Raw genomic sequence first — 250,164 nt, 5'->3', positions numbered from 1 at the left:
GTTTCAACTTTAGGATCTTCTATGCTGTCTATGGTATAATCTTTGTTTTCTATGGATAGTGCCATTGGTCATACATGTGCAGCTAAAGTAGTGCTTTTTATTATTCATCTGGTTGTGTCTAGAGGTTGCATGATAAAGCATATACAGTAACTCTCTGCATGTCCAGAAGCCATCCCATAGACTTGTACCAAGAAGAGGTGGCCGGGCAGAGAGCTACTGTATATGCTTTATCATGCAACCTCTAGACACAACCACATGAATAATAATGACCTTGAGCCATCCTGCAGTCATCACTTTGCTGCACTGGAGCAAAGGAATTGAAAAAATCAGCGCTACTTATGTGACACTAGGGGGAGCTATCACCCACCAATTTGCAGGATCCAGAAGCCATGCAATTCATTCAATTTTGTTATGGTCAAAACACGTATGAGGTTTGTAAAGAAAAGTAAATGGTTATGATGCAGTTTTTTGTTGTGCGTTTGTTGAACATTTGTTTTGCTTTCTTGCGCTACGTATGAAATTTTCCTTGTTTTTGTATAGACAGAAAAATAACTATACAACCACTTCCATAAGCAGCGTCACAGCACATACTACATGCAGCCAGCCAGTAAAGCAACACCTGTATACTCCTGAAAAGTATACAATATACCAGTGGTCTTCAACCTGCCGACCTCCAGATGTTGCAAAACTACAAATCCCAGCATGCCCGGACAGCCGTTGGCTGTCCGGGCATGCTGGGAGTTGTAGTTTTGCAACATCTGGAGGTCCGCAGGTTGAAGATCACTGCAATATACTAAGGGTAAAGCCATTTAAAATGGAACATTCACAGCATTTCCACACACACAATCCTCAGCATAAAATCTGCTCAAAATCATGCAGATCTGCTTAGAGATGAGCGAATTTACAGTAAATTCGATTCGTCACGAACTTCTCGGCTCGGCAGTTGATGGCTTATCCTGCATAAATGAGTTCAGCTTTCAGGTGCTCCCGTGGGTTGGAAAAGGTGGATACAGTCCTAGGAAAGAGTCTCCTAGGACTGTATCCACCTTTTCCAGCCCATGGGAGCACCTGAAAGCTGAACTCATTTATGCAGGATAAGACATCAACTGCCGAGCCGAGAAGTTCGTGACGAATCGAATTTACTGTAAATTCGCTCATCTCTAGATCTGCTGCTAGTCCGCAGTGTCTCTGCAGCACAATTGACACTAATCTGCTAACACTGCTGCTGGGCTGACTTAGCATCATGGTCAGTTGCATATTTCAGCTGGCTGCTTGGTCACCTTTAGGCCGGGTTCACACTGTGGAATCATAGGACAGAATTTCAGCCAGAGATCCCGTAGGTGGCACTAGGACTGTGCAGACTGTATTTCCGTCCACTCAAAAATGTATTGCTCTCTATGGGGACTGCAATACAGTCTGCACGGTCCTAGTGCCGCCCATGGGATCTCTGGTTGAAATTCCGTCCAAAGATTCCACAGTATGAACCCGGCCTTACACTTATTTTGCTGCTCCAGGTCCTTAATGGGAAATGAGAGACTAATGGCCCCATCACAGCTCACGGTCATGCACTGATATCTACTATTAAAAAAATAAAAATAAACCAAGGATACTTCCCAAACTGTTAAAAAGCGCCAATAACCCTGCTAGAATGATGTCACATGAGTACATTGAATCATTGCAAATCTCTTTATTTTGCTCTTTATTGGCCCCTTGTATTGACTGGTGCAATTGGAATCAGTTCAATGACCAATCTGATCGACTTCCCTACATAATGGGGTGAGTATAACTGTGGAGAGTCTGGCTGTCAGATTATTTCAGGCGGCCCAGAAACTCCAGGAGCTTTTGGTGCCAGGTGTCCGGATCATCCAGGTAACAGGCGTGTCCTGCCCCCTTCATGCAGAACACTTGACTATTGGGCAGGTTCTTCAGGTTGTTCAGCGAGACTTCTCCTAGCTGTTCATCACCATCACCGTAAACTATCAAGGCAGGAAACTGGGCAAAAGGGAAAAACAGAAGATCATCAGTGCTGGATTACTGGATATCAAGAATGTCCTGCTGTAAGGCTTTATAGAAGGTGTATACATTACACCAGGCATTACAGCAAAACATACTGGAAAAGATTTAAAATTGGGTGTTTTCCCTGATTTTGAGCGTTTTCATTGGAAATTTTTTTTAATGTGTTTTAGACACTCACAGAGGGGAGAGGCTTTGTCAGGAGGGTTGAGGCTTAAATATTTAAACCAGCCTTAATGGCGTATTCCATATTATAATACTTATCTTCTAATCACTGGGGGTTTGATCATGGGGGTTTCGACTGCTGGAATCCCCGATGATCTTGAGAACGGGCACCTAAGTCTCACCTTGGATGGAGTGGTGAGTTGGGCATGCGGCTAAATCACTCTATTCATTGTGTATGCAGCTGATGATAGCCAATGGCTGTAGTCAGCGACCTCCAGTGGCTCCATAGGCTGTGTAATGTATAAACATAGCCTGACAACACCTAAAAATCTGGTCCCCTAGACCTAGCAACAAAGAGAAGAACTGGAAATGCAGCTGTAGTAAAAGGCAATATGTATAAAGTAGACTTTACAACTTAAAGGGGTATTCCGCTGCTCAGCGTTTGGAACAAGCTGTTCCGATCGCTGGAGCTGGCGTCGGGAGCTTGTGACGTCATATCCCCACCCCCTCATGATGTGATGCCCCGCCCCCTCAATGCAAGTCTATGGGAGGGGGCGTGACAGCCGTCATGCCCCCTCTCATAGACTTGTATTTCGGGGGGCGGGGCTATGTCACAAGCTCCCGGCTCTGGCTCCAGCGTTCGGATCAGTTTGTTCCAAATGCTGAGCAGCAGAGTACCCCTTTAATAGGAGCCTCCAACTTAACATAAAGGGGTACTCCGGTGGAAAACTTTTTTTTTTTTTTTAAATCAACTGGTGCCAGAGAGTTAAACAGATTTGTAAATTACTTCTATTAAAAAATGCTTTTCCTTTATTATTTCTCTTCTGTCACGACCACAGTGCTCTCTGCTGACATCTCTGTCCATTTTAGGAACTGTCTAGAGCAGGAGAAAATCCCCATAGCAAACATATGCTGCTCTGGAGATTTCCTAAAATGGACAGCAGAAGTCAGCAGAGAGCACTGTGGTCATGACAGAAGAGACAGAAAAAAAAAATCCAAAAAGTAAAGCATTTCCTCTTTAGTATACAGCCCCTAAGAATTACTGGAAGGATTAAAATATTTTTAATAGAAGTAATTTACAAATCTGTTTAACTTTCTGGCACCAGTTGATTTAAAAAAAATTAAAGTTTTCCACGAGAGTACCCCTTTAACCCCTTAAGGACGCAGGACGTAAATGTACGTCCTGGTGAGGTGGTACTTAACGCACCAGGACGTACATTTACGTCCTAAGCATAACCGCGGGCATCGGAGCGATGCCCGTGTCATGCGCGGCTGATCCCGGCTGCTGATCGCAGCCAGGGACCCGCCGGCAATGGCCGACGCCCGCGATCTCGCTGGCGTCCGCCATTAACCCCTCAGGTGCCGGGATCAATACAGATCCCGGCATCTGCGGCAGTTCGCGATTTAAATGAACGATCGGATCGCCCGCAGCGCTGCTGCGGGGATCCGATCTTTCATAACGCAGCACGGAGGTCCCCTCTCCTTCCTCCGTGCGGCTCCCGGCATCTCCTGCTCTGGTCTGTGATCGAGCAGACCAGAGCAGGAGATGACCGATAATACTGATCTGTTCTATGTCCTATACATAGAACAGATCAGTATTAGCAATCATGGTATTGCTATGAATAGTCCCCTATGGGGACTATTCAATTGTAAAAAAAAATGTAAAAAAATGTAAAAGTAAAAAAAAAGTGAAAAATCCCCTCCCCCAATAAAAAAGTAAAACGTCCGTTTTTTCCTATTTTACCCCCAAAAAGCGTAAAAAACATTTTTTATAGACATATCTGGTATCGCCGCGTGCGTAAGTGTCCGAACTATTAAAATAAAATGTTAATGATCCCGTACGGTGAACGGCGTGAACGAAAAAAAATAAAAAAAAGTCCCAAATTCCTACTTTTTTAATACATTTTATTAAAAAAAAAATTATAAAAAATGTATTAAGTTTTTTATATGCAAATGTGGTATCAAAAAAAATACAGATCATGACGCAAAAAATGAGCCCCCATACCGCCGCTTATACGGAAAAATAAAAAAGTTAGAGGTCATCAAAATAAAGGGATTATAAACGTACTAATTTGGTTAAAAAGTTTGTGATTTTTTTTAAGCGCAACAATAATATAAAAGTATATAATAATGGGTATCATTTTAATCGTATTGACCCTCAGAATAAAGAACACACGTCATTTTTACCATAAATTGTACGGCGTGAAAACAAAACCTTCCAAAATTAGCAAAATTGCGTTTTTCGTTTTAATTTCCCCACAAAAAGTGTTTTTTGGTTGCGCCATACATTTTATGATATAATGAGTTATGTCATTACAAAGGACAACTGGTCGCGCAAAAAACAAGCCCTCATACTAGTCTGTGGATGAAAATATAAAAGAGTTATGATTTTTAGAAGGCGAGGAGGAAAAAATGAAAACGTAAAAATTAAATTGTCTGAGTCCTTAAGGCCAAAATGGGCTGAGTCCTTAAGGGGTTAAAGGGAAAAGGTCACCCATTCCCCCACACTAAACCCGATACACCGAGTTATAGTGTGGGTGAACAGGAGACCAATGTGGGATTTCTGACCGATAAATGTACCTGCAGTCCGGCACCCGGTCCTCCTGAAGTTTGGCTTCTTCCAGCGCTGAATTGTACGCTGGAGGCGGACCTGTCTGCTGGATTTGAATATTCATGGTTTCTGGTTATGTGAGCGCTTGTGCCTACTGAGCGCTCACATGACCAGTGCCTATGAATATTCAAATCCAGCCAGAGGGCCCACCTCCAGCGCGCAACTCAGCTCTGGAAAAAGCCGAACTTCAGAGGGACTGGGCGCCAGACTGCAGGTACGTATATCGGTCAGAAACGCTTCTTCGATCTCCTGTTCACCTGCACTATAACCTGGTGTATCTGGTTTAGCGTGGGTGAACGGGTGACTGTTTTCCTTTAAAGGGGTACTCCGGTGAAAACTTTTTTTCTTTTAAATCAACTGGTGGCAGAAAGTTAAAGATATCTGTAAATTACTTCTATTAAAATATCTTAATCCTTCCTGTACTTCTTAGCTGCTGATTACTACAGAGGAAATTATTTTCCTTTTGGAATGCTCTCTGATGATCTCACGAGCACAGTTCTCTCTGCTGACATTATAATAATGCTGTATTTATTATTGTTGTCCTTACTGGGATTTGAACCCAAGTCCCCAGCACTGCAAGGCAGCAGTGCTAACCACTGAGCCACCATGCTGCCCTAAGCATACATCTGCTATGCATCTGCTATGCATGGTTGCTAAAATGGACAGAGATGTCAGCAGAGAGCACTGTGCTCGTGATGTCATCAGTGTTCCAAAAAGAAAGGAATTTCCTCTGTAGCATTCAGCAGCTAATAAGTACTGGAAGGATTAAGATTTTTTTAATAGAAGTAATTTACAAATATGTTTAACTTTCTGGCACCAGTTGATTTAAAAGAAAAAATGCTTTCACCGGAGTACCCCTTTAAGAACATATACGGTATATATTATTTAGCCACCAGGTGATACACGCTATTACTAGGCCATCACTTTTAAAAGGAACATTAATCAGCTATCTACAGCATACATGATAAATGTTTGATCATTGAGGGCCTCACGACCGGGATCATCACTGATCATTAGAACAAGACTTTAGGGTCCCCAATTTCTTCTCGCTGCATGACAATGGTGAGAAGTTTGAATGGAGTGACAGTGGAGCATGTTTCCAATGTCTCAGCCCCTTTAAAGTGGCAGTGTGCATGTTTGACTGTTGTGCCATGGAATCTTGTGTCTCAGTGAGGAAGAACATGAGACTCAAACCCCAGTTCTAGAGATCGATGGGCGAGGCTTCTGCACACTTATTTGTCTGTTACCTGAGCTCGTCTGTAATCCTCCGCTTTAAACTTGTCTGTACAGATAGGGGCAACTGGCACATATGCAGCGACATTTTGTGGGTTATTCAGGACGAAGGAGAGAGAGTACATGCCGCTGAGAGAGGGGCTGATAATGGCAGCTGGGACCATATTTAAGGCATCCAAGACGTCTTGTATGAAGCTGGGGGGGGCTGGTTCCCCTAATGGACTAGGGGCCTTAGCATCTGATGAGCGTCCTAGTCCTAAATGAAAGGTAATACAGAGTATCATAAGAGGCACCAGAACCAGAGGCAGCATCAGAAATCAGATGAACATAGCTAAAAAGGGTACTCGGGTGGAAAAAAAAAATGTTTTCAATTGAACTGGTGCCATTAAGTTTAAACAGATATTTATATTACTTATATTTAAAAATCTTTATCCTTCAAGTACATATCTGCTGCTGTATGCTCCAGAGGAAGTTGTGTAGTTCTTTCCAGTCTGACCACAGTACTCTCTGCTGACACCTCTGTCCGTGTCAGGAACTGTAGAAGCAAATCCCTATAGCAAAGCTCACCTGCTCTGGACAGTTCCTGACATGGACAGAGGAGGCAGCAGAGAGCACTGTGGTCAGACTGGAAAGAACTATACAACTTCCTCTGGAGCATACAACAGCTGATAAGTAGTGGAAGGATTAAGGTTTAAAGATTTTAAATAGAAGTAATTTACAAATCTGTTACAAAACTTTCTGGTACCAGTTGATTTGAAAACCGTAGTAAACCATTTTTAGGTCCAACATCCAGTGATAATATGTTTCTTAGTTTTCCCTTTAGTATTCAGAGATCCATTTTTCTGATACAAAGCTCCAAATCCCCTGCATAGACATTATAACATTATGTGTGCCGATCCAGCCACCGCTAGGGTGGATCTTGGAAGCTTACTGTAATCTGTGTTAATATAGAGCTTAATGTATAAACACTGTGCAGTAAGCTCCCCCTGGTGGTGACAGCAGGAAGCCAGAATGTGACTGATTATGCCAGCATTTGAAGCTATGTATCAGAAAAACAGGGTTCAACCTATCAAGTAGTGTTTACTAGGGATGTAAGAAAAAATCGATTCTCGCGATAATCGCGATTTTTCATTTGCCGATACAGAATCGATTCAAAATATTTTTGAATCGATTCTTTTAGGGATGTGGAATTTTTTATAAAACGCACTTTTCTTACCTGCCAACGAGCCCGCGGAGCTCCGGTAAAGGTGTTCGGTCCCCGGGCTGTATTCTTCTTACTTCCTGTTAGTCCGGCACGTCACATGGAGCTTCAGCCTATCACCAGCCGCAGCGATGTCCCGCCTCCGCTGGTGATAGGCTGAAGCTCCATGTGACGTGCCGGACTAACAGGAAGTAAGAAGAATACAGCCCGGGGACCGAACACCTTTACCGGAGCTCCGCGGGCTCGTTGGCAGGTAAGAAAAGTGCGTTTTATTTTATTTTGCAGCCCGGACGGGATAACATAAAAAAAAGTGTGCACCGGAGTACTAGATCGCCGCTGTCAAAGCTGACAGCGGCGTCTATTGGGATCTATGAATGCTCCCAGGTGGGCGATATATCGCGATGTATCGTCACCTAGACGGTATCGCGATATATCGCGATATATCGAATCGCCACACTGGTATCGCGATTCGAATCGAATCGCCAAATTCTTGGCGATTCACACCCCTAGTGTTTACCAATAAGTGTGCCTCCAGCTGTGGCAAAAACTCCCAGCATGCCAAGCAAACAGCTGGAGGTACACTGGTTGGGAAACACTGCTATAGAGAGTTATAGAATATTTGGAAATTTATCAGCATAGAATTATGGATTATTTAGGTTACAAAAATGGTGTAGAAGGGATGACATTCCCTTTAAATCTTGCAGCTTTCAAATTTGCTCTGCGTTTTAATACAATTTAACAGTGTTTACATTCAGATGATAAAGGGGTACTCCAGTGGATTTAAAAAAATATTTTAAATATGCGCATGCTGCTTGCAAAAATACAAAATAAATACAAATTAAAAAACACCATTGCTTACCTCCCACGATCACCCTGGTGCCTCTGTTATCGATACTTCAGTTCCCGATATGATCCACTTTTTGCTGTTTGGGGTGGATGTATTCACAGTGCAGCTCAGCAAAATGCTGCCCGCTGCGGTGTCTCTCCTCAGCCAGTGATTAGCTTTGTTTTTTTTTCTTTTTTTTGAAATGCCAACTATGGGGGAGATTTATCAAAAGTGTCCAGAGGGAAAGTTGCTGAGTTGCCCATAGCAACCAATCGGATCGCTTTTTTTCATTTTTGAAAGCCTGTGAAAAATGAAAGAAGCGATCTGATTGGTTGCTATGGGCAACTCAGCAACTTTCTCTCTGGACAGGTTTTAATAAAACTTATGTATTTTCCAAACGGAATTACTATTGGAAAACACAAAGCAGCAGCCTCCCATTTTCCTCAATGGGATTATTCTGCACCATTTACACTACGGAATTTTTGGAATCCGTTTAGAAATGCAGCCGTCCTATCGCTGACAATGAGCCCTGACTGCTAACAGCGGAGGGTTTGTTATGACGTCTCAGTCAAGACAATCCTTTTGTGAGATCTCTGCTGTTACAATGTATCTGTGCAGGGAAAATATAACAGTCTGAAGTCTAGACTATTCCTGAGAGAACCGTCTAGACTAGTTACAACTGTAACAGACCCTCAGCCATGAGGGGAAAGCTTGTTTATTAAAAACCACATTCCTCTACAAAAATCTGTGTAGAGGAAAAGTGGATCAGTTGCCCATAGCAACCAATCAGATCGCTTCTTTCATTTTTTTAAAACGGCCCCTGAAAAATGTAAGAAACAATCTGGTTGCTACGGGCAACTGATCAACTTTACTTCTGCACAGGTTTTGGGAACCTCCCCCCCAATGGCTTTGGTATGTGTTATTAGAAGAGAAAGGCCAACCTCCCCTAATTTTACAGAAGTCTTGTACTGAAAGAGTTAAACAAAAGGGGAGGATCTCACCAGGCAGATCAATTGCGACAGCGCGATGTCCTGCAGCCGCCAACTTGTACAGAGTTCCCAGTTCCAGCCAGGTCTGGGAGGAGAATCTGATGCCATGGAGCAGGAGGACGGGCGGCCTGGATGAGCTCTGTGCTGGGACCGCCTCACGGAAAAATAATGTCTGTCCAGAAACACTGATGGAGCCCTCCTCTATCTTCGCCTCTGCCATGTTACTTGGAAAGGAACAAAGCAAATCTCAGTTACATGGGAATTCTTACATAGATTTGCATCCCTGTGTCAGACTTCACTGTAGTTCTGGCATTCTGTTAATGAACCAGGAGGTTCAGGATGATCTACCTATATAGTTCCTATTCCAGTGTTTCCCAACCAGTGTGCCCCCAACTGTAGCAAAACTACAACTCCCAGCATGCCAGGACCGCCGAAGGCATGCTGGGAGTTGTAGTTTTGCAACAGCTGGAGGCGCACTGGTTGGGAAACGCTGACCTACACTGCCTCTGTGGCTGTAATGCAAGAGAGGAGGAGGAGACTGAATGAACTTTTGATCTTTATTTAACTGCCTGAAAAAAAAAAATTAAAATAAAAGTCAACAAAAAAAAAAAAATGGAGCAGAAGTCAATTCACTGAACTATCAGGTGAGGGCAACATGGCGTAGGTAACGTGACACCTCCCCCCCCCCCCCCCCCGCTCTGCGGAATTGAGCTGCTCCAAGTCAATAACCTGGCGTCTCTCAGCCACAATGAAAGGGACCAATACCTTGTAAAGGACTGTATCTCCAGCGACAGGCGGTGCCTTATCTGATGTCGCCACAGGAGGGTCATACCAATTAACAAACAATGTGTGTGTGTCTGTCTGTATGTTAAGAGCATTATACAGTGTGTGTGTGTGTGTGTGTATATATATATATATATATATATATATATACACAGTGATCCCTCAACTTACAATGGCCTCAACATACAATAGTTTCAACATACAATGGTCTTTTCTGGACCATTCTAACTTGAAACCAGACTCAACATACAATGCTACGGACAGTCCAGATCTGTGAAACTTGTCAATGGCTGGAAGAACTGACCAATCAGAATGGGCAATTTACTGGTAAAACACCTGTATTACTGAAGTGCATGCACTGACTGGTGTCTGGTAGTGCCCCCTACAGTACAGGGAGGTATTACATGTTCTGTACACTTTACCTGTACCAGGATTAGCTGCTTCATTGAACACCAGGTGAGGGCGGCTCCATGTTACTTTTTTATGACATTGCATGGGGCATGCTGGGAGTTGTAGTTTTGCAACCGCTGGAGGCTCCCTGCTTGGGAAACACTGACATAGACAGTGATTTACAGCTCCCAGCAGATCTTTCTTACTGTTATATGTAAGGATTTGCTTTATCTATATTCGTTATCTACTTATTTTTCTTTAATTCTCACTATTTTTGGATGACATTTTGGTGACTTCAGAACCAATTACCAGGTTTCCATAGAGTAATGGTCTCAACATACAATGGTTTCAACATACAATGGTCGTCCTGGAACCAATTAATATTGTAATTTGAGGGACCACTGTATATAATATATATATATATATATATATATATATATATAAGCATTACATGTATTTATCTCTGTGTGTATATGTGTGTGGCGCAGTAGCTAGGCAGGAGCAAACGGTACATGTGCCCCAGGTACTATGCCATGGGTCACCAACAAACCATTTAGCCTTGGCCGGGGTATTCAGATCGAGGTCTAGGGCAGAATAGTGGACCCAGGTGAAAGAAAGCCTAGCTAGGACTCTGCAGTATATACATTACACGTATGTCATGCAACGCAAATACCCAGGTAAGATTAGGCTCCTTTGTTGTACTTTAGGGTCAGATTTCTTTCACAATCTGCCTCACGCCCTGCAAAACTACAACTCCCATCATTGTCTAGTCCAGGCATTGGCAACCCTCAGCACTGCAGATGTTTAGAACTACATCTCCCATGATGCTCTTATAGCCAAAATGGTGACAAAGCATCATGGGAGTTGTAGTACAAAAAATCTGCAGTGCGGAATGTTGCCTATGCCTGATCTAGTGAGTGGCCACATTTATCACTGCATGCTGGGAGTTATAGCTGCATCACTACATCTATAAAGTCACATGCCAAATTATAGACATCTATAAGCAGTTCAATGTATAAGTGGAGCATCCTCCAGAGGCAGCCTGAAACTGTGGAACTACAACTCCCAGAGTACATGCTGAGGGTTCTACTTCCACAGCAGTCTCCTTTTTGCCTTTGGGAATGGAGAATGCTATTTAGGTTTAGATATAATAAGAAGTTGGTGTACAAAGGGTGCATGCAGCAGAGCTGATAGTGTCCTGACCCTTACAAATCCAGCTATAAGAAGAAGAAGAACATAGAGATAGAGAGAGAGATCATCAGCTCCTACCTCCTGTCCTGAAGGCAAAACTTGCAGAACACAAAGTTCAAGCAGGAAGCAAAAAAATATATCTAGAAAGAATCCACAACTGCTCAGCACTGCCACCCAGTGGACATGTAAGTAATGACGCAGCACTGCCACCTGGTGCACAGTCTCGGTGGAGGATGACTAAGGCTAGGTTCACACTACGGAATTTCCACCTGCAATTCCGCTTTGAAATTGCAGGCAGAAATTCCGCTTACTAAAATGAATAGTATAGTGAATGGGTTTCCGTTCACAAATTCACACTTCGGAATTTTTGAACGGAAAATCCTCTTGAAAATTTTCGCCTGAAGAATGGTGTTGCTCATTCTTCAGGCGGAAATGCTCGCGGAACACATTGCAGTCTATTAGAGACTGCAGTGTCCGTGCGGTCCTAGCGCCGACTGATGCAGTAGGAACCTAGCCTAAGGCTAAGTTCCTACCTTGAGGATTTGCCTATGACATATCTGAGATGTATTTAAAATACCCAATGCACATTGGATACAGAATGGTGATTGATACAGGAAGAGATTAGGTGTGGAATCTGTGCCATAAGGGCTTGTTCACACTGCTGGTGTGATCTGCTAAAGGGCACTCTGTCCGTCTGTTTGAAGGATGGGAGTTGAGAAAAAAATACTGCATGTCCTATATTTTTTCTATACTCAGTAACAGACCCCATTCAAGTCAATGGGATCCATCGGGACCTGGTGATGTCCGTTGTGCTGTGGGTCTGTTTGGTGCCAAAAAAAGGCTGTATGGATCATGAACAGGTCGGAGAACAACAGCAGTGTGAACCTAGCCTTAATCCTGATTAAATCATGAATATGTGAACATAGCCTATGGGGGAAATTTTTCCTTGGTTTTCCCTTTTTTTTGTTGTTGTGCTTTTTGTGTCATTTTTGACTCTTTCAAGAAACCAACTTGAATATAGTGCAGCAGGGATAGCTTTCTGCAGCACGCTATTTAGTGAGAAAGTGCATAACTAGTTACACAAACAATGATAAATTCTCCACCTAAGAGTCCACACCATAGGACATGTTTCCCAAACAGGGTGCCTCCAGCTGTTGCACAATTACAACTCCCAGCATGTAGGACAGGCATAGACAACTTTCGACACTGCAGATGTTTTGGACTACATCTCCCATGATGCTTTTGCAGCATTTTGGCAGTAAGAGCATCATGGGAGATGTAGTCTAAAACATCTGCAGTGCAGAAGCTTGCCTGTGCCTGATGTAGGAAGTTGGAGTTTTGCAACAGCTGGAGGCACCCTGTTGGGAAACACTGCCATTGGAACTTCCAATCTCTGCAGCACAATGTGCAATTCTCATGTGAATCGGATTCCGAGGTAGGATTAGGCTCATTTGTTGTAATTCAGGATCATCTTTCTGTAAAGTGAGATCACCTTCTATAACCACAGACTGATATCTGCCTCACTCTGCAAAACTACAACTCTCATCATGGTCTAGAGGCGGGGGGTTCAGTCCTAAGAATAGGAGCTTAAAATATATAAAGATTTAAGAGGATATACAAAAGCTGGAGGATGATTAAAGCTGGCCATACTGATGGGGACTCCACTCCCCCGTGATGGTAGAAGGACTGGTGGTTGGATATTTTTTTATCCCCAATTCTGAGGGGAGATAAGTCTCAATAGAAACATAGAATGTGTCGGCAGATAAGAACCATTTGGCCCATCTGGTCTGCCCAATAATCTGAATATACTATGAATAGTCCTTGTCCTTATCTCCAATAAATAATCCTATGAATAGTCCTTGTCCTTATCTTATATGAAGGATAGCCTTATGCCTATTCCATGCATGCTTAACCCCTTAACGAAATGTCCTGGTTTGGCGGGACTTCGCGCACCAGAACGTACATTTACGTCCTGTGTATGACCGCAAGCATCGGAGCAGTGCTTGCATCATACACGGAGGTTCTGGCTGCTATCCGCCGGTAATGGCCAACATCCGCAATTGTGCGGATGTCCGCCATTAACCCCTCAGATGCCGTGATCTGTACAGATCACGGCATCTGCGGCAATGCGCATGACAAAATAGATGATCGGATCGCCCGCAGCGCTGCCACGGTGATCTGATCATCTGTAATGGCGGACAGAGGTCCTCTCACCTGCCTCCGTCCGTCTCCCGGCGTCTTCTGCTCTGGTCTGAGATCAAGCAGACCAGAGCAGGAGATAGCCGATAATACTGATCAGTTCTTTGTCCTATACATAGCACTGAACAGTATTAGCAATCAAATGATTGCTATAGATAGTCCCTTATGTGGACATAAAATTCATAAAAATTCTATAAATGTTTTATATATGCAAATGTGGTATTGATAAAAAGTACAGATGACAGCGCAAAAAATGAGCCCTCATACCGCCCTGTATACGGAAAAATGAAAAAGTTATAGGTGGTCAAAATAGGGTGATTTTAGATTATTGATTTTGTACAAAAAGTTTTACATTTTTTTTTAAGCGCTACAAAAATATAAAAGTATCTAGCCATGGGTATCATTTTAATTGTATTGACCCACAGAATAAAGAACAGATGTCATTTTTACTGTAAATTGTAACAGTGTGAAAACAAAACCCTCCAAAATTGTGGTTTTCATTAAAATTTCCTCTCTAAAAAAATATTTTTTGGGGTTCGCCGTACATTTTATGGTAAAATTAGAGGTTTCATTACAAAGTACAATGGATCACGCAAAAAACAAGCCCTTATATGGGTCTGTAGATGGAAATATAAAAGAGTTATGGATTTTAGAAGGCGAGGAAGAAAAAACGAAAACGCAAAAATAAAATTGGCCTGGTCCTTAAGGTGACAATGGGCTTGGTCCTTAAGGGGTTAAACTCCTTCACTGTATTTGCAGCGACCACTTTAGCCTTCAGCCTATCAGGAGTAAAGCTATCTGACATGCCGTAAAACACCCTGTACAGCAGTGGTCTTAAACTGTGGCCCTCCAGATGTTGCAAAACTTCAACTCCCAGCATGCCCGGACAGCCAACGGCTGTCCGGGCATGCTGGGAGTTGAAGTTTTGCAACATCTGGAGGGCCACAGTTTGAGACCACTGCTGTACGGGATCCATGCTCAGTCACGTGATGTCAGTGGGTTGTCCTGTCCACAGATCCTCATGTTGTCTTGGGAGGGAAGCAGTGAAAGGAGGAGAGGAAATGGAGGAGTGCTGATACAAAAGGGAGGAGACTGAGCCAGAGACTGCAGCTGGTGGAAGCCCAACAGTCTCAACCTTCCCTATATATATATATGTAATGGTTCCTCTGCAGTTCTTCCAAGGATCATGGGTCTGGGCCGCCATAAACTGGTTGTCTTAGTCCTCATCTTGTCCATATCAGTCCTGCTCTATCTCCTTCTCCCCTCTGCAAGGAATGAGCAAGAGGAGCCAAAAGCTGAGGTCCCCCGTGCAGAACCCCAGGACAGCATGAACTTTACCGTGCGGACAGGTATCCAGAACGGAGACTGGCCCACCTTCTACAGGGAAGCCGTACCAAGGAGCAGCCTGGAAGGGGCCACAGCAGAAAGGTAGGAGATTTGGTGGGGGACAGACGAGGACAAGGATTTGGGTGTCCAGAGGCGGATGAGTGTGCAGAATAGTATCTCTAGAACTGAATGTCTGGGTGCTGCCAGCATGGTGTGTGTGTGTGTGTGTGTATATGTGTATATATATATATTCACATTCACATGTGCCTAGATACCAGACCAACATGTCTACAATTATTGATGTGTACTGCTGACTGTCTTATCATTGACCCCATTATATCCCTGTAAGACGCCGTTCACACATACACGTATCCAGGGTTTCGCCACTATCCTAAGACATCAGAGACCCTAAAAAGACATAAGCATGGCGGCAGCAGATACGAATAGAAGAAGCGGTGAGTTATAACCACCAGCTTATTGTTGTACATAGGACGTGGCTCTATTGCTGGATCTATCCCGCTAGTTCTGCCATGTGATGAGGCGGCAGGCCTTCCTACTGGTAGCTGATGCTTATATACGTGCTGCAGGTAATATGTCTTCGGGTCACATGACTGACGTCTAGAGTTTATATCAGGGCAGTAGCTACTGGCACTATTGATAAGGACAGATGGGGAAAGCCGATGTCAGTGATATGATGTATAAGTACATGTAGCTGATTCACTATTCATCTGATATTTCAGGTTCCCAGTGCTTTTATTGCACGGCCGCTCGTTCACTTCGAAAAACTGGGAAGAACTGGGGACGCTGCAGATCCTGTCTGAACACGGATACCGGGCTGTGGCCATTGACTTACCAGGTAACAAGTAACACAGTTTACATAGGACTGTGCCCTGGGCTCCAGCAAGTCCCTGCATGTCCTGGACCTAACATTTTAGAAAGAATTGTCTTTCCTTGCAGGATATAGGGCTACATGCTCCTTGTCGTGTATTGCAGGATATAGGGCTGCATGCTCCTTGTCATGTATTGCAGGATATAGGGCTGCATGCTCCTTGTCATGTATTGCAGGATATAGGGCTGCATGCTCCATGTATTGCAGGATATAGGGCTGCATGCTCTATGTATTGCAGGATATAGGGCTGCATGCTCCATGTATTGCAGGATATAGGGCTGCATGCTCCATGTATTGCAGGATATAGGGCTGCATGCTCCATGTATTGCAGGCTATAGGGCTGCATGCTCCATGTATTGCAGGCTATAGGGCTGCATGCTCCATGTATTGCAGGCTATAGGGCTGCATGCTCCATGTATTGCAGGCTATAGGACTGCATGCTCCATGTATTGCAGGCTATAGGGCTGCATGCTCCATGTATTGCAGGCTATAGGGCTGCATGCTCCATGTATTGCAGGCTATAGGGCTGCATGCTCCATGTATTGCAGGCTATAGGGCTGCATGCTCCATGTATTGCAGGCTATAGGGCTGCATGCTCCATGTATTGCAGGCTATAGGGCTGCATGCTCCATGTATTGCAGGCTATAGGGCTGCATGCTCCATGTATTGCAGGCTATAGGGCTGCATGCTCCATGTATTGCAGGCTATAGGGCTGCATGCTCCATGTATTGCAGGCTATAGGGCTGCATGCTCCATGTATTGCAGGCTATAGGGCTGCATGCTCCATGTATTGCAGGCTATAGGGCTGCATGCTCCATGTATTGCAGGCTATAGGGCTGCATGCTCCATGTATTGCAGGCTATAGGGCTGCATGCTCCATGTATTGCAGGCTATAGGGCTGCATGCTCCATGTATTGCAGGCTATAGGGCTGCATGCTCCATGTATTGCAGGCTATAGGGCTGCATGCTCCATGTATTGCAGGCTATAGGGCTGCATGCTCCATGTATTGCAGGCTATAGGGCTGCATGCTCCATGTATTGCAGGCTATAGGGCTGCATGCTCCATGTATTGCAGGCTATAGGGCTGCATGCTCCATGTATTGCAGGCTATAGGGCTGCATGCTCCATGTATTGCAGGAGGGATGCATGCTCCTTGTATTGCAGGATATAGGGATGCATGCTCCTTTTATTGCAGGCTATAGGGCTGCATGCTCCTATCAGATTGCTTCTTTCATTTTGCACCACTCTTCCTCTATACATGTTTTGATAAATCTCCCCCATATGTGTGCAACTTTACAAGCATATTCTAGGTGACAGTTGCACTTTAATTTTAGGCACAAACAAATACAAAATATATCCTGCTTTGTCCAGCACTAACTACACAGAAACTTCCCTCTCTGTAGATGTGGCTTACTACTAGCCACCCAACAAAACAATCAATAAAAAGGTGTTACACAAAGTAACTTGTGGAAACCACTTTTTTTGAGGCTGCCCCCCTCAGAGGTTCCTCATAGCCTCTCAGTGGAGACTTGGTTATGCCTTTTGTGAGGCCAGTATTAATCGGCCTCACTACCAAGCCTGTCATTCTTCCTATAAGAGCCAGGCCTTTACAAGTCTCACCAGGGATTTACACTAGCAAGTCTCAATAGGGATTTTAACTATTTCCTGGATTCCCCATAACTCGCCCAGCTTTTCATAAATGAGATATGCACTGTATGAAACCTTGTATCCACATACGACAAGTACCTTGGGGAAATTATCAGGCCCGGACTGGCCTACCGGAAATTATCTTGGTGGGTCACTGGGCCTGGGGCAACTTTGGGTCCGGATTAACGTAGGGGCTCCAGGCCCCTACAGGAAAATAGGTCCAGCAGGCTGCACAGGCGACCGCATAGGTCGCCTGGTGCCGACGATAAATATCTTAACAGAAAAAGAGGGACGGCCCTGCACTGTCCCAGGCCGGCCCTGCTTCTTACTTACGGCCCTGGGTGGTCGGCTGCCTGGGAGTGTTGCTGCACTTAGAGGTGAGGTCACATCACCGTGGGGGTGACGTGACCTCACGGCTATGCGCAGCAGTGCACTGTGCCAGCGATCAGTGCGCCCGCCACCCTGGCCTGCCTGTCCTTGGGAACTGAGCCCTGCCTGTCCTTGGGGACTGAGCCCTGCCTGTTCTCGGGGACTGAGCCCTGCCCCTAATGTGGGGAGAACTAATATGCTTTAAAATGCATGATTTTACCTTTTATGAACAAGAAAATGACGACTTGCTGGTATAATGACCCAACACTATGGGGCTGGTATGTAATTTTTTCCAGGGCTGGTTTTCACACCCAGTCTGGCCCTGGGGAAATATATAGATCCCTGACAACCATTCCTACACAGGATATAGGGATGCATGCTCCTTACCTTGTATTGCAGAATATAGGGATGCATTCTTTTTGTACTGCAGTATATAGGTATGTGTGGTGTCCCGGTACCGTATTGCATACCATACCTAGTTTGGTGGTCCCCAAAGTCAGAGTAACTACGCTCAGGTAGGGTCCCCCAGGTGGGACAGACCCTAGTCTCCTGTACTCTAATTCTACAATGTTGATACATATACATATTTAGTAATAATGTATATTTAATATAATGTATAGTACGTACCTTGTGACAATGTTAATATCCTCTATGGTATGTTGGAGGACCTTTTGGAGGTCCTTGGGTCACATGTTACCCATAATCCTTTGTAATGGTGATTGACACAAGTATTGGACCAATTAGTTCTAGTCCAGCCCCTGCCCATATAAGGGAGCTGTAGCCAATTATCGCTCTCTTGGGTTGCTGCTCTCGTGGATGCCCGACTAGCAGGACGGATCTGCGCAACTTGCAAAGACACGCTAGGCCTGAAAACCTACTGGCCTCAGCGGAAGTAAACCGTGAGTTCTAAACTACTCCCCGCTAAAGCTAGTGTGACTACTGGACCGCAACCAAATCAAGTGGAACAGCGCATATTATCCTAAAGACTCGAAATTGCTTAAGTCCCAACCTTTGTCAATCTCCAAAGAAAGCTTGCATGTATAGCAACTGTTCCGGTTATGAAGCTTGCATAAAATCTTCAGTAAAAGTTACAACTGTTTCAGCAAAGTCTCCGGTTGTGGACATTCCATTATTATCTACCTCCCTATCGCTCTTGGGAAGGGTGGCGGTAGGACAAGCATTACTGCGGAGCCCTCACCCTGGTGTCACAAATAGCAAGGGTTAACAAGCACCCTTTAGTCACCGCACAGCTACACTCCCCATACCCTACTCCCCCAGGCTATCACATACGCATATGGGGTGTAGCTGTGTGAATAAAGGGTGTCTGGTTAACCCTTTCTATTCGTGATGCCAGGATGAGGGCTCCTCTGTAATGCTTGTCCTACCGCCACCCTTCCCAAGAGCGATAGGGAGGTATAGAACAATTGAATGTCCACAACCGGAGAGTTTGCTGAAAACAGTTGGAACTTTTACTGAAGATTTTATGCAAACTTCATAAACGGAACAGTCTCTATACATGAAAAGTCGCTTAGAGATTGACAGTGGTTGGGACCCTAAGCAATTTAGAGTTCTTAAGACTGATATGCGCTGTTCCACTGGATTTAGGGGATTTATTTGCGGTCTAGTAGTCACGCTAGCTTTAGCGGGGATTAGTTTAGAACTCCCTGTTTAGTTTAGGCTGAGGCTGGTAGGTTTTCTGGCCTAGCCTGTCTTTGAAAGTTGCGCAGATCCGTCCTGCTAGTCCGGCATCCACGAGAGCAGCAACCCAAGAGAGCGATAATTGGCTACAGCTCCCTTATATGGGCAGGGGCTGGACTAGAGCGAATTGGTCCAATACTTCTGTCAATCACCTTCACACAGTTATGGGTAGCATGTGACCAAAGGTCCTCTAACATACCATAGAGGAATTAACATAGTCACTGAAGGTCCTGCGACACTAACAAGGTAAGTACTATACATTATATTAAATATACATTATTAAATCTGTACATATAAACATCATGAAATTTAAATAGAAGAGAGGCAACTAGGAGCTGTCCCACCTGGGGGACCCTACCTAAGCGTAGTTACTCTGACTTTTGGGACCATCATACAAGGTACGGTATGCAATACGGTACCGGGACACCACACATGCTCCTTGACTTGCTTTGCAGGATATAGGGATTCAGTCTTCTTGTACTGCAGGATATAGGGGTGAAAAATCCTTGTCTCTTACTACAGGGTATACAGATGCATGCTCCTTGTTTTGTACTGCATTATATAGGAATGCATGCTCCTTGTATTGCAGGATATAGGGATAAATGCTCCTTGTATTGCAGGATGTAGGGATAAATACTCCTTGTATTGCAGGACGTAGGGATAAATGCTCCTTGTATTGCAGGACGTAGGGATAAATGCTCCTTGTATTGCAGGATATAGGGATAAATGCTCCTTGTTTTGCAGGATGTAGGGATAAATGCTTCTTGTATTGCAGGCTGTAGGGATAAATGCTCCTTGTATTGCAGGATATAGGGATAAATGCTCCTTGTATTGCAGGACGTAGGGATAAATGGTCCTTGTATTGCAGGCTATAGGGATAAATGCTCCTTGTATTGCAGGCTATAGGGATAAATGCTCCTTGTATTGCAGGCTATAGGGATAAATGCTCCTTGTATTGCAGGCTATAGGGATAAATGCTCCTTGTATTGCAGGCTATAGGGATAAATGCTCCTTGTATTGCAGGATATAGGGATAAATGCTCCTTGTATTGCAGGATATAGGGATGCATGCTCCTTGTATTGCAGGACGTAGGGATAAATGGTCCTTGTATTGCAGGACGTAGGGATAAATGGTCCTTGTATTGCAGGACGTAGGGATAAATGGTCCTTGTATTGCAGGACGTAGGGATAAATGGTCCTTGTATTGCAGGACGTAGGGATAAATGGTCCTTGTATTGCAGGACGTAGGGATAAATGCTCCTTGTATTGCAGGATATAGGGATAAATGCTCCTTGTATTGCAGGATATAGGAATGCATGCTCCTTGTATTGCAGGATATAGGGATAAATGCTCCTTGTATTGCAGGATGTAGGGATAAATGCTCCTTGTATTGCAGGATATAGGGATAAATGCTGCAATGTATAGGGATGCTTGCTTTTTTTACTTGACTATCTGTGTCATGACTTGTAGGGTATGGGGAGTCACTAAAAGCTCAGCCTATGTCTTCGGAGAAAGGCCGCACAGAGTATCTCCTCCACATCATGGAAGCACTGGGCACACGACAGCCGGTCATCATTAGTCCATCTATGAGCGGCCTCTTCTCCTTGCCTCTCCTCCTGCAGCACCCTGACCGGCTAAGGGGGTTTGTTCCAGTGGCTCCTGTGGGGACAAAGAGCTTCAAACCACAGCAGTACCAGCAAATCCAGGTGTGTAGTATCACAGGTCTGCTCAGCACTGCCGGCGGAATTGTCCTTTAAATGACCAATTTGATTGATAAACATTTGTACAGTGCTGTGGAATATGTTAGTGCTAAATAAAGGCATTATAATTATAGATATATTGTCAATGTCTACCACTGCCGTGATGAAGAGGCTGGTGGATTTTGTTGATCCCATGAACGTCTATTTACATTGCAAAATGGCTGTGCCATCAGAAAGCTTACTGGTTCTATGTGCTGACATGACATTACAGGAACTACAGTCCACCTAACAGCCCACCCTAAGTAAAATCATATATATATATATATATATATATATATATATATATATATATATATATATATATATCTATATATATATATATATATCTCTCTCCAGTAGGTAAGAATGAAGATGGCACTCACCGGAGTTGATGAAAGAATGGTGACTCTTTATTGATAACAACCGGCAGACGGTAGCATTGGGGCGAGGGACGCCACGAGTGGCGTCCCTCGCCCCAATGCTGCTGTCTGCCGGTTGTTATCAATAAAGAGTCACCATTCTTTCATCAACTCCGGTGAGTGCCATCTTCATTCTTACCTGCTGGATATTATGACTGTTCTTTGGATTGAGCATCCTGGCGGATTGTAACTGTGCCAAATGTCCGTTAGAGCTGTATACCTCTTATGAAGCAGGAGTATTACTGTGCTGAACACTTTACCTACTGCATCTTGTAAAATGGGGGGGAGATATATATATTATATTATTATATTATAATTAATTATTATATTATAATTAATTATATTATAATTAATAATTATATTATAATTAATTATTTTATTATAATTAATTATTATATTATTATATTATATTTTTTAATTATTAATTTAATTATTTTTTTAATTATTTATTATTTATTTTTTATAATTTAATAATTTTTCCTGCAGGTCCCCACCCTCATTGTATACGGCACAGAGGATATAAATCTGGGCAGCCAATCTCTTGAGAGCTTGCAGCACCTTCCAAACCACACACTGAGCCCCCTGAAAGGAGCTGGACATGCGTGTTACATGGACAGACCGGAGGAGTTCCACACAGCTCTGCTGATGTTCCTTAGTAAACTCTAATTCCCATCAGATAACAGGAATCTGAGATCTGGAGCCTTCGTGAGATGACCGGGAGAAGGATCTCGCTGGTCATGAAGGACTTGCTGGGCATAGTTGTGCTGCCTGTGACCTAGATCTGGTGTGCGACGAGAACTCTTGCTATTTAAACATTATGAGAAAAGAAAGGCAAGTGGGAGGAGGTGATATTATTAGGGTGAGGTTTATTTGGGTAAAGGCGTATCAGCCATAACTTATCACATACAGTATAATCAAGGGGTCTGGGACCTCAGAGCCCACTACTATACAGGTAGTGGAAAAGTCTTCCAAAGTTGTTGTTCACATTTTTCACCATTTCATGTTAATTCCAACATCTAATTTTGAAAAATGTCTTTACAATATATGTTATGAGTGGTGAAAGATAATTTATTTATTTTTTTTCTGTTGTAGAGCTGCAAATTTCTTGTATAGACATGGATGTAAAATGCACAAAAAGGGAAAGAAAAAATCGGAGTCATTTTTGCAAACAAGTACCGTGTCCAATGGACACAAATTTGATTGAGATGACAATGCAGACAAATTAAAACACATATATTGTGAGGAATACAGCACAAAAGGTGATATCTCCGGCTCCGCCATCTAAAAATTGATACATGCTCTTAAAGTCTGAAATATGCGGTCTGTATCTAGGGGCAACCAAAAAAAAAAGTAAAATGGTTGCAAGGTGTAAACATCAATAAAAGTGCATAATTTTGTATATTGCACCTAAACATTCATAGCGACAATAGCAGCAACCCAGAAATGGGGTAAAAGGTGCTCGCAAGGAACAAAGGGTCATGTGCATAATGATGTAAACAAGAACCCAATACAGAAAAAGGACCAATATTACCAAGTAAAGAAGGCTGGTGGGCAGACGCAGGGATAGCACCACTCCAACGCACGTTTCGGTACGCCACCTTCGTCAGGGAGTCCCAAGTAAAATGACAAAATTCCGTCTTCCTCCAGCTAGGGAGCTTACTGTAAATTGTGTTATATCCTGGAATACTTCTTTTATAAAATTAAACTTTTTGTAATTTATTTAAAAAAAATTTTTTTTTTTTTTTTTTAACAGGCTTCCGGCATAAAAAAAAAGAAAAAAAAAACTGTATATACCTGCCGCTGATGCATGCAATAACCTGCTCCAGCCTCCGCTGTGGTCCTCTTTCTGGCTGCAGGTGGTCAAACCGTCACACTGCGACTTAGATAATGGCCGGCCACAGCGATGTCTCAGCCAGCGATAGGCTAAGCGGCAGTGTGACCTATTCGGCCCCAGCCCCGGTCTTCTTCCTAGTGCTGGGGCCGATTACATCACGCTACCACTTAGCCTATCGCCAGCCAAGGCGGGACATTGCTTTAGCTGATGAATAGCTAAGCTGCAGAGTGCACGTCCTCCTGTGCAGGCTCACTGTGTTAAAGTGGCCACTGCGCTATTAAGCAGTGGCAGGGCCAGCCTGACCATGGAGCTAGGTGGCACAATATAAAAAAAAAATTGAATAAAAAAAAAGGCAACAAAGTGCCCCCTGGGACCATGGTCCCACTGGGTCCCATGGTAGGGCCGGCCCTGGCAGTGTGCCAGACTGACCTCTGGCAGCCAGGAAGAGGATCGCTGCGGAGGGCAGAGCGGGTTATTGGGGGAGCTGTGGCAGGTATGTACAGTTTGACTGACTGACTGTTCTTTTATTTCTATTATTTTTTTTTTTTTTTTATTTAATGCCAGCAGTCTGGGGAAGTTTGAAAAAATATTTGTATCCCAGAGTACTCCTATTTAAGTCTAAAGAGAACCTGTCACCTGAAACATCATCTATGAATCTCCAGCATAGTAATGTAGAATGAAATAAAAGGATACAGATGATACCTATTGAATAATGTGTCTGTGTCTTTATTCCGTGGAGAAAAAGCGCTATGTGCCGTACATGTGATACCTCTTTCCTTACGGTCATTCTGGCAGGGCACACGTGATGTGACAGTAAGACTGCGGCTTGACAAACTCCCTCTCCAGCCCAAGCTTGTCTGTCAAGGAGTGGAAGGGAAGAGATTTACAACAGAAGTACTGTGGCACTAGGGAATAGCAGACCATAGGCCACGCCTCCTTGACACTTAACCGGCACATAAAAGTGCTTTTTTGTTTTACACGGAATAAAGACACATTATTCAAAGGTATTATCTATATCCTTTTATTACATTACCATGCTGGTGGTTTATAGGCGATTTTCAGGGTCACAGATTGGCTTTAAAATATTAAGTAAGCCTCTGTACCTCACTTCTTGTATATGGTAACTATGGACACATAAAATATGTGCACCAGGATTACAGGGTGGAAACTGCGGAATCAGAGGAACTTCCTGAAGATTTAGTTGACTTTCAGGATCCAAACATGGAGGACAGATTCAAAGTAACTGGCCCGAAAGGGATGGAAGGAACTGATGACCTGTATGTAATGTAACCATGAATTTCCTGTCTTGGATCTTTAAATCTATAAATAAAGTTTTGCTGTGTTTTAACACAAATTAGTCATTGTATTAAAAACATGGTCAAATAATTTCCATTTTCTTACTTGCATGCAGAGTTTGGATATACTGTGCACACAGCTGAAGGTTTGTTACACTGGATCAGGCTACATTATAGTCTGTGAGCTAAACTTCATATAGATAGCATAAATCTTTGGCCGAATCAAGGATGTACTGTAGTTTTATATATAAGACACTGGCAAGAGCCAGTTTACTACATATGGTTAAAAACCACTGCAGTAATTCCTTATGACCAACAGATGTCACCCTCATTCTACACCAGGGGTAGGCAACCTTTTGGTAGTACAACCGGTGTAAGAAACAAGCTGGTCGGCACCGCTACCTCAATACAGCCTATCAAGTCAGCTGCTCGCTATGCTGGCATGCACGGAGTTAAATTAAGCAAAAGCAGTAATACACATAGAGTACCGCTCACCTTCGGGTTCCCAGTCCCTCAGAGCAAAGTGTCCATTCATAGAGTGTGAAAGGAATAACGGGGAGGTCACTCACCGTGATGCGGTACAAAAAAAAACGTATTTATTTCAACAGCGCAGACATGCGGGTGGCACGGACATCAGAGCCGCAGCTTAGTCAGCCGTGAGCTGGGTTACAGCTGTATCGCGTGTCTTCACACGCTTCTTCAGCCTTTTGGTAGTGCTGTGCCCAATTTTTTTTTCGAAGTCGCTTGAGGTGATGGAAATATGGGTGTTGCTTATTGTGGGTGTGTGGCTTGTCACAGGGTGGGGATTTTTCAGAATTGTCCCTATATATTGTTCTCGCTGCAAGGACCTTACAGTGAGAACAACCATTTTAACTCAGACCTGTATAATACAGACCCCAGAATCACCACCCACATTAATACAGACCTTCCCCCCCCTTTACATTATTCAGACCCCCCCCACCCTTTCCATAATACAGACCCCAGAATCACCACCTTAATACAGACCGCTCCTTTATACAGCTGTCACATTTCCTAATCCCCGCCACCGGAGACAGGAGCTCTGATTGGTGAATAGCTATTCCCCAATCAGAGTTCCCGTGTTCCGGCAGGGATTATGAATTATGACAGTGTATACAGGAGCCGGCGGCAGCGCAGTGAAGCCGCATGTGCCGGCGGCTTTTTAAGTTAATAAATGCGGATCGCAGCTGGTCTCTGGAGAATGACCTGCTGCGATCTATCCTTCAGTCCCAGGACTACAACTCCCATCATGGACGGAGTCTGTCCGTGATGGGAGTAATAGTCCTAACAGTGCCCATAGAGTCCCGCAGCCGGGGGATTTGCAAGAGCCGTCCCTCAGCACTGCAGTGCTACAACTACTCCCATCATGGGACACAGAATGTCCCATGATGGGAGTAATAGTCCAAGGGACAGATCAGCAGAGGGACAGATCGCACTGGGTCTCACTCCTGAGACCCCCTGCGACCTTTTCTACTCCACCCCCTAGTGATGACATCATTAGGGGGCAGAGCTATACAGTCCAGGCCTGAAACCAGGGTGGTAAATATGGCTCTGTTGTCATTATGCGTTTTGCATAATGGGAACTGAGCCTTTCTGGCAGTGTGTTCCCAAACAGGGTGACTCCAGCTGTTGTTTAACTACAGCCCCCTGATGGGAGTTTAGCAACAATTGGCTCCCTGTTTAGGAACACACTGCATTATGTGCGCTCTCCCCAGGGGCGAGCGCCCAAAAAAATACCCATTTTTCATGTTTTTTTTTTTTTTTCTCATTTCAGATACGTGATTGCTGAGGACTATGTCATATTCGGTGGACTGCAACGATGACCAGCGTTTTTTTTAATGTGTCTTTTTTTTTTCCAATGTTTCGTCTCTTTTATAATTGAATTTTCAGGCTTAGTAGTGGAAGCCGTCTTGTAGACGGAATCCTTTACTAAGCCGGGGCTTAGCGTTAGCACCAAAGACAGCTAGCGCTAACCCCCAATTATTACCCCGGTACCCACCGCCACAGGAGTGCCGGGAAGAGCCTGTACCAACAGGCCCGGAGCGTCAAATATGGCGCTCCTGGGCTTAGGTGGTAACAGGCTGGCGTTATTTAGGCTGGGGAGGGCCAGTAACAATGGTCCTTGCCCACCCTGCTAACGTTAGGCTGTTGCTGCTTGGTTGGTATCTGGCTGAGAATGAAAATACAGGGAACCCTACGCGTGTTTTTCTTTTTTTTTTTTTTTTTTATAAATAAATCGCATAGGGTTCCCCATATTTACTGTATCAGCCAGATACCAACCAAGCAGCAACAGCCTGACGTTACCAGGGTAGGCGAGGACCATTGTTACTGGCCCTCCCCAGCCAAAATAACACCAGCCTGTTACCGCCTAGGCCCAGGAGCACCATTTTTGACACTCCGAGCCTGTTGGTACGGATCTACTAATAGGGGGTTAGCACTAGCTGGTTTGTGGCTATTACTAAACACCGGCATAGTAATGGATTCCATCTACAAGATGGCTTCCCCTACTAAGCCTGAAAATTCAATTATAAAAAACACGACACATTGAAAAAAAAAATTATTTAAAAAAACACTCCCCCACAGCCCTCATTAACCCTTTTATTGACTTTAAAAAAACACTGGCCATTGTCGCAACCCACCGAATGTGACGTAGTCCTCCACATTCACGTATATGAAATGAGAAGAAAAGAAAAAAAAAAGGTTAGTACGTTTTTGTCGCTCTCCCCTGGGGAGTGCGCCCATACTGCAGTGTAACAGGGAGCCTCCAATTGTTGATGTCTGCCTACTGTATCCTGTATATACAGTCATCTATAGATGGGTGTATACACAGGATAGCGCACAAAGACTTAACCCAGAACTGCTCAGCAGCAACGGGGGTTAACATTTTCCTTGCTGGGCTACTGTACAGCTGGCGGAGGTAAATAGTGATGCTCAGCACCCTGTATATGCTATGAATCACTCATTACATCCTTACACTCTGTGGGCTGGGCGCTTTGCATCTCACCCACAGATCGGTACCTGAAGGCAGTGGAAAAAATCACAACAGGGTACAAAAATGATTGTTTCCACACACCAACAAAAATGCAAGAAAAAAAACGCAAGAAAAGGCTGTGACAGTTTTTCTGGCGTTTTTGCTGGTGGACAAAGAACATCAATGAAATCCGAGCCTCAAAGCAATAGAACAAAATCCCTGTGTCCACTTTTCCTGTGAGGTGTAGATCAGGTGTACAAATAGAACTGTGTGGAAATTTAGAACTTTGCATGAAATTTATCATGTGCCTTGCACAAGTATGGTAAATTTGGTGCTAACCAATCAAAATGATCTACAAAAAACGTCTACTCATACCAACATTGATACATGTCCCCCCCAAGTCTTTTTGGTCCATCAACTAGATATTTTGGACCATTTTTCTGAGGGGTGGGGGTGGTTATCTCCCTGCTGTGCCTCAGAGCAGTGTGGTGTAATCCAGCTTTCACCAGTATGAGATGCAGACGGTTGCAGTTTCCTCAGCAGAGAAGCATTTCCATGCACACTGACAAGCAATACATGGTACACTACAAGTTACATTATGCTACATTATTATATTTATGTAAAATGGTTGCTCTTTGGTCAGTTTATATGGCTGAAAAAAGCATGCACTTTGGGCACAAAGCATTGCAAATGTAAAAATTTTGTGCAGACCTCATGACGAGGGAGGGAGGGGGGGAAGCAAGTTTTTCATGGTCCTCCAAGCCCCCAGCTTTCAAGAGGTCTGCAAGCAGAGTGAGCTAGTTAATACATAGATCAATAGGTATTTTATGTGTAAATTAAATTATAAATAAAATAGGAAGGATGTTAAAAGAAAACATACAGGAAGAACTAGGAAGACATCAAGGTGTCAGGATAGCACAATACACAAAGCATGTCATGGTGAGTTTTGGTAGCCTGGCACCTGTGGCAAAAGTCGCCATGTAGCCCCAGCCTTAAAATCTATCCAGTGATCTCCAACTTTTGGGTCTCCAGCTGGTGCAGGACTACAACCCCCAGCATGCCCTGAGAGTGTGCAACTTGATCAATCTATCTACAGCATCTATCTCATAACTATAATATATGTACATGTATGTAGGCTTCTATGGAGTGTGTCGTTGGATATGTCTGCAAGCCAGACGGGAACGCTTCAAGACACGTTCTCCCATCCAGTGTGTCCTGCGATCCAGTGTCCCAATAAGGTGCTAGATCAGTTTGAATATCACTTCAAACTGATGCTTTTCTACAATACTGGAGGGAAATAGAGATTGATATACATGAAGGGAGCCACATCATCTTTAGCAGGGACACAACTTCTGGTGTAATGATCTGGGGAGCTATTATATACAACAGTTTGTCACCCCTAGTAGTGATATAAGGGACACTAACAGCTCAGCTATATGTGCAAGACATCCTGCAGTCATATGTTTTGCCTCTTATGGCCGGGCTACCAGTTTGTATTTATCAGCAGGATAATGCAAGGGTTTCCCAGGAATATCTCCACTATTTTGCAACACTTCCTTGGCCTGCCCGGTCAAAAGATTTGCCACCAATGGAGCATTTATGGTGAGCCAGCATTAGCAACCTACAAGGATGCAGGATCTCCAGACCTAGCTACAACATCTGTGGGCAAATGTGCCATACATAACTGTGTGCTTCCATACCCAACCGTATCTTATCTTATGTCCAGACTAGAGGGGGCCCAACAGGGTACAAAGGCCTCCTTTCACTTGTACGGTTTTACCTAATAAACTTGTGGTAGCTTGGGGATGTAGGGTATATGGGGTGTAGCTGTGCAGTGATGAAAGGGTGCTGGTTTAACCCTTACCTGTCGTGACGCCAGGGTGAGGGCTACTCTGTATATGCTTGTCCTATCGCCACCAGTGGCGTCTCTAGGGGGCAGAGGCGGCCATGGCCCCCCCATAGATCAGGCCGTGCCCCCCCCATTTAAAACAAATAGGGCTGCCCCCCCCCCCCAGATTGTTGCCCTTCCCGATACTATAGTATTGATGAGCGGGAGCTGTCAGCCCCAGCTCCACTGTCCCCTCATCTGCAGCATTTGCAGGACACCATTCTCTGCAGGACACCATCCTCTGCAGGACACCATTCTCTGCAGGACACCATTCTCTGCAGGACACCATTCTCTGCAGGACACCATTCTCTGCAGGACACCATTCTCTGCAGGACACCATTCTCTGCAGGACACCATCCTCTGCAGGACACCATTCTCTGCAGGACACCATTCTCTGCAGGACACCATTCTCTGCAGGACACCATTCTCTGCAGGACACCATTCTCTGCAGGTCTCAGCATTATTCAGTCTGCAGCCATTACACTGTGCAGGGGCTGGGAAAAGATAAGCTCCTCCCCCTCTCACCCCTCTGTGTTTGGCTGGGTTCACACTACGGTTTGTCATTACGGTTCCCATATACGGCTGGGAGGGGTGGGCGGGGCTTAATCGCAGCGCCCGCACTCAGCCGTCTTCGGGAACCGTATTTAATGTATGTCTATGAGCCGACCGGAGTGAACCGCAGCCTCCGGTCGGCTGCTTTTTCGGCCGTATGCGATTTCCCGACCGCAGGCAAAAACGTGGTCGACCACATTTTTGCCTGCAGTCGAGGAAACCACATACGGCCGAAAAAGCAGCCGACCGGAGGCTGCCGTTCACTCCGGTCGGCTCATAGGCATACATTAACTACGGTTCCCTATACGGCTGAGTGCGGGCGCCGCGATTAAGCCCCGCCCACCCCTCCTCCCAGCCGTATACAGGAACCGTAATGACAAACCGTAGTATGAACCCAGCCTTTTCAGAAGGCCGGGCTGAGTTTCCTGCACCTCCACCACAGGCCCGGACACCCACCCAATGCCTCCAGACCCCCCCCTGCCCACCCTGATGCTGCCCTTCATGGTAAGTAACTTTGGGGGGGGGGGGGGGGGGTCAGGAGACAGTGAGAGATAAAGGGGGACTCTTATCAGTGTTTCCCAGAAGAGGCCTCTAACTGTAGTAAAACTACAACTCCCAGCTTGTATTTGGCTATGTGGGCATACTGGGAGTTGTAGTTTTACAACAGCTGGAGGCACCCTGGTTGGGGAACACTGATCTATCTGTCTATCTATCTCCTATCTATCTCTCATATCTATGTATCTATCTATCTATCATATCTATCTATTTATCTATCTATTTATCTATCTATCTCATATCTATCTATCTATCTATATCATATCTATCTATCTATATCATATCTATCTATCTCATATCTATCTATATCTCCTATCTATCTCTCATATCTATCTATCTATCTATCTATCATCTTTCATCTATCTATCTATCTCATATCTATCTATCTATCTATATCATATCTATCTATCTATATCATATCTATCTATCTATCTATATCATATCTATCTCATATCTATCTATATCATATCTATCTATCTATATCATATCTATCTATCTCATATCTATCTATATCTCCTATCTATCTCTCATATCTATCTATCTATCTATCATCTTTCATCTATCTATCTATCTCATATCTATCTATCTATCTATCTATCTATCTATATCATATCTATCTATATCATATCTATCTATCTCATATCTATCTATATCTCCTATCTATCTATCTATCTATCTATCTATCTATCATCTTTCATCTATCTATCTGTCTATCTATCTATCTATATCTCCTATCTATCTCTCATATCTATCTATCTATCAATCATCTTTCATCTATCTATCTATCTATCTATCATCTATCTATATATCTATATATCTATCTATCAACTATCTATATATCTATCTATCTCATATCTATCTATCTATCTCCTATCTGTCTATCTATCTATCTCCTATCTATCTATCTATCTATCTTATATCTATCTCTCATATCTATCTATCTATCTATCTATCTCATATCTATCTATCTATCTCTCTCATATCTATCTCCTATCTATCTATCTCATATCTATCTATCTATCTCCTATCTCTCATATCCATCTATTGCATATCTATCTATCATCTATCTATCTCATATCTATCTATCTATCTATCTCTCTCATATCTATCTATATCATATCTATCTATCTCATACCTATCTATCTATCTCATATCTATCTATCTATCTCATATCTATCTATCTTTCTATCTATCTCCTATCTATCTATCTATCTATCTATCTATCTTATATCTATCTATCTTATATCTATCTATCTATCTCCTATCTATCTATCTATCTATCTATCTCATATCTATCTATCATCTCATATCTGTCTATCTCATATCTATCATCTCGTATCTATCTATCTCATATCTATCTATATCATATCTATCTATTTCATATCTATCTATCTCATATCTATCTATCTCATATCTATCTATCTCATATCTATCTATCTATCTTTCTATCTCCTATCTATCTCATATCTATCTATCTCATATCTATCTATCTATCTCATATCTATCTATCTATCTATCTATCTATCTATCTCATATCTATCTATCTATCTCATATCTATCTATCTATCTCATATCTATCTATCTATCTCATATCTATCTATCTATCTATCTATCTCATATCTATCTATCTCATATCTATCTATCTATCTATCTATCTCCTATCTATCTATCTATCTATCTATCTATCTCATATCTATCTATATATCTATATAATATCTATCCCACTGCTGCCAGCATCTATTTTTCATTTACTTACAGCCTATTTAGACGCCGAGACAGAGGATAAGTTAAAGATTGTGGGGGATCCGAGCGCTAGGACCCCCTACAATCTCCTGAACAGGGCCCCTGCAGTCTGCTGTAAGGGGGTGTGCAGAACCCTGCACGGAGTGGCGGCCGACATGCCCCCTCCATGTATCGGCCGCGGCTTCCTGCGGGGGACATTGGAATGGCCACTTCCGGCAGACTGACAGGGCCCCGTTATGTGCCCCTCACTTATAATGCCCCCCTGTCATGTGCCCCTCACTTATAATGCCCCCCTGTCATGTGCCCCTCACTTATAATGCCCCCTGTCATGTGCCCCTCACTTATAATGCCCCCCTGTCTTGTGCCGCTAACAAATAATGTGCTCGGATTTATAATGCCTCCTTTTATGTGCCCCTTACTTAAAATGCCCCCTGAGGGTGCAGGACAGGGGGCATTATATGTGAGGGGAACATAACGGGGCATTATAAGTTGAAGCACATTATATATTAGCTGCCCAAGACAGGGGGGCATTATAAGTGAGGGGCACATGACAGGGGGGCGCCTCACGTATAATGCCCCCCTGTCATGTGCCCCTCACATTTAATGCCCCTGTCATGTGCCCCTCACATTTAATGCCCCCTGCCATGTGCCCCTCACTTATGCCCCCTGTTATGTGCCCCTTACTTAAAATGCCCCCTGAGGGTGCAGGACAGGGGGCATTATATGTGAGGGAAACATTGCAGGGGCATTAAATGTGAGGGGCACATGACAGTCGGGCATTAAATGTGAGGGGTACATGACAGGGGGGCATTAAATGTGAGGGGCACATGACAGGGGGCATTATAAGTGAGGGGCACATAACAGAGGGCATTCAATGTGAGGGGCACATGACAGGGGGGCATTACAGGCCCTCACTTATAATGCCCCCCTGTCTTGGGCCCCTCACTTATAATGCCCCCCTGTCTTGAGCCACTAACATATAATGTACTTCGAATTATAATGCCCTGTTATGTGCCCCTTACTTATAATGCACCCTGTTGTGTGCCCCTTACTTATAATGCACCCTGTTATGTGCCCCTTACTTAAAATGCCCCCTGAGGGAGCAGGACGGGGGCATTATATGTGAGGGGAACATTGCAGGGGCATTATAAGTGAGGGGCACAGCACAGGGGGGAATTATATGGTAGGGGCACAGGACAGAGGGCATTATTATTATGAGGGGGAACAGGACAGGTCATAGTTATATGTGCAGGCACAGGATGGGGCATTATTACTATATATGAGGGGCACAGAGTATAAGGAATTTCTGGGGTAGTACGGTTTTCATTAGCCACAATACATCACGGTATTGTATTCAGAGGGATATTTGGAGCGTACAGTGTGTGGTAGCATTATATTCTGAGGTTACAGTGTGTGGCAGTATTATATTCAGGGGTACAGTGTGTGGCAGTATTATATTCAGAGGTAAAGTGTGTGGTGGTATTATATTCAGGGGTACAGTGTGTGGTAGTATTATATTCTGAGGTTACAGTGTGTGGCAGTATTATATTCAGGGGTAAAGTGTGTGGAAGTATTATATTCAGGGGTACAGTGTGTGGCAGTATTATATTTAGGGGTACAGTGTGTGGCAGTATTATATTTAGGGGTACAGTGTGTGGAAGTATTATATTCAGGGGTACAGTGTGTAGCAGTATTATATTCAGGGGTACAGTGTGGGGCAGTTTTATATTCAGAGGGTACAGTGTGTGGTAGTATTATATTCAGTGGGTACAATGTGTGGCAGTATTATTTAGTGGGTACAATGTGTGGCAGTATTATATTCATTGGGTACAGTGTGTGGCAGTATTATATTCAGTGGGTACAATGTGTGGCATTATTCAGTGGGTACAATGTGTGGCAGTATTATATTTAGTGGGTACAGTGTGTGGCAGTATTATATTCAGAGGGTACAGTGTGTGCCAGTATTATATTCAGAGGGTACAATGTGTAGCAGTATTATATTCAGTGGGTACAATGTGGGGCAGTATTCGGTGGGTACAATGTGTGGCAGTATTATATTCAGTGGGTACAGTGTGTGGCAGTATTATATTCAGTGGGTACAATGTGTGGCAGTATTATATTCAGTGGGTACAGAGTGTGGCAGTATTATATTCAGTGGGTGCAATGTGTGGCAGTATTATTCAGTGGGTACATTGTGTGGCAGTATTCAGTGGGTACAATGTGTGGCAGTATTATTCAGTGGGTACAATGTGTGGCAGTATTATTCAGTGGGTACAATGTGTGGCAGTATAATATTCATTGGGTACAGTGTGTGGCAGTATTATATTCAAAGGGTAAAGTGAGTTGTAGTATATTCAGAGGGTACAGTGTGTCAGAATTATATTCAAAGGATAGGATGTCTGGAAGTTTTATAATAATACTTGTTTTCATATAGAGGATCAGAATCCGCTGACACAGTGAAGAGCCGTCTGGGCATCAAGTTCTTCAGTGAGAACATTTAGCTGGACCTGGCAGTATGTACCATCTGAATTAGATAAGGAAAGACTATAGAGAAAACGTCACCTGTAGTCACTGATATCATTGTGTATTGTCCTGACTGTCCCATCAGAGCGGTAGTCACTTGTAAGTTTTGCAGTAATGATGGGTTAAACAACAACTCCCAGCATCCCCTCACCACTACTTAGGTCATACTGGGAGCTGTAGTTTTAAATTGTAAAAACTTCTTTAGCGCTTTCCCATTCTGTGGCAATTGGTGTATTTGATTATTGTACTGGATACATTTAATAATATTGTAAGTTCTTTAAGAAATACCTTATTTTCTGTCCACCAAAACAAAATTCTCTAATAGTGCCCCTCCCGAGACTAGACTCTGGATCCGCCCCTGGTCCCGATACTAGTATTGGGGCCAGGGGCGGACTGACCGGCTGGGTAAAGAGCCCGATGAAGCTGCTGGGGATATCCCTGCGCTGCTCCTGGTCTGCGTATCATTAGCAGAGACAGGCAGAGCAGGGATGAAGGTACCTGATGATGGCTCCGCCCCCAGCACTGAAGAGGGCGGGGCCGAGAGCTGACAGGCCTCCGAAACATAGAGCAGCTTCATGTGAGGTGAGTGATGTCCCGTGTCCTCCCTCTCTCCCCCCTGATCAGCAGTCTATCCTGGGGCTGGGTCATGTGTATAGTAGCAGTCCAGTGGGGTCACTTTCCTTCCTTCAGTGTCCACAGGTCACATTATCAGAACAATTTTTAGGAAAAATCGCGGCAAAATTGCGTGGTTTTACCGTGATTTTTCGTAAATCGCGATAAAACCGCGCAATTTTTGGCGTGATTTTTCCATAAATTGTTCTGGTAATATGACCTGTTGGTGACCTGTGGACACTGGAGGAGGGAAAGTGACCCCTCTGGGAGGACAACATGTGAACACACTGCTAGTTTATCATTAACCCCCATTAAATCACATGTACAGGATCAGCTGCATATTTTTGCTGCATATTTTGTGCAGCTGATTTTGCAACCCATTAGCTTCAATAGGTAGCAAAATCAGCTGCAGAAAATATACTGCAGATCCTGTACGTGTAAACGTACCCTAAGTGCTTATTCACATGGACAGATCCGCAGTGTATTTTACGCTGCGGATCCCCCGACAATGGACCCTACAATGCTGCCTCCATCTGTGGCTGCTCATAACGGCAATCCTCCGCTACAAGCAGACACGCTTTGTTGTGTATACTCGTGCACATCATGGCCGCTCCTCCTGCTCTCTGAGCTAGGCCGAGAGCAGCCGCGATGTGTGCGAGTATACACATCAAAGCGTGTCTGCTCGTAGCGGAGGATTGCCGTTATGAGCAGGCACAGATGGAGGCAGCACTGTAGGGTCTATTGTCAGGGGATCCGCAGCGTAAAATATGCGGAAGATCCGTCCGTGTAAATGGCCTGCTCCCACTGTGTTGTATAAATCATTAGCTAGAACCCTCAGCTAATGCCAGACATAACCAATCAGGCTGATGTCCGACATTAACACTTTAGATGCCGCTATCAAAGTTGATGGTAGTGCACTTTTGTTTTTTCCTCACCTTTTAAAAATCATAACCCTTTCAATTTTGCACCTAAAAATCTATATGATGGCTTATTTTTTGCGCCACCAATTCTACTTTGTAATGACATCAGTCTTTTACCCAAAAATCTACGGCAAAAACGGCAAAAAAAAATCATTGCACAACAAGAGTGTATGAAGATTTTAAATAAAAAATTTTAACATTTTTTAATTAAACATGTTCTGCACATTGTGTGTATGTGTGTGTGTGTATATATATATATATATATATATATATATATATATATGTATTTATTTATGATATATATATATATACACACACGTTTTAAAATTGCCCCCCAACTTTTCTCACTGGCCCCCCATGTGCCCCCCCTAAATATGAATGCTGGAGACGCCACTGATCGCCCCCTGTCCCAAGAGCAATAGGGAGGTATAATAAATGAATATCCACAACCGTAGGTTTTCAGAAAACTGTCGGAACTTTTACTGCAGGTTTTATGCAGAAACAAACAGGAACAGTCTTTGTACATTCAGAGTCTATGAGGATCCTGACAGTTGGTAGGAACCTTGTGAGTTTTAAGCTCAGGAGATTTATATACGCTGTTCCGCTGGATTTAGAGGATTGAGTTTAGGTACAGCAGTCATGCTAGCTTTAGCGGGGAGTTCTATTATAACTCACGGTTTAGTATTATCAGGCTTCGGCCTGGTCTTGTCTTTGAAAGTTGCACGGATCTACTCTCTCTGCTAGTCTGGAACCCAAGAGAGCAAGGATTGGCTGGAATCTCCCTTATATGGGCAGGGGCTGGCCTCGAGCTCATTGGTCCATACCATCTATCATTCACTTTACAAGGAATTATGGTCTAGACATGTGACCACACACGTGACCTAGGAAGGTCCTTAAGCATACCTTAATAGAATTAACATTAGTCATGTGACCTAAGGTCTTGCGACACTATATTCAACATTAAATATATAATTACTTATACATATAAACATCATAAAATTAAAGAAGGAAGAGGTGACTAGGGGCTATCCCATCAGGAGGACCCTACTGGAACGAAGTAACTCTGGCTTTGGGGACCACCATACAAGGTACAGTATAAGGTACCATAAGGTACCGGACACCACAAACTTATTCTTTCACTCTAATATTGTAGTAGTAATAATATATATATATATATATATTCTTGTTGATAATGATGATATATATTTTTTTTCCTCAACATTAAGTGACTTCATAATTGTTTTTCTACTCAATTTGTATCTGCCATTGACTAAAATATTTCTTTTTCTATGTATGACAGACATTTTATCGACCCAGAATGTTCATCTATATGTGTCAGGATGTATATGTCTAAGTCTGTATTAAAAAAATATATATATAATAAACTTTAAAAAAAGATTAATAAATCTAAATATAAAAATTAAAAAAAGAAATAAATAGCCAAACAAATTATATATTATTATTGTTATTATTATTAGTATTTGTAAAAAATCATTCAAGTAACCATAGAAGAAGAAGAGAAAAAAAATGTGTCTGGAAGTGGTTAAAACAATGTTGGAACTGCTGTCATCGTCTATCCCCATCCTCCAAAAAAGTTAATAAAAGTTAATCAATAAAAAGTGATATCTACCTCAGAATGGGGTCATATAGCTACATATAGCTAAAAAATATTAATAATAAAAAAGCTAAGGAATGTGGAATGTGTTTGGATTGTTCCTGTTCAGCTCTCCTTGGAGATTGGCGCCAGGGCTGTACGGATTTATAGAACGTCTCATCCAGCCCGAATATAACTATTAACAGCTCGGATCATGAACTTTGGCTGTAGACTTTATCCCCAGCCACATGAGAGGGTGTTTATTGTTATACCTGGAGTAGGAGCCAACATAAATACTCGAGAAGAAAAAGTAATAACTTGACAGCAACGTGACACTAGACCAGTGGTCTCCAAACTGTGGACCTCCAGCTGTTGCAAAACTACAACTCCCAGCATACTGGGAGTTGTAGTTTTGCAACAGCTGGAGGTCCACAGTTTGGAGACCATTGCACTGGACTATATATGATGACATCATAGCATGCCTTCCTACATAATTGCTTCTACTTATATAACTGGTACTGGTGCCAGGCATGGGGTTGCTATGAGGTTCTTGCTAACACCCAGAAATGCATTTGGTTACAGATATCAAATGCACATATCAGCATTTTTTCCAGTTAGTAAATATCCCACAATTCAGCTGACTAAGCAAAGTACACAAACCACTATCCACAGCATCGGAGTGACTGCTGTCACCGTGCACATGAGATACCTGCAGACAGAGTTATGCATTTCCTCCATTGTTTTCTGCCAATTACAATCATATTTCCATTATATAAATAAGCAGAAAAATATTTTAATAAAATCATTGGCTGCACTCCGGTTGGATTGCTCTGCACTCCGTCAGCCTTGTTCTGCACTTGGGTTGGATTGCTCATTGATGTATTAGCTCGGTCTGGCCACCAGGCTGTTATATATACTTCCCTAAACTCAGCTGCTCTGCACAAGCTGCAAGAAGGTGAAGCGATCTGCGGGGAACTGGTGCAGTAAGTAAGGGGACATAACAGGACAAAGAGAAGGCGGACACAGAGTGGGATGGGGAAAGAGCTTTATTATGTCATTACTGACACCGTATTACAGGCTGCAGTGCTCTGACAACACAGAGGTCTGCTGTTGTCTCCTGGCAGGTGAGATAGCCTGCAGATCTCTGCTTAAGGAGACTGCCAGATGTCCGACAGTCGCTTGGGTAGTTGTAGCTGGTGACATTGTGAGGATGTGACGGGAGGAGGTGACATGGATACATTGTCGAAAGACAAAAAGTAGTAAGTGTTAAAATAAATCAGTAAAGAGAAAGGGTTAACTACGTGTAAGAGAAGTGTTCTATGTGAAGAACGCTGCAGCGCCTCTGCTGCCGAACAACAAGTCTAAGCATGCCTGCTGCTAGCCAAAAGTCGCATATATTCTCTCCTGGCAGAGAAGTAGTTAATGCTGGGATTACCTGAGAATAACAATCAGATCAGTGGGGTCAGGTCACTGTGATTTATCACCGGTTATTTCCATGTTATGATCTTTCTGCAGATGGATTCAGTGACTGAGAACCCGTCCACCACAAGATTCCGGGAATATCTAAGGATCCAGAGTGTGCAGCCACAGCCTGACTATGGTAACTCCACCATCCCCCCAACTGATGTTTTTAACTCCTATTGGGACGTTTTCGTTTTGATGGGTTTTTATTGTAATTTTTAAAAATACAAAATAAGAATAGAGTACAGAGTGCGAAATATCCCCAATGTGTCACAAAGTAGTTGTACATGCAGTCAAAAAGTATAATAGGCAGCCATCTTAATAATCCAGGCATCAATGTGGGTGACAGTATAAAACACAAAGGTCCATATTGGGCGGTAATGTAACATTGTGTAGGCATGATGAAGGAAAACCTAAAAAACATGTCAAGGCACATAGTACAGGAGAATAGAGGGAGACGATAAAAGGATCATGTCAATCCGTATATGACGAGGAGGACCATCGATGCCGGGTGATTTGAAGTAGCAAGTAGAGCCTGTAGGGTATGCAGCTGCCCTTTCATAGGAAAAGGCCAAATGAAGTGCATCGAGCACTTCCTCAATAGTATTAGGGCATTTTCATTATTCAATGATAGACCTTTATGTACAAAAGACTTTAGCAGTCCTTTAAAGGATAAGTCTTATGCCCGACTGTACAGAAAAACGTATCCCCTATCCGCAGGATAGGGGATAAGTTTCAGATCGCGGGGGATCCGAGCGCTGTGCCCCCCCCCCACCCCGCGATCGTCTGTACGGAGCCCCGGCTCTTCCACAGAGCAGCGCATCACGACACCCACCCGAAGCGGGGGTCGCCACATCCCCTCCGTATATCTCTATGAGAGAGCCGAAGATTGCCGAATGGCTCTACCATAGAGATATATGGAGGGGGCATGGCAGCCCCCGCTTCGGGCGGGGGTCATGACGCGCCGCTTTGTGTGAGAGCCGAGGCTCCGTACAGACGATCCCTGGGGGCCACAGTGCTCGGACCCCCCGTGATCTAAAACTTATCCCCTATCTTGCAGATAGGGCATACGTTTTTCTTTACTGTCGGGCATAAGACTTATCCTTTAAGTCAGGAATGAATGATACAATCTGACCCTGTGTGATATAAATAGCAGGTCACCAATGGAGGGTCTGTGTGTTATCTGTCACTGCAGGTCCAGATCTCTATGACAATAATCTGTCTCACTGTTTCAGCTTTGAGTCCTTAACTGTGGAGGTGCCAGAGGGTAACACTGGGGCCAGTTCATTGAGCCTACAGGTAGTGTGTTCCATGTGTTGCTGTTGCCTATTGGTCACATTGACGTCACATGTCACACGTTGGTGGGTGTTCGTGGCCTCTATGTCCATCCTTTTTTCCCCAGTGTTATCACATGAGCACAATTCCAAAGCTGCTAAGGCTGATTATACATTTACCAGTTCTCCGAATGTTGGTCCAGGCTCTATGTATCAATTGCGGAATTGGTCCAATTCCTGTGAGAGCAGTGCACTAAAAGTTGTTTTTCAGGACTAAAGTAAATGGGATAAGCAGCAATACCAGACACAGCTGTTCATGCGGACAACTGGCTGTGCCATAAATGATGAAGAAGATGGTACTAATAATAAGCCATCACTGTTAGGGTCCATACTGCAGAACTCACAGTATAACCCAGCCTTAGAGAGTGGATCTTATACACTAATAATTTCAATGTTTAGGTCCCCCATGTGTGAATAAATGTGTAGACTGTAACTGGATAACTGTGTGTAATGGCACAACCACTAAGTAAAACTAGTATATCCACTGCTTTCTATTATGGTTTATTTATGGTCCATGGAAACTCATCAGTGACTCTTGTTACAGATGGAATTGTGCGATTCCTCTTCAAGGTGGCGGATGAGATTGGGTTGGAGAAGAAGACACTGGAGGTAATACAGCAAGAGAAATCAGGGTTGTGCTTTCTATTTAAAAATGTAAAGGGCACCACGATGGAGTCACCTAATGCACCCTTTTACCTGAATTCTCCAAAGCCAGTTTTTAGACCCAAACTTCCCTAGCTAACACTGTTTGTATAGTCCTCTTCTCTTAGGCCACTCATGAGACAACAAATTCCATCATGAGTATAGGTTACAGGCCTAAACAGTTATATGGCATGTGTTGCTACATAAGTCAGCAGCTTCACAGCTCAGGTTTTAAACACATGGGGGGGTATTTATTAAAGGAGAACTATCATGCAGAAAAACGTAACCCATATCTTAAGGATAGGGAATAAGTTTTAGATTGCGCTTGGGTCCGACCAATGGGACCCCCGCGATCTCCTGCACGGGACCCCTGCTCTCCCTGGTATGGGGCATGTCAACCCCGCACAAAGCAGCGACAGACACACCTCCTCAATGTATCCCTATGGGGGAGCTGTCACAAAGCTCTCAATTACACCACAAACATACACCAGCCCAGACCTGCTTTACAAATCTGGCTGTGGACAACATTTAAAAAAAGTTACACATTTTTTGTACAACAGGATAAAATTAAAAAAATATCCCATATTTATCACATTCCATGCAACCATTTAGTAAACTTGGTGCACATACACATTGCCACCACACCAAAAAAGGGTAGAAAAATCGTTCACCTACACCACCCTTGATAAATGTCCCCCAGTGACTTTTATTTTTTTATTTATTTTCTACTTTTATTCCTTTTCTAGTTTGCCCCCGGTCGAGCAATAGTCATTCTTACCTGGAGAGGGACACAGCCACAGCTGAAATCTGTCATTCTGAACTCCCATACAGATGTGGTTCCAGTGTTTGAGGTGCGGAGGGTCCGGGCTGCTGCAGGACATAGATGAGGGGTGGGGATGCTTTACATGTCTTGGAAAATAAAGTTTTGTTCTTTTCCAGGAGTTTTGGACTTATCCACCATTTTCGGCACATAAAGATAAAGACGGAAATATCTATGCAAGAGGAACACAGGATATGAAATCTGTTACCATACAGTAAGTTCGTAGGAAGAAGAAATATGTGCTAATTGGAGTTAATAGGATATTCAGGAACATTTCTTCTAAGATCCCCAGTACATAAGTCGTCATAGTGTCCTGTCATTTCAAAATGTTTAAAACAAACCTGCATGGTTTTGTTAAAGTAACCCTATAAGGTAGTGACAAGGAGATTTCAGTGCTCTCAATTGTGGATCATCTTCAGCAGGAAGACTGGCTTAGCTTGCCAGTACAAGCACAGGCTTTCATGGCCTCTTTCCTGCACATAGCACCTGCTAAGCCCCGCCTCCATTCCTGAATTCTATCCTGGTCTCTATGTTACTAGAAACAGAAATCTACTTAAAACAGGCAGTGAACAGCAGATTGCTGGGAAGTAAGACAATTAGTGGCCAATATTTTAGAGCTGTTTTTCTGGGGAAAGAAATAATTTTGGGTAAATGAATTGATTTACAAATACTGTATGTTAGTAATCCCATAGGCAAAAAAGGAAAGTTGTTTTGAAATGACAGTGACCATTTAAATAATTTATTTTTTCAATTCTGTTGATGCTTCTCGTAGTATCTATGTACTGGGAGAGTTGGGTTTGTACCCATGTGGGAGCTGTAATGGCCACCATACTGGTTATCAGCTTTCCTAGAACCCCAATTGGCAAACCCTGCCTGTAATGTGTATAGCCATCTTAAAACAATGGGTGAGGATTTTGTGGACTTGCTCTTTACAGCAGACCTCTTTGCTCCATAGACATGCGGTTTTGCGATTATTTTGTGCTAAGAGTTTGTCACTATAGTTCTTGTTCTTGTGATGGTTTGCAGATATTTAGAAGCTATCCGGCAACTAAAATCTGAAGGGCGCCATTTCCCACGTACCATACATCTCACTATGGTTCCAGGTAAGATGTGACATGTAGTATTTTCCTTGTACTGATCCTGAACTACATAATGTCTTCTACTACAGTCACATCCAGAGCTGCAGAGGGAAAGTCCATAGCAGCCAATCAGATCGCTTCTTTCATTTTTAACAGGCCTTTTCAAAAATGAAAGAAGTGATCTGATTGGTTGCTATGGGCAACTCAGCAACTTTCCCTCTGGACAAGTTTTGATAAGTCTCGCCCATAGCTTTTTATACTGCATTTCTTATGCAGGTTATTATTTGCCATTCTCTGCAGACACTCACCCAGCAGGCGTAGCAGTAAGAGTTGAGGTCCTGCCTCCTGAGTACTAACAGTAAAGCAGTAGTACCATAAATTTATATCAGGATTTGGCTGTGCAGGGTGTAGTACTGAGTGTCCAAAGATATACACTGTAATAACTTAATGATTTTTTCTGTAACAGATGAAGAAATTGGAGGTCACATGGGGATGGAGCTGTTCGTAAACCACCCAGATTTCCATGCATTGAATCCTGGTATTACGCTTGATGAAGGTCCGTGATCTTCTCTAGTTACTGATGTTTTATGTTTTCCTTGTTCTTTTAGTTTATGTCTTGTTCTTGTGATCCTTGTCCAGTTGTCTTATGCGCTGCCCTTATTTGACTCATTTATTGTGCTTTTCAGGTCTTGCAAACCCCACAGATGAATTCAGTGTTTTCTACGGAGAGAAATGTGTTTGGTGTAAGTCTTCACACAATATAAAGGGGCATTTCACTTTTCAAAAACATTAAAGGGGTACTCCACCCCTAGACATCTTATCCCCTATCCAAAGGATAGGGATAAGTTGTCTGATCGTGGGGGTCCTGCCGTTGGGGACCCCCGCGATCTCCCTGCTGCTCCTGGCGTTTGTTTAGAGCGTCGGGTGCAGTGCCGGAGGCTAGTGACATCACGGTCGTGCCCCGCTCATGATGTCACGGCCACGCCCCCTCGATGCAAGTCTATGGGTGGGGGGCGTGACGGCCGTCACGCCCCCCACCCATAGACTTGCATTGAGGGGGCGTGGCCATAACATCACGAGCCTCCGCCCCACATCGCCAGTCATCCGCCATGGAGTGAAGTTTTTTTTCCCTCCGGTCTTTCCTCTTCAACATTCTACAACTCATTTCACATACTTACAAAAACCATCCATTTTAATTATATTTGTTTTGTTAAAACTGAGTGACAACTATTAAGACCCAGCAGAGGATGTCACCTAGCCTTCCTAGACACCCGGACAATATATCCATCTAGTCCTTCACCAGTACTATAGTGCGGAAAATACTACTACATAACCGGGCAGGCTTGAAATATAGGGCTGTAAAAAAGCTGGGTGCTGACCAGGCTTCTGATATTGGCCAGGGTGTAGAAATCACTTATGTATGGTGATCCATATGACCTCTGACCTTTTGCGTGTTGTTTAGGGATCACAATTTACTGCAGGGGGGATCCCGGACATGGCTCTCGCTTTATAGAGAATACGGCTGCTGCTAAATTGGTGAGTTAACCCTCAATCCTCTGACAACTTGTGGGAAATTCTTTTTTATCCAGTTTGCTGATGTCACTTTATTATTTACAGCACTCCGTAATAACAAGTTTCCTTAACTTCAGAGAAAGGGAGAAGAAAAGGTAAATTGTTTCCCCTTAAAATTAAAGCAAGATGGCTGCTACAGAATTTAAAGGGGGAGAAAACTTTTCATAAACTCTTCTGTACCTTGTCTGTCTCCTATCAGAATTCCAACAGTATAAAATACAAAGTCCCCAGGGGAAATCCATTCTTCTTACTGACTTCGGAGCAGATCAATGTCTTGTTAAAAGGGAACCCTGTCCTATAGCTTTATGGGTAGTGTGAGATAAGGCATGTCTGAAGTTAATGCATGGGCAAACAGGCCCCAGTTACTAATACAGATGCACCAGCTGCACCTTTGTGAGGACTTTACGGGCAAAATAGGAGGGAGAGCGCATTAACCAGCCACAATCTGCTATTCCTTGTTTCAGGCTTGAGGCCAACCCTGGCCTGACACTTGGAGATGTCACCACAATAAACCTAACAAAAGTGAATGGAGGCGTTTCCTGCAATGTGATCCCCACTGAGATGTCTGTAACCTTTGACCTTCGTATCCCACCCACTGTGGACCTAAAGGTGAAGCCACATACACCTCTTAGAGCTGCTCCACTCTTTGGTCTCCACCAACCATGCTTTCTCTGTCCCTGCAGGAGTTTGAGCTGCAGATAGAGAGTTGGTGCCGTGAGGCCGGAGAGCAAATCACCTTTGAATATCATCAGGTAAAAGGTTCTAGATGAAGAGTGTGACACCACTGCGATAAATGTTGGTGGCTTCATACATGTTCATGTCTTCTAGAAATGTATGAATAAAAGGGTGACAACACCAGAAGACTCCAACCCCTGGTGGAAAGCATTCAGTGATCCCTGCAAAGAATTGTGAGTGGTGTTGGTGGGGGGCTGGGGGGAATTGGCTTGGAAGAGGAACAGGCTCCAGAATTATCTGGATAATCCCCTTTATTGTCCCAATGATTGTGTTTTGTCCTCGGTTATAGTCATAATCTGGTCCTCTACTGTGTGATGAAGTATAAGTATAGGCCCACACATGGTAGACACTTTTGGTGTGGCTCTATCCACAAAGCCACAGTGAATCCGTAGCAAAATTTCCATGTGTTACATTTCACCCCTGCCTCGCTAAATATGCTGTAAAAATCAGCAACAGAACATTTATGCACCTGGTGCTGTAAACTGCTGAGGATTTTACCTATGCAAACCTGCCATGAAAATCAAGTGCAATTCTGTTCTTTGTAGATTGCAAGTTTTTTTTCCATTTCAGGGGTCTGCGGCTGAAGCCTGAAATCTTCCCTGCTGCTACTGACAGTCGCTACATAAGAACGGTGAGATAATCTGTTGCTACAACCCTAAGTGGATGTATTCTCAGTGATGTCACTGCTGATCTCTAGTGAATGGATAGGATGTATTCTCAGTGATGTCACTGCTGATCTCTAGTGAATGGATAGGATGTATTCTCAGTGATGTCACTGCTGAGCTCTATGAATGGATAGGATGTATTCTCAGTGATGTCACTGCTGATCTCTAGTGAATGGATAGGCTGTATTCTCAGTGATGTCACTGCTGATCTCTAGTGAATGGATAGGATGTATTCTCAGTGATGTCACTGCTGATCTTTAGTGAATGGATATGATGTATTCTCAGTGATGTCACTGCTGATCTCTAGTGAATGGATAGGCTGTATTCTCAGTGATGTCACTGCTGATCTCTAGTGAATGGATAGGATGTATTCTCAGTGATGTCACTGCTGATCTTTAGTGAATGGATATGATGTATTCTCAGTGATGTCACTGCTGATCTCTAGTGAATGGATAGGATGTATTCTCAGTGATGTCATTACTGATCTCTAGTGAATGGATAGGCTGTATTCTCGGTGATGTCACTGCTGATCTCTAGTGAATGGATAGGCTGTATTCTCAGTGATGTCACTGCTGATCTCTAGTGAATGGATAGGCTGTATTCTCAGTGATGTCACTGCTGATCTCTAGTGAATGGATAGGATGTATTCTCAGTGATGTCACTGCTGATCTTTAGTGAATGGATATGATGTATTCTCAGTGATGTCACTGCTGATCTCTAGTGAATGGATAGGATGTATTCTCAGTGATGTCATTACTGATCTCTAGTGAATGGATAGGCTGTATTCTCGGTGATGTCACTGCTGATCTCTAGTGAATGGATAGGCTGTATTCTCAGTGATGTCACTGCTGAGCTCTATGAATGGCTAGGATGTATTCTCAGTGAGGTCACCTCTGCTCTCTAGTGAATGAAAAGCAGTGATGTCACTGCTGATCTCTAGTGAATGGATAGGATGTATTCTCAGTGATGTCACTGCTGATCTTTAGTGAATGGATAGGATGTATTCTCAGTGATGTCACTGCTGATCTCTAGTGAATGGATAGGCTGTATTCTCAGTGATGTCACTGCTGATCTCTAGTGAATGGATAGGCTGTATTCTCAGTGATGTCACTGCTGATCTCTAGTGAATGGATAGGATGTATTCTCAGTGATGTCATTACTGATCTCTAGTGAATGGATAGGCTGTATTCTCGGTGATGTCACTGCTGATCTCTAGTGAATGGATAGGCTGTATTCTCAGTGATGTCACTGCTGAGCTCTATGAATGGATAGGATGTATTCTCAGTGATGTCACTGCTGATCTCTAGTGAATGGCTAGGATGTATTCTCAGTGAGGTCACCTCTGCTCTCTAGTGAATGAAAAGCAGTGATGTCACTGCTGATCTCTAGTAAGAGGATAAGCTGTGTTCTCATATTAGGTAACATAAATGCATTCTTCTCATCACATTTGCCACAGATGAAAATTAATTGACATTTTCCCCTTCACAGGCTGGATTTGATGCATTGGGCTTCTCCCCCATTAACAACACCCCAATATTGCTTCATGATCACAATGAATATTTAAATGAAGATGTTTTCCTCTGTGGGATCAAGATTTACACTCGTATCATTGGCTCACTGGCCAGCGTCCTGCCGCTAGCGGGAGAACAGTGAAAATGGAACTCAAGTGTTAATGATGTCTGCAGGAGAATCTTGACTGTTCTCAGGGACTGATCTCTGACCTCCAAAACTAAAGCTTTAACCACTAAAGAACAGCAGCTGACTGTTAAAGAAAACATGTAATCAAGACATTCTGCTTGAGCTATGGGTCATTGGGGTGGTCTCTGGCCACTTCTCCCTAACCCACTAGCTTTTGAAAGATCCCTCCTATTTGGAAATCAAGGTCAGCTGGGCAGGCAGAAAGCACCAGGGACTACCCAGATGACTTATAGTTCAGGCAACATAAACATGGTGACAGGTTCCCTTTAAGAATTCTCAGGGAGTTATAGAATCTCCAGATATCAGACAACCTCAATCATCACTTCCATGGCAGGGACAAGGAGTAAGCAGAGGAGGTGGTGGGGCGCATTTTTATTAAAGGAAAAAAAAAAGAATTTATGATGCTGCTTTTTCAATGAGCACCTTCCTCAGACTGATGGACTTGCTCTTCAACCCATTGGTTCCCCCCATCAGTCTGCGCAAAAGGTGAAGCACTCACTGGTACAGAAGCAATAAAACCACCTGGCTTTGGGGGGAAGGTGGGGCTATGGTCCGGGAGTAGGCTGGGATTATTGCTTAAAGAGCGCTAGAAGCAGCCTGCCGGTCCTAGGGCACCAAAAGACCTTGTCCAGCCCATGATCACTTGTTTTATCACAGTTATTCTAGATGCCAACTATGCTTCAGGTATTCATACATCACTGCAGTCCTCAATCCGAGGAAAGAAACCAAATTCTCTTTCAGTGCCACATCCAGAGATTCTGTGGCAGAGCTGCCAAGAAAATTAAAATTATACTCTGTTTGTTCTGAATGCATTTGTTTTAGATGTGTGTGTATTTATCTATCTATAGACAATTTACATTACAAAGTAACTTACAATAAACTTTACACAATGTGTCTTGAAGGGAATTGGTCATGAGTTTTATGCTATACAAACCGAGGGCAGCATAAAACTGGTGCTGGCAGCATGGTGCCGGGACACTATGATTTACTCTGATACACCCTGGTGTTTCAGAGAGATTATAGGTTAGAAATGCAGCTCAGATTTAGGTAACTAGTCCCGTTTAGCCCGTACTGAGCGATATGTCTCTGCCTTTACACAGATAGGGAGAGATGCATCACTCCAGACAGCCGGGCAGGAAGCAGTTGTCCGTCCAGGCATCGTGCTGTCTGCACCAGTTTTAAGCTGCCCATGGTTTGGTCAGCATAAAACTGATGGCAGGTTCCCTTTAAAGGGGTATTCACAGGATACCCCATAAATGCACCCTAGATGCGGGCTCCACCTCTGGGTCTCCTTCCTATCTTCACATCTAGTGCTCTTCGACCCCCTATTGCCTGTTTGTGGCCTCTGGAGGTAGTCATGAAACAGAAAACAACCGAGCCAACTGTGTTAGGCAATTTGCGTAACTTCAATTGACTTTAATTGGAGTGGCACAAACAGCAAAGCCTCATGAGCTATGCTGTTTACGTAAGTCTAGGATCCTGTGAATATGTCATATCCTGTGGATAAACCACAAATGTCCCAGATGGGAATATCCCTTTAAGTGTCTGAGATACAGTCTATATTAGCTGTATTATACTCCAAAGCTTGCTGCTGCTTCCTAATAGAAATTGTTGGCAAGTTTGTGGATAGACACTTATGATCTCTATTGTTCTTATTGTACACATAGGACATACAGTCAAACCAAACTCCAAAAATGGGCTGGACAAAATTATTGGCACCCTTAACTTAATATTTGGCTGCACACCCTTTGGAAAAAGTAACTGAAATCAGTCGCTTCCTATAACCATCAATAAGCTTCTTACACCTCTCAGCCGGAATGTTGGACCACTCTTCCTTTGCAAACTGCTCCAGGCCTCTCTTATTGGAAGGCGCCTTTTCCCAACAGCAATTTTAAGATCTTTCCACAGGTGTTCAATGGGATTTAGATCTGGACTCATTGCTGGCCACTTCAGAACTCTCCAGCACTTTGTTGCCATCCATTTCTGGGTGCTTTTTGACAAATGTTTGGGGTCATTGTCCTGTTGGAAGACCCAAGATCTTGGACGCAAACTCAGCTTTCTGACACTCGGCTACAGTGCAACCAGAAATATCTGTTGGTTATCCTCAAATTTTATGATGCCTTGCACATATTCAAGGCACCCAGTGCCAGAGGCAGCAAAACAACCCCAAAACATCATTGAACCTCCACCATATTTCACTGTAGGTACTGTGTTCTTTTCTATGTAGGCCTCATTCCGTTTTTGGTAAACTGTAGAATGATGTGCTTTACCAAAAAGCTCTTGGTCTCAACTATCCACAAGAATTTTTCCCAGAAGGATTTTGGCTTACTCAAGTTCATGTTGGCAAAATGTAGTCTTGCTTTTTTATGTCTCGGTGTCAGCAGTGGGGTCCTCCTGGGTCTCCTGCCATAGTGTTTCATTTCATTTAAATGTCGATGGATAGTTTGCACTGATGCTGATGCTTCCTGAGCCTGCAGGACAGCTTTAATATCTTTGGAACTTGTTTGGGGCTGCTTATCGACCATCCGGACTATCCTGCGTTGACACCTTTTCATAAATGTTTCTATTCCGTCCATGCCCAGGGAGATTAGCTACAGTGCCATGGGTTGCAAACTTGATAATGTTGCGTACTGTGAACAAAGGCAAATCTAGATCTCTGGAGATGGACTTGTAACCTTGAGATTGTTGATATTTTTCCACAATTTTGGTTCTCAAGTCCTCAGACAGTTCTCTCCTCCTCTTTCTGTTGTCCATGCTTAGTGTGGCACACACAGACACACATTTCAAAGACTAAGTGAACTTCTCTCCTTTATATCTGCTTTCAGGTGTGATTTTTTTTTTATTGCTCACCCCTGCTACTTGCCCCAGGTGAGTTTAAAGGAGCATCACCTGCCTGAAACAATCTTATTTTTCCACAATTTTGAAGGAGTGGCAATAATTTTGTCCAGACCATTTTTGGAGTTTGGTGTGACATTATGTCCAATTTGCTTTTTTTCCTCCCTTTTTTGGTTTAGTTCAAATACACACAAAGGGAATAAACATGTGTATAGCAAAACATGTGTTACTGCAATCCTTTTCTGTGAGAAATACTTCATTTTCTTGAAAATTTTCAGGGGTGCCAACATTTACGGCCATGACTGTATCATAAATAAAGCAGAGCTCAGTGGTAAGTAATAGCTCCAAAGTCCCTTCCAGATGGGCTGTATTAGCCTATGTTCACCCAGTTGATTATGTTTGGAATGTCCACCTGAAAAACAAAGGGGGAGATTTATTAAAACCTGTGCAAAGGAAAAGTTGCCCATAGCAACCAATCAGATCCCTTCTTTCATTTTGCATAGGCCTTGTTAAAAATAAAAGAAGCAAGCTGATTGGTTGCTATGGGCAACTGGACAACTTTTCCTTTGCACAGGTTTTGATAAATCTCCCCAAAAGGCACTAGGACCGCTTGGAAGTTTGCCTTCTAATAGATGGCATTCATTTCCAAGTGAAATCCACAGAAAGAATAGACCTGTCTTTCTGCAGACACAGAAATCAGGATTTCCATGGCGGAAACATCTATTTAACCAGTTTGCCTGTAATCAGAGAACTGCTGAGATAAATCTCTATGGGGGAGATTTATCAAAACAGTGCAGAGGAAAAGCTGCCCTGTTGCCCATAGCAACCAATCAGATCGCTTCTTTTACTTTTCTCAGGCCTTCCTCAAAATGAAAGAAGCGATCTGATTGGTTGCTATGGGCAACTGGGCAGCTTTTTTCTCTGCACGGGTTTTGATAAATCTTCCTCTATGTGTCAGGAATTATTTTATTTGACTAATGTAAAGAAGATTGCATTGTGAGGTTGGTGTAACACACAGCAGTTGTTTTTTTTTAAATTGTTTTTCCAAACTGCCACTGCAGTGTGAGCCAAAGCCAGAGGAAGATGCAAAAGGAATGGGAAATATAAAGCAAGCACTTCTTTTCCTTGCCTAAGTGCCGACTTTGAAAGAATGGTTGTGGTGACACGGGGGTGCAAGGAACACTTGATCACTTCGTGATGCCAGGGCACTGTTATCCTATACATGGTCCGAGGTAGAGACAACTTCTTCTGGGCCAGACATGGGGAGTAAAGAAACACACCAACGTCGTGTTACAGATAACTGCCTTTTACTGAGCAGGGTGCAGATGTTCTTACACGCAGACAATATTGTGCAGAGTGGAGACGATGCAGTGTAACCCTTTGGGAGCCCTGTTGCCTCGTTGGGACTTATGGTGCTTTTCACGCACTTGATTAATACTGACTTGATATGAAAGTGAAGATTCTCCAGGCCGGCTAGGGTTCTGACAAGGTTCAACTGCTTTCTCTGCCAGGGCTTGACTTTCCACTGTAAGGGGGATGACTTGCAGAATAGCTGGATAGGATTGAGAAGAGATTTGTTCTCGGACTTCCCTCAGAGCTTCTCCACACACCACTCACTCCTTTACCACACTTGTGCTCAGGACACAGCTCTAGACTGAACTGGGGAAACTCCTCCCCCACTACACTAAATAATTACCTAACAATTTAGGGGTTCCTATTGGGCAGGCAGGGACACATGGTTTACACTGCTCCTCACTCTTAAAGGTACAACACACATAAATAACATATTTTACAGTGCACATGAGAAACCTAATAGAATATATGATAAAGTGCTTGAACATTTGAAATACAGCAGACAGTTACTGAGTGGGCCCAACACCTGTACCGCATGTCTGCCCAAGGAGATCCGCAGCCCACAGGACAGCCTTTGGTGCTGGGACACCACATGGTTAGTCTTTCTTAAAGGGATACTCAGGTGGAAAAACATTTTTTTAGGTCTTTATAAGTCATCTTGTGCAAGAAAGTTAAACAGATTTGTAAATGACTTCTATAAAAAAAATATCTTTACCCTTCCAGTACTTTTTAGCAGACATATGCTACAGAGAAAATTCTGTTATTTTTTTAATTTCTTTGTTGTCTTGTCCACATTGCTCTCTGCTGACACTTCTGTCCCTGTCAGGAACTGTCCAGAGCAGCATAGGTTTGCAATGGGGATTTTCTCCTGCTCCAGTCAGTTCCTGATACGGACATCAGGTGTCGGCAGAGAGCAGTGTGGACAAGTCAAAAAAGAAATTAAAAAAGAACAGAATTTCCTCTGTAGCATACAGCTGCTAAAAAGTACAGGAAGAGTAAAGATTTTTTAATAGAGGTAATTTACAAATCTGTTTAACTTTCTGGCACCAATTCATTAAAAAAAAAAATGTTCTCCACCAGAGTACCCCTTTAATGCTTCTCCAGCTTTATTAAATGGACAGTAGCAGTTTTTGCCTGGTCAAACTTAAACCTGACAGACCCCATTAGAGTCAACAGGATCTTTTGGGATCCATTGGGAACAGTTGGTATCTGTTTTCTGGTGCCAAACAGAGCCTCCTTGAAGCCGAATGGAGTCGGGGCCTCAACACAAGTGTGAACCCAGCCTTAGTTAATCGCTACAGATAGCAGCTACCATGATACTCTGTAAATGAATCTGCCCATGATTACACTTCAGAGGAGTTTGCTTTGCCAGGAAACCCCACTTTTGGAGCTAAGGATGGGTTACAAAACAAATGCTAATGTGCCCTAGCATTGGCAGTGCCCCCGGACTAGACTGCCTACAGGTGTATAAAAATAACTGGTAGAGATGGAGCAGCAGCACGAGAGTTTTAATAATGCCACAACATCATGCACGGAAAAACAAGCTGCAAAGGTGGGAGATGGCACTAAAGAGGCAAAGTGCTGGACTCACTATAGCATGTGTCAACAAATAGACCCCACCTTAAAGTGGACTAAATGTCACAGAACAGGGGAATGATAGATGGGTATACAGTATAAGGTAAATTGTGTGCGTCACTAGGCCGGAACATTCATCCTGCCAATTTTATGCACAGGGCACACAGACTTCATGGGAAAGAGCACTGTGTGAGTGTACGGAGACCAGGCTGTGACGCGTGTGGCTCAGCTAGATCCCAGTAAACACAGTGCTCTTTTCCCTGAAGCTACACAGCCATCCTATTTGTGATAGCCTGAGGGAGTTGGGTATGGGGAGTGTAGCTGTGTGGTGACTAAAGGGTGCTTGTTAACCTTTGCTATTCGTGACGCCAGGGTGAGGGCTCCTCAGTAATGCTTGTCCTACCGCCACCCTTCCCAAGAGCGATAGGGAGGTAGATAATAATGGAATGTCCACAACCGGAGAGTTTTCTGAAACAGTTGTAACTTTTACTGAAGATTTTATGCAAGCTCATTAACCGGAACAGTTGCTATACATGCAAGCTTTCTTTGGAGATTGACAAAGGTTGGGACTTTAGCAATTTAGAGTCTTTAGGATAATATGCGCTGTTCCACTGGATTTAGGGGATTTAGTTGCGGTCCAGTAGTCACGCTAGCTTTAGCGGGGGTAGTTTAGAACTCACGGTTTAAGTTCCGCTGAGGCCGGTAGGTTTTTAAGGCCTAGCGTGTCTTTGCAAGTTTTTACGCAGATCCGTCCTGCTAGTCCGGCATCCATGAGAGCAGTAACCCAAGACAGCGATAATTGGCTACAGCTCCCTTATATGGGCAGGGGCTGGACTAGTGCTAATTGGTCCATACTTGTGTCAATCACCATTACAAAGGATTGTGGGTAACACGTGACCCAAGGACCTCTAAAGGTCCTCCAACATACCATATAGGATATTAACATGGTCACATGACCGAAGGTCCTGCGACGCTAAACAAGGTAAGTACTATACATTATATAAAATATACGGTATTATTAAATATATTCATATATTAACAGTACAGAATTAGAGTGTAGAAGAGGCGACTAGGGGTTGTCCCACCTGGGGGACCCTACCTGAGCGTAGTTACTTTGACTTTGGGGACCACCACACTAGGTACGGTATGCAAGACGGTACTGGGACACTACAACTACACTAGGTACGGTATGCAATACGGTACCGGGACACCACATATTCAATTGTTGTGGCCCAAACTGAACCTCTGCACCCTCTCAGGTGCAGGAAAACCTAGCTACTTGGTTGTTCCAAATCATACAATGACATTTCTATTTTATAAAAAAGCAGGAAATTATTATATTATTATTACAATCATTGGCTGCACTCCGGTTGGATTGCTCTGCACTCCGTCAGCCTTGTTCTGCACTTGGGTTGGATTGCTCATTGATGTATTAGCTCGGTCTGGCCACCAGGCTTCCCTAAACTCAGCTGCTCTGCACAAGCTGCAAGAAGGTGAAGCGATCTGCGGGGAACTGGTGCAGTAAGTAAGGGGACATAACAGGACAAAGAGAAGGTGGACACAGAGTGGGATGGGGAAAGAGCTTTATTATGTCATTACTGACACCGTATTACAGGCTGCAGTGCTCTGACAACACACAGGTCTGCTGTTGTCTCCTGGCAGGTGAGATAGCCTGCAGAGCCAGATGTCCGACAGTCGCTTGGGTAGAGCTGTAGCTGGTGACATTGTGAGGATGTGACGGGAGGAGGTGACATGGATACATTGTGAAAAAATAGAAAGTAGTGTTGAAATAACTCATTAAAGACAAAAGGATAACTATGTGTAAGAGAAGTGTTTTGTGTGAAGAACGCTGCAGCGCCTCTGCTGCTGAACAACAAGTCTAAGCATGCCTGCTGCTAGCCAAAAGTCGCATATATTCTCTCCTGGCAGTGAAGTAGTTAATGCTGGGATTACCTGAGAATAACAATCAGATCAGTGGGGTCAGGTCACTGTGATTTATCACCGGTTATTTCCACGTTATGATCTTTCTGCAGATGGATTCAGTGACTGAGAACCCGTCCACCACAAGATTCCGGGAATATCTTAGGATCCAGAGTGTGCAGCCACAGCCTGACTATGGTAACTCCACCATCCCCCCAACTGATGTGAACCTTTTCATTATACAATAATAAAGCCCCTGAATAGTAGTTATCCCCTCTTGTACATATAGAAATATACTATCTGATCACAGGGAGTCCGACTGCTGGGACACCTCCCCTAGATTTCCAGAATTGGGGAACAGCTCACCCCTGAGAACGGGAAGCCAAGTCTCCACTGGTCTAATGTGTGCACTGAATAAGAGAGACAGGCAATGCTTCTGAAGATCCCAGGGTATAGGGGATGTATGTTTTCATAACTGGAGTACCCCTTTAACTGTCCTTAATGTTTGTTACAGATGGAATTGTGCGGTTCCTCTTTAAGATGGCAGATGAGATTGGTCTGGAGAAGAAGACACTGGAAGTAATCTACTAGGATGAGTGGGGTTATGGCTTCTATTAATCAATGAAAAGGGCACCATTATGGGGTCAGTAGAAATAAACAGGGTTCCATCTCACCTCCTAGTGTCCACACTGCTTGAGTGTCAGATGTGCAGTAGTAAACAAAAGAAGCTTTATCCAGCGCTCCTGGTAAAATGACTCCAACTTTATTTCACAAGTTTAAAAATCGCATCACTCAGTTCTGGGGAACATAGTCCTATGGATGCATCGCAGGCACATTAACCCTTTAACACAAATGATGTTTCTGTGTGTTGATGTTCTGCGTTAAAGGTAACATGCGCCCGCAAAGAGGTTTCTGTTCCCCAGCACTGTGTGATGTGATCATTTAAAGGGGTACTCCGGTGGAAAACTTTTTATTAAAAAAAATAATAATTATCAACTGGTGCCAGAAAGTTAAACAGATTTGTAAATCTGAGGCCGAATGAAGTGCTAATTAGCACGAAACCACCGTTGTTTGCCTCTGAGCCCCATCTACTCCTTACACCTTCCTCTTCCATTGACCCTCCTTAGACCCAGCGATGGACATGGTGAGTGCGGGATTTTCTATCTGGATTTAGTATTTGTTTTCTACTAAGCATTTCTTTTTCTATACCATCCATTATTCAGTTGGATTTGCTACTGTTGGGACTTTCTATTTTTAACCATTTATGTGAACAGTGCCTCCCCTCACCTCTTTTTTACTTACTTCTAATCTTAATCCTTCTAGTACTTATTACCTGCTGGATACTACAGAGGAAATTCTTTTCTTTTTGGAACACAGAGCTCTCTGCTGACATCATGACCACAGTGCTCTCTGCTGACATCTCTGTCCATTTTAAGAACTGTCCAGAGTAGAAGAAAATCCCCATAGCAAACATACCGTATTTTTCGCCGTATAAGACGCACTTTTTCTTCCCCAAAACTGGGGGAAAAAGTCGGTGCGTCTTATACGGCGAATACACCCCTATCGCGGCGGTCCCTGCGGCCATCAACGGCCGGGACCCACGGCTAATACAGGACATCACCGATCCCGGTGATGCCCTGTATTAACCCTTCAGACGCGGCGATCAAAGCTGACCGCTGCGTCTGAAGGGAAAGTGACACTAACCCGGCTGTTCAGTCGGGCTGTTCGGGACCGCCGCGATTTCACCGCGGCGGTCCCGAACAGCCCGACTGAATAGCCGGGTTAGTGCTTACAGGACACCGGGGGGGACCTTACCTGCCTCCTCGGTGTCTTCTCCGTTCAGGGATCCCCTGTATGGCCGGCGCTCTCCTTCCTCGTCATCACGTCGTCACGTACGTGCGTCGGCGTGCGTCGGCGTGCGTAACGACGTGATGGCGGCGACGGAGAGCGAGGATACCCGGCCGGCAGCAGAGACGTTCCGGAGCGACGGGGACACGGCGACAGCGATGGAGCGACATCCAGGGCAGCGGTGACGGGTCCGGAGCGATGGGGACACGTGAGTATTACCTCCTCCTTCAGTGGTCTTCAATCTGCGGACCTCCAGGTGTTGTAAAACTACAACTCCCAGCATGCCCGAACAGCCAACGGCTGTCCGGGCATGCTGGGAGTTGTAGTTTTGCAACATCTGGAGGTCCGCAGGTTGAAGACCACTATTGGGTTCAAAATCTAAATTTTTTTAGATTTTGCCCCTAAAAATTGGGTGCGTCTTATACGCCGGTGCGTCCTATAGGGCGAAAAATACGGTATGCTGCTCTGGACAGTTCCTAAAATGGACAGAGATGTCAGCAGAGAGCACTGTGGTCATGATGTCAGCAGAGAGCTCTGTGTTCCAAAAAGAAAAGAATTTCCTCTGTAGTATTCAGCAGCTAATAAGTACTAGAAGGATTAATATTTTTTTTTAATAGAAGTAATTTACAAATCTGTTTAACTTTCTGGCACCAGTTGATTTAAAAACAAAACTAAAAAAAAGTTTTACACCGGAGTGCCCCTTTAAGTTGTGAATAAAGTCGGAGTAATTACCAAGAGCGCTGGATCAAGCTTCTTCTGTTTGCTACCATAATGGGGTTTACCTAACACACCTGATTTTCCTTTCTGTTCTTGAACTGTGTGTTGGTTTATTAACCCACATTACCCTCATGATTATAGCTTACCAGCCTATATAGTTATATGGCATGTGTTGTAATATAAGTCCACAGCTTTACTGGCTTACAACACAAGGACACCGGCATTGATCACATGGTTTTTGACATGGAGATGAAACAGATTTTTGCACCACAAGGCACAAGCCTTAAAAAATTACAAATAATTCCACATTGAATGACATGTCAATACTTTCTGCACGGTTTCCTTTGAAATAAGGGAGCTTCAGGACAGGCCCTCCATGACAGCAGCTTGGAGAAAGCAGTAAAGTAGTGCTGCACACAGTGAAGATATTACCGTGTGTACTTGCGCTGATTTTGCTCTTTAATATTATGTCAATTTTATTTCTTCCTTTTCTAGTTTTCTCCCGGTCGAACAATAGTGATCCTTACCTGGAGAGGGACGCAGCCACAGCTGAAATCTGTCATTCTTAACTCCCATACAGATGTGGTTCCAGTGTTTGAGGTGCGGAGGATCGAGGCAGCTACAAACCATTGAGGGGTGGGAATATTTGACTGGGGCAAAAGTAAAGTTTTATTCTTTTCCAGGAGTTCTGGACGTATCCACCATTTGCTGCCCATAAAGACAAAGATGGAAATATCTATGCAAGAGGAGCACAGGATATGAAATCTGTTACCATACAGTAAGTTTATAGTAAGATGAAATCTGCTGCGGTTGGAGTTTATGGGATGTTCAAGAACAGTTTTTTTTCCAAAGTCTCACAGTACATGAGTTTTTTGTCATGTTATCATTTTAGTTAATTTTATTTACACATTTTGGTAATTTCTCAGCTTTCCTAGACTTCGGAATGGTAAATGTGCCCATAATGTGTACAGCATCTTAAAGGGGTTCTCCGGTGAAAACCTTTTTTCTTTTAAATCAACTGGTGGCAGAAAGTTAAACATATTTGTAAATTACTTCTATTAAAAAATCTTAATCCTTCCTGTACTTATTAGCTGCTGAATGCTACAGAGGAAATTCCTTTCTTTTTGGAACACTGATGACATCACGAGCACAGTGCTCTCTGCTGACATCTCTGTCCATTTTAGCAACCATGCATAGCAGATGTATGCTAAGGGCAGCATGGTGGCTCAGTGGTTAGCATTGCTGCCTTGCAGTGCTGGGGACTTGGGTTCAAATCCCACTAAGGACAACAATAAATAAAGCGTTATTATTATTATTATAATAACGTCAGCAGAGAGAACTGTGCTCGTGATGTCATCAGAGAGCATTCCAAAAAGAAAATAATTTGCTCTGTAGTATTCAGCAGCTAATAAGTACAGGAAGGATTAAGATTTTTTAATAGAAGTAATTTGCAAATATGTTTAACTTCCTGCCACCAGTTGATTTAAAAGAAAAAAGGTTTTCACCGGAGTACCCCTTTAAAGCAATGGGAGATGATTTAGATAAGATGTCTCACCGCAGGGGTCCCGCCGCTGGGGACCCCCGCAATCTTGTATTCGCCACCCACCTGTTTGAGTTGCACGCCAGCTCACAAACAGCCGAGTGGCGACCACGGGGCCGGAGTATCGCGACGTCATGGCTCCGCCCCCCCCATGTGACGCCACCCCCCCGCTATACAAGTCTATGGGAGGGGGCGTGACGGCCGTCACGCCCCCTCCCATAGACTTGCATAGCGGGGGCGGCGGGGTGATGTCACACGGGGGCGGAGTCGTGACATCACGATACTCCGGCCCAGTGGTCGCCACCCGGCTGTTTGTGAGCTGGCGTGCAGCTCAAACAGGTGGATGGCGAATAAAAGATTGCAGGGGTCCCCAGCGGCGGGACCCCTGCGGTGAGACATCTTATCCCCTATCCTTTGGAGATGTCTCAAGGCCGGATTTCCCCTTTAAGGTGGATCTCTAAAGTTCATAGAAGTTTTACCAGTATTCTGAGCTGAGATAGGCTGTCCCTAGAGCACCTGTCATGGTTTGCAGATATATAGAAGCTATCCGGCAAATTAAATCTGAGGGGCAGCAATTCCCACGCACCATACATCTCACGATGGTACCAGGTAAGATGTTACATTTAATATCTTGCTCTCTTTTACGCATGATTTTTTATTTCTACTCCAGTCACATCCAGAGCTGCATTCACAGTTCTGCTAAATTATATTTGGAACCCATTAACACTGCTGGCAGCCACCCAACACCACTATTACCCCATAATTCCTGTAAAACGTATTTCAAGGCTACATTGCAGGTTATTAAGTAATTCTCTGCTACCTCTGCTGGATCAGTGCCTGTACAGAGAGAACTAATGTCCTGTATCCTGAGTACTAACAGTAAGGCTAAGTTTACTTTGTGGAATTTCTTTGACTTTTTGCATCAAAGTGGAATTTCTGCTGTGGAATGCCCAGCGCAGAAATTTGCCTGTCTGAATGGGACTGCGGAATTCCATTGAAATCAATGGGCAGTAAATTTCAGCTGAATTTCCGGCTGAATTCTTCAGCGGAATTCCACTTGGAAATTACGCCGTTTGAACATAGCCTCAAGCAGTAGAAGGGTATATGTACATCAGGACTTGGCTGCTCAAGGAATGGTATGGAGTGTCAGATAATAAGTGGGTCTGAGTGTCAGGCAATAAGTTAAAGGCAATGTGTCAGCTACAATTCATGTGCCTAACTGCTGACACTGTTATATAGCTGTTAGGACAAGGAGACACAGGGTACCATTCATATATCTGTCTGTGCTTCCACAACATAGAAAAATGCTTTTATTCTTTGATGCAAAAGGTCAAAGAGATGTTTCCAAGCCTCAGAAGTGAAAACGGGCTAAAACACCTCTTTGTTAACACCCCCCCCCCCCCCCCCCCACACACACACACACACACTTCTTTTACTGCTTGATTGACAGTAACAGTGCTCAGCCTCCAAATCTCCTTCCTGCATTGTTCATCCAAATTATTCTCAGGCGTGAGATTTGGAAACAGGGCTTGGCTTCCAGCTGATTGACCGGGATGGGAGGTGGAGCTAGGAGGCGTTTTAGCCTTTGCACTTTAGGGGCTTGGGATCCCCTCTTTGACGCTTTGCACCAGAGAATAATTTACAGATTCCCTTTAATGATTTTGTTGTTGTGACAGATGAGGAAATAGGAGGTCAGATGGGGATGGAACTCTTCGTGAAACACCCTGAATTCCACGCACTGAATCCTGGAATTACACTTGATGAAGGTCTATGATGATTTCCAGTTACTCTGTTTCTTGTTTCCGCTTGGTATATCAGTTTGTCACTAGGTTTTTACTTCCCAGTCTATTTGACTTATGTTCTGCCTTTTTTGACCCAGTCATTATGCCTTTTCAGGTCTTGCAAACCCCAGAGATGAATTTAGTGTTTTCTATGGAGAAAAATGCATGTGGTGTAAGTCCATTTATTGCAGATCCTTAAATGTGTCATCCAAAAATGACGTTTTGATGTTAAACATTGTTTTAAGGATTTTTGGTAATATTTTCTAATTTTCCACTTTATAAAATAATCCTGAAATCTATTCTGTCTATGATGATAAGGAGGAGGGTGTTGGAAAGTGATCTGTACAGCATTACATATAATGATGAAACCACTAGATAGAAAAGACAGTAGGAGCTTAGTCTCTCCTCCCCTGTAGAATGAACTCTACACTGGTCAAAGAGCATGCACAGAAATCTGTCCCATACCGAGATTTTAATTGTGTCTGTGGGGCTTGCTGTAAATCACTGAATCTAAACAGCTTATCTAAACAACTCAGACAAGATGCCTGCCCCCCCCCCCCTCCCCCCACTAATGCACTAAACTTACAATCAGAAAATAGAAAGAGTTTAGAACAAAGAGAACATTTCCCTTATGTCCTATGAGCAGCACAATTGTGGGGGATTTCTCCACCCTGTAGACTGATAGGACAAATGGAATTTTTGTAAGGGTATTCCGGCCTTAGACATCTTATCCCCTATCCAAAGGACAGGGGATAAGATGTCTGATCGCGGGGGTCCCATAGACATGAATGGAGGGGGTGTGGCGTGGTGTAACGTCACACCTCCATCTCGGAAGCAGCGACCAGCACAGAATGCCGAGAGCTGCACCGAGATTGAGGGGGTTCCCAGCGGATGGACCCCCTTGATCATCATCTCTAAGGATAGGGGATCCAAAGGATAGAGGATAAGATGTCTATGGCCAGAATATCCCTTTAATGATGAACATAACTTGGCAGGCTTGAAATATAGGGTTGTAGGAAAGCTGGGTGCAGGCCAGAGTTCTGAGATCTTTTAGGTGTGGTTATCCTTATATGACCGCTGACCTTTATGTGTTGCTCAGGGATCACAATTCACTGCAGGGGAGATCCTGGACATGGCTCTCGCTTCATAGAGAATACGGCTGCTGCTAAATTGGTGAGTTAACGTTCAATCCTCTGACAACTTGTGGATATTTCTCTTTCATCCAGTTTGCTGATGTCACTTTATTATTTACAGCACTCCGTAATAACAAGTTTCCTAGACTTCAGGGAAAAGGAGAAAAAAAGGTAAAGCTGCTTTTTGCCCTTTAATATTGGATGAACCAAAAGAAACGGGCTCAATAATAAAGACTTTTAGACCGTGTCCCTAGTGTATGAAATACAACATAAAATACCAATAGAATCACACGGAGACAAAATAATGCAAAAATTGTGTATAATCTTTATTACCAAAAGTGAATAATATTAAAATAAAATTAAAAAGGAAACAGTAACAGACAGACTACTAAGGCGTCTATTCCATGGGTAGTAAAGTGGGTATATAGTGCAAACAAGGAAAGTACAAACTTGAGATAATCTCCTCTCAAGTGTATACACATATAAATCAGTAATGGCTGTATAACAATATACTAGCAAACATACAGTTACATATGTAAAGTTTACACCAGAAAATCAATAGTATATTGCACACTAGCCCAGAAAGAAGACCGCAAGGTGGATACAACTTAAGTACAGTTGTAAGGTGCTGGTGGGCTTATACACAAGAGAGAGGCTGAAAGAATCCTGGATCAAGGAGAGCCATATGGACACCAGACAATCCAGCAGGTCCTGCAGTAAGACCTCAAAGCCAACCAAAGCCCCAGCAAATCACAAGTGCATCATGCGGACATCTTACCCACTCATGGACGCCACCCCAACGCCATTTCGCATCAAGCTTCCTCAGTGAATTTATGGTAAGTATATAGATTCAGCTATTTATATATTCAAGTAGCCAATAGAAAATAAAAGAGATAAAGATAGACACCTGTATGTAGTTGCTCGTGTGGTGCGGTGTCCAGGCGCCATTTTGGTATATACTGCGCATGTCAGGCGTACTGATGGTGCAGTGCGTCCACTACATCATCATGTCCAGCAGTGAATGCGCAAATCTGGACACTGCAAACCACCGGCCGCATATAACGAGACCCGTGGAGATTGCGCGCAACTCTGCGAGGTCCCGATAACATAAGTCAGATAGTGCACATGGGTAAGAAAAAAATCTGCACTGCCAGATAGCCGTTTATGTGATGGCCCCGACATACAAAAGCATCACATGTTGATGCTGCCTTCAACATTCGATGGCCTCTGAGAGGCCATGGTATGTTGAAATGATCGTATGTCGAGGCCATCGTAGGTCGGGGGGGAGGGGGGGGGGTCACTGTAATAATGCCCACCAGCACCTTACAACTGTACTTACTTTTTATCCACCTTGCAGTCTTCTTTCTGGGCTAGTGTGCAATATACTATTGATTTTCTGGTGTATACTTTACATATGTAGCTGTATGTTTGCTAGTATATTCTTATACAGCCATTACTGATTTTTATGTGTATACACTTCAGAGGAGATTATCTCCAGTTTGTACTTTCCTTGTGTTACGCCGAGCGCTCCGGGTCCCCGCTCCTCCCCGGAGCGCTCGCTACACTCTCGCTCCCGCAGCGCCCCGGTCAGATCCACTGACCGGGTGCGCTGCGATACCGCCTCCAGCCGGGATGCGATTCGCGATGCGGGTGGCGCCCGCTCGCGATGCGCACCCCGGCTCCCGTACCTGACTCGCTCTCCGTCGGTCCTGTCCCGGCGCGCGCGGCCCCGCTCCCTAGGGCGCGCGCGCGCCGGGTCTCTGCGATTTAAAGGGCCACTGCGCCGCTGATTGGCGCAGTGGTTCTAATCAGTGTGTTCACCTGTGCACTCCCTATGTATACCTCACTTCCCCTGCACTCCCTCGCCGGATCTTGTTGCCATTGTGCCAGTGAAAGCGTTTCCTTGTGTGTTCCTAGCCTGTGTTCCAGACCTCCTGCCGTTGCCCCTGACTACGATCCTTGCTGCCTGCCCCGACCTTCTGCTACGTCCAACCTTGCTTCTGTCTACTCCCTTGTACTGCGCTTATCTCAGCAGTCAGAGAGGTTGAGCCGTTGCTAGTGGATACGACCTGGTCACTACCGCCGCAGCAAGTCCATCCCGCTTTGCGGCGGGCTCTGGTGAACACCAGTAGTGACTTAGAACCGGTCCACTAGCACGGTCCACGCCAATCCCTCTCTGGCACAGAGGATCCACCTCCTGCCAGCCGGCATCGTGACACCTTGTTTGCATTATATACCCACTTTACTACCCATGCAACAGATGCCTTAGTAGTCTGATTGTTACGGTTCCCTTTTTAATTTGAATTTTATTTTAATATTATTTACTTTTGGATATAACGATTATACCCAATTTTTACATTATCGTCTCAGTGTGATTCTATTAGTATTTTTTTTCCCTTTAATATTGGAGCAAGATGGCTACCACAGTATTAAACTGTACATGAACTTGAGACCTAGTCCTACCTTATATCTGAATCTAAAGAGTATTTCAAGAAACCTCATTGTTGTTGTTTTTAATTTCTTTTTATTATAATATTTTCTAAACCCCCTCTCACCTAGGTCATGGGTGACTAGGGCTTTATTCACCTGGACGCTGGTGAGAGGATGTAAAATTGTTGTTACCTACCTGTGGTTAGCAGCATCCATGCTGGATCCTGAAACTAATTTGTATTTTTACTATTAATAAATGGACACTTGCTGCACTCTCATCGGTGAGTGCCTCTTGACTACATACAGAACTATGAGTGTGCATCGGTGCTAAGCTGTGGTAGGGCATAGAGCAGGCTTCTTTTTGGCAGAGCGTTGTAGAAACAGGTCCCGGTTAGCAGGAATCAGACCGGATCATAATAGCAGAGAGTAGCCTGTATTTCTGTGTGTGTGCTGGCGGGAGCGCCATTTTATGTATCACGTTTCAGTTAGCTTTCCTGTAAACTTATGTGAACTGTTAATACTGTTAACCTCATTCTCCGGGTCCATTATATTCTGTTGTTTAATAAAGCCGGTTTCTGCTTCAGCCTCCTTGTCTTTGTACCGTACTTGAATCCTGCACTGCTGTCTCCTACTCCTCTGACCGCTACAAGTGGCGCTGCGAGCAGGGTACGGTTACGGAGATGGAGGTGGCTGAAGGCAGTGTGCATGATGCTAATGTGAGTACCTCAGGCAATGGCAGAACCCCTGCAAGGGCCCTCCCTATGGGCATGATGCTTAACTTGCTGCCAAAATTTGATGGCCAGAACATGTCACTGTCAGACTGGGTGACACGGTTACAGAGCGTTGCTAGAATTTACAATGTCAGCCAGGAGCTACAGGTGGCAATTGCTTTGGCCGCCCTAGAGGGTGAGGCCCAAAAAAATGTTTTCCTGCAACCAGAAGATACGCGCAGTACTTTGAAAGAGATTCACTGCATATTTCTTACAGAAATCGCACAAACAGCTAGTGCGGGCCACCTCCGGGCGAAGTTCTCCTACCGGGTCCAGCAGGAAAACAAAGGTGTCTCACAATATGCGATGGCTCTACAATAAGTACTGGCCTAGGTACAGAAAAAAGAGGCAGACGAAGTAATCGGCATGGGTTCCGCAGAGCGGATATTGCAGGAACAATTAATTCTGGGACTCTTCAGCTCTCCCCTGAGACGGGCCCTGTGTGAACGAGTTAGAGTGGACCCTACCCTGAACTTTCGGCAAATATTTGCTGAGGCTGTGGCAGGAAATAAAGAAGGTTATGCCTCCGGAGTGGTACGGACTCAGACCGCCACACCCTTCGGGGCTGCGAGGAAAGAAAAGGTCCTAGTTAAAGCGGTGCAGGACCTGCAGAGTTCCCTGAGTGTAATGCATGAGAAGTTTTTTAGCTTTAAAAAAAATATGTCCTCAAAAATGTGTGCACATAGACTTACACCCACAATCTTCTATTCTTTGTTTCAGACTTGAGTCTAACTCTGGCCTGACACTTGGAGATGTCACTACAGTAAACCTAACAAAAGTGAATGGAGGTGTTTCCTGCAATGTGATTCCCACTGAGATGTCTGTAACTTTCGACATTCGTATACCACCCACTGTGGATTTAAAGGTAAAGCCACATACACATAGAGCTGCACCTCTATCTTGTCTCCGTTAACTGTAGTTCCTTTGTCCCTGCAGGAGTTTGAGCTGCAGATAGAAAGTTGGTGCCGTGAGGCTGGAGAGCAAATCACCATTGAGTATCATCAAGTAAGAGGTTGTAGGCGAAGAACATGACAATATAGTGATAATTCTCTGCTGCTTAATATATGTTCATGTATTCTAGAAATTAATGAACCAGAAAATGACAACCCCAGAAGACTCCGACCCCTGGTGGAAAGCATTCAGTGACCCCTGCAAAGAGATGTGAGTCAAAGGGGGGGGGGGGGGGGAGCAGGCCACAGAATTATTTAGATAATACATTCTGGTCCATAGTCACATAGTCACATGGACTGTATTTTGTACCTGCATTTTAGTCTGAGTTAGTCTGAACAAGGTCTGTCTGCATGGCGTATGAGCGTTGTGTAATGTTAGGACAACACTTGGACATTTCTTGGTGTGGATCTCTCCTCGAATCCACAGTTCCCATGGGTTACATGCAGATTTTGCAGGGATTTCAACTCTGCTGCACTAATACAATCTACAGTAAAAACTGGAAAAGTATGAGCGTACTCACGTTTCCTTGTGAGAAATGTCATACCTGATACTGTAAACTGCTGAGCATTTATGTAGGTAAAAGAGAGAACATTTCCGTCCTGTGTTGATTTATTCAAAGATTGAAAGGTTTTTTTTACCTCCTCTTTCAGGGGTTTAGAGCTAAAGGCTGAAATCTTTCCTGCTTCCACTGACAGTTATTTTATAAGAACGGTGAGTTAATCTATTACTTTGGGGATGTCACCTCTGATAGTGCTGTCACCGCTGTTTTCTAGTGAATGGATAGGCTGTGTTTTATGCTCACAGATATAAATGTCGGATTGTTGCTAAACTGGGCATGCAGTTACAACGGGTTAAATAAGAACTTGTCACTATTTTTCTCACTAAATATATTTCCAAAGGAGCTATTGACACTAAATGGCACAGGGAAAAAAGTATTAAATACGCTTACTGATATTTATTTAATACTTTGTACAATAGCCTTTGTTGGTAATGACAGTTCAAGACTCCTCCTGTATGTCATATGCATTGCTCTGGTGTCACTTTGGACCATTCTTCAAATCTTGAAGGTTATGTGGGCCTCTTCTATAAATCATATAGATATATATCTATATATATATATATATATATATATCTATAGATTTCTAATGGGATTTAAGTCAGGTGATTGGCTGGGCCATTATAGTAGCTTTATTTTCTTTCTTTGAAACAATTTGAGAGTTTCCTTGGCTGTGTGTTTGGGATCATCGTCTTGCAGAAATGTCCACCCTTGTTTTATTTTTTATCATCATGGTAGATGGCGGCAGATTTTTGTCAAGAATGTTTCAATAAATCTGCCCATTTATCCTTCAATTATGGGACGTTTGCCAGTACCATTTGCTGAAAACTCACCCCACACCATGATGTTTCCACCTCCAAACTTCACTGTTGGTATGGTGTTTTAGGGTGATGTGCAGCATACTATAAATAAGCTTTAACATGCTTTATATTCAGCAATGGAGTCTTGTGTGGTGAGTATGCATATAGGCTATAGTGGTGGAATGCATTACTTACTGTTTTCTTTGAAACAACAGTACCTGCTAATTCCAGGTCTTTCTAAAGCTCTCCTCAAGTGGTCCTTGGCTCTTGAAAACTCATTATTATTTTCCCTCTTCTGTCAAAAATCTTGCGAGGAGCACCTGGTCGAGGCAAATATATGGTCTGATAATTGTCTTTCCGTTTCCGTATTATGGCCCCAACAATGCTTACTGAGACATTCAGAAGCATGACATTGATATGTTTTGCAACATTTAGGCTGCGAAAGTCTTGAGACAGCTCTTTTCTTTTACCCATCATGAGATGGGTGTCTTCTGTGACACCATGGCAATGAGGCATACGGTGAACAGGCACTGGACTGGACAGACAGACCACCAGTAGAAAGGATTGTTTGATCAACTGACAGCACAAGCAGCTCCTATAGTTTCCTTTCCCACCAACCCGACACAAGAGGCACTTTCATTACACACCCCTGTCTCTGATTAGATGAGTTTCAGGTGCTTAGTAGGAGGAAACTTAGTGTCACTTGGTGAGATTTTTCAAAACCCGTCCAGAGGAAAAGTTGCTGAGTTGCCCATAGCAACCAATCAGATCGCTTCTTTCATTCTTTAAAGGCCTTCTCAAAAAGGAAAGAAGAAATCTAATTGGTTGCTTTAGGTAACACAGCAACTTTTCATCTGGACGGGTTTTGATAAATCTCCCCCACTGTGCCCATTACATGTCCTGCTATTGACAGCCAGCCACTGTCGCCTTTCCTCTCCCGGCTGGGCTTCCAATTGGCATTTTTCAGCAAGATAATGCCTGCTCGCACACAGTAAGGGCTTTCCAGGAAAGGTGGAATGTCTCCACCAGATTGCAACACTTCCTTGGCCTGCCTGGTCATCAGATTTATCACCAATCAGGAATTTATGACCTGCTAGCCTTAGCAACCTACAAGTATGGAGGATCTACAGGCGCAGCTGCAACATCTGTGGGCATATGTGCAGCAGGATGCCTTAAAGAACCTGTATGCCTCCATGCCCAACCGTATCTGTCACGATGCCGGCTGGCAGGTAGTGGATCCTCTGTGCCAGAGAGGGATTGGCGAGGACCGCGCTAGTGGACCGGTTCTAAGTCACTACTGGTTTTCACCAGAGCCCGCCGCAAAGCGGGATGGTCTTGCTGCGGCGGTAGTGACCAGGTCGTATCCACTAGCAACGGCTCACCTCTCTGACTGCTGATGATAGGCGAGGTACAAGGGAGTAGACAGAAGCAAGGTCGGACGTAGCAGAAGGTCGGGGGCAGGCGGCAAGGTTCGTAGTCAGGGTGGATAGCAGAAGTTCTGGTACACAGGCTTTAGACACACAAAACGCTTTCACTAGGCACAAGGGCAACAAGATCCAGCCAGGGAGTGCATGGGAGGAGGTTAGATATAGTCAGGGACCAGGTGGAAGCCAATTAAGCTGATTGGGCCAGGCACCAATCATTGGTGCACTGGCCCTTTAAGTCTCAGGGAGCTGGCGCGCGCGCGCCCTAGAGAGCGGAGCCGCGCGCGCCAGCACATGACAGCAGGGGACGGGAACGGGTAAGTGACCTGGGATGCGACTCGCGAGCGGGCGCGTCCCGCTGTGCGAATCGCATCCCCAACGGCCATGACAGTGCAGCGCTCCCGGTCAGCGGGACTGACCGGGGAGCTGCAGGGAGAAAGACGCCGTGAGCGCTCCGGGGAGGAGCGGGGACCCGGAGCGCTAGGCGTAACAGTACCCCCCCCCCCTTAGGTCTCCCCTTTTTTTTGTCCGGTGACTGCCTCCCCTGGGATGAGGACACCGGGAAGGAATGGATGGTTTCCTCAATGACAGGCAGTACAGCAGGAGTAGGAATGGGGAGGGAGGGCAGAGGGTGAAGCTTGGCACGGGGCAGGGAGACACAAGGACGGGAGCCATGAGGGGACACAGAGGCTTGCCTGAAGGGACTGGGAGGGGGGGAGAGGCATTTTCTGTGGCAGGCAGAGTCCCTAACGACCTTAGGGGGACCGGATACAGGAGGAACCACAGGGTCACGGCAGGGAGTACTGGGAACTGGTTTAAGGCAGTCCTTGGAACAAGAGGGACCCCAACTCTTGATCTCCCCAGTGGACCAGTCCAGGGTTGGGGAATGGTGTAGAAGCCAGGGTAGTCCAAGGAGAATTTCGGAAGTGCAATTGGGAAGGACCAAAAATTCAATTTTCTCGTGATGAGGTCCGATGCACATTAGGAGGGGCTCCGTGCGGTAACGCACGGTGCAATCCAACCTGGCTCCGTTGACCGCGGAAATGTGGAGTGGCTTGACAAGACGGGTCACCGGAATGCGGAATTTATTCACCAAGAACTCCCGAATAAAATTCCCAGAAGCACCAGAGTCCAGGCAGGCCACGGCTGAGAGGGAAGAGCTGGCTGAAGTAGAAATCCGTACAGGCACCGTGAGACGTGGAGAAGCCGACTTAGCATCAAGAGACGCCACACCCACGAGAGCTGGGTGCGAGCGTGCGTTTCCCAGACGTGGAGGACGGATAGGGCAATCCACCAAAAAATGTTCGGTACTGGCACAGTACAGACAAAGATTCTCTTCCTTACGGCGATTCCTCTCTTCCAGGGTCAGGCGAGACCGATCCACTTGCATGGCTTCCTCGGCGGGAGGCCTAGGCGCAGATTGCAGTGGAGACTGTGGGAGAGGTGTCCAGAGATCTAAGTCTTTTTCCTGGCGGAGCTCTTGATGTCTCTCAGAAAAACGCATGTCAATGCGAGTGGCTAGATGAATGAGTTCATGCAGGTTAGCAGGAGTTTCTCGTGCGGCCAGAACATCTTTAATGTTGCTGGATAGGCCTTTTTTAAAGGTCGCGCAGAGGGCCTCATTATTCCAGGATAGTTCAGAAGCAAGAGTACGGAATTGTATGGCGTACTCGCCAACGGAAGAATTACCCTGGACCAGGTTCAGCAGGGCAGTCTCAGCAGAAGAGGCTCGGGCAGGTTCCTCAAAGACACTTCGAATTTCCGAGAAGAAGGAGTGTACAGAGGCAGTGATGGGGTCATTGCGGTCCCAGAGCGGTGTGGCCCATGACAGGGCTTTTCCAGACAGAAGGCTGACTACGAAAGCCACCTTAGACCTTTCAGTAGGAAACTGGTCCGACATCATCTCCAAGTGCAGGGAACATTGCGAAAGAAAGCCACGGCAAAACTTAGAGTCCCCATTAAATTTGTCCGGCAAGGACAGGCGGAGGCTAGGAGTGGCCACTCGCTGCGGAAGGGGTGCAGGAGCTGGCGGAGGAGATGATTGCTGCTGAAGTTGCGACTGAAGTTGCTGCACAATGGTGAATACTTCCGACAGCTGGTGGGTTAGATGGGCGATCTGTCGGGATTGCTGGGCGACCACCGTGGTGATATCAGAGATATAAGGCAGAGGGACGTCAGCGGGATCCATGGCCGGATCTACTGTCACGATGCCGGCTGGCAGGTAGTGGATCCTCTGTGCCAGAGAGGGATTGGCGAGGACCGCGCTAGTGGACCGGTTCTAAGTCACTACTGGTTTTCACCAGAGCCCGCCGCAAAGCGGGATGGTCTTGCTGCGGCGGTAGTGACCAGGTCGTATCCACTAGCAACGGCTCACCTCTCTGACTGCTGATGATAGGCGAGGTACAAGGGAGTAGACAGAAGCAAGGTCGGACGTAGCAGAAGGTCGGGGGCAGGCGGCAAGGTTCGTAGTCAGGGTGGATAGCAGAAGTTCTGGTACACAGGCTTTAGACACACAAAACGCTTTCACTAGGCACAAGGGCAACAAGATCCGGCCAGGGAGTGCATGGGAGGAGGTTAGATATAGTCAGGGACCAGGTGGAAGCCAATTAAGCTGATTGGGCCAGGCACCAATCATTGGTGCACTGGCCCTTTAAGTCTCAGGGAGCTGGCGCGCGCGCGCCCTAGAGAGCGGAGACGCGCGCGCCAGCACATGACAGCAGGGGACGGGAACGGGTAAGTGACCTGGGATGCGACTCGCGAGCGGGCGCGTCCCGCTGTGCGAATCGCATCCCCAACGGCCATGACAGTGCAGCGCTCCCGGTCAGCGGGACTGACCGGGGAGCTGCAGGGAGAAAGACGCCGTGAGCGCTCCGGGGAGGAGCGGGGACCCGGAGCGCTAGGCGTAACAGTATCACATCTAAATTCAGACTAAAGGCAGCCCAACAGGGCACTAAAGTTTCATTTTTAATAAATATCTGTATCCCATTGTTAAAAAGTCATTACAACTGTTGCCTACATATTGCATTTGTCACAGATGGAAATTAGTTGAAACTTTTTCCCTTCGCAGGCTGGATATGATGCATTGGGCTTCTCCCCCATGAACAACACCCCAATTTTGCTTCATGATCACAATGAGTATTTAAATGAAGACACTTTCCTTCGCGGGATCAAGATTTACACTCATATCATTGGCTCACTGGCCAGCGTCCTGTCGCTAGCTGGAGAACAATGAACTTAAAGGGAATGTGTCATTGGAAAATGACCTATTGTTTTAATGTTCAAATTATTTTTTAAGGATGTTTGGAAGTGATTTTTCTAATTCACAATGAAAGCTACATTTTAGGGACAGGAATTCATTAGGAGTTATTGAGTCCAGGCTTTGGCCCAGGAGTTTACAGGTTGGCCAGTGTACAGTATAGTGCGTATTGCCATTGTAAACAATGGGACGCACCAAAATGCGCTCCAAAAATCTTATGTGAACAAGGCCCAAGTTCTGTGTCCATCATTATACGTTTAATTGGTCATGTCCTTTTATTGTCCTTAGGATGTTCGGTGAAGAATTTGTAATGGTTTCATCCCAGCGCAGTAGCACGGTGAGCTGGTTGAGTTAATGTTTGTCATATTGCTGCTTGTGCTGACTCAGAGTTCAATAGATCACACTGCAGCCGGCATCAATAAATATTTAATATTGTAACTCAGCACCCGACCACCATTTACACAAACCTTATAAAAAAAACCCTCCCTAAATAATGTATTGAGACAAAGGTCACAGCTCAGTAGGTTTGCAAAGGTGGTCATATTGCTTGCCCCTTCAGATCTGCCTTGTTTTCTTAGCTTAAACAAAAAAAAAATAATTATAATAATAATAAATAATAATAATACTATTTAGGGTCAAAAAAATTGGAGCTAAAAAAAAAAAACCTACCCTCAGCTGTTCAGCACTGCTGCTCTGGAGTCCCCCAGCAGTTCTCTGATGACCTCCCCATACACTGAGCATGTGACACTGCAGCCCATGACTGGCATCAGTGGTCATATGGAGTCAAAAGAGAGGGATTTAAAGTTTGACCAGGTAAGGGGACTTTCAGACCAAGTAAAAAGAGGATGTTTACTTGTATCTCTGAAGATCAGCAGATCAGAAAACCTGAGGCTGAAGTGAAAATGAACTTTTAAATGAAGGTCCAGCAGGGACATAGGGGGTTGCTGTTTAGGGAACTGGTTGTCCCTGTAGCAGAGGAACAAACAGTAAGCCCGCAGGGACATCAGAATCAATGAGAAGATTGTTGTATTGCAAAGTAAGAGAGGTTAAAAACTTATGATTATCCTAAAAGTGAAGAAAAGCTGCAAAACTCACTGGAAGATAGGGCAGGCCATCAATGTCTGACTGGCATTGTGCCCTCGAACAACTGTTTGGCCGAGCTGAAGTTTCACAATGATTGGCCAGAAGCAATTGGTTTAGTTCATTGTGCAGTGGTGGTGCTGAATTACTGCAGTGCAGATCCTGTTCACTTCAATGGGGCTTCTATGCAGTAACCTGGTGCCACCAATAAACTCACTGGTGCTCAGCCCCTGATAAGCATACATGAGCACATGGAAATGAATTCACCCATCAACAACATCTGGAAAAATGGTACTGTGCTCTGTATATGAAGGATGCTGGGTAAGATTAAATGTAAAGGTAACAAAAGGTAATACCAGGTAGAAAGACAATGTAATAGAGCAGCAGGAAACGCTAGCAGAATGCTTGAATGTATAGGGAGAGGTATAAGCAGTAGAAAGAGAGAAGTGCTCATGCCGCTGTACAGAACACTGGTGAGGCCTCACTTGGAGTATTGTACGCAGTACTGGAGGCCGTATCTCCAAAAGGATATAGATACTCTAGAGAGAGTTCAAAGAAGATACTAAACTAGCACATGAAATGCAGGATAAAACGTACCAGGAAAGGTTAAAGGACCTTAACATGTATAGCTTGGAAGAAAGAAGAGACAGAGGGGATATGATAGAGACTTTTAAATACATAAAGGGAATCAACACTGTAAAGGAGGAGAATATATTTAAAAGAAGAAAAACTACCATAAGAGGACATAGTTTTAAATTAGAGGGGCAAAGGTTTCTGCAGTGATATTAGGAAGTATTACTTTACTGAGAGAGTAGTGGATGCATGGAATAGCCTTCCTGCAGAAGTGGTCGCTGCAAATACAGTGAAGGAGTTTAAACATGCATGGGATAAGCATAAGGCTATCCTTCATATAAGATAGGGCCAGGGACTATTGATAGGATTTAGATTATTGGGCAGACTAGATGGGCCAAAGGGTTCTTATCTGCCGACACATTCTATGTTTCTACCACCAGCACAGTGGCAGCAGTTTCCTTTTTCTCAAAGTTGCAATGGGAGAATAATCCAAGAAAAAGAATTTATGAGTGTTCTGCCTTAATACAGCAGATTAGAAACAAACTGTCTACAGATACGTGTATATTACAAATTGTTTTTTCTTCTATAGCAAATTTCTTCTTGGGTATTAGTCCTTATTCACACAGTATCAATGCACAGTGCGTTTTTCAACTTGTTTAGCAGGACATGACATCATGGTCACATGACTTCTTTGTATGTTCTTAAATACAGCTGACGAAAGTTGCTAATTATATCTATGACTTATATCTAAGATCCTTAAGATTGAAACGTGTCTGTCTACCTCCATGTGAATATCACTGTTAATTAATTTACAATAAAGAAATTAATATCTTAAGGAATTCTGCAAGCTGGAACTCTTCCTTTTGCTTTAATATGTAAACAAAATGAATGGGCAAAGAGTATGGCCAGAAGGACAGGAGAAAGCTAGTTGATTTGGCAAGGTTGGGTCAGCTTCTGGAAACTTTGGGAGTGCTATGTAGAAATATGTAGAAATAGACAGGAATAAAGTCTATATATCAAGTTTCATTTCATCTATGGCATGTAGAGACTATGGCCCTGATGTTGGGTTTTTAATAGAGTTGGGTTTTTATTTGTGTGGAATACTGTATCAACTTGGATTTGAATATAATAGTAAATTGGTCAGGTTGGGAGAACATGCCACTTTTTTATTTTGGTGATTTGCGCTGGCAGAATTTGTGGCACAATACGCAGCATTGTGGTGCACAATTCAAGAACAAAGCAGTTTTAATAGTAAATGAGAACCTATATGTGGCCTTTAATTACATTTTTAAAGGGCTTTTGCATTCTGCTTTAAAAATTACATACAGACTAGGAATTGGGTGAATAATAATAATAATAATAATAATAATAATAAAAATTAAAAAGAAAACAAAAACACATGCCCACCCCTGCAATGACACTATAGAGCATCATACTGCAGCCAAGCAGCGTCATATCCTTTTTTTTAAAGGATGGAAAACCTTTTAACAAACCTTTTCGTTACGACATGGTATAAGAAAGTCTGGACACTGGTTTACTCCTTGATTTATTAGGTCTCAGAAAAGACCATATGGCCTGCAAAGAGGAGAGACAAGGTAAGGTGGATTGGAAGAAAGGTCCTTTAGTGGCTGTAAATTAGGTGTTTGACCTGATACATCAAAACCCTGATGCAACAGTGAAATACACAGAGGGTAATTGCCTTATAGTTTAGAGAAAGTTGGAATGTCTTACAAGATGGGGGAGTCTAAAAGTCTTTGGGCCTGAAATCATGAAGATCAGTAGAAGATCCCATGTGGGATTCAGTGATCAAATGTTGGGGGTCTTCTGTGTGTCATAGAGATGTTGGCTTCAACTGCAAAAGACTTTATTATAGACAAGAAGGAATACATAACCCCAGCCTGGATCTGGGCCTTTGTAAAAAGAAATACCCTGTAGGAGCACGTAGTGCACTGGTATAATGCTGTGTGAATGGGTAAGTAGGGGTTACTGGGGAAGATACCCTACTTATTGGTGGTGGTGGGGGGGGAGGATTTTTGGTTGGTTTGACTGCTAGCTATACCACAGGACACTCCTGCAAATGGGAATCACAAGCTGGACAGCAGGTTGCCAGGTAAGGTTCTGGCCCGGTAATGATGGAAAGGCCATTTGCCAGGAGGGCTTGCTGGTTGCCTGAAGGGATCTGCTGATGGAATACTGGCTTGGTGGATGGGGAAGGCCTACTCCTGTCAAGTAGAGCATGGTGTCTTAAATGGTTGGGGTATTTTCTTACTCTATGTAACATATAATATGTAAGTGGCTACCAGCCACATGTTGGTAAGTTTTACGTAGCCATATTGCGGTTTTCATACAGTTCCTGACACAGGGTCTGTAGTCGTCTAAGTTCAGAAAAAAAACATGGGTGGTCTGGCTGGGTCTTCTGGCTATGATATAGGGGGATATTTATCAAAACCTGTTTAGAGATAGAGTGATGCAGTTGTCCATAGCAAGTTTAGGAACCAATCAGATCGCTTCTTTATTTATTTAAATTTTTTTTTTTTTAAAGCCTCTGAAACATAGTTACATAGTACGGTTAAAAAAAGACTCATGTCCATCAAGTTCAACCAAGGAGGTGAAGGGAAGAGGTATGGGTGAATGAAGGAGAAGGAATTCCATATTTTTGTGTACGCAATTAAGGGGTTATCCACTATAATGTGGCTCTAGTACTTACCTGCCAGTCGCTGCTGCTTTCTTTTTGTGAAATGGCTCTTTTCAACACCTGACTAGTGATGTAATGTCTCAGGCCATCTTTAACCTGGAAAAACCTGAGACAATACTCATTTTGTATGCTGTTAAAAATAAGCATCGGAGCAAAGATCACATAAGAATTGCTAGACCATTCATCACTATTAGTGTTAAGCGCGAATATTCGGAAAAAAAAAATGTTATGCGAATATTGCCACTTCCAGATTGGACACTGATCCCTCCCTTCTTTTAGTTGAAAGATATAATTGCACATGCGCAATATGTGAATTTCATTACAAATTTTCACATGGAAAAAAAAAAGAACAAACATAGCGAATATGCGTATTTCGCGAACATAGGACGAATATTCGTTCATATATTTGCAAAATATCGCGAATTCGAAAATAGGCCTCTGCCGCTCATCACTAATCACTATACTATGAACTACACTAATTAACATTCCCTGAAGTATAGTCAAAAAAATAATAATTCCTGGAATACCCCTTTAGGGTAAGGTCACACATAACAGATCCACAGCGTATTTTACGCTGAGGAGGCACACTATAAGGTTGGGTCACCGGCGGATCCGCAGTATAAAATACGATGCGGATCCGTTACGTGTGACCCTACCCTAAGTGTTATTTTGTTCTAGGAATGTATCTCACCCTGTTTTGAAGCTCTCAACTGTTCCTGTTGTGACCAGTTCCTGAGGTAGACTGTTCCATAAATTCTTATGGTTAAGAAGGCTTGTCGCCTCCTGGAGACTAAACCTTTTTTCTCCAGATGGAGGCAGTGCCCCCTTGCCTTTTTAAGGGAGTTTTTCCACATTGGAACAGTTTTTCCACATTTTTATAATTCTTTTTTTTTTTTTTTTTTTATGGGCCATTTATATTCTTAAAGGGGTACTCAAACAATGTATTTTAAATCAACTGGTGCAAGAAAGTTAAACTGATTTGTAAATTACTTCTTTAAAAAAATCTTAATCCTTCCAGTACTTATCAGCTGTTGTTTACTACAGAGAAAGTTCTTTTCTTTTTTAATTTATTTTCTGTCTGACCACAGTGCTCTCTGCTGACACCTCTGTCCATGTCAGGAACTGTCAAGAGCAGGATAGGTTTGCTCCTGCTCTGGACAGTTCCTGACATGGACAGAGGTGTCAGCAGAGAGCACTGTGGTCAGACTGGAAAGAAATTAAAAAAGAAAAGAACTTCCTCTGTAGTATACAGCAGCTGATAAGTACTGGAAGGATTAAGATTTTTAAATAGAAGTAATTTAAAATCTGTTTAACTTTCAGGCACCAGTTGATTTAAAATAAATTGTTTTCCACTGGCGTACCCATATAAATAAGTTGATCATATCCCCCTTTAACCCCTTAAGGACGCAGGGCATACATTGCCGAGTGCCTCATTGCCGAGTCCTTAAGGACTGATGGCATATAGGTACGCCCTGCGTTTCTGAGATCGTTCAGCAGGCATCCCGGCATATCGCCCAGGGGGGTCCTGAGGTCCCCCCATATCGGCGATTTGCGGTGATTCCGGGCTGATCAGGTCTCTGATGACCCGATAGCCCGGAAAATAGGGATGATCGGAGATATCAGAGACATCTCTGATCATCCGGAAGGATAGGAGTGAGGTGGCAGGGGTGCCACCACCTCCCATCCCCTGCCATTGGTCGGTTAGAACTAACCAACCAATGGCAGTTGAGGGCGGGGGGGGGGGGGGGGTGTTACAGTTGAAATCCCCGCTCTGCTCACCCCTGAATGTCAGGGCAGAGTGGGGGGAAGATGGCGGCGGGTACCGGTGCAGTTGAGGATTGCGAGGGACCGGTGATCGTTGCGGGACCGGCAGGAGGCAGTGGCGGGATCGGTGGCAGTGAGGAGGCGGAGGCAGCAGTGAAGATCAGTGGTAAGTGATCTTTGCTGCCTTCTAGGAGTTTCCAAACTACAACTCCCAACATGCTGGGAGTTGTAGTTTTGCAACATCTGGAGGGCCACAGTTTGGAGACCACTATACACTGGTGCCCAAGCTGTAGCCCTACAGATGTTGCAAAACTATAACTCCAAGTATGCCCATACTGGTCAGGCATGCTGGGAGTTGTATTTCTGTAACATTTGGCCCTTCAGATATTGCAAAACTACAACTCCTAGCATGCCTGGACAGTCTCAACATGCTGAGAGTTGTAGTTTTTCAACATCTGGAAGAGCACAGTTTGGAGACCACTATACAGTGGTGTCCAAACTGTAGCGCTCCAGATAATGCAAAACTACAACTCCAAGCATGCCCAGGCATGCTGGGAGTTCTAGTTCGGCAACATGTGGTCCTTCAGATGTTGCCGAACTACAACTCCCAGCATGCCTGGGCAGTCTGAGCATGCTTGGAGTTGTAGTTTTGCAACATCTGGAGGGCAACAGTTTAGACTACATAGTGGTGTCCAAACTGTTCTCCTCCAGTTGTTGCATAACTACAACTCCCAACATGACCTTTGGCTGTCCGTTCATGCTGGGAGTTGTACTTTTGCAACAGCTGGAGGAAAACTGGTTGAATAACTTTGAGTTAAGTAACAAACTCTCAGTGTTTTGCAACCAGTGTGACTCCAGCTGTTGCATAACTGCAACCCCCAGCATGCATGGACAGCCAAAGGGCATGCTGGGAGTTGTAGTTTTGCAACAGCTGGAGGTTTGCCCTCCCCCCCCTCCCCCTGGTGAATGTACAGGGTACATTCACACGGGCGGGGGTTTACAGTGAGTATTTCGCTGCAAGTTTGAGATACAGCAAATTTTCCGCTGTAGCTCTAACTCCCAGCGGGAAACTCGCTGTGAACCCTTCCGTGTGAAAGTACCCTAAAAACACTACACTATATAAACAAAATAAAAAGTAAAACACTACATATACACATACCTACACAGTCCAATACACATACCTACACAGACCAATGGACACCCCCCACATATGACCCCATTTTGGAAATTACACCCCTCACATAATGTAACAAGGGGTGCAGTGAGTATTAACGCCCCCACAGATGTCTGACAGATTTCTGGAACAGTGGGCCGTGAAAATGAAAAATAAACTTTTTCATTTGCACAGTCCACTGTTCCAAAGATCTGTCAAACACCAGTGGGGTGTAAATGCTCACTTTAAATTCTGTGAGCGGTGTAGTTTCCATAATGGGGTCACATGTGGGGGTCCACTGTTCTGGCATCATGGGGGCTTCGTAAACGCACATGGCCCCCGACTTCCATTCCAAACAAATTCTCTCTCCAAATGCCCAATGGCGCTCCTCTTCTGAGCATTGTAGTTTGCCCACAGAGCACTTTACATCCACATATGGGGTATGTTCTTACTCAGGAGAAATGGGGTTAAACATTTTGGGGGGCATTTTCTCCTATTACCCCTTGTGAAAATGAAAAATTTGGGGTAACACCAGCAATTTAGTGAAAAAAATCCCATTTTTCATTTTCACGTCCAACTTTACCGGAAATTTGTCAAACACCTGTGGGGTGTAAAGGCTCACTGTACCCCTTGTTACGTTCCTTGTTTCCTAAATAGTTGCCATGTGGGGCTTTTTTTTTTTTGCTGTTCTGGCACCATAGGGGCTTCCTAAATGTGACATGCCCCCTATAAACCATTTTAGCAAAATTTGCTTTCCAAAAGACAAATGTGACTCCTTCTCTTCTGAGCATTGTAGTGTGCCCGCAGTGCACTTGATGTCCACACATGGGGTATTTCCATACTCAGTAGAGATGGGGTTACAAAATTTTTTTTTTTTTTTTGGGGGGGGGGGGGCATTTTCTCCTATTACCCCTTGTAAAAAAAAAAAAGTAACATTTGGGGAAAAAACGGCATTTTAGTGAAAAAAATGAATTTAATTTACACACTTTAACAAAAAGTCGTCAAACACCTGTAGGGTGTTAAGGCTCAATGTACCCCTTGTTACGTTCCTTGAGGGGTGTAGTTTCCAAAATAGTGTGCCATCTGTTTTTTTTTTGCTGTTCTGGTACCATAGAGGCTTCCTCAATGTGACATGCCCCCCAAAAACCATTTCAGAAAAACTCACTCTTCAAAATCCTATTGTCGCTCCTTACCTTCTGAGCCTTGTAGTGCACCCGTAGAGCACTAAACATCCACATATGTGGTATTTCCTTACTCAAGAGAAATTGGGTTAAAAATGTTAGGGTGATTTCTCTCCTTTTACCCCTTGTAAAAATTCAAAAACTGGGTCTACAAGAACATGAGAGTGTAAAAAATGAAGATTATGAATTTTCTCCTTCACTTTGCTGCTCTTCCTGTGAAACAAAAGGGTTAACACACTTACTGAATGTCATTTTGAATACTTTGAGGGGTGAAGTTGTTATAATGGGGTAATTTTATGAGGTATTTCTAATATGAAGGCCCCTCAAATCCACTTCAAAACTGAACTGGCCCCTGAAAAATTCAGATTTAGAAAATTTTGTGAAAAATTGGAAAATTGCTGCTGAACTGATGTCTTCCAAAAGTAAAAACATGTCAACTTTATGATGCCAACATAAAATAGACGTATTGTATATGTGAATCAATATATCATTTACTGCTGAGTGTGAACAATACGAGGTGGCTACTACTGGATCTGTGCAACTGACAGACTATCAGCCATACAACTGAACCAGCTGAGACGGAGGCCAAAGTGTACAAGTAATGCAGCGGAGGTGCTAGGACAAATGAAAGGAAAGTGGTATAAATATCAAAAAGGTCATGGCACACAATAGTTATCCGCACTCACCGCAAAGGCAAAACCAACTGCTCCTAAGTAGAGATGTTGTGACTTCCAGGAGGCGAAAGGTGCTCAGAAAGGCGATCACCGGTAATTTTGCGCACAAAGCGCTTCGTCCGGCCTTAAAGGCCGGTCGAAGCGCTTTGTGCGCGAAATTACCGGTGATCGCCTTTCTGAATGCTATGCACCTTTCGTCTCCTGGACGTCACGGCATCTCTACTTAGGAGCAGTTGGTTTTGCCTTTGCGGTGAGTGCGGATAACTATTGTGTGCTATGACCTTTTCAATATATAATTTATTTGGGATGTGCATTTTCCAATTTTCTAATTTTTCATCAAATTTTCTAATTTTTTACCAAGAATTGATGCAAATATCAACAAAAATTTACCACTAACATAAAGTAGAATATGTCACGTAAAAACATTCTCGGAATCAGAATAAACGGTAAAAGAATCCCAGAGTTATTAATGCATAAAGTGACAGTGGTCAGAATTGCAAAAAAGGGCTCAGTCCTTAAAGGGGTACTGCTATCACACCCCCTCCCATAGGCTTGCATTGAGGGGGCGGAGCATGACATCACACGGGGGCGGAGCCGTGACGTCACTATGCTCCGTCCTTGTGATCGCCAGTAATCAGGCTCTGAGCGAGCACGCTCCGGGGACTGATTCTAGCGGGGTGCGGCGTGGAAGATCCCCAGCGGTGGGACCCCCGCGATCAGGCATCTTATCCCCTATCCTTTGCATAGAGGATAAGATGTCTTAGCACCGGAGAACCCCTTTAAGGTGAAAATGGTCTGAGTCCTTAAACATCTCTTCTCAAGACTAAACAAATGTCATTCCTTTTAATTTTCCTCATACCTAAGATGTTCAATGCCCCTTGTTTATAAACGTCCCTTTTATGAACTGGTGCCCAAAACTGAACAGCATATTCCAGGTGCTTTATAAAGCAGTAGTATTATGTCCCTGTCCCACGTGTCCATGCCTCTTTTGATACATGACAATATTCTGCTGGCCTTAGAAGTAGCTGCCTGACATTCTGTAGTCTATGATCTACCAGTACACCCAGATCCTTATTCACCAGTGACTCCCAGTTTTACTCCACCCGACATATGTTGCATACAGGTAAGGCTCCTTTCACAATACCTCTACTGCCCGTCAGTAGCGGGTCCGTTGGAAGATAGAGGGAGAAAAGTTAGTGCTTGCGACATCTTTTTTTCCGTTATCTTCTGGCGGAATAATGGCCGCAATAATGGATGTCAGAGAATCCCATTCAAGTGAAAGGGATCCTCTGTGCCAGTTATGCCTCCCGTTGGGCACTGTTACACTAATGGCCGTTAAAGGAAAAAAAAAAGAAAGCCTAAACGGCCGTTTGTGTCGGTGCCCAGCGGCAGTGTGAAAGTAGCCTTATTAGTACCCAGGTGCATAACTTTACATTTATCCACATGAAAGAAGCTATCTGATTGGTTGCTATGGGCAACTACACCACTCTTCATGTGTTATATTATTATTGTGGATTGTTTTATTGAGACTTTATGATAGTCCAAGCTGTGGCTTTATAGATATTGCACGAATTACACTTCTCAGCATGTCAGTGGCTGGTAGTTGTAGTATCAACAGCCAGAGAGCAATGATTGAAGTTGAAATGCTTGTTATCTGCCACAGAAGCAAGGGCCGATATAATCACATTGCGGCCACTACTCATCTGAGAAGAAATCCCCCAGCTTCAGATTAGGGTGTGTGGTCTTTGCCCTTAAGTAAGATGGCCGTAGCTGTAACTCCCTTTGGTCACATGATGTAATCAGCGGCCGCTAGAGCGATGGTTTGTACGTGAGCTGGTCTGCTTAGCTTTGTCGCCAGAAGACGTAACCAGCGGCCATTTTGATAATGCTCGTAACAGCTGCGCAACAAATAGAAGTGACTACACAAGCATGGCCGCCAGGAGAACGGAGGGCACAGCTCTGGAATCTACAACCAGCACCTGACGTCATCCAAGTGTGTTTTCTCACTAAGCTTCCGGCGCACTCCGTGACGTCAAAGCCTTGGAGGCATGGAGGAGACAACATGAATAAAGGCTGGTTAGAGCTGGAGAGCGATCCAGGTATCTTGGGGCACAATATACAATGGCGGACATCACAGGGACTATGTAACTGCTCACCGACACCCGAGGACACGTAGAACTAGTCACTGAGATCATATTAAGGTTTACAACCAGTCACTGACCTCATAACACGTATATAACTATTCAGTGACATCATGGGATGTATATAACCAGTCACTGACCTCATAACACGTATATAACTATTCAGTGACATCATGGGATGTATATAACCAGTCACTGACCTCATAACACGTATATAACTATTCAGTGACATCATGAGATGTATATAACCAGTCACTGACCTCATAACACGTATATAACTATTCAGTGACATCATGGGATGTATATAACCAGTCACTGACCTCATAACACGTATATAACTATTCAGTGACATCATGGGATGTATATAACCAGTCACTGACCTCATAACACGTATATAACTATTCAGTGACATCATGGGATGTATACAACCAGTCACTGACATCATAACACGTATATAACTATTCAGTGACATCATGGGATGTATATAACCAGTCACTGACCTCATAACACGTATATAACTATTCAGTGACATCATGACACGTATATAACCAGTCACTGACCTCATAACACGTATATAACTATTCAGTGACATCATAACACGTATATAACCAGTCACTGACCTCATAACACGTATATAACTATTCAGTGACATCATAACACGTATATAACTATTCAGTGACATCATAACACGTATATAACTATTCAGTGACATCATAACACGTATATAACTATTCAGTGACATCATGGGATGTATATAACCAGTCACTGACCTCATAACACGTATATAACTATTCAGTGACATCATGGGATGTATACAACCAGTCACTGACATCATAACACGTATATAACTATTCAGTGACATCATGGGATGTATATAACCAGTCACTGACCTCATAACACGTATATAACTATTCAGTGACATCATGACACGTATATAACCAGTCACTGACCTCATAACACGTATATAACTATTCAGTGACATCATAACACGTATATAACCAGTCACTGACCTCATAACACGTATATAACTATTCAGTGACATCATAACACGTATATAACTATTCAGTGACATCATAACACGTATATTACTATTCAGTGACATCATGGGATGTATACAACCAGTCACTGACATCATAACACGTATATAACTGTTCAGTGACATCATGGGATGTATACAACCAGTCACTGACATCATAACACGTATATAACTGTTCAGTGACATCATGGGATGTATATAACCAGTCACTGACATCATAACACGTATATAACTATTCAGTGACATCATGGGATGTATATAACCAGTCACTGACCTCATAACACGTATATAACTATTCAGTGACATCATGGGATGTATACAACCAGTCACTGACATCATAACACGTATATAACTGTTCAGTGACATCATGGGATGTATATAACCAGTCACTGACATCATAACACGTATATAACTGTTCAGTGACATCATGGGATGTATATAACCAGTCACTGACCTCATAACACGTATATAACTATTCAGTGACATCATGAGATGTATATAACCAGTCACTGACCTCATAACACGTATATAACTATTCAGTGACATCATGGGATGTATATAACCAGTCACTGACCTCATAACACGTATATAACTATTCAGTGACATCATGGGATGTATATAACCAGTCACTGACCTCATAACACGTATATAACTATTCAGTGACATCATGGGATGTATACAACCAGTCACTGACATCATAACACGTATATAACTATTCAGTGACATCATGGGATGTATATAACCAGTCACTGACCTCATAACACGTATATAACTATTCAGTGACATCATGACACGTATATAACCAGTCACTGACCTCATAACACGTATATAACTATTCAGTGACATCATAACACGTATATAACCAGTCACTGACCTCATAACACGTATATAACTATTCAGTGACATCATAACACGTATATAACTATTCAGTGACATCATAACACGTATATAACTATTCAGTGACATCATAACACGTATATAACTATTCAGTGACATCATGGGATGTATATAACCAGTCACTGACCTCATAACACGTATATAACTATTCAGTGACATCATGGGATGTATACAACCAGTCACTGACATCATAACACGTATATAACTATTCAGTGACATCATGGGATGTATATAACCAGTCACTGACCTCATAACACGTATATAACTATTCAGTGACATCATGACACGTATATAACCAGTCACTGACCTCATAACACGTATATAACTATTCAGTGACATCATAACACGTATATAACCAGTCACTGACATCATAACACGTATATAACTATTCAGTGACATCATAACACGTATATAACTATTCAGTGACATCATAACACGTATATTACTATTCAGTGACATCATGGGATGTATACAACCAGTCACTGACATCATAACACGTATATAACTGTTCAGTGACATCATGGGATGTATACAACCAGTCACTGACATCATAACACGTATATAACTGTTCAGTGACATCATGGGATGTATATAACCAGTCACTGACATCATAACACGTATATAACTATTCAGTGACATCATGGGATGTATATAACCAGTCACTGACCTCATAACACGTATATAACTATTCAGTGACATCATGGGATGTATACAACCAGTCACTGACATCATAACACGTATATAACTGTTCAGTGACATCATGGGATGTATATAACCAGTCACTGACATCATAACACGTATATAACTGTTCAGTGACATCATGGGATGTATATAACCAGTCACTGACCTCATAACACGTATATAACTATTCAGTGACATCATGACACGTATATAACTATTCAGTGACATCATGGGATGTATATATCCAGTCACTGACATCATAACACGTATATAACTATTCAGTGACATCATGACACGTATATAACTATTCAGTGACATCATGGGATGTATATAACCAGTCACTGACCTCATAACACGTATATAACTATTCAGTGACATCATGGGATGTATATAACCAGTCACTGATCTCATAACACGTATATAACTATTCAGTGACATCATGACACGTATATAACCAGTCACTGACCTCATAACACGTATATAACTATTCAGTGACATCATAACACGTATATAACCAGTCACTGACCTCATAACACGTATATAACTATTCAGTGACATCATAACACGTATATAACTATTCAGTGACATCATAACACGTATATAACTATTCAGTGACATCATAACACGTATATTACTATTCAGTGACATCATGGGATGTATACAACCAGTCACTGACATCATAACACGTATATAACTGTTCAGTGACATCATGGGATGTATACAACCAGTCACTGACATCATAACACGTATATAACTGTTCAGTGACATCATGGGATGTATATAACCAGTCACTGACATCATAACACGTATATAACTATTCAGTGACATCATGGGATGTATATAACCAGTCACTGACCTCATAACACGTATATAACTATTCAGTGACATCATGGGATGTATACAACCAGTCACTGACATCATAACACGTATATAACTGTTCAGTGACATCATGGGATGTATATAACCAGTCACTGACATCATAACACGTATATAACTGTTCAGTGACATCATGGGATGTATATAACCAGTCACTGACATCATAACACGTATATAACTATTCAGTGACATCATGGGATGTAGATAACCAGTCACTGACATCATAACACGTATATAACTATTCAGTGACATCATGACACGTATATAACTATTCAGTGACATCATAACACGTATATAACTATTCAGTGACATCATAACACGTATATTACCAGTCACTGACATCATAACACATATATAACTATTCAGTGACATCATAACAAGTATATAACCAGTCACTGACCTCATAACAGGTATATAACTATTCAGTGACATCATGACACGTATATAACTATTCAGTGACATCATAACACGTATATAACTATTCAGTGACATCATAACACGTATATAACCAGTCACTGACATCATAACACGTATATAACTATTCAGTGACATCATAACAAGTATATAACCAGTCACTGACCTCATAACACGTATATAACTATTCAGTGACATCATGACACATATATAACTATTCAGTGACATCATAACACGTATATAACTATTCAGTGACATCATGAGATGTATATAACCAGTCACTGACCTCATAACACGTATATAACTATTCAGTGACATCATGGGATGTATATAACCAGTCACTGACATCATAACATGTATATAACTATTCAGTGACATCATAACACGTATATAACTATTCAGTGACATCATGAGATGTATATAACCAGTCACTGACCTCATAACACGTATATAACTATTCAGTGACATCATGGGATGTATATAACCAGTCACTGACATCATAACATGTATATAACTATTCAGTGACATAATGGGATGTATATATCCAGTCACTGACATCATAGCACGGATATAACCAGTCACTTTCATCATAGCACATATATAACCAGTTACTGATCTCACAGGATGTATATAACCACTTAACAGTCAATAAAAGGAAGCATAATATATATACTGACCATATGTAATCCTTTACTGACATCACAGTCTGTGTCTAACCATTTACTGACATGACAGGATGTATCTAACTGCTTACTAACATCACATGACATATATAATGACATCACAGGTTGTATATAACCATTAACTGATATCCAGGATGGGATGTATATAACAATTTACAGACATCACAGGATGTATATAACCATTTGCTGACATTACAGGATGTATATAACCATTACTGACATCACAGGATGTATATAACCATTTACTGACATCACAGGATGTATATAACCATTTGCTGACATTACAGGATGTATATAACCATTTACTGACATCACACAATGTATATAACCATTTACTGACATCACACAATGTATATAACCATTTACTGACATCACACAATGTATATAACCATTTACTGACATCACACAATGTATATAACCATTTACTGACATCACACGATGTATATAACCATTTACTGACATCACACGATGTATATAACCATTTACTGACATCACACGATGTATATAACCATTTACTGACATCACACAATGTATATAACCATTTACTGACATCACACGATGTATATAACCATTTACTGACATCACACGATGTATATAACCATTTACTGACATCACACGATGTATATAACCATTGACCGACATCACACAATGTACCGTATTTATCGGGGTATACCACGCACCGGCCTATAACACGCACCCACATTTTACCAAGGATATTTGGGTAAAAAAAGTTTGTTACCCAAATATCCATGGTAAAATGAGGGTGCGTGTGTGCGCGTGTATACCCCGATACACCCCCAGGAAAGTCAGGGGGAGAGAGGCCATCACTGCCCGCTTCTCTCCCCCTGCCTTTCCTGGGGTCTAGAGCCGTGCTGCCGGCCCTTCTCACCCCCTGGTTATCGGCGCCGCTGCCAGTTCTGTCCCCCTGACTATTGGTGCCGGCGCCGATAGCCAGGGGAGAGAAGCGGCGCCGATAGCCAGGGGGAGAGAAGGGGCAGCGGCACCCATTGCCGGCGCCCCGTTGCCTCCCCCCATCCCCGGTGGCATAATTACCTGTTGCCGGGGTCGGGTCCGCACTGCTGCAGGCCTCCGGCGTGCCTCCCCTGCGTCGTTGCTATGCATGGCGCGGCGCACCCATTGCCGGCGCCGCTGCCCCTTCTCTTCCCCTGGCTGTCGGCGCCGCTTCTCTCCCCCTGGCTATCGGCGCCGGCACCGATAGTCAGGGGGAGAGAAGGGCCGGCAGCAGGGCTCTAGACCCCAGGAAAGGCAGGGGGAGAGAAGCGGGCAGCGACGGCCTCTCCCCCTGCCTTTCCTGGGGGTGTATCGGCGTATAACACGCACATAGACTTTAGGCTAAAAATTTTAGCCTAAAAAGTGTGTGTTATATGCCGATAAATACGGTATATAACCATTTACTGACATCACACAATGTTATATAACCATTTACTGACATCTCAAGTTATATAACCATTTACTGACATCACACAATGTATATAACCATTTACTGACATCACACAATGTATATAACCATTTACTGACATCACGGGATGTATATAACCATTTACTGACATCACACGATGTATATAACCATTTACTGACATCACACGATGTATATAACCATTTACTGACATCACACAATGTATATAACCATTTACTGACATCACACAATGTATATAACCATTTACTGACATCACGGGATGTGTATAACCATTTACTGATGTCACGGGATGTGTATAACCATTTACTGGTGTCACGGGATGTATATAACCATTTCTGACATCACACGATGTATATAACCATTTACTGAGATCACATGATGTATATAAACATTAACTAAAATCACAGGGTATACAGTCATGGCTGTAAATGTTGGCACCCCTGAAATGTTTCTAGAAAAGGAGGTATTTCTCACAGAAAAGGATTGCAGTAACACATGTTTTGTTATACACATGTTTATTATTCCCTTTGTGTGTATTGGAACTAAACCAAAAAAGGGAGGAAAAAAAGCAAATTGGACATAATGTCACACCAAACTCCAAAAATGGGATGGACAAAATTATTGGCACCCTTTAAAAATTGAGGAAAAATAAGATTGTTTCAAGCATGTGATGCTCCTTTAAACTCACCTTGGGCAAGTAACAGGTGTGGGCAATGTAAAAATCACACCTGAAAGCAGATAAAAAGGAGAGAAGTTCACTTAGTCTTTGCATTGTTTGTCTGTGTGTGTCACATGAAGCATGGGGAGAAGAGAACTGTCTGGGGACTTGAGAACCCAAATTATGGAAAAATAGCAACAATCTCAAGGTTACAAGTCCATCTCCAGAGATCTAGATTTGCCTTTGTCCACAGTGCGCAACAAGTTTGCAACCCATGGCACTGTAGCTAATCTCCCTGGGCGTAGATGGGAGAGAAAAATTTATGAAAGGTATCAATGCAGGATAGTCCGGATGGTAGATAAGCAGCCCCAAACAAGTTCCAAAGATATTCAAGCTGTCCGTCAGCGCGAACTATCCGTTGACATTTAAATGAAATGAAATGCTATGGCAGGAGACCCAGGAGGACCCCACTGCTGACACAGAGACATAAAAAAGCAAGACTACATGTTGCCAAAATGAACTTGAGTAAGCCAAAATCCTTCTGGGAAAACGTCTTGTGGACGGATGAGACCAAGATAGAGCTTTGGTAAAGCACATCATTCTACTGTTTACCGAAAATCGAATGAGTCATACAAAGAAAAGAACACAGTACCTACAGTGAAATATGTGGGAGCTTCAATGATATTTTTTTTTTTTTTTTGCTGCCTCTGGCACTGGGTGCCTTGATTGTGTGCAAGGTGTCATGAAATCTGAGGATTACCAATGGATTTTGGGTTGCACTGTACAGCCCAGTGTCAGAAAGCTGGGTTTGCGTCCAAAATCTGGGGTCTTCCAGCAGGACAATGACCCCAAACATACTTCAAAAAGCACCCAGAAATGGATGGCATCAAAGCGCTGAAGAGTTCTGAAGTGACCAGCAATGAGTCCAGATCTAAATCCTATTGAACACCTGTGGAGAGATCTTAAAATTGCTGTTGGGAAAAGGCGCCTTCCAATAAGAGACCTGGAACAGTTTGCAAAGGAAGAGTGCTCCAACATTCCGGCTGAGAGGTGTAAGAAGCTTATTGATGGTTATAGGAAGTAGGGATCGTCCGATATCAATTTTTTAAGGGCCGATACCGATAATCTGGTACGTTTCAAGCCGATAACCTATACCGATATCCCGGTATAAGTTATCGGCTATTTAATACCCCCCGGCGGGGCAGTAGCCCCTGCAGATCAATGATTTAAACCGGGCGCTTTAAATCTATGAACTTCAGCGGCTTTTGCGGGGCCAGAGACCGCCACCCGCTTCTCTCCCCCTGCCTGTCCTGGGGTCCTCCCTAGTCCAACCACCACCGCTGTCCCATTGCCTCCCCCATCCCTGGTGTTATAATTACCTGTTCTCAGGGTCCGCGATACGTCTGGCTCCTGTGACGTCCTGCGCTATCACTGTGTGCACTGGCGGTGACGTCACGTTGAGGAAGTCACTCGTCATTGCGCTGCGCAGCGCCCAGCAACAGCACAGGACGTATCGCGGACCCCGGGAACAGGTAATTACAACACCGGGGATGGGGGAGGCAATGGGGTAGCGGCGGCGGTATGTGCCAGAGGATGGGGGAGGCAATGGGGTAGCGGCGGCGGTATGTGCCAGAGGATGGGGGAGGCAATGGGGTAACAGCGGCGGTATGTGCCAGAGGATGGGGGAGGCAATGGGGCGGATGTATGTGGCCAGAGGATGGGGAGGCAATGGGGCAGCGGCGGCGGTGGTAGTCTCTGGCCGGGGGGCGGGGCATTATCGGCATATCGGCAAAATAATTGCTGATACCGATAATGTCCAAAATCGTGAATATCGGCCAAACCGATAATCGGTCGATCCCTAATAGGAAGCGACTGATTTCAGTAATTTTTTCCAATGGTTATGCAACCAAATATGAAGTTTTGGTGCCAATAATTTTGTCCAGCCCATTTTTGGAGTTTGGTGTGATATTATGTCCAATTTGCTTTTTTCCTCCCTTTTTTGGTTTAGTTCCAATACACACAAAGGGAATAAACGTGTGTATAGCAAAACATGTGTTACTGAAATCCTCTTCTGTGAGAAATACTTAATTTTCTTCTTTCAAATTTTAGGGGTGCCAACATTTACGGCCATGACTGTAGATACTATTTACTGACATCACAGGAGATGAATAACCATATACTCTCATCAGATTACATATATAACCATATACTGACATCACAGGAGATGAATAACCATATACTCTCATCAGATTACATATATAACCATATACTGACATCACAGGAGATGAATAACCATATACTCTCATCAGATTACATATATAACCATATACTGACATCAGATTACATATATAACCATATACTGACATCACAGGAGATGAATAACCATATACTCTCATCAGATTACATATATAACCATATACTCACATCAGATTACATATATAACCATATACTGACATCACAGGAGATGAAAAACCATATACTCTCATCAGATTACATATATAACCATATACTGACATCACAGGAGATGAAAAACCATATACTCTCATCAGATTACATATATAACCATATACTGACATCACAGGAGATGAATAACCATATACTCTCATCAGATTACATATATAACCATATACTGACATCACAGGAGATGAATAACCATATACTCTCATCAGATTACATATATAACCATATACTGACATCACAGGAGATGAATAACCATATACTGACATTAGATTACATCACAGGATGTATAGAACCATTTACTGACATCACAGATTGTACAGAACATAATTATGTTCAATTATGACAAAAAGAAAGGGTTCAGTGTCCAATACAAACACTTGAAAAACCTAACAAGAAACATGTAGTGTAGCAAATAGCAAATTTGATTAAGTATCCATATAGAATAAAAGAATATTAATATTTCTGACTGTTTTTGCTCTATTTAATATACTTAATATTTATTTGAATATTCTTTTATTCTATATGGATACTTAATAAAATGTGCTATTTGTTACACTACATGTGTTTTGGTGTCACTTGGTTTTGGTTTTTCTATTGTAATATAATGTAATATACAGTAATACAATATAATATTACTGCAGCTAGTAGTAGTAATAAAAATAATAAGAATGAGAATTGGCCATAAGATAAAAGTGGATAAGGATAGGCTCACGTTGCCGTCGGGCTCTGCTAAAGGGAAATCCGTCATAACAATGAGAATTTAGCAGAGAAAAAAAATGCATGCGCTATGTTTTTTCTCCAGTAAACTACCGGATCTCCAAAGGTCCCCATTCAAGTCAATGGGAGCCGTTGTGACCCTGTGGTAACCCGGTGGTGTCAGTTGTGTGCCAACTTGTTTTGGGGCCATTTGCATAGTCAATACACTTCAATGGGATTCTGCTGTCCCATTCACACAGCAGAATTTCAGAGTTCCATTAAAGTGAAAGGACAATAAATTTCTGCGGAATTTACAGCATAGTTTTTATGCAGAATTCCGTGGAGAAATTCTGCAGTGTGAACATAGCCTTAGGCTCAAGTTGTATTGGCTAGATGACTGGATGAAAACCTCTCCACACTGGGAGGTCTTGTGGGGTGTTACTGGTGTGCAGCAAATAGTACCTACTAGGGATCGACCGATAATCGGTATGGCCGATATTATCGGGCGATAATCACGATTTTGGGCATTATCGGCAATTACCTTGCCGATAAGCAGATAATGCACCGCCCCTACCGCACCGCGACCGCCCCCCGACCCACCGCACCGCGTCGCACCCCCCACCGTAGTGCTAGGCGGTGTACCGGTATGAACCGGATACCGTTTTTTTTCTCCCACGGTATGGATTTTTGCCCACACCGCTATACCGGTCGGGCCCCTCCCCCACCCTCCGAGTCAATAAAAAAAATTTAACTTACCCGTGGTCCGGGCCATCCATCCTTCCTTCTTAGTGTCCGGCGGTATTCCGGGTGGAGGGTGAACCGGTCCGGGCTGTCCTTCTCCGGGGGTCCTCTTCTCCACTCCGGGCAGGCTCCGGCCTAGTACGCTGCATAGACGCCGCTACTCCGTGACGTCAGGTGCGTCGCTGCGCAGCGGCGTCTATGCAGCGTTACTAGGCCATAGCCTGCCCGGAGTGGAGAAGAGGACCCCCGGAGAAGGACAGCCCGGACCGGTTCACCCTCCACCTGGAATGCTGCCGGACACTACAGGAAGGATGGATGGCCCGGACCACCCTCCCCGGACGGTCCCTGCAGCAACTGGGAAGGTGAGTCAGGGTTCTGGGATGGACAGGGGTCTGTATAATATACTATACCTACAGTAGGCCCTCCAGCTGTTGCAAAACTACAACTCCCAGCATGCCCGGACAGCCAACGGCTGTCCGGGCATGCTGGGAGTAGTAGTTTTGCAACAGCTGGAGGCACCCCTAGGCGCGGCGGGGGGAGCGGTGGCGGTGATAGGTCTCAGGACCCCCGATCATGCAGGGGGAGAGAAGTGGGTGGTGGCGGCGGCGGCGGCCTATGGCACCGCAAAAGCCACTGCAGTGCATTGATTTAAAGCGCCCGCTTTAAATCAATGATCTGCAGCGATGTCGCAGGGGGATAAATAGACGATAACTTATACCGGAATATCGGTATAAATTATCGGCTATCGGCCCTAACCTCCACAGATTCTCGGTATCGGCCCTAAAAAAACGATATCGGTCAATCCCTAGTACCTACAAAAAGTGGTCCATCCCCACAGAAGAGCTACTCTGGCACAAATTGGTGAAAAAATACTGACACACTGTGCACACCAGCATGCTGTGTAGTCTGGTCAGAGTGTGTATGCTACATAAAGGGGGAGATTTATCAAAACCTGTGGAGAGGAAGAGCGTACCAGTTGTCCATAGCAACCAATCAGCTTGCTTCTTTTATTTCACAGAGGCCTTTTCAAAAAATAAAGAAGCAATCTGGTTGCTATGGGCAACTGCACCTCTTTTCCTCTGCACAGATTTTGATAAGTCTCCCCAAAGTGTTTACAATGGGCATGTGAGCATCAGAACTGGACCATGGAGCAATGGAAAAATGGATCTGGTCAGATGAATAATTTTTCTTCCACATGTGGTTAACTGTGTGCATCACTTACCTAGAGAGATGACACCAGAATGTTCTGCTGGGAAACCTTGGTATTCATGTGGATATTACTTTGACACCCACATAAAGCTGCAGACCAAGTAGCATGGCAGGGTGGACAATACACCCTGCTTTAGGACCCTATTAGGCTGGGTTCACACTACAATTTAACTATATGAGAACTGGATGCGGCTGGAGGGGAGTGAAAACCGGGCGCTCCCGTTTCTCAGCCAGACCCGGCCCGTATCTAATTCATTTCAATGAGCCGACCAGAGTCAAATGGTGACTCCGGTCGGGTCATTTTTGCCCCGTATTCAGTTTTCTGACTGGACTTAAAACCGTGGTATGCTTCGGTTTTAGGTCCGGTCACAAAAACCGATATCCAGATACGGGGCAAAAATGAGGCGGCCGGAGTCACCGTTTGATTATGGGCTAATATGGCCCCATCTAATAGGGCTAGTGATCAGCTGATGAGCAAACATCCATTCATTGGCTGATTGGGCCTTCCTGACCTGCCAAAAAATCATTGTCCCGTGTAATAGCGGACATTTGGCTGGCGTCTTATTCCTTTGAGCCTTGTGAAGGCTCTACAAGAAAGCACGGATCACAGAGATTGGTGCGTGTTTATCAAAATATAAAAACCTTACTGCAACTTATTTTCAAGAATGGTTTGAGAGACATGACAAAGAATTTAGGGTTTTTGCTTTGACTCCAAAATCCCTGTATGAAAATTGGCTCTGATCCATGGATGCCAAACCTTAACACTTACAGGATCTGTTGCTGATCTTGGTGGCAGATGCTTCAAGACACCATCAAAAGTCACTTAGGGTCCATGTCTTGGGTCAGAGCTGTTTTGGCACCATGATTGAGACCTACACAATTTTAGGCAGGTGGATTTAAAGGGGTACTCTGCCTCTAGATATCTTTTCCCTAATCGCAGGAAAAGATGTCTGATCGTTGGGTCCCCCCACGATCTATGTGCAGCACCCGGCATTCGTTTAGAATGCTGGGGGCGGGGCGGTGATGTCACGACCCCTGCCGCCAGTTTGGAACAAAGTGTTCTGAACGCAGGGGCAGCGGAATACCCCTTTAATGTGATGGCTGATGCGGGTATATAACCATGTATTTACATCAGGAGGACATATATAACCATTTACTGACACCACAGGACTCCCTCAGGACTCTCAGGATTTCAATATTCACTTCTCTTTCTGTATTACAGGGCTCTTCACGTTGCTGGTGGAGGATTTTGGTGAGTGGTTATTTTACCGATGTCAGGAAATAGTTTTCAGGACTATGAAATTTTTCTCTATGTTCTGCTAATAAAGGGGATATCATAATAGGAGCTGTATAGATGTTTAAAGGGGTACTCCCCTGGAATTTTTTTAATTTATTTTTTAAATCAACTGGTGCCAAAAAGTTAAACAGATTTGTAAATTACTTCTATTTAAAAATCTTAATCCTCCCAGTACTTATCAGCTGTTGTATGCTCCACAGGAAGTTATTTTCTTTTTGAATTTCCTTTCTGTCTGACCACAGTGATCTCTGCTGACACCTCTGTCCATTTTAGGAACTGTCTGGAGCAGGAGAGATTTGCTGTGGGGATTTGTCTCTGCTCTGGACAGTTCCTAAAATTGACAGAGGTGTCAGCAGAGAGCACTGTGGTCAGGCAAAAAGGAAATTCAAAAAGAAAAGAATTTCCTCTGATAAGTACTGGAAGGGGCGGAGTCCTGAGGTCACAGACTTCCGTCCCGGACTCGCGACTCAGAGCCTCCAGCGGTTGCGGTGTAAAAAGAGGTGGGTACCGCATGCAATAATGCGGGACCCCCCACGATCAGACATCTTATCCCCTATCCTTTGGATAGGGGATAAGATGTCTAGGGTGGGAGTACCCCTTTAACTTTCTGTCACCAGTTGATTAAAAAAAAAATGTTTTCCAGCGGAGTACCCCTTTAAACAGAAAAGGCAGTGCTGCTAGAAATAAGATCCTGTGCATGGAAACCCATAATCCAGCTGTGGACACAGGATCTCCTCCCATACAGGTTCTTTGCCTTCTTGCTGCACTGTTTATTTGTTGTTTGTTCATTAGCCTGGGTTCACACCACGTTTTTGCAATACAGTTCCCGTATACGTTTTGAATTTGAAAACCCTATGGAACCGCATTGAAAACCGTATACATTGACTCTCCATTGAAAAACGTACGCCAAAAGATGCATCAGGTTGTGTCTGTTCTGCATCTTGTACGGTTTTGTCAGGTTTTTTTCTTTACCCGTACCCAAAACCTTCGTAAAAATTGAAACGTATAAATTTTTTTAAAACATGGGAGTCAATGGGAACCGTACAGAACCGTATGTGCGTACGGTTCCATCTGGTTTGCACCATACGGTTTTTGATGTTGCCCAGTTTTTTCTTGGAATTTCAATCAAACAAGTGAAACTTAATTCATAATGGAGTTTTTTTCTTAAAAAACTGATTCAACCCGACATCATTTTTCAAACCGTATACGGATTACAATTTGTACACATGTTTTGATACAGTTTAGTCAGGTTTTGAGGAATCCGTTCTTTTTAGCAAAAACCTGATCCGGGAACTGTATTGCAAAAACGTGGTGTGAACCCAGCCTTAGGCTGACAGAAGAACACTATGATAACCTAGTCATGGAGGTCTGGTAATGATTTCACTTGTCTTCTACTGTTTTTTGCTTTAGGTGTGAAGGGTGTGCAAGTGGAAGAGATCTATGATCTGCAGAGCAAGTGCCCAGGGTATGATGTCCGCTATTCCACATGTGTGTAACCCCTGACATCTGTCTGCTCACTCCTGACTTATTCCTTCCTTCCCCACAGGCCTGTTTATGGCTTCATCTTCTTATTCAAATGGATCGAGGAACGACGCTCGCGACGTAAAGTGTCCACCCTGCTGGATGACACGTCAGTCATGGAGGATGAGGTGGTCAATAACATGTTCTTTGCCCATCAGGTGACTAGTAAGATTATATTCCATCCTCTTTTATCCTCTTAGCATCAGAACAGTGAGAGTAAACAGCGGCCTTGCTCCTCTTTTTCCACAATACGACATGGTTTCTGGCCCCCACTGGCCTTCTCCTTCTCATCCTTGTTTCCTTCTGTTGCAGTTGATCCCTAATTCCTGTGCTACTCATGCCCTCCTGAGTGTTCTCCTGAACTGCAATGGGGTACACCTGGGGCCGACTCTGAGCCGTATCAAGGACTTCACCAAAGGCTTCAGCCCAGAGGTAATAATAGCAGCCAACCTTGTTATTGCTTCTTGCATGAATTCTCTTTCCCCCATTCCCTTGATGTTAGTCAGCATGCTGGGAGTATCTGTTTTACTGGAGAGCTAGTATCACCACCCATTGTACAAATTTGTTTGGAAAATGAAAATATGACTTCAAAATGCTGCCTGAATGCAAAACTTACAGACTTAAAAGGGGTATGCCTTATCAAAGGATAAAGGGGTATCAAAGGATAGGGGATAAGATGAATGATCGCAGGGGTCCCGCCACTGGGGAACCCCCGCGATCTTGTTGCAGCCCCCGGCATTCTGTGCTGGGCGCTGCCTTCGAGTCGGGGATGTGACGTGACGGCCACGCCCCCTCCAGTCATATCTATGAGAGGGGGTGTGACGCCATCACGCCCTCTCCCATAGACATGAATGGATGGGTCGTGGTGTGACGTCACTAGGGGGCGTGGCCGTCACGTCCCCGTCCCGGAGGCAGCGCCCAGCACAGAATGATGGGGGCTGCACCAAGATTGTGGGGATTCCCAGTGTCGGGACCCCTGCGTTCATACATCGTAATATGTATAAAGCCAGAATACTCCTTTAAAGGAGTTATCCAAGACTGGAAAAACACAGCTGCTTTATTCCAGAAACAGTTTGACATTTATCCTCAGTTTGTGTGTGGTATTGCAGCTCAGTTCCACCAAAGTTTTGTCAAGTTGTAATTTGTGGTAAATGCCTGAAATACGTTAAAACTGGGTGACTACTATTTAGATTGCCGAAATTGCTCTCACATGGGTTATCAGCATGTATAGGAGACAGGAAATCCCCCCAGTTTATCAGGGTTTCCACTTCGTTTTTCTCCTACATTTATTGTGTATGTCAGAAAAGCTCCTTCTTTACAGGCTAAATATCTTCCTAGGGTTCTATTAATCTGATTATTTTAAGTTAGTATACTGCAAAAATGTTGTATTAATCCCTCACAGGCAAAAGTTTGAATGTCACTGTTAGGTCTCTTTCGTGTTTAACATATACTTTGGGAGCTTTTTCCAATGTATATGTTAAACAGAGGGGAAAAACACAGTGTGAACCCAGCCTAATATGGAACAGGAGATGCAATGGAGCAGACTCAATACGATAAGGGGTACTCCGCCCCTAGACATCTTATCCCCTATCCAAAGGATTGGAGATTAGATGTCTAATCACGTGGGTCCCGCTGCTTGGAAACCCCGCAATCTCCAGCAGGAGTTCGCGAGGGTTCCCAGCGGCAGGACCCCCGCGATCGGACATCTTATCCCCAATCCTTTGGATAGGGGATAAGATGTCTAGGGGCGGAGAACCCCTTTAAGTGTTTATTCCTCTCTGATCAGCATTATACAGGTCACATATAGAAATATTTTTCTCCTCCCTTAGAGTAAAGGTTACGCCATTGGGAACGCTCCTGAACTGGCGAAAGCTCACAACAGCCATGCCAGGTAAGAACCTCAGAGTTGTGCAGAAAATCTGCAACAAAATCTCAAATCTTGTGTACATAGCCTGGAATCCTGCTGCTGTTTTTTTTATTTATTTTTTATTCGTTTTATAGAAGAGTAAATAAAGATCAACCAACAGGCCCAATAAAGTGAACAAAGTCCCGTTCGCATTACAATATATCAAGGCACTTGAAGTTCAATGCAATTAAACATAATTTAAACGACAATGGTATCTATTGTATAATGCAATATTTTGGACAATGAGTAAAGAACACAAAACTGTGAGAAACTAGACCAGTCAGCGAACATACACCTAGAGTACTAGTATGGAGTATAACTTCGAGACAAGTAGGTACCACCTTAATATAAAAATAGGGAAATTGAAAAAAAGTGGGGAGGGGAAAACTAGAAAAGGGAGAGTGGAGGTGTTACACAGCAGACCCATGCATGAGAATAAAATACAGAAGGCTAACAAACATGACATAGAAGAGGTGCAAAACGAATGCCTCATAAAACAACCACTCTTGGCCCCGGGAGGCGGTCACAGAGTCCTAGGAAGAGACATAGGGGGACATGTATCAAATATTTTACCCCTGTTTTGTGTGTATTTTTTTGCGCAAAATTTTGCGCAAGCCCTTTTTTTTGCGCACGTTTTGGTAGAGCATGTCCTCCAGATGTGGCTGAATCAGGGTACCTTGGAGTGACATCTATAGTACACATGGATTTATTACCTGCGTTCTTTTCCTTTGCACCAAAAATTTTGACGCAAGTGCGTCTTTTTCCCCGTAAATATAAGCCAACTTTAACTGCACGTAGCGATCCTTTCTATTTCTGAAGGAAAGTTCTACTAAGGAACCACCAGAATGTTTTTACTTTCCCATCTCAATTCCTCCTTTGGTTTGCTTTATATTGCTTTTTACTCCTTGGTTATTCCAAAGCACTTTTAAAATAATTTGCATATAGAATATTTGTTTACAGTTCAGTTATTCACTAGATCACTTGTATTTTGGTTTTGTTATTTTATGATCCAACAATTTAATACATTTACATAGGAAATGTTTGATATCTTACTTATCATTGAACAAGCTCCGTCACATTAAAATAGCTTTGTAATCCACTTAACACTGTAGATCATTCTCCTTTTATTTTTACAAGTTACTGCTTTCCGTTATACTTTTCCCCAGCGCCCGGTAAGATGGTGGCTATCACTGATAACCAGCCATCTTACCATGTGACCACGGGGGGTTTCATCCAACCCCCCCCCCCCCCCCCAGTGATCGCTGCTATCAGTCAATTCTGACTAGCTGATAGCATCGTTTTGCTATGAGAATACTTAGCAGCGTGGTGTGTGAGTCCGGATCACGGGGATCGGGACACACACCACTCTGCTAAGTGCCCCTTACCCGTCCCCCAGCGTCACTTACCCGGCCATGCGGTGTCATGAGCAGTCCCGGTGCGAATGTCGTCCTCCAGGCGGTCCCGGGGGTGGTGCTTCCCCGCGGTGAGTTTGCAGCAGGGCGGCATCTTCATTGGCAGCAGTGCGGCATCTTCATTGGCAGCAGTGAGATCGCCGTAAAGCGATCTCACTGCTGCCTCTGGGAGTTTAAAAACTGCAACTCCCAGCATGCCCAGACAGCCTTTGGCTTTCTGGGCATGCTGGGAGTTGTAGTTTTGCAACATCTGGAGGGCCACAGTTTGGAGACCACTGTATAATGGTCTCCAATCTGTGCTCTTCCAGATGTTCCAAAATTACAAATCTCAGCATGCCTACTCTGTCGAGGCATGCTGGGAGTTGTAGTTCTGTAACATCTGGAAGACCACAGATTGGAGACCATTATACAGTGGTCTACAAACTGTGGACCTCCAGCTGTTGCAAAACTACAACTCCCAGCATACCAGACTGCCCAAGCATGCTGGGAGTTGTAGTTCGTCAACATCTGACCCTTCAGATATTGCCGAAATACAACTTCCAGCATGTCTGGCCATGCTGGGAATTATAGTTTTGCAACAGCTGGAGGCACACTAGTTGGGAAACATTGTTAGTTTCCTAACTCTTTTTCCCAACCCGTGTGCCTCCAGCTGTGCCTCCAAACTATAACGCCCAGCATGCACTGACAGACCATGCATGCTGGGAATTGAAGTTGTGCAACAGCTGGAGGCACACTGGTTTGGAAACACTAAGTTAAGTAAAAAACTTTCAAGTGTTTTGCAACCAGTGTGCCTTCAGCTGTTGCATAACTACAACCCTCAGCATGCACAGACTGCCAAAGGGCATGCTGGGAGTTGTAGCAGTATGCCTCCAGCTGTTGCATAACTACAAGTTCCAGCATGTCCTTCTGCTGTCACTGCATGCTGAGATTTGAAGTTTTTGCAACAGCTGAAGGCACACTGGTTGCGAAACACTGAGTCTGTTTCCGTGTTTCGCAACCAGAGTGCCTCCAGCTGTTGCAAAACTACAACTCCCAGCATGCACGGACAGCCAAAGGGCATGCTCGGAGTTGTAGTTTTGCAACAGCTGGATGTTCCCCCCCCCCCCCCCCCTCCCCCCAATGTGAATGAACAGGGTACACTCACATGGGCGGAGGTTTACAGGGAGTGCTGCAAGATTGAGATGCAGCAAACTCGCTGTCAACCCCCGCCCGTGTGACTGTACCCTAAAAACACTACACTACACTTAAATAAAATAAGTAAAAAACACTATATATACACATACCGCTACACAGCCCCCCTCCCTCCCCAATAAATATGAACAACGTCTGGTACGGCACTGTTTCCAAAATGGAGCCTCCAGCTGTTGCAAAACAACAACTCCCAGTATTGCCGGAAAGCCATTGACTGTCCAGGCATGTTGGGAGTTTTGCAACAGCTGGAGGCACCCTGTTTGTGAAACACTGGCATAGAATACCCCTATGTCCACCCCTATGCAAAACCCTAAATTAGGCCTCAAATGCGCATGGCGCTCTCTCACTTTGGAGCCCTGTCGTATTTCATGGCAACATTTTAGGGCCACATATGGGGTATCGCCGTACTCGGGAGAAATTGCCTTACAGATTTTGGGGGGCTTTTTCTCCTTTTACCCATTATGAAAAGGAACAGTTGGAGTCTACACCAGTATGTTAGTGTATAAAAATAAAATTATTTACACTGACATGCAGGTGTTGCCGCATACTTTACATTTTCACAAGAGGTAAATGGGAAAAAAAAATCCCCATTTTTTGGGACACAATTTAGCCAGAGTACGGAGATACCACAAATTCTAAAACTAATAACGAGGACTAGGGATCGACCGATATCGATTTTTTAGGGTCGTTACCGATAATCTGTGGAGGTTAAGACCGATAGCCGATAATTTATACCGATATTCTGGTATAAATTATCGGCTATTTCTCCATTGCGCCAGCATAATTCCACTGTGGCAATTCCACAGTATACACAGAGCAACAGAATCCCATTTTAAACAATAGGACTCTGCTGCTAGTGGATTTCCACAGTGAAATTATGCCAGCCGAATGTCCGCAGTGTGGATGAGCGCTTAGTCCCCCCAGACCTCTTAGTTCTCCTCCAGATCCCCCCTTTCCCCTTGTTTGGAACCCTTAGTCCAGTGGTGTCCAAACTGTGGCCCTCCAGATGTTGCAAAACTACAATTCCCAGCATGCCCGTTCCATTGGCTGTCCAGGCATGCTGGGAGTTGTAGTTTTGCAACATCTGGAGGGCCACAGTTTGTACACCACTGCCTTAGTCACTCTCAGACCCTCTGTTATCCTCCTTCAGCCACTAAGTCCCCTCCAGATCCCCTTGTCTCCACCACCACCACACTTTTCTGCCCTCCTCCCCGACTCTATAATTATTAAAACTTCTCCGCCATCAACCTCCCACACACACACACACACCTCTTTGATGCTTTATTATCTTCTAACCCCCCCCCCCCCCCCCCTGTGATTTTCTACACTCCAATTACAGCCCCCTCCCTCATTCCATACGGCTCTTTCTCCCCCCCCCATCCTCCTTTTCACCCACCTTCTCACCTTGTGGGGAGGACAGCTGAAGCAGCTCTGTGGCGGCGGGATGTCCTCCTCCTTCAGCCAGGGTACGGACCGTGACGTTAGGTGCCTGCGTCGTGTGCTGCGTCCCTGCCTGTTAACTCATCGCTGGTGTAATAAAGAAAACTGTGTCCCTGTAGCAGAATGTGACTCTCCTCCACAGGGACACAGTTTCCTTTATAACACCGGCCCGGAGCGAGGTCCCCTTCAGTGCCGAAGGGGAGGAGAGCGGGGAGGTCCGCATATGCTTTATTAAAAGAAAAAGTGCAAGGGCAGATGAACGGCCACTACCGCCTCCTGACATTCGGGGCTCCTTTGCTGACATATGGGGCTCAGGCCCCGGATAATTTGAAATAGGGACGCCCCTGCCGTGGATGGCAGCGTGAGAAAGGTGAGGGAGTGGAGAAGTGGAGGAGCGGAACAGCTGACAGCTTCCTCTTCACCATGCTGTCAGGCAATTGCTCCGCACGGCAAAACAAGGCGTGCGCACGAATCGCGGGACTTCAGTCCCGGCCTGAAGTCCCGCGATTCGTGCGCACGCCTTGTTTTGCGCATTATTGGCATTATCGGCAGGTTAGAAGCCGATAACGGGAAAAAACGTGAATATCGGCCGATAATATCGGCCGTGCCGATAATCGGTCAATCCCTAACGAGGACAAAACTTACTGTTTAGGTGCAGATACGCTGCAGACAAAGCTCCTACTAAATAGAGCTGCGGTGTAAATTTATGCTCTGAGGAGAATTCTAAATTTAAACACAATTCAAGAAAGTAGCTGCACAAGAATGATACATTTAACGCAGCTGCGCCAAATTTAGACAACAGGCAGAGGGGTAAAAAACTTCTATTATACACTGGAAATTATACATGTCCCCCATAGAGTATGAACATTGGGTGGACTGGGAGGAGCACCATACACCCCACACAGAGAGGAATTTACCCGGACATTTCCTATTTTTATAAACTAAATGGGAGAAAGGTATCATAGCATTAAAGGGTACCTCTCATCAAAAAAACGTTTGATATATTATAGATTAACCCCTTAACGACGCAGGACGTATATTTACGTCCTGCGCCGGCTCCCGCGATATGAAGCGGGATCGCGCCGCGATCCCGCATCATATCGCGTGGGTCCCGGCGCTAATCAACGGCCGGGACCCGCGGCTAATACCACACATCGCCGATCGCAGCGATGTGCGGTATTAACCCTTTAGAAGCGGCGGTCAAAGCTGACCGCCGCTTCTAAAGTGAAACTGAAAGTGTCCCGGCTGCTCAGTCGGGCTGTTCGGGACCGCCGCGGTGAAATCGCGGCGTCCCGAAAAGCTGATCGGACACCGGGAGGGCTCTTACCTGCCTCCCTGGTGTCCGATCGACGAATGACTGCTCCGTGCCTGAGATCCAGGCAGGAGCAGTCAAGCGTCGATAATGCTGATCACAGGCGTGTTAATACACTCCTGTGATCAGGATGAGAGATCAGTGTGTGCAGTGTTATAGGTCCCTATGGGACCTATAACACTGCAAAAAAAAAAGTAAAAAAAAAGTGTTAATAAAGGTCATTTAACCCCTTCCCTAATAAAAGTTTGAATCACCCCCCTTTTCCCATAAGAAAAATAAAACAGTGTAAAAAAAAATAAAAATAAACATATGTGGTATCGCCGCGTGCATAAATGTCCGAACTATAAAAATATATAATTAATTAAGCCGTACGGTCAATGGCGTACGCGCAAAAAAATTCCAAAATCCAAAAAAGCGTATTTTGGTAACTTTTTATAACATTAAAAAATGAATAAAAAGTGATCAAAAAGTCAGATCAAAACAAAAATCATACCAATAAAAACTTCAGATCACGGCGCAAAAAATGAGTCCTCATACCGCCCCGTACGTGGAAAAATAAAAAAGTTATAGGGGTCAGAAGATGACATTTTTAAACGTATAAATTTTCCTGCATGTAGTTATGATTTTTTCCAGAAGTGCGACAAAATCAAACCTATATAAGTAGGGTATCATTTTAACCGTATGGACCTACAGAATAATGATAAGGTGTAATTTTTACCGAAATATGCACTGCGTAGAAACGGAAGCCCCCAAAAGTTACAAAATGGCGGTTCTTTTTTTATTTTGTCGCACAATGATTTTTTTTTCCGTTTCGCCGTGCATTTTTGGGTAAAATGACTAATGTCACTGCAAAGTAGAATTGGCGACGCAAAAAATAAGCCATAATATGGATTTTTAGATGGAAAATTGAAAGGGTTATGATTTTTTAAAGGTAAGGAGAAAAAAACGAAAGTGCAAAAACAGAAAAACCCTGAGTCCTTAAGGGGTTAATGTATGCAGAATAACTTCACAATTGCATGTTATTAAAAAATATGCTTCTTTCTATTTTAATTTTCCACTTTGAAGAAATGACCACTAGGGGTCTCCCTACCAGTCCTGGCAGCAAGCATTTCAGACTCATGCTGGAGTCCTAAACACTACGAGCTGCCAGTCTGCTTTGTTCACAAAGGAGAACACTCAGAGCTGCCAGCCTGCTTTGTTCACAGCCTGTTTGGCTGTGAACAAAGCAGGCTGGCAGCTCTGAGTGTTTAGGACTCCAGCATGAGTCAGAAATGCTTGCTGACAGGACTGATCGGGAAAAATACAATAGAAAGAAGCATATTTTTCATTAACATGCTATTGGAAAGTTATTCAACATTCATTAATCTAAAATATATCAAAAGTTTATTTGATGAGAGGTACCCTTTAACAATAGCCTTCCACTGAGACAAGGTAGGAGGGCCGGGGTCCATCCACTTGAGTGCAATAGCTTTCCTGGCCATAAACAGAGTTTCCCTCAAAAAGATGCGGACATAGTGTGTCCATATCTCCTCATCCATGATGTCAGATAGGGACGGTTAAGCAAGAGTTGCGAAAAGTTGGATAACCTCGCGCCAAAATGTCTCAATGATAGGGCAGGCCCAGATGAGGTGCCAAAAGTCTGCTCTCGCAGCACCACAGCGATGACAAGCATCCGAGTCAGAACGACCCATTCTATGCAACCTAAGGGGGAGGGGGTGATATAGCTGTAATGGATAATATTCAATTGAATCAATTTATTAGCCGCTGGGGATACCAGCATGTGTGAGGAGAAAACATTGTCCCAAACTTCTTTGGACATATTGGGAATGTGGGATTCCTAATGCCGAACCGCCGGCATCTGGGAGCGGGAAATCTTGGCCTAAATAAGATGTGTGTATAGGATGGACACCAGCCCCCTAGGTCCCTGCGACCTCAGAACACCTATAAGAGGGAAAGCCGAGATTGGCAAACACGCTGTAGGGCACTGAGCATTGAGTGCATGGCGGAGTTGTAGGTATTTGAAAAAACAATGCCTAGGTAAAGCATAGCTCGATTGCAATTGGTCAAACGAACAAAGCACATTGTCGCGGTACACATGTTCTAGATTGAGTATCCCTAGATCTTGCCAAAAGGCCGTGTCCAGAGTTATCCTGCTGCTGGTTTTAACTTACAACTCAAAGGTACATTGTACCAACTCATCAGATGTGTAAGACAAGGTCTTTTTTCAGCTTTTCGATATTAACAAGAATGCTGCAATCTTTTCTTCCTGCAGGCCGGAGCCACGTCACCTGCCGGAAAAGCAGAATGGCATCAGTGCTGTGCGCACCATGGAGGCGTTCCACTTTGTCAGTTACGTTCCTATTAAAGGACGCCTATTTGAGCTGGATGGCCTGAAGGTTTACCCTATTGATCATGGTGAGATCATAATAAAAGCAGTTTCTATAGTTCCTCCTTTGTGTTTCCCATATCTTTTGAATCCACTTTTGTTTTTGGCTAAAAAACTCAATATAAAAACTGCCACAAGAACTGCAGCGTTTTCCACAAAAAATGGTGTGTGTGCAAAACTCCCTTAACAGAGCTCTTTTACATATGTCTAATCTTTAGGCCAGTGTTTCCCAACCAGGGTGCCTCCAGATGTTGCAAAACTACAACTCCCGCATGCCTGGACAGCCTTTGGCTGTCCAGACATTCTGGGAGTTGTAGTTTTGCAACACCTGGAGGCACCCTGGTTGGGAAACACTGCTTTAGGCAATGCCCTTTATACAGAAAACATAGAAAGATGTCATAGAACTATATTTATTATACTATAATTAAAGAGGTTATCCAGCGGCTCGGGTTTTTCAAAAGAATGCCCATTCTGTAGTATAAAACAATACAAACCTTTCCTGCGCTCCGTGTCTTCCTCTGGTTCCCCTGCAGTGATCCTTTCTCTAAACCGCAAGGAGATTCTCGGGCCCAGGAAGCACCCGGGCCCAGCGTGTCACACTACTGCTCAACGAATTGCCGGCAATGGCGGGACGCAACTACAGCTATTGATTCGCTGAGCAGCAGTGTCACACACTGGACCCGGGGGCTTCCTGGGCCCGACACGCCAGGCTGTTGCTCAGAATGAGGATTGCTGCAAGGGAACCAAAGTAGAGGGAGCACAGGAGGTGAGTGAAGGTTTGTTTTGTTTTATACTACAGAACGGGTATACCTTTGAACTACAGCCGCTGTATAACCTCTTTAAGCTTTATTAAGAAAAGATTGCTTTGGCCTGTGCTTGGCACCCAAACCTACACAACGAAAATCTTCCCCCACTATACCATGTTCCAGCACGGCCTATGGAACTCCACGGTTGGAGCACTTAACCGCAGTGGTGGGGAACTGTGTAGTGAGAACAGCTGCACAGCGCTCTGAGCGCTGTGCAGCTGTCCTCACTACACAGCTCCCCGCCACTGTGGGTAAGCACTCCGACCATGGAGTTCAATAGACCGTGCTGAGAGACCGTACAATTTGGGATCCTCTAGTGCGTTACCTGGGACTACGGCTGCGGTCTCTAAATTGGGGCGCTGTACTGGGGCCTCCATACCCTAGAAGTGCGCATATGAAATGACCATTACATTCTGGGCTAATAGGGGATATTATTATGAATGAGATATAAGTCTGACTTTGCATAATTGCGCCTTACATTGAGTTTCCCCTGAAGATGCCAGTCAATATTGGCAGAAACACGTAGGGAATGTCAATATAATATGTGATGTGCATTTAATATAGCCCGTCTATTAATCAGTAGTTCTGGATGGAACATGATCCAGTTCATAATTATTGTGATTTTCTTTGGTTTTGGGTCATATGAGCACTAGATTTTGCTTTGGTGACATTCTATCTAGTGATTAGCATTAAAAGATGTAGATAATACTATATGTATATTTGTAATATACATTGGTTAAAAAATGTGTATATTTTTGTCCCTACAGCTATGGCCTGTGTGTCTCTATGAGGAGTCCAAATACAGGAAGTGTGGGTGGACAAGCAGGGCCCTATGCACTTAGGACAAGCGGGGATCTGTACACTGCACATAGAGGCACTCTATGACATTATCCCGGCTCACACAGCAGGATGATTGACAATTCAGGAGCCTGCACAGAGCCCTTCTTCTCCTGCCCTCACTTCCTGTATTTGGACTCCTCATAGACACACACACAAGCAATGTGTAAGGACAGCATATTTTTTTACCCAAAAATATACATATTTTTTAATCAATGTGTATTACAAATATATATATATATAATGGTATAATCTACATTATATCAAAAGTTTTTTTGTTGGAGACAGGTACACTTTAAGTTTTAGGCATCTCCCCTTTAATATCCTATTTTTTTGATATTTCATGTCTGTTTCAATAGCTGGGAGTTGAGAGATCCCTTGCAGATCTGGGGCTATACCTTGCAAATACAGTATTATTCCTACTATACCATCTGTAGGATTTGATTCCAGAGTTCTTGTCTCTTTGTGCTCAGGTCCTTGGGCGGATGATGAGGAGTGGACAGACAAGGCCCGCAGGGTCATTATGGAGAGAATTGGACTGGCCACAGCAGGGTAGGTGCACTGGCCAGGGATGGATTGGTGACTGTCATCTGTAAGTTTAATGCTATAAGTTTTTGATCTTTCCTGTACAGGGAACCATATCATGACATCCGTTTCAATCTGATGGCTGTAGTACCCGACCGTAGACTGAAATATGAAAACAGACTGAACATCTTAAAGATGAACAGACAGACTGTGCTGGAGGCTTTACAGCAGGTAAGAGGACGAGAATCCTCCTCCATCCATCACTGTCTCCTAATAACCTGTATTATTATAACCTGAAACATTACCACTCTCTTGTGATGTTGTCTGCAGTTGATACAGGTGACACAGCCAGAGTTGATACAGGCCCAGAAACCGTCAGAAAGTCAAAATAATGAGGAGTCAAAGGCAAATCCAGCAAAGTCTGCAGCAGGCCAGGAGGCAACAAACACAGTCAATACCTCAAATAATCCCACAGGTATTTGACCCCATGTGTGCTTTATATTATGCAAATGATCCACCTGAATTTATTTTTCATCTGGTTGCTTGGGATACATTGTAACCATCTCAGTCTTGTCAGGCAGCAGTCAATCTATGAGATAACTCAGAACTTCAGCTTAATTTGGAATTACCAGAGAGCTAAGGGCAGAGAAGGGGTAGAAGGCCCAGCAAAGATTGAACCAGGTTTATAAGGTATATTTTAGGTAGAAAAGCCCTTGAATTGGTGCTATGTATATTCTGATGATAATTTTGTCTCTCATATTGTAGATGTGACTGGAGATGCGGCAGGATCTGTCCAGCGAGTTTCTGCAACAAATACATACAGCAAACTCAACACAGTTCCTCATAACGGGGGCACAGCCACTGCACAGGCACCTCGGCTCCCTGCTTTCCTGGATAACCACAATTATGCAAAGTCCCCAATGCAGGTGAGTGCCATGAAGAGGGACGGGGACTGGTAGAAGATAGGTGTCACATGTTAGTAATGTATACATTTGTATCATCTTCATTGTGCCCTAGTCATCAAGTTTGGTAGGTGGGGATGTCCATCAATGTAAATTGTTGTAAACAAGGACACTCATACATATTATCTGCTCTGTGCATTGTTTAACTATAGGAAGAAGAAGATTTGGCAGCAGGTGTTGGCCGATCACGTGGAATCCCACCACCCTCCCCAGACTCAGATGAAGAGGAGGAAGAGGAGACAGAGACATCTTCAAGACCAACCCCCATTTCAGGGTAAATATAATAACTTCTATTTCTTTCTAAAAGGAATATATGTTTTTTTATGCTAAGAGCTGCACTCATGTCTTTTAGCTGATGCAAAGTTATAAAATCATGTTTTCCTTTAATGCTCAAGAGACATTCTCCCCAACCCCTCCCTGTACTGCATGATTGATGTACAAAGCCTAGTGCTAGAAGCCATCAATCATGCAGGGCTGGAAAGAGTGGGGGAGGGAGGAGGCATGCATGCTGCAACTCAGCCCTGCCTCTGCAACACTTGAGATTTTAAGAAAAATATAATTTCATAACTTTGTAAACAGCCATTAGCTAAGAGATGGGTATCATTTGTTTAATCTCTGTATCAACAATCTGCAGCTCTAAGCATGATGTATAGAGCTGATAGATTCCCTCTAACCCTTTCACTGCCAAGGATGTATCTGATACATTATGGCAAGGGGACACTTCAATAGCCAAAGACACAACTGGTGCCAAAAAGAAAAAAAAATAATTGCTAATCATTTCTATTTCAAAATCTTAATCCTTCCAGTACTTATCAGCTGCTGTATGCTACACAGGAAGTTGTATAGTTCTTTCTGCTGCCACCAGAATAGAATAGAATTAATTTACAAATCTGTTTAACTTTCTGGAACCAGTTGATATGAAAAAAAAATATATATGTTTTCCACTGGAGTACCCCTTTAAATGGATGGCTGCATATGCATGCTGCTCTCAACTCCTGACTCTGTTTCTAGGTTCTGAATCACAAGCCGTCAGAAAGTTTAACTTTAAAACAAAGCCAAGATCACAGCTCTAGCTGCAACCTAGACTGAAATATTCAGGATTAAAGAGTAGTCCAGTCCTGAAAAACATATTCCCTATCCTAAGGTTTTAGATCGTGGGGGGGTCTGACCGCTGGGGCCCCCCGCGATCTCCCATACGGGGCCCCGGCTCGCTGGCCAGAGAGTGCGTGTCGACCACCACAAGAATCGCCTGTCAACACGCCCCCTCAAAACAGCGCTATGGCAGAGCCGGAGATTGCCGAAGGCAGCGCTCCGGTTTCCCCATAGAGTTGTATTGAGGGGGCGTGTCAGACGCCACTTTGTGCGGTGGTCAACATGCCCCCTTCCTGCGGGCTGCCGGGCCCCGTACGGGAAATCGCTTGAAACTTATCCCCTATCCTTAGGATAGGGGATACGTTTTTCAAGACTGGATATCTCCTTTAAACAAAAAGTATATTTATACTGGAGGAACATGTAAAACATTTACTGATGGAAACAATCTCCATCTGTTGGAAATGATATTTTTGTCTACAGACTGTGATCATGAAAGATTGTTTTTAGCAATTCGCCTCTTTTAGATGGCTGTAATATGCTCCAGTATTACGGAAATAACATATCAATAATCCAAACTGTTTTCAATACCGTCTGTAAATACAAAGCAGACTTTTATTATTTTTTGGTGCTCTAACTCTGATGAGCTGCAGGAGGTTTGGATGTTACACACGTAACACAAGGTCAATAAAACCTGAAAGCTCTCAGTTAGGCATGTTACAATAAATGTAAGGATTTACTGACTAAGGTTAGAGGGAAACATTTATCATTGTTGTTTTGGTGAGCAAGTTCTGAAAGCGTTTTTTGTTTTTTTTGCTTTAGTTTTGCTTATATGCTACATATTTAGCATACTATCACTGGGGGGGGGGGGGGGTGATACATTTGGTGCATATAAACAAAACAAAAAAGCTGCAGCTGAGACTTTTGTGAGACAATTTTTGCGACTTTTAAAATTTGCTCACGTATGGGAGTTTTGTACTCCAGGTCAGACCTGGAGCAAACTTGCAACTTTTTGTAAGGGGTTTGCGACTTTTTTTTTTTTTTTGCCTACATGCATCTTTCGCACATCATAAATACCTGACCACTGCAAAGTGAAATTTGAAACATCTGAAACATCTAAGGCTGTTTGTAACATTTTGCGTACCCACAAAAGTTGCACAAAAAATGCATAGGCGCATGTGCAACTTTTTATGCACCTGGAGTAAGCATAAAAATCTTGATTAATATCCTACAGAGTTTTTTACCAGCCTTTTATCAGGGTTGACAGCATTTCCAGTTTGTTGCCCTCCCAGGGTCTTCAACAAGGTCCTGGTGACTGTCATATTGCTTCTCCAGTGGTTCTCTCTTCTTTATGCATTCCTCCCCTTTTGCTCCTTCCTAGGACTCTCAAGTGCATCAAGGATTGGCTTTTCAGGGCGCTCTGTGGTTTTTTCTTATTTGGCCTGACCTCCTTTAACAAGGTCCTTTATTCCACCCTACTATACTTTAGCTGCATTTAACTTTGTGGCTGTTCGAACCAAGGTCTCGAGGTTTTGTGGTCTTTCTGAGCCTGCCATTCAAATCATGCTCAGTTCCCATAAGCCACAGTCTATGAAGATCTAACACCATGTGTAAAAAAAAAAAAAAAAAAAAATCTTGGTTGGTGTGAGCAGTATGGCTTACAGCACCTCATGCTCCAGTCCAAAGATTTTGTCTTTTCTTCAAGTCTGGCCATGAGCAGTTTCTGAGTCCACTTTTAAAGTGTCAGGTTTCCACCCTTACTATTCTAATTCAGCAGACCCACCCCCAGGTGATTTTCTTTAAGGGCGTGGCCCCCTTTTGCTCTCCTGTTGAGCTTTGGGATCTTAATCTTGTCCTTGAAGCTCCTAAGGTCTCCCCCTTTCAAACTCTTGGGTAACATTTCTGTTAAGTTCCTTTCCTGTCGCTGTTACTTTCATCCACTGGTTCTTGAACTGGCGGCTTTTTTCTGTCTCCCTTCCAGCCTATTCACAAAAAAAAGGTTGTTCTGTGTCCCCTTCCCTCCTTTTTACTGAAGATGTCGTCCACCTGTCACATTAATTAGGACATTGTCCTCCCTTCTTTTTGCCCATCTCCTTATTCTCCCAAACAAGCTCTTTTTTTGTCTTGAAGTTGTCTTGGCCATACGTGTCCATCTTGTAGCCATAGCCCTTCGAAGTGTCTCCTTTTTTAGGTCACCACTAACTGTAACCAAGCTGTGGGTGCTTCCTTGTCAGCTTACCATTAAAGGGGTACTCCGCCCCTAGACATCTTATCTAATCAGATAATCCCTGCTGCACCCGGCGTTCGCTTAGAGCGTCGGGTGCAGTGCCAGAGGCTCATGACTTCACGGCCACACCCTGCTTGTGACGTCACGGCCACGCCCCCTCAGTGCAAGTCTATGGGAGGGGTCACGCCCCCTCCTATAAACTTGCATTGAGGGTGTGTGGCTGTGACATCATGAGCGGGGCGTGGCTGTGACATGATGTGCCTCGGCCCTGCATCGCCAGTCATCTGACAGGGAGTGAAGTTCGCTCCGTGCACCGGATGTCTGGGGTGCCGCAGCAGAGATCGCGGGGGTCCCCAGCGGTGGGACCCCCGCAATCAGACATCTTATCCCCTATACATTATCCCTTATCTGTTCCTTTTTCTCCCCTCAGGGAGTGCTTTTGTATATCCTATGGTGCTGTGTCCCCCAATGCAATCAATAAGAACATTTTTTTCTTGGGTTCATTAGGGGACACAGCTTCCACCCTCTTTTGGTTTACGCTAAACCCAGGCCTTTATTGATTTCTCCTCCTGGGCTCACACTGTTTTTGATGTTCTCTTTTTTGGTTGCCTTTCTACTGTTTTTTGCACAAACTGGTTAGCCTAGTGTAAGGTAGGAGGAGTCTAAACTGGCAGAGCCAACACTTTTGTTCTGCCCATTGTCGCCTCCAAGTGGAAAGGGCCTATACCCAGGGTGCTGTGTCCCCTAATTTAATCCAACAAGAAAGGGATTTTACGGTAAGTACAAAAATCTATTTTTTCCTATGTTGTAATTTTTCTTGACAATAGATCACACTGGGTGAAGGAGATTTGCCGTTATGTGATGTATCCAGGCTCAGTAGCTATTTCAGCCAGTGGAAACTGCAGACAGGACTTATTTCTCTGGCAGGAGCCTCGAAAGTAAAAGGTTATTCTGTTGAGTTATCACAAAAGAACGCTGGATATCTCTTATGGTTCCTTTGAGAACCCTACAGGACTCCTCCAATGAGTGCAAACCGGCCTGAAGATCCCACAGGACAGCAGATGAGTCTTTAAAAAGATACTTTATTGAATAAATGTTTTTTTTGTTTTTTTTTTGCAAGCTACGCTTATTCTCAAGGGAGAAGTCTTACAGGTTTTAAGAGGGATCCAGCAACTTCTTAGGCCTCTTTCACACTACTGTTGTGACACGGTGGTGTGACGGCCTTCAGGGCTAGTGGGAAAAAAGAGGGAGAAAAAATACAGCTTGCTCCGTCTTTTTCTCTCACTACTTCCCTGAAAAACAACGGCGGCCGACAGACCCCATTGACTATAATGGGTCCATCGGGATCAGCTGTTGCCCATTGCGCCCCGTCAAAATGACGGCCGTCAAACTCGGTGAAAAAAAAATAAGAGCGTTTGACGGCCGTCCTTGACGGGGCACAAAGGCAGTGATAAAGCCTGTGATTTCTCTACCCTACCCATTGTTGGCAGCCAAGGCTAGGCTTCTGGACTCCAGCAGCAATAGATTTGTGTATATACAAACACAAATTCTGTTGGTGAATTTGTATATTCCATTCAGTTTATTCAGTTCAATCCACTCCTAACTAATAAGGCTTCAGGTTAAACTCTACTGTCCTACGAGTGCCTGTCTCATTTTTTTCCCCCTATATTTCTTTTATCTGTGTTCATCCTGCTTGTATATCACATTAAACAAATCTGCTCTTGTCCTACAGATTTAAGAGGAGAAGCTCGGAGACTCTGCCACCACCACCTGGTCCTCCTGAACTTCCAGCTATTGTCTTGGCTGAGAAATTAAAAGAAACTCAAAAAGAACTGTGTTCTCCACTCTCTATAAAGACCGTAGCCCCTGTGGCTCCTCATTCACAGCCATCTCCAACCCCCAGCAATGAGAGTACAGACACAGCTTCAGAAATTGGCAGTGCTTTCAACTCCCCTCTGCGCTCCCCTTTGAGATCCGCTAACCCCACACGATCCTCAAGTCCTGTCACGTCTCATCTATCTAAGATCCTGTTTGGAGAGGAGGAGCCTCTTCTACGATTGGACTCCGTTCGATACAACCGTGCAGTACGGGAGCTGGGGCCACTGGTTGGCACTGGGATTCTACACCTTAGTCGAGATGGGCATCTTTGTACACACCGGATAGGTGGGTATGATGGAGGCATGTCTTTAGCTTATTGTAACTTCTTTTCTTATTTAAGTAGCAATTAATTGAACAGGAAGATGCTAGTGTTTGTGAATTGCAGCGAGGGGATAGTCCAATGGTGATGTGTCCCGCTTTGAATTTGATGAGAAAAAGATTTTATGGTTGTGGTTTAGAAGTGGGTAAAAAAAAAAAAAAGGTGGTGTCTTTTCACCTCCGTGTTTAAAAGGGTACTCTGTCCGTAGACATCTTATCCCCAATCCAAAGGATAGGGGATAAGATGTCTGATCACGGTGACCGGGGGACACTGGGGACCCCCGCGATCTCAGCTGCGGCACTCCAGACATCCAGTGAACAAAGCGAACTTGTCTCCGTGACAGATGACTGGCCATGCAAGGCGGAGGCTCGTATCGTCACGAGCCTCCGCCCTGCATGGCCCTGTGGGCCGTCTTTCCCCCTCCCATAGACTTGCATTGAGGGGTGTGGCCGTGATGTCACGAGCCTCTGACGCTGCAACTGACGCTCTAAACGAATGCCAGGTGCAGCAGGGAGATCGCGGGGATCCCCAGTGGCGGGACCCCTGCGATCAGACATCTTATGCCCTATCCTTTGGATAGGGGGTAAGATGCCTAGGGGCGAGTACCCCTTTAATGACAATAATAGGACTGATCATAACACTCTAATCTGGGAAGCAAAACTGCTATCAAAGGTGACTTATCAAAAGGCTGCACTATAACAATGTAGATACTAATAGGTAATAAGTGATTCATTATTTTATATTTATTATTCTCAGATTCAGGAAAGGTTTCCCCTAAAATCGGCAAACTAGAGGAAGGAAGAGAAAATTCAGAGGCAGATGGATCCCGCTGCAAAGTCCCTGATGCTCCAGTAGGAGACAGGTTTTCTCCAAAGGTAAGGACCCCTTCTATTTATCCATTATAATACATTGGTGAAATAAATGTGGCAGATTTCAGAGTCCCTTTTGGCCAATTGCGAAGAACAGTTTTGTATGCTATGGACTGGACAATGGCTCTTCTCTGTTTAACCCGATAACGACCATGGACGTCTATACTCGTCCAATGGCCGTTACTGGGGTATGACGCGGGCTCCCGACTCGAGCCCGCGTCATACCGGCCAGCCCCCAGCTGATTCCTGTAGCTGGGGGCCGGCGTTAATAGCCGACATGCGGCGATCGCCGCGGCCGGCTATTAACCCTTTAGATCGCCGCTGTCAAAGTTGACAGCGGTGTCTAAAGGTGCCTGTATTAAGTCCCTGGTGGTCCAGTGGGGTGTATCGCCCCCCCGCAGCGCGATCGCGGGGGGCGATCCACTACTGAGGTATCCTGAGGGCTTACCTTTCCTGCTGCGGCGGCTCCGGGGCTCTGAATGATACAGCCTGGCAGGGCCAGGCTTTATCAATGGAGCGCAGAGCACGCAGATCATTGTGATTTTATGAAACCACAATGATCTGTATGAGGAATCTAATGATTCCTCCTAAAAGTCCCCTAAGGGGACTAAAAGTGTAAAAAAAAAAAAAAAAGTTTAAAAAAAGTTTAAAAACACACACATTAACCCCTTCCTTATTAAAAGTTTAAATCACCCCCCTTTTCCCAAATTCCATATTAAAAATATGTAACCATAATAAAAATACACATATGTGGTATCGCCGCGTGCGTAAATGTCCGAACTATAAAAATATATCATTAATTAAACCGCACGGTCAATGGCATACACGCAAAAAAATTCCAAAGTCCAAAATGGCATATTTTTGGTCACTTTTCATACCATAAAAAAAGGAATAAAAAGCGATCAAGAAGTCCAATCAAAATAAACCGATTAGAACTTCAGATCACGGCGCAAAAAATGAGCCCTCAAACCACCCTGTATGCGGAAAAATAAAAAAGTTATAGGGGTCAGAAAAGGACAATTTTAAATGTATAAATTTTTTCTGCATGTAGTTATGATTTTTTCCAGAAGTACGACGAAATCAAACCTATATAAGTAGGGGATCATTTTAATCGTATAGACCTACAGAATAAAGATAAAGTGTCATTTTTACCAAAAAATGTACTGCCTAGAAACAGAAGCCCTCAAAATTTACAAAATGGTGTTTTTTCTTCAATTTTGTCGCACAATGATTTTTTTTCCGTTTCGCCATAAATGTTTGTGTAAAATGACTGATGTCATTCCAAAGTAGAATTGGTGGCGCAAAAAATAAGCCCTCATATGGATTTTTAGGTGCAAAATTGAAAGGGTTATGATTTTTAAAAGGTAAGGAGGAAAAAACGAAAGTGTAAAAACAGAAAAATGCTTGGTCCTTAAGGGGTTAAGAGTCTATATTTATTGAGGAGTCAGAAATGTATAGATGTGACTTGTATTGTTTTCCAGGAACTCTTGGCCCTCCTAAAGTGTGTGGAAGCTGAAATCGCTACTTCCGAGGCTAGTCTTAGAGAAGAACTAGAAAAGCGCAAGAAATTCAAGGTACCTTCACCTCTTGCTTTTATTGCCCTCGATTATTATTTTGTCAGCCTGCTTTAGTCACTGTTCTGCTGTTTTTCCAGATTGACGACCAGAGAAGGACCCACAACTATGACGAATTTATCTGTGCCTTCATTTCTATGTTGGCTCAGGAAGGTAAATGTCTGGCCTGGGTATGGGGTAGAAGACTAAGTGTAAGCCAAAATACTAATAACTTCCATGTGTCCCTTAGGAATGCTGGCCAGCTTGGTGGAGCAGAACATATCGGTCAGAAGAAGGCAAGGAGTCAGCATCGGTCGTCTGCATAAACAGAGAAAGCCAGACCGTCGCAAACGTTCTCGTCCTTACAAGGCCAAGCGCCAGTAATTCCATAGTAGTTAGTTTTCCCTCCGAAGAGTCATTAAAGTATTCCGGCCATAGACATCTTATGCCCTATCCAACGGATAGGGCATAAGATGTCTGATCGCAAGGGGCCTGTCGCTGTAACTCCCTGTGATCTCCGTACAGCACCTGCATTCTATGCCGGGCTGCTGCTCCAGTCTCTGAAACCTCTGTGTTTCCTGTACTGGAGACATGACATCATGCCACGCCCCCTCGTAACATCACACCACGCCCCCTCCATTCATTTCTATGGGAGGGGCGTGAGGGTCCCAGCGGCAGGCCCCCTGCGATCAGTCATCTTATCCCCTGGATAGGGATAAGATGTCTATGGCCGGAATACCCCTTTTTATGGGATATTGACATAATGTTAGGAAGGATCCCCCTGTGCTCACACCCATGTATATGATGTATATAAATGGTTTTTATACCTCTTATGTATAATCATGTTCTGTTTCACCTGTATTGCTTTCTTGTTGTTCACATCCCCCCCCCCCACCCCCCGCACGCTTGGAACATTATTTAGCATCAGAAACCATGCCACATGACTATTCCTCTACAGAGAACTCACTGGTGTTGTGCTGCGGGCAGGTCCCAGACTGAATATGAAACACTGGCTGGTTCTATAGCATCCAAATCACCACAGATCACACTAAAACAAGTCAATAGAGGTGACAGTATGTTGTAGCTGTTTCCTTTTCTTTCTCTTTTTTTCTATATAGTGATGTAATAAACATGAGAAAACACCCTAAAAATGCATGAAAATAATGTATGCGAGATAAGTTGATCGTGCCAGAGGGATCTTGCACACCCTGGGGGGACATTACACCAGAACACTCTGCGTTATACGTGGTTGAAAATATTGTCTCCTGTTCTAAATGTGTCAGGAAATTTCATTAATTTATTTTTCTAGCTAAACCTGCTAACATACCTTACCCAGTTTATTGGTGATGTTCATTTTGGTGCCCTATGTACTTATTAAGCCAGACACTTCTGCTTAGTTCTCAACAAGGAGGCTGCACAGGTACAAACTCCAATGACAACCGAGCAGTGGTGACCACCCCCTCGACAGTCCATGTGCTTTGTTGCAGCCTTTGGATTGTCAAGGTTGCAGTTAAAGGGGTTTCTGTGCCGGACGCTGCCTCCGAGACAGGGACATGACGTCACAGCCACACCCCCTAGTGCCATCACGGCCACGCCCCCTCCATTCATGTCTATGGCTATCACACCCCCTCCCATAGACATGAATGGAGGGGGCGTGGCTGTAACGTCACATCCCTGTCTGCAGGGGGCTGCACCAAGATTACGGGGGTCCCCAGTGGCGGGACCCCTGCGATCATACATCTTATCCCCTATCCTTTGCATAGGGGTTAAGATGTATGAAGGCGGAATACCCCTTTAACTTTGCAATAAGTGGAGCGTGGAACTGAGCGGTGGTGCGTTCATTGGCTTACTGGATGCTGAAATTAACAGCACTGATAGCTAGTGAATTGGGAAAGGGGGCTAGGAAAAAATAAAACCCGTTAAGTATGCAACTAATGTCTTTTAAAGAGGCCACAGGTCATATTTAAAGGGAACTCTGTTACCATGAAAATGCTGTTAATCTACCAACATGAAGTTATAGAGCAAGGGGAGCGGAGTAGATTGACTTATACCTTTGTGGGAAAGGATAGAATATAATGTCTGTATATCAGTCTCTCCAGCTCTATAACATGCTGACAAATCAAATTGCAAGTTTACGTAACTCCTGGGGCTATGCCATTTGCACAACTCCAATAAATGTTAATCCCTTCCCGACCCATGGCATACATGTATGTCATAGGTCGGCTCCCATTCTATAATGTGGGGCCACGGCATGGCCCCTCGTCATAGCGGGTCGGGCCCGGCACATAGCAACGGCCAGGACCCGTGGCTAATAGCGCACGGCAGTGATCGCGGGGCTGCGCGCTATTAACCCTTTAGAATGCCGCGTCTAAAGTGAAAGTAAACTAATGCCGGTTAGCTCAGGGAGCTGCTCGGGATCGCCGCGGCAAAATCGCAGCATCCCGAACAGCTTACATGACAGCCGGAGGATCCCTACCTGCCTCCATGCTGTCCGATCGCCGAATGACTGCTCAGTGCCTGAGATCCAGGCATGAGCAGTCAAGCGGCAGAATCATTGATCACTGGCTTCCTATGAGAAACCAGTGATCAATGTAAAAGATCAGTGTGTGCAGTGTTATAGGTCCCTATGGGAGCTATAACATTGCAAAAAAATAAGTGAAAAAAAAAGTGAATAAAGATCATTTAACCCCTTCCCTAATAAAAGTTTGAATCACCCCCCTTTTCCTATTTAACCCCTTAACGACGCAGGACGTATATTTACGTCCTGCACCGGCTCCCGCGATATGAAGCGGGATCGCGCCGCGATCCCGCATCATATCGCGTGGGTCCCGGCCCTAATCAACGGCCGGGACCCGCGGCTAATACCACACATCGCCGATCGCGGCGATGTGCGGTATTAACCCTTTAGAAGCGGCGGTCAAAGCTGACCGCCGCTTCTAAAGTGAAACTGAAAGTATCCCGGCTGCTCAGTCGGGCTGTTCGGGACCGCCGCGGTGAAATCGCAGCGTCCCGAACAGCTGATCGGACACCGGGAGGGCTCTTACCTGCCTCCTCGGTGTCCGATCGACGAATGACTGCTCCGTGCCTGAGATCAAGGCAGGAGCAGTCAAGCGCCGATAATGCTGATCACAGGCGTGTTAATACACGCCTGTGATCAGGATGAGAGATCAGTGTGTGCAGTGTTATAGGTCCCTATGGGACCTATAACACTGCAAAAAAAAAGTGTTAATAAAGGTCATTTAACCCCTTCCCTAATAAAAGTTTGAATCACCCCCCTTTTCCCATCAAAAAAATAAAACAGTGTAAAAAAAAAAAAAAATAAACATATGTGGTATCGCCGCGTGCGTAAATGTCCGAACTATAAAAATATATCATTAATTAAGCCGTACGGTCAATGGCGTACGCGCAAAAAAATTCCAAAGTCCAAAAAAGCGTATTTTGGTAACTTTTTATAACATTAAAAAATGAATAAAAAGTGATCAAAAAGTCATATCAAAACAAAAATCATACCAATAAAAACTTCAGATCACGGCGCAAAAAATGAGTCATACCGCCCCGTACGTGGAAAAATAAAAAAAGTTATAGGGGTCAGAAGATTACATTTTTAACGTAAAAATTTTCCTGCATGTAGTTATGATTTTTTCCAGAAGTGCGACAAAATGAAACCTATATAAGTAGGGTATCATTTTAACCGTATGGACCTACAGAATAATGATAAGGTGTAATTTTTACCGAAATATGCACTGCGTAGAAACAAAAGCCCCCAAAAGTTACAAAATGGCGTTTTTTTTTCGATTTTGTCGCACAATGATTTTTTTTTCCGTTTCGCCGTGCATTTTTGGGTAAAATGACTAATGTCACTGCAAAGTAGAATTGGCGACGCAAAAAATAAGCCATAATATGGATTTTTAGGTGGAAAATTGAAAGGGTTATGATTTTTAAAAGGTAAGGAGGAAAAAACGAAAGTGCAAAAACGGAAAAACCCTGAGTCCTTAAGGGGTTAAAAAAAAAAAAACTGTGTAAATAAAAATAAACATATTTGGTATCTTCACGTGCGGAAATGTCCTAATAATAAAAATATATCATTAATTAAACCGTACGGTCAATGGCGTACGCGCAAAAAAATTCCAAAGTCCAAAAAAGCGTATTTTTGGTCACTTTTTATATCATGAAAAAAATGCATAAAAAGCGATCAAAAAGTCTGATCATTACAAAAATGGTACCGCTAAAAACTTCAGATCACGAAGAAAAAAAATTATCCCTCATACCGTCCCATACGCAGAAAAATGAAAAAGTTATAGGGGTCAGAAGATGACAATTTTAAACATAAAAATTTTCCTGCATGTAGTTATGATTTTTTCCAGAAGTACAATAAAAAGAAACCTATATAAGTAGGGTATTATTTTAACCGTATGGACCTACAGAATAAAGAGAAGGTGTAATTTTTACCGAAAAATGTACAGTATAGAAACGGTAGCCCCCGAAATTTACTAAATTGTGTTTTTTCTTCAATTTTGTCACACAATGAATTTTTTTCCGTTTCTCTGTAGATTTTTGGGTAAAATGATTGATGCCATTACAAAGTAGAATTGGTGTCGCAAAAAATAAGCCATCATATGGATTTTTAGGTGCAAAATTGAAAGAGTTATGATTTTTTAAACGTAAGGAGGAAAAAAACGAAAGTGCAAAAATGGAAAAACCCTGGGTCATGAAGGGGTTAAAGGGGTATTCCAGGCCAAAACTTTTTTTTTTATATATCAACTGGCTCCAGAAAATGTTAAACAGATTTGTAAATTACTTCTGTTAAAAAATCTTAATCCTTCCAATAGTTATTAGCTTCTGAAGTTGAGTTGTTTTCTGTCTAACTGCTCTCTGATGACTCATGTTCCGGGAGCTGTCCAGTTTCTATGGGGATATTCTCCCATCATGCACAGCTCCCGTGACGTGACATCATCATTGAGCAGTTAGACAACTTCATCATTGAGAAGTAGAAAACTTCAGAAGCTAATAACTATTGGAAGGATTAAGATTTTTTAATAGAAGTAATTTACAAATCGGTTTAACTTTCCGGAGCCAGTTGATAGATATATATAGATATATATATATATATATATATATATAAAGGTTTTGCCTGGAATACCCCTTTAATGGGAGTTACTCAAATTGCATAACACAGGTGATTCAGCTGTTCTCGGTGCCCGACCATCTCTGCCGCCTACAGATGGCCGGGCAGCCATCTTTTACATTCATGGGAAAACCCCTTAAGGGTACGTTCACACATACAGGATCCTGTGCAGATTAGAAGTTGTGCTCCGTCATTAATTTACATTAAAATCTGCAGCAGAAAATCCTGCGCATCAAATCTGCGTACGTGTGAACGTATCCTTAAAGAGGACCTCTCACCAAAAAGTATTTTGCAGTAGGAAGGAGGTAAATATAAGAAAAAATAAAATCACCTTTGGAAGCATCAGGGCTCTAAATTTGGTTATGTACTGAGAAAACGACTATGGAAACAGCTCATGAAGGCAGCCATCTCTAGGTTGTCAACTGTATCCATAAGACATGCCCCCAGATTCCAAACATACATGGTGAAGGATACCAAGCTTGTGTGCACCACAGTCACAGCATTCATCTGACTGCTGCCTTGCTTGCACAAAAAAACACTGTGCTGCAAACGTGGCAGGTATCTTTGGGTTTTTTGCCAAAGTGGAAACCCAGCCTGATACAGCTTCGGGCAGCGCTGGTCTCACTCTCACTTCTTGGTTTGCTGCAAACCACTTCCATAGCAACATCAGAAGCTCTTACTGCCCTGACACTGGAAAGATTGGCACTCACGCTCCCCGATAATATTGCCAATCAAGCAATAATGTCCACCCTCCCAAATTGGAGCAGAACCAGTGCTGCCTGGAGATGAAAGGGGGGGGGGGGGGACAGAGAACCTCTTTAATAGGGTGATAATGGGCCATGCTAGTGAGAACTAGGCACACTACTACCATAGAGTTACACAGGGGCAGAGCATGTAATAGCATCACTCCCCTAACTTCAGCCTCCACCAACATACAGTCCTATGTAAATAACCTCAGCCCCCTTCTGTCACCCTTCAGTATACAGACCCATGTAAACAGCATCTCTCCCCTGAGCATCCAACATGCAGTCATGTGTTAATAGTGTAATTCTTTTTCCTTAAGTTCTCAACATACAGTCCCATGTAAAAGGCATAATTCTTCTACCCTGAGCCCCCAACAGTCTCATGTAAATATCATCACTCTCCTCTCTCCAACATAGAGCCCAGCGGTGTAAAAGATTCATTTAATGCAGGGTTTCCCCAAACGCGGTCCTCAAGTACCCCAACAGGTGATGTTTCCAGGATTTCCTTAGTCTTTCACAGGTGATATAACTGTGGTGATGCCTGATGCAATGACCATTACTATATCACCTGTGTAAGACTAAGGAAATCCTGGAAACCTGACCTGTTGGGGGTGCTTGAGGACCGTGCTCGGGAAACACTGATTTAAGGGATCAGTGGGGTCCCAGTGCTAAGACATGTCAGAAGTTTCTTAAAGAGACAGGTACCCATTTAAGAAGAATAAAATGTGTGTCCTATATATCTGCCTGCAGTTACTACTAGCGTTTTGATTTGGAAGTTTGCATACAACTGAAAGTCTATTAGACACATGGTAATCATTCATTTATAAAACTGCTGATTATATATATATATATATATATATATATATATATCTAGTTGTAGAAAGCAGAAGTGCTGTGATTTATGTCCAGAACTATTTTGGTACAGCTGCAGCAAAGAGTCTGCATGAACTATCGGGCATCCAAGTGGCTGGGATCAATGGTTGTGTTTAGTGCAATGACGGAATGGAACAGTCTGTCCTTGAATTGTCATCAGTAATCCAGGGCACATATTAGGGCCACTCCGCCCTTTATCCAGTGTGACTGCGGCTTGCTGCTGGGAAGTTCGACTGCAATAACATAGTTAGTGGAATGTCCAGTGGTTGAGAGAGTTCCTAGAAGAAGAACAATGCATGAAGACACCATAATATGAAAGAATACCCCCTACACTTCCAGAAGCATTCTGTTTATCCTTTACCTGCTCTTGTCAGTGTTTTATAGATAGGGCACAGGTACGTCCCAGATACAGGAGGCCTGCGTTCAGCAACGGGGCAAAGCCAGATGACTGCCATCTCTGTGTATAGTTCTTTGGGTCTTGCCTCTGCTAACTGCATTGTAGTCTTGTCCCAACAAGCTCCTTCCAGATACAAACCGGATATGTAACAACCTTCTGAGGGACGCTCTTGAAGATCTGCCACTGTCTCACTAAGGACCTGGACAAGATACAAAAGGAACATTCTTTCCAATAGAACTGACATTGTATATATTAATATTTCTAAATTAACAACCTCCCTATTCACTGTGTCCACTAACAGATCGATACTGGGGTAGAACCTGGTTTGTTATGGCAATGTATTTAGGAGATTTCTTTTCCACATGTCTATATATTTCAGGCAAATGTAATATTTCTCTATCGGCTCCATTGGGGGACACAGACCGTGGGTGTATGCTGCTGTCTCTAGGAGGTGTGACACTATGGTAATAAAAAAAGTCAGCTCCTCCCAGCAGGATACACCCGCCTTCAGGCTCTGAGCTAGTCAGTTTAAGCTTAGTGTCTGAAGGAGGTGGACGGGTCTGGTTTGCTCCAGACCTGGTCTTCTGTTTTTTGTTTTCCTAGTATAGGGACGTGTTAGTTTTTTATTCCTTTTTCTTTTCTGTTTTCAGGTGGGGACTCAGGAACTGTTGTTCACTGTTTCCCCATTGCGAGTAAGGGGGCACAGACATTGCGTATATGCGCTGTTAACCCCCCCCCCCTCGCCAACGGTCAGCGCCTGGGTGGTACCTCATGGGTCCGGGTCCCCCTATTTCCCTGCTCGCCTCGCTCGCGCATAGCAGCCAGGCGTGATGCAGGTAACTAAAGCTGACTGAAGACTTCACTGAAGACTTCATAAGGTAAGTTCTTCTGACTGAGGTAAGTACTTTCCCTCTTTCTCCTCAGGTAAGACAAGTCCCGGGACCGGACTTGCAACTGCTGGAGACCCCCTGTTTCTGGCCCACCTTTTAAGGTTGGACTGGCTTACTGGGAATGGATTTTATTCTGGGGGAGCAGTGGCACGCTGAGGGGGCATGTATGTTCTGTTTAGCACTGTGAGCAGTGGCACTCTGAGGGGGCATGTATGTTCTGTTTAACACTGAGCAGTGGCACTCTGAGGAGGCATGTATATTCTGTTTAGCACTGTGAGCAGTGGCACTCTGAGGGGGCATGTATATTCTGTTTAGCACTGTGAGCAGTGGCACTCTGAGGGGGCATGTATGTTCTGTTTAGCACTGTGAGCAGTGGCATTCTGAGGGGGCATGTATGTTCTGTTTAGCACTGTGAGCAGTGGCATTCTGAGGGGGCATGTATATTCTGTTTAGCACTGTGAGCAGTGGCACTCTGAGGGGGCATGTATATTCTGTTTAGCACTGTGAGCAGTGGCACTGTGAGGGGGCATGTATGTTCTGTTTAGCACTGTGAGCAGTGGCATTCTGAGGGGGCATGTATGTTCTGTTTAGCACTGTGAGCAGTGGCATTCTGAGGGGGCATGTATATTCTGTTTAGCACTGTGAGCAGTGGCACTCTGAGGGGGCATGTATGTTCTGTTTAACACTGAGCAGTGGCATTCTGAGGGGGCATGTATATTCTGTTTAGCACTGTGAGCAGTGGCACTCTGAGGGGGCATGTATGTTCTGTTTAGCACTGTGAGCAGTGGCACTCTGAGGGGGCATGTATGTTCTGTTTAACACTGTGAGCAGTGGCACTCTGAGGGGGCATGTATATTCTGTTCAGCACTGTGAGCAGTGGCACTCTGAGGGGGCATGTATATTCTGTTCAGCACTGTGAGCAGTGACTCTCTGAGGGGGCATGTATGTTCTGTTTAACACTGAGCAGTGGCACTCTGAGGGGGCATGTATATTCTGTTTAGCACTGTGAGCAGTGACTCTCTGAGGGGGCATGTATGTTCTGTTTAGCACTGTGAGCAGTGGCACTTTGAGGGGGCATGTATGTTATGTTGGCTCTGTGTGTGAACAGCGCCTTATTTGCAAGCCGCAGCGCCAGTTCGGGCCGGCTTACTTTCATTTTCGCCGCCAGCGCCTTATATGCGGCTGACAGCCGCGGCGCTGGTACGAGCCGGGCGCTCTCAGCGCCGGCTTACTTTCGTTTTCTCCGGCAGTCTCTGCCGGCGTCTTAACCGCCTGCTCTGTTCCCCCGAGCGCATATGCGAATTACATGTGCGCCATTACAGCTCCCTCTCGGCCTGGTTTTTAGCTCCGCCCACAGGGCTGTCGGAGCTCTTCTGAGGCATGCATCAGCCTCCAATCAGCGCCGTGGGCGTGAATTTCAGTCAGAGGGGGGGCCAACTAGTTAGTGCCTCTGCTGCGGGCACGCCCCCTCTACCATCTATCACTTTCTCACTCTCGCTGCATGGAGCTGTTCTCCTCTCCGCAGCTGCCAGGATGCATAGACTTTTTGGTCTATAAACACTGTAGTGCCAAAGTGCCTGTAATCACTGTAGTACCAAAATGCCTGGCTCTGCCAAGCCACTTGCCCTGCCTGCTCCACTGCTCCCCCAGACCCTCTGATGCCCCTTCGGTCCCGGTGGGTTCAGCCGCTCCACCACCCTGGGTTTCTTCCCTGACCCAGTATAGGGCTGACTTGACCCAAATCTCCCCTTCGGTGGCTGAGGCCCCCCAGGTACTGGTGTCCGCCCTGAAGGGGTCTTCCCTGCGCAGGACCTCGGAAAGGGCCCGCTCTCCGTCTTCTCGTACTTCACGCTAAGCGTGCTGGGGGTGCCTCGTCTGACTCTTTCATTGAGTCTTCAGATAGATCCCCTCGCTGGTCCCGCCCCCCCATCATCTGGGCACAAACATCGCTCCATCAGAGGACGTTCTCAGAGTCGCCGCTCTGCCTCGCCAGAGCCGCGTACCCAGTCTGGGTCGCCCCCCTCCAGGACTGCCTCTACTCATTCACATTCCCCTGGTGAACTAGAGGACGAGGCTTCCGAACCGGCAACTGATCCAGAGGACCGCTCGGACTCAATTGCAACGGTGCACTCATTGGTGACAGCCATAAGAGACACCTTTCACTTGGAGGACCCAGGATCTTCGGATGTCTATCCAGAAGTATCCTTTCATCGTGCTCAGCCAGCACCTAAAAGGTTCAGCTCTCACGCTGACTTTGATGGCATTCTGGAATCCGCATGGAAACAAGAGATTTCCGGGAATCAAGACAATTCAAGAACGTTATCCATTTGACAAGGACTTTGTCGCTAAGGTGGCTTCCCCTCCCTCTGTGGATTCACCAATCTCCCGGATCTCTAAAGCGACTACACTGCCTCTAGCAGATGCCGCTGCCTTCAAGGATCCCGCGGACAAGAAGGTAGAATCGTTAGCGAAGTTTGCTTCTGAACCAGCTGGCTCTTCTCTTCTACACATCTTCGCCTCGACATGGGTGTCCAAGGCCCTGTCGGAGTGGTGCCAAAAGCTCCATTAGGATATCTTAGCGGGATCCCCCTAGAGGATCTATCTGCTCTGGCTCTCCAATGCGCAGCTTCCATGCAGTCAGCTGTTGTTCTGCCTTTGCTGTGGGTCACCTAGCGGCCCTCCGCCGCTCTATGTGGCTTAAAGCTTGGAATGCGGATGCCGCTTCCAAACGGTCTCTCACTGAGCTTCCCTTTACGGGCAGCCATCTTTTTAGCAAACGCCTTGACGAGATTATCTCATGAGGCAACGTGAGGTAAGAGTTCCTTCTTACCTCAAAGTAAGGCTCACCCTACTTCCCAAGGGAGGTCCTTTTCCTTTCGGTCATTTCGGACCTCTGGCCCCAGTAAAGGGTCCGGTCAGGCGCCCTCGCGGGACAGAAAGGCTCCCTTGTTCTGGGCGCGCCCGTCTTGGAAGTTGGTTTCCAACCGCTCTGGCCATTTTGCGCCCAAATCGGGCAACCGCAAAACCCAATTCTGCAGAGGTCGTCTCTTGGTTTTTCTGAGACATCTGGGCCTCTCACGTTCAGGACCCTTCGGTCAAGGGACGTGGTGTCCAACGGTTACCGGATCGAATTTGCCTCCCTTCCGAGAGATCGCTTTTTTTCGAGCCCGGGCCCCCCGGTCTCCTCCTCTGGCGAAGCAATTTCGTGGGGTACGTTTTTGGGGTTTTTTCTATTCAAATCTTTTTGTGGTCCCCAAAAAGGTCGGTTCTGTGGACCAATTGTAGACCTCAAGCGCCACTTCCAAATGGGATCTCTCCGCTCAGTGGTAGCGTCCCTGGAACAAGGCGGAGTTCCTTCATCGGTGGACATCACGGATGCCTACCTCCGTGTGCCAATATTTCCGGGCCATCATCGGTACCTCTGCTTTGCGGTTCCGGAGGGGCATTTTCAATTCGTAGCCCTCCCCTTTGGTCTAGCCACGGCTCCTCGGGTCTCTACAAAGATCCTTGCGCCAGTGTCGGGCTTGTTACGGTCAAGGGGTATCTCGGGGATACCCTATCTGGACAACCTTCTCATCAAGGCTCCAACCAGAGCCCAGACTCTGGAGAATCTGGACGTCACTCTCCACACTCTGACTCGCTTCGGGTGGATGGTCAACCGGGACAAGTCAGTCCTCTGTCCTACCCAGTCTCTAACCTTTCGGGGACTTCGATTCGGCCGGCCTCTGCCCGAATGTCTTCCGCCGGTCAAAAGTCTGGCGCTACGGGCGGGGGTCCACTCCCTTCGGACCCAGGTATCGGTCTCCATCCGCACTTGTATGAAAGTCCTGGGTCGGATGGTGGCATCTATGGGGGCCGAACCCTTTGCCCAGTTTCTTTACCGCCCCCCTTCAACTGGCAATTCCCTCTCGATGGAACAGGTCTCCTCTGTCCCTCGATCGTCAGATTGTTCTCCCCCTCAGGGTCCGTCAGTCTCTGCTCTGGTGGCTTCGCTCCCCCCTTTTTTCTCCAAGGGCAGTCCCTTCTTCCCCTTCACTGGCAGGTTGTTACAACGGATGCCAGCCTGTCGAGCTGGGGCAGTGTGTTCAGGGATTGGACGGTTCAGGGACTCTGGTCTCCTCCGGAGACCCTTCCTCCGATAAACATATTGGACTTACGGGCGATTCTTCTTTGTTTTCTTCATTGGGAGTCCCGTCTTCAGTCCCATCCTGTCCGCGTTCGGTCGGACTACGCCACGGCGTGGCGTACATAATTCGACAGAGCGGCACTCGCAGCTCGGCAGCCATGGCCGAGGTGGCCAAGATTCTCTCCTGGATGGAGAACAAGGTTCCGGCCGTTTCGGCTTTTTCACATTCCGGGAGTGCTCAACGGGGAAGCGGTCTTCCTCAGTCGGTCCTCACCTGCCCCCGGCGAGTGGTCTCTTCATCCGGAGGTCTTCACGCAGCGCTGCGGCCTCTGGGGCTTTCCGGACTTGGAACTCTTCGCGTTCCGGCACATTCGGAAAATTCTTCCGGGACCCTCGGGCCTTGGCCGTGGACACCCCAGTGATTCCTTGGGCGGGGTTTGCCCTACTTTATCTGTTTTCCCCCTCTTCCGCTCCTGTCCAGAGTGCTGGGAAAGCTCAAGGCAGAGGACATCTCCGCCATTCTGGTAGCTCCAGATTGGCCCCGAAGGTTGTAGTACGCCGACGTAGCCCAGCTCCTGGACGACGCTCCTCTGCGCCTTCCGCTCCGCCCGGATCTACTCGCTCAGGGTCCTCTTTGCCACCCCAATTTACAGTCGCTGCATTTGACGGCGTGGCGGTTGAGACCGCGGTTGTGGGGGCCCGCGGGTTCTCTTCCCAAGTCTTCTCACCATGCTCAGGGCTCGTAAGCCCTCCTCCGCAAGAATTTACCACCGTACTTGGCGGTCTTATTTTCGTTGGTGTGCAGCTCAGGTCTTCTCCCCGGTGATCTTCGCGGTTCCCCGCCTTCTCTCCGTTTTGCAGTCGGGGTAGGGAACTGGGGTTGTCCCTCAGTTCCCTTAAAGGTCAGGTTTTGGCCCTGACTGTTCTTTTCCAGCGGCCCTTGGCTTCTAATCCTCATGTCCGGACCTTCCTGCAATGAGTGGCGCGCGCTGTTCCTCCTTAACGGTCACCTTCTCCCCCTTGGGACTTGACTTTGGTTCTGAGTGCCCTCCAGGGTGCACCCGTTGAGCCCCTTAGAGAGATGTCTCTCCGCCTCCTTTCTTGGAAAGTGGCGTTTCTAGAGCCTCGGCCTCGCAGATTTGCAAGGCGGCTACCTGGTCGTCTTAGCACACTCTCTCGAGGTTTTTCCGAGTTCATACCTTCGCATCTGCTGATGCTAGTCTGGGTCGTAAAGTGTTGCAGGCGGCAGTGGATCGGCCGTCTGCCTGATTACTTATATGCCCACCCAAGGGACGGCTTTATTACGTCCCACGGTCTGTGTCCCCTAATGGAGCCGATAGAGAAAAGGAGATTTTTTAACACTTACCGTAAAATCTCTTTCTCGAAGGATCCATTGGGGGACACAGCTCCCACCCTTTTTGGGTTTTTCCTTTGGTTCTCTGTCCGAGGGTGTGTTCAGTTGTGTTTTTTCCTCTGGTTCTCGGACAGTTTGGGGTTTTTTCTTTGCCCTATTGGTCTCCTCCTATTGCTCTGGAACTTAAACTGACTAGCTCAGAGCCTGAAGGCAGGTATATCCTGCTGGGAGGAGCTGACTTTTTTTATTACCATAGTGTCACACCTCCTAGAGACAGCAAGATACACCCACGGTCTGTGTCCCCCTAATGGATCCTTCAAGAAAGAGATTTTACGGTAAGTGTTAAAAAATCCCCTTTTTTTGCTAAGCTTTTAAGGGGTCATTATCCAGGAATAGTCTGTCCCCAGGTTGGGTGAGGTATTACAACTTGGCTCCATTCATTTTAATATGTTTTTGAATGTAATTAGCTCTGTTTTTTTAAAGGGGTATTCCAGGCCAAAACTTTTTTTTATATATCAACTGGCTCCAGAAAGTTAAACTACTTTTTAACTTTCTGTTAACTTTCTATTAAAAAATCTTAATCCTTCCAATAGTTATTAGCTTCTGAAGTTGAGTTGTTGTTTTCTGTCTAACTGCTCTCTGATGACTCACGTCCCGGGAGCTGTGCAGTTCCTATGGGGATATTCTCCCATCATGCACAGCTCCCGGGACGTGACATCATCATTGAGCAGTTAGACAGAAAACTTCAAAAGCTAATAACTATTGGAAGGATTAAGATTATTTAATTAGAAGTAATTTACAAATCTGTTTAACTTTCCAGAGCCAGTTGATATATATAAAAAAAGGTTTTGCCTGGAATACCCCTTTAATTCCTGGATAATCCATTTAACCAGCAGTCTGTGAGATGCAGAATTTAAACAATGGTTGATATCAGTAATACATATGGATGTATGTGTGGCTGGAGACTGTCGGTAGAGATGAGCGAAGTTACAGTGATTCGATTCGTCACTAACCTCGCGGCTCGGCAGTTGATGACTTTAGCCTGCATAAATTAGTTCAGCTTTCAGGTGCTCCGGTGGGCTGGAAAAGGTGGATACAGTCCTAGGAGAGAGTCTCAAGCCCACCGGAGCACCTGAAAGCTGAACTAATTTATGCAGGCTAAAGTCAGCAAATGCCGAGCCGAGAAGTTTGTGACGAATCAAATCACTGTAACTTCGCTCATCTCTAACTCTCGACACTGGAGATGTGTCTTGATCTTACCTTAAAATCAAATGATATTGTATCAATGGAAATAATATGTTTCCTTGCAAAGTTCTGTAAAGTGCCAGTTAGGAATGCCTGAGGAAAAAATAATCCACTGATCCAGAAGACAGCAGGAATTCCTTCTGTGATCCACTTCTGAAGGAAGTCAATTCTCTGCAGAAGATCTATGACCCAGGAAGCCAGGGGCTTCAGAGATGGATAAGCCTATAAAGAGATACAATTAGCGTAAGCAGTCTGATGCTGAGTCTTTACATGGGAGGCTGAATATATTAGGCTGGGTTCACATATTCAGTTGTCCAACATAGTTTCCCTCCGGCGTATATCGGAGGGAAACTGATGCTAGAATTGATCCTGTTCATTTGAATGGGACAGTTCACAATCGGCCAGCGTCCCAATTTTGATGCTGGATGGTTGGACAGAACCAGACAGGGGAACACAACTTGCTGCATTCTCCTGTCCGGTGCCAGAAACAATGGATGCCAGATGCCATACAACTGATGCACGTTGTAATCAGTTGCAGCATCAGTTGTGTCAAGATTTAGGGTGCATTCCCACCTGGCGTATACGCAGCGTATTTCACGCTGCGCAAAATTTACGGCAGCAGCGGAAATACGCTGCGTATTCCTTGCTCACTATACACACAGGGCTTTCCGGCAGCACCCCTATGTGTGTAGTGAGTTTTGGAGGCGGGGCCGTGTGCCGGCGTGATTGTGACGCGCGGCTCCACCTCCAAAACTCACTACACACATAGGGCTGCCGCCGGAAAGCCCTGTGTGTATAGTGAGCAAGGAATACGCAGCGTATTTCCCGCTGCTGCCGTAAATTTAGCGCAGCATTAAATACGCTGCGCAAACGCCAGGTGGGAACGCACCCTTAGGTTGAGTTCACCTATGCCGGGCAGGGCACTCACCTTTGCTCTCCAGAGTTCTGGCACAGAGTTGTTATAGAGACTGTTTGCCATAAGCTCCAGCTGAGAAGACATGACGACCTGGCCTTTCATTGCTTTTAGCAGATCTCTCAGGGTCTGGAAGAGGGTGCTGAGAAGTCTGTTATACCTGAGGGGACAGAGACTAATGCAGTAACTACAATACACAGACGTAACCGATTGTGCAGCTTGCCAGTCCTTACCGTATGACTTCTTGTACCAGCACAGTGTTCATTGACTCTTGATACATGACAGGATACTTTGCCATTACGTCCTGCACCGGGATGAGCTGTGGAATCTTCTTCAGGATCCCTTCTGCAATTTCTTCCACCATCTATGTAAAGATACACCATTATCAACTGCCTGACCAATACAATCACCTTAGACATGTATGTGTTGGTGATGATGGTGCTTGCCTCATCGCGACTCCCTCCTGTACTCTGTGTACGTGGCTGCAGGGTTACAAGGGATCCCAACAGGGCAAAGCTTTCATTCTGAGCAAAAGTGATATTTGCGTTTTCATGGAGTCCAAACAATTCTGTCATATCATTGAGAGGAAGAGATCGGATGTACTGCAAGTAACCCTGTTGTGACATGATGCCAGAAAGTAGAAGTATTCACAATAAGATGAGAAAAAAACACAGTATTCAGCCATTACTCCAACGATATTAGACAGTTCTCTTGATATTAGACATTAGACAAATATTATATTAGACAAATGTCCTCATTGCAAAATGTTGGTATCTTGTATATTGTCATGCTGGCAGCATATTCTAAGTGTATCTACTACAATACTGTACGCTGAATGGCCTAGAAGACTCCAAATGCCATTTTGACACACTAGTCAAGGAGAAACTTTACCCTTTAAAGGGGTACTCCGCTGCTCAGCGTTTGGAATAAACTGTTCCGAACGCTGGAGCCGACGCCGGGAGCTTGTGACATCATAGCCCCACCCCCTCATGGCGTCACGTCCCGCCCCCTCAATGCAAGTCTATGGGAGGGGGCGTGACGCCCCCTCCCATAGACTTGCATTGAGGGGGCAGGGCGTGACGTCATGAGCTCCCGGCGCCAGCTCCAGCGTTCAGGACAGTTTGTTCCAAATGCTGAGCAGCGGAGTACCCCTTTAAGTCTCAAAACAAGGTCTTCAAAGTTTTTAGAAGGAATACTATGGGGAACTCAACTTATTCCCTATCCATAGGGAGGGGATGAGTATCTGATCAAGGGGGGGGGGGGGGGGAGTAGGGAGGTCCAACAGCTGGGCCTCCCTGCAATCTCCTGTACAGGGCCCCACTAGTTACCCCTCCTGGGAGCATTCTGGCCTCAGGAGTCACATGGTAAATGATGATTACACTGTTCTCTATATAAGGTATCACAGCAGACAATGCATATTAAAGCAAAAACTAAGCCATGCAGGGAGAAAGTACTGCCTGTAGAGCTCAGAGACAGGATTTTGTAAATGCACAGATCTTGAGAATAGTACAAACAAAATTCTGCTGCACTGAAAGCTCCCAAGAGCACAGTGGCCTCCATAATTCTTTTTAATCTTTTTCTATAAATTAGCAAATATTTGTAACATTCAGTTTTTTTAGCGCATGGTCACAACATAACAAAATGTGAAAAAAAGTAAGAGGATCTGAAAACTTTCCAAATGCATTGTAAGACTGCATAGAGCAGTTAGTCCCAAACAAGGATCCCTTACATTAAGGTCGTAGGCTGGACTAATCTGGTGATACACTCCAGACTCTGAGAACTTGAAACCTTCTTCTAGAACTGGAGGTTGGTAAAAGTCCTGTAGGATGTTAAGGAGGCAGCGTCTATCCCAGTCATCTGTAACACGGCCACCATAATTTATCTCCCCGGCTGTGTAACGCAGAACCTGCAACAAGAGCATACCATATTATCTTTATACATTCTTTATTATTATTATACATTATTTTTTTATTTTATAGCAACCCTCTAGGTCCAATTGTCCTGTTCAGTCTCATAGACTTACTTTGTATGGGATGTCTGTATATTCCTCAAGGAACATTCGCAGCTGAGAAATGCAAATTCTGAGATCTCCATCTGTGAATTCATAAGGAATGTTGAACCCTAATGGTCCAAACTTCCGCCTTTCCAGTATGCTCCCATGGAAAAAGCAGAGAGACAGCAGCAAAGCCTTGCATTCAGTAGCCTGGAGAGAGAAACAGGCGTGCAGTGCAAACATGAGTTCTTGTATCTAGCCCAGTAAAAAATAGCTCTTGTATTGCTTATCCAGTACAGTAAAAGGGGGTGTCTGTCAAGAGAACCTATTGCCTGATTGCAGAAGAATCAATTGAACATCACATGATAAATATCTGGGGTATTCTGGGGAGTGTATAGAATTCAAGTACTCACCTTTTTGCAGTCATTAAGTTGTGCATCGCTTAGACTTAGGTAGGTGCGCAAAAGGTTTGCTTTCACACCACGTGGAGGCTCAATGGTGAGTTTAGAGCCATTCTGTAGGATGGATACTGGGAACTGGTTACTGGGCATACTGGTGAGCCAAAGCCTAAAGTCCCGATGAACCTAAATGAACAACCAAATCATAGTACTAGTCAGTGATAAGAGTGTGCCAGAGAATGTAGAAGACATGCCAACTTATGTCTAGTACCTACCTTATCTGGATCTATATTCTCTACTAGCCTTTCTAATGAGGGCATCCAACTTGGGGCAAGATGGCAATTTTGGAAAAATATCCACTTTCCACGTTCCATGGCATTATGCATCATTGCTTCAGCCCGAGGACCCTAAAGAGAAAAGGATGGGAAATGATGTTTTATTCACAGGGAATCAAACTTATAAGGGAACAAGAGATTTCTACATTTATACTTGGAGCTACAAGAAGGAATAATAGAGGGAATGTAGGGTAGATGAGGGTGAGGTGAGTTTTCAGTTAGTACTCACCTGTCCCTGACCTAATGATATAGCCGCTAGCTTCTTGGAAAACCTCATCTCCTCTGCAAATTTGTAGAGATCTGCAGCTGGGTCAGTTCCAGGTGATAAGATGAAGATCAATGGAGTCACAGGAGAAGACTCGCGGTACACAGCTCCCAGGTCTGCGGTCTAAAGTCAAGCATGAAGATCACAAATCCCATCTCCTAGCACATCCAAGCAAAGATAATGGGCAACACTGGGACTCGTCACCACTTACCTGGGGTTCAATGAATCTCTGTCCCAGATACTGGCAGACATAGTCTTGCATGACATTGGTGACTTTGTCTCCTCTTAGACATCGCAGAATCAGCATCTTTTGAAAGGAATCCAATTTCTGGTCCAATTCGCCAGGAAGTGATTCCCTTAAAATCAACAGAATACAGGTCATAGGGCCTCCTGGCCTTGATGATTTACATGTATGAACATTCACCAGCTCACTGGATTTATACTACAAAATGATGAAAAGTGATCACAAATAGGGTGACAATCATCTATTTACCGATGTGGTTCGGAGCTGTCACAGATCCTTTGGTATTCTTCTTGGTGTTGTATGATATGCTCTTTGATGTTGTTGAAGTTGCTCAGTGTACTCAAGGCCTGGATGTCTCTCCATGCTCGTTCAGTCAACCAATCAGCACAGGGGTTCTCAACCAGTGTCGGGGCTGTGCCACCAGATAAGAGAAAGCGCCATTCTTCCTGTATACATTTTATAAAACCAACTAATAAGAAAGTGTCTGTGATATTTTCCCTTTAAGAACGCAATAACTAACTAACAACTTGCATATTAGAAATCCATTACTGCTAACCCATTATACAAAACTTCTACGTTGTTGGATCTGGAGGATCACTAGCATGTCACTGATATGGAAGGCATGGAAGCATGAGGTGCAGCTGAGGTGACTTCAGAGGTGTAGCTTGTAGCTTCTGGGCGCCGATGCAAAATTTGCAACAGGGCCCCATTTGCCAATTATACTACTGGTCTCAGATGTGCTTTCGGGCCCCCTTAGGAACCAGGGCCCTGGTGCAACTGCTACCTCCATAGCTACACCCCTGGAAGACTTTATGCATAGTAGTAACAATCCATAAGTTGCTCTGTGTTCCAAGTCTTATCCAATGCCCACTGATTTTAGAGATGTCCTTGTCATATGCCACCATAACATTTAGTAACACCCTCACCATGTTAATGAGACCTTTGTCCATGAGAATCCGCACACACAGCAGGAAGGAGAACATCAGTTTATGCTTTTCAAAGAGACTCCGACAGACATTGCAAAAGAGACTGAAGGTAAAATATGTGTTGATATTGTTGATCCTTTTGTCCACCGTTTCTGGAAAAGCAGATCACAAGTTACCATGACCCATTCATAACATATAGAACATGCACAGTGTTGATAATGAAGAAGAAGCTTATAAAGTCAACCAGGGGATCATCAAATGAAACTATAGAAGATTCAGTGTTAGACCTAAGAATTGATAGGACCATGAACATAGAGGTTTGGCTTACCTGCTCTTTCAGAATTGGCAATAGCAGCAGAGAAGATACCTAGGAACCACTCAAGTGAGTACTGATACATAGGATCTACATTGGACAGATCTGAGACACAGAAGAACAGTATTTGTGTCCTTACAGCTACAGGAACGTACTGGTGTCGGGTAATATCTATATCTCTTTCTGTCTGCTCTGCTACTTGAACTTTTGCCTGTGGAAAATAAATTTACAGAAATAGTCATTAAATGGGCACTGTCAGATACAAAAACGTTTGATATGTTGTAAAGCATGCAAAACCAATTGGTTATGCAATTGCTTTCATTAGAAAATGTTCAGTATTTCATACTGAAAAAGCCAGTCAAACAACTGCCCCCCCTGCCTGCTTGGACACATACTAGTCCTGCTGTGTCCATGCAACATCACCCATGTCATGGACACACTTCCTTGATTGACAGCTGTGAGTGCGGGGCTCATAGTTGGAGGAAAAGTCCTCCCACTGTCAGCTTGTGTCCCGCTACTGTCAGTGAGCACAGGCTGGGAGTTGTAGTTTTGCTAATGCTAGGGGAGATGTGAGCAGACAGCATACTGAGGGAGGGGGCGGAGACCTGCACAGTGAGAACACGCCCCCTCCCTTTGAGAGAAATTCAGACTAGTGAGCTAAATTAAAAGTGTAATAAAAAAATAAATAAAGGTGCTAGACACATAAAAATTAGATGTACATGGTCAGGATTAGATACTAAGTGATACTGTATATTTAAAAAAAAAGTTTTTTTGTTGGATCTGACGGGCATGGTTTAAAAATTTTTTTTTTATCAACTGGTGCCAGAAAATTAAACAGATTTGTTAATGACTTCTATTAAAAAAATCTTAATCCTTCCAGTACTTATCAGCTTCTGTATGCTCCACAGGAAGTTCTTTTCTTTTTGAATTTCCTTTCTGTCTGACCAGAGTGCTCTCTGCTGACACCTCTGTCCATTTTAGGAACTGTTCAGAGTACAAGCAAATACCCATAGCAAACCTATCCTGCTCTGGACAGTTCCTGACATGGACAGAGGTGTCAGCAAAGAGCACTGTAGTCAGACAGAAAGGAAATTCAAAAGGAAAAGAACTTCCTGTGGAGCATACAGCAGCCGATAAGTACTGGAAGTATTAAGATTTTTTAATAGAAGTAATTTACAAATCTGTTTAACTTTCTGTCATCAGTTGACTTAGAAAAAGGAGATTTTTGTTTACTTACCGTAAAATCTCCTTCTCGGAGGATCCATTGAGGGACACAGACCGTGGGGTGTATGCTGCTGTCTCTAGGAGGTGTGACACTATGGTAATAAAAAGAGTCGGCTCCTCCCAGCAGGATATACCCGCCTTCAGGCCCTGAGCTAATCAGTTTAAGTTCCAGAGCAATAGGAGGAGACCAACAGGTCAAAGAAAAAACCAAAACTGTCCGAGAACCAGAAGAAAAAAACATAACTGAACACACCCTCGGACAGAGAACCAAAGGAAACCCCAAAAAAGGGCGGGAGCTGTGTCCCCCGTTGGATCCTCCGAGAAAGAGATTTTACGGTAAGTAAACAAAAATCTCCTTTTCTCTATCGGCTCCATTGGGGGACACAGACCGTGGGACGTACCAAAGCTGTCCCTTGGGTGGGCAGATAAGCAGTCAGGCAGACGGCCGAACCACTGTCGCCTGCAACACTTTATGACCCAGACTAGCATCAGCCGATGCAAAGGTATGAACTCGGTAGAACCTCGAGAAAGTGTGCAATGACGACCAGGTAGTCGCCTTGCAAATCTGTGAGGCCGAGGCGCTAATCTGGAGAGCCCAGGATGCCCCAACAGAATGGATAGAATGAGCCACAACCCTGAAAGGAGGAATCTTCCCCTTACAGCGATAGGCTTCCGAAATGGCGGACCGAATCCACCGAGAAATGGTGGCCCTGGAAGCAGGTTGTCCCTTACGACGACCTTCCGTAAGGACGATAAAGGAATCACACTGACGAAACGAAGAAGTGATGGAGAGATAAGACCGAACAGCCCGAACTACATCCAGCTTGTGTAGTAAGCACTCCTTAGGATGAGAAGGAGCAGGACAAAAAGACGGGAGGACAATGTCCTCATTGAGATGAAAGGCCGAAACCACCTTAGGCAAAAAGGAAGGATCTGGACGGAAAACTTTCGAAACTTTCGAAACGCCACTTTCCAAGAAAGGAGGCGGAGAGACATCTCTTTGAGGGGCTCAAAGGGTTCACCCTGGAGGGCACTCAGAACCAAGTTCAAGTCCCAAGGGGGAGAGGGTGACTGATAAGGAGGAACAGCATGCGCCACTCCTTGAAGGAAGGTCCAGACATGAGAATTAGAAGCCAGGGGCCGCTGGAAAAGAATAGCAAGGGCCGAAACCTGACCTTTAAGGGAACTGAGAGACAACCCCAGTTCCAAACCCGACTGCAAAACGGAGAGAAGAAGGGGAACCGAGAAGGTTACAGGGGATAAGTCCTGAGCTTCACACCAACGAAAATAAGACCGCCAAGTACGGTGGTAAATTCTTGCGGAGGAGTGCTTACGAGCCCTGAGCATGCTGTGAATGACTTGGGAAGAGAACCCGCGGGCCCTCAAAACCGCGGTCTCAACCGCCACGCCGTCAAATGCAGTGACTGTAAATTGGGGTGGCAAAGAGGACCCTGAGAGAGCAGGAGTGGAAGGCGCAGTGGAGCATCGTCCAGGAGCCTGACTACGTCGGCGTACCACGACCTTCGGGGCCAATCTGGAGCTACCAGAATGGCGGGGACACCCTCTGTTTTGAGCTTCCTCAGAACCCTGGGAAGGAGCAGAAGGGAGGGAACAGATAGGGCCATGTCCCAGGACTTGGACACAAAAGGAAGGATCTTCCGATTGTACCGGGATGCGAAGAGGTCCACGTCCGGAATGCCCCAGAGGTCGCAGAGTTGCACGAAGACCTCTGTATGAAGAGATCACTCGCCGGGGTCGGGTGAGGACCGACTCAGGAAGTCCGCTTCCCAGTTGAGCACTCCCAGGATGTGAATCGCCAAAATGGCCGTAACCTTGCTTTCCGCCCAGGTGAGAATCTTGGTCACCTTGGCCATGGCTGCCGAGCTGCGAGTGCCGCCTTGTCGATTTATGTACGCCACGGCCGTGGCGTTGTCCGACTGGGTGACAGGACGGGACTGAAGCTGGGACTCCCAATGAAGAAGACAAAGAAGAATCGCCCATAATTCCAATATGTTTATCGGAAGAAGGGTCTCTCGGGGAGACCAGAGTCCCTGAACCATCCAATCCCTGAACACGCAACCCCATCCCGACAGGCTGGCATCCGTTGTAACTACCTGCCAGTGAAGGGGAAGAAATGACCGCCCTTGGAGAAGAAGGGGGGAGCAGAGCCACCAGAGCAGAGACTGACGGACCCTGCGAGGGAGAACAATCTGACGATCGAGGGACAGAGGAGACCTGTCCCATCGAGAGAGAATCGCCAGTTGAACGGTGCGGTAATGAAACTGGGCAAAGGGTACGGCCTCCATAGTTGCCACCAATCCGACCCAGGACTTCCATAAAAGTGCGGATGGGGACTGAGACCTGGGTCCGAAGGGAGCAGACCCCCGACAGAAGCTCCAGACATTTGTCCGGCGGGAGGCAAATTTGGGCAGAGGCCGTGTCAAAGCGAAGTCCCAAGAAGGTTAGGGACTGGGTAGGACAGAGGACTGACTTGTCCCGGTTGACCATCCACCCGAAGCGATTCAGAGTGTGGAGAGTGACGTCCACATTCTTCATAGTCTGGGCTCTGGTTGGAGCCTTGATGAGAAGGTCGTCCAGGTAGGGTATCACCGAGACACCCCTCGACCGTAACAGGCCCATCACTGGCGCAAGGATCTTGGTAAAGACCCGAGGAGCCATGGCCAGACCAAAGGGGAGGACTACGAATTGAAAATGCCCCTCCGGAACCGCAAAGCGGAGGTACCGATGCTGGCCTGGAAATATTGGCACATGGAGGTAGGCATCCTTGATGTCCACCGATGAAAGAAACTCCCCTGGTTCCAGGGACGATACCACCAAACGGAGAGATTCCATTCGGAAGTGGCGGATGAGAAGATGACGCTTGAGACGTTTGAGGTCTACGATTGATCGCACAGAACTGTCCTTCTTGGGAACCACAAAAAGATTGGAATAGAAACCCCGGAACCGTTCCCCTGGAGGAACGGGAACAATAACCCCCTGGAGAAGCAGAGACTGGAGAGCATCTCGAAATTGCTTCGCCAGAGAAGGCGACCGGGGGGCCCGGGATCGAAAAAAGCGATCCCTCGGAAGGGAGGCGAATTCGATTCAGTAACCGTTGGAAACCACGTCCCTGACCCAAGAGTCCTGAATGTGTGAGGTCGAGATGTCTCGAAAAAGTAAGAGACGACCTCCCACCCGAGAAAAACCGCGGGTGGGGGCCTCACTTCATGCAGAAGTGGGTTTGCGGTTGCCTGATTTGGGCGCAAAACGGCCGGACCTGTTGGATTCCGACTTCCAAGACGGGCGCGCCCAGAATGAGGGAGCCTTCTTGTCCCGCGAAGGCGCCTACCCGGACCCTTTGCTGGAGCCAAAGGTCCGAAAGGAAGAGGACTTCCTTTGGGAAGTTGGGCGAGCCTTATTTTGAGGCAACAAGGAACTCTTACCTCCTGTCGCCTCAGAGATAATCTCATCAAGGCGCTTGCCAAAAAGACAGCCACCCATAAAAGGAAGCTCAGTGAGAGACCTTTTGGAAGCGGCTTCCGAATTCCAAGCTTTAAGCCACATAGAGCGGCGGACAGCCGCTAAGTGACCCACAGCAAAGGCAGAACAATGGGCTGACTGCATGGAAGCTGTGCACAGGAAGTCCCCAGCTTTAGAGCATTGGAGAGCCAGAGCAGATAGATCCTCTGGGGGGGATCTTGCTAAGATATCCTGATGGAGCTTTTGGCAACACTCTGACAGGGCCTTGGACACCCATGTCAAGGCGAAGATGGGAAGAAGAGAAGAGCCAGCTGCTTCAGAGGCAAACTTCGCTAAGGATTCTACCTTCTTGTCCGTGGAATCCTTGAAGGCAGAGGCATCTACCAGTGACAGTGTAGTCACCTTAGAGATCCGGGAGATTGGTGGATCCACTGAGGGAGGGGAAACCACCTTAGTGACAAAGTCCTTGTCAAATGGATAACGTTCTTGAATCGTCTTGATTCCAGGGAACCTCTTGTCTGGATGTTTCCATGCAGATTCCAGAATGTTGTCAAAGTCAGCGTGAGAGCTGAACTTTTGAGGTGCTGGCTTAGCACGATGAAAGGATACTCCAGGAGTGACATCCGAAGATCCTGGGTCCTGAAAGGTGTCTCTTATGGCTGTCACCAATGAGTTCACCGTTTCAACTGAATCCGAGCGGTCCTCTGAGTCAGATGCGGGCTCGGAAGCCTCGTCCGCTAGTTCACCAGGAGAATGTGAACGAGTAGAGGCAGTCCTGGAGGGGGGAGACCCTGACCGGGTACGCGGCTCTGGCGTGGCAGAGCGGCGACTCTGAGAATGTCCTCCGGAGGAGCGATGTTTGTGCCCAGATGACAGGGGGGGGCGGGACCCACGAGGGGAACGCCCACGTCTATCTGAAGACTCAATGGAAGAGTCAGACGAGGCACCCCTAGTACGCTTGTGAGAGCGTGAAGTATGTGGAGATGAGGAGCGGGCCCTCTCAGAGGCCCTGCGCAAGGAAGACCCCTTCAAGGTGGACACCACTTCCCGGGAGGCCTTAGCCACGGAACGGGAGACTTGGGTCAAGTCAGCCATATACTGGATCAGGGAAGAAACCCAGGCTGGTGGAGCGGCTGAATCCACCGGAACTGAAAGGGCATCAGGGGGTACCAGGCGGTCTGGGGGAGCAGTGGAGCAGGCAGGGCAAGTGGGCTCAGCAGAGCCAGACATCTTGGTATTACAGTGCTTACAGACAAAATAAGTCACTGACGTTCCAGGTTTCTGTTTAGAGGGAGGAACAGCTCTGGGTACGGACATAATGAGAAAAGAGACAGGAACTTTTTCACCCTAGTCTGTGTCCCCTGGCAGCTGCAGTGAGGAGAACTCGGCTCCGTGCAGCTAGAGTGTAAGAAACAGGCCAGCCAATAGGGAGAGAGGGGCGTGCCTGAAGCAGAGGCACTAACTAAATGGCCCCTTCTAACTGAAAATCGCGCCCACGGCGCTGATTGGAGGCAACTTCGCGCCTCTGAAGAGCTCCGACAGCCCTGTGGGCAGAGCTATAGACTGCCGAGAAGAAGCTATAATGGTGCCCGCTCCTTGTCCCGAGCGCACATGTCAGCTGCATATGCGCTCGGGGAAATAGAGCGGGTGGCCTATACGCCGGTAGAGACTGCCGGAAAAAGTGAAAGTAAGCCGGCGCTGAGAGCGCCCGGCCTGTACCAGCACCGCGGCTGTCAGCCGCATATAAGGCGCTGCCGGCGTAGTGAAAGTAAGCCGGCGCTGAGAGCGCCCGGCCCGTACCAGCGCCGTGGCTGACAGCCGCGTATAAGGCGCTGCGGACATAGTCGCAAGAAACACACACACACATACAGTGAGTGCCCAATGTAAAAAAATAGATTACATGCCCCCTGAAATGCCACTGCTCCCCAAAATAAAAGTCCAGCCCCTGTATAAGCCAGCCCCATAACCTGAAAGGTGGGCCAAAAACAGGGGGTCTCCAGAGGTTGCAAGTTCGTACCTAAGGAGAAAAGTGAGGAAAGTACTTACCTCAGTCAGAAGAACTTACCTAATGGAGTCTTCAGTGAAGTCTTCAGTCAGCTTTAGTTACCTGCATCACGCCTGGCTGCTATGCACGAGCGAGGCGAGCAGGGAAATAGGGGGACCTGGACCCATGAGGTACCAACCCAGATGCTGACCGTTGGCGAGGGGGGGTGAACAGCGCATATACGCAATGTCTGTGCCCCCTTACTCGCAATGGGGAAACAGGGAACCGGAGTCCCTGAGTCCCCACCTGAAAACAGAAAAGAAAAAGGAATAAAAAACTAACACGTCCCTATACTAGGAAAACAAAAAAATCAGAAGACCTGGTCTGGAGAATTCCAGACCATGTCCACCTCCTTCAGAAACTAAGCTTAAACTGATTAGCTCAGGGCCTGAAGGCGGGTGTATCCTGCTGGGAGGAGCCGACTTTTTTTATTACCATAGTGTCACACCTCCTAGAGACAGCAGCATACACCCCACGGTCTGTGTCCCCCAATGGAGCCGATAGAGAAATAATGTTTTCCAGTGGAGTACACCTTTAAGTCACAACCAAGCCATTGTTGGTACTACCCCTTCGTCTGCAGATCACTTACCTTGATCTCTCCAGCTTTCACTTTTGAGGCCTCCAGCACTTTGATCAAATCCACATCATCCACTGGGTTTCCTTGTGAAGAGCTGAGGCGCATGAGAATCTGATCCTCGATTTCCTTCAGCTCCTGTCGCATTTTGGCATTAGACAGAATTAATTGATTCTTGGCTTCTTCCAAATCTGGACGTTCTTCTGCTACAACTAGTCCGAGGAGTTGATCTTCCAGGCCACTGGATGGAGATGCAGAAGAATAGATTTAAGAGAAAAAAACAACACGTTTATTGCTCAAAGACCATGAAAACTCCAAATATATATTTAAAAATCCAAACAGTTAATTTCTTACAATCTAGGATAGTGTTTCCCAACCAGAGAGCCTCCAGATGTTGCAAAGCTACAACTCCCAGCTTGCCCGGACAGCCTTTGGTTGTCCGTGCATGCTGGGAGTTGTAGTTTTGCAACACCTGGAGGTACCCTGGTTGGAAAACACTGATCTAGAAATTAGGATGAACTGTGGGAACCTCATTATTGGGACAACCACATGGAGCCTTTTAAAAGGGTACTCCGGTGGAAAAACATAATTTTTTTTTTTTATCAACTGGTACCAGAAAGTTAAACGGATTTGTAAATTTGTAATTTTTTAGATTTGTAAATTACTTCTATTAAAAAGTCTTTATCCTTCCAGTACTTATTATCGGCTGTATATTACAGAGAAAGTTCCTTTCTTTTTTTCTTTCCACAGTGCTCTCTGCTGACACCTCTGTCCGTATCAGGAACTGTCCAGAGCAGCATAGGTTTGCTATGAAGACTTGCTCCTGCTCTCGACAGTTCCTGATACGGACAGAGGTATCAGCAGAGAGCACTGTGGACAGAAAAAAAAAATCAAAAAAGAAAGGAACTGTGATATACAGCCGCTAATAAGTACTGGAAGGACAAAGAAGTAATAGAAGTAATTTACAAATCTGTTTAACTTTCTGGTACCTGTTGATTAAAAAAAAATGTTTTCCTTCGGAGTACCCCTTTAATGTACAGGGCACATGTGCAACCCAATGTTATGCTAAGTACCATCCTTGGGTGAACCAGTAGATGTCCATTACCTGGGAGAAAGAGTGAAGTTGATAAGTGTGACTTTGGTGCAGATTTCTGGTGGATAGTGAGGATTTGGTAGTTTGGTTGTGATGTACATCCGGAAATCATCATGATACGGAATGACAGCATCACCCAGACGTAGAACAGTGCTACCTTGCTGCTTGTAGCTCTATGAAATGGAGAGCCGATGGACGAGAATCAGAAGAGGATTAACTCATAAACAGTAACTGATAGTCAGAGATGAAGGACACTTACCTGTTTCAGTAGCACAGGTTCCAGTGCCGGATCCAGCTCTTCTCCTACATTTTCCATTAAAAATGGCTTCCCAAAGCGAATGGCATTTTCTAAACTGCGTAAAAAGTCCCGGTCACTGAGCTTCACAACATCCAAGCCATTGTCTTTCTCCTGTCATGATATAACAGTTGTAACAGTGTAGCAGGTCTACATTTATCTATGAAATCTATACCTAATACTACAGAGTGATGTCCACAAAATGTTTAAAGGGGTATTCCAGGAAAAAAAAACTAGCTGAGTACCCGGCGTTGCCCGGTTTTTCCTTCCTAATCCTTGTTGGGGAGGGAAATCAACAATTGTTGTCATATCCAACCCCATATCTCAACCTCATATCCTGACCTCATATCTCAACCTCATATCCTGACCTCATATCCCGTCCTCATATCTCAACCTCATATCCTGACCTTATATCCCGTCCTCATATCCCGACCTCCTATTCCGTCCTCATATCCCGACCTCATATCCGTCCTCATATGCTGACCTGATATCCCGTCCTCATATCCCAACCTCCTATCCCGTCCTCCTATATCCACCTTCTATCTCGACCTCCTATCCCGTCCTCATATCCTGTCCTCATATCCCGTCCTCAAAGCCAGATCCCATATCCTTTCCTCATATCTCGACCTTATATCCTGTCCTCCTTTCCTGTCCTATCCCATCCTCATATCTCGACCTCATATCCTGTCCTCCTTTCCTCTCCTATCCCGTCCTCCTATCTCAACCTCCTATCTTGTCCTCATATCCTGACCATTTTAAATCAACTGGCTCCAGAAAGTTAAACAGATTTGTAAATTACTTCTATTAAAAAAAAAATCTTAATCCTTCAAATAATTATCAGCTGCTGAAGTTGAGTTGTTCTTTTCTGTCTGACCACACTGCTCTCTGCTGACACCTCTGTCTGTCTCAGGAACTGTCCAGAGTAGGAGCGAATCTCCATAGCAAACCTCTAATGCTTCGGACAGTTCATGAGAGGTGTCAGCAGAGAGCACTGTGGTCAGAAAGAAAAGAACAACTCAACTTCAGCAGCTGATAAGTTCTGGAAAGATTAAGATTTTTTTAATAGAAGTAATTTACTAATCTGTTTAACTTACTGGAGCCAGTTAATATAAAAATAATGTTTTTCCTGGAATACCACTTTAACTTGGTCTTCTCAAGTCAACGCACCAAATTTTTGATCCACCGGTTGGCTTGACCTTGAGGGTCAATGAAAAGAGACCAGCGTTGTGAATACTGAGTTATGACTCCATTCTCCACAGACAATGTATCATTCGGAAGTCCAGCAATCTAAAAGAGAATGGAAGAGGGGGATTTAGTCACAAGCTTAGAAACTCCTCTCAGCTCCACATTACACAGTGTCAGTACATCATTATCTACCTAAATACCATGATCTAGTGAACCATGAAGATACTAGCATCTCACCTGCCAGGAGCGGATTTTCACAGGGTCTCCCAGGGTCCCTATAAGAGATGGCTCCTGTGTACATGGTACGCCAAGATCCTTCAGCTGCTTAGTCCATTGCTCAAACAAAGATATCCTGTACTGTCCCTGAGGAGATAATAAACATTAACAAAATGCAATGTATGGCACTGCCATGCTGCATAGGACAGCAACTTTGTACCAGATCCTTACTGTGAATGGTCCTAGATAAGCTAGGAATCCGGCACACAGCAGCAGATCTCCTGTAACATTGACTAGCAGGTTCTCCAGGGTTAAGACTGTATCTTGCCAGCGCAGGCGCTCATCAGCCAAGCCAGTGATCAACTACAAGAAGGGAAACCATTAAATGGATGAAATGATGGTAAATATGGAGAAATATGGGTAAGTCTAAAGTGAAAAGATTTATTTGACCTTATCAGCGCGGATCAGTTTCTGTTCACATTGGTCACATTTCTGTTCCAGCTCTTCCCTCTTGGACACACAGTCACGGTACTTTGCCTGTAAAGTTGTAATCCCCTCTTCTACTTCGTTCAGTCGGGCTTTGGCTTCATCCAGGATTTTCTGTGTCACTGCCAAATCTTCCTGAGCTTCTTTTAGTGCTTGCTGCACAGAACATTAATATAGTAATATAGCTTGTTAGGTGGAGCATGGACCCCATTAAAGGACCCCCAAAGGATAGGGATAAGATGTCTGATCGCGAGGTCCCACCACTGGGGATCCCCAAGATCTCCCTGCTGTGTTCATTTTGAGCGTTGGGTGCAGGGCCGCAGGCTCATGACATCATGACCACGCCCCCTCAAAGCAAGTCTATGGGAGGGGGCGTGACAGACGTCACGCCATCTCCCATAGACTTGCATTGAGGGTGTGTGGCCGTGATGTCCCGAGCCTCCGCCCTGCAGTGCCAGTCATCCGACACGGAGCAAAGTTCGCTCCGTGCACCGGATGTCTGGGGTGCCGCAGCTGAGATCGCAGGGGACCCCCGCAATCAGACATCTTATCCGCTATCGTCTGCATAGGGGATAAGATGTCTAGGGGTGGAGTACCCCTTTAAGTTCACAACTGAAAGAAGTGCTGCCATTTGAAGATTTAATCTTCACTGATGGAAAGGATTCATAACAGTAAGAGCAAGCCAGTCATTTCTAAATATTCCCATAAGACCCATTAAAGGGGTACTCCCCTGGAAAACATTTTTATTTTATCAACTGGCGCCAGAAAGTTAAACAGATTTGTAAATGACTTCTATTTAAAAATCTTAATCCTTCCAGTACTTATCAGCTGCTGTATGCTCCAATGGAAGTTCTTTTCTTTTTTTGAATTTCCTTTCTGTCTGACCATAGTGCTCCCTGCTGACACCTCTGTCCATTTTAGGCCCTGTCCGGAGCAGGATAGGTTTGCTATGGGAAATGCTCCTACTCTGGACAGTTTCTAAAATGGACAGAGGTGTCAGCAGAGAGCACTGTGGTCAGACAGAAAGGAAATTCAAAAAGAAAAGAACTTCCTCTGGAACATACAATAGCTGATAAGTACTAGAAGAGTCAACATTTTAAAATAGAAGTAATTTACAAATGTTTTTAACTTTCTGGCACCAGTTGATTAAAAAAAAAATGTTTTCCAGTGGAGTACCCCTTTAAAAACTATATATATATATATATATATATATATATATATATATGTGAAAAAACATAACCGTCAGGATGATATTCTGCAATAATAAACACTTCCAGAACTTACTCTTTTGGGTTCCACACCTCGCGCCACAAAATGATATTTATGCATGGCCCGCACCCACTGACAGATGGAGGTACAAGCCTTTGACACTCTAGCGATGGCCGCTGGCTGAAATTCCTCATTGTCAATGTAAGGCTGTATGGCTTTAATAACAGCATCTGGAATATTTTCCTGAAAACAGGAAGGGGAAAGCAAGTTGTGACATCATGAAAGTCTTTTTTTTCACAATTTCCTTAATGCTTTACCAATTCCTACCTTGTCAAATTTAAATAGCCCCTCCAGAAACTTGCCCGGGTCTTGAAGTATACCTTTCCCCGGCTCCCAGTAGTCATCAATTTTACTTCCAGGTTTTTCTCCGGCCACTTTCTTTGGTTTGATGCCTTTCATTATGCAGACAGCTTCAATCACAAGTTTTACTCCCACTGGAGGGCGCTGCATGGCCCTGACCTAAAGCAGTAACCCACATAAAATTTAGTGCCTAGACCTATATTGTTGTCACTCTGATGCTTTGGGCTATTGTTCAGTGAATTGTTGTCTCTCTGTACACATCATTCCCAATTATATTAGAGACAGACAAGCTCCATATACAAATCCATGTAACTAGTTACTGTCTCCCCACCCACCTCAATGACATCATTTTTGTTGAGAGACTTTAAACTGGCGAGGGCAGCATCCAGAGCTGGTAGAGCCTCATCTAGGTCCTTCTGGGCATCATCTGCAATGTCCTGAGCTTTGCGTGCCTTCTCTGTGGCCTTAGCTTCCTCTACCTGCACAGAGGCCCTGGTGGCTTCAGCTACTACTGTGTCTTCCTGAAGAAGGAAAGTCAAAAAGGTTCCTGATTTTAGTGAGTTAGGAGTAAAAATACTGGATGTAAATGGAAACTTTTTATGCTTGAGAACAAGAGAGGGTCGTACTTTGTTTTATTTTACCTCAATTTTCTGCATAGTGGTGAGAGTGTCTTGTGCGGCCTCCTCCAGTAATGGGCGCATTATCTCCAATTCCTCTTGCATCTTAGCAACATCCTCAGCTGTGTGAAGAAGCTGTTGAAATACAAGAAACATAGATTTGATAGAAGTCAGAGAGAGACACCTGACCATGAATGACCAATGACTACAGTGACATGAATAGTGTATGTAGGAATGGTTCGGTATTTACCATTAGGCACTTTATGAGAAATTAATGTCCACAGTGCAGTGTTTTCCAACCAGGGTGCCTCCAGCAGTGGCAAAACTACAACTCCCAGCCTGCCCGGACAGCCAACGGCTGTCCGGGCAGGCTGGGAGTTGTAGTTTTGCCACAGCTGGAGGCACCCTGGTTGAGAAACACTGCCCCAGTGTTTGCATTAGTCTGGCTTTAAATAGAATCAAATATTTCCAAAGATTATAATCACTTGATATTACTTCTGGAGGTCTAAGAAGGGAAAGTGACCCCATATATGTGGCCAGTATTAGGGTACGTTCACACGAGCAGATCCCCAGCACGTATTACGCTGTGGATCCGCCGCTGAAGGACCGCTGTATGTTGCCTTTACAGATGCCTGCTCGGGTGGGCAATACGCCGCTACAAGCAGACACACTGAAGCGATGTGCGAGTCGCTGCATATGCGCGGTGCACTCGCACACATTGCGGCCGCTCCCTCTGCTCTATGAGCTAGGCCGAAAGCTGCCGCGATGTGCGAGTATACTGCGCTTGCGCGAGGTAAATGGCACATCGCAGTGTGTCTGCTCGTAGCGGCGTATTGCTGCTCCGAGCAGGCACATGTAAAGGCAGCATACAGCTGTCCTTCAGCGGCGGATTCGCAGTGTAATACGCGCTGTGGATCCGCTAGTGTGAACGTAACCTTAGACTTATTTTAAAGTGTCTCCCGGCTCGATCTAATGACTGATGAGGTCAATGACTGGTGACCAAAGTGGACTGAATATGGTTCTTCCCTCCTCACCTTATCCAGCCCGCTTTTCATCCTGTCTTTGGCAGTCTTGATCTCCATTTGTTTTTTACCGATAAGACTGGAATATATTCCGAGCAGCTCCAGGTAGCTCTTAGGTGTGATGTAATTATATCGAGACAGCTCAGCTAAGTATTGCTTGGACTTCACAGCGACTGACTGGTGCATCTCCACACACATTTTGATCTGTAACAGAATGTACATAATTGAATATGATGAATATACTTAAAGGGGTACTCCATTGGAAAACATTTTCCTTTAAATCAACTGGTGCCAAAAAGTTAAACAGATTTGTAAATTACTTCTATTAAAAAATCTCAATCCTTCCAGTACTTATCAGCTGCTGTATAATACACAGGAAGTTCTTTTCTTTTTGAATTTTCTTTCTGTCTGGCCACAGAGCTCTCTGCTGACACCTCTGCTCATGTCAGGAACTGTCCAGAGCAGGAGCAAATCCCCATAGCAAACCTCTCCTGCTCTGGACAGTTCCTGACGTGGACAGAGGTGTCAGCAGAGTGCACTGTAGTCAGACAGAAAATAAATTCTAAAAGAAAAGAACTTCCTGTGTATTACATTGCACCTGATAAGTACTGGAAGGATTGGGATTTTTTAATAGAAGTAATTTGCAAATCTGTTTAACTTTCTGGCACCAGTTGATTTAAAAGAAAATGTTTTCCAGTGGAGTACCCCTTTAAGTTTCATTACGGTTTCAAAACCGTAAAGAATGGTAACAAATGTCTCACGTCTCTGACCTACCATGCCTTGGACCACAGATTCACTAGTCTCAAGCTCTGGAATCTCCATTAAAAAATAAGAAGCCACTGACTCTAAGGCTTCCGCTGGCCACTCGTCAAACCAGTCAATGGTGCAACATGTTACCAAGGATGGGAACTGCCTCAAACGGGAGCGGAACACCTCACCTATCGGGCTATATAAGAGAAACAATGATGAGACATTTGAGATTCTAGTGACATTTCAGAGGTTGTGTAAGGAAAGCATACCTCATGCACAGCACTGTATGAATGTTGCCCCTTACGCGTCTTGTGTAGGCGGCCATTAAGTTGGCTTTTGTTGGTTGTTGCCCCATGTCTTGTACAACTGGTTTCATGACTGTGACAATTTGATCCTGTTCTTCAGGTCCATACAGATTAGGGACATCTCCCGAATTAAGAATGTTGTTGATGTCTTCGAGGAATGACTCACTTTTAATCTTAAAAGAGAAATGATTATTTTGGGAGGCAATTACTGGAGTCTGGAAAATTCCAGGAAAAAATCTCTTTTGATCACATCCATATATATATATATATATATATATATATATATATATATATATATATATATATAGATATCTATATATAGTAAATTTGATTAGCCGTATTAGTCCAGTGATGCAGATGCAAATCATAAAATGTTGCAGTATCTTGTAATACCTTTTTTATTGGACTAACAGCATTTTGTAGAGACAAGCTTTCGGGATTCCTCCCTTTATCAAGGGATTTGCTTTTGACTTGATAAAGGGAGGAATCCCGAAAGCTTGTCTCTACAAAATGCTGTTAGATCAATAAAAAAAGGTATTACAAGATACTGCAACTTTTTATGATTTGCATCTATATATATATATATATATATATATATATATATACATACACAGTATTAGAAAAGATTGTGACAACCAACCTGGGTGTCAGTGAAAAGAAATGTAACTGGAGTATTCTGCAGTCCAGCTTTTAACAAAATTTTCTTAATATCTTCTCTCCACTCCAGGATTCCATAGTTTTTGGACAATTCAATCTGGAAACATTCATATTCTGCCCTGGAAAGATATCCAACAGCACAAAAGTAAGACAGTATCGTTATGAAACCGTATCGGTATAGAAACCAGGACATCTCAACTAGGAAATGACCTCTACTAGTCCTTACATGTGACTTGCTAGTCTGGTCAAAGACTGTCTTCCACTTCCTCCAACACCCAATAGCAGAGCGTTGCCAAGTGGTTGACGCAGGACCCGACTAATCCGGCAAATATGTTGAATGGCGTCTAGAAAAAGAACCAACTTCATCTTTGACGTGTTGATCTGATTATAATCTTCCATGTAATCCGCCATGACACGAAGGAGCTAATAGACAACAAAGACACATGGATACAAATGACATCTGTGTTGGACAAGTTTACTTTTCATTAGCTAACATGGCTATTTTTCATATCATTTTCATATCATTTTCATACCTTCTCCCTATCTTCAATGAGTTCATATAATTTGGAATCAGATCCAGAGGTCATAAAATCACCGTATAGTACCGGCTGCTGTGGTATCACCTCCTCGAAGGTGACTCCAAATTCCTGCATCCTACCCTTCATGAGGTCATCAAACCACCTGCGGTCCTCATCATTCACCAGCCGGTCCTGGAAAACCCGGCACGATTCATGGTACCACAGTTTCAAGAGGGAAATCTTGTCCTACAAAAGGGAATAGGAAATTTTAAAATCCGTGACAACTATTCTGATATAGCTTTGGTAAAATAACCAATGGAGGACAAAATCCACCAGGGGCAGAAAACAAAACAATGAGTTCACCTTCAATTGACAACTGCATAACATGTGCTCACCTCAATCTTAGCTGGTTCAGCCATCAATATTCCTTGGAAAACTTTTGACAGGTCTCGGAGATTGAATGTATAGTGAGACTTTGCTGGGGTAGGAAGCAACTGTGATGTGATTGTCTTGTACACTTTAATTGTAGCATCAACCAGCTGTTCTGTAAGCTGCTGAACCACCGGGACTCCCGCTGTAAGGAAACAAACCAACTGCTCATGAGGACTCAGGTTTGCCTTAAAAAACAAGTATATGTGTAGCTACTATCTGAAATGGAGGATTAATGAGTGGAGGACGAAGTAAAGGCTGAAGGCACCTACACACTGGATGTCAGGGGAGAATGAAGAACTGGATTTCAGCTTGATCCTTATGTTCTTAGATAGTTAAAGAAAATCTGTCATCAGTATCACCCGCACTAACCTGTCATACAGGCTTGTAGTGCGGGTGATACTAATCAAAATTATACTTACAATGTCCTGGATGGCCCAGCTGTTGCGACGTTATCCCTGTTTTTCGTTTTATGTAAATGAGGTCCTTGGGGCTTGGGCAGAGCTAGGACCGGAGCTCTGGGCACCCCATGTGATCTTCTGCCAGGCGGGCGCTCTGCCTGGCTCATCAATATGCACGGCCTCCCTCCCCGCTCCCAGAGTACACCCGGAAGTGGCATCAGTTTCAGCCTCATTCCCGCTGCCAGCAGTGAAGTGTGAGGATGCACGAAGGCATGAGGGTGAATGAGGCTGAAACTGATGCCACTTACAGGTGTATTCTGGGAGCGGCGCATGCGCCGTGCCGCGAGAGCAGGGAGGAGCGCCTGCCTGGCAGAAGATTACATGGGGTGCCTGGGGCTCCGGTCCTAGCTCCGCCCATGCCCCAAGGACCATTGTATGTATCATTCAGGACATTCACAAAGAGAAAGAAACTGAGGGGGCACTCACGCGTCTTCTTTCAAATCAACTTTATTCCGGAGGGCGTTACAGCAGCGGGACCGCCGGGCAGATCTTTAAGCCACGTAGGACCAGGTAAGGAGCATGTTGGTAATAGCTATTTCACGCCGCTCCCAGCGCTTCTTGCAGACCACCATTCAGGACATTGTAAGTATCATTTTGATCAGTATCACCCGGACTACAAGCCTGTATGACAGCTTAGTGTGGGTGATACTGATGACAGATTTGCTTTAAAGCAGTACTCCGCCCCTAGACATGTTATCCCCTATCCTTTGGATAGGGGACAAGATGTCCGATCGCGGGGGTCCCCGGGATAAGATGTCTAGGGGCAGAGTAGCCTTTTAAGTCAGTGCAAGATTTTGTCTGACTTGTTTATCAAGTATATAATTCCTTCTTCTCACTTACTGACTGTGAGATTTCCATAATTTTTGCCAGGGGTTGTATAATCGTTTGGTCACTAATACCAAGTAACAACCTAGTGACCTTCTGACCAAGTAACAACCTACTAAAGTTTTAATCAAGTTTGTATCAACATTGCAAAACATATAGAAGTGGTAGGATTCTCTAACTGTTACTAAAGGGGTATTCTAGCCCTTAAAAATGCATCCTCTGTCCTGTGGATAGAAGATGTATCTGATCATGGGGAGGGGTTCAACTTCAGGTATCCCTGGCACTCCCAAATACAATGTATGGAGCGTGTGCTGACCCACTGGCCCGTGCAGCAGGGAGAATAAGGCCCCGTACTGAAGATTGCAGGTTGTTGCAGAAGTCGAAGAGCCCCCCCCCCCCACGATTAGATACTTATTTACTATCCACAGGATAGGGGTTATGTGTTTAGCTGCTGGAATACCCTTTTAACAGTAAAAAAGAGACAAGGGGGCATAATTCGTGCCCAAAAGGAGTTAGGAGGACAGCCAAGTTTTCATTCTTGACACAAAATCTGCTTTTATATTTACACTAGTTTGGTCCTTCAGTCAAATAAAATTATTTTGGTCTGACAACACTGTTATGAGTATGTAGAATTAGCATGATATTCCCATCTCTAGCTGACAGCTATAGCGTCCAACAGAAATGTAAAATAATATTTTTCAAATTGCGGTTTCTCTACCTCTCTAGCTTGATGCTGTTATGCATTTTCCTTAGTCACTTACCCATCCAGCTTTCCAAAATGGTGGAGAAAATCCGTCTCTTGCTGCTGTCACCCATCTCAGTAAAGCACAAGTAGTTGAAGTGACGTGTGAGTCGAGGAGACACTGGATTCCTGCCACCCCCAGGTGGTCCCATGGCACACAGAAAATTAATGTCCACTAGTTTCTTGAAGACACCTGCCAAAATATAAAGATTGCTAAGGACATTGACCTGGGATTTTTTTCATTTATTTCAATTTATTGAAGCAATATTGCCATAGCATGCCTTCTGTTTTTTGGGGGTCTTTTTGTTAGTTCAACTTGCTTTGTTTTTATATTTTCTCAAACACTACACTGTATATGTAGGTGACACATATGATTGGTCTTTACCTATCTGTTTGCGGTCATACCATCCCCCGTGGTCCATCCACTGTCTCAGCAACTCGATAGGTGGCTGTGCACCATACGTCTCTAGGGCTGGCATATTCATGTCATCAATAAAGAAGACAAAGTAACGTCCAAGGGGTGGTCCGAACACTCCCTTCCTCCTGCAATAAGACATGTCTAGAGCTAATAGTTGCAAATCATTAAATTCTATGCATTTCTGCAGTGATGTTCAATTCCACTAAAGATATATGGTCAAACCTATACAATAGGTACTAAGAATTGAGAAAGATGCTTTAAGGAATTGCTCTTTTGTGTTCACTCTAAGGATCCCTTTACATCACCACCCCACCCAATAAGATGCTTCTTGCCTTTTATCTAGTTTGCTGTCTATTAGATCTTGCGTTTGATTGGCTGATGTTCGTGCAGAAAACATAAGGAAGTGACTGATGTATTCCTGGGGCATGTTTTTCAGCAGCTTGTCCGAGATGGTCAGGGTCTTCCCAGTCCCTGTAGGACCTACGCATAGTACCTGCAAAAGAAAGGAAAAAAAGATCTAGATATAAGAACTACCAATTCATTATCGTTGGTTTAATGGCTTCTATGTACTCACCGGCTTTTTATTGGCCAGTAGCATTCCCAGAAGATGAGACATGCGTATGGTGTCCAGCGTGGGCACAATAATATCAGAATAGCTGGTGTCAGGAGCTATGGAGAAAGGTGCAGAGGACTCCATCCAGTTCACCCAGCACACCTCAAAAGAAAAGAGAACATATGTATATGAGTGTAATAAAATACCACAGCACAAGCTTCACTGCTCAGGGCCATACTGGGTACAGACGTCTTACCTTTCTCCGTGTGTCATCATCATCATCTTCAGTGTTGTTTATCCCGGCATCATCCAGCACATAGTCATAGACCAGACCTTCTTCTGGAAACAGTACTGTAACCTGAGAATTATGAAGATATTTCTAGTCAATAGACAGGAAAACATGCATACGTCACAGGTGGCGGGGGATGTATGGCACTTAAAACCCTATTTCATCTGAATATGGAGGCTGGGAGATTGGCTGCGATCCAAACTTATAGAAACAGGATGAGCCAAAGGCATTAAAGGGATGTTCTGCAGCTGGGTGCCACGCCCCCTCAATGCAAGTCTATGGGGGGGGCATGGCATCTGCCATGCCCCCTCCCATAGACTTGCATTGAGGCCGTGACCTCACAACCCCCACCACCCGCACCCAGCGTTCTAAACGAACGCCAGGTCCTGCACAGAGATTGTGGGGGTCCCAGCTGTGGGATTCCCGTGATCAGACATCTTATCCCCTATCCTTTGGATAGGGGATAACATGTCTAGGGGCAGAGTACCCCTTTAATAAAGCATACCAGCTCTGGTGAAGCTACTAAAATTACCTTCTCTGAAATCATTTTGTCCCTCAAAAATGTACTAAAGAGCACACGGCCGTCAGAGTCCCCGGTGATGCCCACACTCCAGATCAGAGAGAATATGAACCAGCTTTCCACCAGTTCCCCAATGCGATCCAGCTTTTCTTGTGGGATTTGTTTCTGTCCCTGGGAAAACAGAATAAATGTCTTTGTGTAATACAGGTTTCGTATAAAAGTGTTATAATGCACCGACAGACACAGGAAAATTGGGTGCTAGGCAAAGGAACCCTTCCTAACTTACTACTACTTCTAAACTTATGGGCAAACAAGTATTCCTAGGAGCGCTCGTCTGACTGGATCTTTTCATTGTCCAATAAATTCATCATTATCGGCTGCACATCACCCTGTTTAAACCAATAATGACGGTCGCTCGATTAATTGAACCTTGTAAAAGCTTGGCAAAGGAGCACTGACCAGTGAGATCAGGAAGTGCTGGCCCAGCTATAAAGTCTCTTATATAAATGTAAAACTTGACAACTGAAGGAACACTGGATATGACTGGAGTATAGCATAATATGTACCTCAGGATCCGTACAAGATTAGTAAAGCAAAGGATTTACAAAGTTACTGAACATAATATTGGTATTTTCCCTGACTGAAAATAATCTTGAAGATTGCTGAATCCAAGGAAGACATTTTACCTCTCTTGGAATGAAGGGTTGAAAGAAACACTCCAGCAGTTTAAGGAGACTCATCACCAGGTTACTGGAGGTGGAGGTGATAACTTCCTTCACTGTACGATGCACAGACTGGATGGAATCCTGAAGACAAGAGATAAAATATAAGCATGGTCCATTACTGAGGTCCCACAAGACTGGTACAAGATAAATGATACAATGACATAACCTATCTATGCATTTATTTGTATATTTCTGTTGTCACTGGGTGGACTCTGCACGTAACTTTATTTTTATTATTTTTTAGTTTTCTACCTTGATATTGCTCTGTATTTTCTCCTCAGTCAGATTCACAGACTGGGAAGGGGCGTTCCCCAGCAGGCGTGACATCATCTGAAGCCATACAGGGGAGAACTTCCTCCCTCACTCTGCTACACACAGCCCAGAGCAATTCAATGTGAGCTATGCTTGGATAAGGCTTCAACCCCCCCCCCCTCCCCTCAGCACTCCAGACTGCATTTCCTGATTTTGAACTTCTGCCAGGCCAGAAGGAGCCGACAGTCTGTGCAAGAGATAGGGGGAAATGTGCTCTGGACAAGTAGGGACACACCTATTGGCAGCTAATTTAAACACAAATAAAACATAGAAAACTTCATTTTTTTTAAAATCAAAGTACATTAGAAAGATTTTTTATTTACCATAAGGAGTGCAATAGCGTTTTAATGAGAGTGCCCATTTATGTAACACTTTTAGGGGAACAAGATGTCGAGGTTACCATTTGTTGTTACCTGCAAAAAACGTGAGAACAATGACTCCAACTGCTCGGCATATGGTTTCATGACAGAGGGAATCCGACAAAGCCAGCACTCCGTAAAAGGGACAAGTCCTAGAATACTGGGTTCCAGATACACCATGCCACAGCGAGAAACAGTGGCTGGGGATGCAACAGCCAAATCTTGGACCTCAAACATCATGGTCATGGCCTAAAGAAGAACAGGGCATTTCAGAAGCGCTGTACATGCACAGGGTTAATGCCTGGGGTAAGGGGAGCTCTGATGAAGAACTTTATTAATGAGGATATAATGTGTTTTGGAGTCACCTCTGTAAGCTTTATGATCTCCCCTGAGCTCAGACACAGCTTTTTGTTATCATCCAGCACAGTGTTCATATTTTCAATCCAAACAGCATCTACAGGTCCATCAAACATGTACCACTTCTTGTCTGGATCTAAAGATGAAGCACCTCCTCGAATAAGTGAGGAAAGGATCCCATCTGTCCTACAAAGTGAGCAAAGAAAACCACAGTATTGAGACACCGTCATGGAGACATCTTGAAAGACCAACAATATTCCAAAATTGGTGCAATGGTTTACCATTCATGTGTGAGAAGATCAAATTCTCCATACAGCTGACCCATGGTGATGGACTTAGGATTTAAGACATAGTAGTGAACAGTTTCATAGGTCCCTCCACTGACAGAAGGGAGTCCCTTGAGGGATGACATAGCAGCTGCAAGGACCTTATAGCACTTTGGAGAAATAATTGACAGTCATATACTTATGATCTTGATGATATCATACAATCATTATTAAATTATACAGGATTACAAAACCACCACAAACCTCTGACTTTCCTGAACCAGTAGGTCCCACAAGCATCAAGCCATGTCGTACCACAGTGGTCTCATATAGCTGGATGCACTTGGTCACAAATCCTAATATAAGAACAGAAAATAACATTATATCATACCGTTTAGAAAAAGATATTTCAATATTAGAATAGAGAGTGATATCAGTCACATATATGGTTGAATACAGTGGATTGTATCTCCTTGGCCTAAAATAGCTAATGGCAGTGTCAACAGACTGGATTTCCAGCAAAAGGTTGAAGAATTCTCCCATTTTTATGAAGCTTTAATGTAAAGACATTGGGCTTATTGATAATTGAATGAATAGACCAACACACAAAAATCACATTTTCTTTCCGATATCTTCTTACCATCCACGTCCTTTAGGTTTCTCTGGGAACAGGTTTTACGAATTGCATCCTCCAAGCTGCCATAATCGATAGGTTCCTCCTCAATTCTTGGGAAAAGGTCTGAGACGATCCCACTGAAGAGCTTCAGGTCATCTTGAAGAAACTTGGGAACATTGACATCTCGAATAGCTCTGAGGCAGATAAGTTCCTGCAAACCCCCCCAAAAAATATTTATCGTCAGTTGCATAGACTTGTAAAACTTATGGGCAAATAAATGATGGTCAGTCTGATCATTGAGAATGGAACACTTGCACTACGATTGACATTACTTTTCTTTAAAGGGGTACTCCGCTGCTCAGCATTTGGAACAAACTGTTCCGGAAGCTGGAGCTGGTGCCTGGACCCCATGATGTCACGCCCCGCCCCCTCAATGCAAGTCTATGGGAGGGGGCGTGACGGCTGTCACGCCCCCTCCCATAGACTTGCATTGAGGGGCAGGGCGTGACATCATGAGCGGGCTGGTCTATGACATCACAAGCTCCTGGCGCCGGCTCCAGCGTTCGGAACAGTTTGTTCCAAATGCTGAGCAGCAGAGTACCCCTTTAAGGTCATCAAATAACCTGCTATAGCCGTGCAGGAACAGTCATGCTGAGTACCCATACTGTTTATGACAGCTTGTATTATCTTGCAAGGATCACAAAATTTACATACTACAGGCTGCCATAAACAGCAATTGAATGGAGGAAGGGGTCCAGCTCTCAGATGAATCGCTGTTAAAACATAGCTTTTACTAGATCATCTTAAAAACATGGAAAAAACTAAAACAAAAAACCTAATAATGTGTTAAAAACAGCAAGCCAATGTGTTTCTAGCTTAGGGCAAGCTCTTAGTCATGACTAGGCCATGACTAAGAGCTTGCCCTAAGCTCGAAACACGTTGGAGTGCTGTTTTTAAAGCACTAGTAGGTTTTTTGTTTTAGTTTTTTCCATGTTTTTAAGATGATCTAGTAAAAGCTATGTTTTAACAGCGAATCATCTGAGAGCTGGACCCCCTCCTCCATTTAATTGCTATACACGGGAAGTGGCCCAAATAGTCCATGCTCCAGCAACTATACTGCAGCCGGAGTCCCTCAACATCGTGTCCGTATTGGGTGGAGAGCTGAGCATTGTTTTCTTTTCATTTGCCATAAACAGCACCTGTATTCTGTGAACCTTCGGGCCTTCTCATATTTCTTTCATCATTGCTGATATCAAAACTTTTCTGCATGTAGTAAATCTGAAACCAGCCATTACACATGTAAGGAGTGGCTCCAATATAACAAGTATGACAGCAGTGCTACCTTTAAACTGCGTGGTAGTGCAACCGTACATGTTCTTAATTGTGGAAATGTTATCCAACGTACTGACCGCCATGGTGAACAGCAGCTTCTTTGTGAAGTAGAATGGCAGAACAGGAGCTGTTAGCTCCCTGCCCCACTATACACTCGTAGGCTGCAGACACTTCAGTAGATCAATTGTGGTCTACTTGTGACTATATTTGATTTCTGCCAATATACGTTTTATTTTCGGGACACTGAAGCATACGCTTTTCTATCCCACAAGTAAAGTATATTCTGGTGCAAAAGAGGCCAAACAAAGTCACAAGTAGTAGAAGAAAGTATAACCAGGCACTGCAAAATTGCTGCGATAGATGTGAAGGAATCTGATTGTTCTCAAGTAACAACTGTAGGTGGTGCTCAATGCTATGAAACTGACAGAGTCAATGCAATATAATGAAGGAAAAGAAAAAGCATGGCAACTCACCAGCGTGCAGTTGAAACAAACTTTGTGCTTTAATAAAACACAATGTTGGCAGACATGTAGACAAAAACAGACAACACTGTGGGGTGGCGTGAGAGGAGCGGGGGCGAGGTTTCGCGTCAACTCACGCTTCTTCCGGCCTCGTCTTCACCTTGTCTCCAGTGACACTATATACCTGGCTGACGTCACTCAAGGAGGAGGGGTTGCCAGCGTCATCAGCTCAGGTAAGTACAAAAAACTTAAGAAAAAATAGTGAATAAATATACAAAAGTGCACGTTAAAAACAAAGCTTTACAATCCTGCAATGAAAATGATTATAAAAAGGCACTTAGATCATTCCGTTCATTGAGGCCAAGTGGCCCCAATGCATTACATTTACTAATCCACCTGTATTCACATTGTAGCAAACGGACATCTAGCGGTATGGTGCCGTGTTTTATGTCTAGTCTCTCTATGCCCGCAAATTTCAGGACAGCAGGATTCGCATTATGATACTCATGCATGTGTTGAATAAATCTATTGGCTCCTTTTTTCGTTTTTAAAGAATAAAAATGTTCACGTATTCTGGTAAAGAGGTAACGTTTAGTTTTTATGATGTAAAAGTACCCACATGGGCAAAGTAAACAGTAGACAACATGGGTGCTGCGGCAAGTGATAAATTGTTTCACATTAACAAACTTGCCTCCTAATCTGAAGGACTTTTTAGCAAGATTGTAATTACAATAATTACAATTGCGGCACGAAAAGTTGCCTTGTGGGGCAACTTTATTTAACCATGTGTTACCTTTATCTAAAGCTCTTTTTTTGCGTTTGATGGTCTCACCGATGGTGACACTTTTTCTGTATGTAACAATTGGCCTGTGAGTAGCAACATCATGCAAATCTGGATCTTGTTCCAAGATAAACCAATTGTTACATATAACATTCTGGACGATCCTGTTCATAGGGGTGTTATTAAATGAGAAAATAAATTATTTAATATTGTCATTTTGCCTGCTCTTAGGTTGTAGTAATGTATGTTGATTAATTTTGCTAGCTCTGTTATAATCTGCCTCTACTACTTTTTGAGGGTAATTACGCTGGTAAAATCGTTGGTTCAATTCAGTAGCCTGTTGTTCATAGCCTATCTGACTATTGTTAATCCGTTTTAAACGTAGGAATTGGCTATATTGGATTCCATTACGTACATGATGGGGATGAGAACTGTTATAGTGTAGCAAGGAGTTTCTTGCAATCTCCTTGTGATAACCAGAGGTGACAATAGTAGAATCGACTACTGACAAATTGACATCCAAAAAATTTAGTGATTGGCCGCCAAACTCTGAAGTGAATATCATATTGACATCGTTGTTGTTCAGGTGAGATATGAATTTGTTGAACAGTGTCTCGGTGCCCTCCCAAACAACAAAGATGTCGTCGACATAACGCGAAAACAACTTGATATGCCGTGTGAACGGATTCTTGGAAGAAAAAATATAATGGCTTTCGAATGTGGCAAGGAAGATATTAGCATAGGTGCAGGAGACGGGCGTTCCCATCGCTGTCCCCTGCACCTGCCTGTACCAACCATTGCCATAGGAGAAAACATTGTGGGACAAAACAAAAAGGAGTGCTTCTGTTACAAAATCAATAAATAAGTCAGTTTTGTCAGTAGTGGACAAGAAGGTTCTCATAGCCTCTACACCCGCATCGTGGGGGATGCGGGTATAGAGACTTTTGACATCGATGGAGGCAAGATGGTAATGATCTTGCCATATGAACCCATCGAGAGCAGAAATGAGTTCCTCTGTGTTCTTCAAAAATGATGGCAAGCCTGTGAGTAAGGGAGAGATGAGCCATTCAAGCTAACGAGATAGATATTCTGTGGCTGTACCGATTCCTGCCACAATGGGGCGCCCTGGGGGTGATGTCAGGGACTTTCGGTAGAATTTTCGGTAGAATGTACCACTTGGCAGGAATCGGTGAAACTAGGATTAGTTTACAGGCTGTCTTATCAGAAAAAAGACCTTTCTGTACATATTTAATGAGAAATGACCTCAGTTTAGTGATTATCCTAACCATAGGATTAATGTCAAATTTTTCGTAGATGTTAGTATTAGTAAGGTGTTTTTGTACCTCTAGATTATATTTTTGTTGAGTCCAAATGACTATAGCACCACCTTTGTCAGATTTTAAGACTATTAATTCTTTATGTTACGATAACCACACTAGCGCCTCCTGTTCACTTTTTGAAATGTTTGATGGGGCGGCTGGATATATTAATGCTCTCACATCACGAGTGACGGCTCTCTGGAAAAGATCAATAGAACTCCCCGCAGGGATAGGAGGGTTAAATTTAGAAGGGTTACCACCAGTGAAAGGCTGAAAGCCCAAATCTATCGGGGGAACAAAATCTTTCTCAGTGAGCAGTTCATTCAAGATAGTGAGACAAGCGTCTTCCTGAGGGGTAAATTCCTGAACAGGGCGGAAGCCAAGTTTGGATAACTTACAAGGAATCTCTCCTTTGAGAGCAATATTATCTTTGTGGTTGCTAAGGGCAACAAAAAATATGTGTAAGTTGATCTTTCTCAACGCTTTATGTAAATCAATCTCAAATTGATCAAAAGTGAAGTTTTCATTTAACCCAAAATTTAAACCTCTACTTCTCAACAAAATACTGGAACCCCTTTAGGCAAAGGACTCGCCGCGGACGCGGCAAATCAAAATCGCGTGAAGCCACAATATCCGAAAAAACGGAAGAACGTGACGTGGAGACTTAAATGTGGACAATGTTGTTAATCTCACCGATGTCCCGATTTCCACTTCTTGTTTATCACTTTTGTCTAAGGGTTTAAATTGTGGGTTAAATGAAAACTTCCCTTTTGATCAATTTGAGATTGATTTACATAAAGCACTGAGAAAGATCAACTTACACAAATTTTTTGTTGCCCTTAGCAATCACAAAGATAATATTGCTCTCGAAGAGAGATTCCTTGTAAATTATCCACACTGGCTTCCGCCCTGTTCAGGAATTTACCCCTCAGGAAGACGCTTGTCTCACTATCTTGAATGAACTGCTCACTGAGAAAGATTTTGTTCCCCCGATAGATTTGGGCTTTCAGCCTTTCACGGGTGGTAACCCTTCTAAATTTAACCCTCCTATCCCTGCGGGGAGTTTTATTGATCTTTTCCAGAGAGCCGTCACTCGTGATGTGAGAGCATTAATATATCCAGCCGCCCCATAAAACATTTCGAAAAGTGAACAAGAGGCGTTAGTGTGGTTATCGGAACATAAAGAATTAATAGTCTTAAAATCTGACAAAGGTGGTGCTATAGTCATTTGGACTCAACAAGAATATAATCTAGAGGTACAAAAACACCTTACTAATGCTAATATCTACGACAAAACTAGACAGTAATCCTATGGTTAGGATAATCACTAAACTGAGGTCATTTCTCATTAAATATGTACAGAAAGGTCTTTTTTCTGATAAGACAGCCTGTAAACTAATCCCAGTTTCACCGATTCCTGCCAAGTGGTACATTCTACCGAAAATACATAAGTCCCTGACATCACCCCCAGGACACCCCATCGTGGCAGGAATCGGTTCAGCCACAGAATATTTGTCTAGTTACCTTGAATGGCTCATCTCTCCCTTACTCACAGGCTTGCCATCATTTTTGAAGAACACAGAGGAACTCATTTCTGCTCTCGATGGGTTCATATGGCAAGATCATTACCATCTTGCCTCTATCGACGTCAAAATTCTCTATACCCGCATCCCCCACGATGCGGGTGTAGAGGCTATGGGAACCTTCTCGTCCACAACTGACAAAACTGACTTATTTATTGATTTTGTAACAGAAGCACTCCTTTTCGTTTTGTCCCACAATGTTTTCTCCTATGGCAACGGTTGGTACAGGCAGGTGCAGGGGACGTCGATGGGTACGCCCGTCTTCTGCACCTATGCTAATATCTTCCTTGCCATATTCGAAAGCCGGTATATTTTTTCTTCCAAGAATCCGTTCACACGGCATATCAAGTTGTTTTTGCGTTATGTCGACGACGTCTTTGTTGTTTGGGAGGGCACCGAGACACTGTTCAACGAATTCATATCTTACCTGAACAACAACGATGTCAATATGATATTCGCTTCAGAGTTTGGCGGCCAATCACTAAATTTTTTGGATGTCCATTTGTGATTAGTCGATTCTACTATTGTCACCTCTGGTTATCGCAAGGAGATTACAAGAAACTCCTTGCTACACTATAACAGTTCTCATCCCCGTCATGTACGTAATGGAATCCCATATAGCCAATTCCTACGTTTAAAACGGATTAACAATAGTCAGATAGGCTATGAACAACAGGCTACTGAATTGAAACAACGATTTTACCAGCGTAATTACCCTCAAAAAGTAGTAGAGGCAGCTTATAACAGAGCTAGCAAAATTAATCGACATACATTACTACAACCTAAGAGCAGGCAAAATGACAATATAAAAAAATGTATTTTCTCATTTAATAACACCCCTATGAACAGGATCGTCCAGAATGCTATATGTAACAATTGGTTTATCTTGGAACAAGATCCAGATTTGCATGATGTTGCTACTCACAGGCCAATTGTTACATACAGAAAAAGTGTCACCATCGGTGAGACCATCAAACGCAAAAAAAGAGCTTTAGATAAAGGTAACACATGGTTAAATAAAGTTGCCCCACAAGGCAACTTTTCGTGCCGCAATTGTAATTATTGTAATTACAATCTTGCTAAAAAGTCCTTCAGATTAGGAGACAAGTTTGTTAATGTGAAACAATTTATCACTTGCCGCAGCACCCATGTTGTCTACTGTTTACTTTGCCCATGTGGGTACTTTTACATCGGAAAAACTAAACGTTACCTCTTTACCAGAATATGTGCACATTTTTATTCTTTAAAAACGAAAAAAGGAGCCAATAGATTTATTCAACACATGCATGAGTATCATAATGTGAATCCTGCTGTCCTGAAATTTGCGGGCATAGAGAGACTAGACATAAAACACGGCACCATACCGCTAGATGTCCGTATGCTACAATGTGAATACAGGTGGATTAGTAAATGTAATGCATTGGGGCCACTTGGCCTCAATGAACGGAATGATCTAAGTGCCTTTTTATAATCATTTTCATTGCAGGATTGTAAAGCTTTGTTTTTAACGTGCACTTTTGTATATTTATTCACTATTTTTTCTTAAGTTTTTTGTACTTACCTGAGCTGATGACGCTGCCAACCCCTCCTCCTTGAGTGACGTCAGCCAGGTATATAGTGTCACGTGAGACAAGGTGAAGACGAGGCCGGAAGAAGCGTGAGTTGACGCGAAACGTCGCCCCCTCTCCTCTCACGCCACCCCAAAGTGTTGTCCGTTTTTGTCTACATGTCTGCCGACATTGTGTTTTATTAAAGCACGAAGTTTGTTTCAACTGCACAGTGGTGAGATGCCATGCTTTTTCTTTTCCTTCATCATATTGCAAAGTCACAAGTAGACTAAGACGGGCCTAGTCTACTTGAAGCCTAAGGCTATGCCATGGAAATGACACAGTATACCTGTTACGCCGAGCGCTCCGGGTCCCCGCTCCTCCCCGGAGCGCTCGCTTCTCTCTCGCTACCGCAGCGCTCCGGGCAGCTCCACTGACCCGGTGCGCTGCGATACCGTCTCCAGCCGGGATGCGATTCGCGATGCGGGTAGCGCCCGCTCGCGATGCACATCCCGGCTCCCGTACCTGACTCGCTCTCCGTCTGTCCTGTCCCGGCGCGCGCGGCCCCGCTCCCTAGGGCGCGCGCGCGCCGGGTCTCTGCGATTTAAAGGGCCACTGCGCCGCTGATTGGCGCAGTGGTTCCAATTAGTGTGTTCACCTGTGCACTCCCTATTTATACCTCACTTCCCCTTCACTCCCTCGCCGGATCTTGTTGCCATTGTGCCAGTGAAAGCGTTTCCTTGTGTGTTCCTAGCCTGTGTTCCAGACCTCCTGCCGTTGCCCCCGACTACGATCCTTGCTGCCTGCCCCGACCTTCTGCTACGTCCGACCTTGCTTCTGTCTATTCCCTTGTACCGCGCCTATCTTCAGCAGTCAGAGAGGTTGAGCCGTTGCTAGTGGATACGACCTGGTCACTACCGCCGCAGCAAGACCATCCCGCTTTGCGGCGGGCTCTGGTGAAAACCAGTAGTGACTTAGAACCGATCCACTAGCACGGTCCACGCCAATCCCTCTCTGGCACAGAGGATCCACTACCTGCCAGCCGGCATCGTGACAGTAGATCCGGCCATGGATCCCGCTGAAGTTCCTCTGCCAGTTGTCGCCGACCTCACCACGGTGGTCGCCCAGCAGTCACAACAGATAGCGCAACAAGGCCAACAGCTGTCTCAACTGACCGTGATGCTACAGCAGCTACTACCACAGCTTCAGCAATCATCTCCTCCGCCAGCTCCTGCACCTCCTCCGCAGCGAGTGGCCGCTTCTGGTCTACGACTTTCCTTGCCGGATAAATTTGATGGGGACTCTAAATTCTGCCGTGGCTTTCTTTCCCAATGTTCCCTGCACTTGGAGATGATGTCGGACCAGTTCCCTACTGAAAGGTCTAAGGTGGCTTTCGTAGTCAGCCTTCTGTCTGGAAAAGCTCTGTCATGGGCCACAACGCTCTGGGACCGAAATGACCCCGTCACTGCCTCTATACACTCCTTCTTCTCAGAAATTCGAAGTGTCTTTGAGGAACCTGCCCGAGCCTCTTCTGCTGAGACTGCCCTGTTGAACCTGGTCCAGGGTAATTCTTCCGTTGGCGAGTACGCCGTACAATTCCGTACTCTTGCTTCAGAATTATCCTGGAATAATGAGGCCCTCTGCGCGACCTTTAAAAAAGGCCTATCCAGCAACATTAAAGATGTTCTGGCCGCACGAGAAATCCCTGCTAACCTACATGAACTCATCCATCTTGCCACTCGCATTGACATGCGTTTTTCCGAAAGGCGTCAGGAGCTCCGCCAGGATATGGACTTTGTTCGCACAAGACGTTTTTTCTCCCCGGCTCCTCTCTCCTCTGGTCCCCTGCAATCCGTTCCTGTGCCTCCCGCCGTGGAGGCTATGCAGGTCGACCGGTCTCGCCTGACACCTCAAGAGAGGACACGACGCCGCATGGAGAATCTCTGCCTGTACTGTGCCAGTACCGAACACTTCCTGAAGGATTGTCCTATCCGTCCTCCCCGCCTGGAAAGACGTACGCTGACTCCGCACAAAGGTGAGACAGTCCTTGATGTCTACTCTGCTTCTCCACGTCTTACTGTTGTCACGATGCCGGCTGGCAGGTAGTGGACCCTCTGTGCCAGAGAGGGATTGGCGTGGACCGTGCTAGTGGACCGGTTCTAAGCCACTACTGGTTTTCACCAGAGCCCGCCGCAAAGCGGGATGGTCTTGCTGCGGCGGTAGTGACCAGGTCGTATCCACTAGCAACGGCTCACCTCTCTGGCTGCTGAAGATAGGCGCGGTACAAGGGAGTAGGCAGAAGCAAGGTCGGACGTAGCAGAAGGTCGGGGCAGGCAGCAAGGATCGTTGTCAGGGGCAACGGCAGAAGGTCTGGAAACACTGGCAAGGGACACACAAGGAACGCTTTCACTGGCACTAAGGCAACAAGATCCGGCAAGGGAGTGCAAGGGAAGTGAGGTAATATAGGGAGTGCACAGGTGATAACCCTAATTGGAACCACTGCGCCAATCAGCGGCGCAGTGGCCCTTTAAATCGCAGAGACCCGGCGCGCGCGCGCCCTAGGGAGCGGGGCCGCGCGCGCCGGGACAGAACAGACGGGGAGCGAGTCAGGTAGGGGAGCCGGGGTGCGCATCGCGAGCGGGCGCTACCCGCATCGCGAATCGCATCCCGGCTAGCAGCAGGATCGCAGCGCCCCGGGTCAGAGGACGTGACCGGGGCGCTGCAGCGGAGGAGGTGAAGCGAGCGCTCCGGGGAGGAGCGGGAACCCGGAGCGCTCGGCGTAACAGTACCCCCCCCCTTGGGTCTCCCCCTCTTCTTGGAGCCTGAGAACCTGAGGAGCAGACTTTTGTCAAGGATGTTGTCCTCAGGTTCCCAGGATCTCTCTTCAGGACCACAACCCTCCCAATCTACTAAAAAAAAATTTTTCCCTCTGACCTTTTTGGCAGCCAAAATCTCCTTGACCGAGAAGACGTCCGAGGAGCCGGAAACAGGAGTGGGAGGAACAGATTTGGGAGAAAAACGGTTGAGGATGAGTGGTTTGAGAAGAGAGACGTGAAAGGCATTAGGGATACGAAGAGAAGGAGGAAGAAGAAGTTTATAAGAGACAGGATTAATTTGACATAAAATTTTGAAAGGACCAAGATAGCGTGGTCCCAACTTGTAGCTAGGGACACGGAAGCGGACATATTTAGCGGAGAGCCATACCTTGTCTCCAGGGGAAAAAACGGGGGGAGCTCTTCTTTTCTTATCCGCGAACCTCTTCATGCGTGAAGAAGCCTGTAAGAGAGAATTTTGGGTCTCTCTCCATATAATGGAAAGGTCACGAGAAATTTCATCCACAGCGGGCAGACCAGAGGGCAAGGGGGTAGGGAGGGGGGGAAGAGGGTGACGACCGTACACCACGAAAAATGGGGATTTGGAGGAAGATTCAGAGACCCTGAAGTTATACGAGAATTCGGCCCATGGAAGGAGATCTGCCCAGTCATCCTGGCGGGAGGAAACAAAATGTCGCAAATAATCACCCAGGATCTGGTTAATTCTTTCTACTTGTCCATTGGACTGGGGATGATATGCAGAGGAAAAATTTAATTTAATCTTGAGTTGTTTACAGAGAGCTCTCCAGAATTTAGACACGAATTGGACCCCTCTATCCGAGACAATCTGCGTAGGCAACCCGTGAAGACGAAAAATGTGTACAAAAAATTGTTTAGCCAACTGAGGCGCAGAAGGAAGACCAGGAAGAGGAATGAAATGTGCCATTTTGGAGAATCGATCAACGACCACCCAAATAACGGTGTTGCCACGGGAAGGGGGTAAATCAGTAATAAAATCCATACCAATCAGAGACCAAGGCTGTTCTTCTAGATTGGCAGAAAAAATTAGGATATCGTCCAGATATACCACAACACAGGAGTATAATAGATCACGAAAAATTTCATTGACAAAGTCTTGGAAGACAGCAGGGGCATTGCACAGTCCAAAGGGCATGACCAGATACTCAAAGTGTCCATCTCTGGTGTTAAATGCCGTTTTCCACTCGTCCCCCTCTCTGATGCGGATGAGGTTATAGGCGCCTCTTAAGTCCAATTTAGTGAAGATGTGGGCACCTTGGAGGCGATCAAAGAGTTCAGAGATGAGGGGTAAGGGGTAGCGGTTCTTAACCGTGATTTTATTAAGACCGCGGTAGTCAATGCAAGGACGTAGGGAGCCATCTTTTTTGGAGACAAAGAAAAATCCGGCTCCGGCAGGAGAGGAGGATTTACGGATAAAGCCCTTTTTTAGATTCTCCTGGACGTATTCGGACATGGCAAGAGTCTCTGGGGCAGAGAGAGGATAAATTCTGCCCCGGGGTGGAGTAGTACCCGGGAGGAGGTCGATAGGGCAATCATAAGGCCTGTGAGGAGGTAGAGTCTCAGCTTGTTTTTTGCAGAAAACATCCGCGAAGTCCATATAGGCCTTAGGGAGACCGGTTACTGGAGGAACCACAGAGTTACGGCAAGGGTTACTGGGAACCGGTTTTAGACAGTTCTTGGAACAAGAGGACCCCCAACTCTTGATCTCCCCAGTGGACCAATCCAGGGTTGGGGAATGAAGTTGAAGCCAGGGAAGTCCAAGGAGAATCTCCGAGGTGCAATTGGGGAGGACCAAAAGTTCAATCCTCTCATGATGAGATCCGATGCTCATAAGAAGGGGCTCCGTGCGGAAACGTATGGTACAGTCCAATCTTTCATTATTTACACAATTGATGTAGAGGGGTCTGGCGAGACTGGTCACTGGGATGTTGAACCTGTTGACGAGAGAGGCCAAAATAAAATTTCCTGCAGAACCAGAGTCCAAGAAGGCCACTGTAGAGAAGGAGAAGGCAGAAGCAGACATCCGCACAGGCACAGTAAGACGTGGAGAAGCAGAGTAGACATCAAGGACTGTCTCACCTTTGTGCGGAGTCAGCGTACGTCTTTCCAGGCGGGGAGGACGGATAGGACAATCCCTCAGGAAGTGTTCGGTACTAGCACAGTACAGGCAGAGGTTCTCCATACGGCGTCGTGTCCTCTCTTGAGGTGTCAGGCGAGACCGGTCGACCTGCATAGCCTCCACGGCGGGAGGCACAGGAACAGATTGCAGGGGACCAGAGGAGAGAGGGGCCGAGGAGACGAAACGCCTCGTGCGAACAGAGTCCATATCTTGGCGGAGTTCCTGACGCCTTTCAGAAAAACGCATGTCAATGCGAGTGGCTAGGTGAATAAGTTCATGTAGATTAGCAGGAATTTCTCGTGCGGCCAGAACATCTTTAATGTTGCTGGATAGGCCTTTTTTGAAGGTCGCGCAGAGGGCCTCATTATTCCAGGACAATTCTGAAGCAAGTGTACGGAATTGTACGGCATACTCGCCAACGGAAGAATTACCCTGGACCAGGTTCAACAGGGCAGTCTCAGCAGAAGAGGCTCGGGCAGGTTCCTCAAAGACACTTCGGATTTCCGAGAAGAAGGAGTGTACAGAGGCAGTGACGGGGTCATTGCGGTCCCAGAGCGGTGTGGCCCATGACAGGGCTTTTCCGGACAGAAGACTGACTACGAAAGCCACCTTAGACCTTTCAGTGGGAAACAGGTCCGACATCATCTCCAGATGCAGGGAACATTGGGAAAGGAAGCCACGGCAAAACTTAGAGTCCCCATCAAATTTATCCGGCAAGGATAAGCGTATCCCAGGAGCGGCCACTCGCTGCGGAGGAGGTGCAGGAGCTGGCGGAGGAGATGACTGCTGAAGCTGTGGTAGCAACTGTTGTAGCATAACGGTCAGTTGAGACAGCTGTTGGCCTTGTTGCGCAATCTGTTGTGACTGCTGGGCGACCACCGTGGTGAGGTCAGCGACAACTGGCAGAGGAACTTCAGCGGGATCCATGGCCGGATCTACTGTCACGATGCCGGCTGGCAGGTAGTGGACCCTCTGTGCCAGAGAGGGATTGGCGTGGACCGTGCTAGTGGACCGGTTCTAAGCCACTACTGGTTTTCACCAGAGCCCGCCGCAAAGCGGGATGGTCTTGCTGCGGCGGTAGTGACCAGGTCGTATCCACTAGCAACGGCTCACCTCTCTGGCTGCTGAAGATAGGCGCGGTACAAGGGAGTAGGCAGAAGCAAGGTCGGACGTAGCAGAAGGTCGGGGCAGGCAGCAAGGATCGTAGTCAGGGGCAACGGCAGAAGGTCTGGAAACACTGGCAAGGGACACACAAGGAACGCTTTCACTGGCACTAAGGCAACAAGATCCGGCAAGGGAGTGCAAGGGAAGTGAGGTAATATAGGGAGTGCACAGGTGATAACCCTAATTGGAACCACTGCGCCAATCAGCGGCGCAGTGGCCCTTTAAATCGCAGAGACCCGGCGCGCGCGCGCCCTAGGGAGCGGGGCCGCGCGCGCCGGGACAGAACAGACGGGGAGCGAGTCAGGTAGGGGAGCCGGGGTGCGCATCGCGAGCGGGCGCTACCCGCATCGCGAATCGCATCCCGGCTAGCAGCAGGATCGCAGCGCCCCGGGTCAGAGGACGTGACCGGGGCGCTGCAGCGGAGGAGGTGAAGCGAGCGCTCCGGGGAGGAGCGGGAACCCGGAGCGCTCGGCGTAACAACTGTGCCTGTGCGGATATCTGCCTCTGCCTTCTCCTTCTTTACTATGGCCTTCTTGGATTCCGGATCTGCAGGAAATTTTATTTTGGCCTCTCTCGTCAACAGGTTCAACATCCCAGTGACCAGTCTCGCCAGACCCCTCTACATCAATTGTGTAAACAATGAAAGATTGGACTGTACCATACGTTTCCGCACGGAGCCCCTTCTAATGTGCATCGGACCTCATCACGAGAAGATTGAATTTTTGGTCCTCCCCAATTGCACTTCCGAAATCCTCCTTGGACTACCCTGGCTTCAACTCCATTCCCCAACCCTGGATTGGTCCACTGGGGAGTTCAAGAGTTGGGGGCCCTCTTGTTTCAAGGACTGCCTAAAACCGGTTCCCAGTACCCCTTGCCGTGACTCTGTGGTTCCCCCTGTAACCGGTCTCCCTAAGGCCTATATGGACTTTGCGGATGTTTTTTGCAAAAAACAAGCTGAGACTCTACCTCCTCACAGGCCTTATGATTGTCCTATTGACCTCCTCCCGGGCACTACTCCACCCCGGGGCAGAATCTATCCTCTGTCCGCCCCAGAGACTCTTGCTATGTCGGAGTACATCCAGGAAAATTTAAAAAAAAGGCTTTATCCGTAAATCCTCCTCTCCTGCCGGAGCCGGATTTTTCTTTGTGTCCAAAAAAGATGGCTCTCTACGTCCTTGCATTGACTACCGCGGTCTTAATAAAATCACGATAAAGAACCGCTACCCCCTACCCCTCATCTCTGAACTCTTTGATCGCCTCCAAGGTGCCCACATCTTTACCAAACTGGACTTAAGAGGTGCTTATAATCTCATCCGCATCAGAGAGGGGGATGAATGGAAAACGGCATTTAACACTAGAGATGGACACTTTGAGTATCTGGTCATGCCCTTTGGCCTGTGCAACGCCCCTGCCGTCTTCCAAGACTTTGTTAATGAAATTTTTCGTGATCTCTTATACTCCTGTGTTGTTGTATATCTGGACGATATCCTGATTTTTTCTGCCAATCTAGAAGAACACCGCCAGCATGTCCGTATGGTTCTTCAGAGACTTCGTGACAATCAACTTTATGCCAAGATAGAGAAATGTCTGTTTGAATGCCAATCTCTTCCTTTCCTAGGATACTTGGTCTCTGGCCAGGGACTACAAATGGATCCAGACAAACTCTCTGCCGTCTTAGATTGGCCACGCCCCTCCGGACTCCGTGCTATCCAACGTTTTTTGGGGTTCGCCAATTATTACAGGCAATTTATTCCACATTTTTCTACCGTTGTGGCCCCTATCGTGGCTTTAACCAAAAAAAATGCCAATCCCAAGTCTTGGCCTCCTCAAGCGGAAGACGCCTTTAAACGGCTCAAGTCTGCCTTTTCTTCGGCTCCCGTGCTCTCCAGACCTGACCCATCTAAACCCTTCCTATTGGAGGTTGATGCCTCCTCTGTAGGAGCTGGAGCGGTCCTTCTACAAAAAAATTCTTCCGGGCATGCTGTTACTTGTGGTTTTTTTTCTAGGACCTTCTCTCCGGCGGAGAGGAACTACTCCATCGGGGATCGAGAGCTTCTAGCCATTAAATTAGCACTTGAGGAATGGAGGCATCTGCTGGAGGGATCAAGATTTCCTGTTATTATTTACACCGATCACAAGAACCTCTCCTATCTCCAGTCTGCCCAACGGCTGAATCCTCGCCAGGCCAGGTGGTCTCTGTTCTTTGCCCGATTTAATTTTGAAATTCACTTTCGGCCTGCCGATAAGAACATTAGGGCCGATGCTCTCTCTCGTTCCTCGGATGCCTCGGAAGTTGAACTCTCTCCGCAACACATCATTCCTCCTGACTGCCTGATCTCCACTTCTCCAGCCTCCATCAGGCAAACTCCTCCAGGAAAGACCTTCGTCTCTCCACGCCAACGCCTCGGAATCCTCAAATGGGGTCACTCCTCCCATCTCGCAGGTCATACAGGCATCAAGAAATCTGTGCAACTCATCTCTCGCTTCTATTGGTGGCCGACTCTGGAGACGGATGTCGTGGACTTTGTGCGAGCCTGCACTGTCTGTGCTCGGGATAAGACTCCTCGCCAGAAGCCCGCTGGTTTTCTTCATCCTCTGCCTGTCCCCGAACAGCCTTGGTCTCTGATTGGTATGGATTTTATTACAGACCTACCCCCATCCCGTGGCAACACTGTTGTTTGGGTGGTCGTTGATCGATTCTCCAAGATGGCACATTTCATCCCTCTTCCTGGTCTTCCTTCAGCGCCTCAGTTGGCTAAACAATTTTTTGTACACATTTTTCGTCTTCACGGGTTGCCCACACAGATAGTCTCGGATAGAGGCGTCCAATTCGTGTCAAAATTCTGGAGGGCTCTCTGTAAACAACTTAAGATTAAATTAAACTTTTCTTCTGCATATCATCCTCAATCCAATGGACAAGTAGAAAGAATTAACCAGGTCTTGGGTGATTATTTACGACATTTTGTTTCCTCCCGCCAGGATGATTGGGCAGATCTTCTACCATGGGCCGAATTCTCGTATAACTTTAGAGTCTCTGAATCTTCCTCCAAATCCCCATTTTTCGTGGTGTACGGCCGTCACCCTCTTCCCCCCCTCCCTACTCCCTTGCCCTCTGGTTTGCCCGCTGTAGACGAAGTGACTCGTGATCTTTCCACCATATGGAAAGAGACCCAAGATTCTCTTTTACAGGCTTCATCTCGCATGAAAAAGTTTGCCGATAAGAAAAGAAGAGCTCCTCCCATTTTTGCTCCCGGAGACAAGGTATGGCTCTCCGCTAAATATGTCCGCTTTCGTGTCCCCAGTTACAAACTGGGTCCACGCTATCTTGGTCCCTTCAAAGTCTTGTGCCAAATTAATCCTGTCTCTTACAAACTTCTTCTTCCTCCTTCTCTCCGTATTCCTAATGCCTTTCATGTCTCTCTTCTTAAACCACTCATCATCAACCGTTTCTCTCCCAAATTAGTTTCTCCCACTCCTGTCTCCGGTTCTTCTGACGTCTTCTCAGTGAAAGAGATACTGGCCTCCAAGACGGTCAGAGGAAAAAAGTTATTTTTGGTGGATTGGGAGGGCTGTGGACCTGAAGAGAGATCCTGGGAACCTGAGGACAACATCCTAGACAAAAGTCTGCTCCTCAGGTTCTCAGGCTCTAAGAAGAGGGGGAGACCCAAGGGGGGGGGTACTGTTACGCCGAGCGCTCCGGGTCCCCGCTCCTCCCCGGAGCGCTCGCTTCTCTCTCGCTACCGCAGCGCTCCGGGCAGCTCCACTGACCCGGTGCGCTGCGATACCGTCTCCAGCCGGGATGCGATTCGCGATGCGGGTAGCGCCCGCTCGCGATGCACATCCCGGCTCCCGTACCTGACTCGCTCTCCGTCTGTCCTGTCCCGGCGCGCGCGGCCCCGCTCCCTAGGGCGCGCGCGCGCCGGGTCTCTGCGATTTAAAGGGCCACTGCGCCGCTGATTGGCGCAGTGGTTCCAATTAGTGTGTTCACCTGTGCACTCCCTATTTATACCTCACTTCCCCTTCACTCCCTCGCCGGATCTTGTTGCCATTGTGCCAGTGAAAGCGTTTCCTTGTGTGTTCCTAGCCTGTGTTCCAGACCTCCTGCCGTTGCCCCCGACTACTATCCTTGCTGCCTGCCCCGACCTTCTGCTACGTCCGACCTTGCTTCTGTCTATTCCCTTGTACCGCGCCTATCTTCAGCAGTCAGAGAGGTTGAGCCGTTGCTAGTGGATACGACCTGGTCACTACCGCCGCAGCAAGACCATCCCGCTTTGCGGCGGGCTCTGGTGAAAACCAGTAGTGACTTAGAACCGATCCACTAGCACGGTCCACGCCAATCCCTCTCTGGCACAGAGGATCCACTACCTGCCAGCCGGCATCGTGACAATACCTTTTTAATGGTACTGTTATGTACACCTTTAGCATATAGACAAAACATGATAGGAAAGACTTTATATACCAAAAAAGACTAGGTGATTTTTTTTTCAACTAGAGCCTTGCTCCAGTGGTGTGTTCCAGTTTTGTCACTTTCTCTTTACAAGTCAGCAAAGTCCCAGTGTTATATAGTAATAGTAGGCTGTCAGTCACTAATGTGAAATACATAATGAGGTTACATTAAAAGAGATATGTCATGACGAAAAACGTATCATCTATCCACAGGATAGGGGATAAGTTTTAGATCACAGGGGGGGTCTGAATGCTGGGACCCCCGCAATCTCCTGTATGGGGCCCAGTCTCTCCCTGGGAATGCAGCATCACGACCCTTGCACTAAGCGGCGGCTGAAACGCTCCCCCATAAAGATATATGGATGAGACGCTGCGTACCCGGGGAGAGCTGGAGCCCTGTACAGGAGATCACGGGGGGTCCCAGCAGTTGGACCCCTGTGGTCTTAAAAATATCCCATATCCTGCAGATAGAGGATAAGTTTTTCCTTTAATAAATTTCAGACACATGCAGTTCTTAAAGGAGAACTCTGGCAAAAAAAATATTTTGTCATTATGCCTGGGCCGCTGCAACTTATAATAAATTTTAACTTATCTTTCGCCAGTCCCCCATTGTAACTGGAATCGGTCTCCCATCCTTCAGCCCCAGTCTTCTTCCTGCTTTTGGTGCACGACATGTCACACTAACATGTCAGCGAACTTCCTGCCACATCGATGTCCTGTCTTGGCCGGTGATAGGCTGAGCGGCAGTGTAAAGTATTGAGCCTGGGCCCGGTCTTCTTTCTGGTGCCCAGGCCAATTACATCACACTGCCGCTCAGCCTATCACCGGCCAAGAGAGGACATCGCTGCGGCCGGCAGTTAGCTGAGCGCACCAAAAGCAGGAAGAAGACCAGTGCCAGAGTACCCCTATGCACCTCACTTTTATATGTCCCAAACATTAGTAAGCGTGTACTTATATGTACAGTTTGGGTGCAGTTTTTGCCACAGTTTACAATGCAGTAATTGGCAGCATTAAGTAGTTTTTATAGGTTTCATTTTGTTTAGTTTTTTACCATATATTACATATAAAATCGTGCTGCTGCAAAACTCAGAAGATCCACAAGTGGTATTTCAAATGTAAGTAATGTAATAAGCTTCAACAAAAGATATATGTTTTTTTTTTAACCCAATTGTTCAGCCCCATTCTCCTGCCTCATCTGACACTGGACCTGGAGAGATGCCTTTGCAACTGTCCTGTCCATTGTGAGGCATTGTCTCTTCACGTTCAGTATCAGATATGTTCGATTTTTAGATTATCCACATTTGAAGAAACATTGCCCAGCTCCCTAGCCACTCCGCTCAGCAGCTAACAAGGCTTAGGCTATGTTCACACAACAGAATATCTGCATGTCATTTTGCATAAAAATCCTGCAGTAAATTATTTGCTTATTCACTTCAATGGAATTCAATGTGAATGGGACAGCAGAATCCCATTGAAGTGCACTGGCTACAAATTCATGCAGAATTTTAATGCAGAATTCCATGCAGAAATTCTGGTGTGTGAAAGTAGAGTCAGAGGAACATTAGACATCAGGCTCACCTCATTCATGGCGGGATTCTCTCTCTTCAAGTTTCCAGCAGCAGAAATGACTGTTTTTACAGCTCTCATTCCAAAATCGTAGTGATCCTGGGAATAACATTTTCAATGGTCATTATTGATCGAAAGTGATAGCAGAAACAAGATGAAATGATTCAGCAATGTTGGTAGGTCTATAAAAAGAAGAGGGGAGTAAATCTCTGCTTGCTGTCAATGAATAATATTATTTGTATTCAAAGACTAAGGCACTGTATGAATTGTATACAGGTATAGGGTTTCCTACAGTTTTTTCCAGCCTAGACAATCCTATAAACACAAATCACACATCTCTCCTAAGGGTTTTGAATATGGTGATGAATTGAAACACAGAGGGGAGACTTATTTTCAGTTTTACCCAATTTTACCCAAATTTTATGTGCAATGGCAGAAAAAGTTGCAGAATTGTTTTGCACCTCATTTAGACTCATTCAAGTAAACAATTTGATGGAATGTGGCACGGTTAGCTTTTTGCAGTGGTCGGTGATTTATCAACTGCAACATTTTTAGTACAAACATTTACATTTTACACCAGCCTGGACAACACTTAAAAACTTGTCTACATCTAAGCTTCTTTGCTATTTATGGAGAATGTGCACCTCTTTGATAAATGTGGGGGGAGTACACATGACGTCCGCCCAGGCAAACTGACTTAGTTTACACAGACAATGATAAATTCAGGCCAAAGTCTACTAAAAAGTTAGCTTCATCTTAGTCCAGAGAAGTCCATGCTGATAGAAAAGTAAAAAATGTCACCTGGGAACTCAGCTGCTCAGAGGACAGCTTGAAAGTTGTTGTTATTTTCTTTGCTAAAATCTTGGCATTGTTAAACCCAAAAGAATATAATGAGATCTCAGCAATCATGGCATAATCTGGCACCATCATAGCCACAGGTCGGAAGAGAGCCTGGAAGGAGAAACATGTAATGAGATAAACTGTGTCATCATAACTTTTCCCATTGCTGAAGATAATGGTAGAAATCCTGCCTTACCTTCAGGTTATCTGGTAATTCTGTGCGACCGGCATATCCAGGATTCATGGTTATGAAAACAGCGCAGGTAGACACCAATGGGATCTCCACTCCCTCAAACATGAAGCGGTCCACCTGGTCAAAAGAGGAGTGCATAGACTGAATGGACTGAAGGGATTATCATTGAAATGGCCCTTTTAGGCTCACAGTATAGATATTCCTTTAGGTGCGTGAGGTTCTTACTCGTTGCTGCTGAGCCTTCTGGATTGTGGTGATCTGTTGGGCGACCACAGACAGTACCTCTATGTCTATTCTATTGAACTCGTCAAAGCATGCCCAGGCTCCAGAACTGTGTGGACAGACAGAACGTTGACATGCAGAGGGCAATATGAGTACAAGAAAACCATTCATGTCTATCCGTCACGCCCTCTTCCATAGACATGAATGGAGGGGGTTTGTTGTGACCTCACTAGGGCGTCACTGGGGCCTAGCCGTGACGACATGTCCCCATCTCGGAGGCAGCGCTGGCACAGAATGCTGGGGGCTGCACAGAGATCGCGGGGGTCCCCAGTGGCGGGGCCCCTGCGATCATACATCTTATCCCCTATCCTTTGGATAGGGGATAAAATGTATAAAGCCGGAATGCCCCTTGAATATCTGTTCCTCATCACATACCTGGCTAATCCTTTAAAAAACTTGCCCATGGCCATGAAGTCCAGCTGGTCAGAGCAGTTGAACACAACAGTTTGGATTGCAAGAGCTTTCCCCAGGTCTTTTGTGGTCTCTGTCTTCCCTGTTCCAGCAGGTCCAGCAGGGGCACCTCCAAACTTCAAATGGAGAGCTCCAGTGAGCGTTAGGTAGCACCTAAAAAGATATGAAGACAGCTGCTTATTGTTCTTGTCTTTCAGTAACACTATTTCTGAATCATCACATGGTGCGCGTACCTGTCCGTCAGTGGCGTTATGACCAGACGTCCAGTGTTACCAAGGTATTCATAGCCGTACAGGAACTCGGCATTGACCGCTCTTACATACAGGTCATTCTGGCTCCAGTAATACCTACAAGTTAGTAGGAAGACTGTAAACATTTGGGGTGAGGTCAATTCTCCTACTGTGCAGTTCTACCATATTTAAGACCTCTAAAATCTCCTGTACAAAACCATTTCATGTAACAAAATATAAATATTTTTTTTGTCACATATATGCATCAGTACCGGAGTTGAGATATCCACTCAAAATCATTGACACTGTTAACATTTTCCTCAATCAGGCGTGCAGCAACATCTTTGGCATGGACCTCAATCACAATGAGGGCAGAGAGGATGGAACGTTGCATGCGAGATAGTTTACCACGGACCAAAGCAACAAGGTCACTGAGCTGCAGAAAGAGACAAATATTAAAGGGGTACTCTGGCCCTAATACATCTTATCTCCTATCCAAAGTATAGGGGATAAGATGTATGATCGTGGGAGTCCCGCTGCTGGGGATCCCCGCAATCTGTCATACATCTTATCCAATATCCTTTAAGATCACTCATAACATACACCCGCAACACTGACCTGAGCCTCCAGCTGTGGGAAGAGTCTGGTGGACAGATCCTTGGCCTCAAGAGCCTCAGACACTTCCTTGGTCCAAAATGTCTGACATCCGGCTATGGTGACTTGACCCGGCCAGTTCATCACCCATTCTGAACGAGGAGTCTGGAATGAAGCTGTGAATAAGCTGAGATGGCTCAGAAAGAGAAGGAAGAGTATAGGCGTTTTAGGAGTCTTACCTCAGGATAGACTTTTATAGCTCTTTCTATGTAATCCCTCACACTGGCCTTCATAACCTTCTCCACGTCCAGTAACCAGTCCTCCACATTGCCTGTTGGATAGATGGGTTTGGACAGCTGCACCTGCTCACCCTCAGCAGAATACATGTGAGTTATCTGTAGATCGGGCTGAAACAACAGCTGGGAATAGAAGCAAGGAAGGTTGGTAAGTGGAAGTTTTTTTATGAAAACCGGATATTTACATTTAATACACAATACAGGTTCCTTAACATTACAGAAAAAGAGAACACAATTCTACCCAATAAATGATCTTAAGGACAGACAGTCACAAAGGTTAGAAGAGGGAAGGACTCTATTTAGTTTAGATGTATTGAATAGAATTTAGTTTAGATGTATTGAAATCAACAATGAAAATTTAACCATTCCAGATTGTAGATCCATGATCTCACCCGTGCAACATTTTCAAAACACTTGCGCAAGTGTGGCTGCACCGCAGTGGGATCCTTGGTTTGGGATAGGATCTCCAGGAGTTCATCATCGGAAAGAAAGTAGAACCTGAAAAGGGAAAAGATTTCAGCCAATGTTCAATGCATAGTGCTCTTGCCATATGCATGGAGATCAGTAACTCAACAAGGGCCTCATTACTCCTTACCTGGGAAAAGCCCCTCTTTTGGTCTCCAAGTATTCACTGAGCCCTTTTTGCACTAATTCCAAAAGCTTGTTGCATTCTCTCAGACTTTCCAGGAGACGAGGATCTGGGCACAAGGAAATGACCTGGAAAAAAGGACCATGTTACATTCTTTGTGCCTAGGCTAGGTTCACATCACGATTTAACCATCCGATTATCGGCCCGTAAAATCGGCCGAAATCGTATTGCAAAAAATCGTATACAATCCTATGTAAAAATTTCTTTGCTATCCGATTTTAAAATCGTATCCAAAAATCGTACAGATGAAAATTCCATCCGATTTTCAATAAAAATCTGATCCTGTTTTTAAAATTAATATGTACGCCAATGGCAATAAAGTTAAGTGTATGTGTTTTGAAGTCTACTGCGCATGCGTACTAAAAAATCATGTGCGATTAATCTGATAGAATCGCACAGTCACACGATTCCATGCGATTTACATAGACATCAATAATAAAAAAAATCGGACACGATTTCGATCAGATTTAGTCAACCACAATTTTACCTCTGATCTTAAATTGTGCAAAATCGTATGTGGATCAAAACTGATGCATTTGTTGTCTATCATTAATGAATGGAAGTGAATGGATACGACTTGGCATGCAGATTTGTACGATTTCAAACTTAAAAATCGTGAGAAGAAGTAGGATGGTAAAATCGTGATGTGAATGCACCCTAGGTACAGGGCTTGACTCATCTCTCTAAAGTGAAAAGAAATGTATTGTGATTTCCACAATGTGATTTTAGTCGCAAGGATCAGAATGTTTACATGTGATTATTTTTTTGTTTTTGTTTTTTTTAAGGTTGCCATTGTGCAGCCTACTCAATATATAATATGTATATAAAGACAGTGTTTAGGCCCGGTTTACACATTTTTAGCTCATGGCTCCTATGGAAACGTTCCAGCCCTGATTCCCCCTATATACCTGTTTATTCTCTTCTGCACTGCGCATGATTTTCCTCCAGGTCCTCTCCATGGTCTGGTAACGCTTACTTTCCACTGGCAGTTGTCTGTTGATGTCATCTGAGCTAAATATTGGCTCCAGGTAGAGCCAGGAGCGCTGGCAGGTCAGCCATTCCTCCAACACATCCTGAGGTATAACAGGCAGGAGATATTAGAGGTTTGAACTCTTGGATTACTATTCCTTAAAATCCATAAAAAATAGGAGTTTTACCTGACATTTCAGTATTTGGTGCTCTTTGACAGTTCTCCGATGGCTCCTTAGATTATGGTGAAATCTGATATGTTGAGAAACTCACCATAATCTTTAAAGAGGTACTCTGCCCCTAGACATCTTATCCCCTGTCCAAAGGATAAGGGATAAGATGTCTGATTGCAGGAATCCTGCCGCTGGGGACACCCGCGATCTCGGCTGCGGCACCCCAGACATCCGGTGCAAGGAGCTAAGTTCGCTCCGAGCCAGATGACTGGCGATGCGGGGCGGAGGCTCGTGACATCACGGCATTCCCATAGACTTGAGGGGGCGTGGCCGTGACGTAATGATGTCACGTCTGTCACGCCCCTCCCATAGACTTGCATTGAGGGAGCGTGGCAGTGATTACAAGAGCCTGTGGTGCTGCACCCAACGCTCTAAACGAATGCCGGGTGCAGCAGGGAGATTGGGGGTCCCCAGCGGCAGAACCCCCGCGATCAGACATCTTATCCCCTATCCTTTGAATAGGTAATAAGATGTCTAGGGGCGGAGTACCCCTTTAAGAGCTAACAGAGAGCAGATGAAAATATCATTACATGTGATTATCTATAGGAGCCTCATATATTAGAATATTTGATAAACCAGCACCAGGACAGCCATAATAATGCCAGACTATTAAGATTTTACTGTATAAATAATCTCATGGATTTTTTTCTAGATAAAAAGTCAACTGCTTCACTTATAACTGACTGCCGGTGGTATCACCATGCCAGGCATACCATAGGTGCCAGCACAAGGGCCCAGTGAAGCCTTGCATTGTAACAATTTCATATAGCAGCGGCTGTGTCACCTGTGTCAATCGCAGTTTGCTCTCCCAGGTGTTGATGCGATCTTCAAAGGGCTTCTTGTAAGGAGAAAAGGACATGCTTTGGGTCATGACAATGTGGTCATCTAACAACTGAGAAGCTTCTTCTGGGCTCTTCAGGATAAATGTCCCTGTCTCTTTATAAGGTAAGATGTTGAAGAGTACTGAAGACCACTCCCCCTCCATCTTGTCTAGAGCCTGAAAAAAGGGTCACGTTAAATAAATGTTTAATGTACACGTTATCACCCACTGACAAAGTGAACATGCTTAAAAGGGTACTCCGGTGGAAAACTTTTTTTTTTTTTTTTTAAATCAACTGGTGCCAGAAAGTTAAACAGATTTGTGCCCCAATGAGTGGAAGGGGGGCACAGATTGATAGATCTCCCTTTGCAGCCCCGTTGGCAAGGGGGCGCAGATGTTGCGTATCGTGGGCTCCGATGGCAGGGGAGCAAGCGGCAGTTGCAGCGCTCGGGACCTCGTTCGCTTACCGGCTTAGCACAGACGGCACTAGTCTGGCACTAGTCTGGCACTCCGGCAGGAGTGCCTGACACTCCTGCCGGAGTGCCAGACTAGTGCCGTCTGTGCTAAGCCGGTAAGCGAACGAGGTCCCGAGCGCTGCAACTGCCGCTTGCTCCCCTGCCATAGGAGCCCACGATACGCAACATCTGCGCCCCCTTGCCAACGGGGCTGCAAAGGGAGATCTATCAATCTGTGCCCCCCTTCCACTCATTGGGGCACATGAGGATTATGAGGCTGCGATCCATCCACTACAACAGACCAAGCCAGAAGCAGTGGTGAGAGATACTCCGTATCATTCATTCATCAACTTTTTCATTAATTTTTTCATTGACTTCATGTTACAATATCCATACGTTTCTTACGGACTTATTTTTATATTGGTATTTTTATTTTCATTTTTATTTTTTTTTATCTGCAGATTCATGGACTTATTTAAATATTTATTCACATATTTTTTGATACCTCACTAGGGCCCAGTGAGATTTTCATTAGACTAATGCCAGTGTAATGTGATATTTTGCTATTATTTTGATATTTTGCTACCATTTTATTTATATACCGTATTTATCGGGGTATACCACGCACCGGCCTATAACACGCACCCTCATTTTACCAAGGATATTTGGGTAAAAAAAGTTTTTTACCCAAATATCCTTGAAAAAATGAGGGTGCATGTGTGCGCGTGTATACCCCGATATACCCCCAGGAAAGGCAGGGGGAGAGAGGTTGTCGCTGCCCGCTTCTCTCCCCCTGTCTTTCCTGGGGTCTAGAGCGCTGCTGTCGGCCCTTTTCACCCCCTGGTTATCGGCGCCGCTGCCCGTTCTGTCCCCCTGACTATTGGTGCCGGCGCCGATAGCCAGGGGGAGAGAAGCGGCGCCGACAGCCAGGGGGAGAGAAGGGGCAGCGGCACCCATTGCCGGCGCCGCTGCCCCTTTGCCTTCCCCCATCCCCGGTGGCATAATTACCTGAGTCCGGTCCGCGCTGCTCCAGGCCTCCGTCGTGCGTCCCCAGCGTCGTTGCTATGCACGGCGCGGCGCTCTGACGTCATGCGCCGCGCCGTTCAGCGCATAGCAATGACGCCGGGGACGCACGACGGAGGCCTGGAGCAGCGCGGACCGGACTCAGGTAATTATGCCACCGGGGATGGGGGGAGGCAACGGGGCAGCGGCGCCGGCAATGGGTGCCGCTGCCCCTTCTCTCCCCCTGGCTGTCGGCGCCGCTTCTCTCCCCCTGGCTATCGGCGCCGGCACCGATAGTCAGGGGGACAGAACGGGCAGCGGCGCCGATAACCAGGGGGTGAAAAGGCCCGACAGCAGCGCTCTAGACCCCAGGAAAGGCAGGGGGAGAGAAGCGGGCAGCGACGGCCTCTCTCCCCCTGCCTTTCCTGGGGGTGTATCGGCGTATAACACGCACACAGACTTTAGGCTAAAAATTTTAGCCTAAAAAGTGCGTGTTATACGCCGATAAATACGGTATATATTACATTTTATATCTGAATTAAAAACAATTTTTGAATAAACGCTGTTACATCTATCTTTGTCCACACCATTATGCACCATTGGTGAGGTCCTAGAGGCATAAGCTATAGGTTTTTATTAATTTACATTATTGTTGCCGGTGGGGTCCGGCTTTAGCTTTAACTGCCTCGGTCCTTCTGTTGTGAGCTGCACCTTATTTTTTAGATTTGTAAATTACTTCTATTAAAAAATCTTAATCCGTCCAGTGCTTATTAGCTGCTGAATACTACATAGGAATTTTTTTTCTTCTTGGAACACAGTGCTCTCTGCTGACATCATGACCACAGTGCTCTATGCTGACATCTCTGTCCATTTTAGGAACTGTTCAGAGCAGCATATGTTTGCTATGGGGATTTTCTCCTACTCAGTCCTTAAAATGGACAGAGATGTCAGCAGAGAGCACTGTGCTCGTGATGTCAGCAGAGAGCTCTGTGTTCTAAAAAGAAAATAATTTCCTCTGTAGTATTCAGCAGCTAATTAGTACTGGAAGGATTAAGTTTTTTTTAATAGAAGTAATTTACAAATCTGTTTAAAGGGGTATTCCAGGAAAAAGGAGATTTTTGTTTACTTACCGTAAAATCTCTTTCTCGAAGGATCCATTGGGGGACACAGACCGTGGGTGTATGCTGCTGTCTCTAGAAGGTGTGACACTATAGTAATTTAAAAAGTCAGCTCCTCCCAGCAGGATATACCCGCCTTCAGGCCCTGAGATAATCAGTTTAAGTTTCAGAGCAATAGCAGAGGACCAACAGGTCAAAGAAAACCCAAACTGTCCGAGGACCAGAAGAGAAAAACATAACTGAGAACACCCTCGGACAGAGAACCAAAGGAAACCCCCCAAAAAACGGCGGGAGCTGTGTCCCCCCATGGATCCTTCGAGAAAGAGATTTTACGGTAAGTAAACAAAATTCTCCTTTTCTCTATCGGCTCCATTGGGGGACACAGACCGTGGGACGTACCAAAGCCGTCCCTTGGGTGGGCAGATAAGCAGTCAGGCAGACGGCCGTTCCACTGCCGTCTGCAACACTTTACGGCCCAGACTAGCATCAGCCAATGCGAAGGTATGAACTCGGTAGAACCTTGAGAAAGTGTGCAAAGCCAACCAGGTAGCCGCCTTGCATATCTGCGAGGCTGAGGTTCTATTCTGGAGAGCCCAGGATGCCCCAACAGAACGGGTAGAATGAGCCACAACCCTGAAAGGAGGAATCTTCCCCTTACAGCGATAGGCTTCCGAAATGGCGGACCGAATCCACCGAGAAATGGTGGCCTTGGAAGCACATTGTCCCCTACAACGAGCTTCCATAAGGACGAAAATGGAATCACACTGACGAAATGAAGAAGTGATGGAGAGATAAGACCGAACAGCCCGAACTACATCCAGCTTGTGTAGTAAGCGCTCCTTAGGATGAGAAGGAGCAGGACAAAAAGACGGGAGGACAATGTCCTCATTGAGATGAAAGGCCAAAACCACCTTAGGCAAAAAGGAAGGATCTGGCCGAAAAACAACCTTGTCCTGGTGGATCACCAGAAACGGAGAATGGCAGGAGAGAGCTGCTAATTCAGACACCCTCCGAATGGAGGTGAAAGCAACAAGAAACACCCCTTTCCAAGAAAGGAGGCGGAGAGACACCTCTCTAAGGGGCTCAAAGGGTTCACCCTGGAGGGCACTCAGAACCAGATTCAGGTCCCAAGGGGGAGAGGGTGACCAATAAGGAGGAACAGCATGCGCCACTCCTTGAAGGAAGGTCCGGACATGAGAATTATAAGCCAGAGGCCGCTGGAAAAGAACAGCAAGGGCCGAAACCTGACCTTTAAGGGAACTGAGAGACAACCCCAGTTCCAAACCCGACTGCAAAAAGGAGAGAAGACGGGGAACTGAGAAGGTTACAGGGGATAAGTCCTGAGCTTCCTGCCAACGAAAATAAGACCGCCAAGTACGGTGGTAAATTCTTGCGGAGGAGGGCTTATGAGCCCTGAGCATGGTGTGAATGACTTGGGAAGAGAACCCGCGGGCCTTCAAAACCACGGTCTCAACCGCCATGCCGTCAAATGCAGCGACTGTTAATTGGGGTGGCAAGGAGGACCCTGAGAGAGCAGGTCCGGACAGAGCGGAAGGCGCAGTGGAGCATTGTCCAGGAGCCTGACTACGTTGGTGTACCACGACCTTCGGGGCCAATCTGGAGCTACCAGAATGGCGGGTACTCCCTCTGTTTTGAGCTTCCTCAGAGCCCTGGGAAGGAGCGGAAGGGGAGGGAACAGATAGGGTAGGGCAACCCCGCCCAAGGAAACACTAGGGAACCACGGCAGAGCCTGAGGATCCCGGGACTTGCTTTCAGCCCAGAGGAGAATCCTGGTCACCTCGGCCATGGCTGCTGAGCAGCGAGTGCCGCCTTGTCGATTTATGTACGCCACGGCCGTGGCGTTGTCCGACTGGACGCAGACAGGACGGGACTGAAGCCGGGACTCCCAATGAAGAAGACAAAGAAGAATCGTCCGTAATTCCAATATGTTCATCGGAAGAAGGGTCTCTCGAGGAGACCAGAGTCCCTGAACCGCCCAATCCCTGACACGCCGCCCCAGCCCGACAGGCTGGCATCCGTTGTAACTACCTGCCAGTGAAGGGGAAGAAATGACCGCCCTGACAGTGAAGGGAAAGAAATGACCGCCCTTGGAGAAGAAGGGGGGCGGAGCCACCAGAGCAGAGACTGACGGACCAGTGAGGGAGAACAATCTGACGATCGAGGGACAGAGGAAACCTGTCCCATCGAGAGAAAATCGCCAGTTGAAGGGGGCGGTAGAGAAACTGGGCAAGGGGTACGGCCTCCATAGTTGCCACCATCTGACCCAGGACTTCCATACAAGTGCGGATGGGGACTGACCTGGGTCCGAAAGGAGCGGACCCCGACAGAAGCACCAGACGTTTGTCCGGCGGGAGGCAAATTCGGCAGTGGCCATGTCGAGGCGAAGTCCCAAGAAGGTTATAGACTGGGTAGGACAGAGGACTGACTTGTCCCGATTGACCATCCACCCGAAGCAATACAGAGTGTGGAGAGTGACGTCCACATTCTCCAGAGTCTGGGCTCTGGTTGGAGTCTTGATGAAAAGGTCGTCCAGGTAGGGTATCACCGAGACTCCCCTCGACCGTAACAGGCCCATAACTGGCGCAAGGATCGAGGAGCCGAGGCCAGACCGAAGGGGAGGGCTACGAAATGAAAATGCCCCTCCGGAACCGCAAAGCGGAGGAACCGATGATGGCCTGGAAATATTGGCACATGGAGGTAGGTATCCTTGATGTCCACCGATGAAAGAAACTCCCCTTGTTCCAGGGACGCCACCACCGAACGGAGAGATTCCATTCGGAAGTGACGGAAGAGAAGATGACGGTTGAGACGCTTGAGGTCTAGGATTGGTCGCACAGAACCGTCCTTCTTGGGAACCACAAAAAGATTGGAATAGAAACCCCGGAACCGTTCCCCTGGAGGAACGGGAATGATAACCCTCTGGAGAAGCAGAGACTGGAGCACCTCATGAAATTGCTTTGCCAGAGAAGGCGACCGGGGGCCCCGGGATCGAAAAAAGCGATCCCCCAGAAGGGAGGCGAATTCGATTCGGTAACTGTTGGACACCACGTCCCTGACCCAAGGTCCAGATGTCTCGAAAAAGTAAGAGACGACCTCCCACCCGAGAAAAAAGCCACGGGTGGGGGCCCACTTCATGCGGAAGTGGATTTGAGGTTGCCTGATTTGGGCTCAAAACGGTCGTACCGGTTGGAGTCCGACTTCCAAGACGGGCGCGCCCGGAACAAGGGAGCCTTCCTGTCCCGCGAAGGCGCCTGCCCGGACCCTTTGCTGGAGCCAAAGGTCCGAAAGGACCGAAAGGAAGAGGACTTCCTTTGGGAAGTAGGGCGAGCCTTATTTTGAGGCAACAAGGAACTCTTACCACCTGTCGCCTCAGAGATAATCTCATCAAGGCGCTTGCCGAAAGGTCGGCCACCTGTAAAAGGAAGCACAGTGAGAGACCTTTTGGAAGCGGCATCCACATTCCAAGCTTTAAGCCACATAGAGCGGCGGAGAGCTGCTAGGTGACCCACAGCAAAGGCAGGACAACGGCTGACTGCCTGGAAGCTGCGCACAGGAAGTCCCCAGATTTAGAGCATTGGAGAGCCAGGACAGATAGATCCTCTGGGGGGATCCCGCTAAGATATCCTGATGGAGCTCTTGGCACCATTCCGACAGGGCCATGCCCATGTCGAGGCAAAGATGGGAAGAAGAGAAGAAAAGAGAAGCTTCAGAGGCAAACTTCGCTAAGGATTCTACCTTCTTGTCCGTGGAATCCTTGAAGGCAGCGGCATCTGCCAGTGGCAGTATAGTCGCCTTAGAGATCCGGGAGATTGGTGGATCCACAGAGGGAGGGAAAACCACCTAGGTGACAAAGGCCTTGTCAAATGGATAACGTTCTTGAATCATCTTGATTCCCGGGAACCTCTTGTCTGGATGTTTCCATGCAGATTCCAGAATGTCGTCAAAGTCAGCGTGAGAGCTGAACCTTTGAGGTGATGGCTTAGTACGATGAAAGGATATTCCTGGAGTGACATCCGAAGATCCTGGGTCCTCTAAGTGAAAGGTGTCTCTTATGGCTGTCACCAATGAGTACACCGTTTCAACTGAATCCGAGCGGTCCTCTGAGTCAGATGCCAGCTCGGAAGCCTCGTCCGCCAGTTCACCAGGAGAATGTAAACGAGTAGAGGCAGTCCTGGAGGGGGGCGACCCTGACCGGGTACGCGGCTGCGTGGCAGAGCGGCAACTCCGAAAATGTCCTCTGGAGGAGCGACGTTTGTGCCCAGATGAAAGGGGGGGTGCGGGACCCACGAGGGGAACGCCCACGTCTATCTGAAGACTCAATGGAAGAGTCAGACAAGGCACCCCTAGTACGCTTGTGAGAGCGTGAAGTATGTGGAGACGAGGAGCGGGCCCTCTCAGAGGCCCTGCACAGGGTAGACCCCTTCAAGGCGGACACCACTTCCTGGGAGGCCTCAGCCACCGGACGGGAGACTTGGGTCAAGTCAGCCATATACCGGGTCAGGGAAGAAACCCAGGCTGGTGGAGCGGCTGAATCCACCGGAACCGAAAGGGCACCAGGGCACCAGGGGGAAAGCAGAGGCACTAACTAATAGGCCCTCCTAACTGAATTTCGTGCCCACGGCGCTGATTGGAGGCTACTTCGCGCCTCTGAAGAGCTCCGACCGCGCTGTGGGCGGAGCTATGAACTGCCGAGAAGAAGCAGTAATGTCGCCCGCTCCTTGTCCCGAGCGCACATGTCAGCCGCATATGCGCTCGGGGGAACAGAGCGGGCGGCCTGTACGCTGGCAGAGACTGCCGGAGAAAATGAAAGTAAGCCGGCGCTGAGAGCGCCCGCCCCATACAAGCGCCGCGGCTGTCAGCCGCATATAACGTGGTGCATGAGAAGTGAAAATGAGCCGGCGCTGAGAGGTCTGGCCCGTACCAGCGCCGCGGCTGTCAGCCGCATATAACGCGGTGCATGAGAAGTGAAAATGAGGCGGCGCTGAGAGCGTCTGGCCCGTACCAGCGCCGCGGCTGTCAGCCGCATAGGAGGTGCTGACGGAGAAGAGAGAGTAAGCCGGCACTGAGAGAGCCCGGCCCGTACCAGCGCCGCGGCTGACAGCCGCATATAAGGCGCTGCACACACACACACATACAGTGAAAAGCACACACACATACAGTGAAGTGCCCCATAAAATTACATGCCCCCTGAAATGCCACTGCTCCACATGCCCCCTGAAATGCCACTGCTCCCCAGAATAAAAATCCAGCCCCTGTATAAGCCAGCCCCATAATCTGAAAGGTGAGCCAAAAACAGGGGGTCTCCAGAGGTTGCAAGTCCGTACCTAAGGAGAAAAGGGGGGAAAGTACTTAGCTCAGTCAGAAGAACTTACCTAATGGAGTCTTCAGTGAAGTCTTCAGTCAGCTTTAGTTACCTGCATCACGCCTGGCTGCTATGCGCGAGCGAGGCGAGCAGGGAAATAGGGGGACCAGATAGGGGAGGGAACAGATAGGGTAGGGCAACCCCGCCCAAGGAAACACTAGGGAACCACGGCAGAGCCTGAGGATCCCGGGACTTGCTTTCAGCCCAGAGGAGAATCCTGGTCACCTCGGCCATGGCTGCTGAGCAGCGAGTGCCGCCTTGTCGATTTATGTACGCCACGGCCGTGGCGTTGTCCGACTGGACGCAGACAGGACGGGACTGAAGCCGGGACTCCCAATGAAGAAGACAAAGAAGAATCGTCCGTAATTCCAATATGTTCATCGGAAGAAGGGTCTCTCGAGGAGACCAGAGTCCCTGAACCGCCCAATCCCTGACACGCCGCCCCAGCCCGACAGGCTGGCATCCGTTGTAACTACCTGCCAGTGAAGGGGAAGAAATGACCGCCCTGACAGTGAAGGGAAAGAAATGACCGCCCTTGGAGAAGAAGGGGGGCGGAGCCACCAGAGCAGAGACTGACGGACCAGTGAGGGAGAACAATCTGACGATCGAGGGACAGAGGAAACCTGTCCCATCGAGAGAAAATCGCCAGTTGAAGGGGGCGGTAGAGAAACTGGGCAAGGGGTACGGCCTCCATAGTTGCCACCATCTGACCCAGGACTTCCATACAAGTGCGGATGGGGACTGACCTGGGTCCGAAAGGAGCGGACCCCGACAGAAGCACCAGACGTTTGTCCGGCGGGAGGCAAATTCGGCAGTGGCCATGTCGAGGCGAAGTCCCAAGAAGGTTATAGACTGGGTAGGACAGAGGACTGACTTGTCCCGATTGACCATCCACCCGAAGCAATACAGAGTGTGGAGAGTGACGTCCACATTCTCCAGAGTCTGGGCTCTGGTTGGAGTCTTGATGAAAAGGTCGTCCAGGTAGGGTATCACCGAGACTCCCCTCGACCGTAACAGGCCCATAACTGGCGCAAGGATCGAGGAGCCGAGGCCAGACCGAAGGGGAGGGCTACGAAATGAAAATGCCCCTCCGGAACCGCAAAGCGGAGGAACCGATGATGGCCTGGAAATATTGGCACATGGAGGTAGGTATCCTTGATGTCCACCGATGAAAGAAACTCCCCTTGTTCCAGGGACGCCACCACCGAACGGAGAGATTCCATTCGGAAGTGACGGAAGAGAAGATGACGGTTGAGACGCTTGAGGTCTAGGATTGGTCGCACAGAACCGTCCTTCTTGGGAACCACAAAAAGATTGGAATAGAAACCCCGGAACCGTTCCCCTGGAGGAACGGGAATGATAACCCTCTGGAGAAGCAGAGACTGGAGCACCTCATGAAATTGCTTTGCCAGAGAAGGCGACCGGGGGCCCCGGGATCGAAAAAAGCGATCCCCCAGAAGGGAGGCGAATTCGATTCGGTAACTGTTGGACACCACGTCCCTGACCCAAGGTCCAGATGTCTCGAAAAAGTAAGAGACGACCTCCCACCCGAGAAAAAAGCCACGGGTGGGGGCCCACTTCATGCGGAAGTGGATTTGAGGTTGCCTGATTTGGGCTCAAAACGGTCGTACCGGTTGGAGTCCGACTTCCAAGACGGGCGCGCCCGGAACAAGGGAGCCTTCCTGTCCCGCGAAGGCGCCTGCCCGGACCCTTTGCTGGAGCCAAAGGTCCGAAAGGACCGAAAGGAAGAGGACTTCCTTTGGGAAGTAGGGCGAGCCTTATTTTGAGGCAACAAGGAACTCTTACCACCTGTCGCCTCAGAGATAATCTCATCAAGGCGCTTGCCGAAAGGTCGGCCACCTGTAAAAGGAAGCACAGTGAGAGACCTTTTGGAAGCGGCATCCACATTCCAAGCTTTAAGCCACATAGAGCGGCGGAGAGCTGCTAGGTGACCCACAGCAAAGGCAGGACAACGGCTGACTGCCTGGAAGCTGCGCACAGGAAGTCCCCAGATTTAGAGCATTGGAGAGCCAGGACAGATAGATCCTCTGGGGGGATCCCGCTAAGATATCCTGATGGAGCTCTTGGCACCATTCCGACAGGGCCATGCCCATGTCGAGGCAAAGATGGGAAGAAGAGAAGAAAAGAGAAGCTTCAGAGGCAAACTTCGCTAAGGATTCTACCTTCTTGTCCGTGGAATCCTTGAAGGCAGCGGCATCTGCCAGTGGCAGTATAGTCGCCTTAGAGATCCGGGAGATTGGTGGATCCACAGAGGGAGGGAAAACCACCTAGGTGACAAAGGCCTTGTCAAATGGATAACGTTCTTGAATCATCTTGATTCCCGGGAACCTCTTGTCTGGATGTTTCCATGCAGATTCCAGAATGTCGTCAAAGTCAGCGTGAGAGCTGAACCTTTGAGGTGATGGGTTAGTACGATGAAAGGATATTCCTGGAGTGACATCCGAAGATCCTGGGTCCTCTAAGTGAAAGGTGTCTCTTATGGCTGTCACCAATGAGTACACCGTTTCAACTGAATCCGAGCGGTCCTCTGAGTCAGATGCCAGCTCGGAAGCCTCGTCCGCCAGTTCACCAGGAGAATGTAAACGAGTAGAGGCAGTCCTGGAGGGGGGCGACCCTGACCGGGTACGCGGCTGCGTGGCAGAGCGGCAACTCCGAAAATGTCCTCTGGAGGAGCGACGTTTGTGCCCAGATGAAAGGGGGGGTGCGGGACCCACGAGGGGAACGCCCACGTCTATCTGAAGACTCAATGGAAGAGTCAGACAAGGCACCCCTAGTACGCTTGTGAGAGCGTGAAGTATGTGGAGACGAGGAGCGGGCCCTCTCAGAGGCCCTGCACAGGGTAGACCCCTTCAAGGCGGACACCACTTCCTGGGAGGCCTCAGCCACCGGACGGGAGACTTGGGTCAAGTCAGCCATATACCGGGTCAGGGAAGAAACCCAGGCTGGTGGAGCGGCTGAATCCACCGGAACCGAAAGGGCACCAGGGCACCAGGGGGAAAGCAGAGGCACTAACTAATAGGCCCCTCCTAACTGAATTTCGTGCCCACGGCGCTGATTGGAGGCTACTTCGCGCCTCTGAAGAGCTCCGACCGCGCTGTGGGCGGAGCTATGAACTGCCGAGAAGAAGCAGTAATGTCGCCCGCTCCTTGTCCCGAGCGCACATGTCAGCCGCATATGCGCTCGGGGGAAGAGAGCGGGCGGCCTGTACGCTGGCAGAGACTGCCGGAGAAAATGAAAGTAAGCCGGCGCTGAGAGCGCCCGCCCCATACAAGCGCCGCGGCTGTCAGCCGCATATAACGTGGTGCATGAGAAGTGAAAATGAGCCGGCGCTGAGAGGTCTGGCCCGTACCAGCGCCGCGGCTGTCAGCCGCATATAACGCGGTGCATGAGAAGTGAAAATGAGGCGGCGCTGAGAGCGTCTGGCCCGTACCAGCGCCGCGGCTGTCAGCCGCATAGGAGGTGCTGACGGAGAAGAGAGAGTAAGCCGGCACTGAGAGAGCCCGGCCCGTACCAGCGCCGCGGCTGACAGCCGCATATAAGGCGCTGCACACACACACACATACAGTGAAAAGCACACACACATACAGTGAAGTGCCCCATAAAATTACATGCCCCCTGAAATGCCACTGCTCCACATGCCCCCTGAAATGCCACTGCTCCCCAGAATAAAAATCCAGCCCCTGTATAAGCCAGCCCCATAATCTGAAAGGTGAGCCAAAAACAGGGGGTCTCCAGAGGTTGCAAGTCCGTACCTAAGGAGAAAAGGGGGGAAAGTACTTAGCTCAGTCAGAAGAACTTACCTAATGGAGTCTTCAGTGAAGTCTTCAGTCAGCTTTAGTTACCTGCATCACGCCTGGCTGCTATGCGCGAGCGAGGCGAGCAGGGAAATAGGGGGACCAGATAGGGGAGGGAACAGATAGGGTAGGGCAACCCCGCCCAAGGAAACACTAGGGAACCACGGCAGAGCCTGAGGATCCCGGGACTTGCTTTCAGCCCAGAGGAGAATCCTGGTCACCTCGGCCATGGCTGCTGAGCAGCGAGTGCCGCCTTGTCGATTTATGTACGCCACGGCCGTGGCGTTGTCCGACTGGACGCAGACAGGACGGGACTGAAGCCGGGACTCCCAATGAAGAAGACAAAGAAGAATCGTCCGTAATTCCAATATGTTCATCGGAAGAAGGGTCTCTCGAGGAGACCAGAGTCCCTGAACCGCCCAATCCCTGACACGCCGCCCCAGCCCGACAGGCTGGCATCCGTTGTAACTACCTGCCAGTGAAGGGGAAGAAATGACCGCCCTGACAGTGAAGGGAAAGAAATGACCGCCCTTGGAGAAGAAGGGGGGCGGAGCCACCAGAGCAGAGACTGACGGACCAGTGAGGGAGAACAATCTGACGATCGAGGGACAGAGGAAACCTGTCCCATCGAGAGAAAATTGCCAGTTGAAGGGGGCGGTAGAGAAACTGGGCAAGGGGTACGGCCTCCATAGTTGCCACCATCTGACCCAGGACTTCCATACAAGTGCGGATGGGGACTGACCTGGGTCCGAAAGGAGCGGACCCCGACAGAAGCACCAGACGTTTGTCCGGCGGGAGGCAAATTCGGCAGTGGCCATGTCGAGGCGAAGTCCCAAGAAGGTTATAGACTGGGTAGGACAGAGGACTGACTTGTCCCGATTGACCATCCACCCGAAGCAATACAGAGTGTGGAGAGTGACGTCCACATTCTCCAGAGTCTGGGCTCTGGTTGGAGTCTTGATGAAAAGGTCGTCCAGGTAGGGTATCACCGAGACTCCCCTCGACCGTAACAGGCCCATAACTGGCGCAAGGATCGAGGAGCCGAGGCCAGACCGAAGGGGAGGGCTACGAAATGAAAATGCCCCTCCGGAACCGCAAAGCGGAGGAACCGATGATGGCCTGGAAATATTGGCACATGGAGGTAGGTATCCTTGATGTCCACCGATGAAAGAAACTCCCCTTGTTCCAGGGACGCCACCACCGAACGGAGAGATTCCATTCGGAAGTGACGGAAGAGAAGATGACGGTTGAGACGCTTGAGGTCTAGGATTGGTCGCACAGAACCGTCCTTCTTGGGAACCACAAAAAGATTGGAATAGAAACCCCGGAACCGTTCCCCTGGAGGAACGGGAATGATAACCCTCTGGAGAAGCAGAGACTGGAGCACCTCATGAAATTGCTTTGCCAGAGAAGGCGACCGGGGGCCCCGGGATCGAAAAAAGCGATCCCCCAGAAGGGAGGCGAATTCGATTCGGTAACTGTTGGACACCACGTCCCTGACCCAAGGTCCAGATGTCTCGAAAAAGTAAGAGACGACCTCCCACCCGAGAAAAAAGCCACGGGTGGGGGCCCACTTCATGCGGAAGTGGATTTGAGGTTGCCTGATTTGGGCTCAAAACGGTCGTACCGGTTGGAGTCCGACTTCCAAGACGGGCGCGCCCGGAACAAGGGAGCCTTCCTGTCCCGCGAAGGCGCCTGCCCGGACCCTTTGCTGGAGCCAAAGGTCCGAAAGGACCGAAAGGAAGAGGACTTCCTTTGGGAAGTAGGGCGAGCCTTATTTTGAGGCAACAAGGAACTCTTACCACCTGTCGCCTCAGAGATAATCTCATCAAGGCGCTTGCCGAAAGGTCGGCCACCTGTAAAAGGAAGCACAGTGAGAGACCTTTTGGAAGCGGCATCCACATTCCAAGCTTTAAGCCACATAGAGCGGCGGAGAGCTGCTAGGTGACCCACAGCAAAGGCAGGACAACGGCTGACTGCCTGGAAGCTGCGCACAGGAAGTCCCCAGATTTAGAGCATTGGAGAGCCAGGACAGATAGATCCTCTGGGGGGATCCCGCTAAGATATCCTGATGGAGCTCTTGGCACCATTCCGACAGGGCCATGCCCATGTCGAGGCAAAGATGGGAAGAAGAGAAGAAAAGAGAAGCTTCAGAGGCAAACTTCGCTAAGGATTCTACCTTCTTGTCCGTGGAATCCTTGAAGGCAGCGGCATCTGCCAGTGGCAGTATAGTCGCCTTAGAGATCCGGGAGATTGGTGGATCCACAGAGGGAGGGAAAACCACCTAGGTGACAAAGGCCTTGTCAAATGGATAACGTTCTTGAATCATCTTGATTCCCGGGAACCTCTTGTCTGGATGTTTCCATGCAGATTCCAGAATGTCGTCAAAGTCAGCGTGAGAGCTGAACCTTTGAGGTGATGGCTTAGTACGATGAAAGGATATTCCTGGAGTGACATCCGAAGATCCTGGGTCCTCTAAGTGAAAGGTGTCTCTTATGGCTGTCACCAATGAGTACACCGTTTCAACTGAATCCGAGCGGTCCTCTGAGTCAGATGCCAGCTCGGAAGCCTCGTCCGCCAGTTCACCAGGAGAATGTAAACGAGTAGAGGCAGTCCTGGAGGGGGGCGACCCTGACCGGGTACGCGGCTGCGTGGCAGAGCGGCAACTCCGAAAATGTCCTCTGGAGGAGCGACGTTTGTGCCCAGATGAAAGGGGGGGTGCGGGACCCACGAGGGGAACGCCCACGTCTATCTGAAGACTCAATGGAAGAGTCAGACAAGGCACCCCTAGTACGCTTGTGAGAGCGTGAAGTATGTGGAGACGAGGAGCGGGCCCTCTCAGAGGCCCTGCACAGGGTAGACCCCTTCAAGGCGGACACCACTTCCTGGGAGGCCTCAGCCACCGGACGGGAGACTTGGGTCAAGTCAGCCATATACCGGGTCAGGGAAGAAACCCAGGCTGGTGGAGCGGCTGAATCCACCGGAACCGAAAGGGCACCAGGGCACCAGGGGGAAAGCAGAGGCACTAACTAATAGGCCCCTCCTAACTGAATTTCGTGCCCACGGCGCTGATTGGAGGCTACTTCGCGCCTCTGAAGAGCTCCGACCGCGCTGTGGGCGGAGCTATGAACTGCCGAGAAGAAGCAGTAATGTCGCCCGCTCCTTGTCCCGAGCGCACATGTCAGCCGCATATGCGCTCGGGGGAACAGAGCGGGCGGCCTGTACGCTGGCAGAGACTGCCGGAGAAAATGAAAGTAAGCCGGCGCTGAGAGCGCCCGCCCCATACAAGCGCCGCGGCTGTCAGCCGCATATAACGTGGTGCATGAGAAGTGAAAATGAGCCGGCGCTGAGAGGTCTGGCCCGTACCAGCGCCGCGGCTGTCAGCCGCATATAACGCGGTGCATGAGAAGTGAAAATGAGGCGGCGCTGAGAGCGTCTGGCCCGTACCAGCGCCGCGGCTGTCAGCCGCATAGGAGGTGCTGACGGAGAAGAGAGAGTAAGCCGGCACTGAGAGAGCCCGGCCCGTACCAGCGCCGCGGCTGACAGCCGCATATAAGGCGCTGCACACACACACACATACAGTGAAAAGCACACACACATACAGTGAAGTGCCCCATAAAATTACATGCCCCCTGAAATGCCACTGCTCCACATGCCCCCTGAAATGCCACTGCTCCCCAGAATAAAAATCCAGCCCCTGTATAAGCCAGCCCCATAATCTGAAAGGTGAGCCAAAAACAGGGGGTCTCCAGAGGTTGCAAGTCCGTACCTAAGGAGAAAAGGGGGGAAAGTACTTAGCTCAGTCAGAAGAACTTACCTAATGGAGTCTTCAGTGAAGTCTTCAGTCAGCTTTAGTTACCTGCATCACGCCTGGCTGCTATGCGCGAGCGAGGCGAGCAGGGAAATAGGGGGACCTGGACCCATGAGGTACCAACCCAGGCGCTGACCGTTGGCGAGAGGGGATGAACAGCGCATATACGCAATGTCTGTGCCCCCTAACTCGCAATGGGGAAACAGGGAACCGGAGTCCCTGAGTCCCCACCTGAAAACAGAATAGAAAAAGGAATAAAAAACTAACACGTCCCTTTACTAGGAAAACAAAAAATCAGAAGACCAGGTCTGGAGAATTCCAGACCATGTCCACCTCCTCAGACACTAAGCTTAAACTGATTACCTCAGGGCCTGAAGGCGGGTGTATCCTGCTGGGAGGAGCCGACTTTTTTTTATTACCATAGTGTCAAACCTCCTAGAGATGGCAGCATTCACCCACGGTCTGTGTCCCCCAATGGAGCCGATAGAGAAAAATATATTTTTATATATCAACTGGCTCCAGAATGTTAAACAGATTTGTAAATTACTTCCATTAACCCCTTAAGGATGCAGGGTTTTTCCGTTTTTGCATTTTCATTTTTTCCTCATCACCTTCTAAAAATCATAACGCTTTCAAATTTGCACATAAAATTCCATATGATGGCTTATTTATTGCGCCACCAATTCTACTTTGAAGTAACATTAGTAATTTCACCCAAAAATCCACGGCGACACAGAAAAAAAATTCATTGTGCGACAAAATTGGGGGCTACTGTTTCTACGCAGTTCCTTTTACGGTAAAAATAACACCTTACCTTTATTCTGTAGGTCCATACGGATAAAATGATACCCTACTTATATAGGTTGGATATTGTCGTACTTCGGAAAAAAATCATAACTACATGCAGGAAAATTTATATGTAAAAAATTCTCATCTTCTAACCCCTATAACTTTTTTATTTTTCTGCGTACAGGCCGTGACGTGTTCTGAAGTTTTTATCCGTACCATTTTTGTATTGATTGGACTTTTTGATCACTTTTTATTCATTTTTTCATGATATAAAAAGGGACCAAAAATATACTATTTTGGACTTTGGAATTTTTTTTTGCGCGCACGCCATTGACCGTGAGATTTAATTAACAATATATTTTTATAGTTTGGACATTTCCGCACGCGGCGATACCACATATGTTTATTTTTATTTACACAGTTTTTTTTTGTTATGGGAAAAGGGGGGTGATTCAAACTTTTATTAGGGAAGGGGTTAAATGACCTTTGCTAACTTTTTTTTTTGCAGTGCTATAGCTCCCATAGGGACCTATAACACTGCACATACTGATCTCCTATGCTGATCCCTGCAAAGCCATAGCTTTGCACGGATCAGTGAGATAGGGGCTTAATTGCTCAAGCCTGTAGCTCAGGCTTGGAGCAATCAATCGGCGATCGGACCCCGCGGAGACAGGTAAGGAAACCTCCGCCTGCGTCCCAGCTGATCGGAACATCGCGATTTTATCGCGATGTCCCGATCAGCCCGTCTGAGCTGCCGGGAAGCGTTTACTTTCACTTTCAGTCTGAAGGGTTAACCGCACAACGATCGATGCCGCGCGCTGTTAGCCCAGGGTCCCGGCTATGACTAGCAACCGGGACCGACCCGGTGTGATGCGGGGTCACGGCGTGACCCCGTTTTAAACACCGGGACCGGGCGTAGGGCGTACAGGTACGCCCTACGTCCTTAAGGAGTTAAAAAATTTTAATCCTTCTAATAATTATAAGCTGCCGAAGTTGAGTTGTTCTTTTCTGTCTGACGACAGTGCTCTCTGCTGACATCTCTGTCTGTCTCGGGAACTGCACAGAGCAGAATAGGTTTGCTATGGGGATTTGCTTCTACTCTGGACAGTTCCGGAGACAGGTGTCATCAGAGAGCACTTAGAGAGAAAAGAACAACTTAACTTCAGCAGCTTATAAGTACTGAAAGGATTAAGATTTTTTAATAGAAGTAATTTACAAATCTGTTTAACTTTCTGGAGCCAGTTGATATATAAAAAAAAGTTTTTTCCTGGATAACCCCTTTAACTTTCTGGCACCAGTTGATAAAAAAAAAAAAAAAAAAAGTTTTCCACCAGAGTACCCCTTTAAAAAGCAATACTGGCTCAGGAAGATTGACTCACCTGCTCAATAGAGAATTCCTTCCCAGCAATCTCGGCCACTTTGGCTATGCTCTCGATGTGATCTTGAAGCTTCATTTCCAGGCAGCGGGTGAAGGTTAGATTGGATTTGGGCTTAATGTTTATCTTGATCTGTTCAGATAAAATCTCCCAGTGCCGGTTCCTCATACCAGGGTTTCGCAGGCCTTGTATGAGTGGAATGTAGGGCTTAAAGTCTTCAATGCGTCCTTTAATATCCTGAGCCACCTCTTGGCAGGCTGCAAAAGGGAGGTTTATAATACATAACTGCTATGGAAATGAAATTAACATAGGCAATAATGTGGAGGTACCGTATTTATCGGGGTATACCACGCACCGGCCTATAACACGCACCCTCATTTTACCAAGGATATTTGGGTAAAAAAAGTTTTTTACCCAAATATCCTTGGTAAAATGAGGGTGCGTGTGTGTGCATGTGTATACCCCGATACACTGTTTCTGACCCCGCAGAAGCCCCCAGGAAAGGCAGGGGCAGAGAGGCCGTCGCTGCCCGCTTCTCTCCCCCTGCCTTTCCTGGGGTCTAGAGCCCTGCTGCCGCTTCTCTCCCCCTGCTATCGGCGCCGCTGCCCCTTCTCTTCCCCTGACTATCGGTGCTGCTGCCCCATTGCCGGTGCCGATAGCCAGGGGGAGAGAAGTGGCGCTGGCAATGGGGCAGCCAATAGCCAGGGGGAGAGAAGGGGCACCCATTGCCGGCGCTGCTGCCCCGTTGCCTTCCCCATCCCCGCTTCTCTCCCCCTGCTATCGGCGCCGCTGCACCTTCTCTCCCCCTGACTATCGGTGGGGCAGCGGCGCCGATAGCAAGGGGAGAGAAGGGGCAGCGGCACCCATTGCCGGCGCCGCTGCCCCGTTGCCTCCCCCATCCCCGGTTGTATAATTACCTGTTGCCGGGATGGGGGAGGCAACGGGGCAGCGGCGCCGACAATGGGTGCCGCTGCCCCTTCTCTCCCCTTGCTATCGGCGCCGCTGCCCCACCGATAGTCAGGGGGAAAGAAGGTGCAGCGGCGCCGATAGCAGGGGGAGAGAAGCGGCGGCAGCAGGGCTCTAGACCCCAGGACAGGCAGGGGCAGAGAAGCCGACAGGTCTCTGCACCTGCAAAAGCCGCTGCAGTTCATTGATTTAAAGCGCCCGCTTTAAATCATTGAACTGCAGCGGCTTATCGGCGTATAACATGCATATAGACTTTAGGCTAAAAATTTTAGCCTAAAAAATGCATGTTATACGCCGATAAATACGGTACATCTTATATAAAGTGAGTCCACATTTGGAGTTGCTACCCACCCTCCAGGTAACAGAAGAAAGCAGCAGGTAAATATGACTTTTCTACCTGAACCATTATAACAAGCTGGTTATGATTTAAAGGGGTATTCCGGGTTTATACATCTTACATCTTTATACATGTTAAATCTTTTTACATCTTATCCCCTAGCCGTTGGGAACCCCAATGATCTCGGTGCAGCCCCCGACATTCTGTGTCGGGCGCTGCATCCATGCCGGGGGCTGCACCGAGATTTCGGGGGTTCTCAGCGGCGGGACCCCTACGATCATACATCTTATCCCCTATCCTTCAGATAGGGGATAGGATGTATAAACCCGGGATACCCCTTTAAGATGAACAGATATGAATAGAGGGCAATACATGTATTAGTTAAAGGGGTTATCCAGGAAAAAGCTTTTTTCTCTATCGGCTTCATTGGGGGACACAGACCTTGGGTATATGCTGCTGTCTCTAGGAGGCTTGACACTATGGTAACCAAAAAGTCGGCTCCTCCCAGCAGGATATACCCGCCTCCAGGCCACTGAGCTAATCAGTTTTAGCTTAGTGTCTTAAGGAGGTGGACACTGGTCTGGTGTTCTCCAGACGAGGTCTCATATTTTTTATATTTAGGGAATGTGTTAGTGCTTTATTCTTTTTTCTTTCTGTTTTCAGGTGGGGACTCAGGAACTACGGTTCACTGTTTCCCCATTGCGAGAGGTGGCAGGCATCTTGGTGTGCGCTCGGGGTTCGGAGCGGGCGCCATTACTAAGTCTTCATAAGCAATTCAGCACTGTATTCTTCGGCGGCCCGGCGGACGTTAGCTCCGCCCACCAGGCCACATAAGCTCTTCAGCAGCGTGAACTAAGCCACCAATCAGCGCTGTGCGCGCGTTTGGGGCCATGCAGGGGCCAATCACAGCGCCCCTGCATCTGACCCGGCCCCTTCCTTCTATTGGCCAGCATCTCATTCTCTCTCCACACAGCCTCGGTGTGGAGTTCTCCTCACAGCAGCTGCCTAGGGACACAGACTTGGGTGAGACTGTTCATTTTTTTGCTATGTCCGTGCCCAGAACAGTCCCTCCCTCAAAACAGATATCTGGTATAATAGTTACTCATTACACTTGTAAAAACTGCTCTGCAAAAATGCCAGGTTCTGCTGAACCCACTTGTTCTGCCTGCTCCACTGCTCCCCCAGACCCCCCTGCTATTTCTAACCGAGGTGCTCTTTCAGACCGGGTGGGTTCGGCCGCCCCTCCAGCCTGGGTTTCCTCCCTCTCCCAGTCTATATCCGACTTGGCACAGGTCTCCCGTTCCGTGGTGACTGCCTTAGAGAGGTCTACCCTTCATCGGCCCTCTAGAAGGTCGCGTTCCCCTTCTACCTATGCTTCACTTAAGCGCACTAGGGGTGTCTCCTCTGACTCATCCCCTGAGTCTTCTGGTAGACACGGGCGTTCCTCTCGCAGGTCTCGCCCGACCGCTTCTTCAGGCCACATGCGTCACTCTTCCAGAGGACGTTCCCGTGGTCACCGCTCTGGCTCCCCTGAGCCACGTACCCGGTCGGAGTCTCCCTCCACTCCTTCACACTCTCCTGGAGAGCTGGCGGACGAGGTTTCCGATTCGGCATCCGATTCGGAGGATCGTTCGGACTCAGTGGACATGGTGAACTCACTGGTTACGGCCATAAGAGACACCTTTAACCTAGAGGACCCAGGAACTTCGGACATAGCTCCAGAAGTATCCTTTCATCGTGCCCGACCGGCACCCAAAGTGTTCAGCTCTCACGCTGAATTTGATGCCATTCTAGAATCTGCCTGGAAGCACCCCGAGAAGAAGTTTCAGGAACTGAAGAAAATTCAAGCGCGATATCCGTTCGCCAAGGACCTTGTCTCTAAGTTGACTTCCTCTCCATCGGTGGATCCTCCGGTTTCTCGCCTCTCTAAAGCTACTACTTTGCCGCTGGCGGATGCAGCTGCCTTCAAGGATCCAGCAGACAAAAAGGTTGAGTCTTTAGCGAAGTATGCCTTTGAAGCAGCGGGTTCCTCCCTGCTTCCCACCTTCGCATCCACCTGGGTGTCTAAGGCCCTTTCGGTTTGGTATTCCCTTCTCCGTCAGGGCATTCTTTCGGGATCTTCCCCGAAAGAACTGTCTGCTCTGGCCCTCCAATGTTCCAAAGCTGGAGACTTTCTGTGTTCTGCTTCCTTGCAATCAGCTTGCTGCGTTGCCTTGGCCACCGGTAATCTAGTGGCCCTACATCGTTCCATTTGGCTTAAAGCATGGAACGCGGATGCTGCATCTAAGAAGTCTCTCACCAAGATTCCTTTTGCCGCTTCCCGACTTTTCGGCAAGCGCCTGGATGAGATTATCTCTGAGGCGACAGGTGGCAAGAGCTTTTCAAAACAAGTCTAGCACTTCCTTCCGCAGAAAGTCTTCTTCCTTTTGGTCCCTCTAAAGGGTCCAGCCAGGCGCCTACGCGCGACAAGAAGGTTCCCTTTTTCAAAGCGCGTCCCTCTTGGAAGTCGGACACCAACCTTTCCGGCCGTTTTGCGGCCAAACCAGGCAACCGCAAACCCACTTCTGCATGAAGGGACGTCCCCATCTGCAGTTTCTCGGGTGGGAGGTCGCCTCTTACTCTTTCAAGACGTTTGGACCACGCACGTTCAGGACTCCTGGGTCAGGGACATGGTGTCCAATGGATACCGGATAGAATTTGTCTCCCTTTCGAGGGATCGTTTCTTTCAGTCACGTGCTCCCCAATCCCCTTCGCTTGCGAGGAAGTTTCGGGAGGCTCTTCAGTCCCTTCTTATCCAGGGTGTCATTGTCCGGGTTCCTTAAAGGGAACGCTTTTGTGGTTTCTATCCCAATCTTTTCGTGGTTCCCAAGAAAAGCAGTTCTGTGCGGACAATCCTGGATCTCAAACGTCTCAACCAACATCTTCTCATCCGCCATTTCCGAATGGAATCTCTCCGTTCGGTGGTGGCGTCTATGGATCAAGGGGAGTTTCTTTATTCGATGGACATCAAGGATGCCTACCTCCACGTTCCAATTTTCCCCGGCCACCAGCGGTACCTCCGCTTTGCGGTTCCGGTAGGGATATTATCAATTTGTGGTTCTCCCCTTCGGTCTGGCCACAGGGTCATGAGCCTTTACCAAGATTCTGGCGCCCGTGATAGCTCTGTTACGGTCAAGAGGGATATCAGTGATACCTTACTTGGACGACCTCCCCATCAAGGCCCCCACCAGAGCCCAAGCTCCGGAGAATGTGAGCCTCACTCTTCAGACCTTATGTCGCTTCGGTAGGATGGTCAACCGAGACAAGTCTGTTCTCTCCCCCACCCAGTCTCTGGTCTTCTTGGGGCTTCAGTTTGACTCGGCCTCTGCTCGGATTCACCTCCCGCCGGACAAACGTCTGGCCCTCTTGTCGGGAGTCCGCTCCCTCCGGATACCATCCCCGATCACCATCCGCATTTGCATGAAAGTTATGGGTCGGATGGTGGCAGCCATGGAGGCCGTACCCTTGGCCCAGTTTCATTACCGTCCTCTTCAGCTGGCGATTCTTGCCCGGTGGGACAGGGTCTCCTCTCTCTCGATCCCAAGATTGTTCTCCCTCTTCGGACCTGTTCAAGGCCTCTAGTATCCCCAAGAAGCCCTTCTTTCCATAAACATCCTGGAACTGAGGGCGTACATCAATCGGCAGGGCGGCACTCGCAGATCAGCAGCCATGTCCGAGGTGACAAAGATCCTCCTCTGGACGGAACACGAAGTCCCGGCCATTTTGGCGATTCACATTCCGGGAGTGCTCAACTGGGGAGCAGATTTCCTCAGTCGGTCCTCAGCCGACCCTGGAGAGTGGTCTCTTCTTCTGGAGGTGTTCGCACAGATCTGCGACCTCTGGGGGACCCCAGACGTAGATCTCTTTGGGTCTCGACACAACCGAAAAATTCCGATGTTTGTGTCGAAGTCCAGGGACCCCCTGGCTCTAGCAGTGGATGCCCTAGCGATTCCATGGTCGGGCTTTGTCCTCCCCTATCTGTTCCCTCCCCCTCCTTCCCAGGGTTCTGAGGAAGCTCAAGGCGGAAGGAGTCTCCGCCATTCTGGTAGCTCCAGACTGGCCCTGCAGGGCATGGTACGCCGACGTGGTCTGGCTTCTGGACGACGTTCCGTTCCGTCTTCCACTTCGTCCAGACCTACTGTCACAGGGTCCCTTTTGCCACCCCAATTTACAGCCGCTGCATTTAACGGCGTGGCGGTTGAGACCGTGGTTCTAAGGGCCCGCGGTTTCTCTTCCCAGGCAATTCGCACCATGCTCAGGGCTCGCAAGCCCTCCTCTGCGAAAATGTATCACCGTACCTGGCAGTCTTACTTTCGTTGGTGCGAAACTCAGACCTTTTCTCCAGTTACCTTTTCCATTCCCCGTCTTCTCTCCTTTTTGCAGTCGGGGTTGGAACAAGGGCTGGCTCTCAGATCCCTTAAGGGTCAGGTTTCGGCCCTTTCCATTCTCTTTCAGCGTCCTCTTGCTTCCAATTCGCATGTCCGGACCTTCCTTCAGGGCGTGGCACACGCTGTCCCTCCTTACCGTTCCCCTTCTCCCCCTTGGGACTTGAACTTAGTTCTAGGCGCTCTCCAAGACGCACCTTTTGAGTCTCTTAGGGAGGTTCCTCTTCGCCTCCTATCCTGGAAGGTGGCTTTTCTTATAGCCATTACTTCCATTAGGAGAGTATCTGAGCTGGCAGCATTCTCCTGCCATTCTCCTTTCCTGATAATTCATCAGGACAAGGTAGTTTTCTGGCCAGATCTGTCCTTCTTACCTAAGGTCGTTTCGGCTTTTCATCTCAAAGAGGACATCGTCCTTCCGTCCTTTTGTCGCGCTCCTTCTCATCCCAGGGAGCGCTTACTCCACAAATTGGATGTGGTACGGGCGGTTCAGACTTATCTTTCTGTCACCTCTTCCTTTGGTCAGTGCGACTCTTTCTTCATCCTTACGGAAGGTCGTCGAAAGGGACAGCCTGCTTCCAAGGCGACCATTTCTCAGGGGTTCCGATGTGCTATTTCGGAAGCTTACTGCTGCAAGGGGAAGATCCCACCCTTCAGGGTTTTGGCTCATTCCACCCGTTCTGTGGGGGCATCCTGGGCTCTCTGAAACAAGGCCTCGGCCTCGCAGATCTGTAAAGTGGCCACCTGGTCGTCTTTGCACACTTTTTCGAGATTCTACCAGGTTCATACCTTCGCATCGGCTGATGCTAGTATGGGCCGTAAAGTGTTGCAGGTGGCGGTGGTACAGACGACTGACTGACCTTTTTTTCTCTGCCCACCCAAGGGACGGCTTTGGTACGTCCCAAGGTCTGTGTCCCCCAATGGAGCCGATAGAGAAAAGGAGATTTTTTACACTTACCATAAAATCTCTTTCTTGAAGGATCCATTGGGGGACACAGCTCCCGCCCTTTTCTGGGGTTCCTATTCGGTTATCTGTCCGAGGGAGTGTTCGGTTATTTTTTCTTCTGGTTCTCGGACAGTTCATGTTTTTTTCCTTTGACCTGTCGGTCTACTCCTATTGCTCTGGGACTAAAACTGATTAGCTCAGTGGCCCGGAGGCTGGTATATCCTGCTGGGAGGAGCCGACTTTTTGGTTATCATAGTGTCAAGCCTCCTAGAGACAGAAGCATATAACCAATGTCTGTGTCCCCCAATGGATCCTTCGAGAAAGAGATTTTACTGTAAGTGTAAAAAATCTCCTTTTTTTTATATATCAACTGGCTCCAGAAAGTTAAACAGATTTGTAAATTACTTCTATTAAAAAATCTTAATCCTTTCAGTACTTATGAGCTACTGAAGTTGAGTTGTTCTGTCTAAGTGCTAATCTGATGACACCTGTCTCCGGAACTGTCCAGAGTAGAAGCAAATCCCCATAGCAAACCTCTTCTACTCTGTGCAGTTCCCGAGACAAGCAGAGATGTCAGCAGAGAGCACTGTTGCCAGACAGAAAAGAACAACTCAACTTCAGCAGCTGATAATTGGAAGGATAAAGATTTTTTAATAGAAGTAATTTGCAAATCTGTTTAACTTTCTGGAGCCAGTTGATATATAATTTTTTTTTTCCTTGAATACCCCTTTAATACAGTTCCAAAAGTGAACATATGCAGAGGGATCTTACACCTCTTACCTGGAATGTCTCGGAAATGTTTAACACACTTATGCATGTTTTTATAGGACTCCATTACGTTCTTTTCCAGTTGCTCTGCATCGATGGTGGAAAGAGGGTCATTCATCCAGCTTTCATACCAGCGCATCCAGTCTGAGACAGTGGTCCATAGGTCACGGAAGGGCTGAAATTCCTTCACCAGTCTTAACAGCTTGTCATACTACCCAAATGGAATAAAGTTACTACAACAGTAATATAAATGTGGCAGATACCCCTAAACAGACACCACTTCACATCATATACCAATGTTTCCCAACCAGGGTGCCTCCAGCTGTTGCAAAACTACAACTCCCAGCATGCCTGGACAGCCTTCAGCTGTCCAGGCATGCTGGGAGTTGTAGTTTTGCAACAGCTGGAGGCACCCTGGTTTGGAAACACTGTCATATACTGATGATGAGGTGTAAAACTTACATTGGTGACTGGAAGGCCAAAGAGCCTCTCCCTGTTGTTGTAGAGCTGAGCCAGGTGCTGAGATTCATTAAGCTGCTTGTGAACCCTTCGAACCTCATTGGCAATCTCATGAGCGCGGTTTATATCAACGTGGGTGGAGAATCCAGCAACAACCATCTAGGGCGAAGATAAAAGGGAAATTATGTTGAAAATATAGACTGTAAAATACACTACAAGCAGAGATGAGCAAATGGACCCCCCCCCCCGATATGCTGGTGGTCCTGATCTACTGATTTCCTAATGCACAGAACACAATCAGACAGATTTAAAGGGGTACTCCAGTGGAAAACTTTTTTTTTAAATCAACTGGTGCCAGAAAGTTAAACAGATTTGTAAATGACTTAAATTAAAAAATATTAATCCTTCCAGTACTTATCAGCTGCTGAATACTACAGAGGAAATTATTTTCTTTTTGGAACACAGTGCTCTCTGCTGACATCACGAGCACAGTACTCTCTGCTAACATCTCTGTCCATTTTAGGAACTGTCCAGAGCAGCATATGTTTGCTATGGGAATTTTCTCCTACTCTGGACAGTTCCTAAAATGGGCATAGATGTGCTCCAAAAAGAAAATAATTTCCTCTGTAGTATTCAGCAGCTAATAAGTACTGGAAGGATTAAGATTTTTTAATAGAAGTAATTTACAAATCTGTTTAACTTTCTGGCACCAGTTGATTTATAAAAAAAATGTTTTCCACCAGAGTACACCTTTAACTTCACTGTCTTTACAGCCTAAAACTAGACCAGGCAGGAGATGCTCCAAATTTATTACTGGTGCATTTCTCCCCATTGTGTGAATTAATGTGTAAGGGATTTTTTCCCTATTCCAGCAAAGGGGTGGATTACCAATCTTTTCATTAAGCAGATTTTATGTAAGTAGCATCAACACTGTACTGACCTGCAAGGTGTCTAGTCTTTCCAAGAAATTGTTTTGGTCCATAACTTGAATTTTACCGAATCTCTCCTCATCTTCCAAATGTTGCTCTCGGATGGTTTCCATGGTAACTGATATCTTATGAGGCCAGGCAATGACAAACCACCTTATAATGGAAAAATATGGGGTACTTAGTACAATTGCTTAAAAGTGTTGTATCTTTAAAGGGAATTTGTCATCACTATCACCTGCACTGACCTGTTGGTACCGGCTTAAAGTGCAGGTGACACTGATGAAAATCATACTTACCATTCCTCACTCTGTGCTCCTTTCTCTGTTCTTTGGTAGTTCCTGTTCTTTGGTATATGTAAATGTAGCATGACTAAGGCCCGACGCTAGGGCCGAAACGCGTCACTTTGTGTCTGTCATCCATGTGCTGAAGTTTCTCAATAAAGAATCCGTTCCTGTACTGCTGCATTCAAGGCGCTGTCCGCTCCAGTCCAGGCGCTACGGGTTTGGGAGTGAGCTGGACTTTCTCTCTGTCGGCTTCTATATGTTAATGTGATGCTGGTCCGGGGGGGGGTTCTCAAGCCCTGGGTGCACAATGATGTCTGGGCAGCATCTTCATAGTGATGCCTCCTCCTCTGCTCTGAGCCCTGCCAGAGTGGAGCTACTTTCTTCAGAGGGAATGGCTCAGCACAGGGGGGGTTACAATGAAGATGCAGATCACTGTGCACCCATAGCTTGGGAACGGCCTCTGTGAACCAAGTTCCACAAGCACCAAGCTCTACATTTGCATATACCAGAGAACTGAGGCATGGAACGAGGAACGGTAAGTATAATTTTTATCATTATCTCCTGAACCAAAAAGCTTTACCAATAGTTTAGTGCAGATGATACTGATGACAGATCCCCTTTACGATGCTTTTCAATGAAATAGGTATGATCCACTCACTTGGCATTGAAGTCATCCTGAGACAAGCTGTAGTAGAACTCATCAATGACGTCGTAATCACCAAGCACTTTCCGTATTTGCTCCTAAAACAAAAAATCAGATACATCATTTATTTTACTTTAAAGAAAATAGGGGTCACAGTTTGCACCCCATATCTATACAATACAAAATGAGAAGAGGGGGTAAATGTGGTGATTTGTGGTGATTTGTTAGGATGTTTCGAAACCCTTTAATATAAACATTGCATTCTAAATAATCCAAAACAGTATTCAGTAATAGTTGAGCAAATATGAAGATTTAATACACATGGGGTCTCCATGTTATCTTCAATATCATGCAAACACTACCCTGGTGAAAGATGAATGATAGTGTGAATGATATATTTCAGGTGTCTTACCTCCAGAGATTTAACCTGCTCAGGAACTCCCTTCATCCACTCTCGGAGCTCTGTCAATTCCTCAATACTATTTGGCTTTTCATACAGTTTACGACTGATGGCTCGGAACTTCTCTGAAATCTGGAGATAAGGAAGTAAGAAAGAAGTGGAAATTAGAAAATTATTATTTTTTTGTTACAATTTAATGTACTATATCACCCATAATGCAATAGAATGAAATAAACTTTGTACAGGAACAAAACCAGCAAAGGAACAATACCATCATATGTTAAAGGGGTACTCCGAAAGCTTGGAGCGGGCTGCGGGGAGTCATGACGTCACAGCCCCACCCCTCATGACATCACTCCATGCCCCCTCCCATAGACTTGCATTGAGGGGGTGTGGCATGACATCACAAGGGGCGGGGCCGTGACTTCACAACCCCCGTCGCCTGCACCCAGAGTTCTAAACGAACGCCGAGTGCTGCACAGAGATTGCGGCGGTCCCAGCTGCGACACCCACGATTAGACATCCTATCCCCTATTCTTTGGATAGGGGATAACATGTCTAGGGACGGAGTACACCTTTAAAAAGTGGAGCTGCAAAGAGATGGGCTCTACCTCCTCCACTTCTTTGTGTACATTCTTAGCGAATAACTCAAGCAGTGCATTAGAGAGAGCTTTTCTTTTCCGAGACAAATTCTGCTTCACCCCTTCTATAATGATCTGGAAGGGACCGACTATGATGGAGTTGGGGAGAGCATGGTCCAGCCGTTCTTTTTCAAGAAGATGTTCTTCAGCAGCTTGTCTTACTTCTGGGGCTGAGGGGTTCTTTGCTCGGAAAGCTCTGTAGAGAAACCCATAATGTGTTTAGGAAAAAATTGGATTATGTGTAAAATAATTCTTATGAACCATATAATACAACCTATTACGCTGGGGCAAAAAATTAAGCACTCTGTATGTTATGTGCACCAAATCCATAAATAGGTATTGTGGCAGTATGGGTGCTGGAGTATCATGGATATGCCACTAAAATGGAAAAAAAGACTTTTCTCCGACAACAACCTAAATACAGGAGATAAAAGTTGGAATTAGCAAGAGCAGCTTCCACTCCGGCTAATTCCACGCCTGCTAGGAGATGGTTCGGCTACATGAGAGACCTCTGCGGGAAGAGGGCTTAGTCTCTCAGAGAAGGGTTCCCAATGTGAGACACAGGCTAGGCCAGGCCTGTGGGGGCTACAGCCTGGAGGAAACCCAAGTCGGGTGAGACAGGCCCGGCTAGGCCAGGACATTGGGGGAGATTTATCAAAACCTGTGCAAAGGAAAAGTTGCTCAGTTGCCCATAGCAACCAATCAGATCACTTCTTTCATTTTGCAAAGGCCTTGTTTAAAATGAAAGAAGCGATCTGATTGGTCGCTATGGGCAACTGGGCAACTTTTCCTCTGGACAGGTTTTGATAAATCTCCCTAGTCCTGTGTTGGTTAGAGCTCAGCCGAGCAGGTTTTTGTCTAATGTGCAAAGTGGTGCTGATCTTTGTGAATGAAGAATAAGGCTGCATTCACATCTCGTTTTTACATTACGGGTGCCGGATCCGTCTGGGGGAGGGACAAACCGGGCGCTCCCGTACCCCAGCCGGACCAGCGCTGAACTCCATTTACTTTAATGAGCCGACTGGAGTCAAACGGTGACTCCGGTCGGCTCATTTTTTACCCATATGCGGTTTTGTGACTGGACCTAAAACAGTAGTATACCACGGTTTTAGGTCCAGTCAGGAAACCACATACAGGTCAAAAATGAGCCGACCAGAGTCACCGTTTGACTCCAGTCGGCTCATTAAAGTAAATGGAGTTCAGCGCTGGTCCGGCTGGGGTACGGGAGAGCCCGGTTTGTCCCTCCCCCAGCCGGATCCGGCACCCGTAATGTAAAAACGAGATGTGAATGCAGCCTAAAAACTGGCTGAGGCCAGATGAAAATGAACATTGCTTTGTTTGGACTGCAATCTGTGGTGTGCTAACCTTCTCAGACGCTGGAGATGGTGATCCCTGCGAGTGAGTAACCCCCAAGTTTGTCACAGTATGCAAATATGCAGCAAGCACCCCTATAAAACATACAAATATGGCCCCACTTTTTCAGGATTTAGTAGATTATATTGAAAAACTATTTTATTCCCATAAAATAATATCGGAATCAATAAAGAGACTGCCTCCTATGTGCAGCCACTGAGTAGGCACTCACTTCATGTAAGTCTCCACATCTGTGTTGTTAAGTTCCAGGTATTTCTCGTATTGTTTTGCATAGGCCTTCAGTGGTATCAAAGCTTTACAAATGGCCATGCGGATGTTGTTACGCAGCTCTTCTACTGCAAGTTCATGCAGACCGACAGACTCCAGGAGAGGCGTGCCACTAATAAAGAGGTCCTCCAGCACAAACTAGACATGTGCAAAACAAAGAGAAAAGCATCAGACATCTAACAGTATAGACAGTGCAGAAGATCTTAAAGATGTGTAGTGTAATTATATTATATCCAGTGATGTCAGTAATGGGGGCGGGGCTGTGACAACCTCTCAGACATGATATAGAGGATGGTTGTCAGCAGTAATAGATGGAATAGATGTGACTGTAGTATTAGGTGTGTGGTCTCATGTCTGATCACAATGTAATTATATCCAGTGATGTCAGTAATGGGGGCGGGGCTGTGACAACCTCTCAGACATGATATAGAGGATGGTTGTCAGCAGTAATAGATGGAATAGATGTGACTGTAGTATAAGGGGTGTGATCTCATGTCTGATCACAATGTAATTATATCCAGTGATGTCAGTAATGGGGGCGGGGCTGTGACAACCTCTCAGACATGATATAGAGGATGGTTGTCAGCAGTAATAGATGGAATAGATGTGACTGTAGTATAAGGGGTGTGGTCTCATGTCTGATCACAATATAATTATATCCAGTGATGTCAGTAATGGGGGCGGGGCTGTGACAACCTCTCAGACATGATATAGAGGATGGTTGTCAGCAGTAATAGATGGAATAGATGTGACTGTAGTATAAGGTGTGTGGATCTCATGTCTGATCACAATGTAATTATATCCAGTGATGTCAGTAATGGGGGCGGGGCTGTGACAACCTCTCAGACATGATATAGAGGATGGTTGTCAGCAGTAATAGATGGAATAGATGTGACTGTAGTATAAGGGGTGTGGTCTCATGTCTGATCACAATGTAATTATATCCAGTGATGTCAGTAATGGGGGCGGAGCTGTGACAACCTCTCAGACATGATATAGAGGATGGTTGTCAGCAGGAGTAGAGGGAATAGATGTGACTGTAGTATAAGGTGTGTGGTCTCATGTCTGATCACAATGTAATTATATCCAGTGATGTCAGTAATGGGGGCGGGGCTGTGACAACCTCTCAGACATGATATAGAGGATGGTTGTCAGCAGTAATAGATGGAATAGATGTGACTGTAGTATAAGATGTGTGGTCTCATGTCTGATCACAATGTAATTATATCCAGTGATGTCAGTAATGGGGGCGGGGCTGTGACAACCTCTCAGACATGATATAGAGGATGGTTGTCAGCAGTAATAGATGGAATAGATGTGACTGTAGTATAAGGTGTGTGATCTCATGTCTGATCACAATGTAATTATATCCAGTGATGTCAGTAATGGGGGCGGGGCTGTGACAACCTCTCAGACATGATATAGAGGATGGTTGTCAGCAGTAATAGATGGAATAGATGTGACTGTAGTATAAGGGGTGTGGATCTCATGTCTGATCACAATGTAATTATATCCAGTGATGTCAGTAATGGGGGCGGGGCTGTGACAACCTCTCAGACATGATATAGAGGATGGTTGTCAGCAGTAATAGATGGAATAGATGTGACTGTAGTATAAGGTGTGTGATCTCATGTCTGATCACAATGTCATTATATCCAGTGATGTCAGTAATGGGGGCGGGGCTGTGACAACCTCTCAGACATGATATAGAGGATGGTTGTCAGCAGTAATAGATGGAATAGATGTGACTGTTGTATAAGGGGTGTGGTCTCATGTCTGATCACAATATAATTATATCCAGTGATGTCAGTAATGGGGGCGGGGCTGTGACAACCTCTCAGACATGATATAGAGGATGGTTGTCAGCAGTAATAGATGGAATAGATGTGACTGTAGTATAAGATGTGTGGTCTCATGTCTGATCACAATGTAATTATATCCAGTGATGTCAGTAATGGGGGCGGGGCTGTGACAACCTCTCAGACATGATATAGAGGATGTTGTCAGCAGTAATAGATGGAATAGATGTGACTGTAGTATAAGGTGTGGATCTCATGTCTGATCACAATGTAATTATATCCAGTGATGTCAGTAATGGGGGCGGGGCTGTGACAACCTCTCAGACATGATATAGAGGATGGTTGTCAGCAGTAATAGATGGAATAGATGTGACTGTAGTATAAGATGTGTGGTCTCATGTCTGATCACAATGTAATTATATCCAGTGATGTCAGTAATGGGGGCGGGGCTGTGACAACCTCTCAGACATGATATAGAGGATGTTGTCAGCAGTAATAGATGGAATAGATGTGACTGTAGTATAAGGGGTGTGGTCTCATGTCTGATCACAATGTAATTATATCCAGTGATGTCAGTAATGGGGGCGGGGCTGTGACAACCTCTCAGACATGATATAGAGGATGGTTGTCAGCAGGAATAGAGGGAATAGATGTGACTGTAGTATAAGGTGTGTGGATCTCATGTCTGATCACAATGTAATTATATCCAGTGATGTCAGTAATGGGGGCGGGGCTGTGACAACCTCTCAGACATGATATAGAGGATGGTTGTCAGCAGTAATAGATGGAATAGATGTGACTGTAGTATAAGGTGTGTGATCTCATGTCTGATCACAATGTCATTATATCCAGTGATGTCAGTAATGGGGGCGGGGCTGTGACAACCTCTCAGACATGATATAGAGGATGGTTGTAAGCAGTAATAGATGGAATAGATGTGACTGTAGTATAAGGTGTGAATCTCATGTCTGATCACAATGTAATTATATCCAGTGATGTCAGTAATGGGGGCGGGGCTGTGACAACCTCTCAGACATGATATAGAGGATGGTTGTCAGCAGTAATAGATGGAATAGATGTGACTGTAGTATAAGGTGTGGATCTCATGTCTGATCACAATGTAATTATATCCAGTGATGTCAGTAATGGGGGCGGGGCTGTGACAACCTCTCAGACATGATATAGAGGATGGTTGTCAGCAGTAATAGATGGAATAGATATGACTGTAGTATAAGGTGTGTGGAACTCATGTCTGATCACAATGTAATTATATCCAGTGATGTCAGTAATGGGGGCGGGGCTGTGACAACCTCTCAGACATGATATAGAGGATGGTTGTCAGCAGTAATAGATGGAATAGATGTGACTGTAGTATAAGGTGTGTGATCTCATGTCTGATCACAATGTAATTATATCCAGTGATGTCAGTAATGGGGGCGGGGCTGTGACAACCTCTCAGACATGATATAGAGGATGGTTGTCAGCAGTAATAGATGGAATAGATATGACTGTAGTATAAGGTGTGTGGAACTCATGTCTGATCACAATGTAATTATATCCAGTGATGTCAGTAATGGGGGCGGGGCTGTGACAACCTCTCAGACATGATATAGATGGTTGTCAGCAGTAATAGATGGAATAGATGTGACTGTAGTATAAGGTGTGTGATCTCATGTCTGATCACAATGTAATTATATCCAGTGATGTCAGTAATGGGGGCGGGGCTGTGACAACCTCTCAGACATGATATAGAGGATGGTTGTCAGCAGTAATAGATGGAATAGATGTGACTGTAGTATAAGGTGTGGATCTCATGTCTGATCACAATGTAATTATATCCAGTGATGTCAGTAATGGGGGCGGGGCTGTGACAACCTCTCAGACATGATATAGAGGATGGTTGTCAGCAGTAATAGAGGGAATAGATGTGACTGTAGTATAAGGTGTGTGGATCTCATGTCTGATCACAATGTAATTATATCCAGTGATGTCAGTAATGGGGGCGGGGCTGTGACAACCTCTTAGACATGATATAGAGGATGGTTGTCAGCAGTAATAGATGGAATAGATGTGACTGTAGTATAAGGGGTGTGGTCTCATGTCTGATCACAATGTAATTATATCCAGTGATGTCAGTAATGGGGGCGGGGCTGTGACAACCTCTCAGACATGATATAGATGGTTGTCAGCAGTAATAGATGGAATAGATGTGACTGTAGTATAAGGTGTGTGATCTCATGTCTGATCACAATGTAATTATATCCAGTGATGTCAGTAATGGGGGCGGGGCTGTGACAACCTCTCAGACATGATATAGAGGATGGTCGTCAGCAGTAATAGAGGGAATAGATGTGACTGTAGTATAAGGTGTGTGGTCTCATGTCTGATCACAATGTAATTATATCCAGTGATGTCAGTAATGGGGGCGGGGCTGTGACAACCTCTCAGACATGATATAGAGGATGGTTGTCAGCAGTAATAGATGGAATAGATGTGACTGTAGTATAAGGTGTGTGGATCTCATGTCCGATCACAATGGCATTATATTACTAAGTGAGGTAGGTAACAGGGGTGGGGCAGTGACAATCTCTTAGTAATTCTCACTGCGAGACATATGGCTGTGTGTGCTAAGCTTTATACCCTTCTTTCTTTTTTACAAGGATGGCCTGATGAGATCAGAGCAATACTAACTTTCTCTAGTTGGGGGACGCTGTGAGTTGCCTGGATCCCTTTATCAAACAAAGTCATCAGAGTTGTCTCAAAGTTCTCCAGTGGAGTGCTGAAATGAGCCCCAGAGCTGTCCAGCACCAAGTCCAGCAGAAAAATTGGATTTTTCCGAGGTCTTCAATAAAGAGAAATATGAATTATATGAAAAGGACATGTTACATCAAATCCATATTATAAATCACGTCAGAAGCAATGGACACTGTACAGTAGCAGATCATACTAAAGAAAACATTTTGTAACTCAGGATCAGTTCAGGATAAGTAATGTAATGTATGTATTGACTGCCTACACCAGGAGAATAGTCAGTAGAGTATGTAGCTTAGGATCCATACAGGGTAAGTAATGTAATTAATCCAACAGCAGAATAGTCTAGGTCTGCAGAATAATACAGTATGTAATTTAAAATCAGTCCAGGATAAGTAATGTTATATATGTATACAGTGAACTGAATTGTAAGTGCAGCTCTGGAGTACCTGGTGACAAATTCTTGATGCAATTTGTATAATGGAATCAGAGGCAGACAGGACAATGGAACCTATAGCTGCAGTACATGATATCTTACTTGTATGGGCTGTTGATGAGGTCACCCCCCCAGTCCAGCTCCTCAGGACACGATAACACACTGTAGCAAGCATCTAGTATGAACTGGGTAAAGCTGACAATGGAGTCTTGTACCAGAAAGCGCAGAGAGTCCTGTAGGTTAAACTTGATGAGCTCCATGAGCTGCCGGAGTTTGGACATGTGGTACACCTCCCAGTTACACTCACTGAGGTCGTACCAACCTTTCCCTACGTCTCTCAGGCTGCTGCGGATGGCATTCTTCAGGGTGCTCACCCAGCTGTCCTTTAAGAACAACTGGACCTAGATAAAGGTGAGAATTGAAGCTATTTGTGGTAATATTTTATATGCTGGACTATACTCTATAATATAGGTTCTATTACATATCACTCAAAATTGTCAGAATCTTGCAGATCTAGTATCTTAAAGGGGTACTCCACTGGCCAGCGTTCAGAACAATTAGTTCCGTATGCTGTGGGGGTCGGCCACGCTGCAGGGGTTGGCCACGAAACCTCCTTTAGACTTGCATTGAGGGGCGTGGTGTGACATCACGTGGGGCGTGGCCGACCCCTGCAGCACGCACACTAAATGTTCCAAACACTGGCAATATTGTTACATTTTGTCAGTTTTGCAACTTTCTAAAACATATAAAACATTTTAATATATCTGCTTATGGTCAGTAAATGGGACATTTTATTGTTTGAATTCAGAGGCCAGAATCCTGTACTGGCCTAGAAGAGAGAGCTCTGATACAATGTAAGAAGCTGTGTACCAGAAAGAGGAGCCCATTATCAAAAACTGTTTATATACACCTGATAAAAAGATGTGAGCGCAGCTTATTTGTAAGCTGATGTCTCTTCTCATGCAGATGTATACAATGTTTTTCTGGTACCTGAGAGAAGGTCTGTGATTGTGTTTGCTCAAATTCCTCCAGTCGGACACACTTGGTCAGGGTGGAATGAAACAAAGACATAGAAGACGCCTTGTTGCATTCAGTTCGCACTTTACAGAGGGAGGTGATGACCTCGGTCCTGGTCAGGAGAGTGGTGAATGTGAACTCTGCCCTGTTCTTGACAAATGGATAGCTGGGAACATCAATTAATCCTGCGAAGAACATGAGAAGTAAATCAGAATAATATGAACGTACAGTAAACCGAAAACCTATACTGACCTAAAGCTTCTCACAGCTGAGGGCCTGTTAAAATGCATTCATCCTAGACAAGAAGCACTAATCTCTTTCCTGCCTGCATAGTTTGCTAAAATGTATCAGTCTGAAATCTAGACTGTGAGCAATTGTAACAAGCCCATAAAGGGGTACTCTGCCCCTAGACATCTTATCCCCTATCCAAAGGATAGGGGATAAGATGTCTGATCGCAGGGGTCCCACCACTGGGGACCCCCGCGATCTCGGCTGCGGCACCCCAGACATGCCGGATGACTGGCGATACAGGGCAGAGGCTCATGTAGTCACGGTCACGGCCCGCTCCTGACAACACGGCCATACCCCTTCAATGCAAGTCTATGGGAGGGGGCATGACGGCCGTCACGCCCCCTCCTATAGACTTGCATTGAGGGGGTGTGGCCGTGATGTCACAGGCGGGGCACAGCCATGATGTCACGAGCCTCCGGCACTGAACCCAATGCTCTAAATGAACGCCGGGTGCACCCCGCGATCAGACATCTTATGGGGCGGAGTACCCCTTTAAGTGTGAGAAAGGGCCATCAGTACTAAATGTTCCCATTCACAGACAGAATGCGGAGATCTTGAAAATTGCTAAAAATGTAAGAATAAAGGCTCAGAGTTAATATTGCAGAATTCTGTGTTATATGCACAAAAAAACTCTATTAGGTGACGTACACTACATTTATTGTGAATTTCCGACACTTTTTAAGAACTTTTCTGTGAGGTTCAACAAAAGGGGTATTGCCTCGGTAAAAAGTGTTGTAGCTTCTGCAAAAGGCATGTGACCTAAATGTACAAAAATGTTTGTGCACGGTTCAGGTTTGACGTAAGCCATGTAATAGTTGGTCTAAGCTTTCCATTAGACAAGTCTTCACATATGTCAGATTTATCAATCAGCCTGATACACATTGATGAATCTGACATTTTAGTATGTTTGTGATGCGTAAGAAGTTTTAGGAAGTATAGGCCAATGACTATTAAAAAGTTGCAGGACTTTTCATTGTACAATTATAAGCGGCAGATCCCTTTAGTAATGTACCTTTGCTCGGGACCTTGTCCTTGGCTCTGTCTGGAAGAGTAACATAGGAAAACTTGTGGGGTTTGGAGGACACCAGTTTGTCAAAGACGAGATTGTTCATTGTACGTTCATAGTCCAGGCTGATCTCCATTACAAGATGTTTCAGATGGTGATGAGCACTGAGGGAATAATATAAAACAGTCTGTAACTTCCTATAGAAATTGGACCTACCCTTTAATCAGTATAGGTATAAGTCCTTATACTGTCCTCATTTCAGCTGTCTTTATGATAACCATTGCTGCTCCTACAGGGTGGTTGCTTAGCTTTACTTTACAAAAGTAGTGGTTGTATCATTCCATTACCCCAGAGCTATGCAGTAGTTTGGAAAAGTGGGGTTACAGGAAATAAAAGCTACCCGCTATTTTGGTTGTCATCCAGATTTTTGAGAAATAAATATAGTTACATTTTGGTAAGATAGAGTTTTATGAGGACAATTCAGATACTAATATTGTTAGATTATATGTTGAAATTTCCAAGTTGAAAGGTGTGGCGCGGCCATCAAGGCTTCCTGCTGGTATATATAATACCATATGACCTATAAATCACCCATAACACTGACAATAGCCCAATTTAATTTAATGCTTTATCAAATTACTCTATTCACTGTATAAAGAATCAGACTACAAGCCTAGCTGGACGATCAGGTTCTGGCTTATAGGAGTCTCACTATGCTGTTTCCTGCAAGGCTTTGGGCACCAGTATGGAATATGAGGCCACACTATCTTCTCCAGTGTACAGATGACTAGTGATGAGCGGCATTGCCCATATTCGAATTCGCGATATTTCGCGAATATATAGATGAATATTCGTCCTATATTCACGAATTTCACGTATTCGTTATATTCGCGTATTCAAGGAAGAAAACAGTGAGGGGGTGGGCAACATTACTATTGGTTGCTAGGGATGTTGTTGATAACACCTGACAAGTGTATTTGCATCATTCTAATTGGCCCACAAGTGAAAAGAAGGAATATGCGAATATTCACATATGCAAATATGCGCACATGCGAATATTCACATATGCGAATATGCGCAAATGCGGGGGGAAAAGCGAATATTTGCAATAAAAATTCAAAATGCCAATATTCACGCCCAACTCCACAGATGACATACGTACTTATCATCCTTGTTCAGGCGTGATGTGCTCAGTAGCCGTTGCTTCATTCTGCCCAGACTTTCCCCTGAGATCTTAAGGCTACCAGTCACGGGCATACAGTCCACATACAGGTTATACAAGAGTAGAGCTTCAGTCTTCTCTCGAAGCTGGTTGGCCGCTACAATCCTCTGTGCCAACACTTGTGGATTCTCAGCACAAAACAGCAGCCTAATCTGAGGAATCCAGTACTGGAAAGAGGACACTACGGGCATTCCTAAAAAAAACACACAAAACAATAAAGAAATACTAACAAAATAAACAAATCTGCCATAAAGAAGTCTTGTTACGTTATGGGCATGTTAACATGGACAAAATCAGCATGTTTTTTGTGTCATGTGGGGAAATTTATCAAAACCTGTGGAGAGGAAAAGAGGAGCAGTTGCCCATAGCAACCAATCAGATTGTGTCTTTCATTTTTAAAAGCGCCTCTGAAAAATTAAAGAAACAATCTGAAACTTTCTTATACAGTGATCCCTCAACTTACAATGGCCTCAACATACAATAGTTTCAACATACAATGGTCTTTTCTGGACCATTGTAAGTTGGAACCAGACTCAACATACAATGCTACAGACAGTCCAGATCTGTGATACCTGTCAATGGCTGGAAGATCTGACCAATCAGAATGGGCATTCACTGGTAAAACCCTTGTATTACTGAAGCGTATGCACTGACTGATGTCTGGTAGCGCCCCCTACAGTACAGGGATGTATTACATGTTCTGTACTCTTTACCTGTACCAGGGTTACCTACTTCTTTGGACACCAGGTGAGGGCGACTCCATGTAACTTTTTTAGGACATTGCGTGCACTGTACAGGACCCCGAAGTAGCTCCTGTCCTCTACATAGAACAGTGTTTCTCAAGCAGGGTGCCCCCAGCTGTTGCAAAACTACAACTCCCAGCATGCCCGGACAGCCTTTGGCTGTCCGGGCATGCTGGGAGTTGTAGTTTTGCAACAGCTGGAGGCTCCATGCTTGGGAAACACTGTTCTATGTAGAGGAAACACTGACATAGGCAGTGATTTACAGCTCCCAGCAGCTCTTTCTTACTTTTATATGTAAGGATTTGCTTTATCTGTATTAGTTATCTACTTATTTTTCTTTAATCCTAACTTTTTGACATTTTGGTGCCTTTAGAACCAATTACCAGGTTTCCATAGAGTTATGGTCTCAACATACAATGGTTTCAACATACAATGGTCGTCCTGGAACCAATTAATATTGTAACTTGAGGGACCACTGTACACTGTTTTCAGTCTTCACCATTTACAAAATGACTGCTTGCTGTGAATAGAAATAAGAATGTTTTGATCCACTGACAGCAAGCAGAGATTAAAATGCATCTGCAGGACTTTTAGGCCCCATTTACTCTACATAATTTCTGGACAGAATCTGTTTGCAGCAGCTTCCTACTGATACCAATGGGATTCTACTGCACAGTTCACATGTCAGAAGTTCAGTAGTGGAACTTCTGATGGGGAATTTGATTCCACAGGAAAAGACTGGGGACTGTGCTGTAGCAAATGGACTGTAGCTGACATTAAAGAGGTACTCCGGTGCCAGAAAGTTTAACAGATTTGTAAATTACTTCTATTTAAAAATCTTAATCCTACGTATCAGCTGCTGTATGCTCCACAGGAAGTTCTTTTCTTTTTGAATTTCCTTTCTGTCTGACCACAGTGTTCTCTGTTGACACCTCTGTCCATTTTAGGAACTGTCCAGAGTAGGACCAAAACCCCATAGCAAACCTCTGCTGCTCTGGACAGTTCCTGACATGGACAGAGGTGTCAGCAGAGAGCACTATGGTCAGGCAAAAAAGAAAATAACTTTCTGTGGTGCATACAGCAGCTGATAAGTACTAGAGGGATTGAGATTTTTAAATAGAAGTAATTTACAAACGTGTTTAACTTTCTGGCACCAGTTGATTTAAAAAAAATAATTTTCCACTGGAGTACTCCTTTAAGTATCAATTTTAGAGGAGGCAGCTACAAGCGGAATCCAAGTGGAATTTCCGTTGCGTGAAAGGGACCTTAGGAATTTGTATTGGAAAACACCTTCAACTGATAAAAAATAAAGTGAGGCTCACATATGAAATACATCGAATGTATTGTGAACAAACAAGGAGCTACAAAAATGAATGTATTGTACGACAGACACATGACCCTTAGTATATGAATCTGTAATAATCATTGGCACCTGTCTGTGGCGCTCTGCAGTTTGCTGCACTCAGGAGCTCATTGCCTGTGGACTTATGGACTAAGTAGAGCTTCTTCTGTTCATCATATTCCAGGACACCAACATTGCACCACTTATATTCCAGCTGTGGATTCTTTGGATCTTCTACACAGATGATAAAAAAAAATGCAGATAAATTGTTAGTATTCAGTTAAAATATGTCAGTAGAGCACATGATGGTCCAGAAAACTTGAAAATCTGCAATTGAATGAAAACTCCAAGAATTTATTTTAAACAGTATGGCTATGCCAAGAACTTAAAATGTCAGAAAGCCTAAGGTCTAAGTACCCCAACAGCTTAGCTGAGGTTCAATACTGTAGGGGGCTAATAGACTTAAAGGGGTACTTTTTTCTTTTAAATCAACTGGTGGCAGAAAGTTAAACATATTTGTAAATTACTTCTATTAAAAAATCTTAATCCTTCCAGTACTTATTAGCTGCTGAATGCTACAGAGGAAATTCCTTTCTTTTTTGAACACTGATGACATCACGAGCACAGTATTCTCTGCTGACATCTCCGTCCATTTTAGCAACCATGCATAGCAGATGTATGCTAAGGGCAGCATGGTGGCTCAGTGGTTAGCACTGCTGCCTTGCAGTGCTGGGGACTTGGGTTCACATACCACTAAGAACAACAATAAATAAAGCATTATTATAATAATAACATCAGCAGAGAGAACTGTGCTCGTGATGTCATCAGAGAGCATTGCAAAAAGAAAAGAATTTCCTCTGTAGTATTCAGCAGCAAATAAGTACAGGAAGGATTAAGATTTTTTAATAGAAGTAATTTACAAATATGTTTAACTTTCTGCCACCAGTTGATTTAAAAGAAAAAAGGTTTTCACCGGAGTACCCCTTTAACAAAGCCTGGTGTAAAGACTTATCAGCAGATCTTATGTGCAGATACTGAGGAAGCAGAGAATGATGGGAGATTTCATCTCTGATAGCTCATACCAGTGAATGCAGCTCTGGGGTATACAATACAGGATTAGTACTGGGGAATATGCTTTATGTACACAGTGACTCCACCAGCAGAAAAGTGAATGTTCTGTAGCTCTACAGTAGAATATATCGAGGCTGTATAATAGACCTAATAGTACTGTATAAAGGTGGTCATACAAATCCAGTAGCTGTTTGCCAAATGGCTGATCTCTTTCCATCTCCCATATAGGCAGGATTTTCACTTGGCTGATTTTTTTTTAGAATATTGCCCCTGTAGTGTTTGAGCCAAAGCCAGAAGGAAGGAGATGCAGTAGGAAGGAGAAGTATAAGGCTATGTTAACATGGCAGAATTTATGGGCAGAATGCTGCAGAAGAATTCTGCCAAAATTTACTGTCCATTTACTTCAATGGGATTTTGCTGTCCCATTCACACAGCGGAATTTCTGCATACCGCAAAATTTAAAGACCTGTGTTTAATTTTGTGGAACTATTACCCATAAGTCCCCAGAGGGTCTAAGGGACAACAACAGTTCAACACTCCTTTAGGGATAAACCCCTAACAGATAGAACACCGGACAATTAAACATGATTGGGTAAGTCTATAACTAGCCGGAAACACGCTCCGCCTTTGAGAAAGCTAGTGTAACTGATGAAACGTCAAGAGCGAAGATAGTTAAATTTTAGGTCGCAATACAGTGTCATGCCTTTAAACATGATAGTCACTAACAGAGACAATACTAAATATTACAGCATTTAGGGAGACAATACTAAATATTACAGCATTTGGGGAGACAATACTAAATATTACAACATTTAGAGAGACAATACTAAATATTACAGCATTTAGAGAGACAATACTAAATATTACAGCATTTAGGGAGACAATACTAAATATTACAGCATTTAGGGAGACAATACTAAATATTACAGCATTTAGGGAGAACCATATTCAGCAGCATAATAAAAGTAGTCTTGGCAGAAGACACTATTAGAAATTTACATATCAAGATTTACATGAGCATATTTCTATTCCACTATTGCCACTTAGCGGGCACCGAGCACAACATTTAAACCCAATAGAATTAAAAGTAAAGTTTTAGGAATTTTTTTTTTTTTTTGGGGGGGGGGGGGGTCTTTAGTTTAAGGTTTACCCTGAGGGGTTTATCCCTAAAGGAGTGTTAAACTAATTTTGCATAATTCCGCCACATAGAATTCTGCCAAAATTCCACAATTCTGTTCAGCAAGCTTTGCTGAACAGAATTTGAGCCGAATTGCGGATATTCCACTGTGTGAACATATAAATATTTCCTTTATATTTCCCATTCTTTTTTAATACACTTCTGACTTTCCCTTAAAAATGTTGCAGTGACAATTTTCCAAACAGCTGCCAAGTGGAAATCTAGTCTAAAATGAATGTTCTCTACACTCATGTTTTCCCAAAGGAGAGAGCAGAGGTAAGTCATTACCAAAAAACAATAGGGTTTGGCAGGTGAAATCAAACATGCCTGATCATTGTCTCTCTGACATCAACTGTTGGGGCAGAGTTGGGAGTCCCCAATAAACTGAATCCATTCAGCTGGTCCTATTAATAGGTACTATTGTTATATTCACAACAGTTTCATAATGTAGTTACTTACCATGCCCCAGGACATCATCTACTGGGAGAAGTGCTTGTCCTGGTACAGGTTTTCGTACACCCGTCTCCTTGTCATATCCCAGACTCAGCCAATCAGCCCATGTCCGAATATCAAACTCTTCATCATCAAAAACCTGTTCATAGGATATCAAACAATTTTCACTTTTTTTTTACTGCAAGCCCGGCTGCCACTCTGGAACATGTGGTTATTGACTACCCAGTAGGGTCACGGGCCATAATAGGACATAATACAGGTATTGTGTTTATGTATAGGAGATATTCCATATTGCAACTATACAGTTCTCAGGATGCCAGAATAACAGAAGCCTGCTATTTGTATCAAGAAAAAACACAAATCACTTTAAGAGGATCTGCCCTGGCTTCTGGTATTTTACTGGGCACATGACTGTTTTCTATGTATGGTCCACAATGCCTTTGCTGCTAGCAGTAATATCTGATAAGTTACCTCCAGAGGTAGATATGGAGGGAGAAGCTGCCCGCTGGGAAGGTCGCTGGGGTCACCATGCCGGGGTACCAGCAGATTGGAGTCTATGCCTTCATTAGTAAGAAGTTGACATATATTCAGGTTGAGGTATTCACGTCTTCTCCTAGTGAGTTGGATATTAGCAGAGGTTATAATATGTTACTAATATACTACCGACCATGGTCCTGTACATAGAATAGTACATAGAACATCAGTCCATGTCACACAAAAAAGCATAGCCAAATGCCATTGAAAACAGGTAAAGTGGATCTTCTTACAGCTGAAAGTTTGTTACAGTTTATCCAGTCTACTGTAGATAAAGCTCTGTATAATAAACTGACAAGGCTCCAAACAGTATGAAGGGAACCTGTCCTCACTTGAACCACGAGTCATTAGGGTGGTCTCCGGGGGAATTCTGCCTGCCCCACCAGTCTTGAATAATAGATATCTTCCTATACCCAAACAGAAAAAGCTTGATCAACCAAGGCTGAAGGGACAGGCTAAAGCCCCCAGAGACCACCCTGATGACTTGTGGTTCAGGCTGCATGAAAGTGATGACAGGTTCCACTTAAAGGGGTAATCCAGGAAGAACTTTGTTCTTTATATATATATATATATCAACTGGCTCCAGAAAGTTAAACAGATTTGTAAATTACTTCTATTAAAAAATCTTAATCCGTTCAGTACTTATGAGCTTCTGAAGTTAAGGTTGTTCTTTTCTGTCTAAATCCTCTCTGATGACACCTGTCTCGGGAAACGCCCAGTTTAGAAGCAAATCCCCATAGCAAACCTCTTCTAAACTGGGTGTTTCCCGAGACAGGTGTCATCAGAGAGGATTTAGACAGAAAAGGACAACCTTAACTTCAGAAGCTCATAAGTGCTGAAAGGATTAAGATTTTTTAATAGAAGTAATTTACAAATCTATTTAACTTTCTGGAGCCAGTTGATATATATAAAAAAGTTTTTTCCTCAAATACCCCTTTAATCTATCAGAACAGGCTCACATAATATGGTATAGACTAGATACAACTGAAACAGACCCATCATCTGTGTGAGAAGCACTAGAACTATAAGTTTTGAAGCCTCTCGATGTAAATTTCCAGCAGAGATCTTCAAAAAATTATGAGGAATTGAAATACAAAAGAAAATATGAAAGTTGCAGAACTTTACGCAACGATTAACTGGGAAACCCCTTTTTGCCTGGTCTGCAGGCTAAAGAAAGATATCCCCAGAATAGCCATTAAAGGGTTACTCCGGTGAAAACCTTTTTTCTTTTAAATCAACTGGTGGCAGAAAGTTAAACATATTTGTAAATTACTACTATTAAAAAATCTTAATCCTTCCTGTACTTATTAGCTGCTGAATACTACAGATGAAATAATTTTCTTTTTGGAATGCTCTCTGATGACATCACGAGCACAGTTCTCTCTGCTGATGTTATTATAATAATAATAAAGCTTTATTTATTGTTGTCCTTAGTGGTATTTGAACCCAAGTCCCCAGCACTGCAAGGCAGCAGTGCTAACCACTGAGCCACCATGCTGCCCTTAGTATACATCTGCTATGCATCTGCTATGCATCTGCTATGCATGGTTGCTAAAATGGACAGAGATGTCAGCAGAGAGCACTGTGCTGGTGATGTCATCAGTGTTCAAAAAAAGAAAGGAATTTCCTCTGTAGCATTCAGCAGCTAATAAGTACTGGAAGGATTAAGATTTTTTAATAGAAGTAATTTACAATTATGTTTAACCTTCTGCCACCAGTTGATTTAAAAGAAAAAAGGTTTTCACCGGAGTACCCCTTTAACATTAGTGTAACACACAATCTTACTGCAGTGGAAAGCCATCTCTCCAGTGCTGCAGGTCAGAGCAAAGCCCTAAACCAGTGGTCTCCAACCTGCGGACCTCCAGATGTTGCAAAATTACAACTCCCAGCATGCCCGGACAGCCGTTGGCTGTCTGGGCATGCTGGGAGTTGTAGTTTTGCAACATCTGGAGGTCCGCAGGTTGGAGACCACTGCCGTAAACCATCAGCTGATCTTTTAAATTCAGCTCAGTATACGCACAAAACCTGTCAGTGTCATCACCTTTCTAGTTCAATCTTGCGGGGGCACTGTCCTGGTGGAACAGTGAACGGCAGCTGTACTTTTGGCTCGTAGCCTTTCTGGGAGAAGTCAGATTTCACCAGCACCTGTGTTGTTGGGCCACAGACCTGCTTGTTCAGGATCGAAGAAAGATCAGATGGGGCCACAAAGCTGTTCACTAAAAAAGAGAATAATACAATGGCCCAGATTTACTGAAACTGCCTAATAGTGAGACCGTATGGGGGAGATATATCAAAACCTGTGCAGAGAAAAACTTGCCCAGTTGCCCATAGCAACCAATCAGATCGCTTCTTTCATTTTTAACAAGGACTCTGTAAAATGAAAGAAGCGATCTGATTGGTTGCTATGGGCAACTGGTCAACTTTTTCTCTGCACAGGTTTTGATAAATCTCCCCCTATAACCTTAGACTCGACAGTTGCGCTGTTGCACTTCAAGGGGGGAATTAATCATTGTGTGTGTGTATGTAGCTTCAGGTTCTACACTGTTTTTTGTGGTTGTGTTTCTGGTGTAGGGCCCCATGAAAAGTAGCACGCCACTTGATAAATTTGTCGCAAATGAAAATTCATCTAACAAAAAACCCTCAGCCACCAGATATGAAATGGAAGTGTGGATTGGAGTTTGCTTTCAGATATTTCCACATGTTTTGGACATTGCTTAAACTTTTAATTGAGATGTAAACCACCATATGGCTTTAGTTGTGTACAGGTCTTGGTAAGTAAACTTTCCTAAAAAACAACATTTAAGTAGAAACATCAGAAACATTACTTCAGAAAAACAACATTTACGATGAGATTTATACAAAGGTAGCTTTATTCAACATTAAAGGGGTCCGGCCAATGGGACCACCACGAACTCCGTGCAGCACCCGGCCTTCTGAAGGAACACCAGGTTCCAGTGGCAGTGATCATGACGTTACACCATTTCCCATCGGAATGACCGTAACGCCCCCTTCCATAGACATGAATGGAGGGGGCGTGGCATGACATCACAAGGGGGCGTGGGTGATGTCACAACCACTGCCGCTGAGTGCTGCATGGAGATCGGGCGGTTCCCAGAAGCAGGACCCCTGCAATCAGACCTCTTATCCGCTATCCAAAGGATAGGGGATAAGATGCCCAACAACGGAGTACCCTTTTAACCTTACAAAGTTTGACTAAAGTATGAAAGTGGGTTGGCATGTCATTTTTGTTATGCCTGTCATTTGATCGTGTGGCTTGGTGGAGTAAAAATGTGTTTTGCGATAAAAAAACATTTTTTAATTCATTACTAGTGCAGAATGTCAACCTGATTTTGGTGTATTTTTGGCAAATGATATAGCATCTTAAGCCATATCCACTTTTACATTTTTTTGTGAAGACAGTGTGGTGGCCCTGTACAGGAATTGCACCCCTGTACCCTTGCTGTCCTGTCTGGCAGCCTCTATTGCAGTGTCCCCTGAGTCCCCCCCTTAAGCTGAGTATGTAAATGGTTAATAAGTGCCTATATTATCTAATGTAATGTATATATGACGTTACGTACCTTTAAATGTTGTTACCAAGTCTTGTAACCAGGGAAGGTACCAGTGATCAGGCTTATAGGGTGACCTATGGGACCCCTCCAGAGACTCCCCCATAAAAAAAACCTGGGAGGAGCTATCTAGGAAGTTCTAGTTTCAGTTTAGAGCATGTTGAGGAACAGTCAAGACCTGGAGAGAGTGTCTGGTGTCCTGAGGAGACCCAAGGCCGATCACGCAGCCACGCTTCTACCAACCAAGTGCCCCACAGGTGAACGTCAAAACCTGGTAAGCTACATACGGGGTGAAGTCTGTCTAGTCAGTCCTAGTCAAGTCAGTCAAGATCAGTCTGCATAAAGTCAGCAAGGGCCTGCAGCAAATTGTCCACAATCCACTACAAGTCCCAGCGAGCCCTAAAGTCTCTGAAGTCACTGGTCACCTTCTTGGAACTAACTGAGCTGTCAAGACTGTTACACCTGTCTACCTCAGTAAAGCTGCCGTTGTTCCGCAACTTGGTGCCGGAGTAATTATTTGCCCCTGTGCCTAGCCCAGGATCCAGCGGCCAAACCTTCGGGTGGTGTAGAGGTAAAACCAGGCCCTGGCGTCACGAACACAAGGGGTTAATGCCACCTGCCCCTAGGACAATAACATCTGCCCTCCATCAAACCCTCACCCCAACAGTATCTGCGGACAGCAGGACCTGCACAAGAGCAGTGCTCGGGGCATACAAGTCAACCAGTACTATGCCCATGTGTACTCATCCTGGATGACAGATGATGATGGCATAATAAATTATATCTGAATTTTTTACTTAATTACTGTAATTTACTTCCAAACATAATGCTGTTCAGGGTTGGCTGCGGAGCTAATACAATACCCCTTTTATCGGGTGAAGGCAGGAGCTGAATACTGTGAGTACATGCAGTTGAGGGGTCGTAAATGTCTAATCATAAAAGTAAGAGACGCAGCTCATGTCCTGCCATAAATTCCTCACTTTTGTAATAATTCTGCTTGGGCTGAGTAATCTGAGACAGGCTGGTTGTTATGGACTCCCTGCTTGACTATTAACTCACTGGATGTTAAAGGGGTACTCCGGTGGAAAACAATTTTTATAAAACCAACTGGTGCCAGAAAGAATCAGCTGCTGTATGCTCCACAGGAAGTTCTTTTCTTTTTGAATTTCTTCTGTCTGACCACAGTGCTCTCTGCTGACACCTCTGTCCATGTCAGGAACTGTCCAGAGCAGGAGCAAATCCCCATAGAAAACCTCTCCTACTCTGGACAGTTCCTGACATGGACAGAGGTGTCAGCAGAGAGCACTTTGGTCAGGCAGAGAAGAAATTCAAAAAGAAAAGAACTTCCTCTGTAGTTCTGTAGTAATACAAATCTGTATAACTTTCTGGCACCAGTTGATATATCAGACTTATGACCACTACTTACCTTTTGGAGTATTGTGCTCCTGATCAGCTTGTCTGAGAAGATTTGGCCGTACAAATGGCCCAGCGGTGACATCCTGTAATAAAATGGAAAAGGTGGCTGCAGCTGCAGTTTATAAAAGGAGGATTCTTGTGACCACTAAAGGGGTGTATACAAGTAATGCATTTTTTTTCTGCACTTTTGGGAAAAACCATTGTGGCTGCAACACATGACTACACTCTAGTGAAGGCTGGTGGTGCCTCTGTCTGTTATGTGACACCTAATCAGACCTGTGATGCCTCTGCCTGTCATGAGACACTCAATCAGACCTATGGCACCTCTGCCTATCATTTGACACCTGATCAGATCTATGGCACCTCTGCCTGTCATGTGACACCTGATCAGATCTATGGCACCTCTGCCTGTCATGTGACACCTGATCAGATCTATGGCACCTCTGCCTGTCATTTGACACCTGATCAGACCAATTGTACTTCTGCCTGTCATCTGACACTTGATCAGACCTATGGTACCTCTGCCTGTCATGTGACACCTGATAAGACCTATGGCACCTCTGCCTGTCATTTGACACCTGATCAGACCTATGGCACCTCTGCCTGTCATTTGACACCTGATCAGACTTATGTGACACCTGTTATGTGACACCTGATCAGACTTATGGTACTTCTGCCTGTTATGTGACACCTGATCAGACTTATGGTACTTCTGCCTGTTATGTGACACTTGATGAGACTCACTTTGACCAGAGGAGCTGCGCTATAGGTCAGGATATCGGAGTAAAAGCCTTGCTGTCTGATAACCGGATATTTTCGTCTATGGATTTCGCTGTTTCCTGCAGTAGATACTGGCTCAAGAGAAGGTGATCGGGATGATTTCCCAGGATGGATGTAGTGCGGACTCCTCTTTGAAGAATGGGAGTGGTCTGTTTTTATCTGCTCCATCACCGCTCTATAGAAGAGACAATGCCAATAAACACATGAAGAATAATGCCAACAAGCACATGAATATGGAAGTCAATTATTTACACAAACCCCAGAGACGCAGATTTATTCAGCCCCCATTTCCCCTGTCATTACAGCTATATATGTAGTCTTTATTCCTATATCTGCAAATCCGTTCAGAGAACTGCAGCTTTCTGCACCGTGCTTGGTCCCATATTCGTGTAGAAGTGCCAACCTCAGAGCTTTTGGTGCCCCTACAGCTTTAAAAACTGTCAGCAAAAAGCTTGTTAAGCCGACAGCTATTCTTCCTAACATCCCCATATGTATACTCTTCTCAGCCCACCTCCGCATGGTGGCTTAAATTAAAAAAAAAACGTGCTAAGAGCCTTAAATTTACAGTCATTTTTAATACAGGAGTAATGCAGTTTCAAACATTCTATTTCTGCAGTGCTCATGTGACCAAGTGTTTGCAGAGTGCTGCTGCAGCCCTTCTTTTGTATGAGTATGGGGAATCAAGATGAATAGCTGTCGGCTGAACAAAAAGTTTAGACGACATCTACTAAAACTTTATGGCCACCTTTTGGGTCTGTTGACATGTACTGCATATGCTGCAGATTTTATGCATTGTATGCTGTGTAAGTCGACATAGAAAAAGCTGAACCCAGCCAAAACAGCATAAAATCGGCAGTGTAAATTCTGCAGCATATACAGTACGAAACCTCTGGTGGTGATTTATCTCTTGTGAGAACCAAAGGAATGGGTGTAGTAGGGAACATGGATTAGTTTAAATGGAATTATCCAGGATTAGAAAAACAGCTGGTTTCCTCAAAAAACAGCACTACACCTGAGCTCAGGTTGTGTGTGGTATTGCAGCTCAGTTCCATTGAGTTGTAATACCGCACACAACCTGAAGACAGGGGTAGCACAGTTTTTGGATGAAATTTGCAGTTTTTTTTATTTTTATTTCTGGATAACCCCTTTAATGTTGGCCAAACGGGCAGATTTCATCAGGCCTGGCCAACCATCTAATGTTTATGGGGGCTCCTGACTGCCATGAAGGCAAAAATTGGGGAAGAGAAGGATCAGGCAGATGTATGAGGGAGCTGATCGAGCATATACCATACAAACATACAGTTTATTTATGAAATTGAGATTCCTCATGATTCTTACTCATTCATTGAGGATGTATTATCGTTGCTGGACATCACATACAGAACCTTATCCACAGCTCATAAGAAGATCTGCACTTGAGGAGGATGCATAAGATTCTCCCAGCTGCTCTCCCTTGTGGAGACCACTCCACCTCCTAATGGAAATATGCAGAAGTAAAGCATGGAGGAGGAATGGAGCGACTGGAGGGGAGTTTCAGACCACCTCAACCTCCATGAGCCATTAGTCTCCAGCTGTTGAAAAACTACAACTCCCAGCATGCCCAAACAGCCAAAGGCTGCCGAAACATGCTGGGAGGTGTAGTTTTGCAACAGCTGGAGGAACACCATTTGGAAAACACTCTAAGGGTGCGTTCACACGCTATTTGTTCCTGCGGGTTTTCCGCTGCATATTTGAAAGTGGGCGGGCTCTTCTCGGCTGTCCGTAGCAGATTTTCCACTGGCGGAATTTACGCTGCGGAAAATCCACCGCAGTCCCTACTGACTTCAATGGGGCTTGAGGGACTGCGGCGGATTTTCCTCAGCGTAAATTCTGCCAGCGGAAAATCTGCTACAGGCAGCCGAGAAGAGCCCGCCCTCTTTCAAATACGCAGCGGGAAACCCGCAAAAACAAATAGCGTGTGATCGCACCCTTAGGGTACGTTCACACGTACGCAGATTTGATGCGCAGGATTTTCTGCTGCAGATTTTAATGTAAACTAAATGACTGAGCAGGCTTCTAATCGGCAGTTACAAATCCTGCGCTTCAAATCTGCGCAGGATCCTGTATGTGTGAACGGTACCCTAAAGGATCTAATACTGAAGACAATAAATAGTGGGCAGGAATTGCCAAGACATATAGGGGGAGATTCATCAAAACCTGTGTAGAGGAAGAGTGGTGCAGTCGCCCATAGCAACCAATCAGATCGCTTCTTTCATTTTTAACAAGGCCTTTGAAAAATGAAAGAAGCAATCTGATTGGTTGCTATGGGCAACTGGGCAACCTTTACTCTTGCACAGGTATTGATAAATATCCCATTTAGTTTATTTCCTTTTAAGGAGAACCCCATCATTCTGAGGATCTGACCATTTGAGCAATCTGTAATGTGACACTACAACTCCCAGCATTTCCTGATGGTCTGTAGTTCCCACATGACATTTGGGGGCTCCAGTTAAAGACATTGCAGAGGGGTCCCGGAGCCTCAATCTACACCTGCCACATTGTATGCACTCCATTGACTGCCCTTCTGTGGGGGAACTGCATGTCCCAGTTATCGGGGTAGACCGGGTGTGCTGGGACTTGTAGTGCCACTTTAGGCTTCGGACTGTGTGGGAGATCGCAGCCGCGAGTCTGTGACAGTTTGATATAAACAATAAATACAGAACCGACACTTCGTATCACACATAGAGAAATCACGTTACCTGCTCTCTGCGTCCCGTCTGTTGCCAGGCAACAGGACGCTAAGTTTCCAGGGAGATACCAAGTTATCTGCAGGGGCAGAAATTTGACCACACCCACCCCTTGGCAGCCTGTACAAGAGTTTCCCTTCCCTCCCTTGGACTATGTTTGTTGTGATTAGTTCCTGACCAGTAGATGGCGCTGTCCTTACTGACGTTAGGAAATAGCTTGCTCAATGTGATGGAACCATTTTCTATCCTGTATAATAGTGTTTTCCAACCAGGGTGCCCCCAGCTGTTGCAAAACTACAACCCCCAGCATGCCCGGACAGCCTTCGGCTGTCCGGGCATGCTGGGGGTTGTAGTTTTCCAACAGCTGAAGGCACCCTGGTTGGGAAACACTGCTGTAACAGGACTTTTTTGCCCTCTAGTGGTTAGGTCCTGTATAGGAGTTGAATTCTCCAAAGCTAGTTCCTATCCAGCAGAAGGACCATTTTGCCCCCTAGTGGTCAGGAGACATTTTCCCAAAGTCCTGTATAAAAGACACAGCGCCGCTGGACCTCTTCAGTTTGCCAGAAGTCTGTGAGGTGAGCAGCATGGTGGAGCAAGCACGAGGTCGGAGAGTCCCAAGATGGTGCCGGAGGCCCGGAAAAAAAGCCACGGCGCACATGTTCCATGAGCTGGCAGATCGTTTACAGAGAATCTCCATCGGGGTCGAAGAGGCCTATGTCAAAGTCCCGCTGCCCGAGGACGATGGAGAGTGGCCAGCAATTCAGGCGGGAGAGATGCCGGTATCTTCCAGAGGAGCATCGCCAGTGAGGCTGTCCCCTCAACACCGGACCTGGGGATCCTGGGCGGAGATTCATACAGAGGAGTCGGAAGTGAGTACTCCGGCTAAAGCCGCCTTCTCTACCCCTCTTTCTACCCCCAGCCCAGAGCATACCCCCCAAATCCAGAAGTCTGCAGCATGCATCTTGTCACTACCGCTGCCCCAGTGGCTATTTGGCGTTGAGCCTAGTCTGATCCAATATATGAGAGAGCATCTTCTACGTTTGCCAGGGAAGCCCTATCCCCAATTCCGACGGCCCAGTCCGAGAGGGTTAAAGGGGTACTCCCGTGGAAAACTTCTTTTTAGAAATCAACTGGTGCCAGAAAGTTAAACAGATGTATAAATGACTTCTATTAAAAATATTTATCCTTGCAATACATTTTATGGGCTGTATACTAAAGAGGAAATGCTTTTCTTTTTGGATTTCTCTGATATCACGACCACAGTGCTCTCTGCTGACATCTCTGTCCATTTTAGGAACTGTCCAGAGCAGCATATGTTTGTTATGGGGATTTTCTCCTGCTCTGGACAGTTCCAAAAATGGACAGAGATGTCAGCAGAGAACACTGTGGTCGTGATATCAGAGAAATCCAAAAAGAAAAAAGTATTTCTTCAGTAGTATATAGCTCCTAAAAAGTACTGGAAGGATTAAGATTTTTTAATAGAAGTAATTTACAAATCTTCAGTGCAGTGAAGGAAATATGAATAATCGGCACTCACAGGTCTTCTCTAAAATCGGCCGGATGAAGCTCGTGTAACGAGTGAAACAGAATCTGTCGCCAACTACTTACCCCCCCCCCCCCCCTGCACCAATCCCTCTCCATGCATTTCATGTTGTGAGTATATTTCAATAAAGAAGCTGATTTTAGAGAAGACCGGTGAGTGCCGATTATTCATATTTCCTTCACTGCACTGAAGATTTGAACTTTGTTATTCAATCAGAGCACCACCACATCCCTATGGATTTTTCTAGTTGAGTGTCTGTCCAAATAGTCCGGTTTAGCCAGTCACAGCAGTGCCGAATATCACACCTTCGTTTTTTCTAATTTACAAATCTGTGTAACTTTCTGGCACCAGTTGATTTTAAAATAAAAAGTTTTCCACGGGAGTACCCCTTTAAGAGAGAAGCCCAGGTGGCTGAAATAGTGGAGGACATGAGGGCACAAAGAAGAAAAGAGTATGGTCCAAAATCATTACCTAATGAAGTGCGCCAAGCGCAGCAGCAGGACACAAAAACCCTAGAGCAGGGGTTCTCAACCCGTGGTACGCGTAATCATCACCCCCCTCCCCTCCATATGAATCCTTATGCCATTATCCCCCCTCCCTCTGATTCCCTTTTGCCATATCGGATAATAATGACACAAGGGGATTAAGATGGAGGGGGAATAATGGCATAAAGGGATTAATATGGATGGGGGAATAATGGCACAGGGGATTAAGTATTGCATTAGTATAAAGGTAAGAACACACATTTTGTCTGCAGGTACCCCTCGCACGTAAATTCCACGTGAGGGGGTACCTGCGGACATACTTTCAGCCTTTGGGGGGTACAGTCACCAAAAAGGTTGAGAACCACTGCCCTAGAGGCCCTGTATATTAGGATGCTGGATTACCCCCGAGAGGGAGAGCCACCCCTGGAAAGGCGCAGAGCTACAGTTATAAAGTTTGAAAAATTGTGGGGGTTTGGCATCCTCATGGACTGTCATCATAGTGGAACCATCCTTGTGAATTGACGTGCAGTTAAAAGGGACTATCTCCTAACCCAAATGCATTCTCTGGAGAGTGGGGAGATTGTGGAATACACGCCAGTTCAGAGCGTGAGAGTAGAGTGGGCGGCAGCGGTGACCTGTCCGAAGAACCCCATGTAGATTCCCTTTGCATATTTTCCATCAGATGACTGGGATGCAGATCCCTTCGGTTTATTGGCTCCCAAAACCAAGGAACACAAGGGGTTAATGCCATCTGCCCCTAGGGTAACAACATCTGCCCTCATCACACCCTTACCACAATAGCTTCTGCCTTAGGTCACCACCCAGCTTTCCCAGACAATAATCAGTGAATACAGAATTAGGAAGATACACATTCAGGTTTCTGGGGAAGTTTAGTGACAACAATGTGGGAGTAATAATGGCAGCCAAATTACTAGTCATCCACCTTTCCTATTAGGGATATTACTAGTAATGCATAAAGCGGTTCTCCTATATTTGGGGAATAACTTAAGGAGTCTGCTGCCTACTCACATGTTCTTTGCTGGCAGCACAGTGCCAGTTCTGCTAAAGTCTTTAGAATAAAAGAGAAAAAAGAGGGACCGCGCCTCGTGTATTACCCAAGACACAGGGTGGAATAGGAGGTGGAACAGGGCACCAGCCTTTCGGTTGGCCGCTCACCTTTATAGTAAATAAACCGTACTTATCACTCCTAGATAGGGGTACAGTCAAGAGCTTGGTCGGAATGAACTGCAAAGCCTATAGGGTCACAGGGGTGGGGAATCCAATCCTGTTCAATGAAGTAGATATAGAGAGCAAATACGACCCATACCTCAGGCACTGTTTCAGATTCCAAAGTAGAATAAACGTAGCCAAAGCGAATGTGGCGGTTAAAGTGCCAACAGGCACTATGTTTATTAAATAAGAACCAATGACGCGTTTCGGAGGTAGAACCCTCCTTTCTCAGATTGGCATGTGCAATGAAGTACAAACAGCATATTTATAGGCAACAAAATGGATGCCAGGTCAAAGTGGGAGGAGTAATCTTCTGCCTCCTCACCGAGCGCTGAGTTGTCAGCGGCGCTCAGGGCTCCGGACCACAACAGAGCGCAGCAATGTGCTCTGTCCTGCGCTCGCACATGCGATCGTTAAATTATGGCATCATCCTGCAGCAGTGCCCTTGTCAGATGCCCAAACACAATAGTTATACACTTTACTTACAGTGACAGCGGATCTTTGTATTGCTCTCTGTGACAACTATTACTACGGCCGCTTACAGTACTTCTCTACTTCATTCAGCCTCACTTTTGGAATGGAGTAACACGTCATCTGTTTATTTACACAGATATTCATTCAGCCTCTCTTCTATACAGCATTGCCGGGTCAGCCAGTCATGGCTTTTTATTTCTATATTTTTGCATATTTTATGTATTTATGTTTTTTCATTATACTTTTTACTACCTATAGTGTGATTATTGTTCAATTTTCAATGTTCTATGGAGATAGCCACGGTTTAGGTGGGAGGGGTTAACTCCTCCCACTTTGACCTGGCATCCATTTTGTTGCCTATATATATGCTGTTTGTACTTCATTGCACATGCCTGTTGGCACTTTAACCGCAACATTCGCTTTGACTACATTTATTCTACTTTGGAATCTGGAACAGCACCTGACGTATTTGCTGTCTACATCTACTGCTCAAGTCTTGTCTGACAGTCTGGTTGCTATGGATTACATCGCCTAACAAACACCACAGTTTTTTTTTTTCTTTTACTTGGTTATTCATCAGATAATGGTAGGGACCACAACACCGAGACCCCCAATGACACATGAGAAGTTACTTATAGCTGGAGGTCCAATGTAAGGATCAAGACATTAGAGTGTGAGATACAGATAAGGCACAACCCTCTGCTCCACCCATACACTAACCAGTGTTACTACAGTCATGGCCGTAAATGTTGGCACCCCAGAAATTTTTCTAGAAAATGAAGTCTTTCTCACAGAAAAGAATTGAAGTAACACATGTTTTGCTATACACATGTTTATTCCCTTTGTGTGTATTGGAACTAAACCAAAAAAGGAGGAAAAAAAGCAAATTGGACATAATGTCACACCAAACTCCAAAAATGGTCTGGACAAAATTATTGGCACCCTTTCAAAATTGTGGAAAAATAAGATTGTTTCAATCATGTAATGCTCCTTTAAACTCACCTGGGGCAAGTAACAGGTGTGGGCAATATAAAAATCACACCTGAAAGCAGATAAAAAGGAGAGACGTTCACTTAGTCTTTGCATTGTGTGTCTGTGTACTCCACACTAAGCATGGACAACAGAAAGAGGAGAAAAGAACTGTCTGAGGACTGTCTGAGAACCAAAATTATGGAAAAATATCAACAATTTCAAGGTTACAAGTCCATCTCCAGAGATCTAGGTTTTCCTTTGTCCACAGTGCGCAACATTATCAAGACGTTCGTAACCCATGGCACTGTAGCTAATCTCCCTGGGTGTGGACGGAAGATAAAAATTTATGAAAGGTGTCAAAGCAGGATAGTCCGGATGGTGGATAAGCAGCCCCAAACAAGTTTCAAAGATATTTACAGATGAGACCAAGATAAAACTTTTTGATAAAGCACATCATTCTACTGTTTACCGAAGACGGAATGAGGCCTACAAAGAAAAGAACACAGTACCTACAGTCAAATATGGTGGAAGTTCAATGATGTTCTGGGGTTGTTTTGCTGCATCTGGTACTGGGTGTCTTGAATGTGTGCAAGGCATCATGAAATCTGAGGATTACCAATGGATTTTGGGTCTCACTATACAGCCCAGTGTCAGAAAGCTGGGTTTGCTTCCGAGATCTTGGGTCTTCGAGCAGGACAATGACCCCAAACATATGTCAAAAAGCACCCACAAATGGATGGCAACAAAGCGCTGGAGAGTTCTGAAGTGGCCAGCAATGAGTCCAGATCTAAATCCCATTGAACACCTGTGGAGAGATCTTAAAATTGCTGTTGGGAAAAGGCGCCTTCCAATAAGAGAGACCTGGAGCAGTTTGCAAAGGAAGAGTGGTCCAACATTCCGGCTGAGAGGTGTAAGAAGCTTATTGATGGTTATAGGAAGGCACTGATTTCAGTTATTTTTTCCAAAGGATTTGCAACCAAATATTAAGTTAAGGGTGGCAATAATTTTGTCCAGGCCATTTTTGGAGTTTGGGGTGACATTATGTCCAATTAGATTTTTTTTCCTCCCTTTTTTGGTTTAGTTCCAATGCACACAAAGGGAATAAACATGTGTTTAGCAAAACATGTGTTACTGCAATCCTTTTCTGTGAGAAATACTTCATTTTCTTGAAAAATTTTAGGGGTACAAACATTTACAGCCATGACTATATATCTGAGCTGATAGTTGGACCAGACCGTAAGTATTCATCTCCCCTTACTATCTATGGCTGCATTCACACCACGACTGCAGCCTACAGTTGCTGGATTCGGGCACTCCCATACCCCAGCTGGACCGGCGCGGAAATCCATTCACTATAATGTGCTGACCGGAGTCAAACAGTGACTCCGGTCGGCTCCTTTCTGCCCCATATCCGGTTTTGTGACCGGACCTAAAACCTTAGTATACTCATTAAAGTGAATGGATTTCAGCGCCGATCCGGCTGGGGTATGGAAACGCCCGGTTTTCCCCTCCCCCTGCCACATCCGGCAACCGCAGGCTGCAATCGTGGTGTGAATGCAGCCTTACACTCCAGGCTGCAATACTTGAGCGGAGCCTCGTATCCTTCTCAACCTCCGGGTGAAGCTGCAGGTCCAGGGATGGCTTCTTGAGCAGAGCATAGTCCCACAACTCCTCTTCCCATATTTACTTCTTCTCCTCCTAAGGGGAAACAGTGAAAGGTGGTGAGACAGCACAAGAATTATACATCACTGGAGCCCCAGTGTCTGCAGATCATGAAGGGACGGATGATCTGATTGTGCCACTGCTGTTCACCGATGCCAGGGTGCCAGTCATTATTGCATAGAAGAAGGCAGTGAAGACTCCACTGAGCGCAAGAACAAATAGTCCTCTCAGTATATTCTCCCACAGCTCATGTAGTAGATATGCATACGGCACTGTGGGCACGGAGAATTAGTGCAGTCTCTCTGGGTAACGCTCGCACTTATAGTGCTATGGTGACAGTGGTGCTCTGGCTAATATGAAAGCGTTCATAAATGTCCAGCAAAAAGAAAGATGAAATGATAGCCGGCACTCACCAGTCTTCTTAATCTTCTTCTTTATTATACTCACATATAGGGTGGGTAGGGAACAGACATAGGGGGGTTACATAGGCAACAAAGCTCCGTTTCGTGCAGCAGGTGCACTTCGACCAGCCATCCGGACAAAGTGCACCTGCTGCACGAAACAGAGCTTTGTTGCCTATGTAACCCCCCTATGTCTGTTCCCTACCCACCATATATGTGTGTATAATAAAGAAGAAGATTAAGAAGACTGGTGAGTGCCGGCTATCATTTCATCTTTCTTTTTGCTGGATATTGTCCCACAGCACTGCTCCCTACCTGTGTATATATCGTTAGATTCATTAAGCTATGTTCACACGTCGGAATGTCCGCACGAAAAATCTCTGTGCGGACATTCAGCAAACTGCGGAACCGCACAGAAGTGCGCTGTCTCATAGATAGCTATGCATTCCATGAGGAGGACCACAGAAAGAACGAACAGGTTAATGCTTTCTGTGGACATGGAAAAGGGAATTTTCGTGCCGGAATCATCTGGCACAGAAATTCCACCGTGTGCACAGCGCAGCAGAATCCCGTTAAATTCAACGGGACTCTGCTGCAGTGGAATCTCTGTGCCGAATTCCAATGCGGAATTTGCATCAATTCCAATGGGTGAACATGGCCTTAGGCAGTGACAGACAACAGGGGGATGTAGTCAATGGACTAAATTCAGAGCAAGTTCAGACATCTGTACTGGAACCAATTATGTGTATTATTCTTATTAGTGATATTACAGAAGGTCTCACTGTGTCTGTCTCTCAAAGATTTGTAACAGTTTGCTGTTCCTTGAGAAATACACCAAATGGATAGTGATTTAGAGAAACTAGAAAAATGGTCAGAACTCTGGCAGTTGAGATTTAATGTAGATAATGCAAGATAATGCAACTGGGGTGTAATAGCCTAGGGGCAGAATATAGAATATTTGATAAAGTCCTAACCTGAGCATCTGAGAAAGGGGATTTAGGGGATAATCATTTCACAGGACTTGAAGGTAGGAAGACAGTGTAATAGATTAGAGCAGCAGTGATTCCCAAGCGAGGTGCCATGAGGCCCTAGTAGGGGTACAGCCACACTCCAGTGGGCAAGATGGCGGGCAGAAAGCGTCCACATTACTGAAGCAAATACCACCCCACAAATTGCCTTCTGCCAGAGAGGACTCCCCATGCAGCTATGCCCTCCGTAGACCCTCTGTGAACCCTCATTACGCCATCTGTGAGCCGGCTGCTCACAGATACTTGGGATACTTTTACGTGGGAGTCTGGATGTGTGGGTGGGAGAGGCAGGAGGCATTTGGGGAAGCCTCTAGGTATTGTGTGTGTGATAGAGACTCGAGTCATTGTGTGTGGGGGAGTCTGAAGGTTTTGTGTAAGTGTGTGTGTGGGGGGGGGGGGGTCCGGGGGAATTTGGAAAGACTGGAGGCATTTGTGGGGAAAAGGGGATGATTATGATAAAAAAGTGTGGAACCAAAGATGTTTGTGTTGCAGAAGAGTTGTGACTAGAAGAGAGAGTCATGATGGTCTGGGACAAATTCAGATGAAAAGGGAAAGTGAAGGACTCAAATCAGAGAAGTTACCTGTGAATCATCGCAAATAACAGCACTGTAATCTATATAGTCGACTAATATATAGGTTTTGTGCTTTGCTTTAGCCATCTTTTGCCTTTTGTTGAAAATTATTTGGTAGGGGTCACCATGAAATAAGACTGTCTTGGGTGTATAGGGCAAATTATAAGCAGTAGAAAGAGGAAAGTTCTCCTGCCAGAGGTCATGTCCTAAGAAAAAAGTGAGGGATTTCCACTCAAGGGTCTGCCCTGCAGGACCCCTGCTAATAGGAACAGTGTTCCTTCTGTGGAAAAAGTATAGGAACTCAGTTCCCATGTGTTCCTGCAGGACTTGAGCCCTGGCTCCTGCCTTTGTACAAAGCACTGTTGAGGCCTCACTTGGAGCATTGTGTGCAATACTGGAGCCCATATTTTAAGGATAGAAGTATTTTGGAGAGAGTTCAAAGAATAGCTGCTAAACAAGTGCATGGATTGTAGGATAAAACTTACTAGGAAATTATAGAGTTAAACTACCACATAGTGTTAAATAAGAAGGGCAACGGTTTCTACAGTAATATCAGGAAATATTGCTTTAGGGTAGGGTCACACATAACGGATCCGCAGCATATTTTACACTGCGGATCCACCGGTGACCCGACCCATAGTGTACCTCCAGCTGTTTTACAGCATTTAGATGTTGCAGCATCTAAAGGGTTAATGTCAGGCATAGAAACATAGGGGGAGATTTATCAAAACCTGTCCAGAGGAAAAGTTGCCCAGTTGCCCATAGCAACCAATCAGATCGCTTCTTTCATTTTTAACAAGGTCTCTGAAAAATGAAAGAAGCGAGCTGATTGGTTGCTATGGGCTACTGGGAAACTTTTCCTCTGGACAGGTTTTGATAAATCTCCCCCATTATATAGAATGTGTTGACAAATAAGAACCATTTGGCCCGTCTCTCAGATAATCTGAATACTTTGAACAGCCCCTGTCCTGAAGTTAAATGAAGGATAGCCTTATACCTATCCCTATCTTATATGAAGGATAGCCTTATGCTGATCCCATGCATGCTTAAACTCCTTCACTGTATTTGTAGCTACCACTTCTGCAGGAAGGCTTTTCTATGTATCCACTACTTTCTCAGTAAAGTAATACTTCCTGATATTACTGCAGAAATCTTTGCCCCTGTACTGTGTCCCCTTGTAGTATTTTTTTTTCTTTTAAATCTCCTCTCCTCCTTTACCGTGTTGATTCCTTTATGTAGTGATTTCTTTATGCATTCTTCTGATTGGTAATGTCCTATACTAGATGTGGATACTGGCTGATATGGCACAAGCTCAGCTGCTGAGCATGCTTCATAGGCCCTTTGTCATTGAGAAGTTAAGCCAGTGATTCCTAACCGACCCCCAGGGTGCCGGCAAGCACTACCAGGGGTGCCGCAAGGGTCTGGTGGAAAAATTGATGATTTAAAAAAAAAATCCATGCGTACAGACGCTGGGCGGGAATCATCCACGTCACTGGAGCGACGATGTTGGTCAGCGCAGCAGGGAGACGGCAGCAGGTGGCAGCAGGTAATGTATGAGAGCTGGAACAGAGGGTGAATGGATAGTGGGGGTGAATGGAGACAATAACGTTGTGGTGGGGATGACTGTGCTGGGCAGGGGGGTGGGGGCTGAATATTAATTAAAGGCGGGGCGGAATAATGGAGGCAACGGGGGATTTAAAATGATGAAGTCAATAACGGGGTAGGGGTTAAATGATGGAGGCAATAGCAGGGGGGGTAAATAATGGAGGCAATGGGCGATTTGAATGATGGAGGCAATAGTGGGGGGTGGGGGGGGGGGGTGAATGATGGAGGCAACAGCAGGGGGGTGGGGGTGTAGAGTGGAGGCAATGGGGAGGTTGAA

General features: G+C 45.4%; 5 protein-coding genes across 14 annotated transcripts; 3 read left to right on the top strand and 2 right to left on the bottom strand.

Moving 5' to 3' along the window:
- Window positions 1-1,678: 1,678 nt before the first annotated feature.
- Window positions 1,679-37,339, bottom strand: ABHD14B (abhydrolase domain containing 14B). 2 transcript variants are annotated; one of them, XM_056525117.1, is made up of 4 exons: window positions 37,274-37,339; window positions 9,051-9,262; window positions 6,037-6,278; window positions 1,679-1,992 (listed from the first exon to the last, which is right to left on the bottom strand). In XM_056525117.1, exons 2-4 carry the CDS (start codon window positions 9,256-9,258, stop codon window positions 1,810-1,812), a joined length of 633 nt encoding a protein of 210 aa, XP_056381092.1. In that variant the 5' UTR covers window positions 9,259-9,262; window positions 37,274-37,339; the 3' UTR covers window positions 1,679-1,809. The 2 variants fall into 2 exon arrangements, with proteins under 2 accessions (XP_056381092.1, XP_056381091.1); XM_056525116.1 differs by lacking the exon at window positions 37,274-37,339 and adding an exon at window positions 11,481-11,580.
- Window positions 14,622-24,166, top strand: ABHD14A (abhydrolase domain containing 14A). The gene is made up of 4 exons (XM_056525115.1): window positions 14,622-15,029; window positions 15,668-15,783; window positions 21,000-21,235; window positions 22,174-24,166. Exons 1-4 carry the CDS (start codon window positions 14,788-14,790, stop codon window positions 22,351-22,353), a joined length of 774 nt encoding a protein of 257 aa, XP_056381090.1. The 5' UTR covers window positions 14,622-14,787; the 3' UTR covers window positions 22,354-24,166.
- A 258-nt stretch (window positions 37,340-37,597) lies between the features above and the next one.
- ACY1 (aminoacylase 1) lies at window positions 37,598-75,525 on the top strand. Of its 7 annotated transcripts, none has more exons than XM_056525109.1 (15): window positions 37,598-37,686; window positions 39,708-39,792; window positions 41,532-41,596; window positions 42,376-42,480; window positions 42,569-42,663; window positions 43,476-43,552; window positions 43,995-44,084; window positions 44,215-44,271; window positions 44,991-45,064; window positions 45,146-45,195; window positions 45,565-45,709; window positions 45,784-45,852; window positions 45,929-46,008; window positions 46,406-46,466; window positions 47,989-48,593. In XM_056525109.1, exons 2-15 carry the CDS (start codon window positions 39,708-39,710, stop codon window positions 48,151-48,153), a joined length of 1,218 nt encoding a protein of 405 aa, XP_056381084.1. In that variant the 5' UTR covers window positions 37,598-37,686; the 3' UTR covers window positions 48,154-48,593. The 7 variants fall into 7 exon arrangements, with proteins under 7 accessions (XP_056381084.1, XP_056381089.1, XP_056381083.1 ...); XM_056525114.1 differs by lacking the exons at window positions 37,598-37,686; window positions 41,532-41,596; window positions 42,376-42,480; ... (9 more) ...; window positions 46,406-46,466; window positions 47,989-48,593 and adding exons at window positions 38,999-39,175; window positions 56,396-56,460; window positions 58,942-59,046; ... (9 more) ...; window positions 67,702-67,762; window positions 72,899-75,525; XM_056525108.1 differs by lacking the exon at window positions 37,598-37,686 and adding an exon at window positions 39,049-39,175.
- An 8,202-nt stretch (window positions 75,526-83,727) lies between these two features.
- Window positions 83,728-121,241, top strand: BAP1 (BRCA1 associated protein 1). The gene is made up of 17 exons (XM_056525106.1): window positions 83,728-84,306; window positions 97,360-97,389; window positions 98,845-98,899; window positions 98,981-99,113; window positions 99,268-99,387; window positions 100,785-100,846; window positions 108,489-108,631; window positions 110,719-110,797; window positions 110,878-111,001; window positions 111,101-111,245; window positions 111,536-111,696; window positions 111,885-112,006; window positions 116,781-117,211; window positions 118,002-118,120; window positions 119,596-119,688; window positions 119,769-119,841; window positions 119,918-121,241. Exons 1-17 carry the CDS (start codon window positions 84,093-84,095, stop codon window positions 120,049-120,051), a joined length of 2,238 nt encoding a protein of 745 aa, XP_056381081.1. The 5' UTR covers window positions 83,728-84,092; the 3' UTR covers window positions 120,052-121,241.
- Window positions 121,242-126,386: 5,145 nt separating this feature from the next.
- DNAH1 (dynein axonemal heavy chain 1) lies at window positions 126,387-240,209 on the bottom strand. 3 transcript variants are annotated; one of them, XM_056525103.1, is made up of 79 exons: window positions 239,719-240,209; window positions 238,528-238,663; window positions 237,154-237,364; window positions 236,420-236,492; window positions 233,469-233,643; window positions 231,365-231,506; window positions 230,900-231,032; window positions 228,283-228,426; window positions 226,048-226,300; window positions 224,892-225,049; window positions 223,562-223,773; window positions 222,674-222,972; window positions 222,076-222,226; window positions 217,530-217,723; window positions 215,915-216,140; window positions 215,316-215,435; window positions 214,919-215,001; window positions 213,988-214,129; window positions 213,051-213,206; window positions 212,601-212,799; window positions 205,154-205,407; window positions 187,366-187,578; window positions 186,288-186,452; window positions 185,326-185,447; window positions 185,123-185,228; window positions 184,674-184,853; window positions 184,459-184,599; window positions 184,113-184,276; window positions 183,844-183,957; window positions 183,575-183,763; window positions 183,143-183,248; window positions 182,921-183,034; window positions 182,686-182,835; window positions 181,897-181,983; window positions 162,739-162,925; window positions 162,363-162,454; window positions 162,114-162,268; window positions 161,841-162,018; window positions 161,530-161,724; window positions 160,766-160,885; window positions 160,092-160,250; window positions 159,527-159,628; window positions 159,292-159,432; window positions 159,050-159,210; window positions 158,685-158,842; window positions 158,319-158,492; window positions 156,238-156,416; window positions 155,858-156,088; window positions 155,551-155,747; window positions 155,308-155,443; window positions 154,632-154,840; window positions 154,387-154,558; window positions 153,625-153,816; window positions 152,615-152,725; window positions 152,309-152,494; window positions 151,941-152,132; window positions 151,689-151,856; window positions 150,369-150,560; window positions 150,150-150,281; window positions 149,940-150,065; window positions 149,685-149,804; window positions 148,482-148,631; window positions 148,235-148,395; window positions 147,145-147,370; window positions 139,823-140,018; window positions 139,495-139,646; window positions 138,818-139,014; window positions 138,536-138,680; window positions 138,289-138,447; window positions 138,000-138,131; window positions 137,740-137,910; window positions 137,357-137,536; window positions 137,063-137,239; window positions 135,780-135,947; window positions 135,567-135,697; window positions 135,349-135,493; window positions 134,436-134,642; window positions 126,770-127,004; window positions 126,387-126,686 (listed from the first exon to the last, which is right to left on the bottom strand). In XM_056525103.1, the coding sequence occupies exons 2-79, from the start codon at window positions 238,560-238,562 to the stop codon at window positions 126,565-126,567; spliced, it is 12,630 nt and encodes a 4,209-aa protein (XP_056381078.1). In that variant the 5' UTR covers window positions 238,563-238,663; window positions 239,719-240,209; the 3' UTR covers window positions 126,387-126,564. The 3 variants fall into 3 exon arrangements, with proteins under 3 accessions (XP_056381078.1, XP_056381079.1, XP_056381080.1); XM_056525104.1 differs by lacking the exon at window positions 238,528-238,663; XM_056525105.1 differs by lacking the exon at window positions 238,528-238,663 and having other exon boundaries at window positions 239,593-240,208.
- Window positions 240,210-250,164: the final 9,955 nt, after the last annotated feature.

Source organism: Hyla sarda, chromosome 6, assembly GCF_029499605.1.
Source record: "Hyla sarda isolate aHylSar1 chromosome 6, aHylSar1.hap1, whole genome shotgun sequence".
In the NCBI taxonomy this organism is placed as follows: domain Eukaryota; kingdom Metazoa; phylum Chordata; class Amphibia; order Anura; family Hylidae; genus Hyla; species Hyla sarda.
This window is presented reverse-complemented; position numbering and strand designations above follow the sequence as displayed.

Bases quoted from the DNA above. Each gene is read 5' to 3' on its own strand.
- ABHD14B (XM_056525117.1), bottom strand. From the start codon at position 9,258: ATGGCAGAGGCGAAGATAGAGGAGGGCTCCATCAGTGTTTCTGGACAG. The intron at 6,279-9,050 runs GTGAGATCCTCC...CCTTTCATTTAG, and splicing joins TGTCGCAATTGATCTGCCTG to GACTAGGACGCTCATCAGAT. The intron at 1,993-6,036 runs GTAACAGACAAA...CCTTTTGCCCAG, and splicing joins AGGATTACAGACGAGCTCAG to TTTCCTGCCTTGATAGTTTA.
- ABHD14A (XM_056525115.1), top strand. From the start codon at position 14,788: ATGGGTCTGGGCCGCCATAAACTGGTTGTCTTAGTCCTCATCTTGTCC. The intron at 15,030-15,667 runs GTAGGAGATTTG...CTGATATTTCAG, and splicing joins GAAGGGGCCACAGCAGAAAG to GTTCCCAGTGCTTTTATTGC. The intron at 15,784-20,999 runs GTAACAAGTAAC...CATGACTTGTAG, and splicing joins TGTGGCCATTGACTTACCAG to GGTATGGGGAGTCACTAAAA.
- ACY1 (XM_056525107.1), top strand. From the start codon at position 54,914: ATGACCGAAGGTCCTGCGACGCTAAACAAG. The intron at 56,080-56,395 runs GTAACTCCACCA...TGTTTGTTACAG, and splicing joins GCAGCCACAGCCTGACTATG to ATGGAATTGTGCGGTTCCTC. The intron at 67,262-67,701 runs GTGAGTCAAAGG...CTCCTCTTTCAG, and splicing joins AGTGACCCCTGCAAAGAGAT to GGGTTTAGAGCTAAAGGCTG.
- BAP1 (XM_056525106.1), top strand. From the start codon at position 84,093: ATGCTCGTAACAGCTGCGCAACAAATAGAAGTGACTACACAAGCATGG. The intron at 97,390-98,844 runs GTGAGTGGTTAT...TTTTTGCTTTAG, and splicing joins GTTGCTGGTGGAGGATTTTG to GTGTGAAGGGTGTGCAAGTG. The intron at 110,798-110,877 runs GTAGGTGCACTG...TTTCCTGTACAG, and splicing joins ATTGGACTGGCCACAGCAGG to GGAACCATATCATGACATCC.
- DNAH1 (XM_056525103.1), bottom strand. From the start codon at position 238,562: ATGTCCAGCAACGATAATACATCCTCAATGAATGA. The intron at 185,448-186,287 runs GTATATAGGGGG...CCTTTTTTCCAG, and splicing joins GTGCAGAAGAGAATAAACAG to GTCATTTCCTTGTGCCCAGA. The intron at 159,629-160,091 runs GTAATTTTAGTA...CATAATTCTCAG, and splicing joins ACAAAATGATTTCAGAGAAG to GTTACAGTACTGTTTCCAGA.